The sequence below is a fragment of the Phyllosticta citriasiana genome (genome assembly GCF_038021145.1).
Source record: "Phyllosticta citriasiana strain CBS 120426 chromosome Unknown IWZ02scaffold_14, whole genome shotgun sequence".
Lineage (NCBI taxonomy): Eukaryota > Fungi > Ascomycota > Dothideomycetes > Botryosphaeriales > Phyllostictaceae > Phyllosticta > Phyllosticta citriasiana.
In genome coordinates this window covers 681,212-941,636 of record NW_027117291.1, presented here as the reverse complement: position 1 = coordinate 941,636, position 260,425 = coordinate 681,212, and the positions used below count along the sequence as shown (strand labels likewise).

General features: G+C 51.1%; 77 protein-coding genes across 77 annotated transcripts; 37 read left to right on the top strand and 40 right to left on the bottom strand.

Annotated features, from left to right (window-relative positions):
- Positions 1 to 10,435: 10,435 nt before the first annotated feature.
- IWZ02DRAFT_82799 (aspartic peptidase domain-containing protein) lies at positions 10,436 to 12,953 on the bottom strand. The gene is made up of 6 exons (XM_066771276.1): positions 12,485 to 12,953; positions 12,140 to 12,432; positions 11,904 to 12,067; positions 11,275 to 11,853; positions 10,557 to 11,203; positions 10,436 to 10,472 (listed from the first exon to the last, which is right to left on the bottom strand). Exons 1-5 carry the CDS (start codon positions 12,628 to 12,630, stop codon positions 10,628 to 10,630), a joined length of 1,758 nt encoding a protein of 585 aa, XP_066619424.1. The 5' UTR covers positions 12,631 to 12,953; the 3' UTR covers positions 10,436 to 10,472; positions 10,557 to 10,627.
- A 3,664-nt stretch (positions 12,954 to 16,617) lies between these two features.
- IWZ02DRAFT_82885 (uncharacterized protein) lies at positions 16,618 to 18,531 on the bottom strand. The gene is made up of 2 exons (XM_066771277.1): positions 17,190 to 18,531; positions 16,618 to 17,065 (listed from the first exon to the last, which is right to left on the bottom strand). Exons 1-2 carry the CDS (start codon positions 18,236 to 18,238, stop codon positions 16,885 to 16,887), a joined length of 1,230 nt encoding a protein of 409 aa, XP_066619423.1. The 5' UTR covers positions 18,239 to 18,531; the 3' UTR covers positions 16,618 to 16,884.
- A 1-nt stretch (position 18,532) lies between these two features.
- On the bottom strand, positions 18,533 to 19,835 carry IWZ02DRAFT_82796 (uncharacterized protein). Its single transcript, XM_066771275.1, has 3 exons — positions 19,517 to 19,835; positions 19,149 to 19,462; positions 18,533 to 19,085 (listed from the first exon to the last, which is right to left on the bottom strand). Exons 1-3 carry the CDS (start codon positions 19,731 to 19,733, stop codon positions 18,873 to 18,875), a joined length of 744 nt encoding a protein of 247 aa, XP_066619422.1. The 5' UTR covers positions 19,734 to 19,835; the 3' UTR covers positions 18,533 to 18,872.
- Positions 19,836 to 20,221: 386 nt separating this feature from the next.
- IWZ02DRAFT_82989 (uncharacterized protein) lies at positions 20,222 to 23,393 on the bottom strand. The gene is made up of 5 exons (XM_066771278.1): positions 22,922 to 23,393; positions 21,852 to 22,865; positions 20,530 to 21,803; positions 20,297 to 20,398; positions 20,222 to 20,234 (listed from the first exon to the last, which is right to left on the bottom strand). The coding sequence occupies exons 1-3, from the start codon at positions 23,249 to 23,251 to the stop codon at positions 20,535 to 20,537; spliced, it is 2,613 nt and encodes an 870-aa protein (XP_066619421.1). The 5' UTR covers positions 23,252 to 23,393; the 3' UTR covers positions 20,222 to 20,234; positions 20,297 to 20,398; positions 20,530 to 20,534.
- A 119-nt stretch (positions 23,394 to 23,512) lies between these two features.
- On the top strand, positions 23,513 to 24,650 carry IWZ02DRAFT_461366 (nuclear cap-binding protein subunit 2). The gene is made up of 5 exons (XM_066768211.1): positions 23,513 to 23,630; positions 23,689 to 23,798; positions 23,848 to 23,892; positions 23,941 to 24,132; positions 24,185 to 24,650. Exons 1-5 carry the CDS (start codon positions 23,559 to 23,561, stop codon positions 24,291 to 24,293), a joined length of 528 nt encoding a protein of 175 aa, XP_066619420.1. The 5' UTR covers positions 23,513 to 23,558; the 3' UTR covers positions 24,294 to 24,650.
- IWZ02DRAFT_82616 (pyridoxine) lies at positions 24,542 to 25,953 on the bottom strand. Its single transcript, XM_066771273.1, has 2 exons — positions 25,377 to 25,953; positions 24,542 to 25,275 (listed from the first exon to the last, which is right to left on the bottom strand). The coding sequence occupies exons 1-2, from the start codon at positions 25,631 to 25,633 to the stop codon at positions 24,696 to 24,698; spliced, it is 837 nt and encodes a 278-aa protein (XP_066619419.1). The 5' UTR covers positions 25,634 to 25,953; the 3' UTR covers positions 24,542 to 24,695.
- On the top strand, positions 25,822 to 27,452 carry IWZ02DRAFT_82739 (uncharacterized protein). Its single transcript, XM_066771274.1, has 2 exons — positions 25,822 to 26,084; positions 26,147 to 27,452. Exons 1-2 carry the CDS (start codon positions 26,010 to 26,012, stop codon positions 27,086 to 27,088), a joined length of 1,017 nt encoding a protein of 338 aa, XP_066619418.1. The 5' UTR covers positions 25,822 to 26,009; the 3' UTR covers positions 27,089 to 27,452.
- Positions 27,453 to 27,779: 327 nt separating this feature from the next.
- Positions 27,780 to 29,847, bottom strand: IWZ02DRAFT_471738 (putative Woronin body protein hexa; the record flags this gene model as incomplete). The annotated part of the gene is made up of 4 exons (XM_066768898.1): positions 27,780 to 28,283; positions 28,341 to 28,878; positions 29,077 to 29,465; positions 29,680 to 29,847. The coding sequence occupies 4 exons, from the start codon at positions 29,845 to 29,847 to the stop codon at positions 27,780 to 27,782; spliced, it is 1,599 nt and encodes a 532-aa protein (XP_066619417.1).
- Positions 29,848 to 30,644: 797 nt separating this feature from the next.
- Positions 30,645 to 31,841, bottom strand: IWZ02DRAFT_471728 (Alpha/Beta hydrolase protein; the record flags this gene model as incomplete). The annotated part of the gene is made up of 1 exon (XM_066768897.1): positions 30,645 to 31,841. One exon carries the CDS (start codon positions 31,839 to 31,841, stop codon positions 30,645 to 30,647), a length of 1,197 nt encoding a protein of 398 aa, XP_066619416.1.
- Positions 31,842 to 32,971: 1,130 nt separating this feature from the next.
- Positions 32,972 to 37,082, top strand: IWZ02DRAFT_82456 (uncharacterized protein). Its single transcript, XM_066771271.1, has one exon. The coding sequence runs from the start codon at positions 33,148 to 33,150 to the stop codon at positions 36,943 to 36,945; it is 3,798 nt and encodes a 1,265-aa protein (XP_066619415.1). The 5' UTR covers positions 32,972 to 33,147; the 3' UTR covers positions 36,946 to 37,082.
- A 748-nt stretch (positions 37,083 to 37,830) lies between these two features.
- IWZ02DRAFT_82463 (Alpha/Beta hydrolase protein) lies at positions 37,831 to 40,009 on the top strand. The gene has a single exon (XM_066771272.1). It carries the CDS (start codon positions 38,196 to 38,198, stop codon positions 39,777 to 39,779), a length of 1,584 nt encoding a protein of 527 aa, XP_066619414.1. The 5' UTR covers positions 37,831 to 38,195; the 3' UTR covers positions 39,780 to 40,009.
- Positions 40,010 to 44,891: 4,882 nt separating this feature from the next.
- IWZ02DRAFT_493749 (uncharacterized protein) lies at positions 44,892 to 45,784 on the top strand (the record flags this gene model as incomplete). The annotated part of the gene is made up of 3 exons (XM_066769963.1): positions 44,892 to 45,146; positions 45,223 to 45,314; positions 45,403 to 45,784. 3 exons carry the CDS (start codon positions 44,892 to 44,894, stop codon positions 45,782 to 45,784), a joined length of 729 nt encoding a protein of 242 aa, XP_066619413.1.
- A 357-nt stretch (positions 45,785 to 46,141) lies between these two features.
- IWZ02DRAFT_384363 (uncharacterized protein) lies at positions 46,142 to 47,902 on the bottom strand (the record flags this gene model as incomplete). Its single annotated transcript, XM_066765330.1, has 1 exon — positions 46,142 to 47,902. One exon carries the CDS (start codon positions 47,900 to 47,902, stop codon positions 46,142 to 46,144), a length of 1,761 nt encoding a protein of 586 aa, XP_066619412.1.
- Positions 47,903 to 48,016: 114 nt separating this feature from the next.
- Positions 48,017 to 49,783, top strand: IWZ02DRAFT_461334 (uncharacterized protein). Its single transcript, XM_066768210.1, has 3 exons — positions 48,017 to 48,783; positions 48,842 to 49,067; positions 49,124 to 49,783. Exons 1-3 carry the CDS (start codon positions 48,105 to 48,107, stop codon positions 49,359 to 49,361), a joined length of 1,143 nt encoding a protein of 380 aa, XP_066619411.1. The 5' UTR covers positions 48,017 to 48,104; the 3' UTR covers positions 49,362 to 49,783.
- Positions 49,784 to 49,923: 140 nt separating this feature from the next.
- IWZ02DRAFT_502187 (ankyrin repeat protein) lies at positions 49,924 to 55,805 on the top strand. Its single transcript, XM_066770296.1, has 3 exons — positions 49,924 to 50,406; positions 50,457 to 53,341; positions 53,392 to 55,805. The coding sequence occupies exons 1-3, from the start codon at positions 49,987 to 49,989 to the stop codon at positions 55,607 to 55,609; spliced, it is 5,523 nt and encodes a 1,840-aa protein (XP_066619410.1). The 5' UTR covers positions 49,924 to 49,986; the 3' UTR covers positions 55,610 to 55,805.
- A 277-nt stretch (positions 55,806 to 56,082) lies between these two features.
- On the bottom strand, positions 56,083 to 57,068 carry IWZ02DRAFT_461329 (uncharacterized protein). Its single transcript, XM_066768209.1, has 2 exons — positions 56,291 to 57,068; positions 56,083 to 56,191 (listed from the first exon to the last, which is right to left on the bottom strand). The coding sequence occupies exon 1, from the start codon at positions 56,975 to 56,977 to the stop codon at positions 56,303 to 56,305; it is 675 nt and encodes a 224-aa protein (XP_066619409.1). The 5' UTR covers positions 56,978 to 57,068; the 3' UTR covers positions 56,083 to 56,191; positions 56,291 to 56,302.
- A 3,123-nt stretch (positions 57,069 to 60,191) lies between these two features.
- Positions 60,192 to 61,928, bottom strand: IWZ02DRAFT_408406 (uncharacterized protein). The gene is made up of 3 exons (XM_066765693.1): positions 61,551 to 61,928; positions 61,036 to 61,500; positions 60,192 to 60,987 (listed from the first exon to the last, which is right to left on the bottom strand). Exons 1-3 carry the CDS (start codon positions 61,591 to 61,593, stop codon positions 60,563 to 60,565), a joined length of 933 nt encoding a protein of 310 aa, XP_066619408.1. The 5' UTR covers positions 61,594 to 61,928; the 3' UTR covers positions 60,192 to 60,562.
- A 2,757-nt stretch (positions 61,929 to 64,685) lies between these two features.
- Positions 64,686 to 67,051, bottom strand: IWZ02DRAFT_461320 (uncharacterized protein). The gene is made up of 4 exons (XM_066768208.1): positions 66,891 to 67,051; positions 66,714 to 66,835; positions 66,125 to 66,658; positions 64,686 to 66,073 (listed from the first exon to the last, which is right to left on the bottom strand). The coding sequence occupies exons 1-4, from the start codon at positions 66,928 to 66,930 to the stop codon at positions 64,892 to 64,894; spliced, it is 1,878 nt and encodes a 625-aa protein (XP_066619407.1). The 5' UTR covers positions 66,931 to 67,051; the 3' UTR covers positions 64,686 to 64,891.
- IWZ02DRAFT_461318 (Lycopene beta-cyclase) lies at positions 67,052 to 69,662 on the bottom strand. The gene is made up of 6 exons (XM_066768207.1): positions 69,322 to 69,662; positions 69,171 to 69,270; positions 68,737 to 69,122; positions 68,512 to 68,685; positions 68,179 to 68,466; positions 67,052 to 68,130 (listed from the first exon to the last, which is right to left on the bottom strand). Exons 1-6 carry the CDS (start codon positions 69,342 to 69,344, stop codon positions 67,290 to 67,292), a joined length of 1,812 nt encoding a protein of 603 aa, XP_066619406.1. The 5' UTR covers positions 69,345 to 69,662; the 3' UTR covers positions 67,052 to 67,289.
- Positions 69,663 to 69,706: 44 nt separating this feature from the next.
- Positions 69,707 to 72,364, top strand: IWZ02DRAFT_408399 (carotenoid oxygenase). Its single transcript, XM_066765692.1, has 2 exons — positions 69,707 to 69,988; positions 70,040 to 72,364. The coding sequence occupies exons 1-2, from the start codon at positions 69,954 to 69,956 to the stop codon at positions 72,096 to 72,098; spliced, it is 2,094 nt and encodes a 697-aa protein (XP_066619405.1). The 5' UTR covers positions 69,707 to 69,953; the 3' UTR covers positions 72,099 to 72,364.
- A 2,618-nt stretch (positions 72,365 to 74,982) lies between these two features.
- IWZ02DRAFT_484758 (uncharacterized protein) lies at positions 74,983 to 75,913 on the bottom strand (the record flags this gene model as incomplete). The annotated part of the gene is made up of 2 exons (XM_066769199.1): positions 74,983 to 75,543; positions 75,659 to 75,913. The coding sequence occupies 2 exons, from the start codon at positions 75,911 to 75,913 to the stop codon at positions 74,983 to 74,985; spliced, it is 816 nt and encodes a 271-aa protein (XP_066619404.1).
- Positions 75,914 to 76,505: 592 nt separating this feature from the next.
- On the bottom strand, positions 76,506 to 78,410 carry IWZ02DRAFT_384420 (endoplasmic reticulum-resident kdel protein; the record flags this gene model as incomplete). The annotated part of the gene is made up of 2 exons (XM_066765337.1): positions 76,506 to 77,144; positions 77,205 to 78,410. 2 exons carry the CDS (start codon positions 78,408 to 78,410, stop codon positions 76,506 to 76,508), a joined length of 1,845 nt encoding a protein of 614 aa, XP_066619403.1.
- A 1,926-nt stretch (positions 78,411 to 80,336) lies between these two features.
- IWZ02DRAFT_384184 (uncharacterized protein) lies at positions 80,337 to 80,948 on the top strand (the record flags this gene model as incomplete). Its single annotated transcript, XM_066765316.1, has 1 exon — positions 80,337 to 80,948. The coding sequence occupies one exon, from the start codon at positions 80,337 to 80,339 to the stop codon at positions 80,946 to 80,948; it is 612 nt and encodes a 203-aa protein (XP_066619402.1).
- Positions 80,949 to 81,172: 224 nt separating this feature from the next.
- Positions 81,173 to 82,030, bottom strand: IWZ02DRAFT_384367 (uncharacterized protein; the record flags this gene model as incomplete). The annotated part of the gene is made up of 1 exon (XM_066765331.1): positions 81,173 to 82,030. A coding segment is annotated over one exon (858 nt), but the record flags the coding sequence as incomplete, so codon positions are not given.
- Positions 82,031 to 123,152: 41,122 nt separating this feature from the next.
- On the top strand, positions 123,153 to 124,113 carry IWZ02DRAFT_358693 (aquaporin-like protein; the record flags this gene model as incomplete). Its single annotated transcript, XM_066764321.1, has 3 exons — positions 123,153 to 123,434; positions 123,535 to 123,746; positions 123,807 to 124,113. Coding segments are annotated over 3 exons (801 nt in total), but the record flags the coding sequence as incomplete, so codon positions are not given.
- Positions 124,114 to 124,816: 703 nt separating this feature from the next.
- On the top strand, positions 124,817 to 126,300 carry IWZ02DRAFT_82200 (S-adenosyl-L-methionine-dependent methyltransferase). The gene is made up of 4 exons (XM_066771270.1): positions 124,817 to 125,382; positions 125,433 to 125,541; positions 125,614 to 125,737; positions 125,792 to 126,300. The coding sequence occupies exons 1-4, from the start codon at positions 124,999 to 125,001 to the stop codon at positions 126,234 to 126,236; spliced, it is 1,062 nt and encodes a 353-aa protein (XP_066619399.1). The 5' UTR covers positions 124,817 to 124,998; the 3' UTR covers positions 126,237 to 126,300.
- A 935-nt stretch (positions 126,301 to 127,235) lies between these two features.
- Positions 127,236 to 129,335, top strand: IWZ02DRAFT_82194 (cellobiose dehydrogenase-like protein). Its single transcript, XM_066771269.1, has 2 exons — positions 127,236 to 127,777; positions 127,836 to 129,335. The coding sequence occupies exons 1-2, from the start codon at positions 127,492 to 127,494 to the stop codon at positions 129,236 to 129,238; spliced, it is 1,689 nt and encodes a 562-aa protein (XP_066619398.1). The 5' UTR covers positions 127,236 to 127,491; the 3' UTR covers positions 129,239 to 129,335.
- A 987-nt stretch (positions 129,336 to 130,322) lies between these two features.
- On the top strand, positions 130,323 to 131,032 carry IWZ02DRAFT_82062 (uncharacterized protein). The gene is made up of 2 exons (XM_066771267.1): positions 130,323 to 130,843; positions 130,919 to 131,032. The coding sequence occupies exon 1, from the start codon at positions 130,466 to 130,468 to the stop codon at positions 130,841 to 130,843; it is 378 nt and encodes a 125-aa protein (XP_066619397.1). The 5' UTR covers positions 130,323 to 130,465; the 3' UTR covers positions 130,919 to 131,032.
- IWZ02DRAFT_82106 (uncharacterized protein) lies at positions 130,850 to 131,702 on the bottom strand. Its single transcript, XM_066771268.1, has one exon. It carries the CDS (start codon positions 131,585 to 131,587, stop codon positions 131,147 to 131,149), a length of 441 nt encoding a protein of 146 aa, XP_066619396.1. The 5' UTR covers positions 131,588 to 131,702; the 3' UTR covers positions 130,850 to 131,146.
- Positions 131,703 to 132,763: 1,061 nt separating this feature from the next.
- On the bottom strand, positions 132,764 to 133,276 carry IWZ02DRAFT_384251 (uncharacterized protein; the record flags this gene model as incomplete). The annotated part of the gene is made up of 1 exon (XM_066765322.1): positions 132,764 to 133,276. One exon carries the CDS (start codon positions 133,274 to 133,276, stop codon positions 132,764 to 132,766), a length of 513 nt encoding a protein of 170 aa, XP_066619395.1.
- A 1,020-nt stretch (positions 133,277 to 134,296) lies between these two features.
- On the top strand, positions 134,297 to 136,302 carry IWZ02DRAFT_384383 (arginyl-tRNA synthetase; the record flags this gene model as incomplete). Its single annotated transcript, XM_066765333.1, has 2 exons — positions 134,297 to 134,596; positions 134,644 to 136,302. 2 exons carry the CDS (start codon positions 134,297 to 134,299, stop codon positions 136,300 to 136,302), a joined length of 1,959 nt encoding a protein of 652 aa, XP_066619394.1.
- Positions 136,303 to 136,527: 225 nt separating this feature from the next.
- IWZ02DRAFT_484748 (uncharacterized protein) lies at positions 136,528 to 138,640 on the top strand. The gene is made up of 3 exons (XM_066769198.1): positions 136,528 to 137,036; positions 137,086 to 137,483; positions 137,541 to 138,640. Exons 1-3 carry the CDS (start codon positions 136,810 to 136,812, stop codon positions 138,413 to 138,415), a joined length of 1,500 nt encoding a protein of 499 aa, XP_066619393.1. The 5' UTR covers positions 136,528 to 136,809; the 3' UTR covers positions 138,416 to 138,640.
- A 275-nt stretch (positions 138,641 to 138,915) lies between these two features.
- Positions 138,916 to 139,572, top strand: IWZ02DRAFT_360896 (uncharacterized protein; the record flags this gene model as incomplete). The annotated part of the gene is made up of 2 exons (XM_066764331.1): positions 138,916 to 139,011; positions 139,078 to 139,572. Coding segments are annotated over 2 exons (591 nt in total), but the record flags the coding sequence as incomplete, so codon positions are not given.
- A 753-nt stretch (positions 139,573 to 140,325) lies between these two features.
- Positions 140,326 to 141,633, top strand: IWZ02DRAFT_81955 (uncharacterized protein). Its single transcript, XM_066771264.1, has one exon. It carries the CDS (start codon positions 140,636 to 140,638, stop codon positions 141,362 to 141,364), a length of 729 nt encoding a protein of 242 aa, XP_066619391.1. The 5' UTR covers positions 140,326 to 140,635; the 3' UTR covers positions 141,365 to 141,633.
- Positions 141,497 to 142,491, bottom strand: IWZ02DRAFT_348137 (concanavalin A-like lectin/glucanase domain-containing protein; the record flags this gene model as incomplete). The annotated part of the gene is made up of 2 exons (XM_066764231.1): positions 141,497 to 141,997; positions 142,099 to 142,491. Coding segments are annotated over 2 exons (894 nt in total), but the record flags the coding sequence as incomplete, so codon positions are not given.
- Positions 142,492 to 144,618: 2,127 nt separating this feature from the next.
- On the bottom strand, positions 144,619 to 146,326 carry IWZ02DRAFT_493727 (uncharacterized protein; the record flags this gene model as incomplete). Its single annotated transcript, XM_066769962.1, has 12 exons — positions 144,619 to 144,847; positions 145,058 to 145,106; positions 145,207 to 145,287; positions 145,323 to 145,452; positions 145,499 to 145,589; positions 145,640 to 145,725; positions 145,772 to 145,806; positions 145,859 to 145,977; positions 146,041 to 146,056; positions 146,114 to 146,159; positions 146,226 to 146,243; positions 146,300 to 146,326. 12 exons carry the CDS (start codon positions 146,324 to 146,326, stop codon positions 144,619 to 144,621), a joined length of 927 nt encoding a protein of 308 aa, XP_066619389.1.
- Positions 146,327 to 150,144: 3,818 nt separating this feature from the next.
- IWZ02DRAFT_81672 (BTB/POZ protein) lies at positions 150,145 to 151,381 on the top strand. The gene is made up of 3 exons (XM_066771262.1): positions 150,145 to 150,352; positions 150,402 to 150,528; positions 150,598 to 151,381. Exons 1-3 carry the CDS (start codon positions 150,297 to 150,299, stop codon positions 151,114 to 151,116), a joined length of 702 nt encoding a protein of 233 aa, XP_066619388.1. The 5' UTR covers positions 150,145 to 150,296; the 3' UTR covers positions 151,117 to 151,381.
- A 767-nt stretch (positions 151,382 to 152,148) lies between these two features.
- On the bottom strand, positions 152,149 to 153,221 carry IWZ02DRAFT_502167 (uncharacterized protein; the record flags this gene model as incomplete). Its single annotated transcript, XM_066770295.1, has 3 exons — positions 152,149 to 152,904; positions 152,957 to 153,086; positions 153,136 to 153,221. 3 exons carry the CDS (start codon positions 153,219 to 153,221, stop codon positions 152,236 to 152,238), a joined length of 885 nt encoding a protein of 294 aa, XP_066619387.1. The 3' UTR covers positions 152,149 to 152,235.
- Positions 153,222 to 153,938: 717 nt separating this feature from the next.
- On the bottom strand, positions 153,939 to 155,036 carry IWZ02DRAFT_508534 (uncharacterized protein; the record flags this gene model as incomplete). Its single annotated transcript, XM_066770452.1, has 3 exons — positions 153,939 to 154,695; positions 154,748 to 154,880; positions 154,930 to 155,036. 3 exons carry the CDS (start codon positions 155,034 to 155,036, stop codon positions 154,039 to 154,041), a joined length of 897 nt encoding a protein of 298 aa, XP_066619386.1. The 3' UTR covers positions 153,939 to 154,038.
- Positions 155,037 to 157,590: 2,554 nt separating this feature from the next.
- IWZ02DRAFT_384471 (acetylxylan esterase A) lies at positions 157,591 to 158,712 on the top strand (the record flags this gene model as incomplete). The annotated part of the gene is made up of 3 exons (XM_066765341.1): positions 157,591 to 157,787; positions 157,890 to 158,157; positions 158,251 to 158,712. The coding sequence occupies 3 exons, from the start codon at positions 157,591 to 157,593 to the stop codon at positions 158,710 to 158,712; spliced, it is 927 nt and encodes a 308-aa protein (XP_066619385.1).
- Positions 158,713 to 158,828: 116 nt separating this feature from the next.
- IWZ02DRAFT_81575 (uncharacterized protein) lies at positions 158,829 to 159,963 on the bottom strand. The gene is made up of 2 exons (XM_066771261.1): positions 159,003 to 159,963; positions 158,829 to 158,944 (listed from the first exon to the last, which is right to left on the bottom strand). The coding sequence occupies exon 1, from the start codon at positions 159,685 to 159,687 to the stop codon at positions 159,055 to 159,057; it is 633 nt and encodes a 210-aa protein (XP_066619384.1). The 5' UTR covers positions 159,688 to 159,963; the 3' UTR covers positions 158,829 to 158,944; positions 159,003 to 159,054.
- A 277-nt stretch (positions 159,964 to 160,240) lies between these two features.
- Positions 160,241 to 162,376, bottom strand: IWZ02DRAFT_471712 (uncharacterized protein; the record flags this gene model as incomplete). Its single annotated transcript, XM_066768896.1, has 3 exons — positions 160,241 to 160,478; positions 160,521 to 161,745; positions 161,800 to 162,376. 3 exons carry the CDS (start codon positions 162,374 to 162,376, stop codon positions 160,241 to 160,243), a joined length of 2,040 nt encoding a protein of 679 aa, XP_066619383.1.
- A 705-nt stretch (positions 162,377 to 163,081) lies between these two features.
- IWZ02DRAFT_461254 (uncharacterized protein) lies at positions 163,082 to 164,703 on the bottom strand. Its single transcript, XM_066768205.1, has 2 exons — positions 164,492 to 164,703; positions 163,082 to 164,432 (listed from the first exon to the last, which is right to left on the bottom strand). The coding sequence occupies exons 1-2, from the start codon at positions 164,544 to 164,546 to the stop codon at positions 163,102 to 163,104; spliced, it is 1,386 nt and encodes a 461-aa protein (XP_066619382.1). The 5' UTR covers positions 164,547 to 164,703; the 3' UTR covers positions 163,082 to 163,101.
- Positions 164,704 to 165,362: 659 nt separating this feature from the next.
- IWZ02DRAFT_81521 (uncharacterized protein) lies at positions 165,363 to 166,648 on the bottom strand. Its single transcript, XM_066771260.1, has one exon. The coding sequence runs from the start codon at positions 166,228 to 166,230 to the stop codon at positions 165,571 to 165,573; it is 660 nt and encodes a 219-aa protein (XP_066619381.1). The 5' UTR covers positions 166,231 to 166,648; the 3' UTR covers positions 165,363 to 165,570.
- A 1,821-nt stretch (positions 166,649 to 168,469) lies between these two features.
- On the bottom strand, positions 168,470 to 169,702 carry IWZ02DRAFT_384212 (initiation-specific alpha-1,6-mannosyltransferase; the record flags this gene model as incomplete). The annotated part of the gene is made up of 2 exons (XM_066765319.1): positions 168,470 to 168,510; positions 168,601 to 169,702. The coding sequence occupies 2 exons, from the start codon at positions 169,700 to 169,702 to the stop codon at positions 168,470 to 168,472; spliced, it is 1,143 nt and encodes a 380-aa protein (XP_066619380.1).
- Positions 169,703 to 170,329: 627 nt separating this feature from the next.
- IWZ02DRAFT_508524 (uncharacterized protein) lies at positions 170,330 to 171,418 on the top strand. The gene has a single exon (XM_066770451.1). It carries the CDS (start codon positions 170,681 to 170,683, stop codon positions 171,131 to 171,133), a length of 453 nt encoding a protein of 150 aa, XP_066619379.1. The 5' UTR covers positions 170,330 to 170,680; the 3' UTR covers positions 171,134 to 171,418.
- A 101-nt stretch (positions 171,419 to 171,519) lies between these two features.
- On the bottom strand, positions 171,520 to 172,317 carry IWZ02DRAFT_384358 (Isochorismatase-like protein; the record flags this gene model as incomplete). The annotated part of the gene is made up of 2 exons (XM_066765328.1): positions 171,520 to 171,989; positions 172,074 to 172,317. 2 exons carry the CDS (start codon positions 172,315 to 172,317, stop codon positions 171,520 to 171,522), a joined length of 714 nt encoding a protein of 237 aa, XP_066619378.1.
- Positions 172,318 to 173,814: 1,497 nt separating this feature from the next.
- IWZ02DRAFT_81420 (GPR1/FUN34/yaaH family-domain-containing protein) lies at positions 173,815 to 174,946 on the top strand. The gene is made up of 5 exons (XM_066771259.1): positions 173,815 to 173,941; positions 174,034 to 174,147; positions 174,273 to 174,318; positions 174,416 to 174,732; positions 174,792 to 174,946. Exons 1-4 carry the CDS (start codon positions 173,896 to 173,898, stop codon positions 174,726 to 174,728), a joined length of 519 nt encoding a protein of 172 aa, XP_066619377.1. The 5' UTR covers positions 173,815 to 173,895; the 3' UTR covers positions 174,729 to 174,732; positions 174,792 to 174,946.
- Positions 174,947 to 175,022: 76 nt separating this feature from the next.
- Positions 175,023 to 176,879, bottom strand: IWZ02DRAFT_81383 (uncharacterized protein). Its single transcript, XM_066771258.1, has one exon. The coding sequence runs from the start codon at positions 176,631 to 176,633 to the stop codon at positions 175,176 to 175,178; it is 1,458 nt and encodes a 485-aa protein (XP_066619376.1). The 5' UTR covers positions 176,634 to 176,879; the 3' UTR covers positions 175,023 to 175,175.
- Positions 176,880 to 177,192: 313 nt separating this feature from the next.
- IWZ02DRAFT_461242 (uncharacterized protein) lies at positions 177,193 to 179,675 on the top strand. Its single transcript, XM_066768204.1, has one exon. It carries the CDS (start codon positions 177,784 to 177,786, stop codon positions 178,411 to 178,413), a length of 630 nt encoding a protein of 209 aa, XP_066619375.1. The 5' UTR covers positions 177,193 to 177,783; the 3' UTR covers positions 178,414 to 179,675.
- Positions 179,676 to 180,625: 950 nt separating this feature from the next.
- On the bottom strand, positions 180,626 to 181,061 carry IWZ02DRAFT_436287 (uncharacterized protein; the record flags this gene model as incomplete). The annotated part of the gene is made up of 2 exons (XM_066766515.1): positions 180,626 to 180,987; positions 181,019 to 181,061. The coding sequence occupies 2 exons, from the start codon at positions 181,059 to 181,061 to the stop codon at positions 180,626 to 180,628; spliced, it is 405 nt and encodes a 134-aa protein (XP_066619374.1).
- Positions 181,062 to 182,059: 998 nt separating this feature from the next.
- Positions 182,060 to 183,160, top strand: IWZ02DRAFT_436286 (uncharacterized protein; the record flags this gene model as incomplete). Its single annotated transcript, XM_066766514.1, has 1 exon — positions 182,060 to 183,160. The coding sequence occupies one exon, from the start codon at positions 182,060 to 182,062 to the stop codon at positions 183,158 to 183,160; it is 1,101 nt and encodes a 366-aa protein (XP_066619373.1).
- A 170-nt stretch (positions 183,161 to 183,330) lies between these two features.
- Positions 183,331 to 184,969, bottom strand: IWZ02DRAFT_81295 (uncharacterized protein). Its single transcript, XM_066771257.1, has 2 exons — positions 184,429 to 184,969; positions 183,331 to 184,363 (listed from the first exon to the last, which is right to left on the bottom strand). The coding sequence occupies exons 1-2, from the start codon at positions 184,776 to 184,778 to the stop codon at positions 183,502 to 183,504; spliced, it is 1,212 nt and encodes a 403-aa protein (XP_066619372.1). The 5' UTR covers positions 184,779 to 184,969; the 3' UTR covers positions 183,331 to 183,501.
- Positions 184,970 to 187,173: 2,204 nt separating this feature from the next.
- Positions 187,174 to 187,731, top strand: IWZ02DRAFT_493714 (uncharacterized protein; the record flags this gene model as incomplete). Its single annotated transcript, XM_066769961.1, has 1 exon — positions 187,174 to 187,731. One exon carries the CDS (start codon positions 187,174 to 187,176, stop codon positions 187,729 to 187,731), a length of 558 nt encoding a protein of 185 aa, XP_066619371.1.
- Positions 187,732 to 190,214: 2,483 nt separating this feature from the next.
- IWZ02DRAFT_384565 (AAT family amino acid transporter) lies at positions 190,215 to 192,075 on the top strand (the record flags this gene model as incomplete). The annotated part of the gene is made up of 4 exons (XM_066765343.1): positions 190,215 to 190,380; positions 190,461 to 190,985; positions 191,045 to 191,143; positions 191,192 to 192,075. 4 exons carry the CDS (start codon positions 190,215 to 190,217, stop codon positions 192,073 to 192,075), a joined length of 1,674 nt encoding a protein of 557 aa, XP_066619370.1.
- A 280-nt stretch (positions 192,076 to 192,355) lies between these two features.
- Positions 192,356 to 193,957, bottom strand: IWZ02DRAFT_384214 (FAD dependent oxidoreductase; the record flags this gene model as incomplete). The annotated part of the gene is made up of 3 exons (XM_066765321.1): positions 192,356 to 192,609; positions 192,678 to 193,634; positions 193,690 to 193,957. The coding sequence occupies 3 exons, from the start codon at positions 193,955 to 193,957 to the stop codon at positions 192,356 to 192,358; spliced, it is 1,479 nt and encodes a 492-aa protein (XP_066619369.1).
- A 1,568-nt stretch (positions 193,958 to 195,525) lies between these two features.
- IWZ02DRAFT_461232 (uncharacterized protein) lies at positions 195,526 to 196,744 on the top strand. Its single transcript, XM_066768202.1, has one exon. It carries the CDS (start codon positions 195,589 to 195,591, stop codon positions 196,387 to 196,389), a length of 801 nt encoding a protein of 266 aa, XP_066619368.1. The 5' UTR covers positions 195,526 to 195,588; the 3' UTR covers positions 196,390 to 196,744.
- IWZ02DRAFT_81180 (glycoside hydrolase superfamily) lies at positions 196,735 to 198,541 on the top strand. Its single transcript, XM_066771255.1, has 4 exons — positions 196,735 to 196,869; positions 196,921 to 197,080; positions 197,131 to 197,843; positions 197,909 to 198,541. Exons 1-4 carry the CDS (start codon positions 196,802 to 196,804, stop codon positions 198,318 to 198,320), a joined length of 1,353 nt encoding a protein of 450 aa, XP_066619367.1. The 5' UTR covers positions 196,735 to 196,801; the 3' UTR covers positions 198,321 to 198,541.
- Positions 198,542 to 202,807: 4,266 nt separating this feature from the next.
- Positions 202,808 to 203,533, bottom strand: IWZ02DRAFT_436278 (uncharacterized protein; the record flags this gene model as incomplete). The annotated part of the gene is made up of 1 exon (XM_066766513.1): positions 202,808 to 203,533. One exon carries the CDS (start codon positions 203,531 to 203,533, stop codon positions 202,808 to 202,810), a length of 726 nt encoding a protein of 241 aa, XP_066619366.1.
- Positions 203,534 to 205,769: 2,236 nt separating this feature from the next.
- On the top strand, positions 205,770 to 207,512 carry IWZ02DRAFT_471705 (major facilitator superfamily domain-containing protein; the record flags this gene model as incomplete). Its single annotated transcript, XM_066768895.1, has 3 exons — positions 205,770 to 206,015; positions 206,037 to 206,532; positions 206,587 to 207,512. 3 exons carry the CDS (start codon positions 205,770 to 205,772, stop codon positions 207,510 to 207,512), a joined length of 1,668 nt encoding a protein of 555 aa, XP_066619365.1.
- Positions 207,513 to 207,577: 65 nt separating this feature from the next.
- Positions 207,578 to 208,656, bottom strand: IWZ02DRAFT_81125 (uncharacterized protein). The gene is made up of 2 exons (XM_066771254.1): positions 207,897 to 208,656; positions 207,578 to 207,707 (listed from the first exon to the last, which is right to left on the bottom strand). The coding sequence occupies exons 1-2, from the start codon at positions 208,471 to 208,473 to the stop codon at positions 207,643 to 207,645; spliced, it is 642 nt and encodes a 213-aa protein (XP_066619364.1). The 5' UTR covers positions 208,474 to 208,656; the 3' UTR covers positions 207,578 to 207,642.
- Position 208,657: 1 nt separating this feature from the next.
- Positions 208,658 to 211,033, top strand: IWZ02DRAFT_81118 (uncharacterized protein). The gene is made up of 4 exons (XM_066771253.1): positions 208,658 to 209,370; positions 209,583 to 209,876; positions 209,948 to 210,198; positions 210,249 to 211,033. Exons 1-4 carry the CDS (start codon positions 208,841 to 208,843, stop codon positions 210,938 to 210,940), a joined length of 1,767 nt encoding a protein of 588 aa, XP_066619363.1. The 5' UTR covers positions 208,658 to 208,840; the 3' UTR covers positions 210,941 to 211,033.
- IWZ02DRAFT_508496 (uncharacterized protein) lies at positions 210,802 to 211,856 on the bottom strand. Its single transcript, XM_066770450.1, has one exon. It carries the CDS (start codon positions 211,744 to 211,746, stop codon positions 211,126 to 211,128), a length of 621 nt encoding a protein of 206 aa, XP_066619362.1. The 5' UTR covers positions 211,747 to 211,856; the 3' UTR covers positions 210,802 to 211,125.
- A 234-nt stretch (positions 211,857 to 212,090) lies between these two features.
- On the top strand, positions 212,091 to 214,096 carry IWZ02DRAFT_508490 (uncharacterized protein; the record flags this gene model as incomplete). Its single annotated transcript, XM_066770449.1, has 3 exons — positions 212,091 to 212,241; positions 212,303 to 212,533; positions 212,591 to 214,096. 3 exons carry the CDS (start codon positions 212,091 to 212,093, stop codon positions 214,078 to 214,080), a joined length of 1,872 nt encoding a protein of 623 aa, XP_066619361.1. The 3' UTR covers positions 214,081 to 214,096.
- Positions 214,097 to 215,346: 1,250 nt separating this feature from the next.
- Positions 215,347 to 219,447, bottom strand: IWZ02DRAFT_461199 (uncharacterized protein). The gene is made up of 2 exons (XM_066768201.1): positions 216,514 to 219,447; positions 215,347 to 216,099 (listed from the first exon to the last, which is right to left on the bottom strand). The coding sequence occupies exons 1-2, from the start codon at positions 219,059 to 219,061 to the stop codon at positions 215,762 to 215,764; spliced, it is 2,886 nt and encodes a 961-aa protein (XP_066619360.1). The 5' UTR covers positions 219,062 to 219,447; the 3' UTR covers positions 215,347 to 215,761.
- A 609-nt stretch (positions 219,448 to 220,056) lies between these two features.
- On the top strand, positions 220,057 to 221,486 carry IWZ02DRAFT_80835 (uncharacterized protein). Its single transcript, XM_066771251.1, has one exon. The coding sequence runs from the start codon at positions 220,297 to 220,299 to the stop codon at positions 221,155 to 221,157; it is 861 nt and encodes a 286-aa protein (XP_066619359.1). The 5' UTR covers positions 220,057 to 220,296; the 3' UTR covers positions 221,158 to 221,486.
- Positions 221,487 to 224,176: 2,690 nt separating this feature from the next.
- IWZ02DRAFT_461186 (uncharacterized protein) lies at positions 224,177 to 225,354 on the top strand. The gene has a single exon (XM_066768200.1). It carries the CDS (start codon positions 224,390 to 224,392, stop codon positions 224,936 to 224,938), a length of 549 nt encoding a protein of 182 aa, XP_066619358.1. The 5' UTR covers positions 224,177 to 224,389; the 3' UTR covers positions 224,939 to 225,354.
- Positions 225,355 to 225,763: 409 nt separating this feature from the next.
- IWZ02DRAFT_436271 (uncharacterized protein) lies at positions 225,764 to 226,804 on the top strand (the record flags this gene model as incomplete). The annotated part of the gene is made up of 4 exons (XM_066766512.1): positions 225,764 to 225,966; positions 226,017 to 226,146; positions 226,231 to 226,696; positions 226,755 to 226,804. 4 exons carry the CDS (start codon positions 225,764 to 225,766, stop codon positions 226,802 to 226,804), a joined length of 849 nt encoding a protein of 282 aa, XP_066619357.1.
- Positions 226,805 to 228,169: 1,365 nt separating this feature from the next.
- On the bottom strand, positions 228,170 to 232,282 carry IWZ02DRAFT_80818 (putative chromosome segregation protein SudA). The gene is made up of 4 exons (XM_066771250.1): positions 232,039 to 232,282; positions 231,830 to 231,989; positions 228,658 to 231,778; positions 228,170 to 228,607 (listed from the first exon to the last, which is right to left on the bottom strand). Exons 1-4 carry the CDS (start codon positions 232,074 to 232,076, stop codon positions 228,300 to 228,302), a joined length of 3,627 nt encoding a protein of 1,208 aa, XP_066619356.1. The 5' UTR covers positions 232,077 to 232,282; the 3' UTR covers positions 228,170 to 228,299.
- Positions 232,283 to 232,826: 544 nt separating this feature from the next.
- On the top strand, positions 232,827 to 235,937 carry IWZ02DRAFT_493703 (Alpha/Beta hydrolase protein; the record flags this gene model as incomplete). Its single annotated transcript, XM_066769960.1, has 4 exons — positions 232,827 to 232,867; positions 232,927 to 233,002; positions 234,295 to 234,495; positions 234,546 to 235,937. The coding sequence occupies 4 exons, from the start codon at positions 232,827 to 232,829 to the stop codon at positions 235,935 to 235,937; spliced, it is 1,710 nt and encodes a 569-aa protein (XP_066619355.1).
- A 1,200-nt stretch (positions 235,938 to 237,137) lies between these two features.
- IWZ02DRAFT_461180 (Septin-domain-containing protein) lies at positions 237,138 to 239,313 on the bottom strand. The gene is made up of 6 exons (XM_066768199.1): positions 239,087 to 239,313; positions 238,916 to 238,991; positions 238,728 to 238,844; positions 238,438 to 238,657; positions 237,919 to 238,386; positions 237,138 to 237,866 (listed from the first exon to the last, which is right to left on the bottom strand). Exons 1-6 carry the CDS (start codon positions 239,108 to 239,110, stop codon positions 237,626 to 237,628), a joined length of 1,146 nt encoding a protein of 381 aa, XP_066619354.1. The 5' UTR covers positions 239,111 to 239,313; the 3' UTR covers positions 237,138 to 237,625.
- Positions 239,314 to 239,541: 228 nt separating this feature from the next.
- IWZ02DRAFT_493701 (putative phosphatidylinositol 3,5-bisphosphate-binding protein) lies at positions 239,542 to 240,858 on the top strand (the record flags this gene model as incomplete). The annotated part of the gene is made up of 2 exons (XM_066769959.1): positions 239,542 to 239,787; positions 239,836 to 240,858. The coding sequence occupies 2 exons, from the start codon at positions 239,542 to 239,544 to the stop codon at positions 240,856 to 240,858; spliced, it is 1,269 nt and encodes a 422-aa protein (XP_066619353.1).
- Positions 240,859 to 242,499: 1,641 nt separating this feature from the next.
- IWZ02DRAFT_508462 (uncharacterized protein) lies at positions 242,500 to 243,739 on the top strand (the record flags this gene model as incomplete). The annotated part of the gene is made up of 3 exons (XM_066770448.1): positions 242,500 to 242,555; positions 242,613 to 242,748; positions 242,838 to 243,739. 3 exons carry the CDS (start codon positions 242,500 to 242,502, stop codon positions 243,624 to 243,626), a joined length of 981 nt encoding a protein of 326 aa, XP_066619352.1. The 3' UTR covers positions 243,627 to 243,739.
- Positions 243,740 to 244,373: 634 nt separating this feature from the next.
- IWZ02DRAFT_80690 (uncharacterized protein) lies at positions 244,374 to 247,355 on the bottom strand. The gene is made up of 3 exons (XM_066771249.1): positions 247,345 to 247,355; positions 247,070 to 247,289; positions 244,374 to 246,208 (listed from the first exon to the last, which is right to left on the bottom strand). The coding sequence occupies exons 2-3, from the start codon at positions 247,076 to 247,078 to the stop codon at positions 244,454 to 244,456; spliced, it is 1,764 nt and encodes a 587-aa protein (XP_066619351.1). The 5' UTR covers positions 247,079 to 247,289; positions 247,345 to 247,355; the 3' UTR covers positions 244,374 to 244,453.
- Positions 247,356 to 247,583: 228 nt separating this feature from the next.
- Positions 247,584 to 248,637, bottom strand: IWZ02DRAFT_80626 (uncharacterized protein). Its single transcript, XM_066771248.1, has 5 exons — positions 248,566 to 248,637; positions 248,349 to 248,511; positions 248,032 to 248,196; positions 247,690 to 247,802; positions 247,584 to 247,621 (listed from the first exon to the last, which is right to left on the bottom strand). Exons 2-5 carry the CDS (start codon positions 248,391 to 248,393, stop codon positions 247,615 to 247,617), a joined length of 330 nt encoding a protein of 109 aa, XP_066619350.1. The 5' UTR covers positions 248,394 to 248,511; positions 248,566 to 248,637; the 3' UTR covers positions 247,584 to 247,614.
- A 122-nt stretch (positions 248,638 to 248,759) lies between these two features.
- On the bottom strand, positions 248,760 to 250,321 carry IWZ02DRAFT_493698 (putative pre-mRNA splicing factor; the record flags this gene model as incomplete). Its single annotated transcript, XM_066769958.1, has 2 exons — positions 248,760 to 249,052; positions 249,100 to 250,321. 2 exons carry the CDS (start codon positions 250,319 to 250,321, stop codon positions 248,760 to 248,762), a joined length of 1,515 nt encoding a protein of 504 aa, XP_066619349.1.
- Positions 250,322 to 251,202: 881 nt separating this feature from the next.
- On the top strand, positions 251,203 to 254,123 carry IWZ02DRAFT_493697 (dolichyl-phosphate-mannose-protein mannosyltransferase; the record flags this gene model as incomplete). The annotated part of the gene is made up of 4 exons (XM_066769957.1): positions 251,203 to 251,447; positions 251,506 to 251,795; positions 251,847 to 253,594; positions 253,644 to 254,123. 4 exons carry the CDS (start codon positions 251,203 to 251,205, stop codon positions 254,121 to 254,123), a joined length of 2,763 nt encoding a protein of 920 aa, XP_066619348.1.
- Between the last annotated feature and the right edge of the window lie 6,302 nt (positions 254,124 to 260,425).

Here is a 260,425-nt window from a genome sequence, read left to right as displayed (position 1 = left end):
GGTTATTAAAGATTATCGCGATGGCTATTAGACGCTAGTAACGCGAGCTAGCTATTAGACGCTAGTAACGCGAGCTAGCTATTAGATACTAGTAACGCGAGTACATCATAACTACACCCTTACGCGATTACTTAATAAGCTAAAGCTAATTATAACTAAGCCGCGTAAACCGGCTAAGCCGTGTAAGCCGGCGGTGCTAATAGATAATAAATACTACTAAGGATATATAGCCTACTTAACGGCTAATAAAACTTCGCGCGGTAATAAGAAGATTAATTTCTTATCTATTTTAATAACGTAACTAAAGTAGTAATTCGCGTAGTAAAGAGAGAGTTTAGTTCTCATTTTACTTCTTATATAAATATATATAGAAGATAGAAGAGTATATAGCATCTTCTATATTTATAATAATTAAGAAGACTTCACTTAACTTCATCTTTTAAACTACTTAACTTTAATTAAGTTCTTTTTAATTTCATATATGTCTAACTAAGTAGATAGCCTCTAGGTAAAAGCCTATATATTAGCCGCTTAATGATTCGTAATAGATATAGAAGATTATTCTAGGTATTATCCCCGTCCTACTTTTTTATCACCTAAGGGAGGTGTTAGAATACCTAAACTAGGTATACTATATATATAGCCTAAGCCTTACATATAACTATCTATTATTTAAGAAGGAAATTTAAGTCATCTTAGTAAGGCGTATTAGTATTATCTAAGGACTAAAGAGTATTAAGTACATATTAACTATAGAAGTCTTTATAAGGCTATAGTATAGCGTATAAACATTAAGGAGGCGTCCTCTCTATACCTACTTATAAGAAAGTAGAAGACTATTCTATGCGTAGATAGTATGGCTAAGAATTAAGCCCATATAACTAGTACTTAAGAGGAGTCTAGTAGTTAATAATAAATACCCTTACGCGGAGGTACTAAATTACCTTATGAATTAGAGGAAGGAAGAGGATAGGTACTCCCCTTCTTATTATAATCTTTTTACTCCCTATTACCGGTTAAGCTTAATATATAAGTATAAGAGAAAGGTCTTTTTTACGTAATATAATTTTAGGTTAAAGAAGCTTTTAGGTATATTCTACTAGAAGAAGCTAATAACTATTAATCTAAGATTACTCCTCTTATAAAGGGATAAACCTAGGATATTACTATTTACATAAAGATATAAATTAAGACTCTTAAATAAGTTATCCTTAACTTAGTAGAAAAGATTTTAAGTCATTAAACTTCATTATGTAAAGATACTATTAAGTTAATAAGTTTATAGTATTTAGAAGAGAACGGATCCTAGAAGAAGAAGAAACGCATACTAAGAGTGCCTAACCTACCCGAATTAATAAATAGCTAAAACCCTACGTACGAGTATTAGCGGCTCCTTATAAATAATAAAATCCGTAGTAATAAGGACCACTTTAAAAGAGGTACTACTATAGATACTAAGGAAGCCATTATAAGTTATATCCTCTCTAGGATATAGGGTAAGGCAGCGTAGTATTTAGTACTATTTCTTTATACCTACGTAAAGATAGATGATCTAGTCCTTAATACTAACTTATATTACTAGCTTAAGTAAGTATTTAAGAATCCGCATTAGTGAAAGGATGTAAAGAAGAAGCTAAAGGACCTTTATTATAAAATTCCTATAGATCTTTAGAAGTTCTAGTTAGAGTTTATATACCTAGCTTTAGAAGCTAACCTTCTACATAAATAATAGAAAGAGGATTTTTACTCTTCGTTAGATCCCCTACTATAAACTTATTTAGTAGGAATTAAATAAGACGACTCCATTTTATTTAAAGAATACCTTTAAAAGGTATACCCTATTACATAAAGTATGATTAAGTACTAAAATAGTTAAAACGTATCTTTATTATCCCGGGAAGACTATATAAAGAAATAATAACAGGAATAAGTAGGTAAATCCACTCTTTTAATAGGTAGAAGTTTAAGAGAGTAGCCTTTTTTAAGGTCATTATAGAGATCTACTCCTTACGTAATAACGGAAAATCTAATACGTAAAGGAAAAGCGGAACTCTAAGGTAATATTAGACCCTACTATTAATGCGGAAAGTTTAGATACCTTATCTAATAGTGCCTAGAAACTAAAGTAAAGATAGTTAATACTATAATAGAAGAAGAAGGAGAAGAGTACGTGATATTAGAACCGTACTCTTCTTTATTAGAAAATAATAAGTCTTAGGGGAAGTCTCCTCCCTAAGATATAAGCTTAGAGCTCTATAAATTACTAATTTATAGGTAAGTATTCATAACCTTATTAGAGGACACCTATTTACCGTATAAACTATAATTATAGCTAGTAGTTATGCCGTACCTATTTATGCCCTAGTTAATACTAGTATAAATAGATCTAGCTTTATCCATCCTTAACTTCTTCTATAACTTAGGGAATTAGGGATTAAGAAAAGAAAGATTACTAGTAGAAACCTTAAAGTCTCTAGGTTTAACTAACGTATAAATAAGTAACTTAATTTTATTTATTAACTATAATTCCGTTTCTAACATTAGCTAGTTATAATATACGCCTTTATACTAGATATTAGGCACCATAATATTATTCTAGGCCGCTAGTTCCTTACATATTATTATATTCTTCTAGATTACCGTAACTAATAACTCATTTAGTTAGATCCTCTAGACTAAATTTCTTTTTTAAATTTTTTAAACGTTCTAAAATTATCCGCATAAAGTAAAGTTTTATAGATAAACTAATTAATTTCTTTAATATATATCTCTAATAATATTAAAGTTAATAACTAAGAAACCTTTTTCACTTCTCTTATAGAAATTAACCTATCTAAAAAAACACTAATAGAAGTAGTAGATCTTTATTCTATTATACTAGATGATATTAATGAAGCCGATAAAGATGAAGCTTTTAATAAATACCTTAATAATTATTTACCCTCTAAGTATAAGAACTACTACGACGTCTTTTTAAAATAAGAGTCTAACTAGCTACTACCTTCTTATACGGGAGTTAATCATTAAATTTCTCTTACGTATAAGGATTCTCCGCACCTACTAATAAGTCCCCTCTATAGAATATCTCTAGAATAGCTTACCGTAGTAAAGGAATATGTCTAAGAGAATTTAAAGAAAGGATTTATTACTAAGAGCTACGCACCCTATGCCTCTCTAGTATTAGTAGTAAAAAAACCCGGAGGTGGTTAGTAAATTTATATTAACTACTAACGGTTAAATAATTAAATAAAGAAGGACTTATATCCTTTACCTCTTATCTTAGAACTCTTATAGAGAGTAGGTAAAGGAAAGGTCTACATAAAACTAGATATTTAATAAGCTTTCTATTAAATCCGACTTTAAGAATAGTCTAAAGAATATACTACTTTCTATATAAGATACGGACTATTTAAATACTACATTTTACCTTTTAGGCTAAGTAATAGGCCCGCTACTTTTTAACATTTTATTAACTAAGTTCTCTTTAACTATTTAGATGATTTCATTATTACTTTTATGGATAATATTCTTATCATTTCTAAAAACCCGCATGATTATACTTAACACATCATTAAAGTTCTATAACGATTATGAAAAGCAGGACTATAAGCTAACATAAAAAAGAGTAAGTTTTTAACTACTTACACGAAATTCTTAGGATACATTATCTTTACTAAGGGTATATTAATAGACCCGTAAAAAATTAAACCTATTCGTACCTAGTAATTACCTATAACCCTTTAATCTCTTTAGTCTTTCTTAGAATTCTATAACTTCTATTAGAGATTCCTTCCTAACTACGGACGAATTAGCCGGCTACTAGAGAAACTATGTTTAAAAGTAAAGTAGTAATAACTTAGGCTAGTTAAGGAAGAATCTTTTAGGAACCTTAAGAAACTAATATATAGTGAATTACTACTTATAAACTATAATCTAACTTTAGACACTTATATAGAAATAGATGTAAGTAATAGAGTAGTTACGGGAGTTCTATCATAATATTAAGAAAATTATAAATAGAAACCGGTATCCTTTTATTCTAAGGCAATATTAGATGCTGAACTCTACTATAGAATACCTAATAAAGAACTCCTAGCTATTATATAAGGACTAGAGGAATAGAGATCTATACTTATAGGCCTTTATAAACCTTTTCTTATAATTATAGACTATTAAGCATTAGAACACTTCACTTCTAAGCGCTAATTATCCGCATAATAAGTAAGATAGGCTAAGTAACTTACTAAGTACTAAGTCCGGTTTACCTACTAACTAGGAAAGGAAAACATCATTATAGATGTTCTTATAAGAAAGTAAGAGTAACTTAAGACTTAAAAAGAGAAAGTAAAGGCTATATAAGAGTAGTATCTCATTCCTACTTCCTAGGTAGTCCTACTTATAATAGTAGAGCCGGAAGTTTCTCTACTAATAATTTTTCTTAATAAACTCCTCTACGTGAATAGAGAAAACCTAGATCTAGAACTATAGAGGGAAATAGCCTATCTTTAACCGGAAAATAAATTATATTAGAAGTTATAGGATGGATTACTTCTTTACTATAGCATATTAGTTATTCCTAACTAGGATAACCTTCGCGTAAGAATAATTAAAGTAATATATACTACTTATATTACTACCTATCCTAGAATTAATAAAATGTAAAAGCTATTATAGTAATACTATTACTAGCCTAGCTAGACTTACATAATTAAGAGATATAGCTAAAACTACTATATTTACCGCTAGAACTATAAATTTACTAATAAGATACCTAGTCTTCTATATCCTCTACTAATTCCTAACCGTTCCTAGTAATACCTAGCTATGGATTTTAAAGAGATACCGTAAGACTAAAAGGGATTTAATTATATCCTTATTATTATAGACTAGTTATCCTAAAGAACCTTTAGTTTACCTTACATAAAGAAAATTAATGCTAAAGGAGTATCTTAACTTTTTTATAATTATATCTACTAAATTTTCAGAAATCCTAAAAGTATACTATTAGATTAAGGTCCTTAGTTTATTTTAGCCTTCGCGTAGGAGCTATATAAGTTAACTAGTATTAAATAACACTTTAATTTAGCCTATTACTCTTAGATAAACGGAATTACTAAGATAGTAAATTAGGTCCTTATACGCTAACTATAACCCTTTATTAATTACTACTAAAATAACTAGTCTAATCTTCTACTATTAATGGATTTAGCTTAGGCTACCCTCCTATATAAGGCTATAGGTCTTATACTAGTAGAAGTAGACCTTAGCTTCATGCTACGTATATATTATAACTAGACTACTCACATAATAATAACTACTTTACCTAAAGGTAGAACATAGTCTACAGCTTAGTCTCTCTAAAAAAGAAGATAAGAAGCCTATAAGTATACCTATAAATTAATTCACTAATTATAAGAAAAGAACTACTAATAAGCTAATAAATACTATTATATACCTAACTTTAATAGTAGAGACTTTATTTACATTAAGAAGACTAGCTAGATAATAGACCGGCTAAATCTAAAATTAGACGCTCCTAATATAGGACCATTTAAGATTACTAGAATAAAAGGACATTCATATAAATTAGATCTTCTAAAAAGCATAAAGGTTATAAACCTTTTCTACGCTAATTACCTACGTAAAGTAGCTATAGACCTATTACTATAATAGAGATACATAGAACTAGAACCTAAGGTTATTAATGACTAGTAAGAATAGGAAGTTAACTTTATCTATACGAGTAAGGTTACTTACGGAACTTTAAAGTATTAGGTTTAATAGGTAGGATATAATTAAGATGATAAGTAGTATATAGTAAGTTCTTTTATTAGGGCCCCCTAAAAAGTAGAGGACTTCTATACTACTAATCCTTCTACCCCTAGACTACTAAAGAACCTAGAAAAGTAGAAAAGAGCCTTCCTCTAATAAGAATTATAGGAAGAAACGTAATTAGATAACTAACCCGCCTATACTCTAGTAAAGAGAATCCTTTAACGCCGTAGTAAATAACTCTTATCTATACGAACTAATTTATCCTTATCCATCCTATTTCCCTATTTTAATTTTATTCCTTATCTTTTATACCCTTACTCCTCTTCCTCCTCTTTAGTAGGAATTAGAGCTAAATTCTTAAGTTTAGGCCTTATTATACCTTTAATAGAGCCCTAGAGAAAGTTATTAACCTAGTTATCTATTATGTAGTAAAGAGTAAGGTACTCTCTAGGCTATATCTCATCCTTACGCCTTTTATATTAATTAGGAGGATGAGTACTAGTAAGGTTACTTATAGTATAGTTAAGGTTACTAGTACCCTAGACGTAGTTCGCGTAATAACCCTATAAGAAACCTAGTAACTTATAGTAACTATAGAAGATATAAGTAGAGAGATTATCCTAGTACTTAGTATAACTAGTAGCTTAATTAATACCTATGTATTAGATTAAGTAAGCATTATGTAAAGAGCTATAAGATTCCGTAGACATAATATTAAAATAATCCTTAGAAACTAGGATAATAGCATAATAAGCTAAGTTACTAAGGCCTAACATGCGCATTACGTATTAGCTAGTTTTATTACCGCTAAGGGATTTCTATAATAAGTTAGCCATTACGCGAAGATAAGTAAGTAGTAATATACACCTTAGTGAGTTTTTTAAAGGCCTTACGTGGGATGAAGACTGTAATCTTATTAGAAGCATCTACCTCTAAGTCCTAATCTAAAGGTTCTACTAGTAATTCTATAGGTAAAGTAGCTAGATGAATAATGCTGCTATTATTACTTTTATATAAAGGTATACTTAGTAGTATACCGACGTAACGGCTACTAGAACGTGTACGCGAAGGTAAAGCAGGTAAATTAGCTTATATAACATTCGCGTAAGGATTTATAGGTAGAATAGTAATATATACTAGCTCTTAGGAGCTAGGTACTATACCTAGACTAGTTAGCTTTTCTTCACCTTTTTAAAACTCTAGATACATAAATAATTAGCTAATTATGCGTAACATCTTACGCGACGGTCTTAAGTTGCCTTAGTATCCTCTTAAGGCATTGCATTGCCTTTAGGGCGCTTAGAGTAATGAAGTTAATTAGATACTATCACGTAATAATTAGTTAAGCGTTTTTAGACCTACTATAAACGGGAGGACTTACTGTTATTACTAGAGTTATTACTAGAGCTAGAGTAAGAGATAGGCTAAGAGTAATAGGAAGATATAATAATAGAAGTAAGGTCTATTATTATTATTAAGGTAGTAGTAAAGAAGGTTAGTTAAACCGTAAACCTAATAATAAGATATACCTAGTAGTCCTATACTTTACGCCCTTACTAAAATAACGCTAGTTAGTCATCCGCGTAAGTACCTAATAAGCTAACTCGGGCTTCCTATTAGGGGGGGAATGTTATAATGGCTATTAGACGCTAGTAACGCGAGCTAGCTATTAGATGCTAGTAATATAAGCTAGCTATTAGACGCTAGTAATACGAGTACATTATAACTACGCCCTTACGCGATTACTTAACAAGCTAAAGCTAATTATAACTAAGCTACGTAAACCGGCCGAGCTATATAAGCCGGTAGTACCGATAGATAATAAATACTACTAAGGATACATAGCCTACTTAATAGCTAACGAAACTTCACGTAGTAATAAGAAGATTAATTTCTTATCTATTTTAATAACGTAACTAAAGTAGTAATTCACGTAGTAAAGAGAGAGTTTAGTTCTCATTTCACTTCTTATATAAATACATATAGAAGATAGAAGAGTACATAGCATCTTCTATATTTATAATAATTAAGAAGACTTCACTTAACTTCATCTTTTAAACTACTTAACTTTAATTAAGTTCTTTTTAATTTTATATATATCCGACTAAGTAGATAGCCTCTAGGCGAAAGCCTATATATTAGCCGCTTAACGATTCGTAATAAAGATAGTACTAAGGAAGGCATAGACATCCTTATCTATAATAAGGACACTTTCCTTTTCCTTAGCTTCTAGAAATAGAAGTAAATAATTAGCTACTTCTCTACCCGTACGAGACATAATATAGGTAGTAATTACCTCTTTAGTATCTATAGGATTATTAGTAATAAACTAGTCCCGGTTAGCTTAGATTTTATTCTTAATTTAATAAAGCTAGAGTAGGTACTTAGGGTCCTTACTATCTATAAGGATTAGGGGGTTAGGAATCTTAATATAGCGTTAGTAGTTCCTAGTTTTAGTAGACTAGGTATTATTACTAGTCTAGGTAGGGGAGTACTCCTAGTAGGAAGCTAAGGGGAATAGGGGCTTAGAGGGGGTTATATAAGCTACTTAGTAATAGTTAGACTTAGTAAAAGCTATATAGAGACTAATAGTTCTTTTAAGGGCTTATATATACTAAGCTAAGAACTTAGTATACTTAAGAAGGGGTAGTTTATTTAGGCTCCTAAGATAGTTAGTAGTTTCTACATCTAAAGGTTATATATAGACGTAAAATACTTCCTATAAGGCATCTAAGGTAGTACGGTTCTAGAGGAGCGTATAGAGCTCTCTTAATCATCCTATAGGGTAGTTCCTAATAGCTAGCCGGCCTTAGAGTAGTACTTCATTATGGATATTAGGTTAGTTAGCATTTCTAGTATTATACTAGGGAGTAGAGAAAGTTATAGAGGGCACTCTTTACCCTCCTTCCTTAGTAGATAAGTTATAGTCACCTATACTACTATTTACTAAGTAGTACTCATATAACATAACCTTATTACTTATAGAGATACGGAGTAGGAGTCTACCTACGTCTTTTTATATACTATTATAAATACCTTATACGGTATTATTCTACTATACTACCTAGGAGGACCCTTAGACTTATAAAGATACTACTAGTACTTATAAAATAAGACTTAGAAGAGGGAGGTTAAGTAGGGTACTAACTAGTATAGGTATTACTTAGTAGTAATACCTAGTATTTTTAGCGTTAATATTTAAGACCTTTATAGGTAGGTAGGAGAGTAAGTATATTATATAACACGTCTACTTAATAATCTTTATTTTTCTATCATAAGCTAGGCTTCCTAATAGGTAGATAGTAACACTTTAGAGAATAAGTCGTAAGTAGTCCGTACGAGATAATCATAATAAGATGATAAGGTAAGGAGGTAAGAGATAAGAGGTTAAGAAAGGCTAATAGTCTACTTAAGAAGTTAATTATAAGAAAATAAAGATAGCTAGCTACCGTTCCGTATAACCGCTTATTTATATCCCTTTTAGTAGTTCTTCTAGCCTATATACTCTAAGAAGTAAATAGAAAGAGAGAGGAAGGTAGCGTAAGGGAATAGGAGTTAAGATGTAGTCCCTTATCTATATAAGCAGGCATTATTTAAGCTAAGATACCTCTTAAGACTTAACTACTTATTTAGCTACTAGGGCTTATAGGACTTAGTTATTAGATATATGCTTAGAGTCCTATAAGCTAGTTAATACGTGCTATATAAGGGCTTATAGTAGGTATTATTACTATAGGGCTATATAGGCTAGAGATTATAGGTTAGCTTACTTATAAGGGTAGAGATAGCTTATAGCTATAGCTTAGTAATACGGCTTAGTAAGGTAGCTTACTAGTATAGCGCGCCTTTATAGCTTAATGCTATAGTACGCGGTTATTATATAAGAGCTTTAATACTATAGTAGGCTATTATACTTATAGCCTAAGGGTTAGGCTATAACATTTACCTAGATATAGACTAGAGATTTATTTAGGTAAAGTATTATCTAAGGGTAGATGCCCTATAGGGAAGAAGGGAGAATTTTTATTATAGATAGGTAAGAGATTAATTATATATTAGATATATTATCTAGTAGTATAGTCTATAGCTCCTAGATAAAAATTAGGTAAATACTAAGTTATAGTACATCCTAGAGTACTACCTCTATAGCTTAGGCGCTCCTATTTAAGTTAACTTATATAACTTTTAGGTTTCCTAATATCTAGTCTAGTAGACTAGCTTTATTAGACGATAGGGGTAACTAAGGTCCTAGGTAGTCTAGGTAGATAGTTCGTCTAGATCTCTCTTTTAGTAAGGAGGGGTTAATTTCTAACCTACCTATCGTTATCTAAGTAGACTAATAGTATATAGTAATAGAAAGGAAAGGAAGGGGGATAGGAAGAAGGCGTACGTAGAAGAGTAAATAGTAGGTATAGAGGTAGGGGGTAGCAGATTATATATACGCTCTGTACTAGCGTTCTAGTGCTATCCCTACTAGCACTACTCATAGGGTAGTTACTAGAATTTCTCTTTTCTTTTTTCTTTTTGCCCTTTTTACACCACCGTGTAACCATGCCATGCTCTAGTAGAGATGCCCGTATGGCGTATGAACTCTAGAACAAACCGTCGTCCGGCTTGCTGTTGAAACAGTTCACTGTAGGGGAGTGGTGTTTCTTGTCCTTTTACCCAGATCCAGCACTTGGATCCTCGCTCCTAGCCTACAGAATAATCAGTCAACAATGAAACCCTCCAAATCTCTCCTAATGGCCCTAGTGTCTAGGGTATCCGGCGCAAGAACTCACAGAAACTCTCTTGATCAAAAAAGCACATCATCAACAATAATGACTCTTAAATTGCTCTCAAAAACGCCTCATTACGTCTGCCTCGGCTCCTTCCGCTCCGTCAGCTCCACCGCCGGCGGATAATCGCCCGGAAGCTCGTGCGGATTCACATTCATCCTCTCATGACTGAGCTCCGCCGGCGTCTCCTGCCCATCAATCTCAATCCGACTCTTGACCTCCTCATTCGCCGGCATCTCCGTCTTGCCATCTCCAGGCAGCTCCATCCGATGCTGCAGCGCACGCGACTCGCGCCTCTGATCGTCTCCCTGCAGCTCCTCAATCGTCTTGTACTGGCTGGCCATGGCGAAGGCAGCGGCGTTGCTGTTTCCCTCGGTCCTCTTGCCAATGGTGCGGCGTTTGGCGCGGCGGCGCACGATGCAGAAGGCGACTAGGACGACGACGACGATGGCCGCCGCGCCGACCACGATGCCGACGATGGCACCGATGCTGAGCGCGGGCCCGCTGTCGCTGCCGCTGTTGACGGAGCGGATGGCCACGATTTCCGACGCTGCGCTGTCGTTCCACACGCGCTGTGCGAGCGAGAAGTTGTGCCGCTCGTAGTCGGCGATGAAGTAGGCTTCCTGGAGAAATGTGCGGCCGAGCGTGATCTGAACATGCCGTCAGCAAAGTCGATTGGTCGAGGAAGACAATTAAAAAAAAAAAAAAAAAAAAAACCTGCCTGGGTCGAATTGGCCGCCCGCTTTAGAGGGAAGAAGCGTTCCTGTCCAGATCCCGGGATGGCGGGATACGAAGCATTCAGATCGAAAGCGCTGTAAGGCAATACGATGTCGACCGTCTTGCCCCCTGACACGGAATGCCCCAGACTAAACGTGACGTTTGGATTCTCCTCCACCAGTCTCTCGTGCACCGTCGCATTTACAAGATACAATCCCAACGTCTCATTCCACGTGATATCGAAAGCGCTTTCGAACAGCTCGCACGACTCGGAAGGCAACCACAGGTTTGCCTGGCTGGTATCGAGCGCCGCGAGCACCGGGGTGGGCAGCAGCGCAACGTCGCCATTGCTGCCCGTCTTTTGGATCGATTGGATGGCGACGACCAGTTCGCGCCCGTCGTCCGGCGTGAAGTCGAAAGATAATTTGTCCGGTCCCAGGAGCGCTGCGTCGTAGCCGCCGAAGATGAAGGACGCCCACGCATTTCTCAGAGAGCCCGTCCGCGCGTACGACCCGGCCGTGTAGCTGTAGGTCAGACTTGGAATCAGACTGTTGTCTCGCAGCAAAGAAAAGTAGCTCGGTTGCTGTGTCCGAGTTAGTCTTGGGATGAGGGCCGACGACATGTCTGACTTACTGGATCATTCATGCTCGACGCATTGTTGTTTTCCACGGTGAAGTTGGTAGGGCGTGGGGACACTCCGAATTGGCCCTGATAGAACGCGAGAGTGTTGAATTGGGCTACGATCGTTCTGTTTAGATTTGCAATTTTGCCTGCGTTGAGTCCAACGACGTCGAAACCTCCAATTTGTAATTGATCAGCCGGATTCACGAATGGTGAAGCATCTTTTCTCGACAGGTGTAAATACATACCGTATTGGCCTTGACCGCTGATGCCGAGGCCATCCAAAACAACCTCACCGAGGCCGTATATCCCCGAGTTGTCCCAAATTTCCGTCGTCGACTGCCACGTCGAGGACTCATTTGCTTGGAAGAGGCCTCCTCTTTTCGAATGACACTCGTCGCCATTTGCATCCGAAGCCACGCAACCGGTGGGAGCCACGACCCAAGTTTCTTGTCCTCCTATTGCAATGTGCACACGCATCAGCTGCGCCGGCGTGCCCACTCGAAGAGTGAACGTTGACCACAAACCTTCGCTCCCATCCCTTTCAAATTGGTAAGTCAATGGCGCCAGAATAGTGTACCTGAGGTGCGTACCATACTTGACTCGGATCGAGTACGATGGGATCTGGAGCCGTTTGCCTCCGGGTCAACCTGGCGCCATCCTCTGAAAGAGCGTGGGAAAAGGAAAAGAAAAGAACCAAAGCGCGTGCCCACGACGAGAGCAGCAGCGGCGCCAACATCAGAAAGACAAACCAGGCGACAAGAGCGATTGGGTGGAATTCAAGAGAAAAAGAGAGGATGAGAGGGGAAAAAACGCAAGACCTCTACAGGTCTACGCCGACGAACGACGCTTCAGCCCCGCGGTCCTCAAGTGTCGCTCTGCCGTTCGGTAACAACAACACGCCACCAGACGGCGGGCTTGTGTTAGCGACTCGGGACCAAGTCAACGCCGCACCAGAGCAAAAGGCAAGGGAGACGGCCAATCGAAGCCGAACGAGCAGACGCCCATGTTGCTGTTGCGGTCAGGACGACGGGGGCGTATTTTTGGACCCCTCAAAAAGCCAGCCCGCCAAGGCCATCCGTGTAACGGCCATGGCTGACTTGATCGTATATTGCCTTGGCGGTGCAAGGCCAACCGGGGAGCGTTTGCTCCATTCGTCTGCGAAGAGCCCAGCAGCTCCTATTTTATCCCGCTGGCTGCGCTTCATCGCCGTCTGCCCTGTGGCGCCTCATCCTCACCCTCTTGGCCCTACGCTCAGCCCAAACAGCCCTCGCCAGGCGTCCGTGCTACCAACTGTGCGGCTATGTTGACAAGATCGCCTAATTAATGGTACTCAGCCTTTCTATGCACGTCTGACGGACGGCCGGACGGACAGCCCTTTACGATATGTCTGGGCATATAACTCCCGGGTCAGCTCTGTCCGCCCGCCTGGTGGTCGAGGGGGCCGACGATCTTTTTGTTTTATCCCGTCCAAGACTTGTTCGATTTATTGCTCGCCAGAATGTGGAATCGTTCTTTGTTGGTGGCGGCTACTCTCGCTTCATCTTCGCTCGCTGCAGGGAATAGTGAGATGCCCATTTTCTGAAAGAGAGAAGGGGACAAGGCTAACAGTGTTGGCAGGTATACAAGGCTTTAATGGAACCACTCCAACTCTTGTATCCAGCACGAACCTGAGAGGTGGCCCAGAAACACCTATATCAGTGACGTCTGTATCGGAGACACCGACTTTGGAAACGCCCATTCCGGGAACGTCTACCCCTGAGACTTCCACCTCAAAGACGCCAGTGACGCCTATCCCAGAGACTCCTTCATTTGTCACCATTCTCCCAGTGACACCTATCACACCGGAGACTCCTTCGCTTGTCACCATTCTTCCAGTAACACCCATCACTCCAGCACCGATAGGAGTAAACACAAGCACCATCACGCCCACCGGCTTCACCCTGTCGTACACGGTGGATAAAAGCGTCGCGACAGGCCTGACCGAGCTTCCCACTCTTACGAAGAGCCGCACGACGTCGGCGGAAAGGACGATTCAAGGGACTGGCCCCAAGTCGGTTGTCAACAATGCGGAAACGCTCAGTGGCATCGATTCTACGATTGTTCTTGGCCCCGTCTATACCGATCTGCCCTCTGAGACCACGGCGCATGGCCGGTTGCTGGCAGGCGATGATGACGATGACGAGAGCACAACTGGTGCGTCGACGGCCGTGAAGACGGTTGACGAGACGACAGCTCTGCCAGTCGTGACTCCACCGTCAGCGTCGGAAGACTACGATCCTGATTACTTGTTGACGTGGAAGACCGTTGAAGATGCCACTGCTCTGCCAGTTGTGACGCCGACCACAGCAACGGATGAAGACGATCCTCCCGAAGTCTCGGCCTCGCGCACTAGAGAAAGCATTGTGTGGCTTACTTTACCAGACTCGGCGGCAACCGAATCCTTTTCTGCGTCGGCGGTGAAGACCGTTGAAGACGGCACTGCTCTGCCAGTCGTGACGCAGACCTCAGCGCTGGAAGAAGACGGTCCTGCCGAAATCTCGGCCTCGCCTAGTCCGACTGGAGAGAATATTGTGGTGCTTCCTAACCCATCTGCAACTTGGACCGCGGAAACCCCAGTGGTGAAGAGCGTTGAGGACGGCACTACTCTGACCCCCATCATCACCGTGGTGAAGAGCGCTGGTGGCGAGGCGACTTTGACTGTGCCTCAAGTTCCCACTGGCGAGCCTAGTATCACGACCGAGTTTGGTGATGGTGGCGATGCTGACATGGTGGACAAGTGGGTCGAGTCCCAGACTGACCTCGGAGCCCCTTCGCCGACGAATGATGTATCCGATTCCTCGACCCCGAATGACGGGGCTGGAAGTGAAGGGGGCAGAAACGTCGCTTCGTACATCGTCTGCGGAATGGACGATTCCTGTTTCCAGACGACAAATGGAGCCGCCGGATCCCAAGTCGTCGTGCTGCCCGCGCCAACGCAAGAGTCAAACACAGGGATAGGACAGCCAAGCTCACCAAACGAACAAAATGACAACTCGGGACAGCGAGTCCCCGCGAACGCACCAACCGAGGACTTCACCTACACGGCCGGCGCGCCTACGGTGGTTTACGACTCCAACACGCTGTCTGTCGGCGGAGCGGCCCTTACGATTTCAGGTGCTCAGGTCACGCTGGCCACCGGTGGTCTCGTCGTCGATGGGAACACGTACACGGCTCCGGTTGCGGCGCCGACGCCTACATCGCAATATGCCGTTGTGTTGCCCGCAGCCGCCGCGTACACGTATGACGCAGCCGAGAGCACGTTCGTGTACGGTTCGGCCACCGTGTCGGCCGGCGGCCCAGCAGTCACGGTTGATGGGCACACGGTGAGTCTGGCGCCCTCGGGAGGCGGCGTGGTTTTCGATGCTTCGACCGTAGCGCCCTCGGGCGAGTCGCCGCTTGTCGTCCTGACTGGCGATGGCTCATCAGCATACGCCTATACGCCTGGCGCCAGCAGTCTCATCTACGGCTCAATGACGCTTTCGGTGGGCGGACCTGAAGTGATGATTGCTGGGAAGCCCGTCACGCTGGCGTCCGATGGCGTGGTAGTCGACGGCTCCAGCATCGCCCCAGAGCCCCTGGCGACGGCAGCAGCGCTGGGAACTTTCGCCTACACGCCGGGCGCCAGCACGCTCGTCTACGGCTCAAAGACGCTCTCGGTTGGCGGACCGGCCGCGACTGTAGCCGGACAATCCATATCGCTGGCATCAGACGGCGTGCTCGTGGACGGCTCGACCATCACGCCGCAGCAGGCCGTAGGGGCGACGCCAGCGCCCGTAACCTACGACTTCACGCCCGGCGCGTCGACGTTTGTCTATGGCAGCACAACGCTCTCGGTCGGCGGCGCAGACACGACGGTAGCAGGCGGGCAGGTCGTCAGTCTGGCGTTCGGGGGCGTGGTTCTCGACGGGTCGACGCTCGCCGCGGCGAAGCGCACGCCTTCGCCCGCGGCCGTCGTCACGCTCGGCGACGAGGTGCGCTCGCTGACAAAGGGCGCGACGCTCTCGCTCGACGGCTCGCCCGCTCTGACACTCACTCCCGGCGCTGTCGTGACGTCGCTGCCGGGCGATGGAGAGAGCATCAGCGTCGGTCAGAATGCCGTCGTCGTTAATGGCACTACCGTCTCGTTTAGTTCGGCAACTGCACGCAATGCCTCGGCCAACACGACAAGGAGCGGGATGACCACGTCGAGAACGACTTCGAGTGGAGCGAGTGCGTCGGAGAGGACTGGTGGTGCGGCGGCGGCGAGCTCGACTGCCGCGGCTGCGAGAGGTGTCGAATTGTGCTCGGTGGGAGCGTTGGTCGCCATTTTTGGATGGTTGGCGGCTGTTGTGGGGATTTGAGCGTGAGCAGGACTATGACCGAGTCTGGTGTCTTTGGTTATCATTATTAAACGATTGGCGTACGCAGCGATTCTGTTTGAGGGGCTTGAAAATTGGTGTTGACCATTGTGGAATTTTTCTGAATTAGGATAATGCGAAGGGGAATCTTTGCTAAAGAGGGCTGACACATTGAGTAGGTAGGTGATTTAATATACATACATCTTTGGCCTGGGCCTTGCCTTGGAGTCCTCCATGAAATGCATAACAGATTTCTAATAGCGTACCTGTTGATCCAGGCGAGCACTTCGCCAGTCTCTCTGAAAACGCAGAGCTGTGGTGCAAGATTCTCAAGTCAACAGTCTCGACGACTCGAGAGGTAGGCGATGTTTGATTGCTCCTTGCCGTCGCCCTTGAATTGAGTCGTTGGCTCTATCACTTGACCAAGAATCGCCGAGGGCTTTCCGCGTTCGAACAGCCTCCGTCGCGGAACGTACGAATCTCCGTGAGGTCCTCCTCTTGGGGGCTTTGCGATATTTCGTCGCACCAAGATTGAATCCTTGAAGGAAAGTGTCAGGTGGTGGGAGGCACCCAACAGCCAGTGAGGAGCATCGACCCCCCACGCATCACTTGTGTTAGCCGTCGCCGGGACCAGCAACAGCCGCAGGCTTCCGCCAGTAAATCATCTGACCAGCCAAGGCATGGGGGTGGAGGTCGAAGTCGGGCATGATGGCAACGCCCCTGTTGGAGCTCAAGAAGGCTTCGCCGATCCCAATGCATTTCCGCGTGCGGTTGTGGTCGTCGGTGTCTGAGGTGCTGTTGAGCAGCAAGATTGGTTCAGCAAAACCTTCACAGCGTGCCTACTTTTCATCGAGGGAGATCGCTTTCAAAATTGGATATCTTGATGACAATGGTTGAGATGTTTAGATTCGAGACTGACCTGCTGTACTTTAACTGCGAGCGGCCCAGCTCCAGCATGCCGGCAATGTCATTGCCCACGTATAACAGCGGATCGCGCGTGCTCAAAAACTCCTCCATCATGACAAAACTGGGCATAAAGGGCGCAAACACAAACGTCGAGTCTGCTATCAGCCCTGCCGACCCGGCGGCGTTTTCCTCATCCGCTGCTGCCACGCTTCCACAGGAAGCTGCCGCCGCGACGACTCCCCCTTTCCTGGGCCGCACTATCTCGACGCCCAAGCTCGCCAGCACCTCTTCGTCCAAGGCGTTGAAGACGGGGTCTTCGGCGTACACTGGGACAGACGGCGTCGGCGCCGACTTGCCATTTGCTTCACTGCTGCTGCTGCTGCTGCTGCCACCGCCGCCGTTCAGAAGCGCCACCATTTCGAGGAAGCACACCAGCTGCCACATGCTCCTGACGCCGCCGGCGATGTTGTCGATGCTCAAGCTCCCCAACCCCAGCACTATTGCGTTCTCGATCGTCTTGTTTGCGCTGCCGCCTTGCTCCAACCCCCACTCTGCCTGCTCTTTTCCCTGCGCGCCTATAGATTGCTGCTGTCGCCACCGTGCTCTTTGGTCCCGCTGCACGTCCAGATCTGTGCGCTCCAGCAGGTCGCGCAACTGCACCACACACGCGCTCTCGCGCCAGCGCTCGCGGAACGCGGCGAAGCGGTCCAGAAGCTGCTCTTTGGAGGTCCCGGGCATGATAGGCGCGGGTCCGTTGGGCGTGTGGGTGGCGGCGAGGTCCGAGATGCGGAAGCGCGACATCTTATTCGTAGTGGAGACGAGGGTCCACCCGTCGTTGAGCGGTATGCGAGCTTGCTTGGATTTTCTGGGGGCCGGCGGTTGGTGGTGACGCGGCGGCGGCGGCGGCGGTGGTGGTTGCGAGGCTTGCGTCTTGGGCTTGCCGGGTTTTGCGGAGCGGATTGGAGCTGCGGAGGGAGCTGAAGGCGTGCGGTTGGGGTTGGAGATGTGATTGTTGTTGCTTGCGGACTTGGTCGTGTTCGCGCTTGTAGGTTGCGATGTCATGTTTGCAGCTAAACGAGGGCTGGCTGTGTTGGTCGTGTCTGGGGCGGGAGAGCGGTTCAGGCGGGCTGTGGTGCTGGCACGCACGTTGCGCAGCACCTCGTTTCGAAAGCGGAGCAACGGATGTGCGTGTGATGTTTGGCGGTCCAAATGGTAGTGAGTGCATGTGGTTGAGGGGATGATGCTGGTTGTTGGAGCTGCGGGCGGCTGCGCCAGACATCATTGGTAGGGGATCCACGCAACGGGCCGACTGTCTATCTCAACTGCTCTCTGCTCGCCTGATGGTGGTGAGCGCAAAGGAAGTCGCATGCAAATCATGTCGTTGCCGCTGACAAGCTGGAACAAGCGGTAGATAAGCCTTCGGTCAGATGCATAACCATGACAGCGGCGAGGAGCCGCATCTTTTGTCCATGCAGGAGGAGGCTCTTTTCCATTCATTACGTCTCGACTACCAAGACGGTCAACGTCGTCCTGCATACTCTGGCTACTGAACATTCGCCTTTTGCGCGCCCTGTCGATATTTACAGCAAAGACGCTCGATCTCTTCGGAAGAGACAACGAGAGAGGTATCAAATCCCAAACGCTCAATCCCAAATCAAAACAGAAAGACAACAAATGGCCCCAATCAACGTTCTGTTCAAAGCATCATGAACGCGACAAACATCATAGCGAAAGTGGGCAGCAGCGTGTGGACGCCCACTGAGGGCAGGATTGACTGAGCACCGGAAAGACTCGACGTCGCGAAAACCTGATCGAACGTGATAAGCTGGTCGGGCGCAGTCGTATTGCGACAGTTGGTCTCGTTGACCTCGGCAACGTCTGCCGGGTCCGCAAAGGTAATGTCGACACACTGCGTATTACGACATGGTCAGCGCCAGCCACATGACGGTCCCATTTCAAAAGAGTCACTCACGCTGTATAGGGCTGCACCGTGCTTTGCCGCCTCAACCACCTGAATCGTCGCATTGTCGCCAATTTTGACCGAGATGTTGGCAGGCAACGGCACCTGCGGAATACATATCTCGCCAGGGTATTCATTGTTGGACGGTCCGTTGATTTGGAAGACGGGAGTCATGATGTGGCTCATGTTGAGAGGCTCCGTTCCCAGCCCCAGGTTGATGTACATGAGGGCCGTCGAGTGGCCAGAAAACCAGCCGGGCTGGACACCGACTGCTCCTCCGCTGACTGGCCACTTGGTTCGGTTTGTGCTGGTCGGCAAGCCGCCACCTGAAGACATGTCAGTCCAAGATTATCATATGTTTTCGAGCTGGGATAACTCACAGGGGTACATCCACTGCATGCCATAGGGAAAAGATGTTGTTCCATTGTCGTAGTCGATCCCTATCGAGCCGGTGGGAATGCTTCCATCCGCATTGGTGCCATTCGTGTGCAAGTTGTTTCCTCTCCAACCCGGATACGTAATGACCGTGTGTGCAACAACCAGTGGGGTCCAGCAAAGTGCCGCCACACAGGCAACCAAGAGGGACGTCCTCGACATGGCGAGTGGCGCGGCGGCAACGGCGACTTTTCAAGTTTAAGGAGAACACGGGCGCGGCAAGATGGAGCCTCAGGATTAGTCGACGCGAAGAAGGGGGCTGTTTGAGAAATGCAGACAAGAGCACGGGGACTCGCAGAGCCAAGATGGAGTGAGAAGAAGGTCAAGAAGCAGAAGAAAAGCTAGGCGCGGAGAAGGCAGCGCCTTATGGCAGGAAAGGCTCGCGGCGAACGCTGTGCGACTGGCTTCGCGCGTTCGATTCGCAGTGGCAGGCCTATGAGAGGTGCGAGTGCAGGTGGGCATGCAGCCGTCAGCACGGGCGAGCAAACGTCTGTCGTCCTCATGTTGGCGATATGCGGAACCAGGTACATTGTGGCATGGGCCACTCAGGATGCAGAATGGCCAAAAGAGGGCGATGGGCGTGCGGGAGAGCCATACGCAAAGGGGATAGACATGGTGGAGAATAAAACGCGATTCGCAGTTGATGTGACGGGGCTGGCCTGTCTGCGCACTGCTCTAAGCGCCCGCAACGCACGGCCGGGCCACCTGCGTCTGGTGCCACTCACCTCCACCACCCGCCCACGCCGTGATGCAATGCGGCCTTTGCCGCGCGCCATTGACCTGGACAGCCCGGCGTGTTGCCAAGCGACCTCTTTGTCAGCTGTCAACTTCAATGAGGTCAGTCGAGTACACAGCTGGAGTGATGCTGATGTGAGAGACAGCCTGCGGGGTTCTCTTATTCAAATGTACTGCTACTTACCAGTCAACCATCCAACCGTTGACCACAGACAATACACACCATTTTTAGTATCCTCCACTCGCCACTGTCAGCCTTCTCAGCTTCTTCGTCGCAGCCTCCACCATTGCGCTTTCCCTATCCAGCAACTCCATGATTTGCTGCACCTTCTTCTTCCTGAACTCGCTCGGCACCTTGACTTCGTCATCGCCCTTCTTCTCAGCCGGCTCCTCGGTGCCCAGCTCATGCACTTGTCGCAGCAAGTCTTCCTTGAGCTTTCTGATCTGCGAGAGGCGTCGTGACGGCGTCGGCTCGTCGCCCTCATCTGGTGGCGACGAATCCAACAAGCCTGCCTTCATCCTGTCCACCTCGGCGAACCACGCCCGCTCCTTGTCACTCAGCTCGCGGGTCCCCGCCTTGGATAGTTTCTGCCTGATGCGTTCGGTACGTTCGACAAGCTCCTTCTGCTTCGCCTTGACCTGTTCGATCCTGGCATCAATCTTCTTGCTCCCCGTGAGCTCTCCTTGATTGGCATCCTCTTCGCCAGTAATGTCCTCGATTTGGTTGGCGACGTCGTTGGCCTTGCGGAGTTGGTCTCTCAGCTCATCTTGCAGTCTTTGGCATCGGGTAAACAGGCTCGAGGCAGCCTGACCCAGAAGCTGGGTCTCGTTGACAAGCACACGGTGTGCCTTGGTCAAAATGTCCAGTGTGGCAGTTGACATGCGAATCTCTTCCTTGAGCAAAAACTTGTGCCTCTCCGGCACGTGCTCCATGAATTTGGGCAATTGGCTCTGAAAGTCAAAGAGACTTTGAGGCGGCTGGTAGGCAGGCCATGGCTCTGGAAGTTTGGGACCTGTCACCTCGTCATACTCGTAGGGAACCACCGGGTGCCCATCAGCGTAGTAATCCGAGTCGGGGGCGTCGATGACGATGGCGTGGGGCTGAGAGCCCTCCGAGGCAAGCAAAAAGTACCCAAGCTCAACATTCGCAATGGCGATGCATGCAGCAGTGGGGGACAGCTTGTCTCCGTACTGGTCCTGTCGATAGTGAACGATGCTCTCAAGTAAGCTCCCAGCGCCACGCAGAATAGCTTCAATGCGCAAAGCGGCGCCATCCTGTTCAAAGTTGGAAAGCTCGTCATAGAGCGGGCGCACCCAGCCAGTCATGCCGACGAAGTACACGCCCGTCTCGGTCGAGACAAAGACGGATGCACCACCTTTGGCGTCCGCAGTGAAGACGGGGTGGCATGAGACCTCGTTGCCATCTTGCGTTTGGAACTCGACAGTCTCAAAAAGTTGCAGTAAAGGACAATCGTAAAGAGGGACGATTCCCGAGGACTGGCGTGTGTGAGCAAAAGCAGAATGCACGATTTGGATGTCACTTACGCTCTCCATGGGCAACCATTCGCCCTCGACTCCCTCAAACTCGAGACAAACGTGCATTTTGCCCTGGTTCGTAGCCACACAAATAATTGACACAGGGGGGTCGTCGCGGCTCGCGTCCTCCTCATCTTCTGCATCAACCTCATTGCTTAGATTGACGACAATAATATCGGTGACCTCGAAATCGTCGACCTCAACTTCCGGGTCGAGGATGAAAGGGCCCTGAAGGCGGGGAATGGGACCAGGATGGACAGGGCGAGTGTAGACCTCGAGAAGCTCGCCTGTCCTCGGATTCTCGTCCAGGTCGCCTCTGATGCCAGCGAACCATTCTCTCTGCTGCTCCGACGTCTGCTGGTCAAAGTCTTCGTCATCTTCCGGGCCAGAAATCTGATCCCGCGCCTGGATCGGCAAAGCGAGACTCCGCAGAAAAGGTCTGCCCTGGCTGGGATACTCCCACCTCTTGGGAAGAAGCGGACACAGGGCGTAGATGTCGCCATTCTTCATTGCAACCCAAAGAGTCATCGGGTTCCATCCGCGCGAGTTGGTCTTGCTTGTCGCACCAAAACAAGCTGAGGCAACTTCCATTTCGAATGAATCGGGGGTATATCCATTCTTCTCGTCGATCCTCGCGGCTCTGAAGTCTTCCATGGAATCAACCCCACTGGCCAGCTTCTTCAGGTCGATAGACAGCTCAGGTTCACCAAAAGAGTTTCTGTTGTCCCGGTTGAATTCCCAAAGGCGAAGATTCGCGTCGCTGGTGACGGTTACGATGCAACGTCCATGGCGTCCAAGCGGGTGCCACAAGATTGCAGCCAAAGGGCTCGAGTCTAAGACGTGAGAAGTTGGTCCAAGATGGAACGTCTTGAGCTTGATGGGTCCAGTGTCATCGGACACCAGGTGGGCAGAGTCGGGCAAAAGGGCAATGTGCACGGTGTGAGAGGTACAAATTGCCATATAGTCGTTGTTTGGCGCGATCGAAAGCTCGGTGATCTGTCCCGAGACATTGGTTCTCAAGGTCTATTGATCCAATGTCAGCTCAGGATTATGAGAGAGAAAGAGAAAAGGCGCATTACCCTGTAGACTTGATCCAGTTCATCCATGGCCTCCAAGTGACCACGGCCCTGGCCATTTCTCCAACTCTTCCCAAAGCCACGCTTTTCTTTATCGTAACCAGCCTCCTTTAAGTGCAAAAGATTTGCCCAGCGGATCTCGTTCCCAACTGCCACGAATATTTCATTGCCGCGGTTCGCAATAGTTCGCTTCGGGCCAGGCGCACCCATCTTGGTCGGAGCATTTGCTGCTCTGTGCGAACCTTTTCCCTTGACATTGCTTTGGTTGAAGACGTCGAAGCCTGGGGCGCCGCGCGAAAGCCATGGCGGCGTGTAGCTTAGGACCCTGGGCATGGTGATGATGCCCGTGGAGGTTGGGTGAATGCGGCCCGCAGGAAGCTCAGATCCAGATACAGGTAGAGGATCCGGGTTGAAAGAGCTTCGAGGTGCTTGCGAGCGAGGAACCTGTCTCGGCGAAGGCGTTGGTGGTGATGTTTGCGCATGGAGCTAAACGACGCGGCGCGAGGCTCAAAGACGCATCACAGCGGATGTATTTCGGCCAAGTCAAAAGATCCCTGCACCCCGCGGAAAGGCGCCGCAGCTACCACTTGCTTCCCGCGACTTGCGCGCCATCCTCTTTCAACAACTTACTGTCTTCAGGATGCCTCCGGTGAGGACGACTCGCAACACCGTCGATCGCCTCGACAAGCCAAGCTCCTATGCCGCTAGCAAGGTTCGTCTTCACCTACTACACGCGACTGTGCGCATTCTGACTCGACTTTCAATCGCAGCACAGGAAGCGCAAGTATGTTCCGGCAGGTGAAGTCGAAGACGAGCGCGAAAGGACACCAGATTTTGAGGACAAGCTGAAGGATGCTACCACGCTCTACGTCGGCAACTTGTAAGGGCGCGTGCGAGCTCGATCGTAAGCGAAGCTAACCGTAATCGAGGTCCTTCTACACCACCGAGGAACAAATCCACGAGCTTTTTGCCAAGTCAGTTGAGGAATCGTGGTGTCAAGAATCGCGCTGACTTGGTGCTAGGTGTGGTGAAATCAAGCGCCTCGTCATGGGCCTCGATCGCTATCAAAAGACCCCATGCGGCTTCTGCTTTGTCGAGTACTACAGCCATCAGGACGCGCTCGACTGCATGAAGTACATTGGAGGCACCAAGCTTGACGAGCGCATCATCCGTACCGATCTGGACGAAGGTTTTGCCGAGGGTCGTCAATACGGGTAAGCCGTGCTGTTTTGTCGTCCCTCTCCGGCAGATGCTGACACGACACAGGCGCGGAAAGTCTGGTGGTCAAGTGCGCGACGAGTACCGTGACGAATACGACCCTGGACGAGGCGGTTACGGACGCGCCGTCGACCCCTACCGCGATGACTACCGTTGAGGATGCTGAAAAAGACAGTGGCATAATGGCATCTCGCAAAACAGGCTGGCGTCTGGGCTAGTTGGGCATTTGAAGGCTCCATGCATCCGGACAAAGACAAATCTTACGATCGATCGATACCTCCTTATATTCGGTATCTCTTCAGGAGCCTACATGGCTAAAAGTTGGCAGCTTGAGGTAAGGCTTCTAGATTCATGACGGCCACCGGGAGAGCGGCCGCACTTTCAAGCTTGCAACGTGGGCCCATAAAAGCGAGGAAATAAAAGCGAGGTGGAAGTTATCGGCACAGGGAGGTAGACACACTACGGGCATGACCCGGTCGAAAGTCCGGTTGAATGAAGATCATTGGAAGCAAGAAGTCTGCTGATTAAGTCTATGTCTATACCTCTCTACGACTTTGCATCACCGAACGGGAATGTCTTTCCTCCGACCCAATGCCGCCAATACCTGTTCCAACCACCACACATGTATCCTCGCATCCCCAGTGAGCTCTGGATGGAAGCTCGTGCCAAAAACATTGCCTTGCCTCACAGCAATAATGTCGCCCTCTTCGCCCTCCTCGCTCGCCGTAGCACCGCTGCCCAGGGCCTTTGCTTTGCCCGGCAAACGTGCCAGAACTTCAACCTGCGCGTCAAAGTCGCTCCGCGCGACTTCGTCTTTTGGCGTCTTTGCCGGCGCTACTATGGTATCTTCTATGGCCTTCTCCTCGGCTTGCTCTCCGTCTTTGTGTGCTAGCAACCTCTCGACAACGGGAGCGCGAATGAAGACGCTGTGGAAGAGTGCCGCAGCGTCGGTGCCGTTACGGAGAAAAGGCAGATCCAAAGCTGCTGTGAAAGACTCGGTCTGGCGGCCAAAGTGGTTGCGGGAAACGCGGACGTCGAGGCCGCCGATGAGCTCTTGGCCGCCTTTTTTGGTGCGGTTGGCTGATTCGGAGAGGAGGATGAGGCCGGCGCATGTGCCCCAGGTAGGGCGGCGGTGGGCTCTGCATGAGGGAATGACCGTCAGCTTTCAAAGTGCCACATGGTGTGTGGACAATTGACCATAAGGAAGAAGGGCGCAAGCAGCCGTGACTCGACGACTTACTTGACAAAGTCGCGCAACGGTTCCAGCAGGCCGCTCCGCTCCGCAACTAAGCTCATGGTGGTGCTCTCGCCGCCAGGTAGAACCAGCGCATCGCAGCGCGCCAACTCGGCGGGTGTGCGCACCTCGATGACGCTCCACTCGGCATCTTTGGCAGCGTTGCGCCGGCCCAATTCGTGGATGGCGTTGCGCAGCAGCTGGACGTGCTCGCTGAAGGCGCCTTGCAAGGCCAGAACTCCGATTGTTATTTGCCGTCCCATGCTGGTGACCTGTAGAATCTGGAGGCGTTTGGAGTCGTGGGAGTCATGACGGTGTTCGGTGGTGGGCGGCGAGAACACTCAGAGCGCCGGGTGCGCCCTAACGAAGTTTTTGACAAGGGTCGGGTTGACTGGGCAGGCCCGCGGGGGTCTTTTGGCGGCGGGACGGCGCTGGTCTGGTCTGGGCTGCCCGCTGACGTCCAGGCACGAACGCACGCTGACCGTCGGTTCTCTCAATGTAAGACCAACACCACTCTCCGACCCATTTGGATGAAGAGCATCTTCTGCTTATGTCTGAGCGACGGTAGCCGTCTCTTCCAGCACCATTGGACGAGCTCGGATCACGTCCGAGACTCTCCAGCCCAAACGACCATCCACCATGGCTCCCCCAGCAGTGACGTGCTGGCTACTGGACACACGATCCCTGTGGACAGGCGACAACATCCGCGAAGCAGTCAGTAACCGTCCACCTCTACCCTGACCGCCTCGCTGAACACGACCCCCTTCTCCTCCTAGGCCGCCGATCTCTTCCCGTTGCTCTCGTCCGACGAACTCGCCTCGGTGACGCGCAAGCACTTCATCAAAGATGCGCGTATGAGCCTGGGCTCAGCGCTCCTGAAGCGCGCCTACATTGCACGCTCGCTGGGCGTCGCCTGGGACACGATCCGCTTCGAGCGACGGCCCGACCCCGTCCACGGCAAGCCAAGCTACGTACCTGCGGAGGACAAGTCTGCTTCAACCATCAGCTTCAACGTCTCACACCAGGCAGGGCTGGTAGCCCTGATTGGGACGACAGCGGACAAGACAGACCTGGGCATCGACATTGTGTGCGTCAATGAGCGCAACGACTACCGCGTCATCGACGCCGACGGCTTCGAAGCCTGGGTCGACATCTACACCGACTGCTTCTCGGACGCCGAGATGTGGGACATGAAGTACAGCCTCGACGACGGCGTCACGCTGCTCGACGGCACGCACCTGTCTGCGTGGGAGCTGGGTCGCCACGACCGCTGCACGCGCCGCAACCTCGAGCTCTCGGCCACGCAGAAGGGCCAGAACGGCCAGCCCGACCGCTCCGTCACCTTCTCGTCCGATCTGCTCGTCGACGCCAAGTTGCGACGCTTCTACGTCTTTTGGGCCCTCAAGGAGGCCTATGTCAAGTTGACGGGCGAGGCGCTGCTGGCGCCCTGGCTGCGCGACCTCGAGTTCCGCAACGTGCGTGCGCCGCGCCCCGGGACCGTTGCTCGCTGCTCCACTCACGGCACTTGGGGCGAGCGCGTCTCTGATGTCGAGGTGTGGTTCAAGGGCAGCCGCGTCGAGGATGTGCGCATGGAGATCCAGGCGTTTGAGGAGGACTACATGGTTGCCGTGGCGGTCAGAGGGGATGTAAGAGAAGAGGTTCAGGTCGAGAAGGTCGATTTGGCGAGAGATGTTTTGCCGTATACGAATAAGAGTTGAGAGGGCGTGGTGTGGATGTTTTTCCTGGGTATCAGTAGTGTGCATCTGTTACATGCATTGATAGAACCTGGAACATTGACGACTGTTTTGTTGTTCAACTGTGTCTGACCAGAGCGCTTGTCAACCATACAGATATTGCAAGAAACACAGAGCGGAGTGTCCTTCCTGTGTAGAAAAGCCATTGCAAAGTCTCCCATTAACAGCCGTCTACCTACCAAACTACTACCTACCTAGCTAGCTAGCTAGCTAGCTACCCCCCATGCCCCAAAAGCCACCACTGCCCTTCTACCCACCAAGGAGCCAAGCACCAAACAAATCAACGACCGATGCCGACGAGAGCCATTTCGATCAAGGAGCAGAAGAGCAAGCAAGTGAAATTGACAACGATTAAAGGGTCAGAGGCGCGCTTTGATTGATTGTCCAGCTACCTATATCCGGTTCAAGCCCGAAACGCCAGCCTGCCTGCCAGGTCGAAGGAAGGTGATTTTCCATGTTGCTTTGCTTTTTGGGGGGTTGGGGGGAAAGTCTCTGTGTGTGTGTTGCGTGTTACGTGTGCAGAGATGGAAGGCAAGAAAGAGAGTGAAGAGCACCTCTGATCAGCGAGGCCAATGGGTCGATCGATGTGTTCATCTGGCAGGTGGTCAGTAAGATGTGTTGACAGTGTTGGGGAGGGGAAGACGTACGAGTGGGTTTACAGCCTAGAGCCATGGACGACCTTGTAGTCGACAATGAGCTCAGTGCCAGAGTCACTAATGACGAGGACGCGGATGGAGCCACGGCCATCGTCAAAGGCCTCGGTGAGGCGCTTGAGGAGGTGGTCCTGGTCGTTGACGGGGAGGCCCTGCTTGACGTCACCGCCCTCGGTCATGCAGACGACGCGGCCGTCCTCGCGGATGTCGAGCACGCGGTACTGCTTGAAGACGGGGCCCAGCATGTTCTGCACAATGACCGACGGCGCCGGGTTCGAGATGAAGCTCGACTCCTCGTGCAGCTGCTTGGTGAACAGGTCCACGCCCAGGTACCGATGCTGGCCCGTCTGCGACGACGTCGTGATCCGGATTACCTGGCATGGCCGGCCCTGCAGGATCAGCAGGTCGCCGATGCGGATGTGGTGGCAGGGGATGGTGATGGAGTTGGAGGAAGCCATGGCGCTGGTCCGAGGAGTTTCTGAGATGAAGGTGCGGACGCGCCTAGGCTCGGAGTAGGAGGAAGGGGGAGGGGAGGGACGGCGGTGAGAGTGTGAGCCAGAGACGGAGCTGCGAGGCTTGGAAGGAGCTGCGTGCGTCTCCTTGATAATCACCTCCTCGCGGTCCGTGACGGGGCGGTCGTGGTGGTGTTCGTGCTTGTGGTGAGAAGTGTGGCTGTGGCCGTGAATGGGGTGCAGGATGCGGTCGGCAGCTTTGTGGAGACCGTGACGAAAACTGTGGTAGTGTCCTTCGTCGTCGTAATATCCCATGTCACGCTTGTGCTTGGGCGGGTCGACAGTTGTCCGAGAAGAAGACTCTACTCGAACTTGATCTTGGTGCGGGTGACGTCTCTCATTCACCTCTTCGGCACGAGATCCGTGAGTGGATTGGTGACGAAACTCGTAACGAGAGTCGTCGACAATGGGACGTGTGTACTCGCGGAACTGACGTTCGTTGGAGTCTATTTGAGAGTCGGCGTATGTGGTAGCCGGACCGTGGACAGTATCGAACTTGCTGTCGTAGACGCGCTCCTTGAATTCAGTGCGGTCGGGGACGTTGATCTGAGCCTTTTCGTAGCGACGGTAGGGCTGGCGGTAGTCGTTGCTGGAAGGGAAGAGTCAGTGAGGAGGTTCAAGGCTTTGTGGGAGGGGGGGGGGGGGGGCATGAGGCGAGTTTATAGCTGCATGGGGCGGTGTTCCCCGGTGGGTCGACGGATGAGAAGATGCGGGTCCGCGGAGCGAAAGGAATTGTGCGTTTGTTTATGCATAACAAAACGAAAGCAAGCACTGACTGGACACTTACCGCTCACTCTCGAATTCAACCTCGAAACGATCGCGCTCAGTTCGAGGATGGCGGCGGTCGTAGTCCCTCTCGTAGATGCGGACCTCTTCCTCCTCTTCGTGGACGGTGGGTCGATGACGGTCTCGTTCGTAGAAGCGGACCTCTTCCTTGACGCGTTTGTCTTTGTGGACGGGGACGGAGTAGGCAGCTTCAGATGCGTGACCTTCCCGTCCGACGCGCGAAGACTGATCAGGTAGATGTAGTTTGCTCTCTACCTTGATCTCTGTATGTTCAGCTTTGGAAGCGTCACTCCGATACGAGGACGGGAAGACACTGAAGGGGATCGGGACGCGGGCGTCAAAGTCCAGATTGAATGGAGTCGGTGCGTCCTCTCTTGAAGCCCTTTCGAACTGCGTGGACAATTCGAAAGGAAGACAAGAAAGAACTTCTTGGCTCCTTGCGGGTTATGGGTTGAAGAAAAGAGAGGGGAAGAGGGAAGAGGTGACGAGGCAGCGTATGTGGCTCTGGCAGATGGCAACTTAAGTGGGCGCACAATTGGCTGGGGGGGGGGAAGTGGGAAGTCTTGGGGATGTGCAGGAGCGAGATGATGAGGTGGAAGCTGACGACGGAAGCAATTGAGTAGGTGTGAGCGAGTCGGAGCTGCAGAGTGGAGACTGGGAGTGATGCGATGTCGAGGTAATTGGCGCGGTTGGGAGAAATTGTGGGGAGATGGTGTTTTGGTGATCCCCGTCGCGGCGTCAATCCCCCGGTCGTTCGTTCGCTGGGCGGCATGTGTTCAGGCACCCCCCACCCTGGCGATCCTGGGCTCGGGGTATCCAGAGCAACTGATTTTCCAATTGTCTTCAATTCACTCGATGACAGCGGGAAAAACACTGCTCAGAGGCAGACAGCAAGCTTCACGACCATCAAGAACTGGCCGTGTCCCCCAAACACCCTCGTACAACGCCGCCTGCTGCACTGCATCTCGACGCCAGCCGCTTGTCCCGTAAGCGCCTCCATATCAGGCCAGACTCCACCGGCCCCGTCGTGGAGCTCCGCCATTGGCCTCGTCTGCTTGTGTCGCTGCATCATCTCTCAGGTCGACGCCGTTTCCCAGCCTCCCGCCGTCGACGGCTCCTCCCGCCAATTGGCCGCTGCTCGCCGTTGGCTCGTTAGCTCCATGTGCCTCCTGCACGCCTCCAGAATCGTCACCATTTTGTCTCTGGACCCCACCCTTTCTGGCGATAGACTCTGTGCACCGCCTGGAGAGACTCAATTCGTGCCAGCCACTTCGATTCGCTGTCGGAGATGGATCGCGGATGCCGACTCGCGACGCGACTCGCGTTGCCGTGAAATGAATCCAGCCAGCAACCAATTACCTATGCACCCACCCAAACAAACAAACATGACGGGGCCCAAACTGACGGTGTAATTGTCTCCTTCTGTAGTCTACCTAGGGTATCGTCCAAGAAACAGGTGGCCCAACTCTACCATGTCCACCCCTTGATTCAGGCCGCCGTCTCCACCCAATCATCCAGCCCCAGGCCGCCCGTCCCAGCCACGTCCATCACAATGCACAATGGCCATTCTCACAATCCCGTCACAAACTTGAGAATCTCCTCCGCCACACTCGTCGGCTGTTCTTGCTGTGGCCAATGACCGGCTCCGTCCAAAATCACTGTGCCTCGAAAGTCGCCGCAGCTCTCTGGAAGCTTCTCAATCACACCGGGTTGCTGATAGTTGCCCCAATCTGCTTTGCCGCTTACAAACTTGCTAGGCACGTCGATTTTCCGCCCAGCAAACAAGTCCAAGTCTCTTCTCTTGGGATCTGTCAGACTGCGGTACCAATTGAGTCCACCCTGAAATCCTGTGCGATTCCATTCGTCGACATAGACGTTTAGCTCGTCATCGGACAGCCATCGCTCTGTTGCCTTTGCATTTTCCCCAGCCATGTTGGTCGACACGACCCCGGGCATTGACTTGTCTTGCGGCATGACATAGTACTCGGGCATCTTGGCTAATTCCTCTGCACTCCACTCTCTCAAGGGACGAGGTTCATTTTGGCTCCAGTCTGCACTCTTGAGGTGATAGTAGCCGCGAAGATAGTCAGTCATGCCTTGTGGTGGATTTTCCCACTCGCGCGCCGCGCCTTCGGTGCTGTTATACCACTTGTAGTGCTTCCTGGGAGGCGACAGCTTGGCCAGGTCACCCTGCACGTCCCGACCAACAATGTTTTCTTGGTTCTGAGACCGACGACCTTCCGGACCTGTATGAGCTACGTTGAATGGCAATGGCGCAGGCGGTTTGTACGGATGGCTCATGAGCAAAGTGCTGCCAAAGATGTCCGGCCGCATCAACGCACACATGCTGGCAGACACGGCTCCAAAATCGTGTCCGACGACACATCGGACTTTTTTGTATCCCAATGCCGACACCAGAACGACCATGTCGGTGACCAATTGCGTCATGCTGAATTGTCCGAGGTCCACGGATGCATATCCAGAAGTATCCCAGCCCGTGGTTCGTCCGTAGCCGCGTTGATCGGGGGCGACGACATAGTATCCCGCGGAACAGAGCGGCAACATGACTTTGCGCCATGAATAGGCGAGTTCCGGGAAGCCATGGAGGAGCAGTATCAAGGGCTTGGTGCGGGAAGGATCATATCCAGCCTCAAGAATGTGCATGTCCAGGCCGGCGACCGTGTCTGGAACAATGCGCGATGTGATTCCAGGGGGCAGCGGAAGAGGGGGCAGCTGTTGGTTCTTGGCCTCTGAAATTTGGCCCATAGCGAGTCGACAAAAGCAAGGCGTGGTGATGGCTGAAGGGGGTAGCCTGACTTGAGGTTTCAGGGAGTCAAGTACACACTGTCGCAAGCCGAATGCCATATGACGATGCGGGGAAGCGGCCATGGGAATTTGCGATGATGGTGTGGGCCGGAGAGCGTCGGGTCGTGTGACTTGGGGGTTTGATTTGATTCCAATTGGCGATGGGCGGGTGTGAGCAGCCAGACCAGCATAGCCGACGACGTCATAGCTGCCACTGTCAGCAACTGGAATGGAAAGGAAAGGAAGGAAACTCACCTCACCTGAACCAAGCAACCGAATGGATGGAGCCCCAAGGGGGTGTTAGGTTGTTCAGTCAGTCAGCGCGCTTGTGTCTTCCGCAGACGACGGCTCTCTCTAAAGGATCCATCCTTTGCGTTCTGGGGACTGAGGTACATAACTTGGCGCGCTGCAGGGACAAACCAGGGCAGGCTGCTTCTTCCGCTGACATGGCCAACTCCCTCCCTCCCTCTGGTCTGCTTTGGAGCGACGGGTAGGTGCAGTAGGCGTACCACTCCTGTGTCAATCGTCAGTCTTTGGAGACGTGAATAGTTTCCCAGTCCGTCGCAAAATACTGCGCCGCGCGTGCATGACATGGAAGAGCCGGCCTGCCGGCTGCCCGGACGTCATGTCGATGTCTTCGTCCCAGAGCGCTTCGCCACCTCACCTTCCCGGACCACCGACACCCCAGTGCACATCTCTTCCACACCACCCACCCGCGCGCCCTTGACCAGCTTCACTTCTACACCACCATCCGTCGCCTGCGAAACCTGCTTGACCCTCGCCGTCGCGTGGTTTACCTGCGCCTTTGTGTTTCATTCGTGTCAGCGCTTGCTCCAGCGCAGCCATCAGCTCCCCTGCTATCTACCTAGTTTCCGGAGCGGCGCATGACATCAACTGTCAACACCCCTTGCTGCTTGTTCTTTTCCACCCTTTCCACCCCTCCAGGCCCCTCATGCTAGGACGACCTTGATTGCGCCTTCTTCGTTCATCGCAAAGATGTTCAAGAATCGTCGTCGCGCCGTCTCAGGTCCGGTATGTTTCACCACCCTATGCGACCAACCTTGCGACCCATCTGATGCGCACAAACTGACTTGGCGCTTTGCAGCCGCAGAAGACGACCCCTTCGCCGAATGCCGCGCTCGCCGCCAGCCAGGCATTTCTGAAGAGCAAGTCTTCAAATGGCGACCTCTCATCTGCGGCAGCCGCCGCTGCCCTGCGGTCGCATTCTACAACCCCGGTCCCGGTGGCTAGTGTGCAGACCAAGCGCATGCAGAGAAAGGGCTCTACAGCGTCGGGAGCCTCAGGGGGAGCTGCCAGTCCCCCGGGTGTCCGCAGGCAGGCTAGTTCAGGCTCAATGAGTGAGCGGACCTTTCGTACTCCTTCACCGAGCGTGGTCCAGAACAGGTCGCGAGCCAGAGCGTTATCAGCAATGGACATTGACATACCTCCAGTCCCAGCACTCCCCCAGAATCTCGAAAGCCATAAGCGCAACAAGAGTACAGGCTCTTCTCCGATGAAGGTCCTGGCACCAACTCCTAGAACCCCCGGCCGCAGACAAATTCGTCTGGACGAAGAAGCCGATGCCGATGGGACTTCTACTGCGTCGCATAGTCCCGAGGCCGAGGTTGGCAGGAGATCTTCTGTCAACTTCTCACGTCCAATATCCCCTCGTCCGACTCCACCTTCAAGCCCTCCGCCAGCGCGAGTAGGCCACAGCGGTTGGTTCACCGGGCCCATCGTCAGCGACGTGAAGCCACGAGGTAATGTACGGAGGACATCTTCAGTGCCTTCCATGGCTGCAGGTGGACTCTATGATTCAAGACACAACCCGGCAAATTCATCAGGATTGAAGGCAAAATCTCCAAGAGAAATGGGTAGCAGCGCCGAAAAATTGTCGGGGAATGTGGTGAGCGGACATCTGCAAGGACAAGCACGATCCAAAACACCACCGCGCAAACCAACAATCGATCTTCCAGCGACACCACAAAGCTCCTCGTCCGCCTCTGACCTTTCAGCCGAATCAGACTTGTCCAGTCCACAATCCAGACAAGCTATGCGATTTGTCCGAAAACCATCCACCGTTGAAGAGTCTCCCGAAGCCGAGGATGCCGAAGAGAGGCGACTGGAAAAGGCTTTCGACCCTGAGGCTTCTCGTGCGAGGAGGGTGCCCGCCAGAGACTTGCCTTCCGCCGAGTTCAAACGGACAAGAGCAGTCAGTCAGCCCGTGCCATCTACTGGGCTTCGGGTTGACAGCATGACACTCCAGCCAGCTACCAGATATTCGCATGAGAGGAACACATCGATCAGCCCAGCTCGATCAGCACACTTTGCACTCAATGCTGTGGACGTCTCGAGCGGAGTCAGACACCAACCGCCGCCACGATCTATTTCGCCTATCAAGTCTGCCCTGAAACACTCGCCTTCTTCCTCGGTTCGGACAAGTTCTCCAAAAGGACATGGAAAAGCCTCGTCGGATGCTGGCTCAGACTCTGGTTCCCTTGATCTGCAACGATCTCGTCAAATTAAAAAAGGAACTCGAGTTAGCTTCGAAGACAACCGCGCCATCAAAGAGGACGATGCTTCCATTTCGTCATCCAACTCTCTCGACCAAAGCTCTTCTCGCTGGGGTGGTCGATCAGTACAGGGTAAGGACAACGTCTCGGAAGATGTCATGAAGCCCCGACCGACTCTACCTTCCTTTGGAAGCGTTCGGAGAGGAAGACAGGACGGCGATGAAGAGCTCGCTGAAAAGGTCACAGAATACGTACCATCCTCGATGTCGTCATCGCACACCATGGTCGATCCGCACGACGACCGCGATATCAAGTCGTACGAATACGCGTCGCAATCAGGCAAAACTCGTCAGCAGTCGTCTTCGGGCATAAAAACTACCGAAGGCTCAGAGTATGCGTCAGATGATGCCTCGACCGTAGAATCTCCGGATTCTGAACAATTTCACGCCATCTCAAAGGGATACGGCAACGGCAAGCTCGAGCCAAGCACGCGCAAATTAGAAACGTTGGTCGAGATGCCAATGGACGTGCCCCAGATTGCTGTCCAACCCGCGACTCCTGGCACAGAGCGGGAGGAGGAGGAAGCTTTCGACATGCCGGGCTCTTGGTCGGTGGATGAACAGCCGGAAGACACCCAAGAAGACCCCGAACCGCTTTCAGCGTCAAACCTGCAAAAGCTTTTAAAGGATCAAGACCTAAATGATCAGGGACAAAACTCTGAGGATGAGAGCTCGGAAGGAGAGAGTATATACAGCGATGCTGCTGAGGACCTGTCCCAGCTGGAAGGGGGGTTCGCCTCTTTGGATGCCATTGTCCAAGGACCACCTCCATCGAGTCTCAACGCCGCCATGGCTTCCCACGCTCGAGATGAGAAACCCTGCCAGAATAATGAGCCCAAGCGCAAAGCCGAAAGCCGGGAGAACAGAGTCAAAAAGCAGCGTAACGAGGAAATGGACACTGCGAACATCCCAACGTCAACCGAACTATCTGCCGAGTCTCTCCCGCGTGGGTTTTCCCAGCGCAAGAAGAAGGCTAAAGTCGTGCCCGAGCCACTTGTCGTGGCAGCACCAAAGACTGCTCGGCGCAGTCCAACTCCCAGAGCAGCCAATGTCCAACCGAGGAAACCGGCGCTGAAGACTACCATGCGTGTCGAAAAACCACAACCTCCACAGCGAACAACATCGGGGGCGAAGATGAGGACTACAATGAGAACTCCGATGCGAGGACCGGGTCCGTCAGGAGGTCTTGCCGCATCAAGGTACGCGCATGTGGACTTGCCCGAGCCAAGGTCCGCTCTCCAAAAGAAAAAAATTCCCATGGGGGTGTCTGCATCCATTGGGCGTCCAAATTCGGCGCTGCCTCCTTCTTCCAAGAATCGGATCACCTCTATGCCTCCGCTCGCCCGGTCGCCATCTAACGACTCCGATGTATCTGCGAGTAGCTTCCAGCGCAGCAGACCACCTAGTTCCATGAGGGGAAAATATACCATGCGTTCTGGCATGCGTGATTCTTTGGTTGAACTACCATCCCGGCAACAAACACGACCCATATCACCACCCATGAGCTCTCCAAAGAGTCTGAGCATCCGCTCGCTGTCTCCTACAGGCTCATTCTTTGGCAAGAAAAAGATGTCGACAACTTACCAGCCTCAATACGCTCAGCGGGCGTCAGCACCAAGCACTCCGAAAGCTTCGAGATTTTCCCGCATAGCAAAGCCCAATTCAGCCAAGCCAAAGGCACCCGCCATGTCAGCTCTCAAGAAGTCACGCTTTGCGGACTCCGACGATGAAGAGGAACCGGGACTACCAGTATTCCGATCGCGAATCGCTGATTCAGACGACGAGGACGATATTCCACAAATGCCAAGCGACCTGAGGCCTGTCAGGGGCATCCCACGACGAGATGACGATGGCGATTCGACAGAGCTCGAAGATGAAAGTGACATGGGAGAGCCCAACTCTCCGCCATCACTGACCAAGCGATCCGGTGGGAAGTCGCGGACCAAGCCTGAAGCGGCTGCTAGTGACAATGGAGAAACCTCGTTGACCGATCCCCGCTCATCTCGCAAAGGCGGGCTCATGGACAGCAAGTGGGCTACCGACGGGGAAGCGCCTCCCAAAAAGAGCAAACGCGGCCTCTTTGGTTTGGGGAAAAAGCGAGAAAGTTCACTTCCACGCCCTTCGACATCCAACGGTGCAACCTTCACCGGCAAAGATGACACAGTCCTCGCCGTGGAACCGCCGAGTCAGACCTCGAGCGATCAGCGTCGGCACACTCTGCTCTCCAATGCCGAAGAATCATGGCCTCTTGCTGCGGAAGAGAAACAGACAGAAGAACCCGGATCCGTGCGCGGCAGGCCAATGACTGCAGACGCCTCTGTCAGAACGAAACCGAAACTAAGCAAGCGATGGAGCTCAGCCATTTCGCCGATGGGGAAATCTTCCAACGGTTCTCAAGAGCAGGTAGGGAGGGCATCTGATGTTCCTGTTGGAAGAAGCGGCAAGAAGAAGAAATTCCCGGGGCTGAGGAAAGCTTTTGGTCTCAAGGACTGAATCTGAGTCTGATAGGTGACCGAGATGGTATCTTTTGGAGGTATTGTTGCCATCTCTCGCATTCTTTGATATTGCGCTGCGCACACCAGCCATCCCCTTAATTTCATTGCTCGACTTTTCTTATTTGTCTTCTCTTTTTTGGTCCGGGAGGTGGTGCCACACGACAAGGCATTTTCATTGATTGGTAGATACCCACGCATACTGGTGTTGTAAATCTCCTTAGGTTTGTTTGTCCAAGTCAGTCACTCTCCTGACGATTTCCTATTTCACCAAATCAATCCTCCTTTGCGGCTACGGCGAAATGACTGCCCCTGTCGATTTGCAAAAGAACCCCTTCTTCTCGGACGTGGACCTGAAATAAGTTCAAAAGCGAAAGCGAACCACGGCACAACGGGCACTTGAGATATCCCCAAATCTTGGCGTCTGGCTCGGCAGCTAATGCTCGGAGGGTGAGCTCCCGCTGTAGCTCCCGCTGTTTAAATTGTGGCGCTGCCCTGACATGGGTTGCCACTGCCGTCATGTCCGCTTTTTCGTTATAGCTCTGTCCGCCCTAACCTTGAATAGCGGCGGTGCGGGGTCAATAAATCATCGGGCTCTCTCCGAACACTGGAGTTTGTTGTTGCATGCGTTGGGCTTTCTCAAGTTACTCTCAGGCCGGACTTCAGCGTCATCAAGTTGCAAATGTTCTTTCAACTTCTAGTCAGGCAACCCACCAAAAGGTCTGGCTTCTAGCTAGCCTTTTAACCCTTGTCTCTGACGTCAAATCTATGTGTATGTGAGAGGCTACCTTACACCTTGGGAAAGCTGCCTTCTTAGCCGGGCTAAATAAGAGGGCTGAAATCAACGTAATCCCCCACCATTCTCCCGTCCTGCTCGCGTTTTTTCTTTGTAAGTTGTTGATGCTGAAGTCCGGCCTAAAAGTACCTTTTTCCAAGCACTTCTGTCATCGCCGTATCTTTGGAGTCTTCAAACGAACTGGCCGAAAGTCAAGGTCAACCATGCGTAGGACCTCGAGCCAGGGTGTTTTCGGAACGGCTACATGCTTTTGCCGCTTCCCTCCCGCCCAAGCCTGATCTGCCATGGCTCCGCGGATGCTCCGCGCGTGCCAACATCACCGGTAATGGCCGTTCGGTTGACAGCTGGGAAAAAGCATAAGTTTTGCTCATTAGCAGTATATCGATATATTAACCGCTCCCAGACTTCCCAGCAAGAGATGTCAATCAAACCGTCTACAAAAACAATTGGGCAAAATGCAACCTCCGTCAAGTTACTGGGCACTCGCTATTCACGTACTTCTGTGGGGCCGGCTACCACCGGCAGCAGGACAGGGACTGCCACAGCAGCAGCGGATCCCAGGACCACAATGCGAGGACTGGAACTCGAAATTCCGTCTCTCTGAATCGCAAATCGCAGCCGCCGGCCTCTCTGAATCGACAGCCAATAACGTCAACATTGCTCTCAACTTTGAACGCACGAACTGGGCAACTGGGCCAGTCAATGAGGACCCATTTTACACGAAAATACCCCGTAACAGCACGTTCCTACCCCCTGGCTCCCTGCTCAAGGTCGAGGACTACACCAATGTGTCTCTCTACACCGCTCCGCCCAATGTCGCGCTTTCACGCATCATTTACCAGACCCTGGACTTCAACGGCTCCCTGATTCCAGCTTCAGCATACATTCTCTGGCCTTATCTCCCACGAGAAGTACCTAGCAAAGGGAAAGACACCAGCAAAAAAATCCCTCTTGTAGCGTTTGCACACGGCACCAGTGGCATCTTTGCTGAAGCTGCTCCATCCCACATTCGAAATCTTTGGTTCCAGTATTCGGCGCCATTTACGCTTGCACTGCAGGGCTATGCTGTTGTGGGCCCTGACTATGCTGGCTTGGGTGTCTCAAAGACCCACGCTGGGAAAGAAATACCTCATTTGTATGTTACGTTCACTGCGCAGGGAAAAGACCTTTTATATGCAGCGCATGCGGCACACGCGGCGTACCCTGATCTGCTTTCCAAAGAATACGTTGTCATGGGCCAAAGCCAGGGCGGGTCTGCGGCGTGGGCTGCCTCGACGGTTGTGCATAACTGGACAGTCTCAAAACCAGATCCACCAGAGCCTATCCAGGACTTTCTGACCAAAAACTACTTGGGCGCCGTCCCCGCGTCACCTGGAGGTACACCAGAGATGATAAAACCAGCATTCACCATACCCAATTACGTCCGGACGTTCGCCTATGGCGCGCACGTTGGGCATGCCGCCTCGTACATGACAAACACGCCGCTCACTTCCATCTTCACGCCGGCGGGCCTCGCTCGCTACAAGCTAGCACGCTCTCTGCAGGGTGCCAACAGCGTCATTGGCGAGATTTTCAATGAACCCGACGCCGCCCCCTCTGGTTTCTGGCTGCGCGAAGACTTTGCCGCTCCGGACGGCCCTGCCGAGCGCATCCTACTGCAAGAGGGGACCTTTTATCGTCGCCAGCCCGCAGGTCCGCTACTCATCATGCAGGGCGCCAAGGACCAGTTCGTGCCTGCGCAGGCCACGAAGGCCACCGTCGAGGAGACTTGCAAAACATACGGCGATGCGCTCGATTTGGAGTTTGCCTATTTCGAGGGGGTCCAGCACGTGCCGGTGTTGTATGCCGGGCAGCGCGTGTGGTTGAATTGGATCGAGGACAGGTTTGAGAGCGTCAAGGGGGATAGCAAAAGCAAGGCCAAGGCCAAGCCGAAGGGCTGCAGAACCAAGACTTACAAGCCTGTCCGGCAGGCTGACCAGTACTCGAAGGAACTGCTGTACTATCTGTCGTATGCGCAGTTGCCGTACCAGACTGCCTAGAGGGGGCGGTGGTGGACGCTTGTCGAAACTCGGATGTAATATGGTGGTTGAAGAGAAATCAGAATAATGTCTTGCTTCCCTCCCCTGGCTGCTATGTGTGCGGTGTCGGTAGTTGTTTAACTTCTAATTCAACGTCCCTCCATCTCCCCGTAAGTGTGTTGTCGTCGCAATGGTGAGTGGGGCGTTCAGGTGTGCCTTGTTTGGAAGGTAGGATGGCGCAACCGCTTGCGCAGGGAGCTTGCACGTCCACCCCACCCATCTTTACTCTTTAATGCTGCATTCTTCTCTTCCTCTTCTAATCCATCTTCTTCGTCTCCTTGTCCCTCAAAAATCACCCCCCTCTTATTCCGGCCTGGTCCCCTTGGTCGGCCCGTTACGAATATGGACACTCTATTCTGCTCGCAAGCAAGAAATAATATGGCATCCAACGCTTGTGTTTTTCAATCTCATCCCATATGTTTTACACGATATCTACAAGACGAGCTTCTCCGTCAGACACCGGCTTCAACACTCTATCCATCCAAATCGGTCGGCGGCTTAGATTCTTAACCGCAGATGGAGTCGGATTGAGGCTCATTGTGGCAGTATCCACTGTAGCAGTCAGCATTGCTGGAGCAAAATTCCATTTGAAGAGATCCGCGTCAGCGAACTAGCGAACTTTGAGAAATCGGGGAGAGAAGCTTTGTCTTACGCGTAGAGTGAGCGCAGAAGTCGCGCTTCTCGATGCCGACACCTTGAACGCACTTACAGCTGGACTAGACATGAGCGATTGCTACTACATTCTGCTGTTCCTATCATGCTTACCCGCAGTAATCCGCACAAACCTCTAGTTGAGCACATGTTAGTATCATCATCCCGAAAAATTGAAAGCGCAAGACGGGTTTATCTATTGTCATGCTCAGTGCACCTCCTCTCAAGTTTGGGTGCGGTGATGGCCAGAGCGGCAATGAGAGACATGCGCACGTGTGGCTGCAGGTTCAGCTTCTGCGTCCTTTACCGGGCCCACCGCAGATATATAACCTGTCTACACTTACTACTGAGTGAGCTGTTGTTGCGGGCCCGGCACTGCTCCGCATCACAGCACCTGATGTCCTTCGGGATAAAGGAGCCCGTCTCCTCCGTACTCGCGTTGAATGCTTTAACAAATTCCGTATCACCTCACTGTCAGCGGTGTCTGGTTGATGATCGAATCTGATCGGAATAGCGCCGTCTTTTGGCCCATACAAGTCGAAAGGAGCTTCTTCTTCCGAGGACGGAAACCCGTTACGGAGCCGAACCACCGGGCGGCGTTGTTGAACGAGACGGAGCCCCGGTTTAATCAGACGGAACACCGAACGGCGTGCAGCTCTTGACATGCACAGTTTATTGTCTGATCTTGTAGCATAAAGTCAACCTGGACATCTTGCAGTAGGACCATCTGCCGCCGCTGCCGCCCTGATTTTGTCCCTAGTCCCTTCGTCCGATCGTCTAATCATCTTGTGCGTTGATCGAACATCATCACGGCAGATGTCTCAAAGTGCAGTCGCCGACGGCTTACCAGACGGCTTACTAGACGGCCTGCATCCCGCCGCACCATTCCTCATTGCAATCTCCATCTCCCTTGAGCAAGGACTGGCCCTTCCATATGGAAAAATTCAACTGTCTCGTCGTCTATGCCCCGACACGATGAGCATTCAGACGTCTCACAGCTACAGTAGGCCAACATCAGTCAACCATTCAATGAAGGACGTTAATTCATCGACTATCCATTTTGGTTCCTTCTCCTGACAACAAAAAAAGAGGAATCCGAGAAAAGACATCACATACCCGAATTCACCAAGTCCACATCCAACGCCCGTGCCGACAGCGCGCGTTTCTGGCTCGCCCTTCCCCTCCCCACTGCCGTCTCTGCTCCCTTGACCTGCGGTCCTATCATCCTCGCTGGTCCTGCAACCGCCGCTGCTGGCACCTTGTTGCCAGCTCCGTCTCCGGTGGTCTTGCCTACACCAGAGGCACTGAAGGAAGTGGAGGATGGAGTGGCGTCGGGCGCCATTGGCGAAGTTGAGGCTTCTTCTCGAGCTTTGCTGCTGCCATCTTGGCCTTTCTCTTCTTCGTCGATGCGCTTCTGTTGGACTTCGGGCTGTGTCGACATGGTGGCGGACCCAGCGGGATGCGGGTGGATGCAGACGTCGGCGTAGGCGTAGGCGTAGGCGTAGTGCGACTCCTGGTGGGCGAGGAAGCGGCAGAGCATTTGAACCAGGTGGGTGGAGTGATGGGATGTCCAAGCGGTGGTGCTTCGTGGCACTGCGCTACTGTGTCGACAGACTAACCAACAGACAGGATTGGTGTTGTGTGGATGGGCGGTTCTCCTTTCAGCGCTCAACGCAGAGGAGTGAATGTAGAGGCAAGAAGGTTTTTACGAAGCCTTCGACGTCGGTATATATGCCGCAGGCCTTTTCACCACACTGACAAGAAACAGACGCAAAGATGGCCTCGCGTGCCCCCCCCCCCCCCCCCCCCCCATCCATCGATCCATCTATCCAATTGCACGTTGCAACTCCTCTCATCCAACGAAAGCAGGCTGCGGTGTGTGTCCAACGTGCCGTGCTGCGGGCTCAGCCCTACCCTATCTTACCGCATGTCGCATTGCGTTGCTGACCCCCGTCAGCCAGCCGGACCCTTCCGACGGGCCACTCATGCCGGCATATCTTTATACCTTTTTACCCCCAGCATGTAGTTAGTAGTGAGCTCCAGCAGCAGTGACCGACAGCCTCACTCACCTACTCGATGACGACTTGACTCGCTGCTCACCGCAACCAATCCAGTACCTTAGTCGCTGCTCAAGGAAAGCCCTCCCGCAACGCCTGCCTGTCTACCACCCACCTACTACCTACATGTACGCCACGCCCACCGTCGCACACGCGCAACTGCAACAGCCAACGCCCCCAATTTGCAATACGCACACCGGACCGCTGAGCCTTAAGCCTGTCGTTCCAAATTCTGAGCTTGTTGAGCCGATTCAGCGCCCCCGTCCGTGGCTGAAAGGTTATGTGTGTGTGTGTGTATGTGTGTGTGTGTGTGTGTGTCAAACGCCGTCAGATGTCGGTGTAAGGTGCGGTGGTGCTGGGCTGAGCTGAAGTGCGCTCGCTGCCTATGCTGGGATGCTGGTGCGTCTCTACGGCAAACGAGCGAGAGAGCGAGCGAAGCTGGCTATGGAGAGAGAAAGAGAGGGGGGCCGAGGAAAAGGGAGAAGACGTCGCGATCGGATGGGCGCGCGACTGAGGGGCAGCGAATCACGGCCCACGCGATTCAGGACTGCGCTGTCATGTTACCGTTCATTAGTTTTGTTTTGTTGGTTGGTTGGTTCGTTTGTTGCCTTGCCGCATATGTAGCTTTAGGCTGTCCTGTCAAGGTGAGGAGGTCATAGGTACCCATTTCTGCGTCGGATTGTCCGAGGACCGGCAGAAAGCTTGCGAGTGCGTCACGGCGTTGATGGATGGATGCGCTGGAAACGTCTTTCAGCTCCTCCCTTCTGCTGGATGATGATGATGATGATGCAGGCTGTCGGCTTGCTGCATTGCTTCATGCAGCCTTGACGGGAGTCTACCACGTTCCATCTTTTCCTCTCTATGTTCTTCGCGCTGCCCCGTCATCTTGATGAGAAAGCTACACAAATGACGCCGTATCAAAAAAAAAAAAAAAAAAAAAAAAAAAAAAAGACACAAGTCATCATCCTCTTCAAACTAAACTTTCAAATACGCTGTCTGTTTGTCTGTCTATCTATCTGTCTATCTGTCTGTCTGTCCCACAAAAGAGCAAACAATTAAACGTCACAGCCAGCTACATGACGGCGCTACACAAACACCTACCTACGGCTGCACCACAGCCTCCCTTCCTCCCTCCCATCAGCCGCAGCCGCAGCAGCAATGATACAGAGAAGCCGCCCCCGCCTTGACTTGCCTCGCCTCGCCTCCTCTGCCCTGCTGGCCCATTCGCTCCCTCTTTTAGATCATGCGCCTTGCCGGCCGGTTTGGTCCCGTCAGGCCCCTGCATCTGGTGTACGAATTTTTCTCCCACCCTACATAAGGATTGGAGCCTGTCAGTCAGTCTGTGTTATGCTGGGTCGCGTGTTACGGCGAAAGAGTGACTTGTGGGAGGTGTTTAGGTTAGGGTAAAAATTAATGAGTTGAGTGTAGAGGATAGATGGATGGATGGATGGATGGATGGCCTGAGATAAGCTGAGCTGAGTTGTATGCGTGTGTGTGAATGTGGTGGGTAGGGGATGTAAAGCAGTGGTGACAGAGTTTAGCTGCCTCTCGCGCCGGAAAATGGACGTCAACGCGGCTAGCATCCTTAAACCAGCAGGCCTGCCAAGAGTGTGGAGCCGCTTCCGTAGTGGTAGATCTAAATTCACAGCGGCAAACCGAATTGCTGCTTAAGGAAGTAGACGCGTCACGTGTAGGGGGTTCTTAGGGGTTGACATGTTAAGCCCCCTTCTCTTATGCTATTGTGTTGTAACTGGATTAGGAGGATACTGCTAGAAAGAGCGAGGGTATCTGCGTGATGGCACTACTACTTTAGCTTGAACTCACCAACCCTGCGTTTGTGTAGATTGACTACTTTGTGGACTTTGGGGAGAACGTGAGCCACCAGCAGTTGGACTTTCAACAGTTACTTTCCTCGGATACTTCTTTTGCTTTAATCACTATCTTGTCAATTTTTGTTCCTTTAAAGTGCTTCCTATCGTAAGCGCTTAAAGTACGTCAAATAGACAGTCAAGCCTGATAGATATACACAAGATATCAAAGATATGTAACAGAGATGATGTATGTTCAAGCTTATTCGACTCACCCTGAGACGGGCCCTAGACTACATCACCCGCTCTCTCCAAATCACAAAGTCACTTCGACGACGACTGAATGACGACCCATTCTTGGTCGACCTGGCAGTCTCGGCGCTCTCGAACTGCACCTTCCCATCTGACGACCTCCACGAGGAACCACGCCGATATCCCCGCAAGTCACTGAACTGAACCCGGACTCCAACCACCGCGACGACTATCTCTCAAACAAACACACTACCACCATCGCTACCAGACGTATCAACACACTCGCTACTCCAGGGACAGGCGCCATGGCGCACCTGAACCGTCCCATATTCCCTACCGCAGCAGCTTACTTGCAGTCGCTTGCCATGGTCGAACCAGCGGTATCCGAAAGCGAGCGACCGAACGGCGTCCATGGCGGCATTCCGAGGGAGCCTCCTGAGGGTCTGTTCCTTGCTCTTCCTCTGCTCTGTTTTGATGACCAGCTGCTGATGACGGTGCCAGATTTGCCGCTCTGCCTCGTCAAGCCTTCTGATCGTGAAGAGTTCTTCCGCGTTGGCAAGGTAAGCGGACTATAAACGTGCTGTGGGAGATATTCAACGAGCGATCTAACGCGCGCGCTCGCGCCCCCGCGCCAAGGTCATCAAAACCATCGCCATCTGGAAGAATGATGAGAAAATCACCACCTACGGCGTCATCACGGACTCCGTCAAAGACTACTCCACATGCCTGTATGCCGCCCCCTCTCCCCTCACCACCTACCTCAACCAAACCATAACGAACCAAACCACCCCCCTAACACCCCCACCCCTCACCCAGCTTCATCGAAGACTTCGGCCCCCTAGGCACCATCACCGCCAACCGGCGCGAGCCCCCAGGCTCACGCGGCATCATCCACACAACACCCTACCCACCCGACCCGCTCGCCGGCGAGGCCAACCTCCTCGACCACGTCTTCGCCGCGAAGCCGCTCCGGGCCCCCTACGACCTGCCGAGCACGGCCCGCGTGGATTACACGACCATCTTCAACGCCCGCCACGACGCCCCCGTGCGCCACGTCGCGCAGCTCGATGAGGAGGGTCTCGATGTGCTATGTCGCAACTTTAGAGAGGCGACGGGTGGTTGTTTGATTGGTGCGGTTAAGAAGGAGACTAGGGAGAAGAAGGCTGAGGTGGTCGACGAGGGTGATGAGGTGGATTAGACGCACCAGGGCGGATGGGATGGGATGGGATGGGATGAGATGGGGTGACGTCGGGAGAGGAATAGGAGAGGGGGGATGAGGTTGGATTTAGGCGTCTTGTCACCGCCGAGTGGCTTGGATGACAGGGGACGAAGAAAGTACATTGCCAGACGGGAAAGAGATAATTTTGATCATCAACGTCGCAGCCACAGAAATGGCCAGCTCCGGCTTTGATATGACCGTGCCAAACGCCTCGCCAGTGCATGTGACCCGTCGTTCATGGAGTAGGTAGTAAATCAACAACATGATACATGAACACGCTCAAGCTTGGACCCCCAATACGCCCTCGACGCCCATGGCTGGCAGTATCAGAGCGGACTAGGTACTGAACAGCAGCGTACCAGAGAGCGGGTTCTTGGACCGCATCGACTTGTACTCCTCTGCCGCTGCGTCTCTCTCCCCGCGCACCATCCAATGCCGGTTATCCAGCAACTCCTGGTTCAGTTCGGCCAAGACCTGCTCGCTGCTCTTGCCATTGACTTTACCCCAAGGCCACCACCAGCTGCTGCTCTGGCCGGTAGCAGCCGCGTCACCGCTGTGCTTGGCTGCCCTCTCTTCCTCGATGCGGACCAGCTGCTGCACCATCTTCTCGAGGTTGTGGCGGCCGGCGAGCATGCAGTTGCGGCACTTGACGCGCTGGTCGTCGTCGAGGTTGCCAATGTTCATGGCCAGCTCGGCGTCGGCGATGGCCTGGCGCGTCCACTTGAGCCCCTTTTCGCGCGAAGACGCCGACGTCGCGTACAGGATCTCGCCAATCAGAGTCATCACTTCGGCGTCGTCGCACAGGCTGGCCGATGTGCGCTGCAGTGGCTCGTCGCCCGTCGGCGGCGGCGGCGGGTACTCGTTCTCGCGGATGAACCAGAGGAATGTGGTAACGAAGTCGCCGTTGTCATTGGAGGCGTTGAGGTTTGGTTCAGGGCCTTGGGGTGCTTGGCGGCGAGCGCGCAGGATGGAGATGAGCATCGGGAGGGCTTGACCGACGTCGCCGGCTCGTGCTTTGTGTGCGGCGTATTCTTTGGCTGTGGAGAGGATGTTGCTGGTCACGTACTGTGCCTTTTCTGAGATGATGCCGCTCTTGTTGATAATACTGTCGCCCTCGGGGATGGCGGATTTTGCAATATCAAGCGCCCATTGGTACAGGGTGTCGGCTTCCTGTGTGCGCCCCTTTTTAACGAAAAAGTCTGCAAGTCTATTTGCCGCCTCAATGCGCTGGCGGGCATTGAATCCCTTGGTGGTAAGTATCTTGATGTAAAAGTCTTCTGGCGGCGCGAAAGCTGGCCTGCAGTCCTCCACTCGCGGCGCTTCGGGCGCTCCGGGCGGCACAGGCAGGGGGTTCGGGTTGTCGGGCCCTATGACCATTGCAGGAGGGAAGACAATCAACCGTTTCTTGTCTGTAACCCAAGTGTCAAGCGCTTCGGCACAGCGTCCAAGGCTCATTAGCACCTCGTGGTACCCGCGCCGCCAGGGCTCGCTCTTTGCCTCGATGTCCATGCCCATTTTACCCATGCCGAGCAGTTTCACGGGAATATCATCTTGCTCCTTCACGTCTTGGCCATCAATCTCCGGGTCCTCCAGTCGCTTGACACATTCCTTGTAGCGCCGTCCAGCAACGACAGGATCGCCCATGCCTATCATCGACCATGCCGGGTCATCTACGCCGCGCGCATCCCGATAGATCCAACGGGTCAATGGGGTCCATTCGCGGGGCGTTGGCCTATCCCGCTCGAGCCTTTCCTGGAAAATGCCGTATTGTGCCACGCCAAAGAAGACGGTAGCAACAACGCAGATGACAAGTGTTCGAGTTGTTATCCAGGCATTGTATTTCCACTTGGCCTTTCTTTCAGTTGTAAGAAATCTGGATAATTGCCATTGGCCACCGTTCTGTCGACTTCGAAACTCGGTCGCGGCGGGGTGCAGGAAGGGCAATTGCGGCCGTGGATTGGCTGGAGACACGACCAAGAGGAGCTGCGAGTTGCGGGTGAACGGACGAGGTTTCGGAGCTTGAAGGAGGGCACTGGACAACAGCAACGGTCTTCGCAGAGGATGCAATTTTCGCGCTGAAAACCGTACGGCCTGCATGGCGGGCAGGTGTCGTGGCGCGCTGTGCTATGCGGAGACGAAGATCGGTGTGTGGGCAGCTCTGGCTGGAGCGTGTGGGTGAAGGCGGTGTCAGTGCGAACGGAGTTCTGCCGGCAAAACCCACTTAATTTCTCGATTAACATTGGGTCCCGACCACCCGACGCGCTCTTTCCCAACACCACTTTTTCGACGCGTCTCAAAAATGTCCAAGTCCGAAAAGCCCGAGAAGAAGAGCAAGAAGGAGCGCTCCGAAAAGAAGGAGAAGAAGGAAAGGAAGTCGAAACGCAAAGAAGCCGAGGCTTCTGCCGCCCAATCTCTCGACACCAACTCCGAATCTGCCGCAACTAGTTCCGCTCCTCTCGACACTGGCGCCGACTTTGTCGCTCTCCCGACCGAAGCCACCCAGGATGCCGCTTCTGAGCACAAAAATTCAAAGGCGCGCCGGAGGGAGAGGCGAGAACTGGAAATGAAGGAGAAGAGCGAGAAGAAGGACAAGAAAGAAAAGAAGGACAAGAAAAAGGCCGAGAAGAAGGAAATCGACGAGGCGGAGGTTGACACACAAGAGGACGCGCCTGACAAGTCCAAAAAGGCCGAGAAATCTGAAAAGACCAAGAAGTCGAAGAAGAGAAAGCACGACGAGACGGACGACGAATCTGCGCCCGTGGGGAAGTCGAGCAAGACCGAGGAAGAAAAGGCCGAGAAGAAGGACAAGAAGAAGCGCAAGAAGAACGATGGCGAGGCAGCTCAATCCGAGATCCCTGCGGAACCAAAAGATGATGCGCAGGAGGAGCCCGCGCAAGACCAACAGAATGAGAACGACGCGCAGGATGGAGAATTGGATGAGAATGGCAAGCCAAAGTCGCGCTTCATTTGCTTCATCGGTATGACTGTTTATTTGCGAAGGTCTTGAAGTTGAGCTAATAATCTATTCTCTCGCAGGCAATCTACCGTACACTGCCAATGCCGAAGCTGTGGCCAAGCACTTTGAAAAGGTCCATCCCATCTCGATCCGGGCACCCATGCGGGACGACAACAAGAAGTCCAAGGGCTTTGCCTTTATCGAGTTCGACCGGTATGACTACATGAAGAGCTGCTTGAAGCTGTACCACCATTCGCTGTTCGATGCTGGCAAGGGCAAGACAAGAAAGATCAATGTCGAGTTGACGTGAGTACATCTGATAGCAAACATCCGCCCATGATGCTGACATGAGATTTCCCCAGTGCCGGTGGCGGCGGGAATACCGAAGCCCGCAAGGAGCGCATCCAGTGCAAGAATGAAAGGCTCAATGAGCAGCGCAAACGTCGATTCGAGCAGGAAGAGAAGGAGAAGAAGCGCGCGCATAGAAAGCAGGGTGCAGGTGGCAACGATGCTCCTCAGTTCGATGGGGCGGCCGAAGAGGCTGAGGAAAGCCATCACGCAGGTATCCATCCAGCCAGACTGGCAATGATGCAGCGATAGTTTTCTTGCGAGGGTCAGGATGGAAGTTGAGAAAGGATAGGACAAAAATCATTAGATGGTGCTGGTTGGCTACACCCGGACACGAATCAGCAAAGGATTCCAATCTCTGAAATTCTGATTTCCTTCGGTGAGTTGTGTTGTTCCATACATATGTGTTTGCCATGGTGTTTGTCAAAGCTAGCGGCAAGTTGCAGGAGGGTGACAGGTGCCGTCAAGTGGAACTGCGGTGACGGCAAGCGGCGAAGATGAGCCGGTGAGCGGTAACGGAATTCCATCCATCGATGCCGGAGCAGGCAAGGGCGCCTTGGATGTTCATGTTGCCTGGTGTTGTCGACGCACACTCCTCCCACCAGCCCCAATGCGGCTAGACCAGGGCCCTGCTGCCTAGAACGTCCATCCCAGATCACTACACGTGATGCGCGTAGCTGCGCGACGCGACAAACGCGTCTTCCTATTTAACTGCTCTTTGTCTGCTTCGTTTGCATTGCCATCCTCATCGCCCTCTCTTCCCGTTCAACCGGGCACATTCGTCAACCAAACTCGCCTCGTTTCGAACCTGTCCCATCCCACACCACCACCACCACCACCCTTTCCCTCCCTCGATCCCTCGCCCAATCTCTTCGCAATGGCCACACTCTACGACACAATGCTTCCCGACGTGCCTGTCAAGCATGCCGACTTCATCTCGCATGTGGCAGCTCACCCCGACACCCCAATGCCCCAACTCCTGGCCCCATTTCAGCAGTACGACTCCAAGATCAGAGAAGTCTTTGCGCAACAGCCACAAAACCCCCTGCTGGCCGATAACCACCTGAACATCACGCCAATTTTTGCCGGTCATGAAAAAGACCTCAAGATCCGGGCCCGCAACCTCGCCGCAGAGTCGGCCGAGGAAACAGACAAGTACTTGATGCCGCTTGCCGCTGACGAACGAAAGTCAAACGGCGCCCCTGCCGTCGTGCAAAACTTTCAAGAATTTCAGACAAACTTCAACCTCTTCTCCGAGTCGTCTCTTTCTGAGATGGACTGGACCAACGTCGTTGCGGTACGTGTATTCTCCAATCTTCGAATCGTGTCCATACTGATCAACCTCAGGCCGGAAGTTCCGTTGTCACTTCACTTCTACCAGTCCCCGACGAATACACTGGATCCAAACGCTCTCTTCGCCGCTACTATCATGACGTTGTTGCCCCGGCCTCAGACGTTGACCTCTTCATCTACGGCCTCGACGAAGCGCAGGCAATCGACAAGATTAGGCAGATCGAGGCAAAGATCAAAGACGCCATCTTGGAGGAGACGACTACCATCAGGACCAAGCATGCCATCACAATCGCCAGCCAGTATCCCACCCGCCACGTACAGATTGTGCTTCGCATCTACAAGTCTGTCGCCGAAATCCTGACCGGCTTCGACGTCGACTGCTCTTGCGTTGCCTACGATGGTGAGCAGGTCTATGCATCGCCAAGGGCCTTGGCCGCGTACATGACCCAAGTCAACACCATTGATCTGAGTCGACGCTCGCCATCCTACGAAAATCGCTTGTCCAAATACTCTCACAGGGGCTTTGAAGTGCACTGGCCTCAGATGGACCGGTCCAGGATTGATCCCACCATTTTTGAGCGCAACTTCGCACGCACTTTGGGTCTCGCAAGGCTTCTGGTGCTCGAGAAGCTCCCCACATCGACCGATAGGGATTCATACATGGACCAAAGACGGCGAGAGCGAGGCCGACCTCCCATCAACCGCTACAACCCCTATGCCAGAGCTCTCTCAGGCAACATCAAAGACGACCACGAAGACGAAGTTGCCGAATGGGTCGACGAGGAGGAAGTCTCCGACTACCACACTTTCACGATTCCCTACGGCGAAAAGTTTCATGCTCGCAAGATTGAGAAGCTGCTCTACACCAAAGACTTGCTCTTGAACGCCGAGTGGAACAAGCCCAAGGACCGTGAAGTGCATCTCCATCGCCATCCCGCATTCTTCGGTGATGTTGACGATGTCATCCACGACTGCTGCGGATACTGCCCAAAGCCCCAGACTGTTGAGGAAGAGGAGGTGGCCGAAAAGGAAAGCAGGATTTACATCTCCGGCGAAATCTCCTTCATCAAGGACGACCCGGGTCGCCAGACAATTGGCAGCTTCAATCCTCTCACCGACGACGATTGGACCGAGATGGCCTACGTCGGCAACACGGCACGCCTCTGCCAAGCGATCGTCGACGGCGACCTTGAACATGTGCAGGACTGGCTCGCACAGGAGGGCTCCGATCCAAACTGTCGTGACTACACTGGTCGAACTCCTCTGCAACTGGCTTGTACCTCCTCCACTCCCGAGATTGTCCAAGCTCTTGTCGATGCTGGTGCTCGCATGGTTGCTCGTGTCGCCGACGGTCGGACTGCACTCCACATTGCAGCCGCTCGCGGCAACGTTGAGATGGTCAAGACTCTCCTGATCAGAAGCGAGCAGAACGAAGAGGAAGAAGCCCAGAAAGAGGATCTCCGCAAACAAGAAAGATTCGCAGCCAAAAAGGAAGCCACCGGTACCCAGGCGTTGGAGGACTCCATGGCCGAGGCAGACGAAGAAGACGAAGACATTGACATCATTGATTCTGACGATGAGGATGATGATGTGGAGATGAAGTCAGCAACGACAGGATCATACGTCAAGCTGAAGAAGAGCGAGGAACCGGCCGAGGGCGACAACATGCCTGAAGACAATGATGAGGAAGATCCAGACGTCTTTGATGTCAATGTCTTGGCTTGGGACACGCCATGCTCGCCACTGCACCTCGCCATAGTCAACGGCCACTGCGAAGTTGTCAAGGAGCTTGTTCAGAACTTTGGAGCCGACGTCCTGTTGCCTGTCAAGCTTTTCCACCCTCGCGACAAGACCCCCCGAGCTGCGATCCTCACTCTTGTCCTTGCCCACTGTCTTCCTTTCGAGAAAGCCGAAGAAATCGTCCAACTTTTGCTTGACCTCGGTGCTTCTCCAGCTCAAGCCGACATGCACGGCATTACGGCCTTGCACCGCTACGCTGCTGTCGATCCGAGGTTCCTGAACAAGTTGATTGAACATGACAGACCTGCGGCGCAAAGAGCCGTCAACCACCTCTCCATTCACAAGAGCCGCTACGACCCAAGCCCATTCACTCCTCTTCTCTCTGCCATTGAGGCTAAGATACCGTCGACTGTTACCACCCTCCTCGAGCTTGGCGCTTCGCCAGAGATCGACTTCACCAAGTTCATGGATGCCTACCTGGCCCTGCATTCCGATGATACCTACAGTTCAGGTTACAACAATTCGCCTGAAAAAAATATGCGCAACTTCCACACCCACGTTCATCAGCCGATCGTTGTGGCCGTCAAGGCGGAAATGCCGAACATCGCGCTGAAGCTTCTTGATTGCGGTGCTGATCCCAACACGATTGCTCATGAGGGGTGGCAAGTGATTGAGTGGGAATACAGACGCAAGAACTCCCACGGTCTTGCGCTGATCGACGTTGTGCGTCGAAAGTTGGAGGAATTGAGAGATTACAAGCCCACGACTCCCGCGCAATCGAAAGAACCGAAGCTTACGTTTGAAGGAGACGGAGAAGATCACATCACTCCCTTCAAGGATGGAAGTTATCAGCAATGGATCGCGGTGATGACAGTCCAGCAAGCCATTGCCAATTATGAGGCCGAATTGGATCGCAAGAACAATTCCAAGCCTCAAGAGCAAGAGGGCCTTGAGGAAAAGCAGCAAGCCATCAACCGTCTCATTGCAGAGTTCGAAGCGGTCGAAAAAGCTCTTGTTGGAAAGGGTGCCAAAACTTTCTACGAGCTCCACCCCGAAATCGAAAAGCCAACTCGGGAAAGGAAAAATGCGTTTGGACTTTTCGGAAGCTCACCCGACCAAAAGGAAAAGCCTTTCGAAGTCATCTTCTCGTTCCAGGTGCCAAATCTAGACCCGAAGATGGCGGAGGGATATATTCAGCTGTAAGTGCCGTGGCAGGGTCTATATGTGGGTTGCTCTAACGTTTGCTCAGATACGAGGCAGCTTGGCACGGCGACTTGTCCACGATCAAGAAGCTTACATTGAGCTTCTGGGGCGAACGTGGCGACCAGTTCCCACTCAAGATCGCCGTCAAGGACTCCAGGGGAGCCAGTCCTTTCCACATTGCTGTTTTGCGCGGACACCTCGAGACGGCCAAAGGAATCCTTGAGATTTCAAAATTCCAGTACAAGCCCAAGACTGAAGAAGCTCAGCAGCGCTACGACATGGCCGATGACGAGTCAAGCCAGGCAAGCGAGACTGATGACGATGATGGAGGAAACATCAGGCTCGACGTCAAGATTCTCGATGACCAGTTTACCATCGAAAACGTCGGCGAGGTTGCGACTGCAGTCAGGAGCCACACGTCTCCTCTCGAGTTTTTCGAGTGGGCTTACAATGTTTTCGAGGTCCAACTGGACGATGATGGCACTTCCTCGCTTGGGCTAAAATCGCATCCTGCATCTGGAGAATGGTCTCGTGCTGGTGTTCTGGGTCTTTTGCAATACGCCATTCTCAAAGACGATCTCGACTTACTCAAGACTCTGCTGGCGTGGGGCAACGAGTATGCCAAGCAGTATCAAAAGGTCGAGGATGGAGAGCAACGCTTCTTCAGGGTCGACGAAGCCGACTTGACCTTTGCAATCAGGAATGGAAGAACCCGCTGTCTTGCTGAGATCATCAAGAAGACCGGCTCAGGCATCCCCTTGGAAGAGCTCGTCAAGACCAGCGGCGTCGAAGTCACTGAGAAGCCCAAGTACTACCAAGGCCTTTCAGTCCACGGTACGAAGCGTGCTGACTGGGCGGCTGCTGGACGGGAAGTCAGCGTGCCAAAGGTCCAGTTTCTGCACCCGCCCCTTCTTCAAGCCGCCAAATCGGGAAACCTTGATTCTCTGGAGCTGTTTTTGAGTGACAGCCCTGCGAGGTGGTACCACGAATTTGCCGAGGCGCACAAGGAAGACAAGCGAGTGCAGTATCTTGCCCAGGCGCAAGGCGGATTGGACAAGAGCATCAAGGGCTGGCTGGGAACGAGGCGCGACCTTGTTCTCCACTGCGTTATCATCGCGGACGTTCCCATCCGGGAAAGTATCAGGCTGATCAAGTACATTATTGACGCTGTTCCCAAGTCTTTGAAGACCAAATCACCAGCTTCTGGTCTGACCCCTCTCCATCTCGCCTTCCGCCTCGGTCGCTACGCCGTCTCTCGTGCTCTCATCGAAGCCGGTGCCGACCAAACAACTCGCGACAAGGACGGAAACAATCTGCTTCACACCCTCTTGGAACGTGAACCCTACGCAGTGGGTGACAAGGAATATCGGCCCCACCAACTCTCCAAGATGGTTGGCCTGCTTGACCGCCGCCTCTTGCCTAACTTCGTTACTGAGCGCAGCGCCACCGAATGTGGAGGCAGCACCCCGCTCTCCCAATGGCTCGAAAGCCGCGCCGCTGACTCGGATCGCGATGTCAAGATGCTGAATGTCATTCTGGATTTTTCCCCTGCCCTCGAAGAACTCGAAATGGTCAACGGAGCTGGCGACACACCCCTTCACATTGTCTTCCGCAACCAACATCTGCGCTTGGCCAACAGTATCCTGGATCGCAGTCCAGAGCTTCTGCATCGTGAAAATGCGACAGGTCGTACTCCAGCTGAAATGGCGTGGGACGCGCATATGAGCGAATGCTTCAAGGATCCTCCACAACTGCTTCGCGACCCGTCCAGCCCTTGGGGTTCACAAATCATCTCCGTCGTGCAAAACGACCAGATTGTCAACCGTTCGCCTGAGAAATTCGTTGGCGAGCAGAAAGGCAAAAAGGAGCCGAGCAGGGAATCGAAGATGTGGAACATGGTCAAGGAGCGCATGGGTTCGTACGAGAGAGCTGGCCAAGCAAAGAGGAAGCTCGTGTCTCTGAGTGAGGCCAACGAGGTCGCCCGACGCCTCGCGAAGAAGCAGAGAGATGGAAAGTGGACCAGCTCTCACGACGGCATCGACGAGGTTGAGACTTGGGTGGGTGATGCCAAAATTTGGTTCGAGAACAAGAATAAGGACGGCGAGGAGAGCGACATTGATGCAGATGACGAGGCTCGCACTGGCTCGAATCTTACCGGCTCGTACCGCACTACGCCGAGCGGCTTGTTCGGTGGGCGGACGAGGAGATTCATGGGTGGAAAGGCACCCAGGAAGGCATTGGCTTCCCGTTTTGTCCGTCGGTGATTTTCGGGTCTGAGCATGTTTCTGGTTTCTTTTTCAGTCTTTGCTTTCCACGTGGGGTCTAAAGGTTGCTTTTGATTTCTCTATCAGGACGAGTTTCGCTTCCCTGTTTGTTCTCTCTTCTTCCCAGTCAAAAATCAAAACGCAGTCTACGTTCCTATGAGTATCTCCGAGAACCTAGCAAGGCTGTTTGTTCCATTGTGCTTCATGCTTTCTGCCCATCAAAACATCATATCCGCAACAAACAAGAGCTTGCCACGCTACCATCCGTCGCCAAAATTCTTGTTCCCGACATGGCGACGCCGCATAAGCACAGTATTGGAACCAGGGCGTCGTCCAAACATCTTCTCTTCTCTTCCGGAAATCGACGACTTTGGTCAGTGTATATGCATGTTGGAGCGAGGCTAACTATAAAGCGAGATGTGGTAGGCGCAGTTGTCGCGCGCTTGTCTTGCTCATGTAAGTAAGCACAGCACGCGTGTGGCCAATCGCGGCGCTGTGCGGCTCAGCCAACACCGCCTCTGAGAGCGCATTTACCGAAGTGTGTATGCAAGAAGCGATTAGAGAGTTGAGAAGTTCAAACAGGTATGTATGAATTATGCTGGCCATGGAGGGAAGAACGGCATTAAAGCACTTGAGATCAACTTTCTTCAGCAGGACTTCATTGACGCACTGACTGAGCAGTCGAGAGCTTGATTAATTAAAAATGCTCAGCAGCCTCGAAACAATGGGCGGTCTACCCTCTCGCCCTTCACGCCAATCCCAATCCCAATCAAGCCCCCCAAGAGCATCAACACCCACCCGGTGCATCTTCCCTCCCATTGGCGGCCCCATCATGGTACCATCGCCAACACCACCACAACAACACCAGTTCCTTACAACCAACAACCACCACCACAACCACCCCACCACGGCCGAACCCATCACGATCATCGCCCTCGGCGGCGCCCTGCACGTCCTGCACCTGCGCAACCGCCTCACCACGACCGCCCTGCAGTTCTTCCACCCCGATCCCGCGTCTCCGCAGAACGCGGCGTTGGCTGCCGCCGCTGCGCTTGCGAAGCCTGTCACTGCCACTCCTCCGCTCGCCACAGGGTCGTCAGCATTTGCGCGAAAGCAAGAGCAAGGAGATGAGAAGAGCCGCCATGATGGTGGTGATGGCGAGCAGCACACGCACACCTGGCCCACAAACTCAGTCCTCCTCTCGCTCCCACTCCACCTCCAATCGCGTCTCGGCCGCCTGCGCCGCGCGGCAAAACGACGCCATATACACGTCCGCCTCGGGCCGTCTGCGCGTCCTCGCCGCGCCGTGGGAGTACGTCGTCGTGTGCGCTGTGGTGCGCATGGGCTGTGGAGGTAGTGGTGCGCCATGGGACATGGCAGATGCTGTGGCGGGATTGAGGAGGTGGGTAGGGTTGAAGGGGGGACGGCCGGTGGTGGGCGAGGAGGTTTTGGAAAGGGCGCGGCGGGTTTGGGGGGTGGCGTGTAGAGAGGGAGGTGCTTGGGGAGGTGGAGGCGGTTTTTGAGGCTGTTTGGGGGGTTAGGGGTGTGGTGTGGTGATGGGAGTGCGAGGGGGTGGGCGAGGTAAGCGAGTGGATGAGGGCTTGATGAGAGAAGACATCGTGGTGCGTAGAAGGCTCGCAGTGTGTGCGGAAGGAAATCAGATGGCCCCTATGAGGCAAGCGGTTGCCTGCCGTTGGAGCTGCGCCGAGGGAGCATTCGTTTACTTCAATGGTTGCGTCTTGGAGGAATGCATTTACTCCAGCGGTCACGTCTAAGGACCATCCATCTCCTACACTACTCACTTCTAGGGAGCATTCATTTGCTCACGCACTTGCGCCTTGGGAGCAGTCATCCGCCATCACAGCTGCTTCTAAGGAGCAGTCGTCTGTGGTCACAGCTACCACACCTAGGGAGCAGTCATCTGTCATGACGGCTGCACTTCGCGAGCTGTTTTCCATACTGAGTGCTAATTATTTTTTTCACCCATTGTTGGCTCGCAAGAGTTTTTTAGTGACTGATTTGAATTGAATTCTTTGTGGCTCTTGTTTATTTCCTATACATCTTAAACGCATCTACTTCAGTAGCGAATCACGATGATGACGCGTGTCACCATGCTTTCATGCCGCTAGAAGGCCAAAAAAAGAGACTCAAAGAAAAAAAAAATTGCATCCAGGGAAAGACAACCTAAAGCACCATGAGGGAAAAGAAACTGAGCAACCCGGTGCCTAGACAAAGTTAAGGCCTCGTATTTCATCAAGTCCTTCACTGGAAAGTGAATTGCTCGCTGACCTCAATAAAGGTGAAGAATGAAGGCGCTTTCATGGCTTCAGCCCCGACCGCTTTTTAACATGTTAGCCGCTGAACACGTCTCACAAGTTTAATCATACTCCTGAGAGATTAGCTCTTTAATGACACATGCTTACCACATGGAAACATTAAGAAGAATGTAGCATCATCACGCGCCGGAGCATATGTGTAGCGCTTAATGTCACTTATGAAATTATACTTATGAAGATAGCATAGAAGTAAGGGCGGGCGATTTAGGTAGTTAGGCTGATAATACTAATCCCGATTTTTTAGACACGCGTGATGGGTGGGCACGGGTAAGGGAGCGTCATGTAGTTTTATTTTATGGGTGCTATAGTGGTTTATGTGAGTAAGTATAAGGATGGGGATGAGGATGAGTAATGTGTTAGGTTTAGTGGTCTAGCTTGAATGCCCTAAGACCGTGGCTATGCCGCAACTTGAAGAAACTAAAATAAAAAGTGAAAGCATAAATCCACAAACCAAGCGGAGATGGAGAGAGAGATAGAGAGAGAAAAAAAAAGGGGGGGGGGGTACACGGAACTAAACTGATGTCTCAATCTGTTGGTTAGGGGCTTGCTACAGTACAGGGGTAAAAGCAGGACTAAACTAGAAGTTTCCCATTTCCAGATCCACCCACCACGCTCCAGCATCGCAAAGTAACAAGGAAGAACGGAAAGGGGAGGTCATGACTTCATGATCGCAAGAAGTGGTGTTGGCAGGGGGGCCGGGGGTAAGGCAAGGTAAGGTAGGTTGCGGCTCTGAGATGCGATGCAAAAGACAATCGCGATGGTGAAGTGTTTCAAGCAACCAAACGCAGCGATGCGAAACGAGAACATTTCACAGTGCAGCATCGTTGGGTCGGCAAGAAACGGTGATGATGATGCAGGGGAAAAAGCATCGCATCGCATCGCACCTCGCACGCCTCCTCCACGCAAGCGAGCGAGCCGCCCAGTCAGTCGTGTAGTCATGCATCGAGGACGGCGTTTCACAGTCGTCGTCGACGGGCTCGCTGTCCAACTCACTCTCTCACTTAGTTACTCCGTTCCTGTTGACCCTGCGTCACATCACGACGCAAAGCAAATGCACCCACTAGCAAGCGAGCTTTCAACCAAAAGGCAGACACGGCGTTGAAACATCACATCTGCAACGCACCTTGCTGCAGCATGGACCCTCCACCTAGACTCGAAATGAAATGCCGCGGCGCACCGCGCGGGGAAACACGCACGCCAAAACTTCTCGAGTGAGTTGGCCATCGCAATCGACCAAAATGCCATGCCCTGCCATGCCATGCCATGTGATGGCGCATCTCACATGCACCTCCTGCGCTGCCCCTTTTCTTGATGCGTGTGTGTTGCACTGTACTTACCCCCGGGCACCCGTGAAAGCCGTCCGTGAATTTGGCAGCCGGCCTAGCTTTCCCGCGGAGCCTGGCCCTACAGCGGCGGGTGCGCGGACGGAGCGGGGCTAAGGTAGGTAGGTACCCAAGCGCATTCACAGATACTTGCAGCGGATCCTGTATCGAGGTACACAAGGCGGAGTCGGTAGGGTGCGGGTACGACACGGTAGCGCAGGGGAAGGAAGGCACAATGAGTAAGAGTTGGAGGACGAGGAGGAGGAGGAGATGGAGCCATCCGCGGAGAGGAAGGGAGAGGGATGCGATGCGACTGTTCGAGATAGAGTCAGACAGGCTGCGAAAGGCGCGGTGCAGGGAAGGCGGGTGCGGCTAAGGCTGGGCAAGACGCGGAGACTGGCCCACGTGCGTCCGTCGAGCTCCACATATCCATACGGTCCCGACTGACTGACTGACTGACTGACCGACTGACTGGGTGCCGGGATGGGAAAGTGGGATGTGGGAGGAGGAGGAGGAGGAGGAGGAGGAGGAGGAGGAGGAGGAGGAGGAGGAGGAGGAATTTGGTTGTTGACGGGAGGGAGTGAGAGTGGCTTCCTTGTGACTAAGTGGATATAGAGTGTTTGTGGTGGATTGAGTGATTAAGTGACGGCAGGATAATTTGTTGCAAGTGCTCTGACCACTCCGCACCGCTGCCGCCTGTGCTGCCATGCCTCTCTTCGATGATGGCATTCTTTTCAGGAACGCAAGGCGCAGGTCGATCATGGTGGTCCTGGTGGTGATGGCGCCATTGTGCCGTGCGCCTCTTTGTTGAAATATTGAGTGACGTGTGCGCCGAGCGAGCCATCACTAAAACAACATCATCCATGTACATCTAGCGAATTTTGACGGTGGAAAAATTGCATCAATTAATCCCGGTCGTGGACGAACGACGGTCGACTACGTGGCAATTTAAAGGCACGGAAAGTTTGTCTCAACGACACGCAATTCTCTTTTTCAAGAACCAGGGTATCAATTATTAAGTTGTGTGCATTAGTTTTGCCCCTGCCTAGCATTGATAACCAGTATCCAAGCGTTGAGCAGAACAAAAGACATACCAAGCCCGGTCCAAGACATTTCTCTAACAAGAAGCCTGCGGGCCAAAAAAGATTGGAGACACGAAGAGCCAAATGCAAGACAAGAACAACACAACACTAGAGATTGCGGATGGCAAACAAAACTGCGCTTGGTATCATGTGACGAGGAATCCATACAGGCGTAGTGTTAACCTCAAGTCGATGGAATCAGGATCGAAGTTTTTACACGTTGGTAGCAGTGGTCTCGGCGGGAGCGACCTGCTGGCCACCATTCGTCACGCCGTTAGAGTCACCGTTGGTCCTCTTCTCGCCCGTGGTCGACGGGTGCACGGCAGGGTCCTCGTCGTAGTCGCGAATCCTCAGGCCAAGTCTCTCGGCGTCGATGTTGCGGTGGCCGAAGATAAGGACGGCGCCAAAGCCAACCTTGGCGAAGATGTCCAGGACGCCGTAGAAGACGGCTTCCGAGTCAGGAGCAATAATGTTGCCGCCTTCGCAAACACCCCATGCGATGGGATAGCAGATCCACAGGACGATGGTCAGGACGCCAGTCATCAAATAAACGCGGCTGACGTCAGGACCAATGTGCGAAGCGTGGAGACGGGACTCCCAGCCCAGTTGATAAATGATGTACACGAGGGCGGCGCATCCTTGGTCGCGTCAGCATACGAAAACGTAATAATTAGCTTTTGACTCACCGAAGGTAAAGTAACCCCACTTGTAGGAGCTCTTCACGAGGGCGCCAACCAGGCCGCAGACAATCATAACCCAATCCATGAAGATTGTCCATAGGATGGTGGGCCATGGCATGCCGGCAGTAAGCATGAGGTCCATGAGCAGGAGCGGCGTGGTGATGAACCAGTCTATGTAGCGGACGTAGAAAATTTCGCGGTTGATGCCGGACACCTTGGAGTCGGAGCGGCGGAATTGAACGTCAATTGGAGTCCAGCCCAGGTTGGAACCCATAGAAAAGTAGGCAATGGCTGCAGTGAAGCAGATACCAGCGGTGATGTAGTGAAACAGGCGCTGGGGACGGGGCTTGGTATGGGACAGGCCAGAGAAGACGAGGGCGGCGGTCGTCATGACAGCGCAAACGGCCCAGTACCAGTCCGAACCACGGACGGTGATGTTGATGTCCGAAGTCTTGCCATTGACCACGGGAGCTATTAGGGGGGGTTAGCATTTCGAAGTGATGCGAGGGGGTTGAACTGACGGTTGACATTCAGGGCGTCGTTTCTACGGTAGAGCTGATTCATGGTGGGCAACCGAGATTGGATGAGACGAGGCCGAGTGGTGAGTGCGGGTCGACAAATTCCTGGCGAGCAAGAGGGCCGCAGGTACGGTATATGAGGGCGTGGGGAGGATGGGCGGGCTTGCCAGGGTAGCAGGTGACGTCCGTGGCCGCTTTAAGCTGGCTGTGACGCTGGGCTCGCTGGGCAAGTGTGTCATAGCGCGTTGGGGACTGGATCACGATTGACTGGTGCATGGTTAGGAGCCGTTGGAGATGGTTAGACAGGCATGAGGTGGAGAAGAAGGCCATGTTTCCAGACAGGGAGCCGTCGGCGGCGGCGGCGGCGGCGGCGGCGGCGGCATGGTGGCATGGTGGCATGGTGGCGCGCTGGGAAGGATGTGCTGCCGGCAGCGGTGGATGGGAAAAAAGCGAGTGGACGGAGAGTTGAGAGAGACTGACTGACTGACTGACTGGCTGGCTGACTGGAGCCATCGGATGGTCCATGGTCCATGTCCAGTGTGTCTGGTGTCTATGATGCAACGAAAAGGCTGGCAGGGGTGTAGCTTGAGCACGGGCCAGTTGCAACTCCAGTCAGTCAGTCATACTAAGCTTTGGCGCCACGACTCAGGGCCCGGCGTTTCGTCGTCACTGCACTGGGACCCGGCGACGAGAGAACACGGAATCGAAGAGACTGCAGAGACTCTGTCAGTTGATTGATACCGACACCCATCTCTTCCCCCCCCTCTCTCTCTCTCTCCCCAAAAAACAAAGAAAAAACAAAATAAAATAAACCCCCCCCATTCCCCCCCCAGATCCTTCGCGCCTCCATCTGCGATCGCCGGGCTTGCCCCCATCCCTGCCGCACATCCATCTCCTGGCCGGCCGGTCATTCCACTGCTGCTCGTCCCGTCTGCATGTGCGGCCCCCAACCCGAAGCCGTCGCTGGCTGCTCTGGGCTGCCTGTCCCCTCGCCCTCGCCGACCTCAGTCACTCCCGATCTGCCGCTCCCTCCCGTCCATGTTCAGGTCTCTCCATCCACCCACCCACCCATGACGAGATTGTCACGTCGTCTAGGTAGTGTTCACAATTGAATCTACTGTACCTACAGTACACGTTGTCCGTTGTCGACCCGTCCGTGCTACACCAAAAGTATCACCAAAGTATCAATCCAAACAAAACAGCGGCCATCAGCTGAGCCCGCTTGATGCACCAGCTTAACCAAGTCGCCATCTCAGATCGCCGACCACGGCCTCCGCTTTCCCCGCCTGGTTGCCGTGCGAAAAATGCAAGCATCCACATAGTCAGGTGCCAACCCCGTCCCCCTCACCACGCTGTTGTTTATTTGTCGCCAATCCGCCTTGCACGTCCCACCCCGCTGCCTCCGCCGGAGATGGTTGTGGCCCGTCACTGGCCGCGCGGATCTTCGGCATGGCGCCCATCACAAAACACCACCTTTTCGGCGTTGACGCCCACCACCTTTTCGGCGTTGACGCCGTGAGAAGGAAAATGCCAATTGTTCAGATCCTAGACTCGACCTTGAAATCTCCGTGGACCTGCCTGACATGGAGTGCTTCCTGTGCGAGTCATTCATGACCACGTCTCCTTCTCGAAGCGGAAAAGAAGTGATGTTGATGTGGGTGGCCAGTGCTTCACCGCTGCGTCCCAGATGACTGTTCAACGTCTTTGGCCAGGAATCAGGAAACCATCCCTGCATGTTCCGTCGTCCTTCGTCTGTCTGCTAGAATATACCATGCGGACCAAGCCGTAGCACCTCCATGCATACATGCAAGCAAGCATGCACTGCGGCAACAACGGTGATGCACCTACCTAGCCAAATCATGGCTGGCATTGTCGGTACAACGTGCTGTAAGTTGAGCATAAGCACCTCGCATGCTAGCAATCCGTGGATAACGGACAGCCACACCTAATTGCTGCTGCGGCCTTCTCACCACCATGACGACCGTTGTCCACTCGCATCGTGTCTTGAATCCGTCCCGCACCGAACCGCACCGCATCGCATTTCCTTCGCTCCTCTCCTCTGCCTCTGCTCCATCCATCTCACCACAGCAGCGGGTCTCCCTCCGTCGACGCACCCACCCCTGCATCCACTCCTCTCTGCACATCTCCCTCGTCCGTCCACTCGGGAAACTGGACCAACCACCACACGCCGACCCATCTCCTCCCTCACCATCATCTCTCCTCTCCGCCCGACTGGTGACCGTGCAGCCCATCCTTTCCGTCTGACGTCGGAAGAAGCCTCACTCATTACTTCCTTCTTCCATTCTACCCCACAGTCTGGCCTTGGCCCATCGCGGGCCCAAAGAGGTAAGAACAAAGACACTCATGTGCGTACAGAATCATAGTGTACATTGCAGTGCGAGCAGTCTCCAGACAAAATGCGGAGCGGCAGACACCGTAGATAGACAGGCAGACAGACAGGCAGAAAAAGATAAAACTGTCCTTTTGATTACCTATTTGACACTCGCACTTGCCCGCAGCCACCGCCGCCGAGCCATCGTTTCAGAGCCATCCATCCATCCATCCATCCCCACTCACACCCCACCCACACTCGTATGCCTTGCCTTGCCTTGCCTTGCCTCCCCTCCCCTCCCCTCTTCTTCTCTTCAACACACCCAGAAAGATACGTAGACACGCGCGAGCGGCACGATGCCATGCCTTGCGCCAGTAGGTACGCCCGCCTGCTGCTGCCTGCCTGCCTGCCTGCCTGCCTGCCTGTCCTGATGTGGTGGCAATTGGGGTAGGACTGCCCGCGCTGGCCGTTGGCAGCAGTGGCGCCGCGTTGCGCTGGACAGCCAGCTCAATCGTCTCGCATACCGCACAGCGAATACTTCTGACCCCTTCTCGACTCAATGCTCAATATGCTGATACACGCATTATATCTCCACTGTTGTTTCGTCTGCCTTCCTTCCTCTCTTCCTTCTTCCCGCCGCTCCGCCAATGGTGCGACAGGGGTGGAGCAGGGGGTGGGGAGGTTGGCATTGCGGGATCCTTTCGTTTCATGCTTCTTTTTTTTTGCCAGGGACGGGGGGTTGGTATGGAGTGGAGAAGTGGAGAAGTGGAGAAGTGGAAAAAAAAAAAAAGGGGGGGGGGGGGGGAAGAGGGTTGACGGGTATGCTGTGGTGTGACAAGGGAGAAAGAAAGAAAGAAAGGGATTGGGTGTGGTAGCTGAGTGAATATACTTGCTTGAGGTGAAGTGTTATTACTTGACGGCCTGTGTGTTGCTGTTGTTATTACGAGTAGTTGAAAATTAACATCGTGTACTGTTGCTGCCGCCGCTGCTGTTCAGCCCCGTCTCCTTCACCCTACCAATCGCCACTCAACCTCAGCCCACCGGACCCCGCTGCGCCAAAAAAGACGAAGACGGCGGCAACAACGACTCCGGCCAACAGCACCAACACCCACATCCAGCCCTCCATCGCCGCGCCGCCTTCCACCCTGTCAATGCCGCTGCCCTCTCCCCTGGCTCTCCCAAACACCTCGTCCCCCTTGGCCTTCCACGGCGCCGTCTCTCCCCTATCCGCCAACACGCCGTCAACCATGACCTTCGCGCCCGCCAACACAATCGGCACGCCGGTGCCAGGATGCGTGCTAGCACCGACAAAATACAAGCCCCTAACGCCCCGTCCCGGCGCCACGGCCCCAGCAACGGCGCCGGCAACATCGGCGATGCGTCCACCGGCCAGGCCGACGCGCTCGAGGAGGCGCAGCACCGAAGCCGTGGCCGGCGACGGCAGCTCGTGCCGCGTCTTGGGCCGGAAGCACAGCACGTCGAAGAAGTCGTGGGCCAGGCCGAGGATGGCGCCGCGGTGCAGGTGGAACGACGAGGCCCACGTGCGGGGCGTGTTGGTCGACTCGTGCACAATGTGCGGCGTCAGGTCGATGCCGGTGCGCGCGGCGATGGTCGACAGGATGGTGCGGCGCGCGAGCGCTTGCATCGCGGGCCAGTCTTGCGTTGCGGTGGCGGGCGTGCCCGAGGCGTTGGGGGTTGAGGGCGCGGGGACGGGCGATGACTCGTCGAGCAGGTGGCCGACCGGTACGAGGACCACGACAGAGTCTTTACCTGCTGGAGCGGCTGATGCGTCGATGCGCGAGGGCACGTTGACGTAGAAGGATGGTGCCGAGGGGATCAGGTGGTGTTTGAAGATGCTGTCGAAGCTCTCGCGGTACTCGTCCGCCAGGAAGATGTTGTGCGGCTTGAGCTCTGGGATCTGGCGGTCCAGTGCCCAGTAGAAAGATATGGAGCTACAGGAATGGGGTCGAGAAGCCAGCGCTCGCGAGTAAGGCGTTTGGGGGAGGAGGTTGTTGTATGCGTATACGAGGTCAGCATTGACTACCACCACGTCTGCGCTCAATTTCTCCCCGGATTCGAGCTGCACTCCAGTCGCGGTGGCATTGTCAGGGGAGAGGAGCACTTTGGAAACAGGCGTCGAGAGGCGGTAATCCACTCCAAGGCGACGGCCGACTGACACGAGAGCTTCGACGACCTGAAGACTGTTAGCTGGGAATTTTGAACATGTGCACAGACAGCTACGTACTTTGTGGAAGCCGCCCTCGGGATACCATATTCCCTCTGCCAACTCAGTGTACTGCAACAAGCTATACGTGCCCGGAGCGTCAAACGGACTCATGCCCATGTACATGCTCGCAAACGTAAAGACGCGTCTCAGCCTCTCGGTCCAGAAATACCGCGCGGCGCGAGCGTAAATGCTCTCAAACGGATGCAGCTCGATCAAATGCTTCAGAAAGTCCCACCGCAACATGCTGAGCACCGACGTAAAGTTCCGCCTCAGCACATATGCCACCGCGAGCTCATAGTGCGCATGCGACTCGTTCAAGAAGTCGAGATAGCGCGAGAAGCCGTCTTTGCCCTCCCACTTCTCAATCTCCGTCTTCATGCGCGCCAGGTCGGTCGATAGCTCGAACGACTGCCCATCTCCGAACCACAGGTTATAATTTGGCTCGCATTTGAGCAGACGCACGCCCTCGGCTTCGAGCGACGTGCCCAGATCGTGGAAGGTCTCGGCGAAAAAGTGTGGCAACAGCAGCAGCGAAGGGCCTTGGTCAAAGCGCTGTCGACGAGCTTGTTAGGCAGGTGGTTTGGCGAGAATGACGTCGGGCTCTTACAAATCCGTCGTGAGAAATGGTTGACAGGCGACCGCCGGTGAAGTCGTTCTTTTCAACCACGGTCACTTTGTAGCCAGCTTTTGCAAGCCGCGCCGATGCTGCTACGCCGCCGATACCTGCGCCTGCAGCGGGTCAGTTCTGAGCCATTGAGAGGGAAATTGAGGAGTGGTGATGTACCGACGACTATGGCCGTCTTTGGTTGGTTCTTTCCCGCCATTTGGAGTGATGGGAGACGAAAATCGCAAGATGGGCAAACACCATGGCGGTTGGGAGTCGTGCAGGTCGGCGACAAGGACGTCACGAAAGGGGGGCACGGATCCCCTACCGACGCGAGCCGAGAAGCACTGCCGGCCGTGATCTACGACAGGGATCCCAGAACATCACCTTACCCGACCTCCACTGTCCGCCTGTCCGGTGGCACAGCACCTGACTTCATCACTTCCGCATCTCCCTCTACCCACAGATTCCGTGATCGAAACAGCTGATTGTGGTTCGTGTGTTCCGCACCATCCGCATGCAACAACATGGGTATCTCCGAAGCTAGCTAAAAATCCCCATCCTAATCATTACATTACTTCATCGTGACGAAGCTGTGACCACACCACTAGGCCCACTGAGCGCTTTCCAGGCCACGCGGATCCGCCTCGTCTTCGGCACTGTTGCTCTGCCTGCGCGCACCGTGTAGCCCTCTTGCCTCATGACTCTGCCAATCTCCATGTAGCTTTCCACGGCTACCCTCATTGGTCCTTGGGCATCCTTTGGCAGGCCCTCAATGGCGTCTCGCGCCCCGTCATACAGCTCGAATGCTCTGGCCAAAAGCCTCAAGCGAAGCGCCTCGACCCGCGTTCCCGACGGATTCTTAATGACCGCCGCCGGAGTGAGATCTTCCTCGGCCAGCCAGTCGAGAGGAATGTAAACGCGCCCGATGCGCGCGTCGACCGCAATGTCGCGGCTAATGTTAACGTATTGCAGAGCAATACCCATCCGAGCGCCGGCTTTCAAGAGTCTCGTTCTTTCTTCAGCCGTCACGTGGCTTTGGAGGTGATGGAAAACCAATTCGAGAATGGACTCGGCCACTGTCCCAGCTACACGTGCTCCGTAGACATCGAGGTCCGCAACTGTTTTGATGGGATAGCGGGAGGTGTCATCGCCAGCCGTTTCAAACGCAATGTCCATTTCGAATCCGTCCAGCATATCGTACAGTGGCTTCCGGGAGAGGTATGACGTTGGGAGATGGTGGAAAGCAGACTTGAACCGCCGAGGAAATATTTTGTCGACATAGGTGGAGACCAGTTCCCTTTGTCCCTTTTTTTGATACGAAATATCCAGAAATTTCCGCATTTTTGCAATCCAGTCTTTGGCCTGGCCAGCGGATGATTCGTCGACCAGATCGTCTGCAGCACGACAATATGAGTACCTTTGCACGGGTAAGCAACTGCGGTTCTGATGGCACTTTGTTACTTACAACACTATGAGGTCCATGCGCAATCTACCCTGGAACGATCCGCTCGCAAGGTAGAAGCTGCGGCTCTTTTGGCGCAGGCGGACCAATGCCTCGCGCAGCGCTTCCAGATATTCTCCATCGTATTCACTGGTAGGTAACAACAAGGCGCGGACCAGGAGCATTGGCGACGGCCAAGCCGGGATCACGGGGAAATTTTTTGGACATGCGTTCAACACAGCCAAAGCATTGTCAAACGCGACCAGGCCGAAAACGATGAGACAGTTTGTTACCAGAAAAAAAAAAGCTTCTCTGGGTAAGGTTAGCGAGAGGAAAGCTTAACAAGTGGTGACGCACTCTATTTCGAGGCCCGGCCAAAGGTGAATTCCGGTTTTCGTATCGCTTTCAATTACCCATGTCCCTCGTTGCAGGGCGAGTGTATCGACAAGCCACAGGTAAAATGTGGGGATTGCAATTGGAAGGCCGATGCTATATTTTGGAAGGCTGGTGAGAAACTGGTATGCAAGACTCCTGCGCGCCGTCAGCAGTTTCGTCTAGCCATGGGTCGTATTTTGAAATTACCACAAAAGCAGCAAGAACGGAAATGCCCATAATACGATGAGACCAAAATATGTGCCATGACCGCCGGTTCTGGTCATGCGAGCGCTGATGAAGATGCCAAGCGCGAGGGCAGCCTGGCCTCCCCGCTTCAATAGAGCCCAGTGAGCTAGCCGCAGGTATCCGCCATTCGTCGGCTTTTTTTCGGTGTGCAGGTACGCCGGATGAAAAACTGGTTTGCTGAGGAACAGGTACAAGAGCGAGGTGTTGTAGGTCTGTATCACGAAAAAGAAGACCTCTTCCGCAGGGATGTCGAAGAGCTTCGGGCCGATGATGACATTGGAAGGGTAGGACCACACGCGCGTGCGAATCAAGTAAGAGTCCCACGGAATGGTAGACAGGACAGCGATCTACAGACATCAGAGAGGGTTGACATTTGGCGCACGGCGCATACTGACCACGACCAAGAAGGCGATCCTGTACAGATCAAGGCGCGTCAAGAGAGGGCGGTAGGCGAAGGAGAGAACGATGGCAGGAGGGATGGTAAACTTGAGATGTCTAGCTCACGTGTCAGAAGAGAGACGGGAGATGAGGCTCGAAACAGCGTACACAAGGGCATAGTCGAAACCCATTGCGCAGCCAGCGGTAGGGTGCGTATTGCTATGCCATAACCCGGCGAGGGAGCTGCAGGAACGTGCGCGGAGGACGAGCGAGCGGTGGAGCGATGAGACGCGACGAGCAGAATGGAAACCAGATGGATTAAGATTTGAGTTGGCTAGCTGCGGGACATGGTGTTGAGGGAAGAAGCAAGGCGAGGTAAGGTACCAGCTCTGCCAGCCGAGCCACCCAACGGCCTCGGGGCGAGCTCGGCCCTCCCGGACAGGGCCATGCCAGGCGTACCGTACCGTACAGGTCTGGGCTCACATCCGCAAGCGATGGACTTGGCGATCGTGGGTTGGCGTGGCGTGCCGCTTTTACTCTCAAACACGGCTCACCATCTCGTCTCTGCACCCTCGACCGTCAACGTCATGTCATGCCCGACTAATCCTAGTTGCTCCAGGAAACTGCATCTCAATCGGCGCCATGCGCTTCGCCTTTGCCCATGTGCCCACCTGCTCGCCACTACCGTCGTCCCCCGCCTCCCGATCCCCTGTCACTCGTTCGACATGTCCCCTCGCGACCATCGCCCAGTATCTCTTCAAGTGCCGTTGACTCGCCTCTCTCTCGTCACTTGAATTGAAATGCGGCCTCTCAAAAGACGTGACGACAAGCATCCGTACGTCAATTGCCTGTGGCCACCGCGTCCAAACATTCTAACCTCGCCTAGATACCTCTCTGGCAACTATGCCCCAATCATCCAGACTCGTCCTTTGACCCCGTGCACATACACCGGTACCATTCCTCGAGAACTCGCCGGCGGCCAGTATGTTCGCAATGGCGCCAATCCCGTCTCCAACGAAGATCTAGGGCGCGACGCCCACTGGTTCGACGGCGATGGCATGCTCTCTGGCGTGCTCTTCAAAAGGGGCAGCACTGGAGAGATTGAGCCTGAATACGTAGCCCAATACATCCTCACCGACCTCTTCTTGGCTACCATCACCAACCCGTCTCTGCGACATCCAATCCTCCCAAGCATCGCCACGCTGGTCAATCCAGCTTCGAGCCTGATGCGCATCATTTCGCGCATCATGAGGACCATATTTCTCGTCATCTTGTCTTTTTTGCCCGGATCCCGTCAAGTAATCAAGAAAATCAGTGTCGCAAACACCGCCATTTACTACCATGATGGACGCGCATTGGCAACTTGTGAGAGCGGACCACCGATAAGAATCGCCCTGCCAAACCTGGAGACCGTGGGCTGGTTCAATGGCAATGAAGCCGAGGGAGAATCTCTGGAACAGTGGGAAACTGAGAAAAAGGAGGCTGGGTTTGGGGGCGCCGGGCTGCTCGGTTTCATGAAAGAATGGACCACTGGCCATCCCAAAGTCGACCCCACCACAAACGAAATGTTGCTCTACCACTGTACATTTGCGCCCCCCTACGTCCACTACTCCATCATTCCAGCGTCTCAAAGTGCCGAGCCCAGAGGCCAGTCTGCTCCTAAACTTTTGAATCAGCCGGTGCGCGGCGTCTCTGGCGGAAAAATGATGCATGATTTTGGCGTTTCAAAAAAGCACACTGTGATTTTGGATCTCCCCCTGACTTTGGATCCTCTGAACCTCCTCAAGAATCGACCCACGCTCTCATACGATCCTTCTGCCCCGTCCAGGTTTGGCGTCTTTCCACGGCGGAGCCCGTCCCAAGTGCAATGGTTCGAAACTTCAGCATGTTGCATATTTCACACTGCAAATGCTTGGGATTCTGAGGACAAGAACGGAAACGTTTCAGCTGTCAACCTGCTAGCGTGCCGCCTAACTTCGGCAACAGTGGTTTACACTGCAGGCAATCTGGGAAACCCAACTCTCGCAGACTATTCCGTTGTACAAAAGAAGCCAATTTCGTTTTTCGACAGCTACGAATATGATCAAACAAACAAGCCAACCACGACCCGGATTTCCCGCGGGTCGGCGTTTGATGCGGCGTCGGATCTCGAATCGAAGCCAGAGGACTCGGTTCCCCTGATCGAGACCGCCTATACTGTCTCCCCGCTCGACGAAGAGGAGCAATGCCGACTTTACTACTACCGCTTCCCGCTCACAGCGCCAGGGAAACCGACCATATCCCATCAGTTTGCACTCTCAGCTATTCCCCTTGAATTCCCTGCTGTCAACCCCTTCTTCTCAATGTCCGCTGCGCGTTATGTCTACGGCTGCAGTACTAGCACCTCCTCCTTTGGCGCAGCTCTTGGCAAAGCGGCCAAAATCGATGTTCTCGCAAAACTCGATGTGCACACGCTGCTCCGCCACGCCGAAGCCAACCCACCCGCGCCCATCACCGGCTGCGTCGACACGCGACCCATTGCAGCCATTCTCGCCGCGCAAGAAGCCGGGAGTGCCAAGCAAGACGATCCCATCCGGTGTTTTCGCATGCCGGCTGGTTGGTTTGCGCAAGAGGCTCGTTTCGTCCCACGCGCGGACCCTCGATCAGAAGACGACGGCTTCCTCCTCTTCTACGCCTTTGATGAGAGTCAACTCGACGCCGATGGCGAAGCTCCCCCTAGCGCCGTGTCGGAGCTGTGGGTCCTGGACGCGACACGCATGTGCGATGTGGTCGCGCGTGTACGCCTGCCACAGCGCGTGCCCTATGGCCTGCACGGGGAATGGTTCACTGAGGAGATGATCCGCATGCAGAGGGCTGTGGATCAGGTGCGCACAATTGGAGAAAGAGAGGATTTCGAAGGTGCATGGGGGAGAGTGAGGAAGCTGGCTTATAAGGCTCTGGCTTGAGGCTGAAAATTGTACATGCTATGCATGTTCTCCTTGTCCATACGGCGCATCTTGGCAAAGGCATACCGGGGCATTGACTGGCATTGTTGCGTCGGACGACTCCGCACATACGTCCGCTCTGGCATAATAATCGTGATTTCATCTCGTACATGGTTTCTCGTGTTTTGCATGTGAAGTTTTGATCGAATCAACAGCAGAAGATGTTGCAAAGTCGCAACTTCTTTTTGGCACACCTCTACACTTCCCACTGCCTTGATATGACAGACCAAGCTCATGATAAAGTTTTGTTATTTTCTGCATCGTCTTCTTCTTGTTCACGAACCGGACTCCTCACTACTCATCCAACATGTATAACCCAGATCCAAACACGACAACCTTTGTCCTGCCACCACCCCACCTCTACAACATCGACGCGCACCGCCACGGCCGTCTCGGCCGCCGCGCACAAAACGAGACCGCCAGAGCTTCCCTTCCCCTTCTCCCACGACCTCATTCCCCCCTCCTTCCACCGCACCCACCCATCGCCTCAACACACAGACCTCCTGCCCCAACGATCCAAGCGACGGATGACGGATCGCCCTCGTACCGAGCAAGCAGAGCCCCACATACACATCAACGTACGGACCACCTGCCCCACATGCACAACAAGTTAGCAAAGGGAAAAAAGAAAAAAAAAAAAAGGGAGGAAGCGAGGACAAAACGTACGACAGGCGGGATTCGCTGCTGGTCACCCACGCAACTACTAATCGCCCGCAACGCAGCTTGTCTATGGAAGAGCGGACGGGGTTCCGAATTCTCTGCGTGCTATGGTCGTACGTGGATGTTGAGTTGCGGGCTTGGGCTTTTGTTTGTGTTGTGTGTGTGTGGGTTGAGGGAGAGTGATTGATTGATTGATTGATTGATTGATTGATTGATTGATTGATTATTTTACGTCTTGCTGGAGCCATAGGCTATCCAAGACGGAGCTATCTACAGGGGATACCGCGTACGTTTATAAGGTGAGTAGGGATGCCCGGCTAAAGAATCTCATACGATGAAGTGTAATTCTCGGTACACTGTTGGTGCAGGGTTATTACAGATGGATAGTTTATCTAGGCTCTTTTTGGGTGAGGGGGGGCTGAGAACTGGCCTTCCCGCCGTTGTCTAAGTGGACGGGTGGTATGAAGTAAGAGTAATGAAAGGAAGGGGGACGGGAAGAAGGCGTACGTAGAAAAGTAAATATGGTGTGGGGTGGTAGGTGAGGCAGATTATATATACGCTCTACTATAGCGTTCTGGTGCTATCCCTAATAGTACCGTTTTTGGTTAGCGTTATATAACACCTTTCTTGGCACCTATAAAGGTAAAAAACACGGGTAAGGTTTTTTAACCAGCAGCGTATATCTTCTGGCTAGCTGGCATAGTTAGCTAACACTTATCATAGAAAATAAATAACGCTAAAGAACCTGGGTTTAATCTATGCTAATGTCACTTATAATTTAATCTAGCCCTATCACCGCCGTCAGACGACCGTAAGTTAACATTATTACTAATAATGGAGCTCTGCATGCCGCCCTAGCCTAGGTGTGCTATACGGACGAATAGCGTTAAGCCCTTGCCTTGCCGCTAAACGGTCGTCTAATCATTATTAGGAGTAGGAGGGTTCGGCCGGAGCAGTTACGGAGTGGTTGTCTAAGCTATATTAACGCCTTCCTGATCCAGAGGGCTAGGGTCTTGGTAGAGGCTCTATATAAGGTGGAGGAGGGGTATGAGCCTGGAGGGTGTCGGTTACACTGCGGACGAAGGGGTCCTTTCCTAGATTATCTTCGGTTAGTGGGGTTCTGGGGTGGTGCCTGCGGGAACTGCAAGTGGAGGGATCATGGAGCTCGTTGTTCGCTCCACCAGTAGAGCTCAGAATAGATTCTCTCTTCTCCTTCACAGCTGCGCCTAGGGAGCTGTTTTCTGCTACTATCATTGCGCTTGGCGAGATGCTCTCCATCCATACCTAGAGCTGGAACCTCGGCGCGTTGATTCTTTCTTCACACACTGGAGAGGAGTGACGGCAGGGGTAAAGGGGGTGTTTTGATGGTCCTCTTTGAGGATCTAGCGGCTGTAATTGTCATGCTGTCCAATCTAAGCCTTCTATCCTCTCCTTTCCAAGTAGCACCGCAGTGAGTGAGCACACAGCAAAGCACAGGGGTTGACGACGTAGTGATGTCGTCGCTCATGTGCCTGAGCGGGGACCGTCTGGTTTCGTTCTTTCTACCCGCACTGTCTCTCTCTCTGCTTCCCTCCCTTCTTTCTCTACACACAGGTGCAAAGGCGCGTGGGAGGAAGAGTTGCGGCTTCGAGCAGCACAAATTGGGAGGGATCGCGCTTTTTGATTACATTGACACTGTAGTTGGGGCGGCGGCGGCGGCGGCAGCGGCAAGTGTGGTGGCGGGAGTGATTTGGCGTGTGCTGTGGCGTCGCTTGCGTTGTGTGTGGAGGCGCCACTGTCTTGTGACGTTGAAGTGTAGGAATGTTTTATGCTGCTGTTAGTGTTCGGGAGTGGATGGAGGGGAATGGGAAGCATTCGATTATCTGCAAGGCTGATTAGGGGAGGCGGATGAGGAGTATTCGACTACCTGCGAAGTTGACTGGCGTAAACGGATGAGGAACATTCAATGGCTGCAACGATGTGTTTGTCACGAACAGCAAGTTTCGAGATCAGGTCAAATGGTCTCTTCGCTAACGAACGCCTCTTTTTTAGTCACCTAGCACAAAGTCAAAATCGCTTGTTTGACCACTTCCAAATTCTTCCATCAACGAAGAGATAGAACGAGCCTCTAGTCCCAGCCGCAGACTGCACAAGTTTCAGTAAGTCATCTCGCATATTGGGGTTCTTCCACCTACCACTCGAGCCATTAACCCCTACTACTCGACCTCGATTTCCACCCATTGCTCTCCGTTGCCACATCGGAATCATAAAAATCGCAATTGAAAGCATACATGAAATACGCCGTACCATCAATCGGAAGCCTCCAACCAAGCCCCTCCCCCACCAACACCCTCAAGACCAAACGCGCACGCGCATAGCGCGCCTGCCAATCCAAAAAGTCGCCGAGCGCCCTATTATACCGCTCGCGACCGAATACCCAGGTGATCATCGTCTTGGCGCCGTTGTAGTCGCGAACGACGGTGCCGGAGAGCGTGAAGGAGTTGACTTTATTGGGGCGGGTGGGAATGAGGTCCTTGTCGATGAATTCTCCCACAGAGCGATGGAGGAGAGAGGAGGTAGTCGCGGGCGATGGCGCGCCAGAGTGTGATGTTTTTGTGGCCGGAGAGGTGGGGGATTTTGTGGTGGTCTTCGATTGGGTGCCACTCCATGGTGGGCAGCGCGTGGGTTGAGGCTTGCGGCGATTGGCGGGAGATGGTCGAGGAGATGGGGCTTGGGTTGGCGGAGCGAAGGGACAGAGGATCTGAGGCTGATAAATGATGGAAGTATGGAGTGAAAATTGTCTGATTGTTTCACTGAGCTCGACGAAACTCAACCAAGGTCTTGAATGATAACCCGGGAAACTGATGAATTTGTGTCTGCACCTTGCGAGCTGCCCATCGCTTGTACAGTACAGACATCTGAAAACCGAAAGCTTCTACTGACAGTCGGTCCGGCAAACAGCCGACTGTCAACAGGATTTTGCAGTCATGGCTTGTCCCAGGAACAAGAGGAATCGCAAGCGAGACCCCAAAGGACCTATCAATGGCCGGAATTTCAGCAACCCCAAGCCACGATGTGCTGTGTGGAGTTTTGGAAACTTCGCCGAAGATGAGGAGGAGAAGATACTGGAGCAGCATGATCTGCACCAGCAACGGCTCCGCCGCGATTCTATGTTAGCAAAACTGCGCCAGAAGCTCAAGCCGGTGGCACCACGTTCGCAGAGAAAAGGCTCGGGTAATCGTTGAAAATTATACCACATTTGACTCGACTTTGAAGCTCCTGCACGAAATGAAATACCTGGTGTGTATGATGAGACCAGGGTGCATGACATCTGGCGATGCGGCATGGCCGTGAGATAGGAGTTTCAAACAGTTACGTCGAGTTTCTCACACCGGTTGTGAACCAGGGATGATATGAATTCGATACATTAGATTCTATCTCGCGAGACCCTGCTGGCTGGCGCTCTTTTTGTATCTGACCAGGCTCTTGGAAAGCCGCGGATAGAGCAACCAGCAAGTCTAGCAAGCGTAAGCAAAGCGCATATAAGGACACAAACCATCATGCCACGCAAACCTTTTTGCCGACCCGCCACATGTTGTTGAGACCAAATCCACGAAACCCAAAAAACAGCACGCTGAGGAGAAAGAGGGAAAACAGTGGAAAGGGGTATACCAAAAGTCAAGCCATGGCCAAGCAGCAACACCTTCCACCACATCAAATGCAAACCCGCTACTGCACCTTCGCGGCCTTGAGGTCATCAACCCACCCCAGAAGCGCCCTCTTGTCATCACACACCCTCGCAAACTCCAGAATCAAGCGGTACACATAAATCTGCATGTCCTCCTTGCGCAAGACCTGCTCGGCCCAGGCCATGCCGTCAAGGGCAATCTTCTTGGCCTTGTCGTCGCGCGCGCCCCTGCCCGTGAAGCCCGTGCCCAAAAAGTATTGCACCAGGCCGTACAGGTCGGCGTACGTGTTGTCGAGCGGGACGAAGTGGATCCACGGGAAGAGGCGCGAGTCGTGCCATTCGCGGTAGATGGTGGCTTTCAGCGGCAGCGACGAGGAGCGCAGGAAGCCGCGGTACCGGCCCGAGAATGAGTTGCCGTCGACGTCGGGCAGCAGCTTGTAGTTGTATTGCAGGCGCATGGGCAGGTCGGGCACCGGGTTGTAGTACGGTGCCGTGTATGAGCAGCGCGGCCCGTCTTCGTGCGGGAAGCAGAGCAGGTCGGTGAAGCCGGGGTCCGCGAGGTGCGAGAGCCAGGCGCCGAGACGGCCGTGGCGGTGCGCGTCGATGTTGTAGAGGTGGGGTGGTGGCAGGACAAAGGTTGTCGTGTTTGGATCTGGGTTATACATGTTGGGTGGCAGTTGCTTCTGCTGCTTGTGTTGCTCCTCCAGTTGTCTGTGCTGCTGCTTCTCAGCAATCGACACCGTGGTCCCGTTCATCATGGAAACGAGCCGATGGCGCTGGAAGTGCGGCCATGTGTGCTCGCGGTTTCGCCCTCCTGTTCCAGAACCTCGCCACACGATTTTGGAAATCTTCTTCTCCCAGGGGACTCCGTGATCGATACCGCCCGAGTAGTGCTCATCGTCGCTCCAATACATGGCCGGTGGAATCAGAATCTCGTTGTTCTTGGACAGCTTCGAGCCGCCCATCAAAGGAATTAAACGCTTTGTGATGGATGTCGATTGCGGTTCGATAAAGGTGCCGTGGAGGCCGCGGAGATGGGCGTGCGTGCACGGGTCTGTAGCTTTGGTCCAATTGTAAATGTAGCCGTAATATGACGCTGGAGGAAAGTCCTTGCTAAGGCCGTTCAAATAGTCTAGAGCAGGTACGGAGAGGTCGAGTTCCGTTTGATTTCGGCGAGCTGGACTATCAGGGGGGCACCCGTCCCGAAAAGCAGGCCACATTTCTCTGAAATCTTCGAGCCATTGTGCGGGCGGTGCCACCGGGTCTTTGAGATCGCTCAGGCCGCTGAAGCGCTGCATGACATTTGCAGACTCCGGCATATCCTTGGTAGCGTTGCTCTTTGCCATGAAGTCATTAATGTCTTCCCACGGAGCAAACAATCGGGATTCGTCGTTGATATTCATGGGCAAATCAACATCCGGCAGTGACTGCGTCTGCGCAATGCTGTTGACGAGATCAAACCACAGATTCATCCAAACACGGTCTTCTCCGTCTCTTTTCGTTGCAATGCCATTGCGAACTGATACTGCCGTGGGCTGAAAAGCGGCAGCTGCCTCGCGAGTATATCTTGCTGGCAGTCCCCAAAATGGCTCCAAGTCATGGAAGATTTGATCAAAGAAATCTTCTACAATGATGGCGTCTCGACTCTGCGCATATTCAAACCACGCGTCGAATCCCGGTGGCGGATGTCTCCCTCTTCTGATGCGATACCGCGCCGCGGCGCTCCGGACTGTATTCGAGCGCCCCTCGAGGACCTGGGCAAAAGTAGTTTGAGCTTCCTCGATAAGTTTGTCTATCGGACTTGGGCCATTGTTGCTGCTCGAGAGTATCGGATCGTCCAGCAACGACGAGTAGAGGTATATTGATAGCGTCAAATATGCGGCGATGAAGAGAAAGCGGCCTCTACGTCCAATCGGCCTCCAAACTCGTGGGCAGCGTAGAAACATGGAGAAGACGACGCGGTCACGGACGTTTGATGGCAGTAAGTTGCCTTTAAAGTTTGGGCGCGAATGTGGGAGCCAGGATGTCCTTTCTTTCATCCAACGCTATGTTGCATCTGCCGCCCGGACCCATGACATCGCACGCAAGAGCAGAGTTGCCGATGCCGGCCCGTGTGCATGGCAGTACTATTAATGCGGCTCTACCGTTGTTAGCAGCCCTGTGTTTATGGCAAAACCTTTTGGTGCTTCCTTTTCTGTGTTTTTCATCGTTTTGCAGAACGTCTTTGGGTGTTTTTTGATGTCTATAAACCGAAGACGGCCTCTATTCCTTCACCCCAAGACAGGCAGATTCAAGAGTTGCCTTGCCTCTGTGCAACCAATGAGATCAATCATGACAGAAGATAAGCCGATCCTGTCTGCAAGGGGATCATTCCGGAAATTGTGATTGGCGAGAGCGGCTGCATATGACGGAAGAATAGCAGTGAGGTTTAAAGGCAATGATGATGCTCTGTCCTTGGCCCAATTTTCTGATGCTCGAGGAGCTGAAGCAAAGGGCCTTGGGTTCCTGATGGGGGGGTAAGCCGCAGGCAAACAACGCGCCGGGGACCGTCGAAACAGAATTGCTGAAGGTGCTTTAATCGTCCAGCTTGACCGGGCAAAAGTATCATCACCAATTACAAGCCGATTTGCATGTTCTTGAAGCACTGAAGAACGGAAAGTGACAAGATGCACAGCTCTGTCGTTTCGTTGCGCAATTTTCAAGCTCACGGATCTTGAAAAGCCTGAAGAATGAGGCCAATCGCTCTCCACACGGGCCGGATCGGCAGGAAATGACGTCGAAAGGTCCAAGCTCCACCACCGCCAATATGTGTCTGGATTCCGAATTGACAAAGGTCGAGTCGCCTAGCAATGCTGCTGGTACTGGGTATCATGCTTTGCTTGCGCTGGAGATACTTCAGCTTCGCCGCAGGAACAAAGTCTTTTGCTTTCTTTTTCGCAGTTCCAGGAGCATCCTAGATCATGCCAGCTAGTTCCGAGTCCGCCCTTGCATCGTGCCAGGGCAACGGTACCGTCGGACACACTATGTATGCCAGTCACCTCGTGTTTTTCCTGCAGCAAGAGGTGCCTTGTGAAAACGTCCTTGAAAAGCGCAACGGGAGCCAGGGTCATTCCCGCCGGGCTGGCCCGCGTCGCAGCGATCTAACTACACCTTAATGGGCACCGCTTGGCTGCTGCCCTGGGGCAACGATGGTTTCAGGTAGTAGAGCGAGGCAAAAGCTGTGCTGAGTGAGGCGGCTGATTGGCATGTTGCTGTGCTATTTTCGAGCCTTTTTCTACGGGTGCGGGGACAATCTGGTCAGTTGTTTGTCCAAAGAATTGGTCGCCGCTTGGTGCATATGTTTTGACCTTTTGGTGCTGAGAGTAGCTGCAGAGTAGCAGAACGGACAGCCGATTCTTCGTTCTGTAGGTGTATGCATGTGTCGAAGTCCCATGGATCCAAGTCGATGACAAATGTCGAATGAAGCAGAGGTGAGGTTCTCGAACAGGGAGGCTTATCCGACACTAGCCACGAAGACAGCCTAGCTTTCCTGCCAGTGAGTGAGCTCCAGACTTTGGCGACGGATTGTTTGCGCTTTCCTGTACCCGGAAGCGTAAAAGTGTCTGTCGATCATCCAACTTCCTCTTCGGGCACCCCGAGGGTTTTCAGCGCAGTGCTGAACAACTTGCCAGCTCGACATTCAACAATGCTGTACTCAAGCGAGCCGTGTACGACGTCCGCGGCGACGCTATACCGTCACGACTGTCAGCGCTAGCAACCTGTCACTGCTAGTTGAGCGTCAGCACTCTATCGTCAAGCCATACGTGCATCAGGGGCAGGGGTACTTGAAGCCATGGAATTGCACGCGCATGCTCAACACTTCAAGGCTCGACATGTCCTCCGCCGCCCACCAGGTCCTCTTCACCATTGAGCTGCTGGAACAAGTTCTTCTTCAACTTCCTTTTCAATCTCTGATTGCGGCACACGAGGTCTGCCACATCTGGAACGCCACCATCCGGCATTCGACGACGCTGCAACGAGCCCTCTTCCTGGCACCTGTTCCTTGCCGGCGAGCAAAGCACCAAAACGCATCACTCACTGACGGGCCCGCCAACAATGGCGACCTAAAGACATTGCCTCGGACCATCAAACCTCAACTCAACAAAGTGCTGGCCAAAAAGTTTAGACTGGGCATACTCAACGACCCGGAAGAAGGTTACGACGGCGGATACATGCCCATGGTGTCCTACGGCGGCGACGCCATACTACGTGGCGACAGAGCTCACGATCCGAAAGAGGCGTCGTGGAGGAAAATGCACATCACGCAACCACCGGCCCGGCGCGTCGAGATTGCCGTTTTCCACGTCGAAGACGGTCTGACGGAGAAGGATTGCGTGTTGGATGAAGAGGGAGTCCGAATGGGCCAGATGGTCGAGTGGGTCGAGCAAAGACCCTGGAGACGCGATTTGAAGAGGAGGAGCATGGGTTGGTACTTTGAGTTGTGATTTGCATACAAGGCGAAGCATCAGCGAAAACGCTTGCGATTTCGATTATTCTTTAGGGTGTTGGGCGTGGTATGTTGTTTCTCTCTGTCGATTAGCCACTGTACAGCGTGGCGCTCATTGTTTTCTCTCAATCTCTTCATTCTTCTTCCTCTTCTTCTTCTTCCAACTCAATTCCACTTGATCCTTGCATGATTCCTCCTCTCTTTCAAGTTTGATGGTCAGACTTATATGCCTATCTTTACAAGGCCTGGTGTCTTCTTCTTGGTTATATACAGCGTGTCGGCGTCCTCGAAAGATCGCCCAAAAGCGACAGAAGTCGGCCCAACGAGCTCAGAGTCGCCGGTAATTGATTCCCAGGTCCCATTGTTGTGGTACTTTTTGACGTCATTCGCGGCGTTGCCGGCGGCGTAGATGTAACCGTCGACAGTTACGGCGAAGTCGTCCGCAATGAAGGAGGTGGCGAGAATCTCAAAAGGCCCGGTGGCCATTCCACTATCGGTATCGACGGCGACCCGGCAAAGTATTTGCTTGTTCGTGTTGGAGTAGTAGACGTATCCATTCTTGAACTTGATGCCGTTGACGCCGATTGGCGTAGATGCGTTTTCGAGCGGTGCCATGGTTTCGTCCTTGAGCGCGACGACGCGGTCTCCAGTGTCGGCAGCGACGCGCCAGACGACGCCGTTGACAGAATCCGCTACGAGCAGGATGGCCGATTCGGAATTGACGGTTGCGATTCCGTTGAGGCCGCCTGCCTCTGGTATCTCGGTGATTTGCGACGACTCGGACACGCCGTCCGGCGTGAATTGCACCCTCCAGATGCTAAAGGTCCCGGGAACCCATTCCGTCACTTCCATGGAAAAGTTTCCCCTGACAACGGCGAAGACATCTTTCCTGTTTTCGGCGATGCCGAGGACGCTTGCGCAACCATCGAATTCGTGGGCTAATTGGACATTGTACGGATATACAGTGGGGTCGATCGAGTAGAGCTGGGGCTTGGAAAGCAAAGAGACGAGAAGGGTTCCGTCCTGGCGAATGGCAAGATTCTCGGCCCAAGTGTTGTCCTCAAAATGGTGGATCGTTTGTACTTTTGTGCTGACAGTGCGAAGTTTTGTTCCGTGTCCTAGTGGCCGGGCGGGGGGCCACGGAAGAAAGGACTGGGAGCGCGAACAGGACCACTTTCAGCAACAGCATCGCGACGGGAGGATGATGTCTTGCTCTTGGCGACTCTGCCCACGCCTATAAATTAGCGCGGAGTGTGGAGTCCCTTTTCCGCCATTCTCCTGCTCGAGAACTGGAGCTTCCAAACATGTGCTGTTAAAGTGGCATCCAGTGCGTCAAGAAATGAGACCCTTGAGACGTTTGCAACAGTCCAAAACTTGGACGCGGTCAGGGCGTCGGGATCAGCCAATCGAGGTCATAGTGCAAGAGCTCTGCTCTGCTGCTCTGTCCCGGGCTTTGGGCAATCATGGCTTAGCGAAGTGTCATTTGTGAAACACCAAACGTATTCTTTAGTGATGGGAGTCTCCCGCCTTGATGATCGATGAATGCGCAGTCTTTTGCGCGAATGTCGCCGTTGGTAGCATGGCGCTCGACAGAAAAGAGCAAATGATTAGAGAAACTGACCGGAAAAGAGGTCAGAGCAAAAAAGAGGATCTAAAAGGAATGAGCCGCTTAGGAGATTCATCAGGAGTGGAGCTTGGATAACGCGGAGGTCTAGAGAGACATGGAGATTATCTCATGAATCAGACGGGTGTCGCTTCGGGCGTTGTGATTACTAAATAACCCTAGGGCCTCTAGAGTGTTAAGGCTTAATCTAAGCTATATCTAGCTAGCGCCTACATAAGGCGGTGCCCTTAGTGACGCGTCTAAGAGTAACTTAAACTTATTTATATATAAGGTTTTAGGAGGCTAGAATTTACTACGCTATAACTCTATAATATATTATTATACTACCTTACTTTATACTTTCCTACATTCTTTAAAGCTTATACTTTTATAGAATATCTATTTTAGCCCTATAGTCTTAAGAGTTCATGTTAATTTATATTAAAGTATTAAAAGTTATGCCCCCCTAAAGTATATAGGGCGACCCTCCTCTAGATTAAAGGTATAATCTAATAATAATAATATAAACCCCTATTAAATTATATATACGCTATTTTATCTTTAGATTCTAAATCCTATTATATTAAAAGAGGACGACTTAGGCTAAGTTTTAGTAGGTTTCTAGGCGGCATCTATATATCCTATTTAGTTAGTTATAGCACGTAACTAGTAGTTAGAATTTTAAGAGACGTTAAATTAAAGATATAAGGGCATTATAAAAGTTTACTAGGATATTATAAATGTTAGTATTAGTACTAGTTACGTTATAGACATTAAAGTGCTTACCTTTCTAAAGTATATACTAAATATATATAGCTAAGTCTGTATTAGTAGACCCTAGAAACCCTATAAACTTAAGGAACCCTATAAATTTAAGGAACCCTATAAACTTAAGGAACCCTAAGAGCTAATAGTAGGTAATTATAGGGGTAAGTAATCTTAGGCGTAAGCGTATAGGTAGAAGGAACTATAACCTAAACTACTAAAATAGACGGCTACTCTTAATAGCTAATATAGTAGTAGTTATATACTATATACCCTAAAATCTACGCCTAAGGGCTAACGTAATTAACTTCGTACGCGATCTAGTATAGGCTCTAACCTTATATTAAGTTTTAGATCTAGTATTAGTAATAAGGCGTTATAGTTAGGGGATAATCTTTTAACCTAAATAACTATCCTAGAGCCCTAGTTTAATACTATATCTAAAGTAGAGCATAACCTTACGCGTTATTTTAGTTAGATTCTATAAATAAGGCTATAGGCCCTAAAAGATATTATTAGCCTAGCACGTTACTTAGATAATATAGAGTTCTAAGAAGTAACGTTATAACTCTATCTTATAAGAATCCTTAATAAGATGAAGCCTAGGGTAAACCTCTAGCTATATTAGGAGTAGATTTATACCTTATAGAGGTTAATCTTTAGGAAAGGTTATATAATTCTAATTACTTAGACTAGATTTAGGAAAAGCCTTATCTTATATGCGTATACTATCTTAACCGGCTAGGTAACTATTTAGATTATCCCGCTTAGTAAACTAGGTAATAAATAGTGGGCTAATATTAGAAGATTAAGTAGATATAGGCCCTATCTTATTAATTTAGAGAGTAAAGTAGAGAACCTAAGACTCTTAGTAGAGGTCTAAGTAGGGAAATATACTTATATCCTCTTTAGGCCTAAGTAGGTAGTAGAAGAGGAGGTCTATACGGTGTTACGGTCTATTAAGACTAAGATTAGCATGCTTATTATTAATAAGTATCATCTTATTAAGTAGTAGGTAGGTTTCCGGCTATACTTTACTATTTTAAAGGAGCTACATGGTTTCCTTAGCCTAGAGACTATCTAGTTTACTTATTTAGCTATAATAGATAATAAGACTAAGTAGGCTATTAAAAGAGATGCTAGGTTCCTAAATAAAGGGCCATAGCTAGGCTAGATATAGGTAATTTACACGTTAATTAATTGCCCTAATATCTCTATCTACGTGCGTCTAATCCTAAGAGGCTAGAAAGGATTATTTAAGGGGCTCTACTTTATACTAGATATGAGTATTAGCGCCTCTATATAGATAAGTACCCCTAAGTAGATACTAAAGACGATTATTTTTATTAATAGTATTAGGATAGTCTAGAATATAGTAACTTACCTTTAATCTATCCTCATTACTAAGATAAAGGACTATACTACTAATAAACGATATAGTTAGGGTTATAATAGGAAAGGTAGATGCGTAATAAACGTTATTAGTAAGTTTACATCGCGGGTTACGGAATTTAATAAGGACGATTAATATAAGGAGTTCTATAAGCCGGACTTAGCTATATACATTATAGTAGTAATAACCTCTCTTAGAATAGGTATTAACGTCCTAGACGTAGAGCGTATTATTATATAGGACTTCCTACCTAAATAATCTCTTAGAGATATCTAGTAGCGACTTAGTTATAGTAGACATGGCTTTAGATAAATAAGCTAAGGAATTATGCTTCTTCTATACTAGGCCTTTAATAACTAGGGCCGGGATTAGCTAAAAGAGGATATAAGGTCTCTAAAAAAGGCTCCGGTCCTATTACTAGGATATCTAAAAGGGACTAGGAACATGACCTAGTAGGCGTAGAGAGAGTTAAGATAAGTTATATAGTTAAGTAATCCTACTAGTAACACTATAGATAACTCATCCTAGTAGTTAGCTACTATATCTAGTACTCTAGTTAGGACTAACTTATCTAGAGTCCTATTATAGACTAAACGGGATATAGTAAACCGGAGGGAACTAGATAAGGTTTAGAAAGATATAATTAATGGATACTACTAGAGAGTATTCCTAGAGTATCTTAGAGAGAATAAATTACTACGCGGTGCTAGACTACCTCCTATACTAGTTAAACGCTACTATAGTTACTATAATCTAGTACTATTCCTAATCTTTATACTAGCCCTACTATAGCTAAAGAAGCTAAGGTGTCTAAAAGTAGGGTATAGGCTAGGGTTTACCTTAGAGTCTATTAATAAGTAGTTATTAGAGGTTATAGAAGATAAGTATAGTAGGTATATAAGGCGATTCCGGTTAATACTAGCGCTAATTATAAGGGACGCCTAGTACTAGTAAATAGCGCATTTTTTTAGTAGGCGTAAGAGTATAGAGTTCTAGGAATTATTAATACTAGATGCTTTATGCGAGGAGGTCCTATTATTAAAGGAGTAGAAGCATCTAGAGATAATAGGTTAGCGACTACTTAAGCACCTTAAAGGACCGGTTATCTAATATATAGAAGAGTAGGTAGAAAAGGCTAGATAAGAGAAGAAGAGAAAGAGTAAGGAGAAGAAGTGGGCTAAGTAGGCAGCTTAAGAGACTTAATTAACCCTAGGGACTTAATTAACCCTAGAGACTTAATTAACCCTAGAGACTTAATTAACCCTAGGGAGTGAAGGAACCTATAAGATAGGGAATCTATTAGAGTATAAGATGTATTAGGCGCGTATTCGCGCCTATAATAACTAACTCTCTCACGTTATCACTAAGTAAAACCTTATACGGATGCATAGAACGCCGCCTAGTTCTCTATAGCTCCTTATTCGAGTAAGAGAGGACTAATAATAGTAGTAGTAGTAGTAGTAGTAAGTCTTAGTACTAGATTTATAAATAGGAGAGGGGGCCTTACTTTCTAATATCTCTAAATTATAGTATATACTAGAGATATAATTAGAGGTTATAGGATAGGTCGAGGTTACTAATTATTAGCGGTATTCTATAAAGATAAGTAATATCTTTATTATATACCGTATGGTAGATGGTTTATAGTAGAGAATGTAGTAGATTCTTTACTATAAGAGAACTTCCTTAAAGGACTAACTAGTAGGCTACCTAAGGGTGTTTATATAGAAGAACCTATAGATTCTAGAGAGTTCTATCTCTAGGTAATTAGTAATAGGTTCTTCTATTAATAGAAGACGATTTCTAATTAATCTAGACTAGAAGATTCTAGGCCTTAGTAATGAGACAATCTAGAATAAGGGCTAGAATCTGAAAGAACCCGTAGGAATAAGTTCTTAGTAATAGAAGAGGTCTAGAAGAGTCTAGAACAGTCTAGACTTATTCTTAGGCCTCTAACACTCCCCCTAACTTATTACGCAGGGTAATAGAGAGGAATTTAGTAAAGAGAGCCTTAGTAAGTACCTTAGTTAAGGCGTCTATAGGCATCTTCTTTAGTAGTAGTAGGTTCCCTATTACTATAGAGTAAGTAATAAGAGATATCTTCCTCTATATTACTTAGGCCTTCTATAGTAACATAGCTGCTACTACTAGGGATTCTAACCTCTTTAAAGGTCTCTCTAAGAGGATAAGGTACTTCTTCTATAGGGCTATTAATAGTAGCCTCTATAGTAGTCGATTCCTTAGAGGATTTTTCTCTAAGGCGCTTACTTCTCCTAGGCTCCTCCCTACTAGTATCTATAGTAGTTATAGACCTAGATCTTAGTCTATTAGGAGGGCTAGTTATAGAAGAAGGAAATATAGGCTTAGTATAGTCTATATCTTCCTTATCTTCTATACTTTTAGTATAGGGAGAAGGAAATTCATCCTCTTTAAAGGTAGCATCCCTAGTGCGTATAATAGCTTATTTTTCTATATCCCAGCATCTATAAATATGCTCCCCCTTAAAGCCTAATAATATACTAGGCCTAGAGCGTGGAGAATACTTAGAGGATATAGTACGCTTTTCTCTAGGGATGTTTATAAAGACTTTACTTCCGAAAGTCTTTATATAAGAGAGATTTATAGTAGGAGACCTGCCCTTAGCTATATTTAGCCGGGCTAGAGGCGAAATACCCTCTAGGGACTTCTTAGGGGTCCGGTTTAGAATATAAGTGGCGGTTTTAATAGCCTCTAGCTAGAAGGTAAGGGGGACCTTAGAATTTAAGAGAAGGCAACAGGTAATAGTATCTATTAACCCATATGTCCTCTCTATAAGCCCGTTTTACTCTAGGCTATAAGGAGAACTCTTTTCTAGAGTTATTCCTTTATTTTCAGCTAGTAAATCTAGCTGAGTTCCCCCATATTCTAGGCCATTATCTAGCCTTAAAGACTGGACTTTACCATGCGGCTCTATAAGTTTAAGATAGTAAACTATCTTATTATAGGCTTCTCCTTTAGTAAATAGGGGGAATACCCATGTAAACCTACTATAATAGTCTATAAAGGCTATATAGTAGGTGTATCCCCCTATTCCCTTAGGAGTAATAGGTCCTACGACATCTAGACCTATCTTCTCATAAGGTTTAGAGACCGCTACTAGTGTAGTAGATATAGTATGCTTAGATTTAGCTAAAGGGCATATAGAATAGTCTATTTTACTACCCTTAACAGGTAGTAGTGCCCTAAGAGCTTCTAAGTTTATATGCCCTAACCTATTATGCTATAGGTTTAAATCTACTATATATAAGTGATTTATAGCAGATTCTACCTTAGGTAGTATAAATAGGTTATTCTAAAGTAAAACTTCGGCATATATCTGCTCTCTTTTATCTATAAGTCTTAAGTTCTTTATATCTAGATATATACCATGTGTATATAGCCTAGATATAGAGATAAGATTTATAGATAAATCGGGGATATAGAGAGCGTCTAGAAGGGTTAGATTTATCCTTCTATTAGCGTACTTAAAGGTAATAGGTATAGTACCTATTCCTTTAGCATAGATCTCTCCTTTACCTAGTTTTATAGGTAAATTTACTTCTTTTAAAGAAGTAAAGAGATATTTATGTCTAGACATATGGGCTGTAGCGCCGGTATCTAGAATCCAGTCATTTAGGCCGGGACCCGCGGTAAAATAAGAGGTATAACCCGTAATGTGTAGGGTATCCTCTAAATCCGTAGGACTACTATTATTTTCTTTACCCTTTAAATTCCTAGCTCTTTTATAGCAGTCCTTTTCTAGATGGCCATTCTTTTTACAATAAGAGCACTTCTTAGTACTCTTATTATTATAAGTAGAGGCGTTCTTTTTAGAAGAAGATTTCCCTTTATTACTAGTTGTAGTAATAAGGGCAGTATTGCTTTCTTCTTCTAGTTCTCGGCGCCGAGACTCTTCTACTAGACGCTCTATAAGGTGGTCTAGAGTAGTCTCTTCTTTTAGCCCTAGCTGGGCTACGGCGCTCCATGAAGAATAGCTACTAGGTATATTACTAAAGAATATACCTAGTTTCTGCCTCTCCGTTAAGGCCATCTTAGTCTGAGATAATAGGGTTATCTCATCTAATAGATTAGCCAACTAGGTATTAATATCTCCCGTATCTTTAAGGCTTAGTAGCCTTATAAAGTATAAGACTTCCCATGAAAGTCCCTTAGATTCACATCTTTTTCTAAGGGCTTCTCCCATAGAACTTGCAGTTCTATAATGGGCAATGCTAGAATAAAGTTTAGGATCTATAGAGGTCCTAATGAAAGTCCTTATTCTAGCATCATTAACCTCCTAGGTAGGATCTTCTACTTTAGGTTGAGATTTAGAGTCTAGATAGGCTTTTAGCCCTTCTACAATCACTATATCATTTATAGTAGATCGCTAAGACTCCTAGTTCTCAGGGCCTTTAAGTTTAGGAATGCTAGGGAATTCTTTTCCCATATTTCCTAGTAGAAGATGTTCCTTTCTTAAGGTATATTAAAGATTTTATACCTTATAGAGGTCTTTAGAGTATAAAACTCTATGTACTTATAGTTTTAAGCGGAAACTATAAGTGTATGAAGTCTCGAAGTTTACTAGGTGCTAACGGGCCTGATGCACCTAATAGAAAGTAGGGAGATTATTAGAGTATCGATGTTTTCTCTAATAACTTAGCCGGGAGTAGAGATATAAGGAATCTGATTTCAGATCCTTGTCCGCCGAGTTTTTCTCTTCAAAACGGTATACTACTTTGCTTACTAAGCAAAGTATTCAGGTCGATGCGGGTCGAAAACGTTTCGAAGTGTCGTGAAGTTTTGGTGCTCCTCGTGCCAAGACACTAGCGGGAACTAGTGTAAACGGGTAACGCTTAGGCCTAATATGGTATAGAGGCCGCGCAGCCACACCTTATATCAACGTAGTTAATAGAAATGTGAGGAAATCCGGAGAAAGGCGGAGAAAGGTAAAGAATAGGTAGTAAATAAGGTTATTCTAGACTACTAGAAGGTTCTAGAATAAAATCCTAGGTAGATATAGGCCCGACGGTCCTAGGAAAAAATTCGATAGGCTAAGAGCCTAAGGATAGGGCTTAGGATACTAGTCCTTACCCTAAAAATGCCTTACTTATATAAATAAGTAGGCTTTTCCTAGACTTCTTTATAAGTTTAGCTTAATAGCTATCCACTAAGATAGTCTTACTAAGCCTTACTTATAAGAGCGGTCTAGTATAGAAAGAATAGTATATTCTTTCTTATAAGTAGGGAAGGAAGTAAAATCCTACTTATAAATTATAAGGCAAGCTATATAGTAATCTATAGATTACTATTAGCCGGGCTCATAACCTGTTAGCGGTATTCTATAAAGATAAGTAATATCTTTATTATATACCGTATGGTAGATGGTTTATAGTAGAGAATGTAGTAGATTCTTTACTATAAGAGAACTTCCTTAAAGGACTAACTAGCAGGCTACCTAAGGGTGTTTATATAGAAGAACCTATAGATTCTAGAGAGTTCTATCTCTAGGTAATTAGTAATAGGTTCTTCTATTAATAGAAGACGATTTCTAATTAATCTAGACTAGAAGATTCTAGGCCTTAGTAATAAGACAATCTAGAATAAGGGCTAGAATCTAAAAGAACCCGTAGGAATAAGTTCTTAGTAATAGAAGAGGTCTAGAAGAGTCTAGAACAGTCTAGACTTATTCTTAGGCCTCTAACACTAATTCATAATAAGTACTAGAGACGTAATTAGGAGACGTCTAAGATACCTAGGTTATTAACTCTCCTATACTATTAGAGAAAGTAGGCCGGAAATAATAAGGTAGTAGGCTAGTAGGATTAAGAGGAATACTAAAGCGGAGGCTAAGAGGGGGTAGTTAGGAGCCCTATATACTAAGTATACCGAGGCTATAGGGTTATCTACTAAATAGTTTAAGACCTAGTACTCCCATAACTTACACGCCACGAAGGCGGCGTCTATTATTAGAACGGGAACTACTAAATTTAGAGCCGCGGTCCTTATAGCTAGTAGTAGGATTCTTACTAAAATTAAGGGTGTCTAGGCGTTCGTATACTCTAATAGAGAGGGTAAGATGTAGTAGATACTACTAAGTAGAATAGCCTAAGTAGGTCCGGCGTAAGATTTAGTGTTATTAGTAGATAGTTTAGTAAAGGTCTAAGATTATAGAAGCCTATAACCCCTAAGGGCTAATTAAAGCGCTTACCTAACTTAAAGAACCCTACTAGCTAATTAGTTAAGTATAGCTAAAGGTCTATATGCTTTATTACTAAACGCCTATAAACCTAGAGGGTAAATTAAAGCGCCTACTTAACCTAAAGAACCCTAGTAGCTAATTAGTTCGAATGTAGTTAAAGGGAGTCTATATGCTTTATTATTAGCTTAAGCTCTACGGGTAGGCGTACTAGAGGGTAGGTATACTAGAGGGCAGGCGCGTAGCTAGATGCTCTAGTATTATATTATCGTCTATAACCTCTTATCTACCTCTTATTACGGTTTCTAACCGTTTACATCCTCGGATAGATCCTACGGTTAAAGCGTTAGGCTTAAAGTGCCGATTCTCTATATATACTCGCTTAGATTAGTACTTTAATCCTACCGTCGTAAGACTAGCTTACTATAACTAATCATTACTATAAAAAAGGAGTTAACTTACGTGTCTACGTCTTAATCTCCTAACATTTAATTAGTTATTAATAGACGATAGAGTAGTAGTAGCTAGACGATTAGGCCGCCTAGTAGGCGGCCTTATAGTAATAGTAGTAAGACGATTAGGCCGCCTAGTAGGCAGCCTTATAGTAGTAGTAGTAGGGGTTACCCCTAGACGAGCAGGCCTACCTTATAGAATAGGCGTACTAATAGTAGTAGGAAGCGCTCCGTACGTAATAGTAGAACTAGTAGCTATACTACTAACCGACCGCCGGTCTATTAGATCCCGACGTTATTTAGTTACTATAGTAATAGATGGCCTACTAGGCTAATAAGAAGGAGCGTGAATACTAAGTAGGTAAACTAACTAAGATCTTACTAGAGATGCCCGTTTATGAGGGCGATAGGGACGGACTAGACGCGTAGATAGATATAGTTCATAATAAGATAAGCCTAGACTATACTAACTACGCGCTAAAGACTTAGTTATTTACTATCTAGGCTAAACTTAGCGGTAAAGCCGCCTACTAAATGACGCCCTAGTTTAAATAACATAGGGATGATCCTAGTATAACCTTTAAGTAACTACTTATATACCTAGAGCTAATCTATAGCGATCCTTACTAAGTAGTAAACGCGTAACGCTAGATATACGCGTTACGCTAGTAGGAAGCACCGTTCTAGGAGTTTTTTACCGAGTTTAATCGGGTCTTATAGTTAGCTAGGGGCGATAAGTAGCCGGATTTAGCTAAGATTAGCCTCCTAGAGAACACGCTAAGCCGTAAACTATTAGCCTAGATAGTAGGGTTAGCCTTAGGAGGAGAGTCTTAGGACTAGTATATAGCCCTTCTTACCTAAGTTAGTAATTCTATAGAGAGACTTAGAAATAATAATAGTAGCGCGTATAACGGCGGTTACTAGGCTAACGGCCGATTCCGTAAAGGCAGGTTAATAGGTTAGACCCCTAGTAGTACCGCGATAACGCCGTAAGAACGGTTAAATTAAATAAGTACCACCCCTAAGGCTATAGAATAGGAGCCTACTAGTCTAGCCTACTTAGCTATCTAGCGTGCTAAGTAGGTATTAGACGCGGAAGTAAGCTAATAACGTATATCTAAGCTCTATCTATGTTACGGTAGTAATACTTACTTCGTTAGTAAGTGCCTATATAAGCCTACTCATCCTCCCTAGGCTATAGTAGTCTAGCCGTTACTAGAGGACGAGACTAAAGACGTTAAGGAGCCTAAATTAGGAAATAAGGAACTCTAGCTATAGTCGCGGTCCGGAGTAAAGTTATAAACTAGAGGAGGTTAAACGGTAGGATCGTAGTCTATTAGCATAAGGCTAAGCGGTACATAAGGGGTAAATTCCTACTAGTATTAGTACTAGTTAATTAAGCATCCTATGACGCGTTCGCCTTTTACGGCGTACCGCTATAAGCGGGGGCATAGGCCCCTTAAGTAGCTAGGGGATATAGTTATAGTAGGGGCCTTAGGCCTAGTAGATAGACCCCTACTAGTAAGGGGGAGAATGATTAATTAATAGACATTTAGCTTACATATAAGAGTTACGAACTCGTGATAGTAGTAGCTAAAAGTAGTTACTAAACCCTATTTCTACGCTATAGTGTACGTAGACTAGTAAGGTTACCTATAAAATACTACTAGACCTAAGATACTACGAAGTTGCTTCCGCTCCTTAATAACGACGGTCCCTAATCTAGCCGATAATGCGGTATTATATAGTATAGCGGAATAGTACCCTTTTCCTTTAAAGAAAGACTAGCGGCCCGCTATAGGCTTAGGGAGTTTAAATCCTAAACTATAATCCTAACCGCTAATCTTTCCTAGGGACGTCCGAATAAACGCCCTAATAACTTTAAGAAAGCCTAATATAGCCGATCTACCTACTAATAATGAGATACTTATAGCCTAGTAACTAAAGGCCTTTTAGGTAGAGGGTAAATATAGGCCCCGGTTAGAGCGTATTACCCCTAAAGTCTAGGAACGTATTAACTTAGTAACGGCCTTATACGACCCCCTAATAGTAAGGGGGCCATCTATAAGATAAGCGGCATCTTTCTAGCATTACCTAGTACATCCTGCCTACTAGGACGCAAGTAGCGCTTAGAAGTAGGAGTCTTTTAAGACCGCTTTAGCCTAACTTAATACGGCCTACGCGAAAGTAATAGAACTATATACCGTCTAACCTAAAGAACTAGCTACCTAGGCCTCTAAAGTTAAGGGGTATCTTAAGTAGTAAGCCCTTAAGTATAATAACCCTTCGGGACTACTATTAGAACTCCCTAACCTAGAGGCTACCCCCTATATAATAGTTATGCCTAGGGCTTTAAGCATAATAGCTCTAGGGGATAGTCTAGGTAAAGAGGTAGGAACTAGCCCCTAAACGCTATAACCTAGAGCATCTATACTAATAATATTAGAGGAGCCTAGTAGCCCCGTAGAACCTAAAATACCCTATCCTAGAACATTCTAGAGGAGGACGCTACGGGTGCCGCTAGGAGTAAGATTCTACTCCCTAAATATAGGGGGTAGGGAGCGTAGCTCTATAAGGGCCCTTTTTAAATTTAGGAGGCCTAGGGAGGACTCCCCTCCGTAAGTAGAGACTACCTAATCCTTTAATAATATGCGTAATCTCCTTAGTTAGATATATACTCCCTAAGCTATAGTAAATAGTAAGAGCTATAAGCGCGCTAAAAGTAGTAACCTAAATCCCGGTTAGAGGGGGGCTAAAATGACTACTTTTATAAAAAGGGGAAGCGCTAATATGTACTTAGTAGCCCCTCCCTCCTCTTAGGCACGTATACCTATTACTACTCTTCGCGGATAACCTATACCTTAGTATAAATAATAATCTATATCACCCTATACTTTATATAGACGGGGTTACGGCTTACCTAATTTTACTAAACCTAAATCTTAGTATCGCGTTAACTTAAGGGACTAGCTTTCCTATTAACCTAGTAGTTAATAATCTATTAGTAGCCGTCACTAAGTCGCCGCGAAAGGTAGTAGAAATATTAATAATATATCCCTAATGTTTAGTACGTTTAGTTCTTATAGCCTCTATAGTTAAGGGGTATAAGGCCCTCTAAGGCCTAGCCTCCTAATAGTAGGCCCCTTAATGCTAGGTCCCTTAATTCTAGGCCCCTTAGCGTAAGGCTTCGATGTAGATAAAGGTAAGGGACGTTAGGTCTCCCCTATAGATAATAGTTTTAATAATCCTAAGAACCCTAATCCTTAATTTAATCTATAGAGGAGTAATTAGGAGCATTATAATAATGATCTTTATAATCTAGAAGAGAACCTATATACGCGCGGTAACTAGCCGCTCTATAACTAACCATCCTATTAAAACCTATAGTAATACTCTAGTAAGTTAGGAGAGGATAGAGTCCTACATAACCTATAGCGTCTAGAGTACATGCGGGCCGGCCCTAATAAGTACGTAAGGTAGGCTTCTACTAGGTAGAGAATAGGTACTACTAGTATGTAGGAGTAAGGATATAGAGACCCTACTAATTAAATAGTAGAAATTCTATATAACGGTAGGGATGACTAACTTATAGCCTTAACTAACTAACTCACTAAACTATAGGGATATATTTAAGACTAGTAAAAGGCCTAAGTCGAAAGCTTAGTTAATATAAATAAAGGGGTAAGTAGGCTCTATGCTAGGCTTAGTAAAAGGTTAGACTAGTTAGAAACCTATAACCGATAGGTAGATACCCCTAACTATTATAGTACCTAAGCTACCGCGTAACGCTATTAAGATTATTATATATAGTATAGGTTTACGGTACTAGGGGATATAGCCGAGAATAGTAGGCGTTATAAGGTACCCCCTTATTCGTAGGAGGTACCCCTATTAGTCTTATAAGCGCCGCGTTTTTACTTTACCTACCTAGAAGAGCTAGTAGAAGAAAACTAAGCTCCTAAGCAGGCTATAGAACATTAAGGCCTAGTACTAGAGGAGTATCTATTTACGTATAAGTTCTATCCTAATAATATAGGATACTTTAACCCTAACTTAGATAAGGATGAAGTTAGTTATAGTAGAAGTACTACTAAGTATAGGAAGGTCCTATATAGGGCCGTTAAGTAGTTCATTAATAGCGCTTAGACCGTATATACTACCTATAGAGTAGACCTAGTTCGCGTTAACCTATAGAAGTGCCTAAAAGGCACTACTAACATATAGTATACCTTATAGATTACTAAAAATAATTATGCCTATGTTTAAGGCGGGGCTAGGATTAACTATTAGGCCTTACTTTTATAAGAGGACTTTAGTATAACTCGCTACGAGGCTATTAAAGCCCTTAATAACATTTACTTTAGGCTCCTAGAAGTTCGTAGTAAGGGGACCCGGGATTTTATTATTACCTATGTTAGGCTAGGACGTGCTACTAGCTTTATAATAGTTTATAACTAGCTAGCTAATGCGTATACTAAGATTAATCCCTTCTACTAATAATAGCTAGATGAGCTAACTAAAATAACAATAATCTAATCTTTTATTAAAATGTTAGAAAGTTACTACTAGATATAGGATCAGCTTACCTAGTAGTATAAGGTAGGTAAGGGAACCTTCCCCTAGTAGGCCTTAGGGCGGGCTACTATAGCTCGTCCTACGGGCTAAAGCGGTAGAGCTAGGACTAATAACGGCTAGGTAGCCCTATAGCGTAATATAAGCGCTAAGGGACTAAATAATAAGTAGATTACATATCTAAAGCGTCCTACTCTACCGGCCCCTATAAATACTAAAAAAGAGTTAGGTTTAACCTCCTAGTCGTAGCCGTAAGCTAACCCTAAGACGGGAAGGAAATAGACTACTAAAGGTTAATATTACGCGTAGGGGGATTTAGGTAAAGGTAAGGTATAGAACGCTATATTAAGTGAGTTAGAGGGAGAGATAGCCCTAGAGAATTAGGAAATGCTTAATTTAAAGAGTAACGGTAAGAAGAAGGTAATAGCACCCGATATAGCGGCGTATAACTATGCTTAATACTATTATTTAATAGTATTAGAGTAATCTCTAGACTAGCCTACTACTAATCTAGAACTATTAGTAGCTTATAAGTCTATCTATAATAGATGCTAGGAATAGTTCTAGTCTAGGTGTTAACTATATTAGTACCTAAGGAACATAGAATATAGGTATCGCTTATTATAAGTAGATAGAGTTAGATAGACGGCGGATAAAATTAATATGTTCTTAGCCTAAGGTAAAGGCGGAGTTAGCCCCCTAAAAGTCGTAGGAGTTACATAAAGGAATAGCACGCTACTCCCTCTTTACTATAACTTGTTCTAGTAATTTATGTAATAATTTAGGTGTTACTTTTCCTATTCGGCTTAGCGGTTTAAGCTATAATGTAATAGGCTCTATGCTAATATCATACTAACTAGGGTAGGAGTACTACCTATTTAATAGTAGTAGACGCTACTATAATTACTAAGATAACGGATAGGCCTAAGAATAAGAGGCATAAAAAGGAACCCCCTATCTTATTATCTAAAATGTTACTACTAGGTATATAAGGAGGTAAAGACTCCCCTAGTTTTCCTAGGTATCGCTCTTTAGAATATAGTTTTAGACTTACCCCTACTAGACTTATAGATATTATATGCCTTAATACTAGGGCATCCTCATCTATAATTAGTCGAAAGTTTCTTAAGGACTAGCTACCTAATATTAACATCCTTTTACTACTAAAACTAGCGCGTATTAATAGTATAGGCAACACTATTTCTTATATAGACTACATTTTACTACCCCTATATTTACTAGGACGCATGAAGAATAGCGTAGTAGTAGCTTATATACCCTATTATGTAAGAGTATTTAATCATAATATAGTAGTACCCTTACTAATTAGAAATAACCTTTTACATCCTAAAGGGGTCATTATAGATCTAGGAAAAGATAGAGCTATTTAGCCTTATATTAGTAATAGAGGCTTTAGAATCTCCGTTACTATAAGAATGTATATAACTCTAGTACACCACTACGTTATAGTAAAGAAACATATAGTAATACCCCCCTATAGCATAATAAAGATACCTATTTATATCCTAGGGCTATAGCTCCTAGCATAATATTATAAGTTCTACCCTAACTAAAGCGTAAAACCTATACCGTTCTTATAGAGAGGTAGTATATTATACTCTATAATTATAAATGCTAATATAATATAGGTACTAGCCTAGAATGATTTAGAGTAGACCCTTACTATTTTAAAGAATGCTTAGTTAGGTAGTATAGTTACCGTAGAGATTAATAGGAGCTATTAGCTTATAAGTAAGGATTATGGGATGGCTAGGATGAACCCTTACCTGCTAATAATAGAGGAAGGGAAACTTAATAACGGCATCCTAGTATTTAGTCCCCTAGAATCCCGGAGCTACTATTAAGCCCTTATTAATCGCTTTAAAGACCTATTTATAGATCGTAAGGGGTTCGTTAACGTCCCTAAAGAGGAATAGATATACATACCTCTAGTCCCTAATTAGAGAGAAAAGTTCTATTAGATACACCCCTACGCTACTTCCCGACGCGATAAAGAATTCTAAGACGCTACTCTTAACCCTATATATAAGTAAGGTAAGGTTAAGTAGGCTAGGGGTAATATAAGCCTTAGATTCCCTATCTTCATAGTATAGTAGTAAGTTTTTAATGAAATAGGGGAGTAGGAATAGAAGGGCTAGGTTATTATAGATATCTAGGCCCTTAACGTGATAATAGAGAAAGATAGCTACCTACTTCCCTTAGCATCTAACATTATCGCCGAAATATAAGGGTATATGTTCATCTTAGTTATTAACGTAATCGCGTTCTTCTACTAATAGTAAGTGTACCTAGAGGATCGTTATAAACTAGTAATACTTACCTACTACGGTATAGAGTAGAGTAATATTACTCTTATAGGACACTATAATAGTGTCTAGTACGTGTAGTAGTAATATAACACCCTGCTCCGTAAATACTAGGGGTTTACCCGCCCCTATATTAATAATATTATTATCTTCTTACGTACTCTTAATGAATACCTAGCCTACCTAGAAGCTATATTTACTATTCTAGACGGTGTTAACATAAGCCTATCTACTAAGAAGACCTAACTAGGATACCCTTTAATTATGCTCCTTAGGTAGTAGGTATTAGGAGCGGGAATTACTACTATAGAAGCTAAAATCTAGGCCCTCTAAGATATAGAATTTCCCCGTACCCTATAGGAGCTAGAAACTTTTATTAGCCTTACTAGATAGCTCTAAGATAATTACCCCTACTATGCCTAGTTAGTAGAGCCCTTAGAAGCTATTAAAACCCTATAATTAAGAAAGACCCCTATAGGAAAGTAAGCGCGGCGCTAATATACTATAGGGTAGGTAATACCTCCTAACTTATTATTAGTAGTAGCATTTAAGGCTATCCGCGACACCTTATATAAGATATAGTAGAGATTCTACTATAACCTAAGGCGTCTATTATATATTAACGTAGACGCATCTAAGGAGCTAGGTTTTAGCGTAATAGCCTACTATGTTAGTAGGGACCTAGAGCTAGAAATAGAAACTAATAGCCCTAAGAACGTAGAAAAGCCGACCCTATAGCTAAAAAGAGCTAAGAACTTCCTATAGTAGTCTATAGAGCTAATTACTTTCCTATCCCGGCGCTTATCTAACGTAGAGATAAGGTATTAGATAACTAAACTTAAAATAATAGGGGTGTATTAGGCTATTAAGAAGCTATATACCCTAGTATAAGCGGCGGTATAAACTATCCTCTTTACGGACTATATAGTAGTAATAGCCCTTACTTAGTAAAGGACCTTTACTACTTCCTAATCTAATAAATAACTTAACTTATATTTAATATAAGCCTCCTAGTACTTATCCTAGTTTCCTCTAGAAGTAAAATACCGGCTAGGATGAAATTACATAGTCCTAGATACTTTAAGTAGGCTACTATTAAAAGTAACTAATAAAGGGGAGGATGTTATAGATAAAGTAGAATTCCCTAATAATATAGATCTAGTTTAGTTCGCGGCTACCTATAATTCGGACCCCTTAGGTAGCCGGACCTACTTCTACGCTATATTAGTAGAAATGTTATAAGAGTTTAAGAATAATATACGGAGCGGGTATACTACTAACCTATAATAGGCGCGTACCCTACGAGTATTAGAACGGGTAATAGCACTTATACGGGAGGATTAAGCGTAAGATAGGGGATACGAAGATGCGGAAGTAGAGGCTCCTACTTATATTAGTACTAACGGAGTAAATAGTAAAAGACCCTACCGGCATACCTCTATAAGACCTAGAGAGGATAACCCTCTACTAGGGTTATACTTTATACTACGGAAAGGCTTAATCTACTTCGTTAACCACGCTAAGTAGAACTAGGAGTAACTATATATTCCTCTATCTTATAAAAAGGAGATCTTTTACTATATACACGACGCGCGGTATTACTAAGGATATAAATAGGTAATAGATTACATCCGTGCCTCCTTTTATATACGCTAGTTATAAAAGTAACTAGTAACCTATATTAAGTATTATCCTAATTACGGCCCTGTTACTACTAGGAGGCACCGCCCCTACGGAAGCCTAATACCTATTACGGCGGTAAAGATTCCGTTCTTTACTTTATGTATAGATTTTATTACTAAACTCCCTACCGCTACTAATAGAGGTTTTAATACATTATTAACTATAACTTATAAGTTCTCTAAAGCGATCCTATTAACGCTAGGACTTAAAACCTAGTCTATAGGGGACTAGGCTTCAGTCTAGTTTAAAGACCTTTACGGGCACGGTTAGGGTTTACCCTTAGTTCTTATCTTAGATTAAGACGCGTGATAGCTTTCGAAATTTATCATATAAGTATTCGTAATGCTTAAGGTACGTTTTTATGCTACTACTACATACTACCTATAAGCGGACGGCTAGTTAGAGCGAACTAATTAAACCGTAGAATACGCTATGCGCTACTATGTAATTATAAACCCTAAATAAGCGTAGGTAGACATGCTCCCTTATATCTAAGGGACTATAAACTATTCCCGGAATGCCTCTATAGGCTATACCCCCTACGAAGTATTATATAGGTTTAATCCTTAAACCGCCGCGTTTAGAGACCTAGAAAGTACCTAAGATGTAGATCTAAAGGTTTTACGTACCTAGTATCGCGAAGAGGCATACGAGGCGCTAGCTTTCACTACTATTACCTAAAAGAAACGATATAACTTAAGGTATACGCTAATCTAGTATAAGCCGGGGGATAAAGTCTACTTATAACTACATTTTAGGTATAAAGTCTATAGTAATCTACCCTAGAAGTTATAGTATTAGTAATCTAGCCCTTATACCGTTATAAAGGTAGTAGGCCCCTTAGCCTATAAATTAAGCCTCCCGGAGATAATGTATATTTACCTAGTAGTCTTAGTAGTGTAGCTTAAACTAGCGGCCTAGGGCGCTAACCTCTATAATTAATAGGCCCTACTAGACCTAGAACCGGTTATTAACGACGATAATCCGGCCCTAGTATACGAAATCGAGTATTTACTAGACCGCCGCCGTAACTAATTTACTAAAAGATTATAATACCTCGTATAGTAGAAGGGCTACGGCCCTTAACACTAAGTATAGTACGATGTAGACGATTTAAACGACGCTATAGATTTAGTTAAAGAGTGCGATAAACGATTAAAGGAGGGTATACACCCTTATATAATAAGGAGGTAACCCCTTTAGCGGCCGAAATCGCTATATTATACTATAGTTACGCGCTTAGCTAAAACTAATAAAACGGCCTTAGGCGGGGCGGATAACCCGGTTACCTAAGCTCTAAGGGATAGGGTAAATGTAAGTTAATAAGAGTTAGCCTATTTAAGAGCTTAGTACCCTAGTCTAATAGTAGAGATTCTAATCTTATAAAGAGGTAGGAGTAGTACTTATATTCTTATCCGGTGAGAAGCGTAGGTAGTAAAGGATTACGTAAGTAATATAGAAGGCTAGTAAGGCGTAAGATAAGTTTTATTTAATGTCTTCCTATACCCCATATTATTAGAGTAAGACTAGCGTAGAGTTTATTTTTTATTATGCGTTATTACCCCTAGTTACCTAGAAAGAGGCTAGTATAGAGGAGTTTCTTTACTATTTATTTAGGGCCCCTTACTATATAGAAGCGGATTAGCGTAAGGACGGACCCTAGTTATTTTAAAATTCGGCCCTGCTTTTCGTTTCGTACCTATACTATTACTACCTAATAAGGGAGTTAGTTCTACCCTTATATATCCTTATCTTCCCTATTATTATGCCTCCTAAATCTAAGCCTAGGGATATAGGTAGCGGTTCTAGCCGTATAACGCGCTAGATAACGAAAGACGCTACTACTAAATCCTAAGCTAAGACCCTAGTAAAAGGTAAAACTAATCCCGTAAAGACCGCTAAAGACCTAAAACTAAGCATGCTTAAAGTTAAGCCCCGTCGCATTAAGAAAGCCTAGTATACTAGAAAAGAGGAGAGTAAAGGAAAGACTCACGCTATAGAGTTACTAGCTATAACTCTAACGAAGGCCGCGCCCTTACCTAAAGTTACTAGCTCGCCTAAAGTTACTATACCTAGTAGAGTAGCGGGTAGTATTACCCTAGAAACGCTAGGAGCTAAACTAATCTTTAAAACTATAGAATCCCTCTATCTTAAAAAGACCGCTAATATACCTAGTACCGGCTCTCTAAAAAGGGTAAACACCCCTAAAATTACTAAAGAACCTACTATTAAGCGCACGTACATCTAAAGGGGTAATGAAAAGCCTACCCCTAAGTTAGTAGTTAAACCTAAGGTGAAGCGCGCTATTAGCCTAGAAGAAGAATTCCTATTACCTAAAAAGCTACGCTCCGTACTATTACGGTAAATCCTAGAGGATACTAATAATAAGGATGATGGCTATTAATATATTAACGACACAGCCCCTATAGAGGAAGATAATAGTAATAGCAACGAAGACGACCTTAATAATAAGGAGGATGCTATTAAAGGCCCTAATAACGACGATAATGAAGTCTAAGCTAGCTTAAACTCCCGTACCATTACTATAGCGGGGGACTAAACCTTCTTAAAAGAAAACTAGACCCTAGCTCCCTACGACGCGGATAAGTTTCATGAAAGCGACTATAATAAGGAATATAAACTTTATGAAACCTATAACTTACTATTATTTAATTCCGTAGGGCCCGCGTTCTTTATTTTACGCGATAACGCCCTACTACTATGCTGCTATATAAGTAGCCTTATAGTTACGCTACTTTACATGGTGCTTTAGCTTACTAAAAACTAAGACCTAGTAGATTAGAACATTAAGAAGCTCTATCTATATTTCCGTCTTAAGGGAGGATTAAACCCCTTCTATTACCCTATAGGCTTCCTATTACTTATTATAGACTATAAAGGTAAGGTTTACTTCACCGCTTTCCCTAAAGGAGGTTATCTATTCTATAGGGACTAGGGCTATAATGAGTTCCTTAAGCGTAAGAAGCCTAGAGATCCTAATATTAATAAGACGCACCCCTAGTATAGGAAGGGCATTAATCTCTATTTATACTAGGGTCCTCTATTTATCCCTAACTATATATTTAAGGTGCCTAACTTCTTAGTTAATTATAGCCGTATCCTATTCCTAGATAAGTAAGGTTTCTACCCCCTAATACTATGCCCTAACGCGTTCTACTCCTTTTCTACCTAGGCTATATAGAAGTTCGCTAAGTATCTTAAGGAAGTAAACGGCTAGTAGGTAGTTAGAAATAAATACTATACCCTAAAGGTAGGAAGGGGCAGGTACTACTTTAACCTAGTTATTAAGGACTACTAGCGGGACTTTATTATCCTACTCCGTAGGCTACCTAATATTAATAAGGATAACATCTAGACTATTATACTTAACCCCGGCTTCATTAATATACGCGCTAAGGCGCTCCTAATACCGCCCCTATGCCTACTATAGGTAGTTCTAAATATAAAAGGTGAGTTCATTACGAGATTAGGAGAAGATAAGAAAGAAAATACTACTAAGGAAGACATTAAGGTATTAGACGAGGAGGACGTAAATCCTAATAATTCTAGTAACCCTATTTACTTTAATAATAGAGAGGGCCCTAGCTATAAAGATTATGATAAGGGTAAGGGCTAAGTAGCTATAAGTAATAATCTAGAACCTTCCTATACTAATAACACCTTTATATCCTAGGCTAACTAAGCTACTAAAGATGAAAACCTTAAGCTCGTAGTTTACTACGCCTATAACTACCTTATCTAGTATTATTAAGACCTTATAGGCCCTAGTTCTTTAGAGGGCTAAATTAATTATGATATCCCTACTACGTTAAGTATCATAAACGGTTACATTATTAGCTATCTTATTATAGGAGATGTCCTAGTATGTAGCTACTATAATAGGGACGTAGTCCTTATAACGTAGTTTAAGACCCGTACTTACCGCCGTATTACGCCCTACTATAACTACGACCCCGCTTCTAAGGCTAATAAGTAGCTTATATACCTTAAGTATATGCCTCCTCTATAGTACTACGCTCTTACTAAAGCCGGAGCCCTTTACGATAAGTTCTTATTCTACGACTATAATAGTATGGCTTCTTAGGTTACCGCTATAGTACCTACCTCACTATTACTAGAGGAGTTTAATATAACTTATAGCGTTAGATTAGTATACTATAACATTATAGGACTACTAGCCCGCGAACACACGGAGTCTTAGAAGGAATTACTTAAGGAGCTTTTAAACTATAAGGAGGAATGAACATAACATTTATAGAATAACTACTAGGAGGACTAAGGATTTCATAGTAAGGATACTACTACTAGGTAGCTACTATTTTATAACGCGTTCGCCTTTTACGGCGTACCGCTATAAGCGGGGGCATAGGCCCCTTAAGTAGCTAGGGGATATAGTTATAGTAGGGGCCTTAGGCCTAGTAGATAGACCCCTACTAGTAAGGGGGAGAATGATTAATTAATAGATATTTAGCTTACATATAAGAGTTACGAACTCGTAATACATCCTATACTAGAACTCTTATTAATTTAGGGAGTAAACTATATATAATAGTAACCTCCTAGTTCGTAATATATATAAACCTCCTAGTCTATAAAATTACGCCTATACTAATACTTAGACTAAAGAGCTTAGGATGGTTAGTAAAGACGGTAATAGAGTTTATACTTAATTTAGGAGGATACTTAAGGATAATCCTTACCTATATAGTACCCTAACTCCCTAATAGTATTAAGTTACTAATAGGAGTACTATAGCTCCGCTAAGAGAGGGTCCTACTAGACCTATTAGCTAGGAGCCTTATGTTTAAAGATACTAGCCTAATAGTATAGGAGGAGGAAAGATTAGAGGTTAAGGATAGAGTCCGCTTTACTTAGGCTATCTCCGCCCTAGCTTACTAACTACTTACCTAATTAGTAGCTAAATAGTAGAAAGGATACGTGTTTATAGTAAGTCTCGCTAATATTAATAAGGCCTTAGTAATAAAGCTAGTTATTAGTAGTAATAAGATCCGTTACTATCTACCTAAGTAGATTAGTAATAAGTACTTACCGTTATTTAATAAGGCTCTTACGGATTTACTCCCTCCTAACTAACTAGGAATTAACTATAAGATTAAGCTAAATAAGCTGCCTAATAGGAAGAACCTAGACCCCCCCTAGGGACTACTATATAGAATAAGCTATAAGGAGTTACTCATCCTACGTAAGACATTATATAAGCTCCTAGAGAAGGGGTTTATACACGTAAGTAGCTCTCTAGCCGCGGCTCTAGTACTATTTATAAAAAAACCTAGTAGAGGATTAAGGTTTTATTACGATTACTAAGCTCTTAACGCCCTAATAAGGAAGGACTATTATCTACTCCTACTAATTACGGAAATGTTAGCCCGGATTAGATAAGCGCGCTAGTTTACTAAGCTAGATATAGTCTTAGCATTCTACCGCGTTTATATTACTAAAGGAGATGAATGGCTAATAGCCTTCCGTACCTAATTTAGACTATTTAAGTAGTTAGTAACGCCGTTTAGTCTTACTAACGCTCCTAGTACCTTTTAACGGTATATTAACTAGGTACTAAGAGAGTTCCTAGATGATTACGCTTTAGCCTACGTTAATAACATTCTAATCTTTATAGAGGGATCCTAGAAGGAGCATCACTACTAGGTTAAGATAGTAATAGATTACTTACTTACGGCGGGCCTCTATATTAATATTAGGAAGTATAAGTTTAAGGTCTAATTAATAAAATACCTCGGCTACATTATTAAGGCCGGATAAGGAGTACGTATAGACCCGTCTAAGGTTAAGGTAGTAAAGAACTAGGCTAGACTAACTACTATTAAGGCTATATAAGGCTTCTTAGGCTTCGCTAACTTTTATTATTATTTTATTAGCGGTTTCTTAGAGATTATAGAACCTCTCATTAGGCTTACGTGAAAAAATAAGGAGTTTAGATAGGATAATAAGACTAAGAGCGCGTTTAAGAGGTTAAAGCTAGCGTTTATTAAGGCGCCTATACTAATATAGTTTAATCTAGAAAGAGAGACGGTATTAGTAATAGACTTATTAGGTTACGCTACTAGGGGAGTCCTTTACTAACATGATAATTAGGGAGTCCTCCGGCTAACCGCCTTCTACTTAAGAAAGAGTAATATACATGAAGCGAACTATAAGATCCATAATAAGGAGCTCCTAGTAATTATTAAGGCACTAGACGAATGGGATTACCTATTAAGGAGTGTTAGTAACTTTACTATCTAGACGGACTATAAAAACTTAGAGTACTTCATAACTAGTAAGTGACTAAATAAGCGTTAAGTCTACTAGGTAGAGAAGCTTAGCCGGTATAACTTTATAATAGCGTACATCCTAGGGAAGGATAATACTTAACTAGATATACTATTATAAAGAGAGTAAGACCTATCTACTAACGCGGATAATAGCCGCTTAAAGTACCGCTTTACCTAAATACTTAAGTTATTACCCGCCGGCCTCGTAATAATGAAGGCTAGTTAAGAAGAAGAACTAGTAGAGGAGGATGCCGTATAGGCGTACCCTATCGCGTTAGGCGGTAACGATACTAGGGGTAAATAGATAACTAACGCGTAGAGAGAGTTAGTAGGAGAGGACGGAGCTTACTAGGCCCTAAAAATAGTAGTACTTAGTAGGAGTAGAATAATACTAGCGGAGCTCTCCCTTAGTAAGATATTAATATCTAACTTAATAGTGGATAATAAGGGCAACCTTTATTAGCGTAGTCGCTTATAGGTACTAGATTCTAAACCCCTATAAACTAGTATCCTCTAGATGATATACGACTCTCTAGAGGTAATCCACCCTAGCGATAATAAGATAGTATCCTAGCTCTACTATCTTAAGTTATTTTAGCCGAACTATAACGCGTAGGTAAAGTAATTTAGGCGTAATTATAACGTCTATAGAGCGACTAAATTCTAGAGAGACCGTAAGTAAGGACTATTCTAACTACTCCTAGTCCTAAATTAATAGTAGTAAGAGGTATCTATAGATTTCGTAGGCCCTCTTATAGCTAGTAAGGGGAATACCTATATACTAGTCATTATAGATAGGCTATTAAAAGGCGTAATCCTAGAACCCTATTACGACCTAATAGCTAAAGCCGTAGTAGTGTTATTCCTATAAACGTACTACTAGCGCTATAGGTTACCCGACGCTATTACGTTAGACCGGGGTCCGTAGTTCGTAAGTCTTTTATAGGAACGCGTCTATAAACTATTAAATATTCGGCGGCGTCTCTTAACGGGTTACTACCTAGAGACGGACGGTTAGACTAAGAGAGTAAACGCGGAGGTAGAGCGGATGTTAGCCGTATTAGTTAACTAAGTATAGGACGACTAGGCTAACTACTTACTAGTTATTAAGTTTATGTTAAATAATAGGACGTTAGCTACTATAGGCCTTAGCCCGTTCTTCTTATTACATAGTTATTACGCTAACCCCTTATAAATAAGACTCTTAGAAGTCCCCTAGCGCGTTACTAACCCGTAAATACTAGTAGCGTAAGGTAACGCCATTATAATGAAGATCTAAGAGGCTACTACTTAGGTAGAAAACGCGATAACCGCATCCTAGGTAGCCTAGAAGCGGTAGGTAAACCGCTATTATAACGCCTTACCTATATATAAAGTAGGTAATAAAGTTTAGTTAAGCCTCTATAATATATCTACGGACCGTCCTATTTAGAAGCTAGATTACCGGTTAGCGAAGTATACTATAACGTAAGTTATTTTAAATAAGGCCTACTAGTTAGATGTACTAGGTACTATCTATAATATCTTTAATATGGACCTACTACGACTAGCGTCTAATAACGCCTTACTAAGCTAGGCACGTATAGATTATTAGCCGCCTATAGTCGTTATTAATAATAAGAACAAGTAGGAGGTAGAACGTATACTAGATAAACGTTAGCGTTAAAACCGCCGAGAGTTCCTAGTAAAGTAGACTAGGTATATAAGACTAATATAGGAACTAGCGTCTACGTTTAAAGACGTAGCGGCCGTTAATAAGTTTAAAGTAGGTTAATAAGTTTAGGTTAGAAGTAAGGGAGCGCTACTAAATAATAAGTAAATAATAGCGGACCCTAGTAGCGGAACATCTAATAAGTAATAGTACTATCTAAACGAGCTACTAGTAGCGCTACCTATGCCTAGGCGCTATAGTACTAGGCTTAAGTAAGTAAACTAGCTAGATTATAACTCTAACTAATAGGGGGCTACTAGTAACACGTACTAACTACATAAGCCCGCCTATAATAATCCTCTTCGCGAGGTCTAGAACTACTAAACCCCGCTCGCGCTCTACTTACCGTTCTATTAACTCTATAATCTTTATAACCGTACTACCTCATAACCTTATTATCTTACCGCACTATAGACGCTAATAATAACTACTTACGTAACTTACGTAACCGTATCGCCGAGCTTAAGAATCCTCCTCCTCTAATTAATACTATAGATCCTATAGACCCGGTCCCTCCTCCTAATAAGGCTAACCCTACCGCCTACCCTAATACTTACCCTAGTAACCCTTACTTTAGCGCTACTCTCTATATCCCTTCTATCTTTAGTAATATTAAAGACCTCCTTAGCGTTAAGCTCCGCGGTTACTACTTTTATATTATGTTAGGCTCTAGTTAGGACGACCTTAATAACTCTATCTATAATATTATTACTACTACTAGTAGTACGATCCTCCCCTTCCCTAACTTTAGTAATACTAAGGATGAAGAGGAGGACTACTTAGGTCCGTTCCCTCCTAGCTCTATCTAGCGTTAGATTATTATAGATGAGGTTATTATTAGTCTTACCCCTTATAACGCCCTACCCGTACCTAGTTATAACGCGCGCTAGATCTTACCTACTAAGCTATATATGCTTATTACTATTAGCATTACTAAGCTACCCTAAGGCTAGCGCCGTTTAATCTATACCCTACCCCTATTCCCTTACCTTAGTATTAATAAGCGCTTTACGGTCTAGTAGGGTTACCTATTACTCGGCTACATTACTAACTACTACGTCCACTCATAGTAGATCTATAGTAATAAGCTAGAGCACGACGCGTTTATTATTTACTATCCTAACGCCTACCTCTTTCCGTCCCTCTCCCTTAGTAATATGATTAAGGCTATAGGTAGCCTTATCCTTAACCGCCCTAGCGGCCTACCTAACCGTAAGACCTAGTTCCTTACCTACTCTACTAGTACCGACATCCCGCTATTTAGCTAGCCGCCTAATAAGTATAAGTCTAGCTAGGGTCTCGTCCTTCCTATTAAGTAGTTCCGCTGCCTAGTCTTCGTCTATATTAGGAACCTCCCTAACCCGGGCTATATCCTCTATAAGTACCCTAGTAATAAAGAGTTCTAGGCCCGCCTTATCTCTTATAGCTTTACTAATAAGTAAGCTGCTATAGTAACCCTAGTAGCTACCTTAGCCTATACCCTTTCCTTACCGTTTCTTTTTTTTACATAGTAGATTAGCGCTACATTTAACGGCGTAAAGGGGGGGGTATTATTACGGTTTCTAACCGTTTATATCCTTAGATAGATCCTACGGTTAAAGCATCGGGCTTAAAGTGCCGATTCTCCGTATATACTTACTTAGATTAGTACTTTAATCCTACCGTCGTGAGACTAGCTTACTACGACTAATTATTACTATAAAAAAGGAGTTAACTTACGTGTCTACGTCTTAATCTCCTAACACCTCTCCTCTATAACTATTACCTTTCCTTATCTACTACCACCACTACTACTACTACTAATAATAATAATAATAATAATAACATGCCTGCTTACTGCTCCGCTTACCCCTTACGCTACGTACGCCTTACCTACCTTACCCTCCCCCCTCTTCTACGGGCTTCGGCCTAATATAATAGAGTACTCTTATTCTATTATAGTAGCATATAGCCCTAGCCTACCACCTCTACTAACTTTAGTTAGGTTAGTAAGGAGGACATTCCTCGTCTTATTAGCCGCTTTAACTAAGGTTAGCTTAGGTCTAGCCGCGTACGCCCGCCTATTATTACGTATATATAGACTATTTAGAGATTTAGTTTAACTTACTAAACTATATTATAATAGGCTACTACTACTATAGTAGTAGTAGTAGTAAAACGTAGCCTCGCTTACGTTATTACCCGCCTACTTACTATAAGCTAAACCGAACTCTACTACCTTATATATAGACTAACCTCTAGTATAAGTAGCCTACCTATGCTGCCTAGTAAGTAGTAGTAGTAATAGTAGCAGCCGTCATCGCTACTACTACTATAGTTTAGTAGTTCGCCGTCGCCGCCGTCGTCTATGTAAGTAATTAGTCTAACTCTAGGAACTTAAACACCTTAAAGACTAACCTTAGATAGTAGCTCCCTACTACCCCCCCTATACTTACGCTTACCCTTACCGCCCGCGCCGCCGTCGTCGCCCTCCGTATAAGTAATTAGTCTAACTCTAGGAACTTAAACACCTTAAAGACTAACCTTAGATAGTAGCTCCCTACTGCCCCCCCTACGCTTACGCTTACCCTTACCGCCTATACCGCCGTTATCACCCTCTATATAAGTAATTAGTCTAACTCTAGGGACTTAAACACCTTAAAAACTAACCTTAGATAGTAGCTCCCTACTGCCCCCCCTACTACCGCGCTTACTCTACCCCTCTCTACCCCTACTCCTCCCCCCCCTAGCCCTTACTTACTACTACTACTAACCCCGTCACTATAGGTCTATATACTATAGTGTTATTTAATAGTAATGCTAATAGGTATAGTATAGAACCCTATTAGTATTACTTCCGCCTCTTACCCTTAGGGCCTTACTAGTAGCTATAGCTGCTAAGTAAGTATAAACTATCTAGGATATAGGTATAGAAAGACTAATATACTATAGGAATGATAATACTCTAGCTCCTACTAGCCTAACGGCTAGGGATAACGTTAGGGAGTAGTTAGTAGAGCTTACCTACCAGTAAATTACCTATAGCTAAGCCTACCGCCCCTTCGACTTCTTTTAGCCTAGTTAGGTTATAGGGCTCTATACTACCTAGGACCGTAATATATAGTAGTTAGCTAGCTTAGCTACCTTAGAGACCCCTAAGTCTAAGTAATAGGAGGCGTAGGGTAATAGGACGGTTACTAACCGTCGGCGCTAGGTTAGCTATATCTCCTATATTATAGAGACTTAGGTAGGTATAGAGAGACTTAGTAATGCCCGGTACTAGCCCTACTAAGACGCTAGCTATAAATGTTAGGTTTACCGGTAGGAGGCTATTAATAAGATTAGTAAGGCTAGTAAAGCTTACGCGTACTACCGCGATAAAATCTAGAAGTATCCTCTAGTCTACTAGAAGAAGGAGTTAGTACCGCGTAAGCGGAAGTAGCCCCTACCTCTATATTCTAGTTATCGTCCCCTTAAGCCTAAGGGGCCCCCTAGTAGTCTACTACTAGGAGTAGGAGGGTCTAGTATTACGGTATAGCTAGTTAGTTAGGGTGTTAGTCTAGTTATTTAGTATTTAGGTTTAGTATTATTTAGTTTAGGTACTAGGTTAGGACGCCTATAGTTTTTTTTTTCTCTCTCCTCTCCGGTTTTTTTTATACTATAAAGTACTATACGTCCTATTATAATTACATTTCTAGTAGCTATAATCTAAGTCCTATCTTATAATATAGCTCGCGCTATATAAGCCGTTTATAGTAGCTAGTATCGTTTATACTACTTACGTATTAAATCCTATAGGTTCTATTTAGCTCCTAGGGTTAATAGGGTTAATAGAGTTCCTAGAGTTAGTTAAGTTTATAGGGTAGCCTAAGTTACTAAAGAGAATAGCTCTATAACCGATCGAATAGTAAATAGAAGGGGGGGTTTCGTTATATATAGCCGGTATATTAGATCCTAAGTGCCCTAATTAAATCTTAGGGTTAATAGGGTTAATTAAGATAATAGGATCGCCTAAGTTAATTAAGAGGTTAGCTTTATAGCTAGTTAAACGGTAAAAAGGGAGGAGATCGCGTTATATACGACTAGTACTATTTATGCTATTTACGTAATAGATCCTATAAGCCCTAACCGGATCCTAGGGTTAAAAGAGTTAATTAGGTTACCTAGGCTATCTAGGATAGGTATATTACGGCCGCTTACATCTTATAAGGCCTAAGAGATGGTATTAAGTCTCGCTCTAAGAATTATAAGGTGCTTATCGGCTATCTCGGCTATATTATTATTAGACTAGATATTCGCTTTATAATCCTATTAGATAAACCTCTTAACCTACTATTCTTAAAATAGATATCTACCCTACCCTCCTAAGCGATCCCTTTTTCCCTTATCTCTTTAATAATACTACTATATAAGTAGAGTTATTACTCCTATATTATCTTATCTAGTAGATACCTTAGGTAGTTAATCTACTTATATCGTTTAAATAATTAATCTTCTACGATACTCTTATCGTGCTTCATCCCCTAAACGCTACTCTAAATAATATAGGAAAAGAGACTAAGCCTACTACCTACGCCGGCCTAGTAATAGGGATAGGAGTCCGAAACTCCTTATTCTTACTATTATTATTATTTTTATTCTTGCCGTCGCTGTTATCGCTATTATCGTCGTTATTATCGTTATTATCGTTATTATCGTCGTCGTCGTCCTCCTTAACGATACTACTACTAATAATAATCACCCTAACTTAGTTCTCTACATGATTACTAATCGGTAGCCTAGATCCTATCTAATAGGAGTCGCTTCTATTACCGTTATCCTAGGGAGCCCCTAGCCTATTATCTAGCTATATATACGCCCTACTAGCCATCCTATAGTTTATATAATCCCTACTAAAAAGGTAACCTAGGTTTTCTAGGTTCTTAATAATAGTATAGGGCAGTATCCCTAGGCATTACTAATAGGTCTAATGTAGGACAGCCTTAATTACGAGATATAAGGCGTAGAAATAAAAATAGGCTATTTAGTTAAATGATTAGAGGATAAGGGGGTACTATTAGCTAGCTATAGTAACTACGCGTATTTAAAGCTCGTAGATAGAACGTAACATCTAACCTATTAGAAGAGAAGAGTATTAAATCATAAATAGCGCATGATCTAGAGTTCTACTAGCGCGCTTAATTATAATATAGATAGCTTAGACGTTACGAATACTCTAACTAAGGCCTTATATTAGAATACTAACGGCATAGACGACCTAATAGAACTAGGAAAAAACCTTAGCCGGCCTATTTTAGAGTTCGATAATAAATTAAGGAATGAAGTCTCGATCTAGGATAAGCGGCATCTTATATAGTTTTATAGTATTTACTAGAAAGGAGATAGGAGTAGGGTTAGTCATAGTATTAGAAGATAAAGAGATAAGTAAAGTTAAGAAATAGGATGAGAGACGAGTTTTAAATACGCTAGAGTACTAGATTATTAATTAAGGTTAATTTATTAGTACTAGATAAAGCGGGATAGAGTCTCTAGCGCTTTAGTCTACCTATCTATAGGCATATTATAACATAGCCTTTATAAGATTAGTTAGTAGGGTTAATAGGGTCTTTAGGATTTATAGGGTCGCGAGAGTTTATAGGGACCCTAGCTTTCTACTATTCCTATTTCTTATTTAGTATAGTAAGTAAGTTAATTACTAGATCATTAATTATATTAAGCTATTCATTACTATTATTAATAAATCCCTTAATCTTAATCTTATCTAGGCGTATATTACTATTATTAATAAACTCTTTAAATCCTCCTATATCTATACCCTATTATAGTAGTATAGGATATATAATTTAAGCATAATACTTACCTTATCTTACATGGAGCTTATTAAATTACTTAACTTATTAGTTAAGATACATTAAGCCGGCTATCTAAATATCCTTAGAATTAAAGGGTTTCTTACTAACTAGGTCTAGGTAGCTCCTTTACTAAATAAGACGGAAAGAGTAGAGAGATTTTATAAGATTAAACATGTTATAGAGCGCTAATTTCCTTATATAGTAACTAGATATCTCTTTACTAAAAGCTCCTTTAAGCTATAAGCGTAGTAATTAGACCTATATATTTAATAGATAGATTTAATTAAGTATCTCCTCCTCATTATAGGTAGAATTTTTAAAGTTCCTTATCTTAAGCTTTATATTAGCATTAAGGTATTCTAACATGAGGTCGATTAGCTTAAAGGTATTAGCTCTTCTAAGCTAGTTAACGAGCCTAGATAAGAGGATTACATCTTAGAGCTTAGGGGTGTTAACGTTTAATAGATTCTAGTAGAAGTATAATATCTCTTTCTCATATCTATACTGCCCGGAACTAAAGAATAGGATAATTAAAGGGTTAATAAGATATTATAGGAGGCTAATATTACTATGCTTAATAGTATAGTATATACTAAGGAAAATCTTAATCTCTTATTATTAGAGGCCTAAGAATAAGTCTAGACTGTTCTAGACTCTTCTAGACCTCTTCTATTACTAAGAACTTATTCCTACGGGTTCTTTCAGATTCTAGCCCTTATTCTAGATTGTCTTATTACTAAGGCCTAGAATCTTCTAGTCTAGATTAATTAGAAATCGTCTTCTATTAATAGAAGAACCTATTACTAATTACCTAGAGATAGAACTCTCTAGAATCTATAGGTTCTTCTATATAAACACCCTTAGGTAGCCTGCTAGTTAGTCCTTTAAGGAAGTTCTCTTATAGTAAAGAATCTACTACATTCTCTACTATAAACCATCTACCATACGGTATATAATAAAGATATTACTTATCTTTATAGAATACCGCTAACAGGTTATGAGCCCGGCTAATAGTAATCTATAGATTACTATATAGCTTGCCTTATAATTTATAAGTAGGATTTTACTTCCTTCCCTACTTATAAGAAAGAATATACTATTCTTTCTATACTAGACCGCTCTTATAAGTAAGGCTTAGTAAGACTATCTCGGTGGATAGCTATTAAGCTAAACTTATAAAGAAGTCTAGGGAAAGCCTACTTATTTATATAAGTAAGGCATTTTTTAGGGTAAGGACTAGTATCCTAAGCCCTATCCTTAGGCTCTTAGCCTATCGAATTTTTCCTAGGACCGTCGGGCCTATATCTACCTAGGATTTTATTCTAGAACCTTCTAGTAGTCTAGAATAACCTTATTCGCTACCTATTCTTTACCTTTCTCCGCCTTTCTCCGGATTTCCTCACATTTCTATTAACTACGTTGATATAAGGTGTGGCTACGCGGCCTCTATACTATATTAGGCCTAAGCGTTACCCGTTTGTACTAGTTCCCGCTAGTGTCTTGGCACGAGGAACACTAAAACTTCACGACACTTTGAAACGTTTTCGACCCGCATCGACCCGAATACTTTGCTTAGTAAGCAAAGTAGTATACCGTTTTGAAGAGAAAAACTCGGCGGACAAGGATCTGAAATCAGATTCCTTATATCTTTACTCCCGGCTAAGTTATTAGAGAAAACATCGATACTCTAATAATCTCCCTACTTTCTATTAGGTGCATCAGGCCCATTAGCACCTAATAAACTTCGAGACTTCATACACTTATAGTTTCCGCTTAAAACTATAAGTATAAAGAGTTTTATACTCTAAAGACCTCTATAAGGTATAAAATCTTTAATATACCTTAAGAAAGGAACATCTTCTACTAGGAAATATGGGAAAAGAATTCCCTAGCATTCCTAAACTTAAAGGCCCTGAGAACTAGGAGTCTTAGCGATCTACTATAAATGATATAGTGATTATAGAAGGGCTAAAAGCCCATCTAGACTCTAAATCTCAACCTAAAGTAGAAGATCCTACCTAGGAGGTTAATGATGCTAGAATAAGGACTTTCATTAGAACCTCTATAGATCCTAAACTTTATTCTAGCATTGCCCATTATAGAACTGCAAGTTCTATGGGAGAAGCCCTTAGAAAAAGATGCGAATCTAAGGGACTTTCATGGGAAGTCTCACACTTTATAAGGCTACTAAGCCTTAAAGATACGGGAGATATTAATACCTAGGTGGCTAATCTATTAGATGAGATAACCCTATTATCTCAGACTAAGATGGCCTTAACGGAGAGGTAGAAACTAGGTGTATTCTTTAGTAATATACCTAGTAGCTATTCTTCATGGAGCGCCGTAGCCCAGCTAGGGCTAAAAGAAGAGACTACTCTAGACCATCTTATAGAGCGTCTAGTAGAAGAGTCTCGGCGCCGAGAACTAGAAGAAGAAAGCAATACTGCCCTTATTACTACAACTAGTAATAAAGGGAAATCTTCTTCTAAAAAGAACGCCTCTACTTATAATAATAAGAGTACTAAGAAGTGCTCTTATTATAAAAAGAATAGCCATCTAGAAAAGGACTGCTATAAAAGAGCTAGGAATTTAAAGGGTAAAGAAAATAATAGTAGTCCTACGGATTTAGAGGATACCCTACACATTACGGGTTATACCTCTTATTTTACCGCGGGTCCCGGCCTAAATGACTGGATTCTAGACACCGGCGCTACAGCCCATATGTCTAGACATAAAGATCTCTTTACTTCTTTAAAAGAAGTAAATTTACCTATAAAACTAGGTAAAGGAGAGATCTATGCTAAAGGAATAGGTACTATACCTATTACCTTTAAGTACGCTAATAGAAGGATAAATCTAACCCTTCTAGACGCTCTCTATATCCCCGATTTATCTATAAATCTTATCTCTATATCTAGGCTATATACACATGGTATATATCTAGATATAAAGAACTTAAGACTTATAGATAAAAGAGAGCAGATATATGCCGAAGTTTTACTTCAGAATAACCTATTTATACTACCTAAGGTAGAATCTACTATAAATTACTCATATATAGCAGATTTAAACCTATGGCATAATAGGTTAGGGCATATAAACTTAGAAGCTCTTAGGGCACTACTACCTGTTAAGGGTAGTAAAATAGACTATTCTATATACCCTTTAGCTAAATCTAAGCGTACTATATCTACTACACCAGTAGCGGTCTCTAAACCTTATGAGAAGATAGGTCTAGATGTCGTAGGACCTATTACTCCTAAGGGAATAGGGGGATACACCTACTATATAGCCTTTATAGACTATTATAGTAGGTTTACATGGGTATTCCCCCTATTTACTAAAGGAGAAGCCTATAATAAGATAGTTTACTATCTTAAACTTATAGAGCCGCATGGTAAAGTCCAGTCTTTAAGGCTAGATAATGGCCTAGAATATGGGGGAACTCAGCTAGATTTACTAGCTGAAAATAAAGGAATAACTCTAGAAAAGAGTTCTCCTTATAGCCTAGAGTAAAACGGGCTTATAGAGAGGACATATGGGTTAATAGATACTATTACCTGTTGCCTTCTCTTAAATTCTAAGGTCCCCCTTACCTTCTAGCTAGAGGCTATTAAAACCGCCACTTATATTCTAAACCGGACCCCTAAGAAGTCCCTAGAGGGTATTTCGCCTCTAGCCCGGCTAAATATAGCTAAGGGCAGGTCTCCTACTATAAATCTCTCTTATATAAAGACTTTCGGAAGTAAAGTCTTTATAAACATCCCTAGAGAAAAGCGTACTATATCCTCTAAGTATTCTCCACGCTCTAGGCCTAGTATATTATTAGGCTTTAAGGGGGAGCATATTTATAGATGCTGGGATATAGAAAAATAAGCTATTATACGCACTAGGGATGCTACCTTTAAAGAGGATGAATTTCCTTCTCCCTATACTAAAAGTATAGAAGATAAGGAAGATATAGACTATACTAAGCCTATATTTCCTTCTTCTATAACTAGCCCTCCTAATAGACTAAGATCTAGGTCTATAACTACTATAGATACTAGTAGGGAGGAGCCTAGGAGAAGTAAGCGCCTTAGAGAAAAATCCTCTAAGGAATCGACTACTATAGAGGCTACTATTAATAGCCCTATAGAAGAAGTACCTTATCCTCTTAGAGAGACCTTTAAAGAGGTTAGAATCCCTAGTAGTAGCAGCTATGTTACTATAGAAGGCCTAAGTAATATAGAGGAAGATATCTCTTATTACTTACTCTATAGTAATAGGGAACCTACTACTACTAAAGAAGATGCCTATAGACGCCTTAACTAAGGTACTTACTAAGGCTCTCTTTACTAAATTCCTCTCTATTACCCTGCGTAATAAGTTAGGGGGAGTGTTAGAGGCCTAAGAATAAGTCTAGACTGTTCTAGACTCTTCTAGACCTCTTCTATTACTAAGAACTTATTCCTACGGGTTCTTTCAGATTCTAGCCCTTATTCTAGATTGTCTCATTACTAAGGCCTAGAATCTTCTAGTCTAGATTGATTAGAAATCGTCTTCTATTAATAGAAGAACCTATTACTAATTACCTAGAGATAGAACTCTCTAGAATCTATAGGTTCTTCTATATAAACACCCTTAGGTAGCCTGCTAGTTAGTCCTTTAAGGAAGTTCTCTTATAGTAAAGAATCTACTACATTCTCTACTATAAACCATCTACCATACGGTATATAATAAAGATATTACTTATCTTTATAGAATACCGCTAACACTTATAGTAGTTAACATATAGTGCGGAATCTAATATCCTAGATAGGACGTCCTTAGTTATTAGTACTACTCTATACTTACTCTATAAAGGTAGTAAGCCGCACGTCTTTAATAAGCTTAAGGAGTTAATTAGGTATCATGACACTATTAATACCGGATATAAACTCTAGTATCTAGAATTTCTTCCCTTTAAGAAGATACCCTTTACGCCGCATAGCGGTATATAAGAGAGTAACTATACGGGACGTAAAGCTTTACGTAAATAGGGGCTACATTTAGTAGTATTTAGTATTACTTCTATTAGTTTAACTGCGGTTATAGGTAAGGATATTACTCTAGAGGGTATATATATCCTCTACCCCCTATTCGCCCTCTAGCCCCTAATATATACAAATAATAGTGTTAATGAGATTCATCTATATATAGAACTAAGATGATATACTAAGTAGCTATCTACGCTTATTATACGCCTACGTTACAGCCTCCTACTCATCTTTAATAGTTTAAATATATTACGTAGTAAGCTAATTACTATGTATAAGGTATAGTTACTTAGTAAAGTCATTTAGTTTACCTAGGGAGTTCTTAAGTCCTAGCTACCGCAGGAAGATATTCTTATATACCCTATAGGTCCCGGTAATTAACCCTTCATTATAGTTAATTATTCTAAGCTATATAAAGTCTATCTTATAGGGCTATAGGCGCTTAACCTCTAGTATAGTTAGGAGGATGCTATCTATATCATTCCTATATACCTTCTTAATACCTAACCCGTAGATCCTTCGTACCGCATTAATAATTAGGAACCTAGTTAATATAAGGCCTAGTCTATTTTCCTCTCTACTAAATATAGTAGGGGATTTAAGAATATCTTTAAGGTTAAGGGGGATAGATAGATTATATATATCCTAGCGTAATCCATTATCTAGTATATATAGATAATTAATAATGGCGGCTATTATCTTTAAGCGCATTTTTATTATGTTACTAAGAACCTCATCACACTTTAAGTCTTAGTAGTTAAAATTATCATATATAATGATAATCTAAAGGGATTTTATAAGCTACTTTAGGTAGTCCTGCTTAAATTATTAGTAGGAAGTCATTTTATCCTAATTTTTAGTTAGCTCTTAGGGTTTATAGGGTTTATAGGGTATATAGGGTATGTAGGGTCTATAGGGTTTCTATAGTCTATAGGGTCTATAGATATTATTACCTTACTATATAGAGTAACCTAATCTAAGGCCCTTTTTAATGTATAATATAATAGACTAACGCTAAGGCCGTAAAGGACTTAGATAACTCACCGCTTTATTCTAGACCTAAGAAGATATATACTAAGCGCTATTAAGAGGAAGTTTAACCTCTATCTATACCGTCTATAGCATACTATACTTATAATTATAAATATCTACTTACGTCTTTTCTATTTACTACGCTCCGCCGCACTCTAGGATACTCTTACCTTTATATAACTCTCCTAATAGCTCTAGTAGTTCTAAAGAACTCTTAAAAGCATATTATACTAAGTAGGTACCTTACTCTAGATTATAGTATAAGTACTAGCTAAGTTAAGAGATGTAATTTCTCTATGCTCTATATTAAGGTTAATCTTATTAAAATACGGGCTACGGCTACGGATAAGGTAATTAAGCTTACGCTTAAAGGAGTCTAGAGTATAGTCTTAGAATACTAGATGATTTAAGGCGGCGTATAATATACTCCGTTACTATAATAGTAAGGCGTAACGCCTATAGCCTACTTTAATATTATTAGATACCTAAGCCGTAAGTAACTACTTAAAACTAAGGCGGTAATACTTTATTACTTCTACTACTTTAAGAAGCTTATCCTTCCTCCTAATATTTTTATTTAACTAGATATTATCCCTATTATAGGCTTTATTATAGTCCTATACGTCTTTATCTACTAGACTTAATTCCGGTCTATCTTATAATCTATTCTCTAAAATATCCTCTATATCATCCTTATTAAACTCCTTATTAGAACTATTATCGCCCTCCTCTTTATAATTAGAGTCGTTATCCGTATTATTATGATTAGGGTTTATTATCTAGTTTATATACGATTCTCCTAGCATCTTAAGGTACTACTCTATGCGTTTAAGGAGGCTAGTCTTAATTTTAGTAAGAGGGCTTAATAGAGGTAGAGCACTATTAGCATCTTAATAATAATGTTAAGAGATAGGAGTACTTAGATATATTCCTATATAGTAATAAAATAGGGCTTTTAATTATAGGTAGTCTTAAGGTAATCTAACGTTATTAGGTACGTAATATATAGCTTTAAATGAAGTTATTATAGTATTAAAGATATCTCTTATATAAAATAGGCTAAGTTACTCTTAGACCCTCTTTAAGGTTTACGCTACGCGTAATATGATTAGTTCTTAGGGTCTATAGGGGTCTAAGCGTAAGTGACTAGTCCTAATTTAGATAGCGCAAACCGGAATAAAGAGGGTCTAACTTGTGAGATAACATGGAGATGAGACTTGCCCGTTGACCTCAGGCGATATTATTGGTCGGTTGCGACCGGCACTCGGCAGCGGAGCAGCAAGCGAAAGGACGGGCGCGTCACTTGCACCCGCTCAGTGAAAACAATGGCTTTTGCATCTGAACATCCCCCTCAAGCATCGATCAACTAATATCAGTCGAACTGGAGAACTTGTTATCGGAGGAGAGGTGCATGAAGAGTCCAGCTGTGGGTGGACCGGAGCCATGGCCGTCTTTTCGGCATCGGGCAGATCGGCATCGGTCCGCCCATTTCGGCACTCTCCCCTCTCCGGGCCAACTCACCACATCCAAACAACCGTCAACACTGACAACTCACTTGTTTGCATCCCAAGGCTCAGCCGTCGTGTCGGGCATTCGTCCAGCAGATTCAAGTCCTCAGCCACAAGCCTTTTCAATTTGCCTCGACCAACCAATGCTTTCTCGACGTCTTGCATAACGCGCTGAAGCCCATTTGCCCTGAACAGCCCGTCAAATAGGGGTTTGCTCAGACATTATTATTCTACGAAATGGCGGCCAAATTCAGATGTGATAATGAGGAAAATCAATGCCACCGTCCCAGCGATCAGCGGGTTCTCGACTTCTTGATCCATGGATGACCGACTTTGATGTTTTGCAGCACAAGACGGCAGAAGATTCGTATTTCGTTCTTCAGTATCCTCGGCCCGTTCCCGAGAACGTCGATTGTCCAACAACGCACGGAATCTGGATCTTTGGGATCACAATTCGTCCATGGAGCTCTTCTTTTTCCGGTGTTGGATACTCATCGGTCTTGGGATCATCGCTCCTGCAGCTGTTCTTAATTTCCAATATCTCGTGCAGCTAGACCCAGTCTCATTAAGCTCAAGACTGGCATCATCTCTGTACTCGTCTATCCCGCCCACCTTGGTGCCCAAGTTGTTGTCCAAAGCTTGGCTTTTATACCAGCTGAAATGCCTCTTCTCTGGGTCTCCCTTGCCGTGTCTACACTGACTTTTCGCATCTTTCGTTGTGTTTCCATGGCAAATCTTGGATGGCGCAAGCCTCCTGAAGCTTTTGGTGTCTTTTCTTCAAGATGCAAGTTGCCCTGGCGATAAGGCCATTCGGAACCACCGCCGCACGAGGCAGCTTCCAGGTGTATAAAGCTTCTGATGAATTGCACAATTTGCACTTGGAAGAGCTTTTGTTTCTTATCTGAGAACTTTCCCAGCATAAACATTTTGCAGAGCAATCTTGGAGTTTTTGCTTTTGTCTTCAAGCATAGCTGATCGGTCTCTTACAGCATCATCGGTCCAACTTGCTCAATCGTTGACATGTCCGGCAGTAATTCAAATCAGTATCGTTCTGTTTACGAGCGTTTTCACCCCGCAAAATCACCATACGAGCCGCTGGGCCACCAAGCCAACTCGTTGCCCAGCTCTCCGATAGCATCCAAGTTCGTCTTTGGTTCGTCATCTGAAGGCCCCCAATCAGCCGAACGACCGATTCCTCCTCGCTCAAGAGCAAGGGAGCAACTCAATGGGAAACACCAAAATTGGCCCGGGAATGGCAGGGCGCACGAGCCCAGGCCGCCGTGGGACAACAATCGCACCACGCCCCAACGACCCACAAACTTGAGAATCTTCAAAGATGGAGGAACACATAGGCAGGAAGATGCGCGACCTCCTCGTCCCGACCAAGCGAGGCTGAATCCAGGCCTTGGACGCCCGAGATCAAACTCCAATGGCACAACCATCAATCCCGGAGATTCGACGAATGGCAATCTCAGGAAGGAGCCTGAATCATCTGTGAAAGACGTACGCACGAGCGCTCAGTATGATCCTTTCATCGAGCCTGCCCTGGCAAAGTACCTGAGCCGACTCAATCACAATGGACAGCCCCTGTCATTTTATGACATGAAAGAGCGCGCAAAGCAAGAAAGGGCTGCGAGCTTGTACGCCGACGGCTCTTCCAGGCAGAACCCGGGCAGAGACTCGTGGAGAAGCTCGCGCTGGATACCACTGGGCCACAAGGATGGCGGAGGCGACAGTCCGCCGCCGCCGCGTTACCGAGAAAAAGACAACGACATGCTGCCCATGAGGCTGCCTTGGACCATGTGGATGAATACAAATTGCAAAAACCACTTTGTAGCCAGCCTTGGGGAATTTGTCGGCACGACAATGTTCCTCTTCTTTGCCTTTTCAGGCACTCAAGTGGCCAAAGCCAGGGCCTCGACTCCGGCAGAATCGAATCAAGTCGAGGGGGATCCGCCATGGGATCCGACCGATTTCCTCTACATTGCACTCTGTTTTGGCTTTAGCCTCATGGTCAACGTGTGGATCTTCTTCCGCATTTCTGGCGGCCTTTTCAACCCTGCGGTAAGTGGGCAGCGGCCCCTCCACACACACACACACACAAACACACATAATGGAGACTCCGTCTGAAGCTGATGAGACGCTGATTAATGTTGCACTGCAGGTGACGCTGGCGCTTTGGGTGACACGGGCGTTCGGGGCGTGGCGCGCACTTTGGCTGTTTATCGCCCAAATCCTGGGAGGAATTGCCGCGTCCGGGATGGTTCTGGGCATTTTCCCAGCTCCGCTCAATGTGCAGACGACGCTCAGCGATGGCACGTCGATCGCCCAGGGCTTCATGATCGAGATGGTCATGACGGCCGAGCTGATTTTTACGTAGGTTTTGGTCCCGCTCTGTCTAGCTGGTGGCGTGGTACTGACGAGGGGGGTGTGCAGCATCTTGATGCTGGCCAAAGAAAAGCACAAGGCTACGTTCATCGCCCCCGTGGGAATCGGGCTCGCGCTGTTTGTGGCTGAGCTCGCGGGCGTGTATTACACCGGAGGAAGTCTGAATCCCGCCCGCAGCCTGGGACCAGCGGTCGTGACAAACACGTGGGACTCGAATCATTGGATCTACTGGGTGGCTCCGGCGTGCGGCGCAGTGCTGGCCATTGCGTTTTACCTCTTGATCAAGACGCTCGAGTACGAAATGGCGAACCCGGGGCAAGACGGCGACGAGGCCAACGACCCGACCAAGAACCCGTCGCACCAGGTGCGCGAGAAGCAGCGAGCAAAGACGGCGCGCATCCTGGCGCGGCTGGGCATGGATACGTCTCAGCAAGCGGACGGGTCCTGGACGCCACAGACGAACGAGGTCGAGCTGCTGAGGACCAAGGACGCCATGATGGACGTGGAGAAGGGCGTGGGCACTCAGCCGGCGTACATGGGCTCGAGTGCGTCGGTGGGTGAGCACGACAGTCGAGGGCGCACGTCGCCAAGGCAGTCGATGCACAACGAGCCTGGGTGAAGCGTGACCCGGGGCTTCGGATAGGTGCAAACCCGGGGGCGAGAGCGAGGATATTTGACATGGTGGTGTGGTGCTGGTACAATTGGGCTCCTTTCTTTTTGTGTGTGTGTGTGTGTGTCTCTCTCTCTCTCTCTCTCTCGCGATGGATCATTTGGGTTTTTGGCGATTGCGCGGCGAGGTAAGCGAGCGGCGGTTGCCACCGGCGGTCAACGACATAGTTATTAAACGAATCTGGATCGCCGTCGGATATCCACATGTTTTTTTTTTCTTCAAGCAGGCCATGTGGTGAAGTGGCAGACGGAGACGTGGACCGAAGCGGCGCGGTGTCGGCGACTTTTGCCCTGATCAGGGCCGGACCGACGCTCCTGCATCCAGCTTACATTGGATACGCAGCAGACCCGCTTATATAGGTACCTTCTGATTCACCCTTCCCCCGCGCCGCACTCCCGCCCGGACTTAAAGAATGTCTCTGCCTCTGCTGCGTCTGCCCCGGCCTTGTCACCTTGACCTTGTACCTTCACTGTCCGGATACCGGGTACCGGCAGCAGCTCGCAGCTACCGTGGGTCTCGTTGACGACCACGCGCATACCATCCGATCCGACCCCTCGAAACACAACAACAATGGCAGCCCAGCCTGGCTCCTCTCCGCGCTCCCAGTCCAGCTTTGGATCTCCAGGCGGCGCCGCATCGCCCCAGGACGTCGCCGAAGCCGCTGCCCAGGCGCGCACCGAGATCGAAGCGCACGAGGATTTCAGCGACACCGAGTCAGGCTACAACAGCGACGACAATGGCAGCATGACGACGAGCGTCAGCTCCTCGGTCCGCGACTACAACTTTGAAAATGGCCGCCGCTACCACAAGTTTTGCGAGGGGCGCTACATCTTTCCCAATGACGAGCAGGAGCAGGACAGGGAGGACATGAAGCACGCCATGACCGTGGCGGTGTGCGGCGACAAGCTCCACTTGGCCCCAATTGGCAGCGACCCGAGTCGCGTCTTGGATCTGGTACGGCAGTCGTCGACTTGAAGCGTGCGAACGTGCTGACGGCGCAAAAGGGTACGGGTACGGGTATCTGGGCGGTCGACATGGGGGATACCTACCCCAGCGCCGAGATCGTGGGCGTGGACCTCAGCCCCATTCAGCCCAGCTTCGTACCACCAAATGGTAAGGAGTCGACCGTACCTGAACGTCCAAACTTGTAGAGCGTAGGCGATGCTGATGCGGGAAGCGCGCCAGTCAGATTCCTGGTCGACGACATAGAGAGCGAATGGGTCTATTCTGCTCCCTTTGACCTCATCCATCTGCGCGCCATGGCGCCAGCCATCAAAGACTGGTCCAAGGTTCTCGCAAGCGCACTCCAGTAAGAAACGTCCTCTTCGCTGCCAACGCGCGACTCTGACAACCTCTTCTTTAGCTGGTTAACCCCCCAAGGCTACATTGAGATACAAGAGCTCGACTTTGTCCCCAAGACGGATGATAACAGTATCCCGCCCGACTGGGCGTACCTCAAGTACACGGCAGCGGTGCGCGATGGCCTCAAAGAATTTGGCAGCGACTTTCACGTCGGTGGCAAGATTCCCGAGAAGCTTCGCGCCGCGGGCTTCCGGAATATCACCACGCACGAGATCAAAGTGCCCATTGGGCCGTGGGCCAAGAACAACCTGCTGCGAACCGCCGGGCTATACATGCAGGCCGCCGTCATCGATGCTTTCAACATGGGATTGAACGGGCCAATCACCAAGGGCCTTGGATGGACTCGGGACGAGGCTGAAGTCTTGTGCGCCGAGGCGAGAAAGGCCGTGAGAAATCCCAAGGTGCACGCGTACTATACGATGTGGGTAGTGTACGGGCAAAAGTAGTGGCGGTGTGTTGAGAAGCAAATTTTTTTTTTTTTTTTTTTTTCCATTTCCTTGGGGTTCTTGTGGTTGGCTTGCGTTGCTTTGAATGATTCCCTTGCATCGAAGGTGCGTTTCGGATCGTACGTAACTCATAGACCTAGCGAGCGTAAGCATGCTGGCGGCGCTCCCGCGAGACCGAGAACAAGATGGCTCTTTGCCTCTCGACGGATGATTGGCCGTGGTGAAGGGGCGGTGTCTGGGTGTTTCGGTTGCAGCTGAGACGGCATATTCGCTGCAGCAATGAATGAAGAAGAAGCTGGACTCCGGGGTTTGACCAAAGACTGCCAACGGCTTCGGCGCGACGACGGGAGGCCTTTGCATGCGACCAAGACGACCCGGGGCAGCGTCGGTTCAAGTAGACACGGCTCGCGCGTGCAAATTCGCAGACGCTGGTTCCTTAGCCTGAGCACCATGTTGCCCTGATGGCTTCCTAGCGAGGGCCGATGACAGCTGGAAAAGACTCGCTCGGCCTGCACCGCATTCTTCAGCTCAAGGGTTTGCCAAGCCATCCGAATCGTATTGGCACGGGCTCCGCGCCCCCTGTTTGCCTCGCCCTTCCGATTACAGACGTCACTCCTCTCGTGCTCCCCTTGCGCTTGTTCTCGAAGAGCAGAAGACGCGGGGTTTCAAGCTCATGTTGAACATGGCTCCTTGCTGGAAATAGCCCTGGAGATCTAGGGTCCCTCGTGTTGGCGGGCTGCATGTGGTCGGCTACCTAAGTCGCCTTTTTTTTCTCCGGCCCTACACCATCACCATGCCAAACGCCCAACACCAACCATGCGAGACGGCAACGCCGTCGTCGCCCTTTTCTTGTCCCGCTGCTGTCATTCTTGCCATCGACCTGATCGACACTGACCACCCCTCTTGGCCTTGCAATGGCCTATGGCCGCGCTGGGACGGCTTCCCGTCTTCCTCGACAGGGAAATTGCCCACGGCCGTTCCTATTTGATGACTACATCTGTGCAGAGCAGGGATCACCAGATACAATGCTGCGGAATGACCAGCCTTGTGGCCCAAGAGCAGTCGCGCTCGACTGATGCTCTGTTTTTTGTTTTCCTCACGAGAGATATCCCGTTCAGCCTTGTGGCGGAGTCTTCTTTGGTTCTTTTGCTTCTCTGCATATATGAATCTCTACTACGCGGAGAGAGATTCCCTGTCAGTCTCATGAACTAATCCTCCCGTCTCTTTCCTTCTATTGTACTCCTAATACTTCACGATGAGGTTAATACACATCCCCCTCGTCGCCCTTTTCTCCTGTTCCGTCCTCGCCGCCCCTCTTACCATTGCGCTTGGAGAGCAAGACTGGACACAGCAGGAATGGGACGCCATCGTCGTCGGAGCAGGGCCCGCTGGTATCATCGTGGCCGACAGGCTGAGTGAAGCCGGAAAGAAGACGCTCTTGCTCGAAGGCGGGGGCAAGTCATATGGCATCACTGGCGGCAGTCAAAAGCCTGATTGGCTTGCGGGCACCAGCATGAGTCGTGTTGACATCCCGGGTCTTTGTAAGCTTCTTTAAACAACCTTCAACCTTGATCCAATCCCGCTCATGAACCACGACAGACAAGAGTATCTTTGAGGACCCCGGCGACTTGACGTGCGCAAGCGACGAAACCACCGCCTTTGGGGGCTGCACCATTGGCGGTTCCAGTGCAATCAATGCTGGACTCTTCTTCCAGCCCCCTTCTTCAGACTGGGACACCTACCACCCCGACGGATGGAAGAACTCGGATCTCGAGGCCGCAACCAAGCGCCTTTTGAGCAGACAAAAGTCTGTCACTAATTATTCTGCCGACGGCAACTTCTATCTCCAGACGGGTTACGAGGCCGCCAAAAAGTGGCTCGTCGACAATGCTGGCTACTCCAACGTTGTCATCAACGATAAGCCCCATGACAAGACCAAGGTCTTTGGCCGGCCCGCGTACGATTACAACAACGGTCAACGCGGAGGTCCTGTCACCACTTATCTGCAAAGCTCTCTCGGCCGCTCAAACTTCAAGCTCCAAAGCGGTGTCCGCGTCCAGCGCGTCGAGAGGACCGGCTCCAAGGCCACCGGCGTTGTGGCCAAGTTCAACGGCACCACAGTGACGATTCCTCTTTCTTCCACCGGCCGCGTGGTTCTCAGCGGAGGTGCGATCCAATCGCCACAGATGCTGATGATGAGTGGTATTGGTGATCCGGCCACTCTCTCGCAGCTCGAGTCCAACAAGCTCCTCCCTGAATCCCTGAGCTCCTCCGCCTGGATCAACAACACGGCCGTCGGCGACGGTCTCTTCGACAACCCCAACACCTTCATCGAACTCACTGGTCCCAGTATCGGCTCGTACACTTACTCCCTCAAGGCTCCCATCACGTCGGACGCCCTCATGTACCTCAACTCGAAGAGCGGTCCCTACACCTTTGCCTCGCAGACCTCTGTCTTCTGGACCACGATCCCGCACACGGACGGCACGCCGGCGACGGGTGTCCAAGGCACCATTGACAGCGCTGGCCACGGCGAATACATGGACGACCGGACCATTACGCTCAACTTGTACGGCACGAGCGGTCTGCTCTCGTCGGGACGTGTGCAAGTCGACGCCAAGGGCGTGGCCGGACCCTCGGACGATGTCTACTACAGCGACGCCGCGGGCCGCGACGCCAGCGACATTGCGCAATTCATCTACGACATTTTCCAGGCGCTGCCCGGCTCGGGCCTGACGCCACTGAACATCCCCGCCAATGCGACGAAGCAGGAGATCGTCAACTACATCACGACCCCGTCCAAGTACGCCAGGGGCCAGGTCAACCACTGGAGCTCCAGTTGCCGCATTGGGTCGTGCGTCGATGCCGAGGCGCTCAAGGTCAAGGGCACCGACAACGTGCACGTCGTCGACGGCAGCGTCGTCGCGCCGCTGACGGTCAACCCGCAGTTTGGCATCATGGTTGCCGCCGAGAAGGGCGGCGAGCTCATTGCTGCGTTGTAATTGCTGTAATACTTTTGTAATCAGGGGCGAGCGGGGAATAAGTTTTCTTACTTTTTCCTTTCAGCATTGCATGATTCTCATGTCGGGAGGTCCATCTATTGTTTCTGCGAGAATTTCTCCTCCTTTCTTCTTGTTTTCATGACGCTCTAAAAGTTGCGGGGCCTCGAGCTTACTCATTTATACCCTCTCTTTGAATGTACCACCAACCTACCATTTCTTCCGTCTTGCGCTCTGCTCTCGCCTCAGTCCGTCTCATTTCTGCATTCTCCGTTGGACAGGAAAACAAGGCAGCGCACGCTACACGTAGCCCGAATTTCATGGAGTTTTGCAAGATTTTTGTCGTAGTTGTCGCAGCTACCCGGACCCGTAGCGAAAGTGGTCGCAATGACGCAGTGTGCAACGCAAGAGAAACACCCCCTACCAACCGGCGACAGGGGCAAAGCCCTCGACAACGTCCCACGCATCTCCACAACAAGCCAGTACGGCTGTCGCAAATCGCCCAACGAGTCAGGTGGCAGCAACACATCCAAACTACAAGATCCCCTCATTGCCTTGATCCCAGCCACCCATCAGCCATCGCGCGCAGCCAAACTAGTTTGGCAGTTTGGACGGGCCGGGCGATCCTGCTGCTACCTAGGTAGTTACTGGCTCGCACGCAAGCAAGACGAGCGGTTTGCGACGACTTTTTTTTGTTTTTTTTTTATTTTTTTATTTTTTCCGGGGGCTGCTTGACGTGCATGGATTGAGCCGGCCCACTCACCCCTGCCGCACATCCATGGCTCCCCAGCTGCACGGTGACGTCGGCGCGCGTGCGTGCGGGCCTCACGCGTGCTACTGGAGCACCTAACGCCAGCCAGCGGGCGAAAACTTGCTGTTGGCTGGCATCATCGTATGTGTGTCTGACCTGACCAGACCAGACCAGACCAGACCAGGCGGGTAGGAAGGAGACAGGCAGGCAGGCAGGCAGCCTTGTTGCGACGCAGGGTGGGTGGCTGGCGGGTATAAAGATGGAGGCACCCACACACGCCCGCCCCGAGTAAGAGGTTTGGTTCAAAGTTTATTGTTGTTCTTCTGCACGCTAGACTCGTCGTCATCTATCCTCTCAGGCCAGACATCGCACAGCTCTTTCGAGCTCTAATTACATCGCTCGCGAACTTCGCAAGGCACCGAAGCAAACCAACGATCAGACCAACCAACCAATCAACTCAGCACGCCCACACCCACACCATGGCCTCAAGCAGCACCTTCCCCATCATCTTCACCATCGCGGGCTCCTCCTCTCGCCACGAACTCCTCCTCATCTCCCCCGGCTCCAAACTCAGCGACCTAACATCGCAAATCGAGGCCGTCGCCTCCACGTCGGTCAACACGCAAGAGTTCCTGGCAAAGTACGCCAAGAAGAAGAGCCAGCCGGACCGCGTCGAGGCGGTCCGCGTGCGCTGGGCGGCCGCCGGCCGCGATGCGAAGACCTTCCCGGCGACCACGCTGCTGACGGAGGAGAATGTCGAGGCTGCGTTGAGGCTGATTGAGGCCAGTGGTGTGGGCAAGGATGTCCTTGAGGTTACGATTGCGGAGGCGCCGGCTGAGGAGCAGAAGAAGGAGTGAGTATGTTGTCTGTTGTACGCAGGGTGGGTGTGGGGTTTTTGTGTGAGATGGGGCGCTGATTGTTGTGTACCGTAGGCTACCGGAGCGGACCAAGTAGTTGGGTGAAAGGGAGGAAGTGACAGGGGTGACAAGGGAGGAGGTGGTTGCTGTACTGCTTGGGAAAATGTTCATGAGCAAATATTCTACCGTCTAATATCCATCATCTTCACACCATCTCGGCTCCCTGTTGCCACGACTTCACCCTTTCCGTCTTTGACCCACGTCCCAGATGCTCGATGGCTCCCATCTCTCGTCGACTCGCGTCTACAGAGCGTACCTGAGCCCGCGATTCTCGCGGTCCATCAGGTCCATGAAGCCGTCCCCCGTAGCCTCGTCTCCTCGGCTGCTGTTGCCCTCGCGCCGCCGATCCTCCCACCACATGAGCTGCCGCAGAACCAGCGCCGCAACAATGATACCAGCATAACAAACCGACAGCGCCATGATGGGAAAATGGTACCGCGGCGCGCATAAAACATGGACGTCATGGTCATGACGAGGGGTGAGATGCTGGCCTCGAACATGCCCATGACGAAGCGCAGAACCAGCAGTCCAGCGTAATTTGTGGCTGCGACGTGGCATATGAGGACGACGGCCCAGCCGAGGAGAAGCCCGCCGGTGAATTTGGCGACGGGGAGCTTCTGCATGATGATGTTGGCGGGTATGGACCAGAAGAGGTAGCCGAAGTTGAAGACGGCCGCGGTCCATGGGTAGCGTTGGCTGCGATTGAGTGAGCTTTTTGGCCAGATGTGACTGTGGAGAAGTGGTTTTTACCCTCGAGACCCAAGTCCTCCTCGAGCGTTTACGCCGACGCGTAGTTGACGGACAGTTTGTCGAGGTAATGTAGCATGCAGGTGATGCAGATCTGGAAGAGACTCTTCAGCACATGATTCAAGTCGCTCAAACTTGTTTACTTACCACTGGAAGCATCACTCTGTCAATCTTTCTCAGAACCTTTTTCCTTCTGCCTCGAGCTCCTCCTTTGGGTGTTGTTGCACCTCGAGGTATAGCTCTCCGCCGATATCCCGCAACTTTTTCTCGTCAGCTCCGTATTCCACCACGCCTTCAGCAATGTCTGCTCCTGGCTTCTCTCTATGCTATCTCTCTTCTTCTCCATGTCTGACATGATGGGCCTTCGGACGAGGTACTCTGTTGGAGACAGGGAGTTGAGACATTGGAAGCTATGACAGCGCAGGTACTTGATCAACTCTCGCTCTTCAATGCTTCAGCAGAATGGGGTACAATACAATGCATGGTTATCAATTGATAGGAAATTACCGCAAACCTGGCTCCCGAAGCTGCAGCATCTATTCCACACGATCCCCGCTCCAATGGCCAAATCCACCATTTGACTGGTAGGCAAATGGCCCAGAAGCGACCGCAAGTGAATAAGTACCATGGTGCGCGGCACGGGGGTGATAAGCTTATCACAAGCCCAAAGCGAAGATGCAACAGGCGTGGGTACCCCGCATCGTCAGCAGTGGAGGTGACTCCTCAGGATAGGGGTACACGTGTCTTCGGGAATGGGGTCTCTTGGAATCCAAGTATTTCATTGATTGAAGTTCCTTGCGGGAAAGAAAGACTGGCCCTGATGTTGGGAAAGGCGGAAAAGGAAACCGCAGGACCCTCAAAGCGACCAGTCCCTTCGAACTTGCACCTTTTGGCTCCATGGTCAAAGATTTGGATCAGGAAAGACTTTCGGAGTTGAATTAGATTTATGGAGAGAAATCGTTCTTGTCCATCCCACGTGTCAAAGGAAATCGTCTTGTTCCCGTCCGTTTTGACCATCAGCCCCGAGGCGGCGCACCGTAACGATTGACCAGGCCTGGCTGTCTTGTCGGATATCATACCAGATATCGGCTCGTCCGCATCGAAAATCATCGTCTATGATGTCTTCAATTTGGCTTCCAATTTCTCGGTAGTCCTTTGAATGAGTTCTTCAAGCGAGCCAAGCAATTCGACACCATATCTGTCGCACACAACTTGCACATTTCCCCTTCGCCAGTACCCCTCGGGACAAGCGACGACAATACTCCCGCTCTTTGCATACAGGCCGAGCTCCAACAGAGTGATTGGAGACAGAGTGTCCTTGTCGTAGTACATGGCGATGACGTCAGCGCGGTCCTGGCAGTCGAGTTCCCAATCGACTTGTTCTTTGAAACGGGGATCCGAAATGTCTTGCTTCCAGTCATTGTTCCAGTCGGGGCGGCGTGGGTTCATGATGGTCACCGGAAGATGACTCAGGCTGCCTGTGATTTCTGTCTGCCAATCGACGGCCTTGCCCATCTCGATGCTGCCCGCAAGAAAGACGGAGGGGCTGGTGGTAGTGACAGGGTGGGGAGCTTTGAACACGGTAGCCTTCCCAGAGGCTATGACTCTCTCGACCTCGGCGGCCATTTGCTCATCGTTGGAAGTTGTTTGCTCAGACATGATGTGTTGTTGTATTAGACGTCGTGTCCACCTCCAAAGAATCGAGACCTGAAAGGCGATTAAGCAAGTAAAAGTTGAAGAAATGCACGTTGTATTAAAGTGATGGTGATCAAAGTCGGCAGTCAAGCCCGTTCTTATAGGCCCTGAACAGGATCGTCAGCAGTGGAGATGTTCAGGGCAGTGCAGCGAGGCTGAGGCGGAAATGGAAAGCGAGGGCTTGCAGACGATGCAACGACTCCCAGTGAGCCGAGATCACTCGTCCAGAGCTACCAAAAATCCTAGCCAGGTAGCATGCGATATGGCGCTTCGCCGTTGGACAGGATTGTGATGACTCTGGCGCGCGGCAGGCGGTGGTTGGGAGGCGTAGAGAAGATGACCACAACGCAACATGCAGCGACAAGCTTTGCCGGTGTTTTTAGCCACCAAGACCGTTTCTCCCGAGGACCAGCCTCCTAGCTCTGAATAATTGGGTACACACAGGACGATGCCAGCGCGTTGGATTGTGCCCTATTTCGTACCGCTCACCGCGTTGTGGAGCTTATGCTTTCGAGGCTGATCTCACAGACACGTGGGAGTATCCATGCCGACTGCGGACAGCGTTCTGGGGCAGACGTGGAAGGCAAGTCGATGGTTCAGATTGGGATATGTATAGTGTTTGGTTGCGCAGGAGGACAATGAAAGGGAACAAACGTGGGGGAGAGAGGGGTCGGAGAGCATCCATGAGTCAAATGGCGGCGGGCGGTCAAGAATTTTTGACGCGCATCAGCTTTTCTGACTTGTACACTACCTCGCGACGACCCCTCCATCTCCAGTTCCTTTGGCTGCATGCGACTCTTGCGACTCTTACGACGGACGCCTTTTGAAATTGCCGCCTTCAGTCGCTGCGCCAATCTCCAAGGCCTGCCGCGCGCCTCAATCGCTCTACGGACTCGGTCCTTTCACGCTCCACCACCAACCAACCTCTCCAAAGCCTTCGGACCAACCATCATGGCCGCGGTCCAGTTCCAAGACGCGTCCATCGCCGACGTTGCCGCGACTCTGAAGGACCTTGGACTCTCCGAGGTTCCCAAGCAGCGCAACACGCACCCAGAAGTCAACCCAGTCGACATCTTCCGCTCGCACATTGCCGAGCTCGTGTCGCAAGCTAGCGGCGTCGACGTCAACATCATTTTTCCCGTCATTCAAACAACTCAAACCCTGGACAAGGGTGACTTGACTTTGCCTGTGCCCGCGCTCAGACTAAAGGGCAAGAAGCCAGATGAGACGGCAAAGGAGATTCAGGACAAGGTGAACAACGCGCCCAATGCTGTCAGTTCCATTGCTTACTTTTCTAGTTCCCCGAGTCCCCACTCGTCGAAAAGCCCGTTGCGAATGGACCATTCCTCTCCTTCTTCTTCAAGCCCCAAGCGCTCACGTCCCTGGTCCTCCCCACCATCCTCAAGCGCGGCAGCAAGTACGGCCTGAACCCATACGATGGTCTCAAAGACCCCTCGGATCCCTCCAAGGGCCGCAAGCACATTGTAATCGAATTCTCGTCCCCCAACATCGCCAAGCCCTTTGGCTACGCGCACTTGCGCAGCACCATCATCGGCGGTTTCCTGTCCAACCTCTACAAGGGCGCCGGATGGGAAGTCACCAAGATGAACTATCTCGGTGACTGGGGCAGGCAATATGGCATTCTTGCGGTCGGGTACAAGAAGTACGGCGACGAGCAAAAGCTCAAGGCAGACCCCATTAAGCATCTTGTCGAAGTCTACCAGCAAATGTCCAAGGTCCAGAGGGAGGAGGATGAGGAGATTAAGGCCAAGCAGGAAAAGATTCAGGAGCTGAAGAAGGAGGCCAAGGAGCAGGAGGCAGCGGACCTTCAAAAAGAAGTGGACGCCTTGGTTGCCAAGAGCGTCAGCCAGCAGGCTCGTGACTACTTTAAACGCATGGAGGATGGCGACGAAGAGCCTATGAAGTTCTGGGAGTGGTGCCGTGAGGTATCTATCGAGGCGCTGAAGAAGTCGTACCGCCGCCTCAACATCGAATATGACGTCTACTCTGGCGAGTCATTTGTCAAGAACGAGTCCATGGAGGCTGCGGCGAAGCAGCTGGAGGAGACTGGAACGTCGGAAAACAGCGAAGGCGCGGTCATCGTTGACTTGACCAAGCACAACAAGAAGCTGGGCAAGGCCCTTGTCAAGAAGAAGGATGGCACTTCGCTGTACCTGACCCGTGATATCGGTGCTGCCGTCGAGCGTTTCGACACTTACCATTTTGACAAGATGATCTACGTCGTCGCCACTCAGCAGGACCTGCACTTGGCGCAGCTATTCAAGATTATCGAGCTCATGGGTCGCAAGGACATTGCTGAGCGCTGCGAGCATGTGAACTTTGGTATGGTCAAGGGAATGTCCACTCGTCTTGGAACTGCCAAGGCACTGGACGAGGTCCTCAACATCGTCGGCGAGAAGATGCACGAGGTCATGAAGATCAACCAGGCCAAGTACGAGCAAGTCGAGAACCCGGCTCAGACGGCAGACACCCTCGGAATCGCCGCTGTCATGGTCCAGGACATGAAGGGCAAGCGCATCAACAACTACGACTTCAACCTCGAGCGCATGACTTCTTTTGAGGGCGACACTGGTCCCTACCTCGAATACGCACACGCCCGTCTGTGCAGCATTGTCCGCAAGGCTGGTATCCCCGAGGAAGAGCTGATCAATGCAGACATGTCGCTCCTCACTGAGAGGCATGCCGTCGACGTGATTCGAATGCTCGCCCAGTGGCCCGATGTCTTCATGGACACTCTCAAGAAGAAGGAACCCACCACTGTTCTCATGTATCTGTTCAAGATGACGCACGCCGTCAGCAGCAGCTACGAAGTCCTGCAGGTCATTGGCAGCGAGGAGCCGGTCAAGAGGGCCCGTATGGCGTTGTACGTCAGCGCCAGACAAGTCCTCAGGAACGGCATGGAGCTCCTTGGCTTGACTCCCGTCGACCGTATGTAAGGGCAGAAAAATTTCATGACTGCTACGTTTTCCAATACCAAAAAACCTCGGCCATGTTTGGATGCGGATTCGGCTGTAAAATCTCCTCGCGCTTTGTGAAGCGAAAGCAGGGCGGCTGCCATGATGAAGATACCACGCTGGAGTGAAGGGGTTGACGAAGCTACCAAAAGAAACGACCATCTCAGTAGAAGAAAATGAATGGAGAAAGTTAAGATTTCCAGGTTGTGATAAATCCGGCTTGTTCCCTACATTGATGCCTAGATTCGACCAAGGCGCAAATACCGCTAATTGCAATTTAATCCAGGAGCACAGAGACCGTGGATATTTGACGGTGGTACCAAGGGTGCAAAATGATGGGGAGTTCTAGGTGACCCGGGTGATGAAGGGGCCAACAGCCAGCTCCCGTGGTACGTCGATTCCCCACGCTGAGCGGAAAAGGGAGTCGCAACGATCTCTGGACTGAACAGGAAGCCTCGCCCGCTGAGAGAAGAGCAGCTTATATCAAAGATGGGCTTATCTAGGTACCTATCCTCGCTCAACAAACTTTGGTCATTCATTCTTCTCTTATTCGTATCGCTGACTGCGTCTCCAAAAATGTCTCAGGATGAAGAAATTTCGAAGGAGTTACTCGCTGACCACAGCTGCAATTTCAAAGGAGTCGTCCTTGGGCAGTTCAAAACCTTTGTCTCTCAACACAGGGACTGGGAGGAGCTGGAAGTCTATGCACACAGAAGGTGAGTAGAAGCTACCCTGTGGAAATTTAAGGTCTAACACAGTGCGTAGGTTGCAGAACGACACCGACCCAGAAACATTGGGCTGGATCAAAGGATTCTACTTTGATCGCCGCGTGGCTTCTGATCACAAGTGGATCATTGGTCGCGATGGATACAGAGTCCATCCTCAAGCGAAGGTCTTTGCGAAGTGTGCCTTTGATGAGCTTGGTCGTGTGAGGTCAACCATCACAGAGGTGGATGAAGACGGAGACGACACAAGTGACTCGGATGGCTGGGAGTTCGTTTCAGGAGACGAGCTACCCGATGAAAATGCGGCAGGCTTTCAGAAACATGAATTCTCTCTAACCATCCGCACCAAGCAAGCGGGAGATCACCTTGCTGTTAAGAGACAGCGTCCTCGCCCTTTTGCCAAGCAAGAGGACGACTTGGCCAAGACCCACAAAGGAGGTATGTGCCCTCCTCTAATCGGAATCGGCCAGTGTCCGGCTGACCACAAATAAGTAGTCCAATCTAGCGCGACGAGTGATAATCAGGTCACGCAAACCGACAAAGAAGAGAACACGCCTCTTCCTTTCCCGAAACCCAGGCAACGATCAGAGACGGACAACGTGAAAGAAATTAGCAACGCCAGCTTCTTTGTAATCCTGGAGCTCCATGTTGAAGGAAAACACCGCTTCCACGGCCTGGGAAAGGAGTTATACAAACATATGATCCGAGCGGCGTTGTGGCGGCACTCCGAGATCAAATTTCTGGTAGCCTGGCCCCTTGGTATGCCAGATGAAGGCCCGCCATTCAAGGACATGAAAGCCGCTGGGTTGAGCCTCGAGCATCAAAGGTGCACAGCACAATTCATTGCTGAGAAACTTCATCTCAAGTTAGGGTTTGTGTCATTGGGTACGTCGAGATGGTTCGTCCGAGGTGTCGAAGACATGCGCATTCAAAATCAGGTTGCGCTGGAAGGAAACGTGCCATATCGGTCGTCGAGGCAGCCGCCCCAACTCCAGAGTTTCACGACATTGCCAGGGAATCAAAACCAGTTCGCGGCGGAGCAGCAGGTGCGAGAGCAAATCCAGCCGCAAGTTGACGCGGCAAGAGAGCAGGCGCATCAAAAACGGTTGCAGAACCTGCACACTGTCTTTCCACCCATGCCAACACTATCACGTTGGAACCAACCATCCTCGACATCGCCAGGGAACCAAAACCAATTCACGGTGGAACAGCAGATGCGAGAGCAGATCCAGCCGCAAGTTGACGCAGCACGAGAGCAGGCGCAGCAAAGAATGTTGCGGGACTATATCAATAATTTGGTTCCATCCGCGCGAAGACCATCCTCGACAAACCAACCATCTTCGAGAAGACAGGAGGACAACGGCCCATAACGTACTGAAGACTCGAATGTGCCGTCTCAAGTGGTGAAAAAAGTAGCAATACGCTTGACAAATTCATGTACAGACTAGGAACCGACCGATGAGCAGATGGTGTTGGTGGATAACGTTAGTATCGAGCAGATGAACCGCCCATAGGTGGAGGCTGAGAGCAAAGCATCCTCAGAGCAGGTTGGATGGCTTTAGAGTCGAAAGATATAATCAAATTCTTTCTATCGATTTGTTGAGGCACTTGCTGGACTGCTCGCAGTCTGCATCATCGCAAACCACATGCAGTCCTCTACTGATTAGTAAGCCACAGCGGCAACGACATCCATCACAACTTTCCGCAAGCTCGACCAGAGCTCTCCCGGCATTCAACCACACCTCTTGCCCGGGCACTGCCACCACTTGCGCATACCAGTTGCGGGATGAGACATACCTGAATACCTTGTTGACATACACAAAAACCTTGCGCAAAACTTCACCGCCACCACCTCGAAACCGCTGCGACTATGAACACGATCCGCTCCATCAAGGAGCTCAACAAGCGCGAGCTTGAAGCCGGCATACCTCCCGAAGCCTCATGGCATGCCGACTACCGGGACACGGTAAGCATACCCTTCCTTCTCGCACACTGCCACCGGAAGACCAACGTTGCTGACGCATTCACACAGGCCTACGTTTACATCGGCGGTCTCCCATTCGACCTCTCCGAAGGCGACATTGTCACCATATTTTCGCAGTACGGCGAGCCGGTGCACATCCATCTGATTCGCGACAAGGAAACGGGCAAGAGTAAAGGATTCTGCTTCCTCAAATATGAAGATCAGCGGTCGTGCGACCTGGCCGTGGACAACTTGAGCGGCGCCGAGGTCATGGGGCGCATTCTGCGCGTCGACCACACGCGATACAAGAAGAAGGAGGGCAAGGATGGAGAAGAGCCGCCCGGGGGCATGGATGTCAGCGTGCAGGCTCCCGAGCAGGAAGAGGAGAGCAGCGAGGATGAGCGGCCGGTGTTGCCCGAAGAGAGGGATCTGGCGCGATTGCTCAAGGACATGGAGGATGATGACCCAATGAAGGGCTACCTGGTAGAGGAGAAGAAGAAAGAAGTCGAAGAGGCGGTCGCACGGTGGAAGAAGGCGAATGGGGCTGGTGCGTCGAAAAAGAAGTCTCGCGATCACGAGAGAGACAGAAGACACAGACATCACCACAGGTCGAGGCGCGATCGAGATGCAGAAACCGACTCTGAAGATGATCACCGCAGGCAAAGGCGGAGGAGGCACAGAAGTCGCACGCGCTCGCCGCCCGAGGATGCTGCTTCGGATGGAGAGAGACGGCACAGACGCCACCGCCGCTACGACGATGAAGACGACCATGCCGAGCGCAGGAAGCGAAGGCATGATGACTCGGACGAGCGACCCCGCGACCGTGACCACAATAGGAGGGAACGGCGGCGCGCTCGAGATTATGATGAGGAAGAGGACCGGGAGAGGAGACATCGACCGCGCGGTGCAGATCATGAGGACGAGCGGGAGAGAGACCGGCGGCGCGAGCGAAGAAGATACGAAGACGAGGGTGAGGATTATAGGAGGGATCGTGACAGGAAGAAGCATCGGGAACGTGATGAAGACAGGACAAGGGACAGAGATGGCACCCGCAAGAGGTCGCGTTCTTGAGAGATTGCTCCAGATCGGACGATGAAGTTGAGGCAGCACAGTAGGAACGATCTGATGCTCCAAATTATTCAATCGTCCAAAGGACCGATTTTCCCATCGCCCCTTGATGGCTACTGGAGCCTCACCAGAAGGACACAACAGGCATTCGACGAATAAATCTCTGGTGGGTAGGTAGGTACATCATTCCAATTCTATTTCCAGGCACCACGTCGATCAAGCCACTTCAATCGCACCACTGGCAGCCTCTGGCGAGGTCTCCACTTCATGCACCCCTTGGGTATCTATCTCCTTTATGCGATTCTCAGGACCGCTCCTTTCCTTGTCCCCATGCTTTTCCCTGCCTTTTCGAACACCAACCCCTTGGCCACTATCGACGGTTGGAGAGATGAGGAGGAAGTGGAAGAGCCGTCTGATTGACTGCCTGCCTGGGGCTGCCTCGAGTGCCTGCTGCACAGCCAGCCTCCTTCAATCCGCTGCGCCATGCCATACCACACCGTTCCGCTCCGCTTGACGCTCACGGTGGATCTCCCCTGTCGAATTTTACATCCTCCAACAAATGTGCAAAGACGGCCAATGGGAGTGGCGCGGTCTGTGGATTCCACCTGCAGTGTCCGTCAAGAGGGGGGAATCATTGAATCAAAACCAAGTCCGTGTTTCAAGAAGTGAAGAAAGAGGGAGAGAGAAGAAGAGAAGAAAGAGGGAAGAGGGAAGAGGGAGAGGAGGGGGAACCAGTAGGCTGGCTAGCGGGCTGAATGGATGGATGGCTTATCAAAAGCCACCACCACCGCCTTCTCCAGCCCTCGCTCTCTCTCTCTCTCTCCCTCTCCCACATCCACAACCACCAACGATCATTCTACAAGGCCATGACGGCCGCAGCCGCCGCCGCCACAGCCGCGCCGACGCCTCCCCTCGCCGCACCCAACAGCGGCACCGCAGCGCCCGTGTAGTGCGTCGTCTGGGGCGTAGTCGTCGACGCAGGCGGCGTGCTCCCGCTGCCGGGCGTCATGGTAGAACCGCCAGCCGCAGCACCCGCACCATCGCCGCTGCCGCCAGCGACCAAGGCGCTGTTTGCGGGCGTGGGCGCCAGCAGCGGGTTGCCCGTCGACGGCATGGGCAGCGTCAAGATTCCTGTCCCGACGCTGATGGCCGACGACGCGTCGACGCCCGAATCGGCCGACGCCAGCAGCGAGTGCGTCGACGTGGGCAGCCCGCTCAGCGTCAGCGTCGTCGTCGGTGCCGTCTCGCCCGGTGCGAGCGTCACCGTCTTGGTTCTGAGAAATGTTGAGCAAGAAGACGATGGCGGAGAGAAGGACGGCGTCGCGATGCCGCTGCCGCTGCCGCTGATGCCCTGGCGATTGGATCCGATGCCCGCGCCACCGCTGAAGTTGGGCTTGTCGCCCGAGGCGGTTGAGTTGGTCGCGGCAGACGACGAAGGCGTCGTGGCCGGCGGCGACGCAACGCCCGCCGCATCCGCCGACAGCATCTTGATCGACTCCGACGAGCCCGACGTATCCGAGTAGTTGTACGCCGCGGCAGGGTTATAATTGGTAATCTTGACCTTCTCGACATACATAGACCAGGGCATGCCCGCAGCAGCCGAATACGTCGTCTGGCCACCAGCCCACGAGATGGTTCCCTCGCCGTTGCTCTTGTCGCCGCCGGCCCAGATGCCTAGACGCACGTTTGAGGGGGTTTGGGGGTAGTTGACGCCGCCGTTGGCGTCGGCGTAGGCCAGAGTGCGCACGACTGTGCCGTCGATGATCCACTGGATGCGCTCCTTGGTCCAGTCGACGGCGTAGACGTGCGCCTTCGTTTGCGGCGTGCTCACGTCGAACTGCTGCATCCGGTCGTAGCTCGTCGTGTTGCCCTTGCCGAAGTAGTTTGTTTGTACTGCGCTGTTGACGCCGCCCAGGAACTCCTGTGGCTGTCGTTAGCATACCTATGCCGCACGGCTCTGCTTGACTTGTACGAAGGAAGTAGAGGGAGAGGAGGGGCAGAGAGGAAGCAGTATAAACGCACCCAGTCAATCTCATCCAGATCATCCGACTCAATGACGATACTGCTGATAATGCCCGTACCAGGCGCGGCCTTCATGGTGACCTCGACACGGCCATACCAGATGTAGAAGTCAGTCTTGATGGTGGGGGCGTCGCCGCGCTTGTTGATGGTGAAGGCGGCGCCGTTGCTGTCGGCGCCGTAGTTCACCGTCGGCGCAATGTAGCTCCAGCTCGTGTTGGCGCCCGTCGTGAAGTCGATCTCGTACGTGGCGCGGCTCAGCCCGGCGTTCGGCTTGCACGGGAATTGGCTGCCGTTGGTCGGGTTGCAGTCCGAGTATGTTTGCGCGCTGGCCAGCGCCGGCAGCAGCGTGCTTGCCAGGCCGGCGACGGTGGCGAGCTTCAAGGGGTGCCGCATGCTGGTCGTGGTGAGGGTGTGTAGTGGAGGAGTAGCTTGAAGAGAGTGGTGGAATTGTGCTGAAGGTTGTACAAGGGATAGATGGTTTGAATGACGGCTACTCTGCCAGGAGCGTGGGTGTGAGAAGAGTGGGGGGGGGGGAGTGAGAAGAGAAGAAGAAGAAGCAGAAATATGTAAAAGAGTGGTCAGTCGTAGGTAGGTAGTCCCAAAAAAGAGCGAGGTGGGCCAGCAGCCTCGGATAGAGAGCGAAGGAAGCACGGGAATACGAGAAGAAAGAAAAAAAAAAAAAGGAGAAGGTGGTGGTGATGATGGTGACTGTGAGCTGCAGACACCGGGGCAACCAGCAGCAAGAAAAATCACGAGGTTAGCAGATACGACGACGAAGGCGAGGGAGCAGCATTTTGAATGATAGGCACAGCTGGAGGTGCGTGAGCGTTTCAAACACGGTGTTTGGGAAAACTGGAGACGGTGCGCCTCGCAGCCTGTCGTCGTTGGTCTGCGCGAAGGATCCATGGCGGGCGCGTGCCTTTCTTTCTTTCTTTCTTTCTTTCTTTCTTTGTTTCTTTGTTTGTGCAGCCCGGCGGTTATTCTGCTGCACGCTGCAAGGTCCCGCCGCCTCTTGGATGATGTGGCGACTGGAACGAGGGAGCTGAGCAGCTGCCCGTGAATGGTGATGGCGTCATTGGGGGATTTCTTTGTTCATGTTCGCTTGGAGGCCATCGCGACTCCACTCCACATGCCCAGAACCAGAACCCACGTCTCTCGGTTCGTCTCGTCGCGGACGGTCCAACGCTCATCATGCATCCTACAACATTCATCAGCTCCATCAGCACTGACTAGCCTTTTCAGCAAAAGGTGCCTGCATGCCAAAGAAAAAAATAAAATAAAATAAAATAAAATAAAATAAACCGTGTCGCTAACAAGACTAGCCGGGCCGCCAATCTGGAAAAAAGGCCACTCCCGCTCCGCTCGCCGGCGGCCGTGGCTCGTGTTGCAGGGCCAACCCAGCCAGCCATCGCGCTTTTTCTCTCCCCTTCCTTCGCCTTGGCGCCCGCTGCAAGGCCCGACGCTCGCTCGTCTGCTGCAGGTTTTCATCCATGCCGCGCGACACTGACCTTGATGTTTGCTGTTGTCGACCCTGGCGATCAAGGATCCCGCTCGGTGCACCGTGTTTGCGGTCCGTGTCGCTCTCTCCAAGACAACTTACCAGCTGGGTCAGAGGACCTGTTTTGCTGGTCTCCTGCTAGCTGCTCGAGCAAGGCAAACGATCGTGTGCTGCCCCTTGCTTTGCTTGCACCCCATGCCGGCGTGCCGAACTCTCGCCATGACGACACTTCTCTCCCACCATGCATCTCATCAAGCCAAACGTCCATCGCCAGCTCTTTCGTTTCGTTTCAGATCGTCAAACGGCTCAAAAGACCACAACGGCAAGGACCCCGCTTGTCTCTCTCTGTCTCTTTTGTCTGCGTGTCTCGACTTGTTGCACCAAGTCCCGTGTGGTGGTGGTGGTGGCTGGCTTTGCACCCACAAGGCACGTGAGCAGGGGAGCAAAAACGAAAGACGAGCAACACGTGCGTCCGTGAGCCTCTCTGGTAAATGTTTTGGGTGAGTTGAGCGCTGTAACCTTGTCATCTCGAGAGGGTAAGAAGGCTGTGTTCTTGGTCTTGCCACGCTGCTCTGCTCATGTCAATGCTTGGGGCGACGAGGCACGCTCAGGCGACAGAAGAAGAAACAAGACGAGAGGAGGTTGGGGAAAGCAGAACGCCGCCTGTGGTTGATTACCCGTTACCGCTGATCCACGTTTATCTGTTTCTCCCTACTCTTTTTTTTTTTAACTTAGAACACTTCTCACATCCCGACGCCCTCAAAACGCCATTACGCCGTCCAATTGCCTGCTCTTGCTTTTATGGTTCACTAATATAATGACCGGCAACCCTGCCGACCGTTTGTCTTTTTTCTTTTGCTCTGCTCTCGGAAGAGGCGCCCAACAAAACAGCGCCAGTTTCCGTGGCTCTTTGCTTCTCTCCTCCAGATTTCTCAACGCCGAATATCGACGCCTATGGACGCCACGATTTACGCCTCCTCCCTAGCCACACGTGCATCAACGACCGTCTTGTCTGTGTCGACTCATTCGCTCCCCGGCCCTTTTTCTGGATCACCAAGCCGCCCATCCTGCGGCATCGGTGTCGTGGCGGTCGACGTAGTTTTGGACGACGAACCATCGCGCTTGGCGTCCTCGCGCAAATCGACATACTGGTCGAACGTCATGCCCACGCGCTTGGCAGCTGCGCGGTCGGTGCGGGAGCGGTACAGCCACAGGCCGTGGTACGCGAAGATGAATATTTCGATCATCATGCTGAGGCGTAGTCAGTCAGTGAGCCAGGACAGGCGGTGATTTCGAAGTATAAGTGGCAGCAGAGATGATGCCAGTTGCGGGAAGGTGGGGAAGGCGGGGAGAGGGAAGCGATCCCATTCGCTAGACTACGGAAGAGGGTGCCCAAAATGGAAAGATAAGAGAAAGGGAGCATCCTGGCTGCATGCACGGTGAAAGGGTCGCTATACTTACCATACGATGTACAAGACTCCGCCAAGGATGTCGAACCTGCGCTGGGCCACTGCGACGAGGAAGAGTCATTACTGGTGGACGCGGGTGGACGCCACACCGCCATTGCTCTTCTACCTGTTTGCTTGGCTGGAATTGCCTGGGGAGCTTACCTAGAGACATGAGCGAGAAGACAGCGCCCATGTAATCGACCGAGAGGAAGAGAAAGTCTGCAAAACCTTCCGCCAATGGCACTTTCGAGGGATCAGAAAGAGAAGGGATGACTAACTCAAATTCTTAGCTCTTCCTCTGCGGCCCCATTGACCCCAGAGAATGGGCAAAAGGCCGACTGCAAGGAGGACGGCAGCGACGATACCGATGACTGTGAGCGGCGTTTCGTTGCCGCGAAGGTAGACAGGCTATGTCCTTGTTAGCTCCGATTAACAAGAGATGTTGCCTTCTTACTCGAAGACCAACGATCAATCCGGCTTCGATGCCTCCCGAGACTAGACACAGGGCAAGCAGGGAGAGGTTGGTTTTCAATTTGGACCATTTGCTTTCACAGTCAGTAAAAAACGTTGAATGCTCTGGCCAGACTATGCTTACTCGTTGTAGTACTTGCATTGGGCCCAGCAAATGTAGCTCAAGGCGCAGAAAATCTGAGGTTGAATCTGAACACCAATGTTGAAATTCTGCCTGGATTTAGCAAAGTCCTAGTCGTCGTAATGGAAGGCCTACCTGGGCAATGTTGTACACGCCAAATGGAACAGCAGCTGGGTATTATTGTCAACCCCGTCCAAACATCAAATGTGGGACAGTCCTGACCAATGGCCCACAGGAGCGGAAATATGGCTTCAAAGCCATCAGTGTCTTTTGATCTCCAATTCGACCATATCCTGGATTTTTGAGCAGCGAATTCAATCTGGACCAAAGAGGAGTCCGTACTGTGGTATTATCTGTCGCTGACATCAGTTTGCAACAACATCGAATGGCAGGTATACACCTACTTGAATGCACCAGCAGCTGGAACGAATCAGCAATTCTCCAAAATATCAAAGGTGTGGATTCGACAATTCTTACACTGGGAGCTGTCAGCTTTGCTTGGAAGGTTCGTGCAGCCACTGACCTGTTCCGATGCTCTTTAAAGTGGCTGGTCAGCCATCGATTCTCCGAAATCATTCGAGAGCCTCACTCCGAGAATCTCCGCTGACTATGGAACTGTCAGTCCACAAGCCGGTTGCAAGCTTTCTTGGCATCTGGTGCTACCTTTGGGACATTCTCCTGTGGGGCCATGTTGAATCGGCAGCAGGTCAACGACGACTTCAATGAGTTGGAAAACCAGGGACGAATGAGCAGGCAAAGTCTTCGTTACTGATTGAGTCCTTTAAAAGCCAAGGTACAAAAGAGTGTAACGAGAGGCAGACAGCCGCTCAGACAGACTTTGCAGGTCCCTGGGTCGCTCTCGAAGTGTATCGGACACCGACATGGATTGACGACAACCGTTCCCAGGAAGAGGGGCCCGAATGCTGCTGTGAAGCCCCGACCCATGTTTTTTTGGAAGACTGGCGCGGTAGACGCTGGAATAAAACACAAGTGGAAGGTTAGCCTCTGCCGTGGTGTTGTCCGTGCTCAGACGTCGCCGGAGAGCTTTGGAAAAAAGGCACAAATACCCTGTTTATGCGGTAGAGCGCGATTGGTGGCAACCGAAAGTGAAGGAGCTGCGACTTCGGGGATTTCCTGTCTCCTGCTGCCAGGCACTGGTCCAGTGGATTCATGTACCTCGTGCATATCGGACCTGTCATGTCCCTAATGAATGGATGCCCGACGCTCCCCCACAGCCAACGCCAGCCAGTCTCTGGAACCTCAGCTGGCCTATAGCGGCCACCAAGCATCATCAGCACTGGGAAGCGGTTGGTTTGTCCGGGTCTTCCGAGCAGTTGAAGCGAGGAGCTGACCAGACGCAAGTCATGACAGCTTGTAGCAGATTCTTGGCCCTTGAAGCGGCTCAGCCACTAAGTTATGCGAACGCCTCTGGCTGCATACAGGTCGATGGAGATTGGTGCGTGGAACGAGGGGGAAGCTTGTGCAGAGCCAAAAGGTTGACGAGTAACGGGCGACTGCGGAGACCAGGGAGCTCCTTCCGCCCTCTATGGGCCGCCACCCACCCCCGTCGACACCTCACAAACCCTGCATCCCATCAACACAACATTTCTCTCTGACTGGACCTCTACTGTGCCTTCATCGACACATCTGGCATCACCGCCGGCTCGCCCGCCATTTGCTCTCGCTCATGTCCACATGTCTATCGTCGTCGTTGTCCGTTTGCACCCCATCCATGTACTTTCTCAAGGAATCCCACATGTCCGTTCGTACCCAACATGCGGTACGAGCTTGATTGCTCATGCTTAGCCCAACGATTCAGCAAATGGAAGCCTGCGACCGCAGATCGACAGACACCACCAATCCTTCCCGGCTGTCAACGGTGGCGACTATGAAAATCCACACTGTTGGCTGTGCGCATCTCGCCAGCTGATAAACTGCACTGCAGCATCCCAGAATGCGACACAAATCGTGGGGGACTCCGTGAAGACTACCGAATCCACCGGAGATCCATCCTTGGCCACTCCTCCGTCTTGCAAAGTCTGCGCTCACTTGTGTTTGAACAAACTCTTCCAAATTGGGACTTGCTCGCAAGAGTCGCGATCCTTATGCAAGTCTGAATTTGTACCTGCTTCACGGCAGACACGCAGGGTCGACCTTGGAAACCTCTCGGCTGGCCTTCCTTGCTCCCGAAGATCTCCTCAACTCCAGGCCCCAGCATTCGGGCGCTTTGTACACTGAGAACCCCTCCGAACACGGCAAAGTTGCGCAAGTGACAGCTACCGCGCTTGGAAGAAAACGCTGCCGCAGCAGCCATTTGGGGTCTCTGGCTGCCTCGACAGTCGTCTTATAGATTCACGCACAAGGTCTCCTGAGCAGAACACGAAAGCCCTGCGGCAAACATGAGCAGTTTGGATAACTGACCTGCTGGGAATCCTAACCCCCGGGACTTGGTATGCGAGCTCAAGAAAATCGACATAAGCATACTAAACCTATAGAAGCGTCTCCGGCGGCTGACATATCTTTGATGCTCCGTTTCGCGAATCTTTCCCCGCCTTTCTCGAGCCTGAAAGAGGTCCGAAGACCCTTATGTGGCACCCTTCTCGATCCTGTGTTGCTATGGCCTCGGGCATTATGGATATCTGATTGGGTGCGTGCGCACGTTGAGCTACAATGATCGACAGACAGAGTGGCAAGTCCCTTTCGTTCTCTTCCGTCCGTTCAAGCCCCGCCATTGAGTCGTCAATCTGCAGCAGCTAACCGCTCTTATGAGCCACGAAAGCATGTTGCCCAGCTTTCTCATGAGTCTTCTATCTTACATGTCGTGTCAAACGATCACACTAGCTTCTTGGATCATCACTTCGTCTTGCATGTCGTGGGGTCATTCGCTTAGCAACTCTCGTTCACCAGGAGAGCTATCAATGGCTGTTAAAGCTGCGGTCACCTTCCCAATCTGCTTTTCTCAATCTCGATGCCACTCACAGATCATTTGGATGCCAGCCTCTCCACAACTCAGCTACGGCCACGCCTGATAAAGCTCCTTGGCGAGGAAGCAAAGCAAAAAGGTTTCCGGGCCGTCAGACTCGTTTTACTGGTCCCGCTCCAGCCGCTTCCCTTTTCGCCAACTCTGCCGCACTGTTCAGATCCCTCGCAGCGCGTCAAACTAGCTTCCCGATTGGCCAGTCATTTCAAGAATTGTGCAAGGATCGCAACCTCTGTTATTCTCTGTATTCAGGTTGTCGCCCAAGCACATCAAAGACGGGGCCAGAAGGGGCGATTCGCGTCAGAGTGTCCAAAGTTGCCGGGTCTTGCCGAGCTTCAGCAGGCGTCTGCCTCCTTTCTTCTCAAAAATCAAGCACCTGTTCACTGCGAGCTTCCACAAAGCAGCGGGCCAGAATTTTGCTGCGAACACTGACGAGCGACAACAAAGCCATGCTGGTCTTCAAACGAAGAAGATGATTCCAAACAAACTCCTTCCGAACCAGTTGCTGTTCAAACAGCTCATGCTTTGTCTACCCGACACTTGTATGTTCACCCAGCTACCACCTCCGGTCTACATTTTCTCTTTTGCCCGAGGGCTTTGCTTGGCTCCACGCAAGATGTTGCCAAGCGTTACCTTTTACTGGCTGCGCGATGCATCCTTTTCGAGGCGGCCCTTGGCCGCGCAAGACAAACGTCTTTGAGGGGTGCAGTGTTGATCGGTTCCTGGCCAAAGCCACGTGGTCCAAGCTTGTGGCCAGAGCGATGTTCTACGCTTCACAAATTTATCGCTATACATGCACATACTAGTCTCAAAGCTCTTTTCCTCTGTCTATTGTCTCCTTATTTGTTTATTGACTCCCACCATGGATAAAGCGTGTCGGACTTGTTTTATCCAGGACTTATGCACGCCCGAAGTGACTCAAACAAGTTTGCGGGGATGAATGATGGAGCTGAAGTGGAACAAGAAGAGTGGTTGGTGGAGAGTTGACGAAGGATTACGTGAGGGCTGCTCACGAGACCAGGAAGTGCTGCTGTTGAATCTGGCTTAAGTGTTTTGTTGTTGCCTATCAGAGGTACGACTGCTGACTGGATTCTGCAAAACCCCGTTCGAGATTTTTCTGCTTTGCTTTCCCATGCTTCTGGTTCTGCGATTTCGGGTTCGCGCTGTCGACATTTCGGGTTGAAATGACGAAGGATGTTGGGGCGATGGTGTTGCGAACCAAGGAAAAGAGCACCGTGAAAATCAGCCTTGGGCCTATGGTGAGGTCTGAAAGAGGTTGGCTTGTTCGACCTTGGTACTTGCAGCTCAACCATTTGAGCGAGAAATTCGGTCTTCAAAGGCCGATTGACGACGCTAAGTGGTCGAAACCCGGATTCGTTGCTCAACACCCCAGGTGTCAAGTCTGACCTGAACGTCCAAGGCCTGTTTTGATGGGCCCTGGTCCAAAGGTACATCATGGGCGAACCATCAAAATTCGACCAAAGTTTTGATTTTGACCGGTGATCTTGGAGCCGGAGCAGCGTATAAAAATTGAAGGCGCCTCTTCTTTCGCTACACACTCTTTCGTCTCACCCGTCACCATCTGTCTTCCACAACCGACGCCCGCCAACATCCACCCTCACTCAAAATTCAACATCCTCACCACTCACGTCCCCTCCGCATTTTTAAAGACTATCCGAGATGGCTCCCTTTGTCTACCGCACCAACATCAACAGCCGCCAGGAGCGCATGCTTTGGTACGTTCGCTCTTACCGCCAACCCTCAACCCTACTGACATTTGCGCAGCCTCTGGGAGGACGGTATGCACTCGGACGTCACGATCCGCACCCTCTCCAAGGAGTACCGCCTCCACAAGGCAATCCTGTGCGAGAAGAGCGAATTTTTCTTCAAGGCGCTCAACGGCGGCTGGAAGGTAAGTCCGTCCTCAATCTCAATTCCGTCAAGCCTCCCCACATCAAGCAACACACTAACCAGACCATAGGAATCCAAGGAGAGTGTGATCGAAATGACACACGACGACCCAGAGACAGTCGAGGCCATGCTCAAATTCATGTACCTCGGCGAATACGACGTGCACGAGCACGGCGAGCCCTTGGCCGAGCAGCTGGCCGACCACGCCGCCATCCACGCCGCCGCCATCAAGTACAACGTGGCGGGCCTCGCCGAAAACGCCGCCCGCAACTTCGATTACGTCTTCGGCTACGGCAGCGAGGAAGAGCAGGTGCGCGCTGTCGTCGCCACCATTCCCTTCCTCTGCGAGACGATTCCGCCGTCCGTCTCGTCTGAGATCGCGGCCGACGTCGCCAAGTTCGTTGCGGAGAATTTGGAGGTCTTCCTGGGGGATCACGCGTTTAATGACGTCATGGCGAAGCATGGCTCGTTCAGCATGGAGGTTTTTGCCCGCATCCACGCGAAGCAGAGGGAGGAGAGGCAGAACGTCGTCTACGCCTGCACTTGGGGACAGCAGGAGCAGCCTGCAGCTGGCCAAAATGATTGGTAAATTACGACGCGTACTAAGAAACCGCGCGGGCATTTGGGCTATCTCTTCTTCTGGTGGGCGTTTCTGGCACGGCAAAATTGGTGCGGAAGAAAAGGCGCTCTTTGGCATTGGCGTGGTTTTTTGGTTCACTTTCACAGACCTTGATACCCCTCCGCGGTTGCTTCGACGTCATTTCGTAATCGATTCAATACAAAAGGGTTTCCACATCTCTTCACGACGTCTAAGCTGCACTTGGAAGCGAAACGGCTTTGATTTGGTTGGTTGTGTGATATCCACGAGTCCTAAAGGTCGCCGCCTGTATTGAGACCCGTGCCCAATTCCCTTCTCACACCAGTCTTCTCGCAAAACATTTCACTCACAAAAAAAGCTTGAGCTTGGTGGCTTGTAGCCAAACAGCGTCGTCTCAAGAGCGCACCACTCATTCGGACAAGTACATAGTCTGCGCCAATGTTGGGAGTGTCTCCCGCGTGGAACAAAGGGCTCCCTAGGCATGTTACACTGAGCACGCTGCGTCCATTTTGCCACGGTCTTCGCGATGCCATTCAAGCGAGAGCGCGAGGCAACGGCCATCGCGGCAGTGTGTATTGCCGGGCATTTCGATGTAGCCAAACGTTGCTGCTGGTAGGTGATTCAAGAGGCGGATAGCAAGGCAGCAGTGACTGGCCACTGGTCCGAGAACGGCTCCAAGAGGGGTCCGTTGACATTTGAGTCGTGGGAAATTTCTGGGTCACGTCAGGGGGATAAGTCGCTTCGCTTTCATCGAGATGTCCGCACGTAATCTTTTGTGCTGTGACTGTATCAGGCACTGACAAACGGAGAACCACAATCTGCTCACTCAAATGGCAATCGGGCGGTGTCTGACTTCTGAGATTCGGTGTCCGAGCTGGGGAGCGGAGTGTGCAGCGGTGCAAAAGAACTTGAAGGACTAGATGCCATTTCAATTTAAACTACCCAACTAGACCGAAGCATCGGCATCGAGTAAGCCAAATCTAGCCTTGTGCACCTCCGTCGTATGAAGTTGTCCGGAAATTTCAGCTCCAATGGCACGAATGCCCCCAATTTTCAATGAGTCCTCGAGTCCATGCCGCTTTGTTCGAAAGCCCCAGTGGGGTCTATGTTTCAATCCTCGAAATTCGGTTCAATGATATCTCTGGGTTGAAGCCTCCTGCATTCGTTGCAATAGAGTTTGTTGACAGTGTTGTACTCCCATCCACGGCGAACCCATCTCTGGACGCCACAAGCCTGATTTGTGCAGCGTGCCTTTACAGACCCACAAAAAGGCCAATCTAGGCAGTAGTGGTCATCAAACTTTCGCCCGACGTCAAGAATGTGTTCGTGCATTGATTCGGCCCTAGCGGCCAACTCGTTCACGACGCCGGTGCGGAATTCGTCGAAGTGGAGCATTACCTCCAGAAACTTGGGATCTTTCAGAAGGGTCACGTAATTGTCTGCCGAGAATTCGATGAGGAACTTCCTGAGATGGCTTTCTGTGTCAGGAGTCGATTGACACAGGTTGGTAATCGCCTTTGGTATCGCGTCTGGTGCTACTGGACCGAGACCCAAGAAAGTCGACTTGAAGGAATCTCCGCAGTGTTGTTGGAGCAAGGGAAGATTGTAAATTACGCCAGTGATGTAACCGTCGAGGTGGAAAAGGCATTCCAGCGTGTAAGGGCAATTGTCATCCTTGTAGATTTTGTGCTCGTACTTATCCGTGTACAGGAAGTGAAGAAGCGTTGCGACTGCCGCCGGTGGATCGTTCGACATATCAACAATGCCAGTGTTTGCCTCCTAAAGAGCTATTAGATCCAGGGCCTTCAGACTATGGCGAGAAATTTCTCACTTTGAATGGACCATTGACGGCCTTGTCGAAGAACTTGCTTCGTTCGCAAACCACTTTCTTGTGAACGTGAAACTGTTCGCCATCGGTGGTGCGAACGATGAGGTCGGAAGGTCCGTGTGACGGAAAGGCTCTATGACCAGTCAAAAATCTGCACGCTGGGTGAAATTTGACCGTCCTACCGAGAGAAATCGTACGAGAGGTCCGGGGTGAGCGCGGTAGTCACATCAGAAAACTTAGGCCCGTCTGTCGGCGATGTGGAAGCCATGGCGAAAGGCAGAGTCGAGCATCGCTGACTCCGATGAGCGAGCGAGACGGAGGGTGGTGTTTGAGAGTTGTAATGTGTATTTCAGAGTAACAAGTGCGAAAAGCTCGCTAAAGGCGGTATTGTGGTGTTGCTGGAGGGAGAGGGAAATAAAGAACGGAGTCGTCGGCGTGCCACCTCCGACGGGTGTTGACCATGAGGCAGGCGCAAAGACTGCTACAGGTAACTGGAATTGAGTCCGGTGTCCCCCAAGTACGTCACTTTGCCTTCATGCCTCTACTGTGCTCTCTTGAAGAAACAACTGGACTGTGTTTCTAGTGCTGGACAAGATCATACGCGGGAAGCGTCAAAACAACTACCTACACACCTAACTAGTCACCTGAAACGTCACTTGACGACTCGAGGGACCACCCGACGCGGGGCGCACAGGTTCCCTTTCCTCCATCAACTCTACGACACATAGTGTCCGCTGATTGAAGCACCGTATCTTTGATGATCCTTGCCATTTCCAAGGCAGACAGGGTTGGAGAAGTGGAGGGCCTTGGAGGCAGTCGGCTTACAGCTCTTTAACGAACGTAGCGAATAAGTGCAGCTTCTGTTCGCCGTTGACGAGGAATTCATCGACTATCTATCCCAGAACTCTCACACACCATGAGGGCGGAGATTGATTCCCAAAGAGTAGTAGAAGCCCCTGACGAAACCTTCTGATGAAATTTGTAGTGTCTTCTCTAATGACCATCTATCCCAATCCCCACCGAATTTGACCACCCGTAACAGCTGTAGGGCCAGCTTCTTTTCTTCGCTTATTAGAGCCCATCACTCACATGGCTGGGCCTCCGGGTCGACGGCCCGATGGGTCGACGATGCAAGCTCTCGCCCGGAAGACCTTCTTGCAAGCCGGGCAATAGATGCCCTTTTCCATGTAGTACAGGTCGCGAGAGGTCATCCAATAGCGGCAATGAGGACAGCCGTACAACCAAGTGTTGTTAGTCGTGATGTGGTTCTGCAGGTCGACGATGTGGTTGTGGATTTGCGCGGCCGCCTTCTGCCTGTGCTTAGCAAGAGCGACACGAAAAGACTCGTGGTCGGCCAGCAGATCGAGGAACTGCTCTTCCAAGAGAAGACCGTCGAAACGGTCTGTGGTGTATTCCAAGAGAAACTCGCAGATGCCCCTTTCTTTGGCGGCGTCGGGGATGAGCTCGTAGAGAAGAGGAATCACTTCAGAGAGGAGGCTGATGGGGGAGGGTTCTTGCTGAAGAACTGCTTTGGCGAACCAGTAAGTGGCGCGCCGAATGAGAGAGGGAATGTCGTAGAGCTCCGCGATGACGTAGACGTCCAGGTGGAAAAGACCGTCCCACTTTGACTGATAGTGCTCAGGGTAGAAGTTGACATAGTCTCCCGTGTAAAGAAATTGTAGAAGGGCGGCGACGGCACTAGGCGGATCATTTTTCATCGAGATTATTCCAGATACCCCTTCCTGCGAAAATGTCAGATCTTGACAAACAATGAGTGGGGTTTGGGGCGCTTACCATGAACGGTCCATCAATCGCAACCTCGAAAAACTTGGAGCGATGGCGCAACACATCCTTGTGGACGTGAAATTCCTGGTCATCGATCGTGGTAATCTTCAGATCGGGTGTTCCACAGCGGCGGGCAACGATTCTGTAGTGGGTAAGTCGTGCGCCAAAGGATTCAATCCTGCCAGACTTACTCTGCAAGAGCATCTGCGGCAGAATGCTGCTTAGTGCTCTGTCCGTGAGCGTTCGCCTGGCAGGCTGTCAAAGAAGGTTGATTCGGACCACCCGCTTCTCCAGCCATGGTTGTCACGTGAGGTGTTGAGTTGTGGTGCAAGGTGGTCAGAAGCCGACAGAAGATGTATATGAGAGGCTTCGCGGCGCAGCCTGATGTCAAGAAGCATTGGCCGGTACAGCCTACGCCGTCGACTCAGCATTGCATCAGGCATTGCTCGTCGTCGCTCAACCATCAACTTCTCACCGTGTCTCAACAGAAGCGAACAGGCCCCCTTTCGCGAGACAGAGAGTTATCCATGCGAGAACGTTCGCATGAGGTCTCTCGAGAACGCTCCCCCGGGTTCCTCAAGGACGTTCCCCTAAGGTCCTTTGAAGGCGTTCCCGTAAAGTCCGTCGAGAACGTTCAACTAAGGCCCCTTCCTTTGGACAGTTTGAGAGAGTGGTCCATGTTCGATCTCACTGAGGTTGCAAAGCAGGAAAATACTTCTTGACTGTCCAACTGCTCGGTCACATCTTCCTACTATTGACGCTGACAGCAAAACTTTACCATGGCCCCTGGCCATTCCCCTGAGCGACGCACAACGTAGCTGTGTTGCCAAACAGCCCGTTTTGGAAAAGTAGGCAAGCTTGCTGCTGCTCAAAAAAGTCGATTTCCATCCTTCTTTTTACTCTTTTGCTGATGAGCATTTCTTTCTAGGCGGTGACGTTGGAAACCGGAATATAGAGCGCAAACGTTCCTTGACGGTCGTCAGTGGAGCAAACGGTGTTACCAACGGAGGCGAGTGTGCAAAGAGTGTAAAGAACCAGCTTTCTTACCATCGATGCGCGTCTAAAGCCACCCAACAGTTTCGTCAACCGGGGACACAGGCGGGAAATCCTTATTTCCATCAGCTACCAGCAGCGCATCGGACGTTCCAAGCAACCAAAGCCCAATACGTGGACAAAGGCACCGTCCATCGAGACACTGAGCACCCGAAATACGCACCAGCCCTAGGTTGATACCTCTCCGGCCCCAGAATCACGTCTGCATCGAACAGAAAGCGATAAACTGTCCTTCAGGCCAGCCGGATACTGTCTCACCCAGCACCTCGGCACCGCGTTGGCCAGGATCACCCTCCCTTTCTCCGACGCCTCCATACTCGATCCAGGAACGGTTGCTTATCCGCTGTTGACACTAGCCGGTAAAACGCTCTGTAAGCACTGACCTGTTGAATCTATTCCACGGCCACGACGGTCGTGTTTACCTAGTCTTTGTAATCGGCTGGGCGCAAATTTCGGACTTGTCGATGAACCAGGGCTTGTGGTAGAACAGTGATCCTGGATCCAGCGATGACGTTGCAGCGATTGACGGCGGACGGAAAATTTGGATGAAAATGTGTGGGCAGTTACCAACGGCGTAGGGTCCATGGGTCAAGATCTGACCCCGGCCGTTGAGCACATGTCCAAGAGCTGAATTGCTCGGAGGTTGTCGTGGCCTACCCAGAAAGTAAGCATATCGCCCCTAAGCGCATCCGCTAATTCAAGCATATATACACAGCAAAATAAGCTTCTCCAAAATCTTCAGCGAAGGACCGCGAACAAGCCTTCGAAATTGCAGCCTGTGGTGGGTGCAAGACTGGCACAATGCACAAGATCTCCGCAACGGACCCCAGCCGCCCAGAGCAGCCAATACGGCGTATCCCGAAACACCCAGTGCTCGACGCAAATCGCGTTTGACAACGGAGCGTCTTTGACTACTTACTCACCCTCACCTGAGCCACATCGACTCCCTTCAGGGCTGCGATGCCTGTTCAGGCAACCCCGAAAGACAAACAGGCGCCTCAGGTTGGATGCGTGGGCCAGAACGTTCGTTCAGGTACTGACTGGCTTGCCTGCGCGCGCCCGGTCGGTCGACCAGGGATCTGTTAGCCGTTGATGGGCGATGCGCTCTCTGCTACCGAGGCGTTGGTAAACAAGTGTTCTGCCGAGATGGACGGGGTGCCTGGGCGACTGGGAGTTGTCGTTCTCCCCTGCTTGTCCTGTTACGTTTTGGGGACAGAGGCTGGCGTGAAGAGCATCATGTGTCGAAAATGCAGCAAGCTTCGCAGAAGTGACCTACATGTTCTAGGAGGTGCGAGTGTTTGCGAGCAGACCACGCTGGCACGACCATACTCACCAGTCGCTCATCAAGGCATCGCGAGGAGACGAGGCACAAAGACACCACTCCTCCAACCATTCTTCAGCCTCGGCTCAAAAGTGTTCCTGAGACGGAACGGCCGTCGCTGCGGGCCGCCGTTGCAAAAGTCAGCCCAGGTCGATCTGTGCACCGTTTTGCGCAATACAGGGGCAACGGGGACGACCCTGATGAAAGGCAGATTCCGCGCCATATTGATGGATGCTGGGCGCGCTGCTCGATTTTGTTCGCGATGACTAGCTCCGCTGGTTCATTTCGAGTAGACTGTCTTTTTGTAGTGTACGTCCCTCGCCGTACCATTTCACATCTTGGGTAACACCGCCTTCTTCTTGAATTTTCTCTATTCTACTCCTCTACTGCCAAGCATCGTCACTCGTTTTCACACTCTCTTTACCGACTCTCTTTGATTTGTCCTTTGCTCATTGAGTCTCGCTATACACTCATTATCATGTTGGTCGTGCGGCTTTTCCGGTCGATTCTCGCAACTGTTCTTCTGTTCGGCGTTGTGGCGCAAGCTGCGGCTGTTGAGAAACGCGGCGTGCAGCCGCAGGAGATCAAGGATTACGGTCCCAACCCAGCTGGAGTTTCAATGTTTGTATACGTTCCCCCAGGAGTCAGACAGAATCCTGCTGTATTGGTTGCCATGTAAGTTTTTGCTTTCCTCCTCTTGCTACGAGAAATATGGGTGAGAACCGTACCACACCCTCTATATCCTGAGCTCATCTCCTAAGTGACACCCAACAACAGCCACTGGTGTCAAGGATCCGCCCAGGGCTACGCAGACGGTACCCCCTATCAAAGTCTAGCACAGGAAAAGAAGAACTTCATCATCGTCTACCCCAGCAGCCCGCACCAAGGCGGGTGCTGGGACGTCAGCTCGCCGCAGACCCTGCGCCACGAAGGCGGCGGCGACAGCACCAGCATCGCCAACCAGATCAAATACGCAACGCAAAAGTACCGCGCCGACAAATCCAAAGTCTTCGTCGTCGGCAGCAGTTCAGGGGCCATGATGACGGTAAGCCAACGACGCCGCTGAGCCCACGGCATCAAGCTACCGAAAGAGAGAGAGAGAGAGAGAGAGAGACACACGAGTTAACCCCGTCCTCAGAACGTCCTCGCAGCAACGTACCCCGACCTCTTCAGCGCCGCAACCGTCTACTCAGGCGTGCCCGCCGGCTGCTTCCGCAGCAGCTCCGAAAAAGTCGACGAATGGTCGCAACCCTGCGCGAAAGGCGAAGTCACCAAGTCACGCTCGGCCTGGGCCGCCATCGTCAAATCGAGCGACTCGGGCACGAAAAGAGACTCCAAGAAGCGGCCGCGCATGCGCATCTACCACGGCGCCGACGACGCCGTGCTCAACCCGACGAACTACAAAGAGGAGATTAAGCAGTGGTGCGGCGTTTTTGGGTATGAGGAGGAGAAGCCGAAACAGAAGAGGACTGGCGATCCGCAGCAGGGCTGGAATACGAGTGTTTTTGGGGAGAAGGTGGAGGCGATTTGGGCGGATGCGACGGGGCATACGGTGCCGTGTAGGGGGGATGATGATATGAAGTGGTTTGGGTTGGGCTGAGATGGGGAGGGGCGTGGGGTGCAGCGTGAGATGAGAGCAATGCGGAGCTTAAATAAGGTGGTTGGTTGCACTGGTGTGAATACATGCGGCGGTAGAAAGTATTGGTTGAAGGCGAAGACGCGTTTGTGGTCGAAGCAATCAGCATCGCGACGGAGGACTGGAAAGGGAGAATTTGCCCGAATAGAACGGTCAAGAGCTAAGGAGAGAGACATGCAACGCATAGAGCATGTACCTGGTTGATGGACTTGTAAGTCAGGCAGCGAAGCAAATGCATACATATACATACATACATCTGGATTTAGCATCCCTGTCCTTCTGTCGTGTTGTGTTGACGAGCCTTTCTCAGCCCATGTCCGATAAGAGTAGCACAAAAAAGGTCGAGTAGCAGGATGTCGATAACCCTATGAGGCACATCAATCCACTACGGCGCCTTTGCCGTGCATCGCGCAAGTTGCGAGGAGAAGAAGGTGAAGAAACGTAAGCAGACACCGACGCAAAATAAACCACGACCAGATGTTGAGAAAGAGGACCGAGCGTGCGCGAGCGTCTGCACAAGACAAGCGAATCTATCACCTGCACCTCATCAACTTCTTCTATTGCACCTCTTTCGTTATCCCTTCTGCTGTCCAATGCCAAGGTAGACATGGGAAGACATGCACGCTGACTGACTCGCCGTGCTGCGCGGTATTCTTGAAGTTCCATTCGTAGCAGCTGTTCCCCGCGCTCGTCCGTCCGCCCATCCGACCAGACCCGACTGGAGTGTCCAGCTGGACCTGTCCGCCGTGCCGTCTGAACACCTGAACCAGACGGGGACTTTCGAGTCATCCGTCTATTACGTCCCGATGCGGGGTCAGCTAGACCGAGCCATCCAGACCAGGCCATCTCTGCCCGAATATCGACAATGGAAGCGCCGAAAGGAGACAGAAATGCAGTGTACCACGCCATGAGGAATCCCAACCCTCTTTCAAAACGCATGCACCAATTCTCCAATATACCAGAGCTCAAACATGCACCGCGCCGGTTGCCCTGTTTGCTTGATTACAACGTCATCTGCCTGCTTCGACCGACAATCGTCCGTCTGACCAGCTCGTGGGTCTTGATTACAAAGTATAAGTGTAAACGTAAGCGTAAGCGGGGAAAAAGAATCCCAGGAATTGAACAGTATCAGAAATGGAAAGATGCAAAGGACGGGGGTATGCAAGAAGGGAAGGGCCATGCTTGAGGAAGTTAATGCAGGATTGATGCGAGCGCGCACGCTGTGTACAGAGCGAGAGGCGAAGAAGACTTGGAGTTGGAGCGTTGATGTAGATGGCGAGCATGCTGGGGGTTGAGAGCGTGTCGATGTGACGGAACCCTCGTCGTGCTTGTCGGGGCGGACAACCGGATTGACATGTGCCATGATCGACCCAAAGATCGAGCAAATAGACGCTTCTCTTTGGAAACACTCAATCATCCACTGTTGCGCAGCGTGATGGCGCTCCAAGTCGAAAAGCAGGCTTCATTGAATGGCCGGTGTTCTCTGATTGCCTCATTCCGACGAGGATCCAGCTTTTCTCGTGAGTGGCATGGAGCTACGGCTGCTCGACGCCTGCGGCTGCTCCTTGGCCTCCATGGCCACACCCCTCTTCTTGTCCTTGCCGTTTTCTTCCGTCTCTTCCGGCGTCTCGCGCGTCGGACTCTTGAGGCTGAAGCTTCCCTCGCCACTCGCACTCCCGCTGCTCGAGCTCTCCGTCCTGAGCGCGCGTCTCTTATCCAAACTCTTGCGACTCCGAGTCACATCCAGACTCTTTCTGAAGACATCCAATGACATGCGGCCCTTGCGGGCGTCTCGTTCACCCTCTGGATCTTCGTCGATGGCGCGCATGCGGTCCTCGTGCTTCTCCTGCCTCTTTTCCATCTTCTTGATTGCCTCCTCGGTGAGTTCCTGGCGGGACATGCGTTCGATGACATCTTTTTTCCGCGACATGCGATCGCCAACGCTGATGAGAATGCCGGCAGTGATGTTGACGGTAATGGAGCAGGAGAGAATTGTGGCAGTGAGAGCCTGTGGACGCGTCTTGTAGTCGATACCCCATGTGCAGGCACCGAGAGCAATTTGGAAGCAAGAGTGCATGTCTAGCAGAACGACAACGGCAATGAGGAGTCGGAGCGGAAAGGCGAAGTGTGTCTCGGTCTCGTGTGGTTTGTAAAAGGTGTGCGACTTGCAGAATTTCCTCTGGTGGTGCTCGAGCGTCTTTTGTTGCTTTTCTGTCAAAACGCTCAGCTCCTCCTTTTCAATACGCCCGTTCTCGATGTCCTCGTCGTTTGCGGTCTTTTCTGGAAGATCGTTCTCATTTTCGAGCTGAGGCAGGCGCTTCTTCTTGCGTATCCGCCAAGTCAAACGGTGATAATGGGCGATGTATATCATGTGATAAGTGTCGATGACGCGAAAGGGTGCCAAGCCATCTCCAACGATGGCGAAGAGGGCGACGAGGACGTTGTCAATGACGTTGATGATGTAAAGTTGCCTGTTTCCCACGTAGATCCAACCGATGAGAAACAGCACCCACGCCAGGCCGAAAAGAGTGATGAGAGTGGCATAGAGGGTGACGAGAAAACCCAGCGGTGTGCTGACGTATTTGCCAAAACCCTTTAAAGATCGTTTTATCCTGGATCTGCGTGAGTGTAACATGTGCCTGACGTGGTCGTCAAGCTCGCGTTTCTCGTCTTCTGACCATCCTTCGAGAGAGAGTCCGTGTGGAAGGACTGCATGGCGGGTTTCGCTCAGCGCCGAAGTTATGCTGAAGGTACGATCCAACTGCGGCCGTTCTGCCGCCTGTGTCTGCACAGAGGTCGCGATAGAGTGTCTTGACATGGGTTCCGCAGGCAATGCAGCCAAGCCGACCTTCTCTTCCCCCGACGCTGGTTCATCGATTCGGGTCGGACGCCGTGACAGCTGGTATGCTGAGCTTCGGTTGACCAATCTTCCCAGGTCGGGGACGAAGAGGGAGTTTTGGACGTTGGTGAGGGACGTGAGGGTAGACACCTCGGGATCTTCGACCCGTCAGTTCAGTACACGCACAACAAAGAATCTTTGACATGACCCACCAATTACATCGAGCAGATCTACTATTCTCGAATCGTATTCGAGCTCGGGAGGAACTTGAGACATTTGGCCAGTTGTGCGATTTCGACCAAACCCTCCCAACGCGGCAGTGCTCATTCTTCTAAACCGGCCAGGGCCCGGTGGCGCATTGACCGTGGCAGGTCCATAATCTTCCACAGCAGTGTTCGGAGGCAACTCGGGAACAGAGGGCATATTATTCATCGGGGTCTGTGTTTGCGCTAGGTCGGCCGGGTTGAAGGGCGGACGTTGCGGCTCGGAGCTGCTGCGGCGGCGATTTGCTTGCCATCGGTCGTCATCCTGTGGAGGTTGCGCGTCGACGGGGCTCTGGATAGTCTCGAGTCTTGGGATGGAGGACGATGGCAGGCGACGGAGGCGGATGGTTTGGGGACGAATCAGGTCGGGTCGTAGTGGAACTCGGCGGGGTGACTGATTGCTCTGGCGCGAGGGAGATCGGTCGCTTGCAGCCGACGCGTGCACGATTTCAGGAGATGCTGAGGAATGACGGCGGCCGGGGGGAGGGGCGGGCGGAGGGCCCGGGGATTGGTGAGAGGAGTCCATGCAGAATCGTCGTCAAGAGAGGAGTGGAGTTGGGTGTTTATGAAGAGTGCGAGGGAGCTAAGGGCCGGGGGGGGGGGGGGGGGGGGGGGGTGGGTTGATGGCGATGGCAGCGGCAGCCGAAACCCCGGATCCAGCCCAGAACAAGAGGTTGGGGAGGCCTGCCCTCTGCTGGCCGCACACACGGGGCTCGGGCGCTAACTACGTCACCGGCGCCCTTTCGTCAGTCTGGGCCTCCTGTCGGTCGGGCTGTCATGCAAAGAAGAAAGAGGCAGTGTAGGAGTGTTTGTGCCTGTCGGAGCTGCTGGAAGGGACTTGAAGATGGTGGTGGGCAGGGCGAAAACCTGCTTCCCAGCAGTCCTTGATCACTCCCTGCAGAGAACAGATCAAAACTCCAGTCAGGGCGCAGATCCACTCGCACTGGCCAACCCTTCGACTCCAACTCCTACAAGAGCTTGCTACCCTATACGACTCTCGCCTTCTGCGGCAGTGTCAACCCTCCTCGTTTCAAAACATCTTCACCGTGTCCAGCGCATTAATGGCTCTGAGAAATTTCTGTTTCGCGACCTAACCAATGCAGGGTATACAAGTCCAACCTTAACCGCAGAACCAACCACTCACTCGACGCCAACGCAAAATCCTCCCACGAATAAAAAAAAAAAAAAAAAAAAAAGAAAAGAAAAACTCCACTCGTCGTCACCTTCCCGTATCGCGATTGACAGGGTTCATTACTCCACCATGGCCACTAGCATCCTCTCGTAGTCACCCCTCGTCTCGCCTTGTATCCTACGTATCAAATCCTTGCCATACCTAGCGTGGTATGCCTGCTTGACTGCTGCCATGTAGTTTCGGTTCCAGTGGCATCGCACCACTCGATCGATGAGGTGCCGGTCGTGCGTCCCCGCTCCAGCCATGGCATCCTCAAGCATCTCAGCGTCAGACTTGGGCCTGTCGAGCGCCCTTGCTACCATCAAATGCAGCGCGTCCTTCATGTGCCCACTGAATCGCGAGTCGACTTCCTTGAGTAGAGACTTGCGATAGCGCTGCTGGAATGCCTGGTCGATCGCGCGCAGCTGCGCGTCGTTTTGCGACGTGAGGACTTCACACGCGCGGGTTCCGTTTTTGTTGAGTCCGACTACCCCGCTGCCAAACGCTCCTTGCAAGTCTGTCGCTGCTTGCTCAATCTGCTGAGGAATCACAGGCGCCGAATCTTCTTGTCTGCGGCCGGCAGTGAACATGAGGAATAGCGTCTCTGTGCCAGCTGAGAGATCACCTCTCAAGTCGTTTTCGAGTTCGCGTCCGTACATTCTTCTATATTCGGCCTTGATGGCGTGCACATCGGCGTTGCTCCTGTTGCAAAGGACGTCATTGAGGTCCGACTCCTTGGTTCCCGCACCTCTCATCGCGTGGTAGAGTACGTGGCAGTCTTGTTGCAGCGGCCCGCGAGCGCAGGCCAAGAGCGCATTTCTAAAGTCCCCGCTGGTTTCCTTTTCGACATCTTTCAACAGGTCCCTCGTGAAGCGCTGGTTGTATGTTTGGCGAAGAGAATGCATCTGGACCGGGTCCAGCTTGGAGAGGACACGAATGACTTCTCTCTCATTCGTTCCGAAGCCCTTCATGGCTTTGCGCAGGGCTTCGGCATGCATCGTCGTATCCACGAATGGGAGCTGAGGAGCGTATCCAAGAGATGGTGGCGTTGGCGCAACTGGCGCGCCATATGGAACGCCATATTGCTGCGGCGGGGGACCTCCATACTGGCCCGGCGGCGGTCCGCCAAAGCCCTGTTGCGGAGGAGGGTATTGTCCTGGTGGCGGAGACCCATACTGGGCTGGAGGCTGACCACCGAAGCTTTGATGGTGCTGGGGCGGAGGGTAACCTTGGGGCGGAGGAGGACCCCACTGGCCTGGTGGAGGGGCGCCGTAGCCTTGCGGCGGATAGCCTTGGGGAGGGTACTGATTCTGCATGGGGGGCGGTTGATTGTGGCCTTGATGTTGAGGATAAGAGGGTTGGTGGTGATGTTGCGGATGTGGAGGCTGACTGTATCCAGGTTGCGGAGAGTCTTTTATGTCGTGCCGCTGTTAGTGCCAAGTGCCAGGCAATGCGCAGCAGGCAACTCACAGTTCTGTTGGTATGGTGGCGCGTAGCCGCTTGGAGGTTGTCCGTAGTATGACATGGCCAGAGCTTGCGGGGAGATCCTTTGTTGTGGTGGTGAGGTTGGGAGGCAAGGGGCGAGGGCGCAGCGGCCATGAAATAGATTGAGGAACCTCAGAGTCTGAAGGCGACAATGACGAAAACCTGTGGCTTATGTTCTTGGCGAGTGGTGATATGGGGGCTGAGACGCGGGCGGAGTGGACTGAAGGCGTCAGCGTCGACCATGATTTTCCCCATCCGGAGACGATCTCGGTCGCGTGAGGCGGCGGAGCCGTGGTTGGTGCCCAAGGCAGCGGCTCGCAGCAGAGGCTCCTCCGCCCTCGCCAAAAATGCTGCTCCACCAAGAAAACTTCGACCATCCCGTCACCTCTACAACAGCGGCCCGTTGACGATACCAAAATTTCGGCAGACTTCCGGAGCCACGATCGGCATGCCGTTCCAACGACTCAGGTCCTGCAGTCAGCCCTGCGCAAGGGCATGCTCTAGCTCTCAGTCATTCCCCGTCATCGCCACCACTTTCCATTGTCAGCGTCCGTCGATTCAGTGCGAAACGTCATCGGTGCCAGGAAGCTTCAGTTCTACTACCCTTGCACCGTTGCTGCTGGTCGGCGATCCACGTGCTCTGTTTTAGTTTCGCAGGCCTACACTATTTGCCCATTGCAGGCTGCTACCTGCCCAATCGACTGGCCGCATACCGACATCGCAGCAGTGTGAAATGACTACGACTGCTGACCTGTATAGGATTTCTATACGAAATGCTCCATCCAAAAAGGCCCTCTCGGCCTGTACCCCGGCCTTTTTTCGATACTCCCGTCTCCGCGTCTGACGAAAAAGTCTCTTGGTCGTCTTTACCTTTTTCTGCTACACTCGTCTTCACACCCCCTGCCAACTGCATGAACTACAAGTGCATTCCTCCTCCACATTCAGTCAGCCCTGCAGCCGGCTCAGAGGAGTCCGCATCGGAGACGTCCGCAGAAACAAATGTTAAAAACTCCATGACCCCCAGATCACCAACGGACAGTTCTCGGACATCTCTCCACACACAACTACATCATCGCCAAGACCAATTCTCCATACGCCATAGCGACTATTAACCCATTTTCCACCACGTTCCTCAGTCTACATCGGCATTTCCAAGTACAAAAGCCACCATGCCTGGCTCTGTGGCCTACGAATACGGCACTGGTCCAGTGCGCGCTGCCCCCGTGCAAGCAGAATACCATCCAGCCGCCTTTGCACATACGCCTCCTCCATCTACGGCAGCATACAGCAGTGCACGCTCTGCTCCGTCGACCACTGCCGCCTCGGTCAACCAAGCTCATCAACACCAACAGCTCCAACTCTACCGCAGAAATTCCACACCGCACCCGCACTACGTCCAAGACCAACGCTTGACTCCCTACGTTGCGCCCACCGCGCCCGCCATGTACCGCGAAGACGACGGCTACTACAGAGGCGGCAAGCAGCAGAAGCGGCGGTGGAGCGAGGACAGGAGGGACGCTAGGGGTGGGAGGGGCAGAAAGAATGCGGGGGCGAAGAAGAGAGTCAAGGAGGAGCACAGACCGACGCTGGGTGACACCATGGTCATGATCATCAAGGTTGTTGTGGATGCCATCAAGACGCCTTCGGGAAGGAGATGAGCCAGGATAGTTTGAAGAGAGGGGATGTGGAAGAGCATTCACGGGACTGATGATGTTGGACCGCATCACTGAGATTAATTATCTCTGCTTTCTAGAGCAGGTTCAAAGAGGAGGGACTTTCGGTGAGGACGAGGGAGAACCAACGCCTAAACGCCTCGAAATTTCCCTCATGGAATTGCTACCGTCTTATTTGACCATCTCAACCTTGACCCTCCGTCACAACCACGACGCGACGACGCGAACAGTCGCACAGTCTCGACCTCTTATTACACGCCTACGCATTGCAAACGTCTATCGCATCCCGCAACGAGACACGAGCAACGAAACCACGCATCACATCGCAAAACCATACGTACATCCACGTCACAACAAACGCTCAACCAGCCCTGTCACTCCCCTACAAACGGCCCGGCGCGGCCCGCCGTGATAATCCTCATCTTTCTTTCCTCGTCCCCACCAGTCTCCTCTTCTCGCCCGTCGGTCTCAGTTATTGCACTGAAAGCGGATGCGGAATGAGTTCTTTGTATAATTTCCCCTGAGAGTTGGTCGGCTTGTTTTGTCTATTGGGCATTCTTTTCAACTATTCTCTCCCTTTCTCACATTCTTCCCCTACTGTGCAGAGAAAGTGCGCTTTTTACAACTCACTCACGCACGCACGCACTCACGCACTGGTGAGATTTCAATGGGTCACGTAGGGCATTAGGACTACAGTAGGCAGGCGGTGGGCCGAATAAGCATGACGGGAGGTAATGTGTAGGTCGAGAGTGGCGTGGCGTGGCGTGGCAGGCAGCAACACAGCATCTTACTCTTCGTGCACCTTCCTTAAAAATACCAACGAAAACAGCAGCAGAGCAGGAGCGCATCAGCCGACTAAAACACGTCTGCTCGTGCTCCTGTCCTGTCATGATGAGGGGCGGCGCATGGTGGAGCTACATAGCTTGCTGTTTCTGTCGCCACTACTTCTGGCGACTGAGAAGAAAGGCTAGCGTTTCTTTGCGTGTAGATGATAGTGAGGAAAATGCATGCATGCATGCATGCATACATGTACTGTGTACAGATGCTATCGACAGATGCGTAGATCGCACCGCATCGCGGCACTTAGGCGCGCATATGTACGGCCTACCGACCAACCTACCTACCTACCTACATATTGAAGCCCTGAGGAAGTAAATACAGATATAAGACATATCCTCACCCAATTTTCAATTGAATGCACAAGAGAGGCGAAAAAGTTGATTAAAAATATTGTGATATACACAGAGAGAAAGAGAGAGAGTGCGGGGCCTACTATAAGTAAGAAGAAGCAGTAAAGTTCATCCTCCAGCCCCGCTTACACTCTTTTTCTATGAATGACCATTCATCTCTTAGCGGCCGTCCAATCCAGTCCAGTCCACATCATATCTCTTCACATCATACCCACGACCGTCACTGATATAAGCACATAAAAACTCACACGTATGTGTAAATACAAGGAAGCAGAAAAGTATGATAACAATGGTGAGAGAAAAAGTAGAAGAAGAAAAAAAAAGTCTCCTATTCACTCAATCGCTCGCTCGCTCACTCGCTCTGTCTGCCTATTTAATCCGCGCTCGTCTGTCATCTCGTTGTGTGAACTGAGGAAAAAAAAAAAAAAAAAAAAAAACACCAACGAGTGCGAAAGGCATACCCAACACCAGCAAATGTGGTTAACGACCGACACCCTCCCTGCTCTTCTGCTGCTGCTGCTGGCGCTTGTACAGACGCGACACGGCGCGAGGCTCAGCACTTGAGCACCCGCGTGGCCTCATGCTACTGCTGCTGCTGCCACCGCTGCCCTGGGAGACCGAGGGTTGGAAAAGGTGACGTGGGTGGTTTTCGAGTTCGGCATTTGTGCCGCTGCTGCGGCGGCAGTTTGTCCTGGAGAGAAACCACGACAAAAGTGGTGGCAGAGGAACGAAGTTGGGAACCGTGGACCAGTCCTCATGGTATCAGTGAGATACTTTTGACTGGAGTTCCGCAGTGCGGCCGGTCCAAGGCTCCGGTGCTATTGGTCGACAATCTCCCCGGGAAATATCGGATAATCCATGCAAGTAATACGAAATGAAATCGAGTCAGGACTCGACGCAAAAGTGCTGCTTGTGCAGCCATTAAATGATACGAGATATTGTCGACCCTACCCAATGCGGTCCCCGATCCAGTCAAATGTGTGTTGTGCTGTACGCGCCTCGCGATGCGGATGCAATCCCAGACCATTCGAGGAAAAATGCGGTGCGCAAGGAAATTCGTAGTCGGTCGTGAGGAAAACGTCGGATCGACCCACGTAACCTTACTCTCCAATGTGGCGCTCAGTTTCTGGTTTCCAAGTTCCTGGATCGAAAAAAGTTAGCCAACGGCCGTTCCTGTATTTTGGGCGCGCAACACGAATGGCGATTGGCGAGGGGGCGCGGCGGAACTTACCTTCAAAATTGTGTTGGACAAAAGCCATGGGATCGTCCGGCTCGCCTGCGCCCATTTGCCGTACCCCTGGGCTGAAGCTCGTGATCGGCAGCACAATTACGTCGCCAACCTTTTTGGCCGCCGTCATGCCGGTGAAATTGCGCCAGGTAATGTTGCCGTTACTGGCGTGCATATCAAAGTAGCGGCCATCGTTGAAGAAGTTGAAGACGGTGTCGGTCCAGATAGCGGGGCCCGTGTACTCGACGATGCCCTTGTAATCCTTGAGGATCTTGCCCGCCTTTTTCCGCTTCAACGTCTCCTCGGTGATATTTGCGACTATCTCCCGCAAGACTGGGTGGCCTGGTTTGGCCTGAATGGTCCATTGGCAAAATTGGACCCGTCTAGAGTACCATTCATGCCAATCCTCGCGATCTGGGTCCGCCTCAATGCCAATGACCAGCCCGTACGAGGAGCGAGGCACCTCGGCTGGAACCCACTCAGTCGCCGGCTTCAAGGCTGAGGTGTCAATGTCTGTATATATGCCTCCCCTCGCCAGGAGGATGAGGTATCTGAAAAAGTCGGCCTTGACGACGGGCATGGGGAGAGCGTTGTAGGCTTCGAGGACGTCGGGGACCGAGGCGTAGAGATGGCGCATGAGGTGGACGGCTACCGAATCGGTGACTACTTCGTGGACAAACGTGGGGTGTAGTATAGTCCAGCTAGCTTCGGGCTCGCGAAAGATTTCGTCGAAGTCGCCGGAAGCAGGCGTCGCCTTCCATGTTTGCCAAATGTAGGCTGGGAACTTGGCTTGAGGGTCGTAGGGGAATTGGTGTTCGAGCTGGTCGCGTAAAGGCTTGGTGTGTAGATCTTCGAGGGCAATCTGCGGCCTCTGCTTCTTCGGGATCGGACGTTCTATTGCCTTGTCTGCCTTTGCGGCCGATGATGCTTTGGCGGATGCGGCACTGCCCTTTGGTTTCTCGGCGGCGTTTTCTTTTTGTGAGGCAGCCGGGTCGGATTGCGGGACGACGAGCTTTGATTGGGGCCCCGAGTGGGTAGAGCGCAGGAGGAAGAAGAGGGTCAGCACGACGGCGGCGACGATGAGGGCTCGTCTGAAGGACAGCATGGCGGGCAGCGGTGGCCCTTGGAGGTGAGAGGGAGAGGAAGCGGTGAGGAGCGAAGACTGGCGGAGGGAGGAGAGGAGCGGGGAGGAAGGAGAAAAAGGAAGAAAAAAGGAAAGAGGAGCGTCAGGGCTCAACTCGTATCGACGTGTTGGTACTCGCGGCTGGGTGCAGGTGGTGGTCAAGGGGGGGGGGGGGGGAGTGTCCGGGGGAAGACAGGGCGCGGCGGAGAAATTACGAGGCCGAAGCAGGCAGGCGGTGCAGGAGAGCAGCGACGCATCGAGGGAGGGCGCTGGGGACGCGTGTGGCTTGGACGCGTGCAGACGGCGACAGGTGGAGAATGGAGGTGGTGAAGGGGGAGAGAGAGAGAGAGAGAAGAGAGGTGGAGGACAACGTTCCTGCCAAGGCGGCCGTGATAGTAGAATCAACTCCTCCTCTCCCTCCCCGATGGTGGTCAAATGAGCCCCTCGCTTCGGCGAGAGAGTGCGCTGGCTGCGTTTCAGCTTCATGGTCGCTCGAATCATCCACTGGTACTGTGCTGTACCATACAACCTCGTCCTCTATCATGTCACTTCTCCCTCGCCGGGCCTCCTGGGCCTGGCCCTCCCTCTCGCACGTCAGCTCCCTTGCCGTCTGCGCAATATCTTCACCCTTGACTCCATTACTGCCCGTGCCATCTACACCACCACCATTGACGGGTCAAGCTTCCGTCGACCGGCGGGTACACCCTAATCCCGCTCAATGCGCGACATGACAGCCGTCTGTCAATTTGACTTCTGTCAAAGTGCCTGCGAAAGAAATTTATTAACCCGTACTGGCATCATCCTCCTGCCATCTCTGAGATCATCGCCAAGCTCTCGTCAGCTTCATCTTCACTCGCATCAGTCTCCAAGATGCTTCCGCTGCACGACAGGCTTTGTCATGGCCTCGTTTCCACCGTTTCGCGGCAGCTCAGGCATTGAGACATGTGCAGCTGATACAGCATGACAAGCCAGACGAAACGGCTCTCGGGCATGCGCATCCACCCCACCATCGCATTAAGGTTAGCCGTTGCCCGCCTGAGCTTGACGTCCTTAAGCAGTGTCCTGCCCGGAGTTGATCAAATCAAGTTGCCATTCACGCCCTCGTCATTGCTACCTGAGGACGACATCGGGCCGACGCCGACGACGCGGACCGGCCTGGCTGGTGGTTGCCCGCCGCCCCTCCCGCGACGTGCCGCTGCGCCCCAATCAGACGTTTGGCCACCCGCCACAGCTTACGACTACAAACTCTCCATCCGCTATAGTTGTCCAGTCCTATTGCAGGGTTTGCGTCATCACCTCTCCGCCTCGACAGCGGCATTCCCGCGTGAGGGCAGGCATTCCGCAACCCTTCACCTCGGCCTCTGCTCTCGTTATAGAACAAAAGAGTTTCAGCGCACCACCGACGGCAGCTAAGACATCACGCTGGTCTTTCCGCTGTTACGTTTGGCTCGTGGGCTTGCATTTGCTACCTTCCTTTCCTGGAGCTCGACAGGGCCGATCCTACTGAAGCTTTCAGTCGACCCGTGCGCCTGGCATCAAAATGGGACTCCAAGGCCGTCATTGGCCCAACCTCTAACCATGCAACCCAAGTTGGGATTCTTCCATCAACTCGAGCTGGATACAGTCGACTGCAAGGTTACGAAGAGCTGCTGCTGGAAAGTGATTGAAGCCACCTGGACTTCAACAGGCTGGTCGCCTTCAACCGGTCAAAGCATATTTCGACTCGACATGGCTATTTTCAGCCTCAAACTACGTCGACCCGTCTAGCATTCTTCCACCCACTTCAGATCCATGGGCAGTCACACCCCTTCGACCCCCAACGCCTCCACCACGTCTGCAACGCACAAGTTGACTCCAAATATCCCTCCCTCTTCTGTCATACTGTTGATATGGGGATCGTGATATTCTGCTTTCGCAGATGCCGTCCCATCCCGCACCATTGCACAGTCAAATCCCCTATCGCTCGCCTCCCTCATCGTTGTACTCACGCAGACATCCGTTGTCACCCCCGTCATCACCAGGTTCTTGATTCCCCTGTTTCTCAACAGCAGTTCAAAGTCTGTGTGTGCAAATGCGCCTTGTCCTGGTTTGTCGATGACTGGTTCGCCGGCAATCGGATAAAGCTCGTCCACAGTGTCGTGCGACTTGCCCCCGCGCACGAGGAGCCGTCCTCCAAGTGGACTCGGCTGGCCGATTGTCGCGCCTCCCGGATTATTTCCAGCACGGAATGCCGTACGTGACCAAAGCGTGGAGAGGTCAGGACGATGACCTGTACGTCGAATCAGCAAGCCGCCCTAACACGCCGCGATATCATGACTGTGTTGCACGGCTGGAATTGAAGGAGGCTGCTGACCTTCCCGTGTGTGGTACACCTGCCACCCAGCCTTCCTAAACGCGTCGAGCAAGCGCTTGATATTCGGAATTATAGCCCGAGCGGGATCAGCCGAGTAGCCCAGCGCCTCGATGTAGCCGCCCTTGGTGCAAAAGTCGTTCTGCATGTCCACGATGACGAGGGCCGTGGTCTCGCGCGACAGTGACGCGTCATGTGGCCAAGCATATGGCGATGCCGCTGCAATTTGCTTCTTGACCGCTGGCATGTTGGTTTGTTCACCCATGTCTCCTTGTCTTTTGTACCGGTAGTACAGCTGACGATGGTCTCGGTGCGGCTCGTGGATTTTCCAGTTTTCTGTGGATACGCAAACGCCTTAAAACGTCCTCTTTCAGAAGCGGACTAGCCAGCTTTTTGAAGAAGGCTTTAATTGCTGCTGCTATCTACGCCTCTGTTGCCGTCGCCGTCGCCGTCGCCCAATCCTCTTCATATTCATCCAGCTCGGCTAGCTATCAACGTCCCTGCAAATAAGCTTATCCATGTATCCAGTAATTTGCAGCAGCCGTTTGTTAGATCTCCATCCAAAGACTTGCTAGTATCTACTCCGTCAAGGTTTTCACGCACATCCTTCATCTTGTATGTGGACAATTGACGCGTTTACAACTCGAATTCCGCCAAAACCAGGCAAGTGGCGCTCGTGCATAGGCACAGAAGTGGCGGTCTGCTCGAGCGGAACTTCTGAAGCTTGTTGCGGCTGATAAGCCACGCAAGGGTAGATATCCCAGACGCGTGGGGTCCGCGACAAGATAAGACATACTCTGGATGCTCGGGTGGGCCGCCGGCGAGTATAAAACACAATATACAATAACATCGGAGCAACCGCATCCGAGACGCATGCAGGTAGGCGGAAAGTTCGAACGAATTGCCGTAAACAGTATTACTGACTTGCGAAATATTCAGACGCACTCAGTGAAGTAGATGGCTGCAACAAGCACGACGTTGGACTTTACGTGTCTACGACGACAATCCGGATCGACCTGCAATCGTGCCAATCGCTGAGATGCTGTAGTTGATTCCCTTCGACATTTCATGCCTCATGCTGCTATTTATGTACCCAGCCGCGAATGACGCGACCAAACCAGCGGCTTGATCAGGCAGCGAGGCTTGATGCAGATGGTGGTGGTGGCCAATGGCTCTCTATCCTCCGCGGAATCAAAAATCGGCATGCTCGGCAGTAGACGACCTTTTGACCCGTGTAGCTTCAGTCTTGATGGCGGCTCAAGAAGCCGATACCAAGGGCCAACGCCATAAGAACAAGCATAGTCTCATGTCCAGGAACTGTTCTTAAATCCATCTCGTCTTCTGTGGAAGGCTCCAACTTGTTTTTGATATCACGACTCAATGGGAATTTTTCAACATCTTTCCTTTTACGAGTGACACACCATGTCTCAACAAGACCCAAAAGACATCGAAACGGCGTTCGACCTCCAGTCAACCAACGATTCCCATCACAACACGCCTTTCAACGGCGCACACGCAATCTTCACCATGGCAGCACCACCATCACAAGAGCAGCCACCGCAAGGCCAAAACCACCACCAACCCATCACCATCCTGCCCTCAGTCGGCGCAACACTAAGCAACCCAGTACGCCCCCTCCTTGGACACAATACAGCAGCATAAGCCAACATTCTCACCATACCGCCCTCGCCATCGGCGCGACATTGACGACGCTTTCCACATCGCTCATGGAGTGGCGCGGCGTCACGACGACCAACGGCTTCATCGCCAACTTCCTCTTCCTAGCCGGCATCGGCGTGGTTGTGTCGACGCAGTGAGAGATGGCATGGGGCGATACGTATGCGTACACCATACCGTGTTGAGCGTTATTGGTGAGTTCGGCGAATGGCTAGACTACGCGATGGGGATACGTGTGGTGAAGGGGAAGCGGAAGCAGAAGCGGCTGCTGACGATGCTGGTGCAGGGCTGTTTTATGCCGGGTATGGCGCGATTATCACGCCGTCGTTCGGCGTGATGGATGCGTATGGCGGCGCTGATACGGTCGAGTATTACAATGCCATGGGGCTGTATATGACGAGTATGTGAGCGACGACAGTGCTTCTAGTCGCATCCCCTTTCTACCCATAGTGTGGCGGATGAGAAACCGCTGTCATTTTTCTCATGCGCTCTGCCTGACTGACCTTCTATCCGCCCATCACGCAGTCTGGACAGTCCTCAACACCTTTTTCCTCATCGGCTCGCTCGGAATGTACGTCTGTTCCCCATCCATCATCCTCTCTCCCCTTCTCCCATCCCCCCCCCCCCCCCCCCCCCCCCCCCCCACCCACTAACCCCTCCACCCACAGCAACACAACCTACGTCGCCATTTTCGCCACCGTCGAACTCTGCACCCTTCTCCTCGGCTCATCCTACTTTGCCGCCGCCGACGGCCACGCTAGCGGCACGACCGCGCTGCAAAAAGCGGCTGGCGCTTTCGGTTTCGTGAGCAGCTTGTGCGGATATTATACGCTGGGGAGTCTTCTTTTTGACGAGGTTTTGGAGTGGCGGTGGGCGGTGGGCGGTGGGGGGTGTTGGGGTTGTGGAGAGGGAGAGGGCGTGAAAGGGAGGTTTAGAGGGGGTGGAGAGACGGATGGGATGAGTTGGGATGGGGTGGGGTGAGGTGGTAAGTGGCTCTTTGATACTGGAGTTTTGAGTTGGATTGATTGGTTTGTATGTTTGTAGGATGACGCGGACGCCATCGGCATGCACGCGCGCCAGCTGCTTCGATTCCCATAGGCCATCTTGAGAGCGATATTCCATTCATCATGCTGAGCAACAGACTGCGCACGCAGCTCCTTTACGCCCAACTGTCCGAGCAAGCCAATTTGGTCGGGTGAAATGTGCGAGGAGGCTTCCGTCCGTTTGTCCAAGAAATGAAGACAGTCAAGAGAAAGAAGAAGAAGAATGGTCGTCTAATCATATGCAGAACCCACGCTCATGTCACCACTCACTCATCGTCCCTTTCAGCCGCCGAATCACCACATCAACAAAGCCCCATCGCTCACTTCTCTGGCAACCCACTTCTTCCACCAACATCGCCACCACTCGTCAACTCGACACCATCACCTACTCCGAATCACTCAAGCTATCCCGACGACTTCTCGCCGTCCTACGATATCCCTCCATAACATCTCTACCCCTACGCGCACCACCAGGACGACCGCGCTGACCAACACCGACGTTGCTGACGCTCTCCTCGGGCCTAATGGAGCCGGGGCCACCGCCAACGCTCAAGCCGGGAATGTGGTGCGAGTAGATCTTGGTGCCCTGGTCGTCGTTGGTGCTGTTGGCATTGGAGCCAGAAGCTGCTGCCGGCACGTAGCTGCTCTGGCGACGGCTGCCGCCGCTGTGGCGCGCGGCGCTGGACGAGCGCTGCCGGCTTTGACGACGCTGCTGGCGCGACGGCGAGCCCGTCGATGGCTCGACGCGAGCGGCCGGGGGTGGGCGCGCGATATTGGGTACGGCGTTGGGTCGGTACGACGAGTAGTAGCTGCTGTCGTGGGAGCCAGAGTTGCTGGCCGTGTTGGCCTGCGTGTAGACGTCGGTGTATGCGTCCTCGGTGACCGTCTCGCCCGAGTACGTCGAGTGGCTGATCTCGGAGCGCATCTCGTCGGCGTAGCGGCGGTTGCGCTCAGGCGTGTCCGGGCCCGATTTGGTGGGGGAGTAGGAACGCTGCGAGTCTTTCTTGTTGGATGAATTTTTCATGGCCTTGGCCTTTTCCTTTTCGCGCTTCTTGTCGCGCGCGGCAAGCTCCTTTTGCTTCTTGGCAGCTTCTTTTTGCTCCCGTTCCAGCTGCTTCTGGCGCGCTGCTGCTTCCTTTTTGGCTTCCTTGGACGCCTTCTTGGAATCTTTGCCCGAGTCTTTGACGAGGGGTTGCTGCGAGAGTTCGGAGCCGAGCGAAGATGGAGCCGTGGCAGAGTAGTCGAAGAAGGTTCCGTCCGACGCGCGGTTCAAGCCTCCGACGCGCGCGGGCTTCTCGTGACGGTAGTTGGCAAGTTCGGGATCGCGAGTCTTGGACTTGTTGAAACTCTTGCCGCGGCCGCCACGAAGTTGACCGAATATTGAGGGCGCCTTTTCATCGACGTAGGACGAATCGGGGTCGCCGGCCTCGGTTGCTGCTCTTCCATAGCTGCCGCCGTGGACAACGCTGCCTCCGCCCAGCTTTGTGCTCTTGGTCGCGTTGGACAGGGTGCGTCCGTCTGGTCCTTTGCGTCGTAGTACCGTCGACTTGTAGTCGTCCCAGTCGCCCTGTCGCCACTTGAATCCGCCGTTTGGAGCCCAGAAGAAAAACCAGAGGCTGCCCAGGACCATGCCAGCACCGATCAGGGCGAAGAGAGCAAAGAAGCCCTGATTGTTGAAGGACGAAGCAGGCTTGGCGCCTGCACCAAAGTTTGGAGAGGATGTGGATCGTTTGACCAACTCATGGGCGGCATTGTTTGCTGCCTTGGTCACGGGTGTAGAGGCAATCTTGCCGACATCATCGCGTCGAAGCAGCGACTTGAGAATTTCGCCAACAGGCGCCATGATGAGGGAAGATTGTGTCTGCTGTCGAGAAAGGCGGAGCTCGAGCCGTAGCTCAGTCGGGGGAAGAGTCACTCAAATCAACTTTAAGCAATGGAAGACAATGATCGTCTCGTCCGAAAATGGTAGAGGCAGCGCTCGGGCGCAGAGTTGCAGGTCGAGATAATGTGGATCAAAAGTTTAGCGCACAATGGAATTGTTGCAGTGACGGCAAGAATGGGAACTAAGGCTGGTGGGGGTGGATGGGGGAATAAGGGTTTGGAGCGTGTAGTGGTGGTGGTGGTGGTGGCTGGGACCAGGGCAGAATAGCAGGAGGCTGGTTCCAGTCGCCCGGGGTGGCTGGTGTCGACTGACGTTGGTAAACATGCCGTCTCCACATCAACGCACAGGCCCGGCGGGTAGACGATCGCCCTGATTTGCGGGGCACAAAAAGGGTCTTGTCCAAAGTCGTTGCCGCTCGTCACTCAACACCATTACTGCCACTTCGACATGACTTTACCATCTTGAGGCGATGACCAACAAAGATCTCGCAGAGCAATTCAAAGCCATATTGCATTCTAATTGCTGTGGTGCTCTCTCAGCTGTTTCTCTGCTTTCAATTGAAAGGTCTGCGGCCCAATCCATCATTTCGACCTCGCTCTCAGCCAACGCTGTACCTTTCTTTCTGTGCTGAAACCTCATCATGCTTGACTCTCCATGAGATGGCAGTTAATGGAGCAGCTTGGTGGCAGGAATGGCATCACAATGTGGGATCTTGAGTAGGCGCAACGGGCAGGCGGCTTGAACTGCTTGACTTGGCAGACCTACGAGAGATTGATAGCTGGTCTCAACTTTTGGAGCAAAAGTAAAGCCTGGGGTATTTTCTCCAATTGATCCAGCTTTTTACGGGACACGGGTCCCTCGGGGTGGAAATGAAAAAGACAGGCCAAAGACAGAATGAAGAGGAAAGGAAGAGTCTGGTGGAGTTGGGGCTCCATCAACAGGCGGGGGACATTGAACAAAAACAACGTCGTTAGAGATTTTCATCATGCCCAATTCTGTTATTCCCTATCTACCGGAGATGGTCAAAGACGGATCCAGCACCGTGTCAACCAGGACGAATGGCAATTTGGAAAGATGAGGCTCGACACGCTCAAATCCCGAGAAGACATGGATGGGGATAGTGAGGCTGCAAGTGTGCGGAGCGAATAGTCGCCGCGTTACATTGACGTTGCGCCGCCACATCACACACCTGATCATCAGTCCAAGACGATACCATTACTTACCTCCTGATGGCCAGGTTCGTCATTCCCAACAGCCTAATTACCCGATCTCCTTTTCCAGACGAGGCGCGCGGTTAGACCGTAACATGGCCTTCCAAAACAGTGTGCGTGCCTTTCTGGGTCTGCGCCGTACCGGCACGGTGACGAGACAGGGCTCTTTCATTGAGGTTTCAAACCTCGGTTCGCATTTCGAGTCCACGGCAGGCAGCCCTGACAGCGTCGCCAGCGTCCCACAGCATGGCGGGTGGCCGCATTTCCTTTTTCCCAAGTCCCAGATTCCAAGCTGCGCCCTCGACTTCGTTTGGGTACGAAATGTCTCGCCGCGTCCATGGTTGAGCGTCCATACGCCACGGCGCCGGGGCGTCGATCATGACGGGAAACACGACGGCTCGGAGAAAAGAAACGAAGACTCTTGTGCGCCGGGGCGGTACTGTGGTACCAGGGCGACAAGCGCCAGCAAAAAAGAGCGATTGGGTGGCCTTGTGGGCGCGGCACCGCGCTTGCATGCAGGCTGGCTGTAGGGCCACCGGCAGAGACAGAAGCAGAGAGATGGCCTTGAAGCGGTAAGACAGGGAAACGAGACGTGCCGGATTGGGGTGAGGCTGTATATACGCCTTTGCTTGTTCTGCACCGGTCAACAGAATCGGGAACGACCAACACAACGTGGAGAAGGAACGTGGATGCAAAATTTTGGTTGTACTTTTTGGGTTGTGGTACCTTGCGAATGCGGCAGAGGCACTGCGGGCGGCGACTGACAGGCAAAGCGAGGTTTTGAGGCGGCCAGAGTCACTGACGAGGTCGTACGGCGGCGCGTGGGGGTCCACGCTCAATTGGAGACATCAATGCGATGTTGAATGAGCAAGTAAGGTCGATGGGTTGCCTTTGTTGTCGTGACGCTCATGTTCACTGACGGTGCGGCATCGAGACGCAGTCAGCTTCGGCGAGCCGATTGTCAAAGGCAACCCAAAATCTCAGATCAGCAGCGCCAACAAGTTTGCTCATGCGATGTGGAAGTTCGCGTCAGGATAAGAAGCAGCCCAAAGCGCGACATGGGCTGAAAAGGCCGTCCAGACTGATAACAGCCAGACCAGCCTCGTCGCTAATCTTGCCTTGGCCCGTTCGGCGATCCGGACGGAGATGTCTTCGCGAGGCCATGCGTAAGGCGACAGGGAAATGCAGCTATGCACAGATTGGCGAAAAGTGGGATCAAGTTGTCTCTTGGCATCGAGTCGGTCGAGATGGCGTTTGCGGGGATCTTATACTTTGACGGATTAGGCAATCTAACAGGATCTAGGAACGCGATACAGAAATCGATTGTCTTGGATTCCGAGGAGCATCCAATGTACCACTGTCAGCGTCTCTGAGGCTTGCCTTGTTGTCATCATCGATGTCGATGATCACATAGAATGTGTGGATTTGTCGGGGATCCTGCAGCGAAGAGTTTGCCGGACACCAAGGTCCCACCTCTGGCTATGCAAGGCCTGGCAGAGACGGCCTGTCTTTGAGAAGTTTGGCAGAAGGCTATCTGACGCCATCCGAGACGTTGCCGACTTGACAGGTAAGCAAGAGGAATGTCAGAGCCGAGGATGAGATGACATGTGGCGGTGGCTGAATAGAGACAAGACGCAGGTAACGAGTGGTTGGAGTTGGGATAGCTGCATCTGCTGCACGTCAATGTTGACGATGACGACGGTGGCTCTGTACAGAGGGAGGTGTATGGGGGTTGGATCAGGGGAGAGACGGATGGCGGTGAGACTGTTGGCACAGATTGGGTTAATGCAGGTGGGCGAGGAGCAATCGAAGGGGTTCGTGACGAGTAAGCATGAGAGGAGACGGGAAGGATGATATTGGGGCGGGGGATGCAGCTGAGAGGTCACGCCGACAGTCAGGACAGGAACCTAATGCAGAGGCTGTGGTGTTGACAGGTGCACGGGACCTGCGCAGAGTTGAAGCCGATCACCCGCCCTGACTCGCGTGCCAAGGTCTGCACCGCAATCAGCTTGCCCGGAGCTGCCTCACGACATGCTCCCTGACAGGACCAGATCACCGATCGTGCTCTGTTCCCCCACGACCTTGCCCACGCAACGACTCACGCCGTGTCCATCAACGTCCGTCTTCGGAGCAGTTGACGGTGAACAAGACAATACTTAAACATGTAGACGACCTGACCATCTTCGGCCTGGCCAAGAGGTGGGCCATGTGATGGATCCACCACCACCACCACCACCCCACCACTACGGCCATCTGCTCGCTTCCCTCCCTTTTAGACCACCAAGCGCCTCGTCTTTGCTGCCTCCATCAACCAATCCACCTGGCCAGGGCGCGGGTCCTTGGTGCCAGCCAGACTTGGTCCACCCACAGCCGAATCATGCGGCACGTCCGCCGGAGCCGCATGCCGAGGTCACTAGGTACATAGACTCAGCACCTACCTGTGCCCAACATCTGCCACCACCACCACCTCCTCCTCCTCCTCCCCCTCCACCAACGGACGAGAAACGGGGCGGCGTCTTACCAATCCGGATTTTATTCCTTCTATCCCTACTCACCTTTTGTCTCTCGTAAACAAACGAGGGAGATTGTCTCTCCTCCCTCGTCATTTGGGATTTTCTCATCAAGCGCTTGAAGCGTTGCTCGCTTATTTTTAATTCTTACCATTGTGGCGGCTGTGGCGCGCGAGCGGTGTAGTGGTGTCGTCGTGTAGTCAGTCACCACCTCGTCAGCCAGTCAGTCTGTTCATCCGTCCGTCTCTTCCTGTCCATCCCCGCAAGGGCAGCGCAGGTTGGACCGTTGTATCTCCTTTCTCGGCAGACGTACAACAGCAAAAATCAATCCAAGCGCAGCAGAAGAAGGGAGCGAGAATTCGAGAGAAAAGCCACCGATCTGTTCTTCTTTCTCGCCTCGTTCTTGACTCTTCACATCCTCCTCCTCCTCCTCCTCCTCCTCCTCCTCCTCCTCCTCCTCCTCCTCCTCCTCCTCCTCCTCCTCCTCCTCCTCAACCCCTCCACCTTTGCACTCTCTCGTCCTGGTCTCCGTTCGCTCACCTGCCAGCCGTTCTCCACTCCAAGCCACGTCCCCTTCTTCCCTGCCCCTCGCCACTACCTCACCCTACACTACCACTCTACTTACCCTTAGCGCGGCCGTCCGTCGACTGTCTAAGGTGTGCCACCATCTGCCATACGCCACCAGTGCGGCCGCCCGTCCACAGACCTGTCCTGCTGCCACACACGAGGTCAGTCGTTCGTTGGCGGCGGGGGCTTCGACGCTAAAAATTTCTCTTCGCTTCGCTTTCTGCTACTACTGCTACTACTGCGAACGCTCTCTCTCTCTCGCTTCGCCCGGTTTTTTTTTTTTTTTTTTTTTCGTCACTCAACCCACACGTCGTCGTCAGTGGTGGTGGCAGTGGAACCCGCGTGTGCGCGTGGCTAAGCTTGCTTGGCCTTTCTTATATCGTCTCGAGGTCCCCCCACACGCTCCACGCACGCACTTACGCTTCATCATTTTTCCTCCTTCCCCCCTTTTCCCCCTCTGCGTTGCTGTTGGGTCTTAGCGGTGCACTCGCTCACTCGCTTCTTCTCCTTGTACGATACCCTTTTTTGCCTGTCGCACTCTGGGAAGGACAGTTTCCTCTTTTACAAAAAAACAGACGGATCTCGTCGTTGTGTATCGTAATCGTCTGTGGTCGGTCGGTCTATCTGTTTATCGTCAGCATTTACTTGCATCTTTATCTGCTCTTCGTCTCGTCGATTTTCGCGTTGCGAATCAAGTCGCTTGTTTCATTTCGAAACGAACCTCGACGACGGATACCAACACCAAGCGTCTGGATCACACCAGTGGCGGCTACCCCCACAGGACTCACCCTCCAAACGGAGCTACTGCGCCACGCTATTTGCGGGCCGCAGCGAGACGAACGACGAACACACGGACGGACTGTCTTACCAGAGAAGGCCGGAGGAGTAATCATAATACACCGAAGCTTGAAGGAGAAACGAAGGACCAAACAAAGGACGACGCAAGAAGGAATACCATCATCGATAGGAAGGATAACTACTAGGAGAGGCAAGGAGAAGAAAAGACGCAACCACCTCGCCGAGCGCTGGCTTCATCCCAACGACCAGCGCCACACCACAACCTCTGAGAAACAACGCAACAAACACAGGAACCGTAGAAATGGCATCATTCACAACATCAACGCCCTTCACCCTCCCCACCCACCTCCGCCGCAACGCCTCGTGGCCGCCCATGTCAGCGCGCCACCTGCCATCGCTAGCAGCCGTGCACTTCTGCCTGGCGCCAGCCAACAAGCAGCAGCAGCATCAGCACAGGTCCAGCGGACGTACCTCGAGCACCATGGCCTCATCCACAACAAGCTCCTCGACATCGTGTCAGCGCCGTTCCTGGCCGCGCGAGCAAGACCTGCCCGACATCGACGAGGACCCATTCGCGCACTTCCTCAGCCCCATGACTGAGGAGGAGCTCGACAGCCCGTTTGCCGACCATGACGACGCGCTGACATTTAGCGCGGGCATCATCGTGTCGGACGACGAGGGCGTCGGAGATGATACAAAGGACGACGAGGAGACGTCAGGGGTGCGGGGGTTGTGGGGAGACGGTGCAACGAGAGACAGATTGAGGAGCGGGTTGGTGCGCCGGTGGGCCAAGTATGTGGGGCGATGGTATGACGGCGGCGGCGGCAGAGGAGGAATTGGAGCAGCAGGAGACGGAGGTGGAGACGGACAAGCAGGGGGCGACGAGGTAGGGGAAGAAATGCAGACGACGCCGATAGGGGAAGGAAGGGGTGCAGGGGCAAGGACGAAAAGACGCCGCGCGGCTACCAGCCGTGCGTCGCCGCCAACGCTCCACCAGATCGATGAGGACCGCCACGCCGAGATGGAAGAAGAAGCGCGCGCCATGGAGCGCGAGATGGAGCGCAACATGGCCGTCGACGAGGGATACATGAGCGAGGAGGTTGCCTCATCCTCCCTCCCCGTCCTGAGCGCCGTCGTTGGGCATAAAAAGAAGACGCGGCCAAAGAGGCCTGGACCGGACCCCCTGGTGCTGTCGCCTCAGCAGCAGCCGTACAGGGCCGTCGTCCGTGAGCCGACCAAGGGACGCGCCCAGGACCTCGTCGACGGCCGCATGAGCAAGAGGAGAAAATATCGGCATTCGTGGCGCGCCCCGGACAGGGACCTGTTCACCGTTGTCGAGGAGCAGTGCGAGCCGGATGGAGATGCTTCGGAAATTGAGCAGCCGTACTTTTCCGCCTTCTAGAAGCCGGAAAAAAAAAATTAGAAAAGAAAAAAAGGCCGGCCGGGAGAAAAGAATCGTACGTGCGTGCGTGCAGTGCAGCTTCGAGCCGAGCCAGAGAGACAGAGGAAGAAGACGTGCTCGAGCTCATACGAGGGCCCGCTGCCGCTGCCCGTTTGCCGCGTCCAAGCACTTCCTTGGCCCAGAGCCCGACGATGCACCGCACCCGGACGACAGCCAATCTGATCACTCTCGAAAGGGCGGCGAGAGGAACTTAACTTAGGGCTGGTAAGGGGGTTTGATGAAGGGATCGAGATCGTTCTACGACCAACCGACGAACCATGATTCTCCTTGCCTCTATAACCTCAAAACACTACTCCATGATTCAGTCCGCCCAAGGACAAAGCAGAAGGTGAATTGTGCCCAGATCTATAGGTTCCGTAGCTTCCGTAGCTTCCATAGCTAAGATTCGACCTGCTGCCGCGAGTCCTCCTCCTCGTTGTTTCTACCGGTGGTGGAACCCATCGATTAGTACTCGACGGCTGGTTCTGGGCGACATCTTTCTTTTCCTTCGGCCAGTCCTCTGGTCCTAGGTTATTCCCTCCTTCGGCAGCCGTGTGCTGTGCCCACTCTGCGATAGCTGAATTGGGAGTACGCAGCGAACTTCGACTCGACTGCCTGGAAGCATTCCGAGACAGAGGAGGCCGGCTCGGAATCCGATTGGGAAGATCGGATCTTGCATTGGGGTTGCCGCCTGGCGTCGTCGGGCCTGAGACTGAAACCTGGGGTCTTGATGTCTGCCCGTGCTCTCCTGTGGGGTCGCTCCGATTCATTGTCCGCCGGTCGCGTCTGCCGCGTGGAGTTTCCGAGTGGAGACGGGGAGTTCGGCACCTGGGCGTGCCATTGGAGACGACCGAGGGTTTAGAGCTGTTGCCAGGCATGTTGCTGTGCTGATGGTGGTGGTGATGATGATGATGGCCGTGGTGGTTGTGATGGCCAGGATGTGGGCTGCCGTGTTGGCTCCTGTGGTGGTGACGACTTTGGTGATTTTCTCCTTGTTGATGACACTTGCATGTACATACAGGGGCTTGGCGTTGTTGCTTTGGCTTGGAGGTTTCGTATAGGGAGCCGGTAGGGGTAGGCCCGGCAGGTGATTCCTGGATTGGGGACAGGCCGAGGGTCGACCTGGACAAGTCTCTGGCGTCATGGTCACGTGTAGTGGTAGTCCTGTTTGACAACATAATATTAGTACAAGTGGCTTGAAGTGTGGTCTGGACTGGGGCATGGATTACGGCGCGGAAGTGAGATCTGAGGATCCGAAGGCCCGTCCTGCATCGGCATGTTGTTCCGTACGCTCGTCAACCCGGACCGTGGCGTCGTCAGTGCTTGAACGCCTGGAGTGGCGTTTGAACTTTTTCAGCCGAGAAGGCCAAGGGGGCTTTTTTCGCTCGTAAGCAAGTCTGATAATCTCATCGAGGCTGCTGGCGCTGATGTTGTGCAAACCGACGACTTCTACGTCTCGCTTGGACTGATCGCGGGGACACGTTTTTCTGATGTGCCTCTTGCCACGCCTCGAGTCGGCTGGAGCCCACGATCCGGTGGAGAGCTTGACAGAGTAGCGTTTCCTGAGCTTGATAGACATGCGCAGCAGGGGGACTACCCATGTAGAAGGAATGAAACAGTTTCAATTGAGGATAGTCGAGGTAACGAGAGACGGGGGAGTACGGCGGGCCAAGCTTGGGTGCAGGGTGACATGAGATGGTCGGGGCGCGCGGGTTGTCTCACAGGCAAGAATGAAGTCAGGAACAGGCTTCGCAAGGACGCCATGCATTCAGGGACGTAGAGTGCAGTGCAGCGAGAGGGAGGGCAAACGGGCACTGCTCATGGAGCTGTTTTTAGGCGTGCGACGGGGCGTGTGCGGCTTCCGGAAGCAGAGGGGTGCAGGACGGGCAAGCGCAGGCCTTGAGCCGCGATGCACTGGACGCACAGGCGACGAGCCGCTGTCGCGGTCGATGTACAGTTGAATGCCTCGTATGACAGCCGCAGCTTTGGGCCAGCAGGGCGGCGCTCATGTTTGCAGCATGACGGGCATGGTCGACCCAGCCACCAGGCCACGGGGGCATCGGCTCAGCAGCGTGGCGCGACACGATGGCCCAATTGTTCGATGCGCATGGCTGTCCTCCATCCCATCTCGCATGCGCCTGCTAAGATCTGTACCGCGCCGTGGGCCCGCTCCCGCGGAAGAGGGTCATGATCGAAGCGCTCGAGGTTGCAGGCTCTACGCCACAAGCCTCGTGGCTCCCTCATTCCTGTAGCGCTGCGCAATCGTGGCAACGTACCGTGCCATGCATCGACTATTCGGGTGCATCGCAGCCTCGAGAGCAGACGTGTCGCCTCGAGTTCCGTACATTGGTCTTGTAGAATCTGAGTCCAATAGCGCAAGGGCGGAGCGCCTTTGGACAAACTGGGCCGGCTCCCTCAAGCAACCACAGAGAGGGCGGCGTATAAGACGGGCCATGAAGCCGGACTGGAAGTGAAAGACCATCATCCCCTTCCATCATCATCATCGTCATCTCCCACTCGACCTCGACCTGCTCCCTGCGCTAGCGCAGCTTCGGCTATCGTACCTTAAGGTTGGTCCCGCGCTTCCGTCCGTCCCCGATGCTAGCCGCTTTGGACAAGGGTCCCGCTCTCTCTAAATCGACCGCACCAACATCCGCGGTCCTTTGGGAACAGGGTTTTTGGAAGCCTCACGCCCGAGGACCTGTTCGTAAACCCCCCCAGACAGATTGCTGACATTGGTTTTCGTCCCTCAGGAATATCCAGGGTTGCGGCAAGCTGACGGCAACCAAGGCGCGTCCGGGATCCACGAGACAAGCATACCCCTGCGCCTCGAGCAAAAGAACCGTGGTCGTGGGAAAGCCGATTTACCAGGCTCGCAAATCCCGCCCTTGCGTAACGTGAGACGGTCGATTTCTGCAAAGACCGACGTCACTTGCGCCTCGTGTCGCACGCAAAAGACAACCGAGATCCTTTGGAAGCCACTCGTACAGTCTTCATCCGCGCACGACCGGCTCTCTAGGTCCTGATATTGGTGGAATCGGCTCGAGAGGCTGCGGCACAATCCAGAAGAGTTGTGCGCGTGGGCCGTGGATCAGTGAAAGGTGAGCCCAAGACAATCTCGCTACGTTTCAAGCATGCATGTTCCCTGCCCCGTTCCCTGTCACCATCAGGCATATTGCAACATGTCTTGGAGGCATGCGGCGCACACGCAAGGAGCCGCGTCTGGCTACCGGGTACGCCCTGGGCCAGACAAGCCGGTTCAAGCTGCGTGCTTCCACCGTCTTCCAGATCCTGCATCGCGAGCCGTTGAATGGTCGTTCAAGCGCTGTGCCGATGATTTCTGTTGCCATGTGTATCGTGATCCGACCCCGGCATCCTAGCTTGTTTGCTCGCCGACTAGGACCCATGGCGGCCCGGGCAGCAGCGCGTCGTCCCTGCTCTTCCTTTTTTCTTTTTTCTTTTGCTCTTTCCTCTTCGCGCGCTGCCTTGGTTCGAGGCTATCGACCACGAGATGGCTCTTCTACTGAGGCTGATGGCGGTACGCCTTGACATAATGAAATATCTTCTGGCTGCCGTCTTGGGCCAAAAGCTCATTTCACCGAGGCTAAGACGCACGAGCGTCGGTGCTTTTATCTCCTTTTTTGGGCAGTTTTCTTTTCCCGGGCCGCATTCCTCTCTTCCCTCAAACACAACATGCAGTCGTTATTGGGCGCCGGCCTGTTCCCCGTGGCTAATTCCTTCTAGAAGCATTCCGTCGTCAGATGCCCAGAGGCAGAGGGAGAAGAAGAAATATCAGCGACGCTAGTGCTTCCAGGGTCTCGACTAGATCAACCTCACGACAAGGAACGAGCCCATTGACCTCTTCCTCAGCCCTTTTAAGACGGTCGAGCCGCATCGCAGAACGCTCATCATCCGCAGCAGCTCCAGAATCCTCAAACAACAACACTTCTCTCGTCAACGGGTCATCTCCAACAATGGCATACGTTGCTCGCCGCACACAAACCAACGACAACCTCGGGGCCAGGGCCGTTGAGGACATGGACAGGCGGTCCCGGAGGATTCGACTCGACAATCCTCGCACCATACGCCAAAACTCAAACGGCCGAGCAGATGGCTACGACGCTTCTGGATTCGTCATGGACGTCATCGAACAACCTCCAAGCAGTGCACGTCTGGGGCAGACTCTCAGCCCAATTCAAGTCCGCCTCCGCAGTCGTTCGCATTCTACCGCATCCATGCACGAGGGGCACTTGGTTGCCTTTGTCAGCCTCACCACTCGCGGATCTGACGGCTCAGATGTTCCTGTGGGATCCGAGGTCTTGAGCGGAAATGGTGGGTCTGGTCTCGCCAATTCAATCCAGCCAGCAGATGGCGATTCGCGAGATGTGGTCGGATATGCCTCTTTCTCTGGGCTCAAAATCATGCAAGAAGGCATGTACCGGATCCGGGTGAACTTGATCAAGGTGGACGGTGGCCAAGGCGAGGTCATGCAAATGGTGAACAGCAGGGCCATCGTGGTGGGCAGGAGTTGAAAGAAGACGAACGGTATGTTTTCCTCTTGCTTCGCTCATTCAGGATTGTAGCTGACAAGAGTGCAGAGTTTCCACCGTCTGTCTTTATTGGAGTTGGATTGGGGGTGCTTTTTCTCGTAATCGTGTAACCGGGATTTGTTGTCTTTCGCGGCGGCATTGTACGAGTTTTGGGACCTGAATGGCATATTGCTTGGAGGCATACTTGATTTGAGATGATATACGGCGGAAGTCTGTCTTACCTTTTCAAAAGCACAGATACCTTAGGGATAGAGCAGTGATACAATAGCATCGAGTTCCTTGACGTCTTGTTCGCATGGCCTGTCCGAGGACCTTGGAAGCCATTGAGAGACCATTCGACGTGTTTGTTTGGCTCTATTGACGAGGCAGCTGGTCATTGCTCTGCAATACGAAGACACCAACGGCGTGGATAGCCCCGACGTCCGAAAGGAAAGCTGGCAATGAAGATCAGGAACAGCGACTCGAGAGCTGCGACCCGGTTTCAGGATGGCATCAGAGCGTGCATGAGCTGGGTCGTTGATAGACAAGGCCAGGGGCGAAGTCCAAAATGATGAGAGCGATGAAAATGAGGCTGGAGTTTGATGACGCAGTTGGATGACGTCCCTTTGCCGCGGCGAGGCGAGGCGTCTAAGTGTCACGTGCTAAGATGAGCTAGGCTTAAAGCGGTAAACGACGAGGTCGGAATGATGACGAGCAATTCTTGCACAATTCAACGTGCAGACTCGAGTTGTGTTTGATTTTTTAGCGAATTCAGGAGTAACGCGTCATGGGCTCAGCTGCATTGGACCCGACGGGCTTTGCGTCCTTCATTTCTCTGACACTACTGCCAGCAGCGGTGCCATTGCGCTGGATAGCTCAGCTGTTGACGCTGCTTTCCCGAGCGGGCGTAAACTCGATCGAGTACATGGAGGCTATGCCGAGTTGAGCCCGACGAAAAGAAAGCATTTGATGCTTTTTTGACGCAGCCGCGGAGACTGGCGAGGCGGCTAACTCATCGAAATCATCTGCGTAACCAGTCTGTGCGCCCCAATTTCTCGTATATCTTAGGCTTTTGAAAGACCGACTCGCTTTAAGCCGAGCTGCTACAGGCGTGCCATGAGGGAGGAGCGGAATGCTTGCCATCGAAGTCGTAAAAGGTCTTGTCAATGGCTGGCTGGATGATAAGGGATTCCTTGATCTGGTCTGGGGATTCTCCACAACGACCTTGGCATTTGTCGGAGCATCAGCAACGCCTTGCGCGCTGTGGCACCTCGGAGCGGCCAAAGAGCAGAGAAGGAGCAGTGGAATCGTTCCAGAAAGAGGCGACTCGGCCGCGAGCGGATTCAGTGCAGGAAGCACAGGCCAAGTGCGCGCTGCCCCGCATTACACCGCACATGCACCACCCAACCGCCGCCTTTGACCACTCTCAGTTGGTTGCTTCTCCTGCAGAGCTAAAGTCCAAATCTCTTCTCCCGTCCTCGTATGCTCAACGCTGCAGCCTGCAAACCATGTATCGTCGTCGTCAGCTCCTGAAAAATTCTAAAAATCAAGACGACTTGTCAGGCGAGGCTTATCATGACAAGATGGCACGAGCTAAGAGATTTCCGCTCCGAGCCTTATCAGCCGCCGACCACCCCAACGAATCACTGTGCTCGCCGCTCAACAACACCGGCCTTGGTCCTGGGGTCTGCGCTTGGCCATCTTGGCTCTACTTTCTGCTGCTCGACGGGGCTGACCGCGAGCCTTCTGTGTGGAGTGCAGACATGGACAGAACCTTTCCTCAGCTGAGAGCTGTGCCACCGCCGCCGCCGTCTCTGCCGCCAAGCTGTTTGCTATCTGGCTGTCTCTGATTCTGCTCTATGCGTGGATCCTTCTGGGTCATGGCCTGTTGAAGGGCGTCATCTCAATACCATTGTGGTAGTCAAGAAGTGACAAGGCCGAGTGTATCCGCCACCAGCGGCCCCCTCCACGCCGAATGCCTCGCCTTTAGCATAAAAAGGTTTCTGCGCCGTTGCTTGAGTCGAAAGTTGTGCTTGTCGTCATTTCGCCCCGGTCCTTGCGCATTGCTGCCGCTGCACGTATTTGCGAGTCGCCCGCCAGTAGACGTCTTTTCTCCTCCGTTTCCAACCTTTCGTTGACGCTGTGTGACAACTACCTATTGTCAACAGGAATCGGAAATTCGGGCAAGGAGATCAGTGGGCTGAGAAAGAAAACCTTGCTCGCGGACACAGCACATCCGCTTCGGGTTAGCGGGGCGACCGCAAATAGTAGGGCGACCTCGGCGACCTCTCACGACATCACGCGGAGCGCTCCCTTTGCTTGGAGTCATATTAGAGGAGACATTGCAAGAGCAGAGAAAGAGCAAGGATATAAAGAAAAAGTGCATTTGGCGTTGGGAGCCCCCATCTTCAACAACTGCAAACACCATGGCTATCTGGTCGACGGATCGGTCCTCGTCGGCAGGCGAGAAGGACCCCGAGGCAACAATGACCACGGCCCACGACTCGGAGAGCCGCAAGGAAGAGTACAGCACGACGCAGTATGCCACGCCTGACGAGCATGCCGTTGTGGGCGATGCGCACCCGAAGGATAGCTTGCATCGTGGTCTGCAGGCTCGACACATCACCATGATTGCCATTGGTGGTGCTCTTGGTAAGGCCAATTCATCCAATTCCAAGCAGCGCTCTCATCCAAGTTGTAAATCTGGACCGCCAGGACTGACCTCAACACAGGCACTGGCTTGATCGTCGGAACGGGAAAAGCACTTGCACAAGCCGGGCCCGGATCAATCTTCATCGGTTACTCGTTCGTCGGGCTGCTCGTCTTCTGCGTCATGGCAGCTCTCGGAGAAATGGCATCGTGGCTGCCGCTCGCCAGTGGCTTTTCGGGATACGCAACGCGCTTCGTGGATCCAGCTCTGGGCACCGCTCTCGGATACACTTACTGGTTCAAATACATCATCACGACACCCAACCAACTGACAGCCGCGGCACTGGTGATTCAGTACTGGGTGCCAGCGGAAAAGATCAATCCCGGAGTCTTCATCACCGTGTTTCTGGTCGCCATTCTGGCCATCAATTACTTTGGCATTCGCTTCTTTGGCGAGTTTGAGTTCTGGTTGAGCAGTGTCAAAGTGGTTGTCATTGTCGGCTTGATTTTGCTCTCTTTAATCCTGGCGCTTGGTGGAGGGCCGACAGGCGACCGCCCAGGCTTTAGGTACTGGAAGAACCCAGGAGCGTTCAAGCCGTACATTGCTGGTGAGTAGTCTTTACCACTCGATGTCTTCTGAAACGCATGGCTAACGACACGAAAATAGATGGCGCCGAGGGCAAATTTCTTGGTTTCTGGAACTCTCTCATCAATGCCGTCTTCGCGTACCTAGGAACGGAGCTTGTCGGTGTGACGGTGGGCGAAGGTATGCAGAATTCTATCACAACTTGAATTTGAACTGACAGTTCCACAGCTCAAAACCCGCGACGAGTCATCCCCAAAGCCATCAAGCTGACCTTCTACCGAATCCTCTTCTTCTACTGCCTCTCGGTGCTCTTCCTTGGCATGATCGTGCCGTACGACAGCGAGGAGCTCGCCTTCGCCACGACCAAGTCTAACAGCGCCGCGGCCTCGCCCTTCGTCGTCGCCATCCGACTGGCCAAGATCGACGCCCTCCCCGGCATCATCAACGCTTGCATCCTGCTCTTCGTCTTCAGCGCCAGCAACTCCGACCTTTACATCGCATCGCGGACCATCTACGGGCTGGCATCGCAGGGCAAGGCGCCGCGGATACTGGCGCGAACCGACTCGCGCGGCGTTCCCATCTGGTCGCTGGCACTGTCAGCGCTGTTCTGCCTGCTCGCATACATGAACGTAGCCGACGACGCCAAAACCGTCTTCTCTTACTTTGTCAACCTCGTCACCATCTTCGGGCTGCTGACGTGGATCTCGATCCTGGTGACGCACATCTACTTTGTGCGGGCGCGCAACGCGCAGGGCGTCGACCCGGCGTCGCTGGCGTACGTGGCGCCGCTCGGCGCGGCCGGTTCCTACGCGGCCCTCTTCTTCTGCATCCTCATCGCCCTGACCAAGAACTTTAGCGTCTTCACCGGCGGCGAGTTCGACTACAAAAACTTCGTCACCGGCTACCTGGGCATCCCGCTCTACCTCTTGCTCATCTTTGGCGCCAAGTGGTGGAGCAAGACCGAGGCGGTCCGGCCCGAGACGGCCGATCTGTGGAGTGGCAAGGATGAGATTGATCGCGAGGAGCAGGAGTTTTTGGAGAGGGAGAGGGAGCATCGGAGGGCGAATGGCGGCGGCAAGTTCTATGAGCGCTTTGTGGCGTGGTTGTTCTAGAGCATCGCTATGGGAAGGAAGGGGGAAGGTGGGGGGGGGGGGATTTGTGTGAGCAGTGTTCTCTCGCACCCCCTGCTGTCTAACCCTTTTGCTGTCGTTTCATGGCTGGTGCACACTGCATGCCTCTCCCTCATTGTACAAAATAATCGAAAGATGTCAAACACACTAGATATGCGTATCAACAGCTCAACACGCCTCACTATCCATTCAGCAATCCGCAATTCCTGCCTACAATCATCACACTCAGAATCCCACAACATCTGCATTTCGATCTCAGAAATCACAAATGCGCCGTCCCGAGCTTCTGCTCCTGCCGCGCGTGGTTGCCAATGGCGCCCATGGCCTCGGCCTCGTGGACCGTCGGCAGAGCGCGCGCGGCCTGGATGCGCTCATTCGTGACGAGGTAGCTGCGCGGCAGGCCGACATCGTGGACGACCTTGTCGCGCGCGGCGGCGGGCGAGAGCCCCTCTTCTTCGGCCAGCAAGAGATCCACGACGGCTTTGCCGCAGAGGGTTCCGTTCGGCATGCCGTGGCCTAGCATGACAGTGTTAGTTGGTTACCAGTCACCTCATGGGGCGAATTGACAGGGAGCAATATCTTACCCGTGTATCCAGCAGAGACGTAGGCAGCCTGCAGGCCGAGGACCTTGCCAACCCAGGGCACATTGTCGCGCGAGTATCCCATGATGCCGGTCCACTGGTGCGAAGGCGTCAGCTCATCGAGACCCTCCGTCTCGCCGCCCAGCTCAAGACTCTCGAGCAGCTTGCGACGCAGCCAGGCGGCCATGCCCTCGTCGATGGCGCTGTCGTCCCACACGCCGACGTACGCGTGCTTGCCGCCGCCCTCGCCGCCGCCAAACATGTAGTGCCCGGCCGGGTTGGGCACGCCCTCGTAGGGCCGCTGGTTGAGGTAGTCGTCGTTGTGTGCCGGCTGCCCCGGCTGCCCACACAACCCGTACGAGTTCGGCAGACGAGGCGCCCCCTTGGGAGGCAGCTGTGCCGACATCTCGCCCCGGACCGGCACGATCAGGTCGGCAAACGGCGGCAGGATGTGCGAGGTGTAGCCGTTGGTCGCGACGATGAGCTTCTTGGCGCGGATCAGCCCGCGCGACGTGTGCACGACGTTGGGATACGCGCTGCCCTCGGCGGCGTCGTCGAACGAGATTCGGTGCACCGGCGTGTTGGTCTGTAAATTGAGCTTGCCCTCCTTGACCAGTTTCTCGAGGATAAATGCGACGAGCTTGTACGGCCACAGGCTGGCGGCCGAAGACGTCAGCGTCGCGCCGACGGCCTTGGGGATGCGGATTTTGGCCAGCTCGTCCTTGTCCGTCACGATCTCAACCAGCTTGCCCAGCTCGGGCGCCTTTTCCTTGAGCGCCCGCACTTCGTCGCGCGCGACTTCGAAGGCCGCGGCGTCAAAGTAGGCCCGCGTCCCCGCTAGGCTGCGCCATTCGCATTGCACGCCGTTGGCTTCTATATACGATTTGACGGCGTTGTAGTTGAGCACCTCGAATCTCGTCACGTCGACGTCGCGCGCGACGGGCAGCACCTGGCAATGGCCTGGGAGAGTGTCAGTCAGCATCTGCAGAACGAATTGATACGCCCGCCAGCATACCTCCATTGCGGCCCGTGGCTCCCCAGCACGCCTCTCGGGCCTCGAGCAGCACGACGCTGCGGCCCTTGGCGCGGTCGTCCTCGGAGAGAAAGCGGGCGGCCGACGTGCCCGTGATGCCGCTGCCAATAATCACCACATCGGCTTCGGCGGGCAGCTCATCAGTCGTGCGGTGGCCCAGCAGGAATTGGTTTGGCTCGCTGTGCCAAAAGGACGAGGTCGAGTTGGGGACGGGTAACCCCGCAGGCCTGTGCGAGTCGGTCGAGGCCATGGTGGTGGTGGGGCAGAGCGGTGGTGGGAAAAACGCTTGGGCGCGACTATTGGGGACCCTTGAAATTGCTGGCAAGCCGTGCTCAGGAGAAGGCTCGACGATTGCTGTATCAGAGGGCGAAGGTCAGTGTTTATGCTCGGCGAGCTCGCGTGGGCGATTGATGTATCTATCTGGCCATGGTCGCATCACGCCGGGTCGGTCATGAGGAACCTGATGGATCCGCTTGTCGTCAGTCGGTTCGGGGCGATAGAGCGGGGACCGGATCTCGTCAGTCTTGGTTGGTCGGCTTGTCGGCACCCCCGATGGTGAAGAATTGGCCAATTGATGGACCAGCAGGTGCGTTGTGAGTGACGACAAAATTACTCCATTTTGCGAGTCTGTGTCAAAGGTGACCAATGCATTAAAAGTGCGTAACTTCGACGGAACACGCGAGCGGCAACAGTGCGTAGGGCAGAAATTCCAACAATCTAATTGTTGAGGCGCAAGACCAGAGGCTACTGCTACATGAAACCGGAAATGGGGTATAATGTAATGTGCTCCAACTGCTATGCTAGATGATGGCAAATACAAGCAAAGTCCGTCTCTTTTCAAAAGCGAGGGCCTGGTCCACAGGCCGTCTCCGCGTCGCGACCAATCTTTGAGAGGTGCTATCATTTGGATCATTATGCGTCGACTCTTATCGTTCCAGACCCCGGCTGGTGTGTATTGGAAGTTTTGGTGGGGAAGGATCCAATCCTCGCCAATCTTGGGTTTCAAGGCAGCAATCCGGCACCGCGATGGTTTGCAAAGTGAAAAAAAAAAAAAAAAAAAAAAAACCCAGGGCCGTGAGTGGCTACTCTCGCTTTTCGCGGAGATAATGGTAGGCGTCTTTGACCGTATCGGTTACACTGAAGCCGCCAAAGAGCCATTCGTTGGAATGACGGCCGGAGTAGAAGCTGCTGGTGGTGCTGTGGCGCTTGTAGTTGGTGGAGGTTGATGATGTAGTGGTTTCGCGGCTGAGAGTAGACGACATGCGCTGGACGCGCGGCCGGGGTGGGCTCTGCGAATCGTCCTTTGGCATTGAGGTAGGAGGGAGTACGACAGTGGATTGAGCATCGGTTCTCCTGGTCCTGGTCCTGGTCCGAGAGCGAGAGCGAGAGCGAATCTTTTCCTTGAGAGCGCCAAAGAAGATTGATTCGGCATAAGGAGTTGAGCGCTGGGACTTGTCGTTGATGCAATGGGTTTGCGAGGTTGCGTCAAGCGACATGGGTCCGGTGGAGGAGGAGGAGGAGGATTGAGCAAAGGTGCGGGAGGTCATGGTGGTTGTTATTGTTGTTCGATGGCTGAAATTGATGGTTTGCGCTGAGGAGAGAGAAGATGGGACATGTTAAATAAATAAAAGAACAGTCAGTGGTGGGTAGGAGATGGCATTGGCGGTCTCTTTGTTGCAAGGACTTACCGGATTGGGCAGATTAGGGTTCGAGGGGTCGCCGACCTGGACCTGGACGCCTGCCAGGCCAGCACTAGGGCTGAAGCACGGACCCTCCGCAGACCACATGCAGTGACGGCCCGGGGTCTGTGCTCATGACGGAGTTTGCGACGGGACAGCGGGCGCCTGAGAAGATGAAGGAGAGAGAGAGAGGGAGAGAGAGATGCAACTATTCGCATCTCGACTGCTCCAGTCTCGCTCCATCGCCGATTCTCTGGCCTCGATCGCTCCAGCTCGGCACTTTCGCCCAACACCCTCAACTTCTTCGATCCCGCTGCTCTGCCGTCCGACAACCACTTGCTGGCCCCATCTCGGCCATGTGCTCAAGGCATGCATGCATGGTGGTTGCCTTAGGCTGCCCTCGCCGGTCGACAAACTCACCCAAACACCACAGACCACGGACGGCATCGAGTCGACAACTGGCACACGCTCTCTCCGGGAGTCTGCAGCTTCACCACCCATGCTCGACACTGTGACTCTTCGAATCATGACGCCTGACCTGACAGCGCCGACATGCCGTCCGTCTGGCCACGGCCCATCGCCTCCCGATTCCCTCTTGATTGCGGAGCCGCTCAAATCTGCTCCAAACTCTCTCCCGAAAGACTGCTCGAGATTCCGCCTTGAACATGCCTTGCCAAGTCCTCTCCTGCTCAAGCATGCCCGCTGCGTTTCGTCGCCGACGACATCTCGACCTCCTCCCGCCATCTCGCTCCCGCGCTCTGTTTCATCATGGCACTCGTGGGATCCCTTGTGCATCCTCCACCGGCACGGTCCTGCCCATCACCACTCGGGAAAGGTAGGTGCTAATGCGGATTCCGGCTCCCTATATATCAACCTCCTGCCTACCGCTCCTCCCACTCTCGGGCTGCCGTCCCGTCGGTCCCAAGCCGAACTTCTCCTTTTATCCAAGTCGCTATTATTGGAGGAATGTTCACTGCTCGCTTGCGGCAATCAAACGCCTTGATGGAGCCGAATACAGTCCCCTTTGGAGGTTTTTGCCGAACTTTTACAGAGTGTGGCGCGTCGGTGCGCGTTTCAACCTGCTTTTTTTTTGGGTAAACGAGCCTGTCACTCCTGCCCGCTCCAGCTAAACCACTTTGTATCACGGCCTTTATAGCGCCTCAATATCATCGCCCCTTGTCATCATTGGTCGTTATTTTCAAGTTTTTCCGCTTCAGACCTCGCTCCGCCAGCCTTCGCTAAACAACTGCCGCCTCGGCGTTTATTCGGAACTCGTACCTGTCACAGAAGCTCTCCACACTCCGGCAGAGTATATAGATGTCCATACTGCGCGCAGAAATGCCATTCTTCTCCAAGCCTGGTGCCAGTTCAGCCCTACATCTTTTCGTTCACTTCAACCTGATTCGACTTTAAAAATGACTCTCCTTTCTACTGCTCTTACGTCGCTCCTTGCCGCGTCTGCGGTTCAGGCCGGCCCCATCTCGTGAGTACATGGCTTTGATCAACTTTTGTATGCCATTTTGACTCGAGACAGTCGTCGCGCTGCGGCTGGTCTGAACGCGGCAGCCAAAGCCGCTGGCCTCGAATACTTTGGCTCTGCCACCGACAACCCTGAATTGACCGACTCGGACTACATGACTATTTTGAACAACTCCGACCAATTCGGCCAAATTACCCCTGGCAACTCCATGAAGGTCCGCTTACTGTGCGGAATATGGAGCCAACAGTGACTGAATTTAATTAGTGGGACACCATTGAGCCCTCGCGAGGCACCTTTTCCTTCACCAAGGGTGACGCCATTGCCGACCTGGCCGAGCAAAACAACCAAAAGCTGCGCTGCCACAACCTCGTCTGGCACAACCAGCTGCCCAGCTGGGTGTCCAGCGGAGGCTTCGACAACGCCACGCTGGTCGAAATCCTGCAAAACCACATCACCAAGGAAGTCACGCACTACAAGGGCCGCTGCTACCACTGGGACGTGGTGAACGAGGCGCTCGACGACGACGGAAACTACCGCGACAACGTCTTTTACACGACCATTGGCGAGGCCTACATCCCGATAGCGTTTGCCGCGGCCGCGGCGGCCGACCCGGACGCGAAGCTGTACTACAACGACTTCTCGATCGAGTGGTCGTCGACCAAGCACACCAACGCCGTCAACATTGTCAAGCTGGTGCAGTCGTACGGCGTCAAGATTGACGGCGTGGGCATGCAGGCGCACTTCACCGTCGGCCAGACGGTCACGCAGGACGCCATGGAGTCGGCGATCCAGGACTTTGCCGACCTGGGCGTCGAGGTGGCCATTACGGAGCTCGACATTCGCACCACGACGCCGGCCACCAACGACGCGCTCGAGCAGCAGTCGACCGACTACCAGACCATCGTAAACGCTTGCTTGGCCAACAGCGCTTGCGTTGGCATCACCATTTGGGACTACACGGACAAGTATAGCTGGGTGTAAGTTGGCCCATCTTGAAAGCTTTTTGGCAGTAGAAAGAGACTAACCAGCGTGCGCGCGCCAGCCCCAAAACCTTCCCCGGCTACGGCGCCGCTCTGCCCTGGGACGAAAACCTCAAGACCAAACCCGCGTACGACGGCATCCTGTTGGCCCTCGGCTCTGGTACGTCTGGGGCCTCCCCATCTTCCTCTTCCTCCAACACCAACAACACCTCTTCATCTCCTTCCACTCCTTCTGCCTCGACGCCTGCCGCACAAACAGCAAGCGTCCAGGCCTCGTTTCAGGCCACCATTGTCGCGTTCACTCCCACTGCTGCTGCGGTCGTCGCTACCCCTACTGCTGCGTCATCTGTTGCTGAGACTTCTTCTTCTGCTTCTCCCAGCATAAGCACAAGCGCCTCTGCCGGCCCGCGTCAGGGCAAGTCATGCAGACGCCGCCGCTCCAAGAAGAGGGCTGCTGCTGCGCTGTCTTCTTAGGTCACGTTTTTGAAGAGCGGGAGGGGTGTTTATGTTGCGCAGAAAGGGCGAGATGATGTACAGAGATAGTGAGAGGTAAGATGTACAGCTTCTTCTCGTATCTATTTGTGCGGTTTTGGATGTGCATGTACTGTGTGTTTGACTCTTCTACCAGAGGTGGTACTAGCTATGGTCTGCCATTGCCCTTGCGGCCAACTATTCGACACACAGGCCTTTGCGAATGTAAATGCAAATGCAAAGGATTAGACAGTGTATATGGACTGGCGAGTGTCGTCCTTTCCCTCGCGGCCCAAAGCTTCCCTCATTGTCTCCACTTGAACTTCCTCTCTACTTACCTGCCTTACCCAACGCCGCCAACGCTTCATCCCGTGCATGCGAAGGGTAGACACCGAGTGAGTGACAACGCGCCAATGCCAGGATGCCTTCAACGACCGAAAACAAATGGAGGAAAGGGAACCCACAGGCACATCTGCTATCTCAACCAACTGGGCAAAGGAAGCGGGATGTGGAAACTTTGATCGAGCATTGAATTGCGGCGTTTCTTTTAGGGGGCCAGCACAAGGAAAGGGGCCTACCGGCAGGGGAAAGAGAGGAAGAACAAAAGGCTTGGAGAGATGATTTTGTTGTGTCCATTAGAGAGATAGAGAAAGGAATGGGGGGGTTCAGTGCTCACTCACCTGGCTGCCGCAGCTTTCCTGCTTTTGTTAGCGTGTTGGTCAGTATGGTGGCTTCAGAATCAATAGATAGGCAGGTAGTCTTAGACGAGAAACTTAGGTGAACCAAACCTCAAATATACAGAGCAAATCAAATGCAGGCCGTGCTTTTGGGAGCCGCGTTTGCGGGTTATGATGCTCACTAGAATGCCTTTGCTTTGGATTTGGCTTGTTTTCCGTTTGTCACCTACCTGGTGAGTGGAAGGTCTTGTGGTTGTTGGGTCACTTGCCTGTGTGTTTTGTCTGTCTTCCTGCGATTGTGAGAGACGTGATGGCTTCCTATGTCTGGCTTACCTCCGGTCTCAGCTGTGACTCACAGATTCGCTTTGCTCTTGATAGATGTGGATATGGTAGTCTGCGTCCTACTCGGTTGATTTAGTCAGTGAGTTAGTCGCATGAAATTGTCAGTTAAACCAGTCAGTGAAACACTCTCAAAGCCACAACACCACCTTTCCTTCCATCGCGACCCCAAAAGGAGAAGAGGAAAGATAGGACGAGCGGGAGGACGAGGGAGGACGGCGGCGACTAAATAGTCGCGCAATAAAATTGCCTCAAACATTTGCTCTCGCCCCCCACCCACTCCGATCGCCCCAAAACACTGACCCATCGATCCGCCTACATGGCCTCTAATCTCTCGCCCCTCACACAGACACAGAGTCTCTCTCTAGCCCATCAGTCCATCCGTTCGCCTGTCTCGGTCTCGACTCAACCCATGCATACCTACTTACACGCCCCCCCATCGCCATTTTCCCCGCCCGCCCACAGTCCCACGCTCCTCCACTTATGCAGAGCCTCTACCTCTTTCTCTCCCCTTCCCCCCTCAACCAACTTCGCCACTATCGCGCCCTGACTCACGCAATCAATCAATCAACGCCGCAAATCCGCTTTCCATCCCCACCATCTATCTCTCGCATCCCCCCATTCATCCAGCGACGACTCATTCAGACCACTCTAGCCGCTTGCTCGACCGCGAACCGGGCTCCTGCCGCGCACGCAACCACGCCATGCCATGCTATGCCGTCCACCGTGCACTGCCCTTTTCGACTTTGGCCGGTGGTCGACGCGGTGCCTAGATACGTGTGCGCCGCCACTCGCGTCACCCCATGAGCGCATTTCCGCTCTTCTTCCCTCTCATCCCGTAGAGTAGATGCTGAAATAGGTGCATGCGCGCATAGATTGCGCACGCACGTCGCCGTCACTCCGTCACGGCCTTTTGGGCGTTTGAATCGAGTAACGCAACGCGTGGCAGTGCGTTGCTGTTCTCCGCACACGCGCCTACTACAGTGAGTGAGTAAGTGCATTTGGAGGGGAAAGAAAAAACGTGTCTTCAACCAGACAGACACCGACCCCCCACGCACCAATGCGCCCGCTTGGCTTGGCTTGGCTGGGAGTGTCGCTCCGCTTCTCGTCGACTCTTGTCGCGCCGCATGGTCCGGTCTGGAATCATCTCGTCTGCTTGTCTGTCTTGTCGTCTCTGTGTGTACGGTACGTGCGACCCAAGAAAGCTAAGAATAGGCAGACACAACCAACCAAGCCGACCTTCCTTCCTGCCTATTTGTCTGCCTACCTCGGCCATAACACACACCACAGGGCATCATCTGGCTGGCATCGTGACATCCAAGCCACGCAGGCAGGCAGGCAGGCAGGCAGGCAGGCAGGCAAGCAAGCGTAGAGTCACAGTCAGTCATATAGCGGCAGTGAAATAAGCAAAACGAAAAATGCCACCGACGTACCTACCCACCACACCCGCCTACGTCGACGACGGATGATGGCAGTGCCCGCTACCTATCCGCCGCCCGCCGCCCGCCGCCCGCCGCCCGCCGTCCATCATCTATACGCGAGCCCAGCTATAGCCAAAGCCAGCAAACCGCATCATCGTTCGGTCCGGTCTGGTCTGGTCTGGTCTGGTTTGCTCTGGGTGGTCGCATTGCATGGACGACGATGTACATGACAGATGGTGACGGCGTGGCGCGGCGGCAAGCGCGCCATGGCAGGAGACGAGAATGCAAACCATTGCTTACCTGCTTGATTGTTCTTCTTTCGACATGTGTGTGGGTATGTATATTGGTGTGTGTGTGTGTGTGTGTGTGAGTCGAGCACCCACCATTGCTTGAACGTATGTGGTGTAGTGGATTGTGTTGATGTGATGGATGGGTACTTGATGACTTACTGACTGCCGCATGTGCGTCCGTCCGTCTGATGGATTGAATGACGCTTTTTTTTTTTTTTTTTTTTTTTTCCTCTTTTTCCAAGACCTACCTCATCACTTGAATGCCTCACAATCAAGCAATTGGCCAGCAGTGCCACCTCCAAGATAAACGGTCGATTTCGAATCACCGCACACAACATCGCGAGCAAGCCCCAGGCACCGAATCTCCACGCCCAGGTCCTCAGTGCCATTTTGCCTAGGTCTTCGGTCGCAATGCCGAAAGGCAGTGAAAAACCAAAAGCGACTAGCAGGTGATGCTACTGCTACTGCTCCTCGTCCATGCCTATCTGTCTCCACCACCACCACCACCTTGCTTGCACCGTCGCGGCGGGCCGCTGCCACTAGCACTGGTTGCACCGGTGCGGCGCGCGTCAATCCTGTAATCAGTCTGTCAGTCATTCAGCGAGTGTCAGTTGGTCGGGTGTCTAGACTAGTCCATGACACCCACCCACGACCGCTGCCTGCCCCAGCCACCACCACGCTTGCGAATGCCGAAAACGATACAGATGAGCGCTGCTTGGCGAGCCATGGTGTCGCTTTCTGTGGTGGCAGTGGACAATGAACAACGCCGGCGCCGGCGCCCGGCACGGATGCCGACGCCTCCCTTCCCCGCGCCCGCCGGCAGCGGCAGCTAAGGCGGCTGGCTGGCTGCCCATCAACGCCATGGCGGTTGCCCACCGACATGGCGTCCAGCCAACCGAGTCACAGAGTCTTCTTCGTCACATCGACTGCCTGCCGACTCGACCATCGGGGCCGCCACGCAGTCACCAGTCACAGTGGCGTGGAGGTCTCGAGGCGTAGGCACAGGACGCCGGCGCAGCCACTTCCGCAGCCGCCGACGACGACGTCGACGCGTCGCTCGGATACGAGGACCGCCCCGTTGATGATTATGATGACGACGAGACGACGTGCGGTGGCTGGCGTGGAGTAGGGATGCGCTGGGAAAGTTTGGAAACGGTCGAGGAGACAGAGGCCGACGATGTGAAATGTGATGGCATGCCACGCCAGCACGTGTCGAGCTAACGTATATTGAGAACCAGCTGATGGGGGGTCGGCTGGTCTGGCTGCGTGCGTGCGTACTGTATGTATAATGTCAGTAGTCGTAACAATAGCAGCAACACGCAGGCAGGTCGGTGGCCGTCTGGTGACGGCGGCGATACATGTTTGGCATGCAACGAAGGGAGAAGACGGGCGTGTTTGCTCGGTCAACGCACATGACGGGTTGGATACGTACCTGGTTCGTCTCATGACGAGGGGGGATGGTAGGTAGCGAGGTACCTAGGCAGGTAGCGCGCAGGTGTATTGACGTGGAGTCTGCCATCCAAATCATCGGCAGATCGCAAATAGCCGCCGCCCACCTGCCTAGGTGCCTGGACGGCAGGACTTCAGGCAGAGCAAGAGAAAATTTTCCTTCCCTTGGTGGGCCTTGCATTGTGGTTCAATCCTCCGGCTGGACTTGTTGAGGACGAGGACTGTCATCATCGGGAAGAGCCCCTCCCCCGCGCGAATGCAGATGGATCGGACGTCGTCTGCGGCGTCGCCGCGAGCAAGGAACCCCCAGACTGTCAGGCCGTGGGGAAGCGCGGCTGGCGGAGCTTAGCTGCGCCGTTGGCGTGCCGTAGCGCCAAGGGTCTGTCTGCGGCATGACGTGACGAGATCGGGCGAGCTTGGTTTGTGATATGGGAGGCTTCGTTGGCTCTTGGTTTTGCTTTTTGCGGGTGCCCTGAGCTGCTGAGCTGGGCCTGTGACTGCGCGCGTGTGTGCTGTCGGGCGCGGGTTGGTTGCTGAAGCTTGGTGAGGGTATGCGCGCGCGGTTCCATGAGTGCAGTAGACGGGTGGAGTCGAGTTGAAAGCCATTGGGTCGTCAGAGTGCCGGTTGGAGGCCGAACGACAGGCTGGGCCTGGATCGCTGGTGGATTGGCAGATTTTCCAAAAAAAAATAAAATAAAATAAAATAAACCAAAACCTTGTACTCTCTGTGGGAGGCGGTTTGATAGGTTGATGGCGGCTAGGTTCGGCTTGCCGTAAGTACAGTGGATCTTGACAGAGTGTGGTGCGACGTATGCATTCTGCAAGGCCGTCTGGGGTAGATCTGGGGACTCGGGCTTCAGGAATGGAAAGCCAAAGATGCGAAAAAAGGGGAGACGAGAGAAACGTCTGGATATTATTGGAACACTCTCCTTGCTTTGTTCTTGCGCCACACCGTTGTAGTGCACGACGTGACGACGACGACGACGACGACGACGACGGACGACACGGCTTCGGGGCGATTGATGTCTCGCTGTCCTCATCGACTTTTGATCGGTCGAGGTACTTTCGAGCCGTCATGCCATGGCATCATGCAATGGAGCAACCAACCTAGCTAGCGGCTAGAGCAGCACTCCCAAGACCCAATGGTATCTGCACACAGCCGTTTGTCGATAAATCGGCAGTTCGCCAAAGCACTCTCAGGTCTCTTCTCAGTGTTTGTGATCAGTCTTGTCATCTGGCATACCTTACCGGCCTGAAGATGGATGAAGCAAATTCTCCTTGCTGTGCCATATCAGCGGCATGCGGGCCCTGCTTCTCCTCGTGCTGCCGGCTGCAGTCCCTGCTTCTGCGAGTGCATAAGGTATTTTGTATGAGGTTTGGTTGTCTCTCACGTCACCCCCCCCCCCCCCCCCCCCCCCGCGCGCCGCAGCAGCCGCCCTCAGGAAACGGGCTAAGGCACCTCCTGCAGCCATCCCGTCTTCCGACCTGGCCAACTATCGCTTGACCTTGCCTTCTCGCAACCTCCATCTCGACCGCACGCTTGACCTGTTCTACCGCTCTTGCAGCAAAGGTACATCAACTCTGCGGCCTTTGCGTACCCACCCCATGCAAGGCCACCACGGTACATCCAAGGCCGCCAAAACGGTTGTAGCGTGCTTTTTCAATCTCTGCTCAGCTTTTAATATACAGAGCCGTGCGTGCATATTGAAGGGTCCAAATCGCTCCGTGATCGAACCTTGACGATGAATAAAGATTGTCGGCCTCTGAAGCCTCGGGAAGGGGACTCCAACCAAGGTTCCGCAATGTATTAGTGATGCGTTGTCGTGGTGGCCTTGGGCCTGCGCCGGCACGGCGCTATCAAGTGCTCGACGAGCATTGGCGAGGTGATCGCGATGCAGCGCTAGTCGTCTCGTCATCTCGTCAAGTGTGGGTCGTGTTGGGTGCAACTTGTTTACCTGCGCAATGGCTCCAAGTCGGTCTCGGATGGGCGTGTGCGCTAAGGTAAAAATGCCATCATATGACGTTGGGAGCAAGAGACACAGGCAGTGTGGAATGTGAACGAGACATGAAGCTATCGTGAATCTCACACATTCCTCGACAACCGCCGCTTGATTGGTGCTAGCACCGACGTCTTACGTACTGACTCAACTCGAAAAGGATGGGAATCAGAATGAGACGGGGACCGCAAAGTGTGACCCGGAATCTGTGGCATTTCGAAAATTATTCTGTTAGACGAGATGGTGCCCTGCATGCAACCCATCTTGTCCAGTCATAATGGTACAGCTCGCCGGCGCCCATGACGATGCTCCATCTGAGGCTGTGATGCATGCAAGGAGGGGTCCCCGGACAAGGCACCTTGACGCCGATGAGGAGATGGACTCGCACGTACGCTCGTGGGTGTCGTTGCCCAATTCGGCTGGGTCCGGATCTTCATCAGGCCGGCAGGTTATTGTGATGTCAAGTGCTGGGCCATCTAGACCCTGCCCAGCAATCGCTTGTGGCTGCTAATTTAGACTGATAGCTGGATGTACCTTTTTCTCTGCCTGCCCGCAGGGCGACATGCGCGGTACAAGCATGCCAGGTCCTCCGGCGGGATGCACCCGGGGCACAGCTACTTTGCCCCTATGTACGCCCGACTCGCTTGAGCGGTACTATTTCGATTCCTGTACTAGGTGTACTTGGAGCCAGGGAGAATAGCATCGATGAGCCCCGGACGCCGTGATTTCGTTGCGGGATCCCCATGGCCTATGCTGCACGGAATCATGCCCGTCTGAGTTATCTCGCTGCGTCGTTTTTGGACCAATCTCTTAGCTCGCCAGCAGCATGTACCGACGTGGACGATGTTCCAGTCCCGTCTCCTTGAAGCCGGATTCTGGGCAGGACCTCCCGGGTAGAGTTACCATGTGGCCAAACTAGTACTACCCCCGTGGTCAAGGTGTTGGCACTCCGGACATTGCAGCGCGAGGCCGTTGGTCCGATCAGGGCCAAACCCCCAGACGATCCAAAAAATGCCTTGGATCGTGCGCAATGTAGATGTCTGGGCTCGGCCCAAGCTAATGCTGTCCCCATTCCCAGATATGCGCGGTTTCGTTTTGTGTCAGGGCCATGCCCTTGGAAGAGCGCATGGGGCCATTGACTTTGTCAAGAGGGCCGATGGCCATACTCGCAGATCCGTTATTATGCAGAGGGTACCCCACTATCTCATGAGGGCCACTTGTTGTTTCTCTCTCAGATGATGCTCTGCCATTGAGTTTCTTCACCAAAATCACCAACTCAATGCAGTCCCTTCGCCAATACCGTGATATTGGCGCATATGTCGAGGCCACTCACGGCCAGAGGGAGTGGCCTCAATCACGAAAGGACTCGGAGGCCACGCTGCGGTCCTCCATCAGCGATGGCACCGGCTTCTTCTCCACGTCGTCTTCGGACCTCGAGAAGCAAGACGACCCGTCCTCACTCCAACAAGTGAGGCTGCTCGAGCACCACGAGCATGACCTCACCACCCCTCCCACCGCAACACCAGTACGTCAATCCTCTACTGAGATTGTTGACGACTTCAACCTGCACTGCCTCTCGAACAAGCCCGACGACCCAGCGAATCCGCACACGTGGCCCTACTCGAGGAGGTATTGGGCCTTGTTCATCATCATGTGCGTCGTCTTTTCCCAAGCCTGGGCCGGATCAGCAGACTCGATGAACACGTCCATAGCGGCAAGACAGTTACACGTCTCGAGTACCGCCGAGTCTCTTGCAACAGGTCTGTACTTGGTCGGTCAAGGAGTAGGATCACTCTTCGCAGGCCCGCTGTCCGAAACTTTTGGGAGGAACGCCATCTACCTTTGCCCCACTGTCGTATACATGTTCTCCGTTGCCGAAACCGCCATGATGAATACGTTTGCAGGACAGATTGTCGGCCGCTTCATGGTCGGATTCTGGTCCAGTGCGACAATAGCCACAAACGGCGCCAGCGTTGATGACATGTTCAACGCAAGAACAAGAAGTTGGGCGTTTCCTCTTTTGTGTGCGGCTGGCGTTTTGCGTAAGTCTCCAATTCCCGGTCCCTGGCTCTTTCGTTGCTGACGCCTCGCAACAGCCAGCGCTCTCGCTCCAGTTGCCAGTGGTTGGATTGTCGAAGCTGGTTGGAATTGGCACTGGGCTGACTGGATCACCCTCCTCATGAGTTTTCCTCCGTGGCTCGCAGCGCTTCTATTCCTCCCCGAGACGTATTCTCCCCTGCTCCTCAAATGGAAGGCCCAGCACCTTCGTCGAGTAACTCACGATGAGCGATACATGAGCGCCCTCGAAACGGGCGGTACCCTCGGCCAGCGGCTCAAGGAGGCGCTCCCTCGTCCCGTCATTTTCTTGACCCGAGAGCCCGTCATCATCATTCTGGGCATCTACCTCATGCTTCTCAACGTTCTCATCTTCACCCTGCAATCCGGATTCGAATTCTTGTTCACGCGGACGTACGGTTTCTCTGTCGGCCTGACTGGCTCAGTCTTCCTCGCCATTGCCGCTGGCTGCATTTTCAGCCTCATCCTGACCCCCATTTTCTTGAAAAACGAGAACAAGACACTTCGTCGCCGACGCCGACAGGACGGACCTCGTGCCAAGCTGCCGCCCGAGATGCGGCTGTGGCCCGCCATCATTGCGGCTCCATTCCTCGCCATTTCCCTTTTTGGACTTGCCTGGACCAACGATCCGTCGATAAGTCCGTGGTGGGGCTGCGCGTCGTGCTTCATCTTCGGCTACGCTCTGCTCTCCATACTCGTCTCGAGCTACCAGTACATCATGGACAGCTACGGGACGTATGCTGCGAGCGCGCTGGGAACCATATCGCTGCTGCGGTTCATGGTGGCGGCGGGGGTCCAGGTTGCGGCACGGCCTATGTTCGAGTCCATGGGACCCAAGTGGGCATTAAGCGCCGTTGGTGCCGTGGCGGTGGTCCTGGTGCCGGCGCCCCTAATCTTCTGGAAATACGGCGAGATTGTGCGGGCGAGAAGTCGCTACGCTGATTGATGAAAGTTGGCTCGTTTTTTTTTTTTAAAAAAAAAAGAAAAACAAAATAAAAAAGGAAAAATCTGGCATTGTGCGTCTTGTTGAGCTCGTCGACTTGTGGCGGGTACACATGGGCATTTTCTCGGCACTGTCAACGTTTTCTCTTGTTTCGTTGTCTTCCTTTCTCGAGCAAGCAGAGTTTGCTCAAATTGATGGCTATTTCGTATTCATTAGCAAGAAGAGTCCATTTCCATTTCTGTAATCCTCTTTTCCATGGTTTTTGTTTTGGGTGATGTAAATAAAAACTAGGGATCATTTTCTCTGTACAGGTGTTCGAAGGACCTTGGCATCGTGGGATTCATTTTTCAAGCATAACAATTCAAGATCTTTGGAAATGAAGCATACCCTGAAGCAAGGAGGGACGGCATCTACGAGGCATTGGAGCGAGGCAATGGCAAGTTGGCGAGCGAGGGAAGTAGGTACGGCCAATTGACTTGAGCCAGGAACAAATGGATAATAATGTCGAAATGGTGACTTGGTCGCGAAGCACGACTAAGAAAGTCGAGGTGAGATGAGATGACGAGAGGAGAGCATGGGGTGTGGTGCGGTGGGTTCGTTGCGGGGGGGGCGCGTCGCACACGTGCCGTCGCTTAGCATCTGTGCCCTCGCTGGAGCCGCCCGCGGCGGGCCTGCACCGACCCAAACACGAACGACCGACGACGGGGACTCGACAAAGTCTTCGCAACACGCTACTCCCTCGCGAGGCCTCCCACAAGCAGTTCGACGCTATCCATGGCATCGCATCGCAGGCCTTTTTCGACGAGCATCGTTGCCTGGCGGCTTGACAGTCGGTGCTGGACTTGTCGCTGAGGTCCGGGTGCCGGGCGGCCTTCCCCGTGACTGACGTCTTGATGGCCAAGGCCTTAGTCCCGATGCGGAAAGGCGCGCTTTTCGGACCTGGAGCGCACCTCAGGCAGGTCATCGGTACTGGTACTGGTACTGGCTCTGGCTCTCTGCTCTGCGTTTCTCGCCGCGACTGGCTGTGTGCAGACTCGACCTCATCCTCCACTCTCACTCCTCCTCCTGCTATTCTCTAGCCTCCTGCCCTCTTCTGCTCGACAGTCCGCAAAGAGAATGCACCCTGCTGCCTGCCTCGCCGATTCTCCCTCGCCAATCCGCCTCTCTCTTTGAAGCTCCGCCGCCCTCCCGCCGCCAGTTTCTCGCGACTCCGCACACTCGACTCCACCCACCTTGTCGCCCCAGCCCTCTTATCCTCCTCCCTCGACCCTTGTCCGGCTATCGATTCGACTCTGAATTGATTCCTGCTCCTCTAGCTACCGAATTGCACCATGACGCTTCGCCGCTCCTCGCGCGCTCCACCACCCGCGCACAGCAATTCGTCCTCTTCCCTCTCCTCTCGCGACCGCACAACCCGCTCCAACAACAAAGCCTCCTCTCCTAACAAGTCGGCTTCGCCTGGCTCTCTCTCGTCAGAAGAGGGCGACGGCGCTGCTCGTCATCGTCACAGCGAAGAGCCTCACACTCGGCGCCGCACACGCGCCCAAGACATTGAGGAAGATGAAGCCGCCAAAATGGATGAAGACCTCGACGATGACGTCGGAGACGACGAGGAAGAGACCACTCGTTGCATTTGTGGCTATCAGGAGTACCCAGGACCGCCGTCAGATGACGAGGATCTGGCCGTTGGCTCCGATCTTCAAGCCGAAGACGTCGGTGGTCTCTTTATCCAGTGCGACAAATGCAAAGTCTGGCAACATGGTGGCTGCGTCGGCATCATGGAGGAGAAGGCTGTTCCCGAAAACTACTTTTGCGAGGAGTGCCGGAAGGATTTGCACAAGCTGCTATCAAGTCCCAAAGGGTATGTGGACATTTCGAGCTCTTCTTTCTCCCATTCTGCAGCCTACACATCGTGTCCACGTCTGATGCTGGGTGTCGCTGCTCGTTGCAACAATCTGGGTGGAGCGGTATCGCAGACGCGGCTATGCAGGCGCCACCGGCGCCAATGGAAACACATTGCTCAATGAACTATCCCGGACTGTTGAACCATTTGTTGACAACGTGGACATGCAGACAAAAGTACTCCCACTACATTCCCGTCGTCGGCGACAAGCAGCCTCCCAAGTCAAACGTGCGCAAGGGCTCCATTTCCAAAGAACACGAGTCGAAGGCCGCCAGGGACAAGGACAAGTCGAGAGCAAGTGTCGAGGCCCACACAAAGCGACGTTCGACCATGAACAGTCGCGCGGCGTACGATGACGATGAAGTCTTACGCAAAGTCATCGAAGAAAGCAAAGGCGACGGGGGCGCAACAGAGCCCGAGACCAACAGTCGCAAGGGCAAGAGAACCCGGGACGAAAGCGAAGAGTGAGTTGGGCGATTCCCGACAAGCCCACAAGTTCAACCAGGACCCGCTGACGGCGTTGTGCCACTGGCAGTGCAAAGCAGGGTATCAAGAGACAGAGGACCGGCTCTGGATCTTCTAGTTCTCCCGCGCCTTCGGAATTGGCCGAATCGGAGGAAGAGGGTCGTTCCAAGTCCAATTCGACAAGCCAAAAGCAGAAGCCTCGGGGTGCTGCTGCAAGAAGCCAGCAGGAGCGCCTGCTTCGAGAGCAGAAGGAAAGGGAAAAGGAGCGCGTAGACGCCGTCGGGAAGCGAAAAGGTCGTGCGGAACGGAGGCGGGCTGAAGGTGAGCTGTTGGACGCTTCTGCTTTCGGGACAATGTTAACAGGACAACAGAATCAATAGAGGCCCCACCCGTTGGAGAAGTTCGAGAAGAGCCGGATCAGAACGAGTCGGAGAATCCTGTAAACCAAACTCGCGATAATACTTCGTCGGCACCTCCGCCGCCATCGAGAAAGGGGAACAAGGCGGGTGGTCCGAGGCGTGGGGGCAATCGCGTTGGACGCAACCAATACACACGGGACCGAGACAATCCTGCCAACGACAAGGCAGCATCTCCTCATCGCACTGGCTCCCGAGGCCTCAAGGATAAAGGGGACGACGATTCGCACGCCAACGGCGCCGAAGCGTCGGCAAACGGAAGCGGCAGCGACGCTCCAATCGCTGCGCGAGGCCATAAAAACAAAAAATCGGGACTGTCGAAGATTGATAAGATTAGTTGGAAGGACATGAACGGCACGGCATCGCACATGCTCGAGTATATTTCGCGGGTCCAGGTGGAGATGGCCAGCGAGAAGACCAACACAACCAGCTCAGCCATGGCAGTGGTTAAGACGCTTCAGGTGATGAACGGCGAGAGCGGAAGCGGCTCAGACGGCAATGCGTCGGGAGACGCGAGCAAGGCGGTCCCCACTTCGAATGGCAAAGAGGAAGACTACGACGGGCTGAACAGTCTGGAAATGATGGACGTACTCACGAGAAACCTCGTATTATGGCAGCAGAGCTTCGGGGAGCATCGCGACAAGTAGGTGCGGGTCCTAGGACGAAATGTTGTCTCGTTGTCACTGTTTTGTTTGAAAGGGGCCAAGCTCGGCGTCGGGATGTCGGAATCTGTTGCTCATCGTCTTTACTTGGTGTTTGGGGGCGGGAATTCATGTCTTGGGCGTTGGCGACGGACAGGTTGGCGCGACTGGAACATGGTGGTCGGTTTAGTCTACAGTGATGAAGTAGCCGCAAGCGAGAAGTTTAAACGCAAGAAGTACCCATTGCCGCGATCCCTGGTAGCGAGCAAACTGGACCCTGGAATTGAGTTGGGACCGGTTGGCGGGCACATCCAGATTGTCGCCTTGGACAGATTGGCTGGCCAAGTCGAAGGCGTCCAGTCCAGTCTGACGCATGGCGGACACGACGGGAACCGAAGCTCGAGCTCGAGCATTCTGCGAGTGATTGGCGTTGGGGAGCGGGAGATTGATGCCGGCCCAATTTCTAAGCCCCAATGCCCAAAGCGGCCTAGCGAGGCATCGCATCCGGGACCGACGACTGACTTGGACCTCTTCCCCATGCCCGCAACGTATCCGTGTGACTGCAGCACACCGTAGCGGACATCATCATCGTCGACGTCGACCGCCCAGTAAGTCGAACCTCCAATCTGCTTCTCCTCCTGCCTCTGCCTCTCCATCCTCGAGCCCACTTGTAGTCGCCGGCGCTGGCTGGGGCCATCCACGGCCACGGCCGCCCGACACATTTCTACAAACACCTTCACCGCACACGACTGCTGCTCCCCATCAGCGCCCGCCGTCATTGTGCTTTTCTGCATCTCCATCTTCTGCTGCATTTCCTCTGTCCTAGAAGCTCCAGCCTGCGTCGTTGTGCTCGTGCCCGCGCCGCGCCAGCGTCGACAGCTGCCGGCAAGAATCTTTCAGCTAACATTGTCACTGTCGCAGCAGCCCACATAGCCTGCTTTGCAAAGCGCACAAAGCCTGCTGCATTCTCGTCGCTAGCTTGTTCGCAAATCGCCCGGTAGCATTAACGTGTCCACCATGGCAGCTGCTACTGATGGATATCGAGGCTCCGGTTCGTTTGCCCCGGCGTTTCCTTCCTGCTATCCACACCTGCCACACAACCACCTCCTCCACCTCCACCTCCATCCAACCTTGCCTACCCGCCACCACCTCAACCATGGCCGCCTTGCTCCAGGACCTCATACGCCTTGCGACGTATTCGCTAATGTGTATACTTTCATGGGCAGGCTACGATTGGCGCTCCACCTCAATCCGACATTCCTCCCCAGACACAGTCTCTCCGCTCTACCCAGACCGTCCCATTAGGCGTATGGCGCTTCTCAAGACCACCACTCATCCCACAATCTGGACGCTAACTTTGCCTCACAGCGCTCCCAAAGCGCCGCCTGCGCTCGCGCCTCTCGCCCGAGCAAGCAGAATCCATCACCTATCCCACGCCCCCAGTGAGCTCGCCGCCAGTCTTCGATTTTCCCTACACGCACCCCGACAAGGTTGCCACTCTTTCGACGCGCCAACAGCGGGGTGAAAAGGACCACAAGTGCAGCTGCGGGGCAGATCACTCGGAGCAGGAGAGCGAGGATGACGAGGACGAGCGGCTTGGTTGGTTCCAGCCTCGGCGCAAAATATCTGCCAAGGGTCTTCTGACAACTGACGCAGCCACGGGCGGTGCGGGAACCAAACCGATTCCGCCAGGTTCGACCTCGTCAGCAGACGGTTACGAGTCTTTCGAAAACACGAACAACAAGAAGAAGCGAAAGATACCAGTCTCGGGCAGCGCTGGCCATCACGGAAATTTGACGGCTGAGATGGCCAGCATGGGCATCTCCAACCACGGCGCCGGTGCTGCGCATGAAGAGTGCGAGAACACCGTAGGCCAGTACTACGGTAGCGGATCGTCTGCAGTGCCTGTGCCTGGCTCCGGAACCGGCATCTCAGGAGCCGGAAGAGGACGGTATGGCAGGTCAGCAGCGCGGTTCACGAACGAGCGGCGACCCCTTGGAGCTTCAACATCCAGTCTAAACGCCAATGCTAACGGCAATGGTGGCAGAGCAAGACCCAATGGTGTCGGTGCTGGTGGCAAAGGCATGTTTCTCTATGGGAAAATCACAGGTGCAGACGATGTGGCTAACCTTCGACAAGCTTCCACGGTGGACCACGGCATCATTTCCACTGCCATTGCTAACGCTCAAGCCGCCGGGAAAACTGTCAAGGGCAAGGAGAATATCAGTTTGCTGCAGCAGGAAGCCACCAAGGCAGCGCCTCAAAAGACGCAGTTTACCTTTACTTGCGGTTCGCCGAACCAGCCGACTTGGCCCGGCCAGAACGGCTCTTACTCAAGTGGGACCGATCTCCGTGCTCCTCCCCCAGCCTCATCATCCGCACCAGCATCACGCATTCCACTTCCAGCGCACTCGACCCGTGGCGTGACCACGCATGCCACCCAGACAAGTCCCCAGATGAATGGCACACCGCAGGCTAGCACGGCTAGCCAGCAGACGCCGCCAACTGCCAATTCTCAACAGTCTGCCCCGCAGCAGCAGCCGAAGAAGCCCCGCCGCAAACCCGAGAAAATCTACGCCATGGCAGCTCGTCGTAGACGCCTGCAACAAGAGTACACCAACTACCACCATCCACCGTCGCGCGACGATATTTGGATATGCGAGTTTTGCGAGTATGAGGACATTTTTGGCGAGCCACCTCGTGCTCTGATTCGTCAATACGAGATCAAAGACCGCAAAGAGCAGAAGCGTATGGCAGAAAAGAGGCGGTTGCTGGAAAAGGCCAAGATGAAAGGCAGGAAAGGCAAGAAGATGTGCAAGAGCTCTCAGCCAAGAACTCCTGCATCAAGCAGCCAGCATGCCCAGCCGCATGACCAGCACTACGACGACCAGCAACTGCACCCAGATGATGGTGTGGAAGGGCAAGGAGACGAGTACTTTGAAGACGATTACGACAATGGCGCTCCTCCCCATGGCGGGTCCGATATCGACGCCGGTTATATACCACCTCCCGCACCATCCGAGCCCCCAGACGCTAGAGTACAAGTGCAGGATCGAGGCATGAATACTGGAGAGGCTGTGGGAAGCTGCGAGTTTGGTCCTCCTCCTGGTGACCCAGACGATAGCGTTGCAACCCAGGGCATCTGACGGGCCAGGCTTGGGCTTATGCGGTGCATGCTGTCATTTGCTGGTCTTGCATTCGTCGTACGATGGTGTTGGTCGGTCTACTGGACGCTGTTTGGCTGGGGTGTGAGTGCGATCTTGGGTCGGTGAGGGCCAGTCGTCGCTCACATCTCTTTTCCTTACTTGCGCTTGTTTGTTGCATTTCACGGAGTCCACGATTTGGTTCTGCGACGGATGCTTTGGACATGGCTTGTTTTCTCTCTTCGCCTGGCTTTTGCCGGGTTTTGATACTGCGCTGCCCGTTCCGCGGTCTCTCTGATTCGTGGGCATGGAGCCGCAACTTTCTTCTCCCCTCTTGGCATGGCGGTTGCATCTTGGACACGAACGAAGCATACAAGCGATGGATGGGGATGACGAAGAACAGAAAACGATACACTCACGATTGCATTTACAGCGCAGCGAGAGGCCGACTTCACAGCCCGGCGCTCAAAGGAGAGCGGAGTAGAAGCGGCGCAACCACGAGACTCGCCCAGTCAATCGTGGGAGCAGAAATGGTGGATGTCGACTCGAATCTGACTTGGGCACAGAAGGACGGGTCAGAGGAAGGCGAGTTGACGGACAAGATGGGATGACAGGGGGTTTCATCCAGTGTTAATGAGCAGACAACGACTTGGATCTAACCCCTTCAGATCACTACAACCCCCTTCCAAGTACGGCAGCCTCAAGCGCGACACAGCGTCAAGCCTGCTTGGCTGTTTGCCCTCTCCTTTTCCTTCTCCATCCATTACACCAAACCAACCACATAACCCTCTCCCTCCACCGCCTTCATCATTCCTTCCCCCCTCCTCATTGTACAATAACGTGGCGTCCACATGCACGCACACATGGCACGTATGTATGTAAACCAACCCCAACACCAACTCAACCACACCCTTGTCCGACACACGTAGCTAGCCTTTTTTCCGTAGAAGAAGCACAGAGGTGTGTCTGAGAGAGGAAGAAAAATACAGAAAATCAAAATCTTGAGCACTGCTGGGTTGAACTTGCTTTGGTGACTCGATCTCATGGTGTTGAGTTCGAACAGAGTCCCCTCTCCCTCTACTGCTGCACGTGAGCGGAGAAGGAGCGATAGAAGGAGAAGAAGCGCGGATAGTGGGTAAGGGCGAGAAAGGGAAGATAGATAGGAGAACTGACATGGCACGTAGGCAACTGACATGGCACGTAGGCAGCGACGTGTGGCCTGTGGAGCAAAAAGGTCATGATGATCAACTTGCCCGTCTTCGCGGGTGCCGTTGAGAATGGGCTCAATGGTCATCAAATGGTCAATTGTCACTTCTAGCATTCAATTCGTGATCGCATTGGGGGTTCGATTGATTGGGATTGGTTTGGTTTGCTGGCCAGCCAGAAGGGCAGAAGTAAGTGTGTGGGAAGGAAGGAAAGGTAGGTAGTGGTATCGTATGGCATGTATGCATGGACAACCGTCTCTTTTTTCTTTCGCTCAATCCGATCAAAGCCAATCCGTCCCCTCTCATGTCGTCTCTACTCGGTACGGCAACACGTCATTTCCTCTCTACCCAATGACACAAAGGCCCCATGCCACCCCATCCATGCCTTCGTCTCATCGTATGCTCGCTCTTCTAGTCATACATCGAAGCAACGGCGGCGGTCCGGCCCGCTCGCCCATCTCGGACCCAGTCACGTCACCTCATCTCCTCGACGGGTCGACGTAGTACTCGCGCTCGCGCTCCCAATCCTCGCGCTCGCGCTCGCGCTGCGGCTCAATCATGCGCGCCGGCGCCCTCTTGTCCCTCTCCCGCTCCCGCTCACGCTCCTTCTCCCTCTCGGACTCCTCCTCATCGCTGTCGTACTCGGAGTCGTCATCCGGTTGCGCCGCCGACGAAGATTGGTGGCGCCGGCTCTTGCGGCGGTGGTGGCGGTCGCGGTCGCGGTCGCGCGAGGAAGCTGTCGCAGCTGCTGCCGCCGTGGGTTGCTGTTGGGCGCTCGCTGCAGAAGAAAAGTCGCTGCGGCTGTTCTGATCGTCTTCTTTTGCGGTGGTGGATTGCGTTAGCGCGTCTAAGACTGTGGTGATGACAGGGGTGATGAAGGTGCTGAGTGATTTCTTGGAGTGCTTGTTGCTGGTGGTGCTGGGGTCGTCCTGCTCTTTCGCAGCAGTGAATGCTGCCGCCATGTCTGGCGCCACAGTCTTATCGCTATCACCGCTGCTCGATGCAGGTTCACTGCTATGCTTGCGACGGTGATGGCGTTTGCCGTGGCGCTTACTGTGCTTGGTGTAGAAATCGAGGTCGCCGCTGGCCTCTGTTGCGAGAGTCTCTTCTGATAAAGAGCGGGTAGACGACGCAACTCGATACGCGAGCTTGTCTGCCTTTGCCGCAGCGGCCTCATGGGGTGAGGGTGCTCTTGGTGCTGGGTGCTCTGAAGCATCGGATGGGTGATTACCTCTGGCTTCCCGAATCTCCCGCGTGCGATCGGCCAGGACTTGTATCTCATCTTTGGTGAGAACCCTGAGCACAATCACGCAATCCATCCTTTCTTCGAACCGTTCCTTGGCTTCCTCGAGCGCTTCGGGGTTGACGAGTCTGCGATCAATCTTTGTCCAACGGGCATCTGGCGGAATGTCCTTTCCCTTCTTTGCGTCCTTCATCGGGGCAACGCCTTCGCGAATGGGATTGGGGTCTTCGGGAAATTTCTCAGTTGGCTTGCGAAGAATTCCCTTGGGCTTTTCGGAAGCGTCCTTGTCCAGCTTGGGTGGGGAGACTATGCGAACACGGGATGTACCATCCTCGTTGGCAGACATGTGGCCAGGTTCATCAGTCATGGCCTGGCCGAAAACACTGCTGCTGCGCTCAGCAGGCACCTTTGGTTCTGACCTGGGCTCTGCATCGCGCTCTCGGCGCCGGCGACGCTCTCTGTCGCTGCCCGAGGTGCTCCCATCTCGCTCCATCTTCGTGCCGCTTGCGCGCTCCAGTTCCTGCTGGACACGCCGCCGATACTCCTCGTCTGGGTCAAGTGGAGGTGCTGCCTGTTCACGGGGCTCGCGGCGCCGTTCTTCACGATCTCGGGTACCTTCCTTGTCGACATAATGTCTCTCCCGTGGAACGTCGCTCTCGTCAGAAGAGTGGTGCCGGCGATAGTTCTTTTCCTCGTCAGAATCTGTGCAATTCTTACGGTCGCGGTGACGGCGTTCTTCTCGTCGGTCTTCGCGACGTTCCTCACGGTCACGGCGCTCTTCCCGACGTTCGGTTTGACGGCCTTGGTGTTCTGCTAGTTGGTGGGCACCATAGGCCGCACCCATTGCCACGGCGGCAGACGGAAGAACGCTCGAGAGGGGGTCCCGGTCACGTTCGCGGTCATAACGATCCGTGTCTCTGTCCCGCTCGCGATCCCGTTCACGATCTCTTTCTCTTTCCCTCTCCCTTTCCCTTTCGCGGTCGCGGTCACGCTCACGCTCCCGCTCGCGATCACGCTCTCTTTCTCGTTCTCGCTCGCGGTCGTAATCTTTCCGTCGCTCCCTATCCAGGTCTCTGTCCCGCAGACGATCTTGATCGTAGTCTCGCTCCCGGTCATGTCTTGTGGGTTCCCTGTAGTCCTCACGCTTGGGCTGAGGCACATAGTCGCTAACATTGGGAAGATGGATGGCGGGCTCGACTTGGTAAGCGGAAACTGGAGGCACCGCACGGCGGTCCTGGTAAGGATCGGCCCCTGGCCCAACGCTGCTTGGTCTGATGCCGAATCCTCTCGACTCTACGTCAGGATCGTCAAGCCGTGGCGGATATCCGGTGCGGTCGTCATAGTCGGACCGGTAGTTGTAGCGGTCGTCTCGTACCTCGCCTTCAGGTCGAGACGCGGATCGATGCACGTAGTCAGAATCGCGATAATACGAGTCTGTTGTGGCGGACCGACCGTGTGCTCGTTCACGAGAAGAGTCGCGGCCACGCTCGCGAAGGCTGCTTGTCCTACCCATGGCCCCCATGGTGGTGGTGGCGGCGGCGGCGGCGGCCAGGCCGTTGATCTTGTCAAAACCCCGCGTCGTGACTGGTGGGCCGCCAAGGTCCCGGGCCGACGTCCTAGGACCGTAGCTGTCCATCATGCTGGTCGGGCGGCGATTCCGCGAGTCGATGCTGTTGGACCGACCCCGCCAGCTTGGCTCGGTATCTCTGTACATGCCGGCGGGGTCAGTGTACGAGTACTCGCTGTCATTGACCTCTCTGACTGGATAACGTTGGGTGGTCGTGTGATAGGCCTTGGTTTGTGTGACGTAGTTGTCCTCTCGGCCGCTGTCCCGCCCGCCATCTCGTCGTCTCGCATCCACTTCTCGGGGATCGACTCGCACGGCTTCGCCATGGTCGATGCTGTAGACTTTTCGATGGCTGTTGCCGTGGCCATGGTGACCTTGTCGAGACGAGGGCCTTGCACTCGGGGTGGACGTAGTGACATAAGTGCTCTTGGTGGTGTCGCCAAAAGTGTGGACGGAAGAGGATGGACTGGAGGAGCGATCGTAGTGAGAAGTGCGCAATGGCACGTTCAAGGTGCTAGAGGGCCGGTCTCTAGCGTCAACAGTAGAGCGACGTGGTCTTCCAGAGTAGACGTCGTAGGAGCTGCGGGTTGCGGCGCTGGGGGCCGTCGAGTAGTTGACTCGGTCTCCGCTGGACCTGGGCGAGCGATAGGCCGAGTTGTAGTAGGCAGCGTCGTAAGAACCAAAAGTACCGGTCGAGGCTCGTGCCGGATCAGCTATGCGCCTCCCGCCTGGGGAAGACGGGCGGTGGTAATGCCTCGAGTCCATGGATCGCGGCGGGTGTGGGACGGAATAGGCCAAGGTGGGGACGTGGGAGGAAGAGTTGCTCGAGGCGCGCGGACGAGAGTAGGGATAGTGGTGAGGTACGGGATGAGTATAAAGCGGGGTGGAGAGACGCCTGTTGGAGAGGTGGTGAGAAGGCTGGGTTTGGTGGGAGACGGGCGTAGGCCCGCGTGCAAGGACGCCTGTCATGGTGAGCAGAAGGGTCAGCGTCAGAGCCTCAGACTGGGGAATGGTGGCGGGCGACGGAGCTCACAGGTTTTATTCAGAACGCTAGTCGGTCGAAGGCGCTGAGCTGGCCGAAGCGTTGCACGGGGAAGTGCTGAGGAGACGTGGTGGGTTTCAAGGGCACCCTGGGAGCAGTGCAGTGGGCAGAGGGTTGCGGGCGTGTTTGGAGACGGAGTGGGCTGAAGCTAGAGGGTGGCTCGAGTGTGAACAGTGGAGCGGGTAGGTAGGGTAGTAGCGGGTTGGGAGATGCAGGACAACAGCAGGACAGGGTTCAGGCTCAGTTGTGCAGGAGAGTCAAAAACGCGGACGGTCGGTTGGGAGGAAGAGGCGAGGCGATGCGATGCGATGCGATGCGATGCGATGCGATGTGATGCGAGACGATGTGGGTGGGTAGGCGGTCAATCCTGCCTGACGGGCAGATTGACGCCCATGACGCGCCACCCACCCACATCCATCAGCCTGTCTTTTTCTCTCTATGTCGCTATGGATCTCTCGCTTTCTCTCCCTACTGTTGTCCATGATGATCTACACGCATCTACTTCTGGACAGCGCACTGCAACTGAAGCCAGGCGAGGCAAAGCACAAGGAGGTGGCGGGCTGCGACGGGCTCCCATGTCCTTGTCCTTGTCCATGTCCATGTCCTGTCCTGTCTTGTCCTGTCCTGTCCTGTCCTGCCCCCGATCGCAGCACGACGCCCTCGGCCGTGGATCTCAAGGCTGAAAAGTGTTCCGTTGTCCTCTGCCGGTCTTTCAGTTGTTTTCTTTTTGCGATTGACGAATCCCCGCGCCGTCCCACATTCTCTCCACCCACGTGCCTTGACTGGCGATCATGACGCTCTGCAAGTCGGATGGCCCTGCCCTGCGCCCATGACAACTGCAACTGCAGCTGCAACTGCAACTGCAACTGTAGAGCAGTTCCAGCAATTGGATATTTGGGGTTAAGTTGTCCCGTCAGCCGGGCCCGCAAGGTCTCCCTCGCCCATCAGCCCTACCTTAGCCGCCCGCCGTCCCTTGGTCAACATGCAGATGAGAAGAACCCCTTGAACTCTCGTCGGCCTTGGAGCCCAAGTATTTTTGTGGACCACTGGTTTCACTGTTATTTCACCTCGTCGTCTCCACTGGCCGCTGCCATCTTCTCTCCACGTGCTCGGCACATGTAAACTCTGCGCGTCTCCATCATCTGGTACCACCTGTAAGCAAATGCCACAGCAGCACCATCACAGCGTGCTCGCATGCCGCCAGCCGCTTCTGCATCGCAACGAGCCTGCACTTGTCCGAATGCACTCGACGACTCTGCCCGAAGTGAGCGTGGGTACCTTTGTCACAGCAAGGCATGCCATGTTTGATGGTGGTCCATTGACAGACAGGGCTTGCGGTCCCCGCCGTCCGGTGTTTGGACGCGGAGCGGGCCTCGTCTCCGTGTCTTGCTTGCCCAGCCCAGCCCAGCCCAGCCCAGCGACGAAACAAGTTGCAGCTCAACCTCTTTGCCTGTGCTCATTTCCCACGGAGCTCGACGGAACACCTGCAGTCCACCCATTCGCTCAGCCTGCTCATTCCATTCGACGTCAAGCCCCCGTCCTCAAAACAAGAAAGACGACACTGTTGGTATTTAGACTTGTCAAAAAGCAAAGCCCTGCCATGCCGCCGCTACCTCATTTCGCCGACCACTGCAGCGGATCCCTGCCACACGTCATGTCGTTCGTCGACTCGCTGACTGCGAAAAATAGCCACCACCAAACAAGCCCCCATCGTGGTCCACCAGGGTACACGGCATCCTTTCGCCATCTGAGAACAACGAACCGTCTCTTTTTCGCCAACTTTTTTTCGCGAGTCTTCCACAAATACTCCATGGAACTGTCAAGTCCGACTCGCGGCAGCAGTACGAATCCGTTCCAATTCTGGCAGAGCAGACGAAGCGAAGCACCGGCGCGCCCAAACAGGCAAGGGGGCAGCACATGTCCTTTCTCCCCTCTCTCGTCTCCATTCCTCAGCGTCATCATCGGCGGCCCCGGCGCCGCCAAACACGCCATCCGTCATCGCTGCCATCATACGGCGTCATAGGTCGTCTCCAACGTCCGTCCGTGCGCCGTCCCTGGCCCGAACCGACGCTGAGAATGCCAGAAAGGGGAGAGAGGCACGAGACAGCACCACCAACAGAAGACCGCCGTCTGCGCCGTTAGGCGTGCTATCACTCTTGCTGCCGCTGCTGCTGCTTCTTCCGACACCCCAGCAGGCGAATGTGCCAAGCCTCCCTTCAACATCATCGCCGAGGCGATGGAGAAAAAAAAAAATTTTCTACCCATGCTAGCCGCTTTGCCACTGGCGCAACCGCCTACCTACCTAGCTGCGAACCTACACAGGCAGCATGGCATACGAGCGAGCGCACAGTCGGACAGGTGGATGTACGCATCGTGTGAAGCAGGTGTGCCACTGCTGCTGCCACCGCTGACCTGCTTCTCGCACCATTTCGCCAGCTGGCAGGCAGAAAGAAGAAATGATGGTATTTCTTCTGCCTGCCGAGGACGTGTGCGCGCGGCACCAGGTGCAACCGCGGCGGCGTGAGATCGGCCGAAGCGCGGAGAAGACTTTGTCGTGACTTGGGACCGAGTCCAGCAGTCGAGTGGCGAGCCCTTTGCTTCAACAAGCAGATTTCAGAGAAGAAAGGATCTTTCGAGCTCGCCTCTCCGTCGAGCAGTTGGCCACCAACGAGGCAAGTTGTTATGGTAAGAGCGGCAGGCCATTCAAATCTTTCCTCTCGCCGTCTCCCCGAGCACGATACAAGTACATGTATCCTCCAGGTATCTCCCTACGAGCACAACTGCTTACATACCCTTCCAGTTCATCCCGTCCCCTCTCCCCTCCCCTCCTCTATTGCAAGCCACTCATCAACTCCCCTCCTCCCCGCAGCCCAACAGCGCATGCACAATGACGACGCCAGATCCCCATTTCCCCTCCCCAGCCCTTCAGCTCTGACTAGACGAGACCCTGCCGCGGAGGCACGCACGGCAGCCTCGCGCCTATCATGTCAGCCCCATTTCATCATACCGCTGTTGGTCCAGCGCGGGTGAAGTCTGGGAATACATTGACATGGTCAGCCTGCCTGAGGTGGGGAAGAGGAGGTAACGGTAGATGCGAAAGAGGAATTGACGACGTTTCTCGAGGCCAATGTATCTGCCTACGTACCTGCCCTATCTAATCTGGACCATGGGACATTGCATGCCTGTGGACTTGCTGACATGTCGTCCTGCATCCCTGCGCGGCCGGGAATGTGCATGTTTGATATGCAGACCAGCCCGTCCATCACCTTAGCTCTCCATCAGCGTCCCGGGTTTGGTGTTGTTGACGTAGAGTTAGGTTGATAGAAGGTGGCTGAGTTGGAAAGAAGCATCTAGACGCACAGTGCGGAGCAGAGAAATAACAAGGGAAGAGGGAGAGAACGAATATTTCTTCGTGTCTCAACACCCGCGTAACGCATCACGCCTCGAAAAGTCTCCACGACATCAATCCTCCTGAACCAAAAAAATATCTCCAGCAGTCCAGGCCCGCTGCCTAGCACTCTCGCCTCACTTTCCTCGCCCTCCCCCCACCAACCAGCTAATTCCGTTATCTCACACCCATCCCATCCCATCCGTCCTCTTTTCGTCCTCTTTTCGTCCTCTTTTCGTCCCGTTTTTCCTTTTGCCGTTGTGCAGCACGCCATGTGCGCGTCGGTGGGTGCGAGTCATGCTGCATACGCGCACGCCTCAGATGCGCAGAGCTGCCGACAAGGGGTCTGCGGATCTGCGCCAATCACCCCACCGGGACCCGGACGTCGGCGCTGCTGATGTGGCGTTGCGGGAATGGCGCTGGCGGGAAAGAGGATGCAAGTCTCGTTTCTTTTGCGGTGTTGGCGCTGGTGGAAATGTTGGGCGGAGTGGTGTGGGTTGGATTTGTGGTAGAAGGGGTTGGTCCGTTGGATCCGGCGGTCGGCGTTCGAAGGGGCTTTAGGAGGGATGTGGTAGGTCGGTAATGCCTTGATGCTCGAGGGTAGCAGGTGGCATTTGCCTCTGAGAGGTAGGTCATTATTCTCGGCATTCCAATTTCGGCACCTTGATGTCCGTGGCATCATCACACTTTCCTCTCTCGCCTCGCCATTGCTGTCTCGACCTATCGTGGGTAGCTCCTAGGGTTTTGGCGGAATCTTGTTCCGAAGAGGGTCATTGTCGTTGCGGTGCTGCGCTGCGGTGTCTCCTTTGGCCCTCCTCGTTATCGGAGATGTGTGTCTTGTAGAAAGAGCTGGGAGTTTCCCTGGGGCGGTGCTCGCCGGGGCGATCCAGGTGTCGCTCTTCGCACTGCTTTCGTAGCGGCAGGATGCGTATTGATTCTTGTGCTTCCCTTCTTGAATATCCTTGGCCATGCGATTTCGACTTTGATGAAGGCCTGGGCTCTGACTTGGAGTCGTTCGCTGGCATAAGTCATTGCGTTGGTTTCACAGACATCGGTATTGCAATGGGTCTGCAGCGCTCATAAGTGGAGTCGAGAGTGCGGCAAAGATGTCAGAGGAACGCCGGCGAGGACAAGCAGGGGCTGCCGACTTTCTAGGTTCTCTCAGCACCCGCCTGGTGGTGTCTTCCAACCTGCAGTTAGTGTCGCTGAACGGCAGCGTCTGAACACGGTTGGATTATGTCTTTGAGGCTCACCATCGAAATTGAGCGCTCAGGCAATGCTTCTTTTGCTCTGTCATTAGGCCTCTGTTGGTTGTGCTGAAAGAATGTGGTTTTGGAGTTGCATCTATGGTTGGCAACCTGACCAGGTAAGGCAAGTGCGCTCCTCCACATTATCTCAGAAACCCTCCGGTGCACCGCAACCAATCATCCTCAAGAGCAACGCAGTCGACTTCTCTCAGTATCCAAGATTCTCGTCGCCATCTCGCTTTATGCTCTCTAATTTGCCCTCTGAGGGGACAATGGTCGCCGCAGAAGACGCAGGCCCGCCAGCTGCGCCCAATACGCCCCAAGATTCGGAGTCGAGGCCTCAAGATGAGTCCCGTCGGAGGTAGGGATCCCGTCGATGATTCAGAGTTGCAGCTTAGACCACTGCCAGCTTACTTGCCTCGGGAGAGAATGCCAATCTTGTCTTCAAACTTCGCGATGGCCATACTGCAAAGGCGCACAAGTCAATTGTCTGCGCAAATTGTCAGGTCCTTGCAAATGTACTCCACGACGAACCGCAGGTAGGTGATCTCACTGTTTTGGGTTTTTCGAAAGCTTCCCACAATCTGACCCACCGTCAGGACAGTGTCACAACCGTTGAGATGTCTGGCGGTTCTCCTACATCCCTGAAAGCCATGCTCGAATTCCTCTACATCGGTAACTACGACGGCCTCAAGAGCACCAGCCCCGCCCAGCGAGTCCTGGAACATCTAGAAATTTTGGTCATCGGTCACACTTGCGAGCCATCAGCGCTGCAATCTATCGCGGAGAAACGTTTCGAGACTGCTCTGAAGCAGGAATCCGATGACCTGTGGCTCGTCATGCCAATACTTGTTCGGGAAGTCTACCTCGAATCCTGGCGCGCCAACACGCGGATCCGCCAGCTGCTGGTGGAAAAGACGGTCGAAAACCTCCGAGAGCTTCTGAAGAATAAGGAATTCAAGCAAGTCTTGGAAATATCTATAAGGTTCGCCTTCCATGTAGCCCAGGCTACCGCACAGAGGCTCGGCACGGTCACTTCGAGTAGTGTCGGGAGGCCTGGAAAGGAGCCGAAAGAGACAGAGGCGGCGCTTCAGAAGACTCATGGGTTGCTTATGGATTGTTCAAAGGCCTTGTACATATCCGAGCAAAGCAGATGGTGGACCGAGTAAAAACTTCGACAGGTTTTTGTGGCACTGAACACGGCGAATCAGAACTGGCACAGCGCCTCCGTCTGTTGGAAGATCTGCGAGGATCAATTGCAGAAGGCCAACGAAGAGCTGCGGAAGTCGGGAAAATTGCCCATCGGAAATGGAAGTGGAAGTGGGAGACAGGCCCTTGGAACCTACCAATGTCCGAAACATGGATGCGGAGGAACGGTGCGGATGCAGGACTCTTACCAAGAAGTCGCCTGTGCTGCATGTGGTCAATCGAGCCAATGGTGGCAATGGGCGCAGATTTCATAGCCTGTTGCTTCTCAAGTCCACGATTGTGGAAGGAATTTGGGAGCAGTAGTGTTTACAGGGTCTTCAGAAGGTTTTTCGAGAGGGAAAGGGAGTAAATGTGGAGCAAAGCATATTGGCATTGACAACACGATACAGACATCTGTGATTCCTTTTGAGGGCAGCATTTTAAAGTGCTCTTCCGTCCGGCTTTGATGATTCCATATCCATCCGCCTTACATCGACTTTCCTTTCCCGGGTTCAACGATGACATCGGACAGTCTCGCACTTCCAACCGCAAAGAAGACTGGACCTTCAAATCTGCCATTTAATTTTCTTGGGCCGCTTTCAATCGCTACCAGGTGAGAACACTGTTAGCGAACGTCGCTGTCTTTCGCAGATGTTGGTGGGGTTCCGCCGTGTGGTGGTCGCGCCTACCTCACAGGGTATATAAGGTAGGTACATGCGACTCCCTGTGACTCTGCTCCTGACACTTTCTTGCCACCCTCACGTATACCCTCCACCTGTCACGGCCGGCGAGTTCAAGGGCCTGAAATGTCAGATGTTGTCGATCTCTTCTTGAAAAGCATCGCAGACAACCCCTTCCTAAATCGTGAGAACTCTGACCGATCCCAAGGCCGTCAGAAGCGCCGAAGACTTGGTGAAGAAAGGATGCCACCAGACTCCACCACGACCGCAACCTCCAGCAAAAGACGCAGAGATTCAAAAGATACGAGTCTCAAAGGCAGCATCCTCTCGTGGGCATCGTCTCACTCGGCCTCACTTCCAACTGTCTGACCTCAGCCAGGACGTTTTATTCGGGTGCCTACTCTGACCTCACGATAAGAGACAGACATGGCCAAGAATGGCGTGTGCACAAGAACATCGTGTGCACCCGATGTGAATTCTTTGCAAAGGCAGCCGATGGTGGCTTCAAGGTGAGCTGAAATGCTAGCACCTTAAGATCTGCATTTTAAGCATCTTTCCTTGCATGACATCTGCAAGCGGCGTCAACTCATCAGCAACAGGAGGCCAAATCTGGACTCATAGACCTGCCCAACGACAATCCCGACGCCGTAAAAGGCCTGCTGGAGTACCTATACTCCGATGAATATTCCGTTCCGAAATGCTCGAATGTCCTGCGAGACAGCACTCTGTTTCATCTCGAGATGTACATCATCGCCGAGATCTACCGCGTTCCGGCCCTTGCAGATAAGGCAATGAACGAATTTACCGCGTTTGTCGGACTACAAAAGTTGTTCTGTCCCATCAAGATCATTCCCACCGCAGTTGATAGGATATATGAGTCGATACCAGACAATCAGGGCGAAGCCATCAAGAGTTCTCTCGCTTCAGCTTCGGCTGTCCATTTGTCGGGCTTGCTCCAAAATGAGAAATTCACGGAACAGATGGCGGAAAATTTCACGTATGCAAGAGCCGTCGGCAAAGCCCTTTCAGAGCTGCCCAAGGTCTACAAGACTTTCGAATGTAAGACTCGACCGGCTTTTCTCTCGACAATTGAAGTCACAGCTAACTTGAGTCCAAGGCGGTGGCTGCAACCAGGCTTTAGGTCGAGCATCCACCCCTCAGGAATAGTCATGGGCAGCTCGCCATGCCACATTCAGACTTCCGAAGTCCGGAAATATAAATTTGAAGCGCATCAAATAGGAGAGATTATCATGCTCGGAATGGGGGAGAAATTTCTCTCGGGAGGGAGGTCGATGGATGCTACGGATGCTTGTGAGCAACCGAGAGTGACATATTTATGGCCTTGGACTGGGGCGTTGCTTGGGAGGCTTGAGAAATTTCTGGACTGATGGAAACTTCCTGTCTTTCAAAATTCAAATTTGATCAAGCACTAGCTAAGTAGCTGCTTCTATGGGCGCACACAGTTTGCTTGACTCCATCGCATTCTGCTTCTACGAAGTTCTGCACTTAGGTCTCGCTCGTGCAATATTGACGCTCTGTCTTTCCCCGATTGGTCACCCTTTCCGGTACAGCTTGACCGAGCGTCTTGAGCCATGTGCTCTTCGGCTGGAAATGGTGGCGGTTGAGGGATCCGCTTTCTGCGTGCCATGTTCCAGAAATCATACGACGTCCCAGAAGACGGCGGCTGCGATCAGATTCCTCCTCCCAACTGCGGTGTCAAGTGACGGCAGTCGCGACTCTAGCGCACCCATTGAATGAAGTCTCAATCCAACCTCGTCATGGGCGTGCCGAAACCACTTCACCTGGATCGATGGAGCTTGCAGCTGCGAAGTTCCGCCGCGCGATTAAGCGCAAACGCCACAACGGCGGCGACGTCTACAGACTGGTCACATTGATCGAGTCGTCACTACCACAGGATGATGTGGCTCTCGTCGCAGTTGTAGGTATCCACAGACCTCTTCACCTTTCAGCACTGCTCCTCGATCCACAATTTGTGGCAGCGTTTGCGGAGAACGAGGACTTTTGTGGCAAAGATCGTAGCATCCCACATCGCTGAAGCCGAGGTCGTCGGCGAGGATGACGAGGAAGTTTGGTCGCTTCGCCATGGTGAACTGGGAGCCGGGCGAGCGAATGGCTCGCCAGTGGTCAAATTTGTTGCAAACCCAGGGACCGAATGCTAGGAGTCAGGTAGTCCCCCAAAAGCAATGCGAGGCTGAACCAAAAGACCAACAACCATCCAGAAACCGTCCACCTTGCTGCAAGGACATGCTTTCTACCCGGGTAACCGTTCGGCCCGTGTTGCCGTTGTCTTGTCCTTTTTCCGCGCACGCGCGGCGAGCCCCACGCTCGACAAGGCCATTTCTGCGGCCAGAATCGCATTCTGAAGTGGACTGCCGAGGATAGCGTGCTCAGGGACAAAAGACAGCGGCGCCAGGCGACATTTCAAGAGGTTGGTGGTAACAATTGGAATTGGATGATTGCGTTAGCAAGCCCCCGCTGAAGATCCATTCAATCCCTGCCGCAGATCCTGCCAGCCCAGCCCAGACCAGACCGTTGAAGGCGTGGAAACTCCTTTGCCTATCTAACGCCCGAATAATGCAAAAAAACAGGGAGAATCATATGGGCCAGGCAGACCCAACTCCTCCAGTTCAAGGTCCAAGCTCTACGCTCCCGGCTTCTGCTGACCCTCGATGAACTTCATGGCAGTTTCGCGATCAACAACGTCGATGCTGCTAGTCTTGTTGGTATAGCTGACGCCGTAGCACTTCTCTGCCACCATGACCATCTCCGGACGGAAGGTTGTGCAGATGAATTGACCGCCATTTTCAGCATCTTCGGACAAAGTCTGCAGCATGCCAGCAACTGCAGTACGGTATTGAGCGTCCAGGTTGGCGTCAATTTCATCAAAGAGGTAAAAGGGAGCTGGATCGCACTTTTGAATGGCAAAGACGAGTGCCAAAGCGCAAAGACCTGTCACCTGTTCAGCCGACTGATTCGATGTCGTACGTCGCAAAACTCACTCTTTTGTCCACCGCTCAGTTGTTGGATTCGCTGCTGCTCATCATGCTTCGAGTTGAAGCTGACGCTGATTCCTACGCCAGTGTAATTTTCGACGCTCTGCCTCCTCTCTTCCTCTTCACTATCCTCTTCTCCCGCCGCAGCTCTGGCTTGACTGTCGCTCTTCCTTTGAATGATCAAGCGGCCCTTGCCCGGCGGTACGAGTTTCTCGAAGATAATGGCGAACTCGCGGCTGACTTGCTTGAACGTACGCTCAATAGCCTCATCTTTGCGCTGATCAAGTACCTCGATGAGCTCCTCTATGGACCTTTGGCTCGAGTCAAGTTCTTCTCGACGCTTCATAAGCGTGTCGCGCTGTTTGGTAAAGTTGGCGTACTGTTCGAACGCCTTCTTGTTGACATGGGAATACTTCTTCAAGGCTTCGTTGATCTTGTGGAGGCGCTTCAAGGCCTTGTTTGACTCCATGTTCTGGTACTTTTCAAAGGCCTCGTCAGGTAAGACGCCAAGGTCGCGAATGTTCCTCTGACACTCCTGGTGCTTGCTGTTGAGCAACGCCTTCTTCGCCATGCTTTTTTCCATGCGCTTTTGGTGGCGCTCGATGGCCCGCGCGACCTCCTCTTGCTCCTGTTGCTTCTCGGCCTTGTTCTTTTCAAGCTCAAGCAACTGAGACCTGGTCTGCTCAATGTTGCGCTCATTCTCCTGGAGCTTCTTTTCAACGGTTTCAAAAGCCTTGCTTACTCGCTTGAGGTCTCGTTGACAATCCTTTAATCGGGAAGCACCGCCCCCTGCGGAGTCGGCACCAGTCTCCGTGTCGAGAGAGTTGAGCTGATCCAGACGCAGTCGAAGGTTTTCGCGCAATTCGGATTCAATGGTAGTCTTTCGGACCTCTAGCTCCGCGCGATTGGTGCTGAGTTCCGAAAGTTGCTTGCGAAGTTCTTGGATCGGTCCTGCAAGCGACTCCAACTGTTGCTCTTCTGCCTGCGACAGCGCCTTTTTGAAGTCTGAAGCCAGTTCGCCCTCGTAAGCCTCCTGCTGCTCGCCCAATTCCCGAACGTTGGCCTCGATATTCTCAAGCGAGCGTTTCTTCGTTTCGAGGGCCTCTCTCTTGTTTTGTAGATCCGTCATCTTACCACGAAGTTCCTGCCTCATGGGACCGTAACTGTTCTCAAGCTGTTGGCGGCGTTGCTCAATCTTGGTCAATTCACCCATGGCACGCGTGATTTCCTGGTCCTTTTGCTCGCTGAGACTTCTCAGCTGGGACAGGCGCGCCTTGTGAGCTTCGAATTCGGCTCGCCATTTGGCAACGTTCCTGACAGCATCGATGCGTGACGAGCGAGGGTCGTGAAAACCACCAGTCAGGGCGCCCTTCTTGTCTGCGCGGTCTCCTTCAGGCGTGATGGCACTGATTCCGTGGCTGCGCGCATACTGAGACGCTACTTGCAAGTTCGGACAAATGATTGTCTTGCCAAAAACGTGGTTGAACGCGCTCTCGTACTTGGGGTCAAACTGAAGCTTCGCAATCATGTGAATGGCATCGCTAGCCTTGGGGATATTGGCTGGTTTTGATCGGAGCCGGTTCAATGGCATGAATGTGACTCGACCTGCTTTTTCCTTGTTCAAGATCTCGAGGACTTGAGTGGCTGTCTCTTCATTGTCGACAACGTAGTGGAAGAGACTTGTCCCGGCCGTCACCTCGACAGCTGTCTTGTATCTGTCAGAGACTTCAAAAAGTTCAGCAAGGGTGCCGTAGACGCCGTCGAGATTGTACTTTTGTTTGATTCTGCGGACAGCGGCAAGTCCCCTGCTGGTATTGTGATCCATCATGTGCGACAGGTTGCGCTCGGCGCGGTCCAGTTCTGACCTGGCATTGCTGGTGACGGTGTCGAGTCTGGCCTCCTCGCGCCACAGCTCTTTCCGCTGATCCGAGAGCTGGTCACGCTCATCCTTTGCCTTTTGTGCCTCCTCGGAAATGTTTTGCATGCTGTCTCCTCGGCTTTCAATGCGAGAGCGGAGTTCAGTAATCTCGTTCTCTAGTCCCTGGATCTCCGTCTCCAATTCCTGAATCTCTTCAGAGGTCTGCATGGCAATCGCCTTGCGCGTAGCCAAGGAAACGTTGACTTCTTCAATTTCCTTTCGAAGCCAGTCGTCTCTCTCTCGTTTCGAGCGGAATTGTGACGAACGACCTTGCTTCGCCAAAAGGCGTTGCCTCGTTCCTTCAGATTCCGCGAGCTGACCACGAAGGACTGCTTCCTGCTGCTTCATCTGGTTGTACTGCGGCATAATTTCTGCGAGTTCCTGCTCGCGTTGCTGAATCTGCTCTTGGATCTGTCTGAGTTCTGTGTCGCGCCGGCTTTTTGCTTGGGTGGCGGCTGACTGTCCATCGGTCAACTCGTTTAACTCGAGCTCGATTTTTGCCTTGTCTCGCGCCACTTCCCTTCTCTCATCCTCAAGCTGTCGCTTATCCACTTTGAGAAACTCAATCTGCTGCTTGAGCTCGGTGATTTCAGCATCGATCTGGGCGATTTCTTGCTCGTTCTGAATAAAGCGCTCCCGATTGTCGTCCGTCTCTTCAACACCCCTGTCTCTCTGTTCGTCCATGGATTCCAGCACTCTGGCGATCTCCTCTTGCTCCCGGTGGTAAATTGTGTATTCCAGGCATCGCCGCTCTCGATCTTTCTCTTGATACGCTCGGAGCTCCTCTTTTTCTTCCTCTAGTTCACCCAAGCGCTCCCGGATGTAAGCAAGGAGATCGTCGATTTTGGAGCGCTTATTGTCGGTCTCTTGCATAATCTTCAAACTTTCAGCGCGCCTGGCCTCGTACACTTGAGTGCCCGCGACCTCTTTCAACAAATTCAACCGTTCCGTATCCTTCATGTTTGTCAACGCTGTGACGCGACCCTGGGGGACAATGTAGTATGGGTTGGAGCGCGAGAAACCGGCAGACTCGAGGAGATTGAGGACGTCGGATTTGGTGGCATTCTTGCGGTCGAGGGAGTATTCGTCCTTTTTGAGGCCAATCGTGCGGCGAAGGATGACTTCAGGCTTTCCAGTGTGAAGGCGGTCATCGCTGTTGTCGAATATGACTTCTACGTATGCGGACATGACGGCAGAGCCAGATCCTTCCTGATCGTGCGTTAGCGATCAAACATGTTGCGCGTAGTCTCTTGGCCTTACGTGAAGCAGGGCCTGTCTTTCCTCGCGACCCATCTGAGTGTATGCATCGCCCAGGACAAAACGGATGGCGGCGAAGAAGTTGCTTTTGCCCGAGCCATTGCGACCGACGATGACGTTGTGCTTGGGCGAGAAGGGCTCAATGACCGTCTGGTCCTTGTAGCTAAAGTTCAGTTAGCCCACAGACTGCATACTGAAGCGAGCGCCCACACCTCTTGAAGCCTTGTATGATAATCTGCTTGATGTACATGGTGGCCTAGGACACGCGCGCGATGCGTCGAAGAGCTGATGTTGCGCGCCTAGCCGTGTGATGCGGTGGTTCAAGAAGTTGGCAGACAATTGTGGGATGCAGAGGCTCATGCGCTCATCTTCACACGTCGCGTGAAATGGCAGAGGCGCGCAGAGGGGCGGTCGACAGGAAGTTGTATGGGCGGACCGAGAACAGCTGTGGACGCGTCGCGCGTTCAACGAGTCGAGTGGGCTGGACTGTCTGTCTGTGCGGGTAAAGCGGGACCGGGCCCTGGCGAGGGACGACTGCTCCTCGCCGGCCAATCATTGTCAACTCCGCATCCGATCACACACCACCACCTCTTTCTGTCCATCCACTCCCCCATCGCCGACAGTGACAGTCCATTAACAGTTTGTGTTTGCTCCAGGCACAGAGGCCGCCAAAGATAAAAGCTCACCATGCTCACTTGGCCATGACTATCCCGCGCACCCACGTCCAGTTGGCAGCGACTCCCAATGCCGGCCCAAGACTGTCCCTGCGAGTTTGGGCGCATACGACAGGAGGTTAGAGTCCAAGACAGGTGATTTCGGCACCAGCTTCCTTTTGCAAACCCAATGCTGGCCGTATCCTTGTCTTCCTATTGATATGGGCAGAGGTTCGCTCGGGTGGCGGGCTGTAATGCCTTTGGGCTCCGTTTGATTCGCCTACCACGCCTCTCAAAATAACCTTAACATACTCAACGTCAAAAGAGATGCCACTCTTCCACCCGCAATGGACAGTGCTCAACTCTACAGCCTCAAGTGGAATTTCCGGTACAGTCGGCATGGCAATTCAGCGCGTACGAGCTGGGCCAACGCTAGAATTGCTCTAGCACTTTGCCGAAAGCTGTTCTCAACCTGAGTTTTGATGCCAAGTACAACTTCAGGAGCACGTCCTCTACGTGGTGCGTTGGTCGAGTTTCGGACATGGTTCCCTAGTCCTGCGGATGGGGAGGGCAGCACATCGCGGAACGTTTTTACAGTTCCGAACTGCTAGACGTCATTCCTTCCTCGACCAATGATACCCGCAGAGCTCCGGTTTCTATCGGCAACCCATGGCCTCGCCTGGAGCGCTGTGAAAGGTGTTCGAGACAGGAGGCACTTTTCTCGCGCGCTTGGTTGCTTGGGACACATGTTCGGTTCAGGATTACAATCAGCTGCTAATACAGCAGTCCCCCGACGCCACACACACTAAACGGATTTATTAAGATTCCTACAGGGAGGCGAGCTGCACATCATGCCTAGGGCCGCCAGAAGCTGTTAAAGGGCCATTGAAGGACAGGTAAGAAAATGGCACTTTCTGGAGCATTTTGCCTAAGGTACGTTGCTGGCGATCGCAGCCAAGAGACTTCAGAGTTAAGCATCCGCCCAGAATGATCCCCAAATTCGCCATTTGAGGCAGTCGCAAGGGCCTTCAGGGCACTCGCAAGATCAAAAATAGTCACCACGAGGATGAGACTCTCCTGCCCAGCCCTGTCGTTTTACCCGACGTGCAGACCCCAGATCGCAACATCGCAACATCACCTCGTTCTCTCGCTTTTGGCAGGACCTCCCCGTCCATCTCCTTCTCCCGGGTTAATCTCTATGACGGCAACTACCCGCGGTTCCACGGGCGCCGTGCGTCTTACCCTACGGTGACTATGGGAGATCGGCCAACTTTGTCAAGAGAGTTTGGCACCCCGCCTCTCACCCGTTTCTACACATATCGCCGCCTTTCAGCTCCTTGACTCGTTGTTCATCAAAGAACCATCTGGTGGTCGGCAGTGGCTACTTCTCTTCATTTAGCGTCCCTCGGTCTCAAGCCGTTCTTGCCCCTCTTTCAAAGATCATTTCTTTCTCTGCCGCCGTCTTCAAGAAAAACTGCGTTTCGTGAGCGCGGATACCCAACCTTCTTTCAACTCCCGCGCGAGCAATGCCTGTCGCTTTTGTCTAACTGTGTCGCCTTTTGTCCATTCTTTACAATCGTACCCCGGGTGAACTCCTCCGCTCGGCTCTCGCTTTAAGTCGCTCATTCTTCGAACCGTCCTCTCTCCGCAGGGATACAACGCGCGCCTGTATTTTGCTGGACAGCTTGACGCAGACGGGAAAACACAGCATTTTCTTGTTGTTCTCGTTGAACAACGGGCTTTGGTACGACAATCTTGGAAACTACAACACGTTGGGAAACTAGAACGCATAAAATGCGGGCGTCGCTGCTCCAGGTTCTCGGCTTCCTGGCGCTTCAAGCCGTCGCCGTCGATCCACTTGTCAAGTTGAAATACGCCTCGTACAAAGGAACACCACTCAAAAATGGGGTCACTCAATGGCTTGGGCTGCACTACGCGGCCAAGCCGACGAAGGACCTTCGGTTCGCTGCCCCTGCTGATATTGATATCGAAAACAAGGAATACCAAGCTGACACAGTAAGTTTTTCCTGGGCGCCTGAGACAGTGGTGGAGACTGAAGAGTACAGCGACGGCCATCATGCATCGGTGTTGAAAATGAGGCCACAGATTCAGGACACTCAGAAGATTGCCTCTATCTCAATGTTTACGCGCCTTCTGATGCGAAACCTGATGCCAAGCTAGCAGTGTTCTTCTACATCCAGGGCGGCGGGTTCAGCAACCAAGGACAAGCTCCCAACGGGACGAATCTGGTAACTAGAAGTGACAAAAGAATGATCGTTGTCACCATAGCTTATCGCGTCGCGGCCTACGGATTTCTGAACGGAGAGCCGTCCGGCAAGAAAGGAGAGGGCAAGAAAGCATGGAGCAATAATAATGGACTGAAGGATCAGGCCAAAGCATTGAGATGGGTGAAAGATCACATTGAAAGCTTTGGTGGTAACAAAGACCATATTGTCATTGGCGGCTCCAGTGCCGGTGGCGGATGTGTGATTCATCATCTCATCAATCCGGAAACCCAAAATTTGGTCGCCGGAGCGATCACTTCTTCTGCCGCTTGGCCAGCCATTTATGACAGAAAGGACGGCCAATACCAGTTCGAAGAGATCGCCAAGGCCGCGAAATGCGACTCAGACAGCGACAAATTGGCCTGCATGCGCCGAAAAGACACCAAGGAATTCCAAGCCGCCATTCACAACCTCATCCTTCCTTTCCCAGGTGGCAGAGGAAAGCCTCTCTTCATGTACAGTCCCTCGGTCGACGGTGGCCTCATCAAAGAAAACCCCTGGACGTACTTCGACAAACCAACGATCAACAAGCCGCTTCTGATTGGAAACGACGGGTTTGACGGTCTCGGTTTTACGCCCAAGTCCATCTCCTCGCAGAAAGCAGCCGACGAATTTGTGCAGAACCAGTATCCGGGCCTCTTGGACAAGGACCTCAAAAAGATTCATGACCTAGCGCGCTACAAGGGCTTCATCAAGAAGAACAAGCACCGGGAGTATGCCGCGCGCCTGTACGGCGACATTCGCTACGCGTGCCCCAACTTGTTCGTAGCGTCGGCCCGCGAGAACGAGAAACAGCCAATCTTCGCGTATCGCTGGGACGTGGGCGCCGCAACGCACACATCCGAGACAGACGCCATCTGGTATGGCCCGGCAGAAAATGCGGCTGGCAGCAAGCCGCCCAAGACAGATGAGCATCACAACGCCGCGCGCAAGCAAGTCCACGCACACTGGGTATCCTTCATCACTGAGCTTGACCCTAATCCCAAGAAGGAGCCCGACGCGCCAAAATGGGACAAGGCGTACAAGGGTGCTGGCTTGATTGGCGACGCCGCTATCCAGAGATTGTTGTTTACGGACCACGGAGGGCCGCCAGCAACGATGGAGGCGGTGGGCCAGGAGATGGCGGAAGCGTGTGCGTTCTTGAAGGGCCTTGGTGCGCAGATGAAGCAGTGAGCGTGCATGTTGACGTTGTGCATAGCAGCAGGGTGTCTTCGATGGAACGGTCGCGGATGCAGAACGAGAACCACCCCGACGATGTCGACAACGACCATGACGGTCAGCAGCGCCGCGGTGGCGTCTCTCCTTATCTCACGTTCTCGATCTTTACGTCTTCGACAGCTTGCAGACAACGTGGCGCGCAATGTTTCTCGCATTGCTTTTTATCCATCAACCCTCGGTACAACTCTGCACCGCCCTTCTCACACTTCCTCAAAGTCCTCGAATTACTCCCCCTCACGTATTCCCTCTGTCGCCAACAACAACCCTACCAATCCACGCAAATCTGAATGCCACAGTCAGTTCAGGATTGGAAGTGGGTGCCCGCTGCAGCTGAGAAATCTCATCATCTTCGTTGTCTCTTTTATAGTCAACGCCTGCCTCCTGAGCACATGCCTCTGTTGTTGCCGCATCTACCTCTGGCACAACGAGCGCGCCAGCTTTTTTTGAGAATTCTTTTCCACCCCTCCTTGATTTCCCTCCCTCTGACACTTCTTCTTCTCCCACCACTTCATCCATCGGCTTGCTCGATACCTTACTTTTCGTCACTGTACTGTATCACTTTAATCGTATTCTTACCACCCACTTTGGCTCTTCCTGTTCGTTCGTTCGTTCGTCGACCGGTCGACGGCGACGACAACAACGCCTGGTAGCCGTTGTTGCGAGCGAGAGAGGAGCACGCATCGTTTCCCGTCGTTGTACATACACTTCTAGAGCGATGATGACCATCAAACAGACTTCTACGATGCTATAATTTTCTCTGGCATGTTTCCTTTTCTTCAGCCTGTGAGATTCATCGCGCGCTAATCCAGCTTGGCGAGACGCGATGCTGGCTGTTCTTGATGAGCTCTGTGTTGCCTGCGAGTACGGAGGGTGAGAGCATTGAACTAATGCATCCAAGTCTGCCATGCTGGCACACGCAGTGAGGCGACAGTCAATAGCGCCCTTGGGTATCAAGAGTAGACAGGGCTTGTACCAGTCTTGCTCTATGTTGGGGTTTGGCAAAGTAGGCGCTCCCCAGGAGGTCAGTGCACAAGGCGACATCGGCCGTGGTCAAGCAGCATGCAAGGCTGGAAACAGCTCCAGCCTACCAACCCAGGCTAAACAAGTCGAAACCGAGAAATGCAGAGGCTTGGAAAGGGCGACCAGGGCAGTCCCTCAAACGAAACGCACGTGGCGGGCACAGGCAGGCTCGTTCAGTAGCTCCAAGCGAATTAGTAACTAGCTACATGTTGAACTAAGGGGAAGAAAGTCGGGGAATAGTTTGAGAAGGCGAAAAAAGGAGAAACAAAGCGGACAGACCAAAACTGCATGTAGTCAAGTTTTGGTGTGTCCATGTTGGCCGCAGAGGGGAAAAGAAGGCTGGACGAATGCCGACATATGAAACAGGAAAGGAAGGACCAGCGTTTTGCTAATAGACGCGTGATAAGCAAGTGGAAGTCCACCCTCCTCTCCCAATGAAAGAGTTGTGAAGATGAAGAATCCTGATGAAAAAGCTGCCCCTTGCTCCTTCCGCTGCGTTAGAAAAGTTTTGTCGTGTTCTTGGAGAGAACACCGAGCCTCGAATGGAGTAGTGCCGCGGCTCCAAAGCCAAAGAAAAAGCCAGTGCTGGTATACCCTTCGCATTACAACTCGCATATAGCCGTTTAAGCCTCCTCGGTGACGTCGACCTCGGAGGTACTGAGCGCCTGGCTCTGCTCTCGGTGCATCCGTGCCTCGATCTCCTTGAGCTGGCTCTCGCGGGCCAAGAGCTCCTGTCGCTTCTCCTGGATTTCCCGTTGCACCTTGACCTCGATTTCGCGGAGCTTCTCCTCCTCGCGGCGCAGCTGCTCCTCCTTCAAGCGGACGGATTGGGAGGCCAAGTCTTCGGGGTTCATGGACGAATCGCTGAGGAATGCTGTTAGTAATCAAATCAAAACAGCAGTCTTGGGATACATACGCAGCAGCCCCACCCTCCACGCTCTTGGAGAGCTTCTCGGTACGGTAGTTTTCGTAGAGGAAGTCGTGGGTAATCTCCTTGAGGTCTGCCAGGTGGCTGTGCAGAAGTGCGCTCCTAACGGCCAGGAAATCCGAGTGCCGAGGGTTTTCAACCTCGACGATACCCCACGGGTATTGCCTGGCGCGAATCTTCTTGCCACCCGCCTCGACAAACTCCTCGGAACCAACGACGGCGAACGGTAGCAGTCCCCTCAATTCGGCGTTCTCCTCGACGGTGTCCTCGTCGTCCTCTTCGACGTCGTACGGGAAGTTGTAGATGGGAATGCGGTAGTGTTCGATGTCTTCCATGACGAGCTTCTTGAACTCGGCGAGTTCAGCAGGGGTGAATGAGTCGGCCTTGCCAATGACGGGAATGACGTTGACGCGAGGGGAGAGGCGCTTCATCAATTCGATGTCGAGCTCACGCAAGCTATTGACTAGGTCAGGGACACACTAAAACGCGGGGTAGAGCTAAACATACCCGTGGCCAGTTGGGGTGATGAAGTAAAGAAGGACGTGGACGCGATTGTCGCGGAAGCGAGGGTTACGCTTGATGCGCGACTCTTCGGCCAGAATGTCGTCGTACTGACGCTCGAGGTAACCGACGATTTCGGAGAAGCTGGCCTCATTGTCGACCTGGTCGCCGAAGCCGGGCGTGTCGACGATTGTCAGGGAAATGCGGCTGCCCTCCTCGTCGAGCTCTGTTTGACGCGCTTAGCAAAGTGGTTCGAAGGGGTGGCAGCAGGGGAACGGGATGCAATGGGCACGGACCGACAGTGATTGGCTTTATCCGAACACCCTCCTCGATATGGGCATTGGTCGGGTCGTCGACGTCCTTATGGTGGAGGACATTCTGGCCGCAGAGAGTGTTGACGAAGGTGGTGCGACCTAAATGCGTGGGTCGGTGTCAGAAGCACGGCGAGACGATGCATGAATAGATGCGACGCGGGCAGACGTACCGGTGCCCGATGCACCACAGACCATCAGGCAGAACTGGATACCCTTCTTGACATTCTTCTTTCTGCGGATCTTGATCTGGACGGCACAGACGTCAGCGACACGAGGGCTTGGTGAGAGGCGCGAGCAGAGGTGGTGGTGGTGGTGGTGGTGGAGAGCAGGGATACTCGTACGGCGTTCATGCTGGGCGATGACATGAGCTGGCCCGAATGGAGGAATGGGGGGATTCGAAGAGAGGAATGTCAATGAGCCGAGGACTGCACTGAGCGAGCGAGCGACTGTCGGCGGAGGTTGAGGGGGTCCGAAGAGGCCAGAGGAGGGACAATTGGGCTGGGCGGGAAGGAGTTGGCCGTGGGAGGTGATGTTGGTGATGGAAAGACGTGGAGGTGGGCGAGTCGGCGCCTCCTTCCCCCCTAATTTCCAAATCCAAAGGGTCCGTCCGGGAAGCCGCCAGCACAGGGATGCCGCCTCGGCGCCGGAACAACCTGAGCCCCCGGCGCCAACCGCTTCGGGCCTAGGACCTCCGCTCTCCACGGTGGCCATCGCCGCCCATGCAAGTTCGTTCCTTGGCTTGTGCTCGGAGCTCTTCCTTACCTCACCTTACCTCCACCACAAGCTCCACGGCCAGATGAACACCCGCGCCGCCATTGACGACTCGCCCTGTCCCACTGCCCTGTCCGTCGCCTTCAACCAGGACTTCTCCTGCTTCTCCGTCGCCCTCGAAAATGGCTTCCGCGTCTACAGCGCCCCCGCCTGCGAGTGCCTCAAGGCCCGCGACCTGGGCCAAGGCCTGGGATGCGCGGAGATGCTCGGTAAGATGAACTATCTCGCCCTCGTTGGCGGCGGCAAGAGCCCCAAATATGCCCAGAACAAGGTGCCACTCTTCTCCCAGCCTTCTTCCCCCAACCGCTAACCCGCCCAGGTCATCATCTGGGACGAGAGCAAGCACAAGGCCGTCGTCACGCTCGAGCTCCGCACCCCCGTCCAGCGCATCCGTCTGACGCGCTCCTACATCGTCGCCGTGCTGCTCAACCGCGTGCACCTCTACAAGTTCTCCTCGCCGCCCGAGAAAATCAAAGAGTTTGAGACAAGCAACAACCCGTTTGGTCTTTGTTGTCTCGGCAACTATATTCTCGTCTTCCCTGGCCGCACGCCGGGCCAGGTTCAGGTTGTTGAGCTCGCGACGCGCAACGTGAGCATCATCCCCGCTCACTCCTCGGCTCTGCGCGCCCTCTCTCTGAGTCCTGACGGCACCATCATCGCAACCGCCTCTGAGCAGGGCACGCTTATCCGCCTGTGGTCTGTCGGCAGTTGTGCCAGGCTCGGCGAGTTTAGGCGCGGGATCGACGCCGCCACCATCTTCTCCATCGCCCTCTCTCCCTCCAACGCCTTCCTGGCCGTCACCTCTGACAAGGGCACTCTGCACATCTTCGACCTCCCTGGCCCGCGCAACTCGACTTCCTCATCTGACCCGAGCACTCCGCGTCGCCCCAGCAGCATTAGTAGCGACTTTTCCGGCGCTCTTGAATCTGGCAATGGTGCTGCAGACCCACAGGCCTCAGGCTCAAAATGGGGGCTTCTGGGCAAGATTCCGGGACTTCCCAACCTGTTTTCCGATACATACAGCTCGGCCAAGACAAGTTTCGAAATTGGCGAAGAGCCGGAGCTCTGGGCAACGCACACGAAACGCAACATCAACACAGCAGCGGTTGCAGGCAGCTCGTCAGCCGCTCCTGGCGCCAAGACGTTGAACTGGAACACTCCAATTCAGGGCGTGGCTGGTGGGCGTCCTCCCAAGGGAGTCGTTGGCTGGCTCAACGACTACGAGCTGTTGATCATTGGTGCGGGCCAAGATGCCAGGTGGGAGCGCTTCAGGATCGGCCTCGCGGACGACGGTAAGAGATTCGTGATCCGCGACGCATGGAAGAAGATTATGGAGCGATGATCCAAGGTCTGGCAGAGGGGCCTGTGAAACCGTCCTCCGCACTTATTCAAGATTCGCGGAAGTACTTAATCCTCATTTCACGAATTGGCGTACAACAGGCGTTTGGCCAACAGGGCTGGGAACTCGGACTGGGTGATTTGGGAACCTGCGATATATCACGTCTTTCGGGCTTGGGACGGCATAGCGGGAGGCGTCGGCGCTCATGTTTCGGGTTATCCACACCACTTTCTTCGACTTCCTACACAACCTTCCCAACCAATCTAACATTTGCTGCAATTCACTTTTTGTTCACGCGAAATTATCTGAAGCATGGCTTGAACGATGGACGTCATTGAATACTACAAATTTGTCATCACTGCCGTCCTGACTAGCGAGGACACAATGACTCCTTCAACTCGGTCATCTTGTGACGTGGCCATTAACTCAACGATTTTTCCCTTGTCAAAGCCAGTCGCATGTGATACGCTTGCGTTCTTTTTCGCCCATCCTTGATTTTGAGAGCTACTAGCGCGGCATAGGACAGTTTGGGAAGAGGCTCCATCATGACAGCTGTGATACATTTGTAATTGAGATGGGAAGTGGTTCACGTTCTTCTCCAAGACATATGATAGGTTTGACACTTCTCCCAGCATCTTATGAGGACCCTGCTTTTGGAAATGGGGCCGGTCAATTCACCACGTGCTATTTCTCTCGACTTCCACCATGGAGGTTGTTGGTTTGAATTTCTTTCAAGTTGGCACTTTCAAGGATGATGGTCTGGTGGGTGTGAGATATGAGATGATGCAGTGGTGGCTTGTTGTGCGAAATCAGGGGAAGCCAACAGCTTTTTGACACTGCGAACTCCCGAGAGACAGCACAGGCCCAGGTTAGCACGGATTGTCAGCACATTCACCTTGCACATTCACCTTGCGCTCCAATTCCTCGCAGAAGCCAACGACTGAGGGATCAGCTCCTCTGCCGTCCTCTTGTTGTGAGCCAACGCAAAAGTCCAACGCAGCAGGCCAGACTGATTCTCTTCGCTTCCATAGAACCACGAACGATGCATTTTTGGCTTCGTGGGTTTCGAGCACAGACACTGCTCGCAGGGAGGGCGTCTGGTACTGGCTAATTCAGTCGAGGCTTCGTTCGCCAACGCCATCGGCCTCGTCCGAGAGAAAACCAACGCCCCTGGCGCCTACTACCAACACCCCCGCTCAATCTGCTACATACTCAGTGCATCCAACCATGAACTCTACGACAGTCGACGTCTTCCTGTCTGTTGCAGATAATCAGAGAGAAACTTGAATAGCTGGTGTTTATGACTCCACTGAAAATAGCCCAAAGTCAAGACCATCGGGCACAGCGTGTCGCGCTCTCCACATCGCGATAGCGGCTCCCATTGGTGATCTAGATGATGCGTGTAGCTAATAGAAGCGCTTAACATACCACATTCGAGACAGGGCTACGTTTTCCGAGCGCTGATTTTGGTACAAAGCTCCGATAGAAGGCTTCTAAATGACCGCGACAAGGACTATTCTTTTGCGCAACCTCAGTATGGAGACGGAAGAGACCATGCCTGACGAAAAAGTCCGCCAAGCCACTGCGGAAGAGTAGTGGTATAAGGATGAGCCTGGCTTTTTTAGACATCTTGGACTGTCTCTAATGAAGGGTGCTTCAAGATCTGATGGTGTGAATAAGCAATACTCCCGGATGGGAAGGTTTGTAGCCCTTCACAAAGTGCCTAGTTTGGACACTTGCTTATGTTGCAATCTTAGTTTTCTTGATAAAAAGGACTTCTCAGACATGACTGTGTCCGATTCCACCGGCAGGAAATTTCACGTGCACAAAGTCATCCTGAGTTCGGCGAGTATACTTCTGGCAAATATGATTGAGCGTCTGTCCGGCCCTAAGGTGAGTTTGATTCTATCGACTCTAGACACAAAAGACTTCTTAGTCTTCTTCTCAATATCTCGAGCTCTGCTGAAAAGAGGTCTACATAGGGTTCCAAGCAAGTGAACCTTGAAATGGAAAACCACCGTCCAGAAGTTGTCGAGCAGGGCCTTTTCTGCATATACAACCAGCATTACAACGTACCATTGGATCTGCGGACATTCCATGAGCAACCCCGACCCAAGGAAGAAGGTGAAGACCTCAGACATCAGATTCTTTTCAACACCGAAGTCTACGCCTTCGCATCGTCAAACGTCATTCCTCAAGTGCGAGACTTTGCTTTCAAAAAAATCGTTTTCGATCTGCCTCAAGAGGCAATCTACCACCCACAAGACTTGCCGGGGCTTTTGATGCGGATGTGCAAGATCATGCCAGAAGAAAAGAAGGGATCTGAAAGCATACCTATAGCCATCAGCGATGTCCACTCTGCACTGTGCACTGTCTGCTCAGCCAAGATCGAAGTCTTCCTGAAAGACGAAGAATTCCAGAAACGCTATCCTCGGGTCTTTCTCGACGGCGTCCAACAACTGGCAGGATCGAGAGTCATTGGTCTAGACTCTCTGCATCTCGATGACAATGGCGAACCATACTCTTCACACAACCCAGAGGAAACGGCCTATGCAAACCAGGTCGAAGTCTTGCTGAACAACAAGGATTTGCGCATAAAGAACCCTGTCACGTTCTACAATTGCATCAAGACGGTCGCCCGTCTTAGGTGCCATTGCACGAGTTGTCGCTATCGTCACTGGGGCGACGACCGCGTCCTCAACCGCGCCACAGAAGAAAAGAGGATCAATGACCAGATTCAGCGGAAGAAACCGTCAGAATTCCAGCAGTAGACGACTTCCCGCGGTCCCCATCCCTTTGCAATTTCCGATTCTGTTTGTTTCTTTCATCTCGCTCAGTCACTCGCTTTACCTCTCGGCGCTTCTTACAACCTGAAAACCCATGTAAATAGCAGACACACTCATTGAAATACACCAGACCTTTCTGCTGCCCATACTGCTCACTCTATTTCCTCTGGTGATATCCGTGATTATAGAGGCCCCGTTCTCGCTGTTTCCGATGTTCAGGCCCAGCAGAACAAGCGCTTTGCGCCATCTGTTCCAAACAAAAGAACAAGTTCAGAAACAGGGCATGAGATCAGCCCCGAAGAAGAAATTCGAGATGGTGGAGGAGAAGCAGCAAAGACAGAAAGGCTATAGTGGGTACCGAATATCAGATTAAAAAGTGAAGAAAGTTACCTATGCAGAAGAGAATGAAAACCAGCATCTCCCTCTCCCCTCGGTCACCCTTGTCCATGAGTCCGCCCGCACAACCAAGAGACCTTACAGGGCGAGCAAAGGACTAGGGTAATGAAGCTTTTCGATGCCAACCAACCGATCTTCCAAAATGTTTCAAAAAAAAATAAAAAATAAAAAATAAAAGCACAAGGCTATGCATTTCAATATCACCAACTTGCCTACCCGGGCTGCAAACCAAGAGCATTGACGTCTTTGTCCCCATCCTCAGAACGGGTAAGATGCCGATAAAAGCAATGGCAGTAGATAGGCTGCCGGGAAAGATATCTCCACTATGGATTCCTTCCCTGCTCTTCCGTGTCTTCACCCCATTCTTTCTCCGCCCAGATGTCTTGAAGGTAGCCACATCTGCACGGCTTCAGATTCTAACTACGACTTTCACGCTCCAGCTGCGCCTCAAGGCTGCCGAACAAGTCTATTTCGTCATGACCGTCCTTTTCCTGCTTTGGAGCCGCCTGCTGCCGATGCTCCTCGGCGCCGCCGGCCTCGGCCTGCGGTTCGGGTTCCGCGGGCGGCTGTTCGGTGGTCGTAGTCTCAGACGGAGCGGGAGTATCGGGTGCAGGCGCAGGCACATCGGCCGTCTCGGTGGTCTCTTTGATGCCACTTTCACCCTCGCCAGCCACAGCGTCGTCGCCTTGTGCTTGATTCGAGTCTTGGATCTCGCCGGCTGGCTGCAGAGGCATCTCCTCGCCTTCGCCTTCTTCAATTTTGACATCCTGTGCGCTTTGATCTTGATTCTGCTCCCCAGCCTCTGTATCCGCCTTTTCCTCACCAGTTCCACCCTCTGCACCCTGTGTCATGTTCTGAACTTCTGGTTGAGCTGGTGCCGCGCTGCCGGCCCTCGCGCTTGCACTTCGACTCTTGGTCCTCCTGGCTGGCGGTGGTGTCGCGGTTTCTGCTCCACTTGCTTGCGACTCTCCGTGTGCCGCAGAAGCAGAGCCTTGACGACTACCCGAACTTCCAGCATTTTGGGTGGAGGCGGCGAGGGGCAAGTCTGGGGAGCTGGATTGACCACGTAGTTCAGTCTGTTCTACGTCCATGGCATCTGCGGGGCGTTTCTGGGGAACGATCGGGCCGCTTGCATCAGGTTGTTGCTGGTCCTGGGACTGATTTGATGGAGCATGTGCAGTGTTGTCTTCGTTTTTAGGGTTGTTGTTCGCATTCGCGGCGGCAGGTGTAGGTGACATTTCACCCTCGTCGCGATCATCATCGCTGTCACTGCCTTCTTCACCGTCTTCGCCTTCGTCATCATCACCTTCATGCATGGGCGTGTCCTCGCCCGTCGCTGGCGTGCCCTCTTGTTTGATAGCCGGCTCGCCACCCTCAGTGCCTGAGGCTGTGCCAGCAGCGGAGTCGCCAGGTTGGAACATGACCTTCTTGCGACCACGGCCAGGGCCCTTTTTGGGCTTTCTGCGAGGTGGTGGAGGCCGTCGGCGAGGAGGCGTGGATTGCAGGAGATCATTGGCTACTACGACGCCCTCGGAGTTTACTACACCAACGCCCTCGACTACGGTCCCTGGAGCAGCTTCTTCGGGCGCGGCCTCTTTCATCTCGACGTCTTCTTCCACGAGTTCACCTTCGACTCGGTGCCCTTCTGGCACTAGCACCTTGTAGACATGGACACTGCCGTCGGCATCGGTGCGTTTGACTTTTGTCTCCCTCATAGGGACGTTGGAAGTAGCTCCGTCGGTGGCATTTGCGGTATATGCAGATGGCAATCCTTTTCGCCGCTTAGCCAGATATTCTCGTTCAGGCTCTTCGACATTCCGCGGAACTTGAGACCATTTCTTGGCAACGAAGCCCACGCGCGCCTCTTTTGGCTCTTCGCCTTCTTCGCCCTCTTTTTCCTTCTCTTCCTCTTCAGGCGGGGTGGGGAGCTTGTACAGCGTGCCTGCACGGGCTGCACGTAATAATAGTTGAGAATGTTCGGGTAGTAGGTTAGAGTCACGAGGCATGGGGGGCTCTGGCCACCCGTCTTTCGACTGTGACTCTTGGATTGCGGCAGTCGATGGGTCGACTAATGTGTCGGCTAGTCGCCACTGACGGATAGGCAAGCCCTCAAATACGTCATGATCGATTTGGCTACGACCTGAGCGGTTGGAGCGACCACTCGGCCTGAACTACTAGAAGTCAGCAACCGCACATCCTTGTTTTTAAATGAATGAAAAGGCTGCTGGAGTCAGAACGATATTATCGCAATGGCTCGACCTGGACCTGGATAATCTGGATTGAAAGGGACGATCCTGATGTTGGCCCAGCAAAAGTCCGTTGACGAAGGAATCCTGGAAGAACGATGGAGTTGATTTTTAATGCAACAAACAAGCGATGTTGCTACTGGGAGCACTGTAGCAGTCTGGATAGTCTTCAGGTGCAGGACAGCTGGTAGAATGACTGGGAGCTAGTCTCGCTTGGACTCGTTGGCTCTAAGTTGACTCGGCAATGTATCTGACAGTCCTTTCATACTCAACTGTGACACCAGACAACGTGCAACAATTCATGCCAACTGCATGGTGGGCTCAATGACCTCCTGTGTATTGCAATTTCCATGGCAGAGGATGACTGCCCAGTGAATTTGCAGAAGGTAGAGCAAACGTACTCCTTGGTGCCAGATGCGGCTTCTCTAGTCGTAGAATGAAGAGGTGCTCCACGTCCAGACAGACCCAAGAAGCGTAACGAGTTGGCGTGCTAAATCACACGGCGCTGCCGTAGAGAGAGATAAACACGTGGGGGAGGAAAATCTCCGGTCTATGCGATTCCCAACATGGACGAAAGATTGCGAATGACGAAAGAAAAGTGACGCAATGAAAGCAGGTTCGATGGTCCAATGGAGCGCGTGAAGGGACGGAGAAAACAGTAGCGATCCAGTCCAGTCCAATCCAGTCCAGAAAAAGAGGGAGGTCCAGGTAGAAGCCAGGATCCGAGACCATTGCGATGTTCCTCGGCACAGCAAGAGGCTTGGGAAGGGGAAGATCGTGACTTACAGGCGCCATTTGCTGAATGTAGGTAGTGTCGTAGTGGAGCCTCTTGCAGCGCGCAATCAGTCAGGTCAGTAATGAAATTCGACAAGAATAATGGCGGCTGATGCTGGTAAGCGGTGCGGTGGGCACAACTCGGAGTTGATCGCACGTGTCGTTGGAGGTGTTGCGGTGTTGCCGTTCGGCCTGGCGGCTCGAAAGCTGCGACTTTGGTCCGTGCACCGTGCTGCCCTGACTCAGCTGCTGGCTCTCAGCCGTGGCCTGGCTCTATGAAAACTCACCCTTTGGATCGAGAAGTGCAATTCACAGCTGGTTGTTCAAGATATGTAGAGGAGAGGACTTTTGCCACGCATGCTTTCATCGAAAGCCTATGTACTCCTGCGCCGTCCAGCTAGATCATATTGATACATTCTGCATATTGCGAGGTCAACCAACCCTGCGCACGAACCGAGCTCCGTCAACAGGCACGCCTCCGGAATTTGGCGCCTGAGGGGTGTAGCACCCAAAGATCCACTCAGATCTGTCTCGTCCGTGTAAAGCTTCAATCCCATCTATGCACTAAGTTAATCAGTGTCTTCGGTGAATTGCAGCTGTGCGCTGTCGGTTTGGAGCGCCGGAAGACGTACCCCATGTCCTTCTGCCTCACAATTCCCCCATCTTTGCCCGTTTGCTTGCCGGCCTTGCCGCCCTCCACCACTAATCGATCGAACTGGAAAAATTGGCTGACGACGGTTTGTCTCTGTGTTGGTCGCGGTCAGCCATAGATCAGACAAGCGCACTGTGCTGCTACGGCCAATGTCGGCACGCGGGATCATCAGATGCGATATCTTCATGCCGGATGCACTGTGTTCTCGTCGGCATTTCGATATTCATTTGCAGGAGCAGCAACGTGTTTCCCTGACTCTTCCTGCTTCAACCGCATTCTCGTAACCCTTGAAGATTTTGGGAAAATGAATGCCAAGACCTACCTTCAACACCTGAAGCTCTTTGAGACCCTTTTGTATCGCCTCTTGTATTGCGCGGTCGTCTTTCAACTTTTGGTTCTCGCGGAAGGCGTCCCTAGTTCGGCGTAATGCGTACTCGCGGAAATTATAGGCAGCAAATTGGCGGGCTTGACGGACGAGGGAGCGATACTGTCACAGAGTGTGCGTCAGCCAAAGATCGAATGGAGAGCGAAAATGGCCTGGAATAGCGAGGTAGATGACGTCTGGAGAGCTTAGGCGCGAAAAGATGACGACCTAGAGTCACTCTTCCTCGCGGTAGCTAGGGTTCACGGCGGGCTTACCAAAGATCGTGCCTGCATTGCCGTGTCTGTTGCGACGGAAGCCATTTTGTCAACGGAGTGGCTCTCGATCGCAGAGTTGAGAAGTTGGGGCGGGATTGCGACAGAGACGATGTGGCGGAGGTCGCGAAGATTATGTCATGGGCAAAAGAGCTGGCAGCGCGCGCTAGCGCAGATTAAATCCGTGCGTAACGGACTTAAGATGTGACATGAAGCTCACTTTTCTGAAATCGTCGCTATTTGCATGTTCGTCCCCTACGTTCCGTGGTATCTGCAATGCGCCCTTCTATGACAGTCGTACACTATCCGCAAAGGCCTCGTTAGCCCATAGTCCCAAAATCATCTAGAAGACCCGCAACAAAACCCCATGCCGTCAACGCCTTCTTCCACGCAAACCCAAGATCATCTCTGAGCTCACTGCTTGTACTTTTGGTGAATCTGTCTGATTTGCTCCTCCACAGGCATGCCCTGGAGCTGCGCCTGGTTGGGAGTCTGTTGGCCATCATATGAGCCTGAAGCCACACGCTTCCTCCTGGCTTCTTCCTCGGGACTAATTCGAGCACCAGTGACTGGATCGAAGATATCGTCACGCTGGCTCGCCAGACGCTTCAGATTGTCAGCCACATCCTGCGTGGAGAGATTGGTCGTCGAGTAGCGAGCATCAGCCTTTGCTTTCTGCTCTTTCCAGCGCGGGTCGAGCATTTCAACTGCAACATGTTAGCGACAAGTGTGGCGAGCGTGGAACTGAAATTACTTCTCATGTGCTGGTCAATCTCATCAATTGGAATCATTTGACCGCAAATGCTACACTTGGTCAACTGGCCAGTGTTGCGCTTGGCTTGAGCGCGAGGAACATAGTCGTTCCTGATCCGCATCTGCGACGGGGCAGCCTTTGCTGCAGCCTGAGCCTGCTTGGCGCGCTCCCTCTCCTCTTGCCTTTGGCGAGTGAGGCGTTCCTCTTCATCTTCCTGTGGCGGCGCGGCAGGGTATCCGGCAGCCATCGGAACCGGAGGCGGAGGATGGACCGGAAGTTGTGGCGGCTGGGGCGTGTACGCAGCGGGAGTGTGACTCCACTGAGAGAAGTCCTCGTCGGGCATCGCTTCCTCAATGCGCATGTTGGACGGGCGAAGGGACATGGCCGCCTTTTGCTCAAGCGACGCAGATTGCAGGTCGGCGAGAGATGTGGGTGGGGGGAGGTCGGTCTGGTCGTCGGCCTCGGTGAAGAGAACGGTCTCAACGACGACAAAGTCGTGCCAGTCAATTTCTGCGTAAGCAATCTTTTCCTGCTGCTCCTCGGCTTCCTTCTTTTGCTTCTGCTGCTCTTGGTACCTGACCCATTCGGCGCGCGCCTTTGCTTTCTCCAGCATGTTGAATTTGTTGTTGACATTCTCCTGCAATTGTGCCTTGCGCTGTTGCTCGCCCTCTGCGTCGAGGAGTAGCTTGTACTGCTCAACCAAGCGGTTGAAGAACTGGTAGAGACTGTGCTGCGGGCGCAGGAAGTCGAATTGGTAATTGCTGGCCTCCTTCTGTGCGAGGGCGGTGGAAAAGGAGCGTCCGTTCTTGGCGGCGAAGAGAGCCGTTAGTTTGATGACATCCAAGTCCTGCGCATTAATGTTTGGCATACGCGCAGAGAAGTGGAACTCGGGCGGTTCCTTGGGGCCCTGTGGGACTGGGGCCTGCGGAGCACCATTCTCGCCAACACGGCCTGCCGATACGTCTGTACCGCGGCCGGCCTTGATCTCCTCAACACGCCACCGGTAATATGGATGGTATTCGTCTTTGGGGTCGAGAAAGGAAAACTTGTTGCTGGTGGGATCTTTGGCGCGGATGCGCTCTTCGAAGACAGCACCATTGCGGACGACGTAGCCGGCAGTCTTTTCGAGGACGACACGAACTTCTTTGGGAGGTAGAATGACGCCCTCGGGGGGTTTGCGCACGGCGTCGAGGATGGCAGCTTCCTTGGCGTGGGCGTCCATGGTGAGGGGTGAGCCGGCGGCTCGGGCAGCGCGTGGGGAGGGGAGAGTGCAGGCGGGTGTTGGAGGCGCGTCGGGAAGATGTTGATGGCGTACAGGTTGACTTTGATCTCGTGATGTGGATGGCGTGCAATGCAATGCTGCATCCACAGCACAGCACAACAGCAGAGAGAAGCCGCGGGCCGCCGCTAACGTCGGGTCTCCCTCCCGTCGGGTCAGGTCAGGTCGGGCGTCGTCGTCCGGGGCCGGAGCTCCGTGTCCGTGTGTGTGTGTGTGTGTGTGTGTGTGTGTGTGCGCGTGTGCCTTGATGCCTCGTCTCCTTCATGCTGGCCAGCCTTACCAGGAAGCATGCTGGAATGCCACAAACAAACCCCTTCTCCTCCTGCGCTGCCGTTGTTTCATGCACCAAGCATTTTGCAAAAGAAACAACAATCTTCCGACGACAAAAAACCATCACCGGCCGCATTCACGTGCCCACACCCCCTCTCTAGCCTCTGCAACGATACCTTACGCCCCCGCTCGTCGAGTTGCTGGGCCGCGGCGGCCATCACTATTTTTTGGGCGTGGGACGCGCAAGGTGGCCTCCCTTGTGGAGCTCAAAAGCAAGGGCCACATTCGCCCAAAGACACCTCTCCACCCCTAGCAGCTAAAGGCTCGCGTCCCTCCATCGCGACTCCTCCGCGGCCAAGTGTCCTTCTTCCACATTCTTGTCCCTCTTTTCACCTCTTTTTCTCCCCGTCGAGCGCGACTCCTCGACGCCGCGACCACTCAACCGCCACCTCCGCTCTCCTAGCTGCCTGCTACTGCCAAGCCGTAGCATGCTTGTCGTCTCGGTTCAGCCTCAACTATAACTCAATCTCTGAGCTTCCACCCCGACAAACGTCATGGGCTCAGAAAAGGGCCTCCTCAAAGCAGATTCGCCGCCCCGCGGCCGGAGCAAGTCGCCTTCGGCCAACGGCAATGGCAAGCTCAAGGCGCGCAGTTACACCTCCGAAGGTGTCAAGGACAACGACATCACCAAGCTCCCTGCCTCGGACTGGCAGCTGCTTGGTCTCCTCACCCTCGTTGCTGCCGGCGTGCGGTTGTTTAGAATCTATCAGCCCGGTAGCGTTGTATTTGACGAAGTCCAGTAAGCACAGCCTTGCCTTCCTCGACAGATTGGTACATCTCTGACCGCGTTCTCGCAGCTTTGGCGGCTTCGCATCCAAGTATATCAAGGGCAAGTTTTTCATGGACGTACATCCACCGCTTGCGAAACTCCTCATAACGCTGGCGGGATGGTTGGCCGGATTCGATGGCGAATTCGACTTCAAGGATATTGGAAAGGACTACATTGAGCCTGGCGTTCCCTATGTCGCCATGCGCCTTCTTCCCGCAATCATGGGTGTCTTGACCATTCCGACCATGTTTTTGACGCTCAAGTCCTTCGGCTGCAAATCCAACATTGCGGCGCTTGGTGCCGGTCTACTCATTTTTGGTAGGGGATAGATGATGCGGCTTTCCAAAATGCGCAACTGACAAGTTCCAGAAAACGGCTTCGTCACCCAATCTCGCCTGATCCTGCTCGACTCGCCCCTGGTCATCTTTACGGCATTCACTGCGCTATTCTGGGCTTCTTTTGTAAACCAGCACGAACAGGGCCCCTCCAAGGCCTTCAAGCCCGCTTGGTGGACGTATCTCGCCCTGACGGGTCTTGGACTCGGCGCAACTGTGAGCGTGAAATGGGTTGGCCTGTTCACAATTGCATGGGTGGGCAGCTTGACTGCTATCCAGATGTGGGTTCTTTTGGGTGACCCGCAACATGTCACGCCGCGTCTCTGGTTCAAGCACCTCTTTGCGCGCGTCTTTTGTCTCATCGTTATCCCAATTGCCTTTTACGTCGGCATGTTTGCGATTCACTTCATCTGTCTTGTCAACCCCGGCGAGGGAGATGGCTTCATGTCTGCCGAGTTCCAGGCGACGCTCAACACCAAACAAATGGCCGAGGTCCCTGCAGATGTCGCCTTTGGAAGCCGCGTATCGATCCGCCACCACAACACGCAGGGTGGTTATCTCCATTCTCATCCGCACATGTATCCCACCGGCAGTAACCAGCAGCAAATCACCCTGTATCCCCACAAGGACGAGAACAACTTGTTCCTCATCGAGAACCAGACCCAGCCGATCCTGCCCGACAACAGAACCATTCCTGGCCCCACTGCCTGGGATGCTTTGGATCCTGCCTGGGTCGAGGACGGCTCCATCATCAAGCTCTACCACGTCACCACAGACCGCCGTCTCCACTCCCACGACGTCCGTGCTCCCGTCACTGAGGCCGACTGGCAGAACGAAGTCTCTGCATACGGCTACGAAGGTTTCGAGGGTGATGCGAACGATTTGTTCAAGGTCGAAATCATTCCTTGGATGTCTGACGGTGACAAGGCCAAGAAGCGGTTGCGGACCATTGAGACCAAGTTCAAGCTTGTCCACATCATGACTGGTTGCACTCTCTTCTCACACAAGGTCAAGCTTCCTGATTGGGGTTACGAGCAGCAAGAAGTCACTTGTGCAAGGGGCGGAACTCTGCCCAACAGCGTCTGGTACATTGAACAGAACCTTCATCCCAAGCTTGGTGCCGATGCCGAAAAGGTCAACTATAAGAATCCTGGCTTCTTCGGTAAATTCTGGGAGCTCCAGAAGGTCATGTGGAAAACGAATGCTGGTCTCGTTGAGTCTCACGCCTGGGACTCTCGTCCTCCGTCTTGGCCGATCCTCCAGCGCGGTATCAACTTCTGGGGACAAAACCACCGCCAGATTTATCTCATTGGAAACCCTCTGGTTTGGTGGTCATCGACCGCCGCGGTAGTTTTTTACCTAATTTTCAAGGGCCTCGCCGTTATCCGTTGGCAACGTGGTTACAAGGATTACAAGAGCACGACTGTCAAGCGGTTCGACTACGAAGTCGGCATGATTCTCCTGGGATGGTTCTTCCACTATTTCCCATTCTATCTGATGCAGCGTCAACTCTTCTTGCACCACTACTTCCCGGCGCTTTACTTTGCCATCATGGGTCTGGCGCTGACCTACGACTTTATCACCAACCGCTTCTCTGGCCTCGGATTGAAGGAGCGCCCCATGATTGGCCAGACTGGTGCCATTGTATTCTTGGCGGCTAGCATCGTCGTGTTCACCATTTACGCACCATTGACTTACGGAAACGCCTGGACCAAGAGCCACTGCAAGTCCGCCAAGCTGTTTGACAAGTGGGACTGGGACTGCAACACTTTCCACGACAGGGTAAGTAGTCATACTATTGCATGACGACTTGTTTCCTAACGTTTCGCAGTATGACGAGTACGGCCCGCTCTGGGTCCCAAAGCCGTCCGAGACTGCGGTTCCTACCGCCCAGCCCGAGGTCCCCGGTGTGCAGGGAGAGAAGAAGGAGCCTGCTGTCAGCCCACCGCCGCCTGTTGACCGCCAAGTCGTCGATGAAAAAGTTGAATACCGCGACGAAAATGGCAACATTCTCAACGAGGACCAAGTCAAGGCGCTCGAGGGTAAGGTCAGCTTCAAGACGCGCTACGAGACGCGGACGCGTCTTGTGGACTCTGCGGGCAACGAGGTGAACCAGGGGGGCGTGGCGCCTCCCCATCCAGACGTGCAGGGCCAAAACCCGGAGACGATTGAGAAGCCAGCGGACGGAGCGCGTCAGGAGCCCTTGGCCGTACCTGTCAGCAAGGACAAGGAGAAGGAGGCAAGCGTCGAGAAAGAGGACAAGGGAAAGCCTCGGCCAGCGAGCGAACCTAGGGAGGCGACGAAGCAGTAAGGCATCCTCCGGTCTCGTATCTGCCGTTGGTTTCCCGAAAGTTCCCTCTCTTTCTCACCAAACGTGTTGCCATAATCCTGTCCTGCTGAAATCCATATATCTCTTTATAAATCATGACATGCATCTCATGCGGCGTGCTCCGCTCTGTTGGTGTTCCGTCTCCTCGCCTTCTCGATTCTTTATCCTCTTTTTTGATAAACCAAAATCGCCTTGAAGGATACTATCCCCATGTAATCGTCGCTTTGTAGCATCTGGAATGTGAGAGTTGGTTTAGTCAATCAAGGGGCTGGGCTACGCTAGGCTAGGCGTAGGCTGTGTTCTTCTTCGACGATAAATCACCTCATTTCAATTCATTGTCCATCTATATCATCATATCTGTTGTGCAATTGTTAGTGTTAACGCTAATGTTGTAAAAATATCATCTAAGGTCACTGTCGTCGTTGCGGTTTCCGGGTCATTAGGTACCGGTAAGGCCGTTGGACAGCTTCGCCATGCTTCGTTTCTACTTGCCACTAGGCGCGTAGCCATCCAGCTAGAAGTTGCAGGGTACTACATAGAAAATATGTAGACCGCCGATAGTAGAAGACGCGCTATCGACGAAGAAGCCCCTACGGAGGATGTAAAAGACCGAGTAGTAGTGAATTTATTTATTTATTTAGTTTAACGTCCCTCTAGAGTTAAAGACTATAAGAGATGAGGGTCTAAGACCCTAATAGTCTAGTAGCTATATAAACTATAGTCCTCTAACCTCTTTAAAGAGAGAGAGAGAATCTATACCTCTTTAGCTTTTCCTTTATAGTAGAGAATTTAATAATTATGATTAGATAATTTAGGCTAAGCCCTTATAGGTATATTACCTAGTAGGTAATATATAAAAGGAGAAAGGAGTAACTATAGTTAATAAAAGAGATAAAAAGAGAAAAGTAGAAGAGTAGTCTAGGGGGGTCTTCTATAGGTCTCTTTAGCCTACTAGTACACTATTTAGTATATAGAGTATATAAAGGACTAGAAGGGGGCTAGTTAGGTTTTTATAATATAAAAGAAATAGTAAGGAGAGTAGTAGATAACTTCTTTTAGGGAAGAGAGAGAGAAAAGGAAGGGTTTTAAAGAGAGGAGGTTAAGGGGGATGTCTAGGGGGGTAGGAAAGACGGGGATGTAGTACCTCTACCCTTAGGTATTAGCTAGTAATAAATAGGCCATTTTAAATAGCCTTATTTGCCTTAGATTTAGTAGAAAAACTAAGAGAAATAGAAGAAAATATTACGGCACTAAGTAGATTAGATCGTGCTAATTACTAATAATTAATAGGTAAGGAGTAAGAGTAGTTATTTTAAGGCTGGCTAGTAAATAACTATTACTCCTTAATCTAACTAACTACGGCTAGTATATATATAAGCCTAAAACTCCTAATACCTAAACACTATAACTTAGTAGTAATAGTAGTATAGCCTACTTATTTATAATACCCCCCCTCCTAATAAATAATGTCCTTATTATTTAGTTAGTTATCTAGCTAATTAGTAGCTATAGCCCTAGGTAATGCTTATAATACTTTATAATAACATTATACGCGCTATTAAACTTACTATTATCCGCGTTATAAAACGTTAGGTTAGGAGGATAATTAGCCTAGTTAACTCTAAACTAGAGCCTCCTATTAGCTAGTATCTAGTAGTCTATAATTTCCTTAACCTCCTATTTAGTATCCTTATTATTATCTTATAAGGCCGGTGCGTTAGTAGGCTATTAGCTAGGTAATAGGTTATTACTAGTAATAATTAGTTATAAGATATTAAACTTATTATTAGGATATAAACCTATAGGTAGTTATAATATTACCTAGTTACTATAAATATTAATAACTTAATATAGTCTATTATTATATTAGTCTAGCGTAGTAGCCTAGCTAGTTATAGTATAGATATGTATATATTTACCTAGCTTAATAATGTGTTATTACTAGTAGTAGTTCGCTTATACGGCTATTTATTATTATATAATAGTTAGGCTTCATCTTATCTTATCCTATACCTATTATATAGTATAGGTAATAGCCTAAGTAACATTTAATTAAATAGCCTACGCATCTATAATTAGACTATAGATACTATAGATACTATAGATAGCTACTTTAGTATTAAAGTTAAATCTTAGCTTATATCTATTATAAATAAAGAATAGTAAGTAGCTATTAAGGCTCTTATATAGTATACTATTAGCTATAAACTACGTAATAGATAGTAGTAGTACCTAGTTATCTTAATAGAACCTAATAAACCGCTATAAGTAGTTTTTAAGGTCTTAATTAGCCTACTTAGTCTAGCTATTAGTCTAGGGGTAATAACTAGTAGATAGCTTAAGGCTAATACTAGTAATTTAGGTAAGTCTAGCCTATAAGTAGGATATAAATTAGCTACTATAATCTAAGATGATTAAGAGAGGAAACCTATAAATAGTAAATATATAGTCTATAAGCGCCTATATAGTAGCTTCTACTATAGTCCTATTATTAGTAGTATCTATAGTAATAAAGTGCTATAGCTTACTAAACTAGTTATAAATAACTAGTATTATATTAGCGTCCTTACTATAGGGTAGGAGACTAATAAAGTCTATAAAAATATACTACTATAGCTATAATAGGATTAGTAATAGCTATAGGCATCCTAAGATAGCTAGGTAAGCCTTATAAATATAGATATAGGCTAGGTAGTTATTAATAACCTAGGAGATAAGTAAGATAAGATATAGAAACTAAAACTATAGTATAAGTAGGTTCTATAGCTAAGTATAACGTAGATAGCTAGTTAGTTACTACTTATAGATATATTAGATAAGGAGTAGTCTAAGATCTAATAGGATAATAAGGTATCTATCTATAAATACATTTTCCTACCTATTAATAGTAAAGGGTAAGTTAGGTTTATCTACCTATCTCCTCTACTTATTCATCTTAGGTATATCTACTATATTAGTAGTAAGTAGTTATTTTAGGAGTAAGTTATTATAGGGGTCTTTACTAGGGTTAACTATAATAGAAGAGAGCTCCTATACCTTATAGGTACTAGTAGATAGGTAATCTAGTAGTAGGAGGATTTAGTTTTATATATAGTACTAGGAGTTATTAGTACTAGGGTAATCTTAGTAGTAATAAGTAAGAGTATCTACTTTAATATTAGCGCGGCTAGGGTAATATATAATCTTAAAGTTATATTTAGTAAGGAGCTTAGCCTAGTAGGCCTAGTATTAAGTAAGCTACTTTATTATAGTAAAGTACTATGTTATAGTATAGATGATTCACATATAACTAATAATATCGACCTCTAAATTTTCCGCTAAGACTAGTACTATTTAAAAGAGCGTAGTTAATATACCTATATCCCTAACTCTTACCTTCTTACCTATAGGTGCTATCTTACTATAAGGAGGAGAAGGTAGGTAAAATAGGGGTAAAAACTTATACCCCCTATACCTCTATGAATACTACTCTAATTAAGACGAAATCTATACTAAATAAAAGAGCACATTTAGTTCTTACTATACTAATACTTATATCATTAAAATACATTAAGGATTAGGCGTAGGAGAGGGAAATTAAATTTTTCATCCTACTAATAATCCTTAGCTCCCTACTAAAGAGCCGTACCTTACTTTAGAGCCGTACCTAGTACTAACATCTAGTTATGTAACTAAAGTCTTAAGTAGGCCGGATTAGGAAGATTAGGGCACTATTAGACTCATCTTAGTAGGATGAATATAATAGTATGCTTAGAATATTTTTATTCTACTATCTTCCCCCTAAAACCCCCTAAAAAGATAAAAAATAAGAAAAAACTAATAAAAAACGCCCGCTTTACTAGTTCTCTAAGTAACTAGCTCCTACTAAGTAATATAATTATTTATTTATAGCTTAGTATGAGATTTAGTACCGTAGGGGGTCGAATTAAGTAGTAATAATAATGTATTTAGTATAGATATTAGACGAAACCTTAGTTTATAAGGTTTCATCTATGAAGGGCTTTTTATATGTCCTTACTTAAACGTACGGCCCTATTTAGGTCCTAGTTAGTAGCTACTAGGCCCCGCCCTAATCCCTAATCTCTAGTAGGGTCCGTAGGTATTAGTATTACACTACCCCCCCTTTAAAAAGGGCTATTCCTAGTCTATTATCCCTAGTTTCTTCTAGGGTTATCTAATAGGTTAGAGTGGAGTAGCTATCTAGTTAGCGCTAAGTAGCTAGTATAGAGTAGCCTAAGGCTAGTAGCTAGAGTTTATTATACGGATAGGTAGTATTATTATACCTAATTCTATTTTCTTTATATTCTTTATTATTAGTTATGTAGTTTATGTATAGACACCTAGGTAATAGCTTATAAGTATAGAGTTAGTAGCGGTTAGCGGTGTATAAATGAGTTTATTAGTCTAGCCTACTACTCTTCCTTTCTTACTATCCTCTATAGCTATTCTAGCCCTATCTCTTATAGTAACCTTTATTATAGCCCCTCCCTATCTTATGTATAAGGGGGTCTATAGCTACCTAGTTTATTTCTAACCTTAGCTACTATTAAATTATCCTACCTACGCGTATTATCTTTATTACTAGTCTAGGGTGCTAATAGGTAACCCTTTAGCTCCTACTCTAAAGCTATAGGTCTCCTCTTATAAGTAGAAGGCACCTAGTAGCTCCTCTAGGGGTAATACTAGTACTTCATCCTCTAGTATTTATAAGCCTTAGGCTTACTTATAGTAAGTAGCTAAGGTAGGTCTTCCTCTTAATTACTACTAATAGTATTTTAGGGACCCTCTAGTTATCTAGACCTAGATTAATATATTATTTATTAGCTATAAAGCGCTAACTAGTAGGAGTAGTAAGTACGCCTATTATGCTACTATAGCTAATTAGTATAAATAGGTATACTATTTAGATGCTATTTAGGGCCTATACTAATAGCTACTAGTAGATTAATAAGTATTTTCACCATATAGTAAAGATTATACTAGAGGAGCGTGAGTACTTAATGAACTATACTATTCTTACTATTATGTATAATGAGTTAGAACCTTATTATTAGACCCGGTTATAGACCTAGGCTGCTTATTCATCTTCTACCCCCCTAGTTACTAGTAGTATAGTAGCTACTCCCCTACTAGTAGTCTATACTTAGGCTAAGCTAGACTATACCTATAACCTCTTAGATAGAGATACCTATAATGCTATAGCTCTAGCCTAGTAAGATATATTTATATATCCCTTAGCCTTATAGTTTAGCTACCTAAATATGCTAGAATATATAGCCTAGAACTATACTAAGGCTGTAGGTAGTAGTATAAAGAGTAAGGGGGTTATACTAGTAGAGTTAGGTTACTATTATTATATGAGTTACTATGCTATATAGGAGCATTAGAAGGTAAGTTATCACTATTTTACCCTTAATTAGGTACCTATTAGCTAACCTATATTAGAATACTAGTAGCCTCTTTAGTCCTAATAAGCCTACTAATATTATTATAAATAAGGAGTTAGAGTAGTTATAGTTATTATATGTATATATTACGCCTACCTATTATAATACTCTCTACTATAGTAGCTAAGCTAGGTTCTTATCTCTATAAGATTTATTTATACTAGTTAGGTATCTTCCTTTTCTTAGTTCCTATTTCTTTTAGGTTCTAGTTAGTAGAGTTTTTAGGTCCTTTTTAATACCCTTATAGTAATTAAGGTCTTTTTACGGGTGTAATTTAGTAGAAGTAGTCTACTTATATTAGGTTACGGTGGCTAAGTTTATAGGATAGTCTCTAAGGTATACTTATTCTTATCTAATACTTACTCTTACCTATTACTCCCTATAATCTATCCTATACTCCTTTCTAAACTAATATATCTATATTATTACTTAAGCCGCTGCTTAAGTTATCTCCCTATTCCCTTAGGGTACTACTAGTATCCTTTTAGGCTCTAAAGGGGTCCCTTATAGCTACTACTAGTCCCTTAGGTTTATTTCTTAACCCTAGGGGTTATCCTTAGCCTTACTTTATAGGGCCTACTAGGGCTAACCTATTAGCTACCCTTTTAGATGCTATTCACTTATATTTAGCTAGGTTTTTAGAAATATTATGGGTAGACTTATACATGTCTATTATCTCTTAGTAGTTATCTAGGCCATCCTTATATATCTATTTATTAAATTCATTCCTATAGCCTATCTACTTAATATAGTACTATACCCCTCTAGGAGTAAGTTTATAGTCTATAATAGTTTCTACTTCCTAGTACTTATCTCCCTTATTATTAATCTTAATAG

Excerpts from the sequence above, each read along its gene's own strand:
- IWZ02DRAFT_408399 (XM_066765692.1), top strand. The coding sequence starts at position 69,954 with ATGCGGCCTCTCAAAAGACGTGACGACAAGCATCC. Across the intron at positions 69,989-70,039 it reads AGACGTGACGACAAGCATCC|ATACCTCTCTGGCAACTATG; the intron begins GTACGTCAATTG and ends AACCTCGCCTAG.
- IWZ02DRAFT_81575 (XM_066771261.1), bottom strand. The coding sequence starts at position 159,687 with ATGCGTTTTGAAAGAGGGTTGGGATTCCTCATGGCGTGGTACACTGCA.
- IWZ02DRAFT_461254 (XM_066768205.1), bottom strand. The coding sequence starts at position 164,546 with ATGTCATACTACGGACAACCTCCAAGCGGCTACGCGCCACCATACCAA. Across the intron at positions 164,433-164,491 it reads GCCACCATACCAACAGAACT|ACTCTCCGCAACCTGGATAC; the intron begins GTGAGTTGCCTG and ends ACGACATAAAAG.
- IWZ02DRAFT_461320 (XM_066768208.1), bottom strand. The coding sequence starts at position 66,930 with ATGGCGGGAAAGAACCAACCAAAGACGGCCATAGTCGTCG. Across the intron at positions 66,659-66,713 it reads CCATTTCTCACGACGGATTT|CGCTTTGACCAAGGCCCTTC; the intron begins GTAAGAGCCCGA and ends GCTCGTCGACAG. Across the intron at positions 66,074-66,124 it reads CCGAGGGCGGCTTCCACAAA|GTCGTCGAAGCTCTCGTGTC; the intron begins GTACGTAGCTGT and ends AACAGTCTTCAG.
- IWZ02DRAFT_408406 (XM_066765693.1), bottom strand. The coding sequence starts at position 61,593 with ATGAATCAGCTCTACCGTAGAAACGACGCCCTGAATGTCAACC. Across the intron at positions 61,501-61,550 it reads CGACGCCCTGAATGTCAACC|CTCCCGTGGTCAATGGCAAG; the intron begins GTCAGTTCAACC and ends CCCCCCTAATAG. Across the intron at positions 60,988-61,035 it reads GTGGGGTTACTTTACCTTCG|GATGCGCCGCCCTCGTGTAC; the intron begins GTGAGTCAAAAG and ends GACGCGACCAAG.
- IWZ02DRAFT_461366 (XM_066768211.1), top strand. The coding sequence starts at position 23,559 with ATGCCTCCGGTGAGGACGACTCGCAACACCGTCGATCGCCTCGACAAG. Across the intron at positions 23,631-23,688 it reads GCTCCTATGCCGCTAGCAAG|CACAGGAAGCGCAAGTATGT; the intron begins GTTCGTCTTCAC and ends TTTCAATCGCAG. Across the intron at positions 24,133-24,184 it reads GCCGAGGGTCGTCAATACGG|GCGCGGAAAGTCTGGTGGTC; the intron begins GTAAGCCGTGCT and ends GACACGACACAG.
- IWZ02DRAFT_81125 (XM_066771254.1), bottom strand. The coding sequence starts at position 208,473 with ATGACCTGCCTGAGGTGCGCTCCAGGTCCGAAAAGCGCGCCTTTCCGC. Across the intron at positions 207,708-207,896 it reads CCGTCCCTCCTTGCTTCAGG|CCATCAATTTGAGCAAACTC; the intron begins GTATGCTTCATT and ends AATACGAAATAG.
- IWZ02DRAFT_82616 (XM_066771273.1), bottom strand. The coding sequence starts at position 25,633 with ATGGGACGGCAAATAACAATCGGAGTTCTGGCCTTGCAAGGCGCCTTC. Across the intron at positions 25,276-25,376 it reads CCGTTGCGCGACTTTGTCAA|AGCCCACCGCCGCCCTACCT; the intron begins GTAAGTCGTCGA and ends TCCCTCATGCAG.
- IWZ02DRAFT_81521 (XM_066771260.1), bottom strand. The coding sequence starts at position 166,230 with ATGCGGTCCAACATCATCAGTCCCGTGAATGCTCTTCCACATCCCCTC.
- IWZ02DRAFT_82200 (XM_066771270.1), top strand. The coding sequence starts at position 124,999 with ATGGCAGCCCAGCCTGGCTCCTCTCCGCGCTCCCAGTCCAGCTTTGGA. Across the intron at positions 125,383-125,432 it reads CGAGTCGCGTCTTGGATCTG|GGTACGGGTACGGGTATCTG; the intron begins GTACGGCAGTCG and ends ACGGCGCAAAAG. Across the intron at positions 125,738-125,791 it reads GTTCTCGCAAGCGCACTCCA|CTGGTTAACCCCCCAAGGCT; the intron begins GTAAGAAACGTC and ends CCTCTTCTTTAG.
- IWZ02DRAFT_461318 (XM_066768207.1), bottom strand. The coding sequence starts at position 69,344 with ATGGGTTTCGACTATGCCCTTGT. Across the intron at positions 69,271-69,321 it reads GGTTTCGACTATGCCCTTGT|ACATCTCAAGTTTACCATCC; the intron begins GTACGCTGTTTC and ends CACGTGAGCTAG. Across the intron at positions 68,467-68,511 it reads TGGCCGGGCCTCGAAATAGA|AGAAGCTTTTTTTTTTCTGG; the intron begins GTGCGTCACCAC and ends AACCTTACCCAG.
- IWZ02DRAFT_82796 (XM_066771275.1), bottom strand. The coding sequence starts at position 19,733 with ATGTCGAGGACGTCCCTCTTGGTTGCCTGTGTGGCGGCACTTTGCTGG. Across the intron at positions 19,463-19,516 it reads CATGCAGTGGATGTACCCCT|GTGGCGGCTTGCCGACCAGC; the intron begins GTGAGTTATCCC and ends ACATGTCTTCAG. Across the intron at positions 19,086-19,148 it reads ACGGTGCAGCCCTATACAGC|TGTGTCGACATTACCTTTGC; the intron begins GTGAGTGACTCT and ends CGTAATACGCAG.
- IWZ02DRAFT_461334 (XM_066768210.1), top strand. The coding sequence starts at position 48,105 with ATGTCCAAGTCCGAAAAGCCCGAGAAGAAGAGCAAGAAGGAGCGCTCC. Across the intron at positions 48,784-48,841 it reads GCGCTTCATTTGCTTCATCG|GCAATCTACCGTACACTGCC; the intron begins GTATGACTGTTT and ends ATTCTCTCGCAG. Across the intron at positions 49,068-49,123 it reads AAGATCAATGTCGAGTTGAC|TGCCGGTGGCGGCGGGAATA; the intron begins GTGAGTACATCT and ends AGATTTCCCCAG.
- IWZ02DRAFT_484748 (XM_066769198.1), top strand. The coding sequence starts at position 136,810 with ATGGGCTTATCTAGGTACCTATCCTCGCTCAACAAACTTTGGTCATTC. Across the intron at positions 137,037-137,085 it reads GAAGTCTATGCACACAGAAG|GTTGCAGAACGACACCGACC; the intron begins GTGAGTAGAAGC and ends CACAGTGCGTAG. Across the intron at positions 137,484-137,540 it reads GGCCAAGACCCACAAAGGAG|TCCAATCTAGCGCGACGAGT; the intron begins GTATGTGCCCTC and ends ACAAATAAGTAG.
- IWZ02DRAFT_80835 (XM_066771251.1), top strand. The coding sequence starts at position 220,297 with ATGCCACAGCAGCACCATCACAGCGTGCTCGCATGCCGCCAGCCGCTT.
- IWZ02DRAFT_508524 (XM_066770451.1), top strand. The coding sequence starts at position 170,681 with ATGACAAGCCAGACGAAACGGCTCTCGGGCATGCGCATCCACCCCACC.
- IWZ02DRAFT_80626 (XM_066771248.1), bottom strand. The coding sequence starts at position 248,393 with ATGGCTTCCGTCGCAACAGACACGGCAATGCAGGCACGATCTTTG. Across the intron at positions 248,197-248,348 it reads CAATGCAGGCACGATCTTTG|TATCGCTCCCTCGTCCGTCA; the intron begins GTAAGCCCGCCG and ends ACTCTGTGACAG. Across the intron at positions 247,803-248,031 it reads AAGAGCTTCAGGTGTTGAAG|AGACAAACCGTCGTCAGCCA; the intron begins GTAGGTCTTGGC and ends CGACCAACACAG.
- IWZ02DRAFT_81295 (XM_066771257.1), bottom strand. The coding sequence starts at position 184,778 with ATGTCTATCAAGCTCAGGAAACGCTACTCTGTCAAGCTCTCCACCGGA. Across the intron at positions 184,364-184,428 it reads TCAGATCTCACTTCCGCGCC|GACTACCACTACACGTGACC; the intron begins GTAATCCATGCC and ends GTTGTCAAACAG.
- IWZ02DRAFT_508496 (XM_066770450.1), bottom strand. The coding sequence starts at position 211,746 with ATGCAGCAGAAGATGGAGATGCAGAAAAGCACAATGACGGCGGGCGCT.
- IWZ02DRAFT_81118 (XM_066771253.1), top strand. The coding sequence starts at position 208,841 with ATGACGCTTCGCCGCTCCTCGCGCGCTCCACCACCCGCGCACAGCAAT. Across the intron at positions 209,371-209,582 it reads CTGCTATCAAGTCCCAAAGG|ACAAAAGTACTCCCACTACA; the intron begins GTATGTGGACAT and ends GTGGACATGCAG. Across the intron at positions 210,199-210,248 it reads GGAACGGAGGCGGGCTGAAG|AATCAATAGAGGCCCCACCC; the intron begins GTGAGCTGTTGG and ends ACAGGACAACAG.
- IWZ02DRAFT_81180 (XM_066771255.1), top strand. The coding sequence starts at position 196,802 with ATGACTCTCCTTTCTACTGCTCTTACGTCGCTCCTTGCCGCGTCTGCG. Across the intron at positions 196,870-196,920 it reads GTTCAGGCCGGCCCCATCTC|TCGTCGCGCTGCGGCTGGTC; the intron begins GTGAGTACATGG and ends GACTCGAGACAG. Across the intron at positions 197,844-197,908 it reads ACGGACAAGTATAGCTGGGT|CCCCAAAACCTTCCCCGGCT; the intron begins GTAAGTTGGCCC and ends TGCGCGCGCCAG.
- IWZ02DRAFT_81383 (XM_066771258.1), bottom strand. The coding sequence starts at position 176,633 with ATGGCGCCTGTTGGCGAAATTCTCAAGTCGCTGCTTCGACGCGATGAT.
- IWZ02DRAFT_81672 (XM_066771262.1), top strand. The coding sequence starts at position 150,297 with ATGGCTCCCTTTGTCTACCGCACCAACATCAACAGCCGCCAGGAGCGC. Across the intron at positions 150,353-150,401 it reads CGCCAGGAGCGCATGCTTTG|CCTCTGGGAGGACGGTATGC; the intron begins GTACGTTCGCTC and ends ACATTTGCGCAG. Across the intron at positions 150,529-150,597 it reads CGCTCAACGGCGGCTGGAAG|GAATCCAAGGAGAGTGTGAT; the intron begins GTAAGTCCGTCC and ends ACCAGACCATAG.
- IWZ02DRAFT_82799 (XM_066771276.1), bottom strand. The coding sequence starts at position 12,630 with ATGTTGGCGCCGCTGCTGCTCTCGTCGTGGGCACGCGCTTTGGTTCTT. Across the intron at positions 11,854-11,903 it reads CGTCGAGCATGAATGATCCA|CAACCGAGCTACTTTTCTTT; the intron begins GTAAGTCAGACA and ends ACTCGGACACAG. Across the intron at positions 11,204-11,274 it reads GGGCGGCCAATTCGACCCAG|ATCACGCTCGGCCGCACATT; the intron begins GCAGGTTTTTTT and ends CGGCATGTTCAG.
- IWZ02DRAFT_502187 (XM_066770296.1), top strand. The coding sequence starts at position 49,987 with ATGGCCACACTCTACGACACAATGCTTCCCGACGTGCCTGTCAAGCAT. Across the intron at positions 50,407-50,456 it reads ACTGGACCAACGTCGTTGCG|GCCGGAAGTTCCGTTGTCAC; the intron begins GTACGTGTATTC and ends GATCAACCTCAG. Across the intron at positions 53,342-53,391 it reads GCGGAGGGATATATTCAGCT|ATACGAGGCAGCTTGGCACG; the intron begins GTAAGTGCCGTG and ends ACGTTTGCTCAG.
- IWZ02DRAFT_461232 (XM_066768202.1), top strand. The coding sequence starts at position 195,589 with ATGCAACTATTCGCATCTCGACTGCTCCAGTCTCGCTCCATCGCCGAT.
- IWZ02DRAFT_80818 (XM_066771250.1), bottom strand. The coding sequence starts at position 232,076 with ATGTACATCAAGCAGATTATCATACAAGGCTTCAAGAG. Across the intron at positions 231,990-232,038 it reads ATCATACAAGGCTTCAAGAG|CTACAAGGACCAGACGGTCA; the intron begins GTGTGGGCGCTC and ends ACTGAACTTTAG. Across the intron at positions 231,779-231,829 it reads AAAGACAGGCCCTGCTTCAC|GAAGGATCTGGCTCTGCCGT; the intron begins GTAAGGCCAAGA and ends ACGCACGATCAG.
- IWZ02DRAFT_461329 (XM_066768209.1), bottom strand. The coding sequence starts at position 56,977 with ATGGCGCACCACTACCTCCACAGCCCATGCGCACCACAGCGCACACGA.
- IWZ02DRAFT_82989 (XM_066771278.1), bottom strand. The coding sequence starts at position 23,251 with ATGCCCAGGGTCCTAAGCTACACGCCGCCATGGCTTTCGCGCGGCGCC. Across the intron at positions 22,866-22,921 it reads AACTGGATCAAGTCTACAGG|ACCTTGAGAACCAATGTCTC; the intron begins GTAATGCGCCTT and ends TTGGATCAATAG. Across the intron at positions 21,804-21,851 it reads AATGGTTGCCCATGGAGAGC|TCCTCGGGAATCGTCCCTCT; the intron begins GTAAGTGACATC and ends CACACACGCCAG.
- IWZ02DRAFT_82106 (XM_066771268.1), bottom strand. The coding sequence starts at position 131,587 with ATGGACCGCGGCCGTCTTCAACTTCGGCTACCTCTTCTGGTCCATACC.
- IWZ02DRAFT_82463 (XM_066771272.1), top strand. The coding sequence starts at position 38,196 with ATGCAACCTCCGTCAAGTTACTGGGCACTCGCTATTCACGTACTTCTG.
- IWZ02DRAFT_81420 (XM_066771259.1), top strand. The coding sequence starts at position 173,896 with ATGGGGCGATACGTATGCGTACACCATACCGTGTTGAGCGTTATTG. Across the intron at positions 174,148-174,272 it reads CATGGGGCTGTATATGACGA|TCTGGACAGTCCTCAACACC; the intron begins GTATGTGAGCGA and ends CCCATCACGCAG. Across the intron at positions 174,319-174,415 it reads CTCATCGGCTCGCTCGGAAT|CAACACAACCTACGTCGCCA; the intron begins GTACGTCTGTTC and ends CTCCACCCACAG.
- IWZ02DRAFT_82739 (XM_066771274.1), top strand. The coding sequence starts at position 26,010 with ATGGCTCCCCCAGCAGTGACGTGCTGGCTACTGGACACACGATCCCTG. Across the intron at positions 26,085-26,146 it reads GCGACAACATCCGCGAAGCA|GCCGCCGATCTCTTCCCGTT; the intron begins GTCAGTAACCGT and ends TTCTCCTCCTAG.
- IWZ02DRAFT_82062 (XM_066771267.1), top strand. The coding sequence starts at position 130,466 with ATGGCCTCAAGCAGCACCTTCCCCATCATCTTCACCATCGCGGGCTCC.
- IWZ02DRAFT_81955 (XM_066771264.1), top strand. The coding sequence starts at position 140,636 with ATGTGCAAAGACGGCCAATGGGAGTGGCGCGGTCTGTGGATTCCACCT.
- IWZ02DRAFT_461242 (XM_066768204.1), top strand. The coding sequence starts at position 177,784 with ATGGGGATAGTGAGGCTGCAAGTGTGCGGAGCGAATAGTCGCCGCGTT.
- IWZ02DRAFT_82194 (XM_066771269.1), top strand. The coding sequence starts at position 127,492 with ATGAGGTTAATACACATCCCCCTCGTCGCCCTTTTCTCCTGTTCCGTC. Across the intron at positions 127,778-127,835 it reads TGTTGACATCCCGGGTCTTT|ACAAGAGTATCTTTGAGGAC; the intron begins GTAAGCTTCTTT and ends GAACCACGACAG.
- IWZ02DRAFT_461180 (XM_066768199.1), bottom strand. The coding sequence starts at position 239,110 with ATGTCATCGCCCAGCATGAACGCC. Across the intron at positions 238,992-239,086 it reads CATCGCCCAGCATGAACGCC|ATCAAGATCCGCAGAAAGAA; the intron begins GTACGAGTATCC and ends TGTGCCGTCCAG. Across the intron at positions 238,658-238,727 it reads GATAAAGCCAATCACTGTCG|AGCTCGACGAGGAGGGCAGC; the intron begins GTCCGTGCCCAT and ends CGCGTCAAACAG.
- IWZ02DRAFT_82885 (XM_066771277.1), bottom strand. The coding sequence starts at position 18,238 with ATGACATCGCAACCTACAAGCGCGAACACGACCAAGTCCGCAAGCAAC. Across the intron at positions 17,066-17,189 it reads TCGCAGTTAAAGTACAGCAG|CACCTCAGACACCGACGACC; the intron begins GTCAGTCTCGAA and ends GCTGCTCAACAG.
- IWZ02DRAFT_461199 (XM_066768201.1), bottom strand. The coding sequence starts at position 219,061 with ATGACAGGCGTCCTTGCACGCGGGCCTACGCCCGTCTCCCACCAAACC. Across the intron at positions 216,100-216,513 it reads GGAGATTCGGGAAGCCAGAG|AAGACGATCAGAACAGCCGC; the intron begins GTAATCACCCAT and ends CCACCGCAAAAG.
- IWZ02DRAFT_461186 (XM_066768200.1), top strand. The coding sequence starts at position 224,390 with ATGTCTGGCGGTTCTCCTACATCCCTGAAAGCCATGCTCGAATTCCTC.
- IWZ02DRAFT_82456 (XM_066771271.1), top strand. The coding sequence starts at position 33,148 with ATGCAGAGAAAGGGCTCTACAGCGTCGGGAGCCTCAGGGGGAGCTGCC.